The sequence below is a fragment of the Diadema antillarum genome, unplaced genomic scaffold (genome assembly GCF_040938485.1).
Source record: "Diadema antillarum isolate AM-2024a unplaced genomic scaffold, OU_Dant_1.0 scf00000098, whole genome shotgun sequence".
Taxonomy (NCBI): Eukaryota; Metazoa; Echinodermata; class Echinoidea; order Diadematoida; family Diadematidae; genus Diadema; species Diadema antillarum.
The window spans coordinates 4563-292920 of NW_027270987.1; the positions used below are offsets into that span (position 1 = coordinate 4563).

General features: G+C 39.0%; 3 protein-coding genes across 3 annotated transcripts; 1 reads left to right on the top strand and 2 right to left on the bottom strand.

Annotated features, from left to right (window-relative positions):
- Window positions 1–3211: 3211 nt before the first annotated feature.
- Window positions 3212–6367, bottom strand: LOC139718615 (uncharacterized). Its single transcript, XM_071630074.1, has 3 exons — window positions 6190–6367; window positions 4764–4966; window positions 3212–3924 (listed from the first exon to the last, which is right to left on the bottom strand). The coding sequence occupies exons 1-3, from the start codon at window positions 6365–6367 to the stop codon at window positions 3355–3357; spliced, it is 951 nt and encodes a 316-aa protein (XP_071486175.1). The 3' UTR covers window positions 3212–3354.
- Window positions 6368–19018: 12651 nt separating this feature from the next.
- On the bottom strand, window positions 19019–175459 carry LOC139718645 (uncharacterized). Its single transcript, XM_071630104.1, has 20 exons — window positions 173911–175459; window positions 46823–47727; window positions 40974–41085; window positions 39293–39387; window positions 32046–32188; window positions 31153–31313; window positions 30609–30632; window positions 27978–28040; window positions 27022–27062; window positions 26322–26417; window positions 25243–25404; window positions 24318–24413; window positions 23651–23752; window positions 22962–23072; window positions 22189–22363; window positions 21401–21516; window positions 20872–20965; window positions 20277–20510; window positions 19701–19798; window positions 19019–19141 (listed from the first exon to the last, which is right to left on the bottom strand). Exons 1-20 carry the CDS (start codon window positions 175457–175459, stop codon window positions 19019–19021), a joined length of 4500 nt encoding a protein of 1499 aa, XP_071486205.1.
- Window positions 175460–239355: 63896 nt separating this feature from the next.
- On the top strand, window positions 239356–283566 carry LOC139718646 (histone deacetylase 11-like). Its single transcript, XM_071630105.1, has 10 exons — window positions 239356–239435; window positions 241324–241706; window positions 248329–248429; window positions 266485–266511; window positions 270539–270655; window positions 272240–272519; window positions 274252–274321; window positions 279251–279359; window positions 280978–281158; window positions 283412–283566. Exons 1-10 carry the CDS (start codon window positions 239356–239358, stop codon window positions 283564–283566), a joined length of 1503 nt encoding a protein of 500 aa, XP_071486206.1.
- Window positions 283567–288358: the final 4792 nt, after the last annotated feature.

The following is a 288358-nucleotide window of genomic DNA, read 5'->3' on the forward strand; positions in this document are numbered from 1 at the left end:
GTATGATAAGAAAGAGTAAAATATTACGAGTTCAATGGTATAAATTTGATCGAAATTGGATGAAAAATAAGGAAGTTATGACATTTCAAAGTTTCACTATTTTGGGGGGAAACAGTTCTTGAACAGTCAACATGAATATGCAAATGGCAAAGTAAGCATGTCATTCCCTCACAACTTACCATATAATTTGTACATAAAATTTTGAAATTTCCAGTTTTTCATTCAATCGCAATTATGCTCAAATCCTCATATATCTAACTAATCACTATTTGAAATTATTCAACCAGGAATAATGTCATGTTTCAGACTCCAATGACAGAAACATTGAATTCTCATCATTTTTTTTTTGTTCATAATCAATGGAAAATTGTGAGGGTATGACATGGATAGCTCATTCCTTTGCATATTCCTGTTACCTAACTGTTCCCAAAATTCCTAACTGTTTTGGAGAAATTATCAAAACTTCAAACTTTCATAACTTCCTTATTTTTCATCCAATTTCAGTCAAATTTTTACCATTGAATTCGTAAAATTTTTATTCTTTTTTATCAGAATAACTTATATTTGGACTGGATTTCCTCTTTAAGCCTCAGTCACAACCCATCAGGCATGTTTTTAGTCCCTACATGTTTTGAGGAGGCAACGGCCGCCACGTTTCTCTGAAAATGTGGGGGAAATGTGGCAAGAACAGGAAGGGAGTGCGTCATTCACACGGTTGCGCAAAGTGTAAGTATTGTACATGCTATAAGTGGTCGCGTCCATCATACATTGCGCATGTGTTAAGTTGTATGTGATTACAACGTACGATTTCCATGTGACTGCCACGTTATCATACTGAGAACGTAGTTATACATGCTGCTCACGTATGTTGCAAGTGCATGCAAGTCGGCTGTACAGAGCACGCCCGTCACCCGTAGGCCCTACTGGGGGTGAATCTGTAGCCCGACCGCAGATTGAACGCAGCGAAAGTTCTGCATGCACTACAAATGCTACGTCACGTCTGCATGCTCCAAAATCCATACTGAGGCGGTACTTACTGCATATGGATCCCCAAATTTTGCTCACGTTTTTGCAGGTAGACAGCATGCACTTGCAAGTACAGCGGGTTGTGACAGACGCATAAGATATAGCAATGTGCCTTAGTCTGACATAAAGGCTATGGTAACACAAAAGGGATTAGGGGATTGGCTAATCTGTATTCATTGACAATCAGCTTTTGAGATCTTCGTGCCAATCCCGGGAGAAAGCACTCCAGCGCGCATGCCACTCAGCGAACAAAACACATTAGGGGTTGTGTGTATCAGGACATGATTCTGCACTAAAATAAAATACATCAGTTGATCGGAAAAGAAATTGTCTGCCCAGTACTGGCACAATCAGGACTGGAAGGTACATAATCAAAGAATTACAGGTTGATCTGAAAACAGGATCTTCCATGTGATATAATTTTTCAGAAAGTGCTTCTGCTATCGTCAAGAGTTGACAGTGAAAGACAGGTATGTATCAATAAGTAATATACATGTATAAACAAGCTTTCAGTGAGGGTAACAGATCATGCATTATTCTCGATCCAATTTCAGTAATAATTTTTTTTCTTACAACTTTATAAAGTATACATCCATACTTCCTTCACACAATGTACTTCACCAACTGTACCCATGAAATGGTATATGACCCGCTCTGCCTCAATAGACTTTTCCTTTCCATTTACAAGAAATGAATAATCAAGATGTACATTGTATATCCATTTGAGTGTCTGAATGCTCATGTTGTGAATAAGTGTAGCATATTGATATAATGGTAGGTGCATTGTTTTGAACTATTATTACAAAATTCACATAAGATGTTGTGTTGGTTGGTATAGCGGAGCAATAATACACTACAGTGCACTCCCGTTATAACGAACATGGACATGAAGAAATTCTTGTTATGATGAAGTACAAATTCAGCTCCCCAAATCATCATCTACAGTAATCTTCTGTACATTGTACATTTTGCTGCTCGGCTAGAACAAAATTCTAATATAACAAATGGAAACTGCTGGTCCTGAGGACTTTGCTATAATGAGAGTTGCATATGAGTAGATACAGTTGCTTTACAGGGAGCACCATGTTGATTTGACCATCATTTCACCTGGACTCACCAGACGTACCCACTGAGAAGTGTAAACGCAGTGTGAAATCGCATTTTGAGTCCACACTGTGCAAGAGTTAACACAAAGATATGAATGTGCTTTCATAGCTCTGTTGATTATCAACTGACAGGGTATAAGGTCTAAACACAGCCAACAGGACTGACGTGTCACGGGGAGATGTATCTGAATGCTCTCACATCAATACACAGTAAACGTTGAATCATTATATGGTGTTTGAACATGTCTGAAAGCATCCCATGTCTGGTGGCATTGAAAACAGTCCGCTGGTCATCTTGCTGCAACTTCAACCATATCCCCGACAGGCACAGGTCACGGGAGTACATGGAACTAATTGTATACTTTTTCAACTACTGCTTCTAATCACTGTAACACTCTGTAGAAATAGAGTACCATTGTGATAACATACCGTTTTGACTATGCAAATCTGGGACGAGTCGATTCAAATACCAGTGCATACTTCAAGCAACTTCACTATAGTACTATAGATAAGCTATATTAAATAATTTGTTTTGTTTCATGAAATTGCAAAACTCAAGGAAAATTGCACAAATACTTCAAAATGATGCTAAATACTCAGTTCTACTATTTTGTATAGCTACACTCTGGCTTGAAGCGGGTGCTCCTAACTAACCTGAATATGATCAAATTTAACACCTGTACTTTCAAGACGTGGTGCAGCTTGTGGATTCATGGGCGGCCCAATTCATTTGCTGCCCACCGGGGTACATTAAAAAAACCACGCAAACAATGTAGCACCAGTCAGTGAATATGTGCATCCAACCATACACTCATTAGTAACGGTCGACTCCAGTCAAGATACTTCAGTCGATCCATGTGTACTTGCCTAGAGATCAGTGATAAGCTGTGCACAATTCGTTATGGGGATTCTGAAGTGTAACCGAGCCGGGCCAGCCCTCCCACTCCATGGTATCCCCGTGCTACCAGGCTTTTAAGGTGGAAATTATAGAACAGAAGAATATCAAAGGGGAACAGCTCGATCCAACCCATCCTAATTGGTTTCAAAGCTGAGGCCACTCACCAACAGCATCTGTAAAGTGAAAAAGTGACTTCCACATTTCTCTTTTGCATTACACTTCCATGTGATTATGTCTCCTTGGGTTGTTCTCTTCATCGATAGGCCAGGTGAAGCAGACTTCAAACAGAAACACAGTAAATGTTTTATGTTAAAAGACTACCTGTCAGTGTGGTAGTTGACTTGATAGTGCTGGTGAGGTTTTGCAATGTGCTTCAAACACTAGATTCTGGATTTGATGTTTGACTAGCCTCTTCAAATTTGGGTCTTTCAGGTGTCTCAGCTCGCGGCCAATGTAACGGGCGAAGATCATATCATCATCCTCGGCATCTTCCTCGCTGTGGCTGTGCCAGGACGACGTGCCATCTCCCCTGGAACCCTCTCCACTAGGGTTGGACCTCTGACCACGTAGTGACACTCTCGGCGGGGTGGTGCTAAATGACCTGTCCAAGTCAGTCTTGTCGGGCATCTGCATTCCAGTGCGGTTGCAGACTTGGTGGTGGTCAGACAATGGATGGACCTCTGTCCTCGCTCGCTTCGTTCCGCCGTCAGTCACGTGCGAACCTCTCACAGGCAGGTGACCATTGTCGTGGCCATCGCATGGATGGGCGTCCACTAGCAGCAGGTCATTATCGGTGCTAGTGTCAGGTGCTTGACCAACCTTGTACTCTTCCCCAGCGGAGCAGTCATACTCTAAATCGTCATCGATGCTTTCGTCAAAATCGCCAAATTCATTCTGTGGATACATGTGATAGAAACATCCATCAACAGTGACTGCTTTTGATGCCACATTCTACACATTATGTAATGTACTCTTCCAGACCATAATAAAGTAAGAAATGTGCCAAAATTCATGAGGATGTGGTAGTTTGGCTTACAAACATTTATTGAGTTGTTTACTTACCACATTGCTGCAATCACATCATACAATACATTATAAATGCATTTTGCAACAATTTGCTGCTTCTAAAACACTTAAAAACTCTCATGTGGTTGACTTCAGCACAGGAACATGTTGGCAACAACAGACCATAGTACAGGGTAAGTTTTGAATGAATTTGTCTGAAATCCAAACTTAACAGCATGACCAAGAACTACAATTTGCCATTTAATAGCAACAAGCTCTAAAAGTCAGTTCCATACCACAAAGCTCTATTGTCACTGTGACAATGTACACCTATCATATTTGACTTATTCTTTTTCATATCTTGTTGAGGTTCCAGTCTTATTTTTTTTAATTCTTGAAGTTTTCAAAGTAATTCCAGTGGCAAAGGATACAACATTACCAATATCTTCCTAAACTGAAGGAATACAGCCAATCTTACAATTTTAAAGATACAAAATTGAATCATATCTTAAGACAACATGAGAAAAAAAGAAGTAATCATGCCTCCTGCTTGATCCTTTGTTCATTCCTGTTTATCTTTTACCTGCTCTCAATATCAATATGATTAATTTGGGAAGGCTGAAAGATAGACGATCCATATTCCATTCATTGCAAGCCCTTCTCCCCTCTCCATTTCCCTCAAAACAACAACAACAGCAGCAGCAGCAAAGATCATGACAAATGCCTACCATAGGACTGTATTGTGGCAAGTCAGTCCTTGGATTCCTCAGTGAGACAAATTCGTCCAAGAACTTGAGCTGTCTGTAGTGGACCCACTTGATCAGGGAGGCTGGGTCATCCGTGATACCTTCGTTCAACAGCTTCACTTCTCTGTGCTTTTCCCGCCGAAACTGGGAACGAAGGTTGACAATCTTTCTGTAGACATCATCACCTGTGTCCAAGAGGTTAACATGGAGTAAAGAGAAAGCTTTTCATGCTGAATTGATATACGGAGAACATATTCGTGTCATTTACCTGAGCATTTATTTGTCTCTGAATCATTTTAGAAACAGCAATTGCCATATATGGGTATTTCATCCTTTTCTCAGATTTACAGGGCACATTTGCAATTGTTTGGTTAACATACTGTACCATGTATAAATCTATAATGAGTGATTTGGAAACATTTCTTGTCTTGCCCCTTCCTTCCTAGCAGGACCTACTCCCTCCCCCATCCCCCTTAACAAAAGAAAAAAGTCAATTCTACTCTTGAATCATTGAAATGCTTTTAGGGTTAAGGTTAGGCTTAGAGTTAGGACTTACAGGTTCAACTTCTTTTGATTTCTTTTTAAATTTACAGACCACAAATTACAGATCCCATGTGCTCTTTATTACTCCACCCTCCCCCCCCCCCCAAAAAAAAATGCTAAGAACAGCAGAATTGAAGCTGAATAGGTCATATTTAGTGGAGGGCACATATGAAACTTTCTCCAACAAGCTCTTTCCTCTTCATTCATAGAAACTTGGACTGATATATAGAGCTCTGACTGATATTTCATTCAGTGGAAGTAGATCACATTGGGATGAAGAGGCAGTTCAAGTCTAGAAAACCAATGGCAGTGTCTATCTAGTCTATATCAATTCTTTAAAGGCATTAATGAAAGTGCCTAATCTGAAGACAGAAGTGGAGAATCATCCACTGATTTTAAGAGTCAAACACTTATCAAAATCTAACATTTGATATTCTAGTTTTTACTACATTGTATTTTTTTAATAAAAAGTGTAGTGTTACAGAGCTTAACTTTTGTTTCGGTTTGGTAAAACGCCTAAGTTGCAAGGCCTTCTCCCTTTTCTGTTCCTTGCCAATGATGCAATGTGGGCTTTGGTTTGCAAAAAGGCTTTAAATTTAAGCAAGGAACAAAAGGAAGAAAGCCTATACCAACGCCTATCCACAATTAGAATCCAGAACTTGCAAATTATTTGTATTTCAAAATTGTACTAAATAATTAATCATATTTAATGCACGATTGCACGTACAACATGGAAATCTTTCTGGTAGCCGTGGCTTGAATGATCGGATCAGACCGCATAAATACGTACGTGTGGGACTATAATACTGTAGTCCCACACACTACAAAACACGTAGCAGCTCGCGAATACGATTTGTTTACTCACAAGAAATTTGCATGGCCCCCGCAATGCTCCGCAAGGCTTCCATTCGTAGCTCCTTATCATTGTACTCCCTCAGCGATCTATTATACAGGCATGGGTGAGCTTTGAATAGTGTGACAAGTTTATCTATTTTTCTTGTAGACCACAGCACCTTCTTCTCCCCAACGTTTGCCATGGCCATGATCACCAACGTTCACTCTAGCATGCCAAAACCAAAGAGTAAGCTTCTACGGTGATCCCAACATAAACAGCAAAAGCAACGTTCAAGCAAACATACAACGCGTGCGTCATGTCACACACCGACATCTCAGATTGGACAGCTATGGCTGCCAGATTGCGTTTTTAGTGCTTTGCTTTGTTTTGTTTTGTTTAACACTCGGGTTTTTTTTTTTTTTTTTGCGTAAATCGTGGCTGCATTAGTAAACATTGTTGCCGTTCATACTTGAAACAGGATTTTCAACTTACCTTTTCACAACTAAACTACGCTTAAAAAACAAACAAACAAACAAACAAACTAACTAACTAACTAACTAACTAACTAACTAAAGTCTCTCCCATCATATAAACGAGCACTAGCAGGCCTATGTACCAAAGAGGTGCGCTTCTGTGCTCTTTGGTACGTATAGGGTCTACTGGTCCCGGAAAAACAAACAAACAAACAAACAAACAAACAAACAAACGCCAGATTTAAACTTCGATCCTCTCCAGTTCCTCAATTTTTTTTTCCATTTTTTCCCTCACTGGGATATTTATTATTCTCTTTCATCTATACACATATTACAACATATTTCAAATAACATCATGCTTTTTTTTTCGAATTCAATACAATATACATCAAGAAAAAAGGTGTCTAAAAAGACACCATTTTTTCTGAAACACTTGCAACTTATGATTATTTCTTGCGATAAATTTCTCTCTATCATAATATTCCCTTATACTATATTTACATAAATCAAAACGAGGTATTATTTTTCTTATTTTACAAACATAAATTTCATATCTCACAAGCATGGTAATACAATTCAATGCCGAATTGTTAATACCCCCAAAACCAAATAATTTATTTTCCGTCGTAAATGTTATTTCTAACCCCGTGTTCATATTAATCCATTCTCTTACTTCAACCCACAATTTATCAACATATTGACACTCACTAAAAAAATGTATTAAAGTCTCAACATTCACATTACAGAATGAACATTCCCTTCTTTCAACCAATCCAATTCTATTCAACATCTTATTTGTATATAAAATTCTATTAACTATTTTAAACTGAAACCATCGTAAACTAACATCTTCCGTGCTCTTAAACGGGGCCAACGAAAAAGATTGCCATTTCTTTTCTTCAAGTTGTATCAATTGTCGCCATTTTAAAAATCCTTTACATTGATATACATTACTTCTATTCTTTAACAAAACAACATAAATATGTGAACATCCTTTAGAATGTTTTATAACCAATTGTAACATATCAGGTATAATTGGTTGACAAAACTTTTCCATATTATTCATATTTCTATCACAACCTGCTTTTCTAACCGCATGACATATTCCAAAATAATCAATGGTGTTTCCCATGAGAAAGTGATTTATTTAACAACTAAAGATATCGTCATCAGTCTTTGCTGTTCTTTACTTTCGTTATTTTTTGTTTTGTTTTGATTTGTTTTGTTTTGTTTTTGTTTTTTCCCCTCACTGGGATATTTATTATTCTCTTTCATCTATACACATATTACAACATATTTCAAATAACATCATGCTTTTTTTTCGAATTCAATACAATATACATCAAGAAAAAAGGTGTCTAAAAAGACACCATTTTTTCTGAAACACTTGCAACTTATGATTATTTCTTGCGATAAATTTCTCTCTATCATAATATTCCCTTATACTATATTTACATAAATCAAAACGAGGTATTATTTTTCTTATTTTACAAACATAAATTTCATATCTCACAAGCATGGTAATACAATTCAATGCCGAATTGTTAATACCCCCAAAACCAAATAATTTATTTTCCGTCGTAAATGTTATTTCTAACCCCGTGTTCATATTAATCCTTTCTCTTACTTCAACCCACAATCTATCAACATATTGACACTCACTAAAAAAATGTATTAAAGTCTCAACATTCACATTACAGAATTCACTTCTTTCAACCAATCCAATTCTATTCAACATCTTATTTGTATATAAAATTCTATTAACTATTTTAAACTGAAACCATCGTAAACTAACATCTTCCGTGCTCTTAAACGGGGCCAACGAAAAAGATTGCCATTTCTTTTCTTCAAGTTGTATCAATTGTCGCCATTTTAAAAATCCTTTACATTGATATACATTATTTCTATTCTTTAACAAAACAGCATAAATATGTGAACATCCTTTAGAATGTTTTATAACCAATTGTAAAATATCAGGTATAATTGGTTGACAAAACTTTTCCATATTATTCATACTTCTATCACAACCTGCTTTTTTAACCGCATGACATATTCCAAAATAATCTAAAAAATTAACGTCAACATATTTCCTCTTAAAGGCAGTAAATGATTATACATTTCCTTCTTCATCTAACAAATCATTAACAAAACGAATTCCTTTTTGATACCACTTTCGTTTAAAAACCGACGCATTTCCTATAGTAATCTTATTATTTTTCCACAAAGGTTGACACTGAAAATTATTACAATAAACCGAAAGTAATTCGCCGTAAGCTGTGAATACTTCTTTCCAAAAGGGATTACACGTATGCGAGGCTTGTTCAAAGAAAAAATCATTTCCGAGACTCATATCTAATTGATGGGTACGGGTAAAAATATACTCAATAATTTTTCTGACCATTTATCCGTTGTAAATAACAATCCCCTAATCCATGATATTTTCAGTGCTGTAACCTGTGTGTAAATATTTATCATTAATTTTTCACTCCACCTTGTGCATATGTCTGAGACATTTGAATTCTGTTTATTTTATCCGGCTTCCTTTCCCATATAAAACTATAAAACATATCATTTATCTCATTCAAAAAATTACCTTTAGGACTTGGCAAAGACAAAAACAAATAATTCAATTTTGATAACAACAGTGACTTAATAACTACAATTCTACCAAGCACTGTTAAAGAGCGTTTACGCCAAGAGTTCATTTGTTTCCTAATCACTTCCATTTTGTCATAATAATTATACTGAACAGTTCTCTCTAAATCAACAAAAAAAAATGTATACCCAGATACTTATTACCTCCTTCATACACCCAATGAAAATTCCTTTCAGGCAACATTCTATCTTCTTTATTCTTACATTTCCCTATCCATATTACTTTTGTTTTATTTTCATTGATTTTTAAACCAGATATATTTGCAAATCTATCTATAATATTCATTGCTATAAATAAATCCTTCTCTGTACCATCTAATGTCAACAGTGTATCATCCGCATATTGAACTATTCTATGAAACATATTATCTATTTTTATCCCTTCAAATGAATTAGGTCCAGAAATCATCAAATTTAATATTTCACTGCACAACAAAAATATATATGGAGAAAGAGGGTTGCCTTGCCTGCAACCTCTTTCTATCTTAAATCTCTCAGTAAAAAAAACCATTAATCTGAGCAGACGAAAAAGCATCAGCATATAAAATATTTATCCAAGAAATTATTGAGGGACCGAAATTGAAAAATGACATCACTTTTGTTATAAACTCATGAGAGATTGAATCGAAAGCTTTTTCAAAATCAATCAATAATAATAATGCTGGAATATCTTTAACATCTGTATACAAAATCAAATCATATAAACGGCGAATATTCTCTCCAATAAATCTACCTGATAAAAACCCTTTCTGGTTTTCACTTATCACAAAAGACAAAACCTTCTTAATTCGATTCGCAATACATCCCGGTGCTAATTTATAAACTACATTCAACAAAGAAATTGGTCGCCAATTTTTCAAATAATACTTATCTTTATCTTCTTTAGGAATCAAAGTTAAAACACCCAATTTTTGAGAAAAAGACATATTTTCCTCTGTATATGCATAATTCAATGATCTCAACACTAAAAACCTCAAATCTTCCCAAAATACTCTAAAAAATTCTACAGTAAATCCATCCATTCCAGGTGACTTATTATTTTTCATATTTTTCAACATTTGATCCAATTCTTCTATTTGCAAAGGGCCTTCTAAAGACAATCTAAGTGTTTCGTTTAACCTTGGAATATCTTGACCTTCTAAAATTTCTTGTAAATCCATATCTTCAACATTTTGCTTCTTATATAATAAACTATAAAAATTTTGTTTTGTTAGGTATAAAATTGACCTTTGGTATCGACGACTACAATCATTCTAAACTTTGCGCTTCTTAGCAGACTTTCAAGTTGACTTCGCCACTTGCGATGACAATAGCAATAACAATGGCGATTACATTTTTCGTGTTATTATTTTCGCGTGTCATCCACGCAGATGACACTAAAGGAAATCAGACCACTATAGGGCCGAAGATTACAATTATAGTGTATAAAAAGAATGACAAATTATGAGTGATCAGACAGTTTTTTTGTTTGTTTGTCTGTTTGTTTGTTTGTTTGTTTGTTTGTTTTTAAGTTTTTATTTAACAGTGTTACAGTTTTGGATAATTTCATCTGCTGTTACCCCGCCTTTTATTTTGAAGAATATGCATCCAGTTCGGAACATACGAGGCCTATAGTTGAATGAAATCTATATTCGGCCTAATCCGAACCAATCATTTTGATACTAAAGTGTATCATATCAAAGTTATACTCTCTAAAAAAAATCGAGTAATTCACTCTTGTGAATACAAAAAAGAGTACAGAATGAAATTATGAAGGGAAGTTGGGGTACACAGAAACACTAATGGGGACACAGAAACACTAATTAGGGAAGAAAAGAAGCATAAACACACCACACACGAGCATATCATTTACCACCAAAGTCACCTTTCAAAGGCAATAAAAAAAAGACAAATGTATAAAACGCATGGTCACAACTGTCATTGGTATAATCTGACACAGGCTCCACTGTGACCATCATTGTAATCAAAATCTTTTCTTCCTATATATTCATTGCTATGATCATCATTATTGTTTTGATGAAAACTGCCATGAGCAATTATAATTGGTTTCCTGTATTTTTATAGCTTTTTTATTGATAAATTGATGTTGTTTTTGTTATTGTTATTATTGTCATAATTGTCATCACCATCCTCGTCATCATTATTTTCATCTTCACTAATACTTCGATTTTCTTTTTGTTGCTCATTCGATCACTTCACTACACAATGCGCGGGCTTATGCCTCACTCCTAATTCACTGGCGCAAGTCAGTCCATTTATTGATAAAATGGCTAATAAACTTGTTAACCCATCAGAATCCTGGGGGATTTTGCTGCAGAAATTATTTTGTCATCATTAAGTTGAAAACTTTGAATTTCACTACTGCATGTTTTGCATACACAGGATATCTGAGAAAGACTACATTGAACTGCATGGTTAAATGTTATGGGTAAATTTTTGAAAGAAAAAAAAAGTGGTTAGAATAGTAGCCCTATACTGCCAATTTAAGAATTCTAAAATCAGCGATAAAGATGTTTGAATATTCTTAAACAAAAGAACAAAAAAACAAAATGTACATGAAGGGTTTGATCACAAGACGGGTGAACTCCAATTTTGTCAATTTGAAATATTTGCAATTAGACCTGCTATTTTTGTGATTACAAAGATCATTCACAGTGGCGGATCCAGAGGGGGGCGCAAGGGGCGCACGTCCCCCCCCCCCCCTTTATTTATCGTTAAAAGCAAAGGAAATAAAAAGAAAAAAAATGAAATGAAGCCCGGAAGTGGCCGACACCAGAAATATTAGTTGCGCCCCCCCCCCCCCCCCCCCCCCCCCAGGATTATTCTATGTTTACGGAATTCCTGGATCCGCCCTTGATTCATATCAGGATTATTCTATGTTTAACAAGTGAGATGTTATTAGAAGGATCTTAGCTTGCTCCGAAAGTTCGTTGATCAGAAAACGAAATAAAGTTCGCAATTTCGAATGTTTCTTAATACTCATCACACCTTTTTTTTTTTTTTTTTCGTATCAACGAACCTGAGGAATCGCAAGCCTTATTTCGTTTTCGGACTAGCTACCTTCGGAACAACACCACAAATATTTCATATTTGGATGAACAACCATGACATGTTCTACAAAAGTCCTCATTTCTCTTTGACCGCTGAAGTAAATCTAATGGGGTTTTCTGTAAGATGTGAATAAGTTACATTTTCTTATCCTGAAATTGTATTTGGATTGATCCACTATTTTTAAAGTTATCATTGCGGAGGGTACCCGTTGTATTTTTTTTTTTTTTTTGGGGGGGGGGGGGGTCATACACTGTAAAAAAGGGTCATCTAACACCGATCAAACTTCAATAAAGGACCACACCCACAGGTGTTGAAAATGCACTGTGATGGTGTTGAAAAGTGTTCACCTGACACTTTGTGGTGTTAATTTGACACTGTACCTGGTGTTATTTTGACACTGTACTGGTGTTAATTCAAAAATGACACCACATGGTGTTGATTTGATATTTGTTGGTGTTAATATCAATGGTTTAACATCCGTCCAGCTTCAATAAGAGACCACACCAGCTGGTGTTACTGTGGTGTAAATTTATTTTCACATTTTTTCAAAAATCTAGTATTTTAATGTAAAATTCTTGATCGTCTTGTTTAAAAATCAACAAGAAGTGCAGTTATCATACTAAGAAACTCTTAAAAAAACAGTTTAAAATTTGGAAATGACACCCGGACGTGTTAATTTAACACCATAAATGAGCACCGAAAATTTAACACCAGCTCGGTGTTCACTATTTAACACCGGACTTTCTGCAGTGTACGGTATATATATATATATATATATATATATATATATATATATATGTATATATATATATATGTATATATATGTATATATATATATATATATATATACATATCTGTGTGTATGTGATTGTGTGTGAGTGTGTGTGTGTGGGTGTACGTGTATGTGTGTGTGCATGTTAAAGGAAAACAGACCTTGGATTCAAGAGGGCGTATAGTTGCCTGGACCCACAACAACGCATCTGTCATGTTTTGAACGTCCGAATAAAACTGATCCGTATTTGTCGAAAGTGGTCGAAATAACTATGGCCCTAATGGCAACCTGAGTTTGTTTCTTGAATGAGCCATTTATCCTGGCCAGTTCCTTCTATCATACATACGGATCCTTCAAAGACAGAGCTGCTAGCTAGCCGCGGAAATCTGCTTGTAATATTCTTATTCAATAATTATGTGCAACAAGTACGGTAGTAGTCAATGAATCGATGCATAAGACTAAGTCTCGATCTACGTAAGATCGATATGACCTATCCAGTCCAAAATCACGTAGGACCTACACTGAGCTATAAATGTAGCTCCATGACTGAAACGACTATTCAAAGGACTGGTATAGTTTTAGTTGAGATGGAGGATTTAGTTTTAGATTTAGTTTTGGGGAAATGATTAGAAACCACTTATGAAATATTAAAGAGGATACGATTCTAAGATGAATTCAAAGTTCATTTGATGAAAATCGGTTTTGAAATGGCTGAAATATGCAAAATAAGGAAAAACAAATTGGTCCTAATAAAAAGTGGATTCCACCTTTTATTATGACCTCTTTGTTTTTGGATTGTTTTCTCTCAAAAAGTGATCAAAGATAAGAATAAGAAATAAGATATGAAGAAATAAAGAATAATATAAGAAATAAGAAAGTTATGACATTCTTAAATTTCATTTTTTTTCGGAAAACACAAACGTGGTTCTTGACCAGTCGCTATGAATATTCAAATGAGTAAGTTGATGATGTCATGCTCTCACAATTTCTTATCCATTTCATGAACAGATATGACAAATCTCATATTTCAGCTGCATAGATTTACAAATTACCTTAAAACCACCGAAAATAAAAAAAGAACAAATGTTGCCTCTGATATATTCTGCTACGGGAATATGTTTTTATCTGTATTAACTAAAAATAAAAAATTTCAGAATTCCATGTATCACATAGTCTACATGAAAAATTGCGAGGGCATGACCTCATCAACTCACTCAAATTGAACATTCATAAGGACTGGTCAAGATATGTTTTCCGAAAAAAAAGTATGAGATATCAATATGTCATAAATTATCTTCCTATATTTCTTATCCGTTTTTTTTTTTTGAACGTTCTGTTGTGAACATTTTCTATTTCTCTTGGAGGTTATCATTTTTGAGGTGGACTTCCTTTTTAATATCATGTTGTGAAATTTTGAGTGTCAATAATGTTCACCTGCTAGTAATGATTTTCACATTTCCAAATTTCTTCTCTCTCTCTCTCTTCTTTGATTTTATCTTCTTCCTCCGTTTAGGCTTCCTTCTCCTAAACCTCTGTCTTCACCCCTCTTGCAGTTACCTGTGTTCTTCTCCTTCCGTTGCTCATCATGGCGTCCTATTTCCTTTGAATAATGTTTCTTCTTCAATATTGTCATATACGCATACCCCTTCTTTCTCCGGGTGCTGTTCGTTATTCCGAAGGTTCGTTATTCCGAAGGTTCGTTAATCCAAAACACACAAATTCCCCATACCTATAGAGGTTCGTTAATCCGAAAATGAAAAAGGGTTCGTTAATCCGAACATTATTTTGTGGCGTTATTCCGAAGGTTTGTTAATCCGAAGGTTCGTTTATTCGAAAATTGAATAGGGTTCGCTATTCCGAAGGCTCGTTTATCCAAAAATGAAATAGGATTCGTTATTCCGAAGGTTCGTTGATCCGACAATTTAATAGGGTTCGTAACGAACCTTCGGAATAACGAGCTTTGTTTCATTTTCTGATTAACGAACCTTCGGAATAACAAACCTTATCACATTTTCGAATTAACGAACCTTCGGAATAACGAACCTTCGGACTAAAGAACCTTCGGAATAACGAACCTTCGGACTAAAGGACCTTCGGAATAACGAACTGTAACCCTTTCTCCTTCCCCTCTTGTCCTCTAATCAGTTTCCCTCTCAGCCTGACAGAGAGAATAATGATACAATAAAATATTGCAATGCTTATTTCGAGCATAATGACATATTGTGACAAGTTTTTCGAAGCCTCAAAGTATACTTCAAATTATCCCGTTTATGAACGGATCGTAATTTCTAATTGCCTCTTTGTAACGTCTACACAAAGATTATTTTAGTGACATCATCTGTCTATAACTGGTAAAGTACTAATACGATTTCTAAAGGACATTGGAATGCATCTTTCCCTCGACTGAGCATAACTTACGTATTTCCCTGTAATGTCTTTTGTTGGTAGTTGAAGTGTATTCCAATGTCTTTTGTTAATCCTACATGTCATAATGTCACTAACAGAATCTTGGTTTGGAAGGATTTTCGAGGGCGTTTCCGGGTAATCTGAAGGAAAATAGTAAAAAATTATTGCAAAAAAAGTGACACATATTTAGATATTATTCATTTGACTATTATTATAAGTGATGTTGAGGGTATCGTGAATCAACACAATTAGCATGTCAACATGCACTTGCGTTGCATATAGTTTCGCAAAGAATTGTGTTAATCAACCTGGGCCCCCTTTCATAAAAGATGTTAGGGTAGCAACTCTTGCCGGAATGGCAACTTCCAATAGCAACAGCCAATCAGGAAGCTGAATTCTTGTCGTTACCATGACAATTGCCATTCCGGCAAGAGTTGCTATCATATCAACTTTTTATGAAATGGGGCCCCGATCACTCTGAACACCGTAGCGCAGCCAATCTCAATCCCGTTTCTTGCACATTATCAAAAACACACACACGCGCGCGCGCACACACACACACAAACACACACACACACATACAAATAACCACGCATTTTTCACCTTCTTTTTCTCCTGCTCCCATCCATCTCGCCCTTCTTTCTCTTTCTCTCTTCTCTCGCTCCCAAGTGTAATCTTATTTCAAAAGCACAATCTTCCCAATGTGTTAGTCCCGTTATCATGTTTTTGTTGTTGTTTTATTCAAAGTTAATGGAAATTCTCCTTCACTATAGTCCTATGGGAAATTATCACACCAATTCTCACATTTGAAACGTTAGAGGCAACTGTGTATCATTTATTGCAACACTGCTCATCAATATAATATTATAACCATAAATATTTCCTATTAGGGAAAAGGTGCTTTGCCATAGTACTCCATCGTCCATACGATTTGCCAACTTTTCCAAGAAAAGACAGCGATGTACACAATGTTATTCCAAGTAAACCATGATATCAACGATAAACGAGATGTTAAAAAACAACAAAAACATATCCAACAATGTCCAATGCTTGAAAGATAACATGTTTCCAGTGTGGCTAAACATTTCGAAATATGTATTACATGTCAGTTCCAAGGATATCAAAGCGGGAATAAATTATACCTCTTTAAGGAAATTATGATAGCCCACTGATGCATGCTCACACACTACGTGCTCGCACACTCACCATGATACCGTGTATCTCCTTGTCGCCTTTATGGATGATGACAACCGGTATTTGTTTGTTCAAGAAACAAAACAAAACAAAACAAAACATTGACATGTAGCTTTTAAAGCCTTAAAGAGTCCCAGGATGAAGATTCCCATGAATTAATTCAGTACCGTACTGGGATAATCTGGATCTTTTTCCATAATACTATGCAATATAATGTCACATAACACGATCGAGAACTTAAAAGAGAAAAACTGCCTATTTGGATTTACCGGAAGTTATAAAGTACTATTCTGATTGTTTTATTTCCTCGATAGTGCAAAAGTGCACTCTCTGCTATTCCCATATATCAAATGTACTCAAATCTGTTTTCGTTGTTATATAGGCATAAGATGATTCTCAGCGCTTTTCTGAACTTTTTGTCATTGTTTTTTTTTCTGTAAACTCAATACAGAATGAGCAGAGTTCTACTTTAGTTTGTGTTTCCTAAAAAAAAAATTAATGATAGTAATCGCTATCATGATTATACCTGACATTTAACGAATAACATTCGAATGTTAGGAATTGCAACTGTCAACATACTACAAGTAGGCCTAATAAAAGTGGCATTCCTTTTCTTTAAAGTGTCAATGCACTGATCAATAGATGGAAATTTGGATATTGATTTAAACTGTGAAATATATATGTATATCATAATATGAACAAGGATTACTCACTTAGTTTAAAGTTAGTACTACACTTGATTAAATATAATATAAAGCATGTAAAGCGCAGCTTTACATTTACAAGTTTATCTTCAAGAGAAGATCTTCATTTTCATTTTTCATTTCATTTTATTTCGGACCAGCGACAACTGTGAAGGCGTCTTCCTTTATAAATAGTTATCTACATCAAATATCTTTTCTTCTTTTTAACGCAGGTAATTGACTCAGCGTTATTGTAGAAAAAGAGTACATTATGACGCAAGAATTACACTTACAGAGTACACTCGCTTGGTAAAAGTCCTGCTTTTACTCTTGCTGCCATCCGCATGACCTATTTTACATGCTAGTTTTCTTCTTTAGTATTGTTCTAGCCATGTTCATTGCGTTTTACAGGATCAGGTCATTCCCAATATTCGTACATTTACTCACGTTCTTGCATGCAATTACGCACTTCAGATTCAACGTGTTTCGCGTTCTGTATACGAGAAACGCTTTCAATTGGGTAGACAAGCACTATACCACTCAATAAATCACGTGATATTCCGCCTTCGCTCGACTCATGCGCAAGGCGACTTGACGCCTTTTAGAGGGATATTTGCTGCTCGCCCAGTTCAACAATACTGTAAACCACAACACTTTACCGTCAATACTGATGAGTATAGTTCAACATAATTTTGAAGCTTCGTAGATAACACCAAATGATGTAAATCTTAATTGGTTTCAATATCTAAATCCCAGTAATCTACATTATGCGAAGAGTAGAATGTTCGATATCTCAGAGGCACATTGCCATCAATGGCTGCTCGGAACTAACTGCGAATGTTGTCAACAGTCCCGTGCGGGTAGTCACTCTGTAAGTACAGTGCATGACATTTCGTTTGTCATGGGGGCAATAATGATTTTATTTTCCTTCACACCACAGTCAGAGCATGACGGAAAGACAAAGAGCCCTCTTTTTTGTTTCTTGTATCGTACACGAAAGGCACATTCCACCACTCCTTTTTTTCTTCTTTTCAAAGCTCTGAGGAGAACAAGAATTTGGTAGACCATTGTATATCGGTCGATTTCTGAATTCTTTTCGACAGCATGACTGTGGAGAGTTGTAAAATGTAGATGATAAAATGTTAACGTCCGACAACGCCTTCTGATCGGTACGTGAGCAGGTCAGATATTCTACATAGAATATTGTTATAACGAGTGCACAGCGTTGGTGGTAATCAATACTCAATTAGACTCTTTCCAACTCTCTTAACCCTTTGTGCCAGGGACTTTCGATGGTTTGTACAATGCTATGTGGTTTTCTGTGCCACATTAGCACTCAAAGCAAGCAAACAGTTCAACGACCCACGGCGCAGAATCAAACTCGTAGTCTTGGCGCCACAAAACAAGCAACTGTCACCACACATCTCATCACTATCACATCGCGTCTCCTCTCAAGATGGTGGTGGTACGTCATGCCTGGAACGACTTCCACGGAGAACAGAACCTCCCGAGGAAAACAAAAGCAGCCAGCACTTACAGCGGCTTCGATTAAACGAAAATTGTTTAATCTGCCACCTGCTGCATCAAAAGGGAATCAACCGGTGCTAGGACCAGTCAGAGGCTCTTCAGAGCGTCTTCTTTCGCTCGTCTTTCTTCCTGTCCTCCTTGCTCCTCTGGGCAGCCTGGTCCTCTCGGAGCGCCTGGATCCACTTCCCCCTCGAGTCGCGGAGATGGGCCAGCCAGGTTTGCTGCAGAGCAAAAAGGAAGTAAGTGCGCGTCGTGATCAAATCGTGCTTCGAAAAAATTACTCTTAATCTCGCGTCACGCGGAATCTATCGAGACTTGATAAAAACCAAAAGAATCAGGGGGAAAGGAATGCAATAAATCAATTCATTCACCTATTCCTTAATTTGTATTTAATCTCGCAGTGTTTATGCATATGTATTTACTATTTTCCATCTAGATATCATTTTTATTTACACATCATTCCTCTAAGAAATGAGAAATTAAGTTATTTCTTTTTTGACTGACAATAGAAATGTTCATGTCAGCAGTAATATTCCTTTGGAAAATTAATATAGGCCCCTACATGAATATAAGACAACTCAAGAACTGAAGATGGATTATGTTGGAATGCACAGTTCCTTGCCGTTGCGTCGCATGAGACTCTATAACATCTCGCAAAGGTTCGAGATAGTATACTGGTATAAGTTAAGTGTTTATTGCACGAGGTGCGCGTAATACCACAATGATATTGGTATGCCATTCTCCCAACGCACGAGTACGTCGCTTTACTGGGACACTCACCTTCACCGCTTCTGTGGTGCTGGTAAACGTGTAGACACCGGTTACTTGGCCGTACCTGCTGATCTGCAAGAGCACTAGGCAGTTCTTCAAGCCATTAGCTGCGGGGCAAAGATCACAGAGGACATTGACTTAAAAACTTTTTCCTTATCAATTCTCTTCATTCTTTATGATTTATTACTTTGTTTTGTCTATACCCCCGTCAATTCTGGTGGCAGTGATTTTTTTTTTAATATTTCTTTGATTTTTTTTTAATTCTTCATTTTTTACAGACACGTCCCTCTACCCCGGAACCCCGGAAAATCCCCTCATTCCCACGTAATATATGTTGAAAAAATGTCAGGTCAGGATATCAAAAGCAATTTAGATGTCACTCAATGGAATCGAGCATGTGGAAAGTCACATTTTATAAACGACGTGTGCAATAAACAGCAACTTTCTTGTGCAAGTGGGCGCAGAATGATCATAGTTGAGATGGACAAAAAGTCTACCATTTTGCAACTGAAAACTGCTGGTATAAGGTGTATGCATTTCCGTTCACGTCTCATTCGATATGTCGTTCATGAGGTAAAATCTCACCGGAGGCTTGTTTGCCGTCGATGTCGATTTGCTCTAGGCGGTCGAGGGGCACGGGAGGCTTGTAAACGACGAACGCCGCGCCGTCCTTCAGGCGAGGCACGGAAGGCTGGTGGCCGCTGTGCGTCACGGGGCTGTCGGGGAGGGAACGCTTCTTGGCGTTAGAGCGCCGCCTACGGGTTATCAGCAGCATGTCGTCGAAGAGGAACACGTACACGTCGACCAGCTTTCCGTTCTCTGCCAAACAAAGCCGCAGAAAACAAGATGTCCTCGTTAATCAACACCTCGGTGCTGAGGCCTACATCAGGTCTCAGTATAGGCAATGGCTTTATCAATTGCTTTCAAATCGTACCTATTAGAGTACATGAGCTGGTGAATATTTTTCTATTACGCACATAGTGGTTAGGAACTCGTGATGAACAATGTGAACATGGATATCCCTAATAGAAAAATTATAGAGCACTTATCATAAAATAGATTGACCATGCTTGTTGACCGAGACAGCAGATTCAAAGAAACTATACCATGTCATTGCATCGAAAAAGAACTTTAATTTTGTTTGAACATCATCACAAGATGGCGTCGTTCATGAACTCACCGAAAATCTGGAGCGGTCCTTCGTGGACAAGCGTCCTTTTTGTGCTCACAAGCAAGTTGTCCTTGGATTTTTTCGTGACGGTCGATTTCAGAAACTGTGAAGAGGAAACGTATCAAGTATATAATATTGATAAAGCCATATATAACATGGACATTGTCGTCGTGGTGAGGGTCGCACGTGATCACGGCGTAGATCAGTATCATCATTTTGTTTTGATCACAGGTAACTGTTGGATCTACGAGATACTGTTCAAAACTAATAAACTGGGGACTCGGAATATGCATTATTAGCACTATTTATTTCTATTCCCTAACTATCTCACACGGGACGAAAAATACATTTTTCAGAATATACAATCAGATGTATATAATCCTAAGAAATCGATAATATAGAAATATACATTATGCTTAATACGACTGCACGTTGCTAACGACTTCGGATAGCTACACACAAATACTGTTAACCCTACGATACCAAAATAAGAATAGAAACAAGAATGAGAAAGGAAACATTAAAACAAAAAACTTACATCTGGGACCACCATCTTGGAGTCCAGGTCCTCCATTGGCGGCCAGCTGACCATTTGCTGTAGCTCCCTCAACCGTTCAAAGTTAGACAGCCACTTCACTTTGCCTTCCAGATCACCTGACGAGATATGAAGTTACGCGTGACCGCAAAAGGGAGGGGGAGGGGGATGATCATTACTTTGGATTACATATTATTTCACTAATGATCAATTCTAATGATTTCTACAGAGGTAGTTGCAACACATAACAAGCTTCCTCAATCTGTCCATTTCTTATAAGTTAAATGATATTGTATCAAAGTCAGAATATTTATCATGTTTTTTGACCTAGATGGACATCAATTACCCAGAATAGCTTGAAGCCCCGGCTTGAAGCCATATTATAAAGGGCATCCAACAACAGACTACACTAAAGGAAGCTGCAGTGGACTATTTTCCTTTTTCACATCATCCAAGCGAGGATAATGAGTACTTTGAAAAATTGAAAAGAAAGAGAGACTTTATTTATGAGGTGCAGAAATTTAGTATCTACGAAAATAACATACAGAAAAAAAAAATAGTTCATGCACTGAATCATATATGAACCGTAAGAATTGTGATGTGAACATATAGAATATGAATATTATGATGTGCAACTTCTTTCCTTTTTTGCTTTGTTTTTGTTTCACGTGTGTTTTGTTTTGTTTTGCTTTTCTGGAGGGGGTGTCTTTTCTTTTTGATTCACTGCTACTACTTCACATGATATTATACGGTCACTGGACTATCATTCATCAATCCTGTAAAATTCATACCTATTGCGCCCTCAACGGCCTGTAGCGTGGCGTTCAGGGAATTCCGCTCGTTCATGTCCCGCGTGCAGTCCCGAATGTCCCGCAAGAGCAGGGTGTACTTGGTGATGCGTTGGATCGGCGTGATGAGAAAGTCGGTGAGTTGTAGCCGCTTGCAGCGAGAACTCTGCTCGCACAGCTATATGAAAAAAAAAGAATCCCCACAAGAACTGAATAAATGATGAGTTTTTATGAATCAAGGGTCCTAATATTTCTATGAGTACATGTAGTTGGCTTCTCTTTATCTCAACACGTGACTAACTGAACTTATTAGTTGCTATTTTCCTCTTTTTTTAAGAAAAGAGAACAAGCATAATGCCGATCCGATGAAATCGAAACAATTAAAGGAGTTGCACATCTTTTTTTTTCTCTCTCTATTTTACTCCATTAAACCAAGGAGGTAGCTCACCAAGTACCTCCTTGATTAAACTGAACACTGGTGAATTTACGTTATCTTAATTGAAAGCAGCGCTTGTTGTTTTTTTTAAGCAAAATGAAGCAACACCACTCCATACATGGAGCGATAACGACACAATGAAAATGCATTGGCGTTTCGCACGTTGCCTCCAGACCTAATTTTACCTCAAAGTACCATTTTCAAATTAATGAAATTGTCAATTAGTTGCAATAGAAAATACCATTCTTTTGTCTATACCTCCATGGTAATCAAAGCAATAAATCTTGTTGCTTTCATTAGTGAATCATCATTTTCTTTCTTTCTTTCTTTTTTCTCTCACCTTGCAGAATTCTACGAAGTCTTCCTGTTTCTTCAGAGTCTCGAGGTATTGCAGCGCTCCGGAGTAATTCATGCAGTAACGGGAGTAGGCGGGGCAGATCTGACTGGCAAACTGGAGATTCACGGTCGGCGACATGAAACAAACAAACAAGCAAAAACAAACAAACAGGATTAAAAAAAGACGAGAGTAAAAAACTCTGACCTAGAAATAGTACGCCTCCGCTATGGCTTCTCCTGCAATTAACTCGCTGTAATTGCTGGCTTTCAGAATCTCTTTCCTTGGCTGATTACAGGGTGAGTACACGCCATCTTTAATGGACATGGGTAAATTACAAAACGTATTATTGGATAGACATTATTGTCACTTTGGCAAAGCACATCAAAGCTTCTTCCGTGTCATGTTGAATTTTGAATGTCAGATTCCACATTTAAGGTTTTTCGGTCATTATCATATTTTGCGTTCCATCCTGTTCAGACATTCTTCATCGTCACCGACATTAAGAAGAAGACACACTAGTGTCGTAATTACAAGCATATTACGAATGCATGATACCGCGCATAACTCAGAGATCGACTGCAACACAACAGATTCACCAAAACGATGGTGACGTTCAATAACTGTGAAGAAGTTTACTGACAAGGATGCAAAGATTCATCAGAAAGTATATCACATAAATAAAGAAAACTCACGTTCGCAAATGCCACCACAAGCGCTTCGGTGTGACCGAACTCTGTTCGCGTCACTCTGCTCGAAAAGTTCTTGATCAGGTCGCGGCAGAAATGAGCGCTCACCTGCAAAGAGTCAAAGACACGGTACAAATTATAATTTCAACTGCTTTCCGGTTCCGGTTTGAACATAAGATACATGCATTCAGAAAACAAGACCCTACATACAGTATAGGCTATAGAGTCTGGATCTTATACAACCATAGAGCTGTATAACGAAAACCAGCCGTTGCGACGTACAAAGTGTCAGGTGTTATTATCAAATTATTGATACGTAATGCCTTATACAGTCAACCTCGCCAAGTCGAATTGAGAGGGACCTGGGGAAAAAAATGATTCGACTTACGTGAATTTCGAGTTACACAATAACATTTCCAAAATGCATGTTCCTATCTATCCGGTAACATCTTTTTCTTTTCTTTTCTTTTTTTTTTTTTTTTTTGGGGGGGGGGTCGATTTTTCCAATTTTCGACTTTTGCGAATCAACTTAGGCGCGGGTGACGGTATGTTTGTAGAGACTGCGTGCGATCATAGTGTTACTATTTTGTTTGTCTATAAAGTGAAGCGAGTGGATTTAAGGCATTGATGACATGGTTTCAATATGATGATTGTATTGACTAGATTTACTTACTGTGCATAATTCATCTACATTGGCAAAGAGCTTCACCACTTCGATATGCATGAGGTGGCCCTCGCATTGTAGCCAACGAAGACGCTCCTGGAATATCTGCACAGAGAGAGAGAGAGAGAGAGAGAGAGAGAGAGAGAGGGGTCACATCAAAGTTATCATTATCATCAAAATTATTGATAATTCGCAGAATCAATAAAATCGTGTGCTAAGTAGCATCAAATTGATTAGAGTTTATATTCATATCTGCAACAATGCGTGAAAAACATTCAAGTATTCACGAGAATGTATCTTCTGTCTTGAATCACGCATTTACTGGACACTTCCCTTTGATTCACGCTCACTTTCTGATACAGCGTGTTTTCAAACGCATGTGTATGGCTCAACATTATTTCTACAAGCTTGTCTTTCACGTGGGCCTCTATTTTCAAATAACACAATTACGTTGAACAATTATTTTCATAGGTATATGTACATGTATATAATATTGTTGTAATAAATTGTACGTTTTTGTTTTCCTTGAACTTGTACTGACAACAACCATAATGTGCTATTGGACATAAAGTTTCCTTTGAACTGAATTGAAATTGAAACGCCAGGCGAAAACGTTTCATCAGCGGTACTTCGACACCACGATTGACTTTTCCAGTCTGAGCCGGGCAACTTAACTTCAAGTTTTTGTTTTTATTATTGTTATTATTATTATCATTATTATTATTATTATTATTATTATTATTATTATTATTATTATTATTATCATTATTATTATTATCATTGTTGTTGTTGTTGTTGTTGTTGTTGTTGTTGTTGTTGTTGTTATCATTATCAAAGGTGGAATTTGACTGACAGTAGGCTTTTACGTACAAGACATACCAAAATCAAACATAGTAAACGAAGAAGAAAAACAAGTTTTCAAGTAATAACCTACTTCTTTTAGCACCAGGATGTGGTCCACCATGAAGACGCATTCGCTCCTGAAGAGTTCCCACACTTTGTCCCGCCGCTTGGTCTCTTCCTTCGCCAGGGACAGGCCGTTGGGCTGGGCGGACTGCTCTGTCTTCGACTCGACGAAGTCCTTCCAGTGTTTGTCCTGTCGGAGAAAGAAAAGCAAAGGGGGAATAAAAAAGATGGTTGGGTATTTGAAATCTCTCTTCCAGAACATCGATGCCATCGCCACAACGCTGATTATAACCTGGTGAGCAACATTTTGCATGTGCATCAATAGCGTTTGTCTCTTGATGAAACCAACATTATCGTAGTGAGTGAAAGTGACATATACCCCGCGTTCACATTGTCCCCCGCGCCGCGGGGACAGCCTCAAGAGATCTTATCTTTTTTACGACTGACCGTTCACATTGGTATCTCATCTGTCCCCGAGCTGTGGGGGCAATTGGGGCTTGGGGCGAGCTCTGCCAGGCATAGCGCATGCGCACATTTGATGACCACAGCTGGACGCTATCAATTTCGCCCCAAGGTCACTCTCCCCTCCAAATCTTGTCCCCGTACCCGACTTGATTCGCGGGGACGAGGGGACAAGTCCCAGCGAGCGTTCACATTATGGTTTTGGAGGAGAAAGTCCCACAGCTCGGGACTTTCCCCGCGGCGCGGGGGACAATGTGAACGCAGTGATATACATAGTCTTCCAAATCATATTCTGATTTTTTTTCCACTGCCAAAATATAGCATCTTTTAATTCTTTACATTCCCCCCCCCCCCAAAGACTGGCATAGCAGGATTAAATTCTTCATAGTGTACCTCTATAAAGAGTCACATCATTACCATAAACAAACAATCTAAGTATGTTACCTGTGTCCTTCGGTAGGATCTGTCATCATGAGTGAGTGTGTAAGTGAGAGAGAGAGAGAGTGTGTGTGTGTGTAGGGGGGGGGGGGAGAGGTATAGATAGAAGGAGAGCGGTATGGTAGCAATGTTTACTTTGGACGATTCGACTCCTGGTGTTAAAGAGTCACTTAAGTAAGTGCGTGCTGTGGTTAGCTGCAATCTAACCTTGAATTCTGCAAACTCCAATTCATCTTGGTCGTGGATCTTGAAGTTGGAGAAGAGAGCCGTGATGTCCTCCATACCACTCTTCTCTTGCTTTCCCTGGGAGACAAAGACAAAACGAGGGTTGATATCATTATATAGAAGGATAATATCACGCCTTGAGATGTTTCACAGATAATGAAAAGTGATTATGATATTTCTTTCATTCCCTTCAATCTCATCAGCGTAAGCTCTTTTCTCCATAAGGGCCTGAAAATTTTTCATTTGGACTATTACCACAGTTATTGCCAGGTATAATAATGCTCTTATACTTCCCTATAAGGGTGAACATCAATACCAGGATATCGCAAAATAGCAGATCCTGCATGGTAGAGGACGAACGGACCGGGGGTAGGATTCGAACCGAGGGTCCACTGAGCCCTATCCATTCTACTGCAGCCCACACTGATGCGAATAACACACTACTAACTTCTTATTCACATTTACATTCCGAACGCTGTGAAGATTCTTTATTCCCACTCGCTCCTCCAATGCAAAGGATATGCCAAATCCTTGAAACTTACGGGCATCTCTCATTCATCCTTACTCTATATGAGACGTTGTTTGAATCAATGCAAATATATATATATATATATATGTATATATATATATATTTTTTTTTTTGGGGGGGGGTACGAATTCTAAAGACATAATTTCGACTCACGAATTTCTTCTTGAACATGGCCGCAATCGTCTTCTTGTTGTCTGAAAGCAAAGAAAGAGATACAAAACGTAAATACAAATTTAACAACACCTTCAGAAGACGAAGTGTACAACACTTAAACTTCCGACTTTACAGCGAAGACAAACAAGAGGAGATAACGGGAAACAACCTTACTTCCTTTCTTTGACCATTAATTTTATTTCCAACCTGCAAAGCATATAAGTGTAAGGTATAATCCTTAGCTTGTAGATGATCGCACGCATTAACAAAGAAATACCAATCCAGAAGATCAATGTAATCAGCATTCCTCAACCAGTTACAGAAGGCCGCTGAAAGATTCATCTGATTGGAATATCAACTGGATAAAAGTTCATTTTGTCACAATCAGTTGCAAATTACCTGTTCTTGATGAGACTTTCGCCTACTGGATCTGTAGGCTTCTTCAGATCGAACGCTGTGAGAGAGTCGCACGCCGATCTTAGAGAATAATTTGCAACTGATTGAGACAAAATGGACTTTTATCCAGTTACAGAAGAACTACTTCTGAGGGGAAAAATCCGTGGTGTTCAGACGTTTGCACTTAATCATCATAAATGTCTCCATGAAGTCCCCGATACACTCGATCATCATAAAAGTCTCCATAACCCCATGTAAGAAGGAAGTCCCCGACACAAACCCTTCATCAAAATGACTCATCAGGCAAACACAGGCACGTGATGGATAATTCGTGGAAAGGAATTCGATGAAGACCTTTGCGACCATCGCAATCATCATAACCATTGTGATGAGTGGCATTTCTTGGAAATTGCCCCTCCAATTACTCACACACACACACACACACACACACACACACACACACACACACACACACACACACACACACACACACACACACACACTCACTCACTCACTCATTAGCACTCTATACCTTTACAATGAAATATTGTAGGCCTTACCTTGTCCTTCGTCGCTAACGAGGCCAGGACTTTCGAAGCCTTGTGCACTCTGCTCGATGAAATCTGCAGAGGACAACGTGTATTTCTTTTTATCATTTCCGTTAATCACGTGAGACGAAACAATATGGCGACACAGTTGTAATCACAGAGATATTAATGTTCAGTTTCAACAGGATAAAATAAATTCACTCGTTTATCGGGATATGGGCTTATATCGATATAGGCCTAAATCGTTACATCCCCAGCGATAATTTGCAACTGATAAATGTGCAGGAGTAGCAGCAGCAACAACGACAACAACAACAACAACTACTACTACTACTACTACTTCTACACAACAACAACAACAGCAACAACAACAACAATAACAATTACAATTACAAGAACAGAATGTAATCACTGAAGATCTCTTCAGATTTGCCGCGTTTTTGGACTTTGGCGGCACATGAAGTCAAGAGCGGTTTTTGATACAATGATAATCAGTTTAGAACACCTTTAGATATTTTTTTTTCCGCCCCACAAGGCAATTTTCAAGATACTTTGCAACGAAACAAGTGTAACACAGTAGGTGTTATCTTTCGATTTGCGTGTTGTTGTTTTTTTTTAATTCAATGGCTCATTCTTTATTTTTTTCCAAAAAAGAGACTTTTCATTGGGTCTCAGAGATTAAAACCATTTGCAGGTGTAATTATCTCGAAGAGCGTAGACTTGATTTTCAGGAGTAAGATTGGTTCATCCGTTTGGACGTCAGTGAAAGCTCTTTGATATCTTATTCACGGATCGACACCATACACTGTGACCCAAGAAGACAACTGGGGCCAAGTACACTGCAGTCGTTTACGTTGTGCTGGCAGAAATAAGGCTTCGGTTTTTCATCAAGGGATGCCCTGGCCTACCTTCACGAATTCCCCTAGCAACCGCATCCCAATCCAAGCTCTAGAGCTTACAATTGTTGTTGTTGTTGTTGTTTTTGTTGTCGTTTTACCCAACAAAGTAATGATGATAATAAATGACGATAAACTGAGGCCCTAGAGGAAAACTGGGGCGAAGTACAGTGCAGTCGTTTACGTTGTGCTGGCAGAAATAAGGCTTCGGTTTTTCATCAAGGGATGCCCTGGCCTACCTTCACGAATTCCCCTAGCAACCGCATCCCAATCCAAACTCTAGAGCTTACAATCGTTGTTGTTGTTTTTGTTTGTTTTACCCAACAAAGTAATGATGATAATAAATGTTGATAAACTGAGGCCCTAGAAGAAAACTGGGGCGAAGTACAGTGCAGTCGTATAAGTTGTGCTTGCAGAAATAAGGCTTCCGTATTTCACCAAGGGATGCCCTTGCCTACATTCACGAATTCCCCTAGCAACCGCATCCCAATCCAAGCTCTAGAGCTTACAATTGTTGTTGTTGTTGTTGTTGTTGTTTTTGTTGTCGTTTTACCCAACAAAGTAATGATGATAATAAATGACGATAAACTGAGGCCCTAGAGGAAAACTGGGGCGAAGTACAGTGCAGTCGTTTACGTTGTGCTGGCAGAAATAAGGCTTCGGTTTTTCATCAAGGGATGCCCTGGCCTACCTTCACGAATTCCCCTAGCAACCGCATCCCAATCCAAACTCTAGAGCTTACAATCGTTGTTGTTGTTGTTTTTGTTGTTGTTTTACCCAACAAAGTAATGATGATAATAAATGACGATAAACTGAGACCCTAGAAGAAAACTGGGGCCAATTGCAGTGCAGTCGTTTAAGTTGTGCTTGCAGAAATGCGGCTTCGGTATTTCACCAAGGGATGCCCTTGCCTACATTCAGGAATTCACCGAGCAACCGCATCCCAAATCCAAGCCCCACCAAAGGACTGGCATCGACACATCAGATACAGATATGAACATATTGGCTTTAACCCCCTTTGGCTCCATAGAGGTGCGATAACGGCACCATTGCGTAGACACAGGCTACACCTGATTCCCTTAAAGGGGAAGTCCAGTCCAAATATAAGTTTGTCTGATAAAAAAAAGAGTAAAATCTTGCGAGGTCAACGGTAAAAATTTGACTGAAATCGGGTGGAACTTTAGGAAGTTATGACGTTTTGAAGTTTTGCTCATTTCTGCAAAACAGTTCTTGTACAGTGGATATGAATATGCAAATGAGTGAGCTAACCATGTAACAACCTCACAATTTTCCATTGATCCTGTACGAAAAAATGACGAAAATTCAATGTTTCTGTCATTGAAGTCTGAAAAATGATGTTATTCTTTGTTGCATAACTTCAGAATAGTGATTGGCTGGATATACCAGGATTAAAGCCTAGGGCATAATTGAGTTTGAATGAATAACTGAAAATTTCAAAATTGTATGTACAAACTATATGGCAAGTTGTGAGGGTATGACATGCTCACTTTACTATTTGCATATTTTCATCGACGGTTCAAGAACTGTTTCCTGAAAAATTAGTGAAACTTCAAAATGTCATAACTTCCTTATCTTTCACCCGATTTCGATCAAAATTTTACTGTTGAACTCGTAATATATTACTCTTTCTTGTCCGACTAACTTATATTTGGACTGGATTTCCCCTTTAAGCAGTAGGTTGACACGATATCATTGATGAGCATTACTGTGTATATAGGACACTCACCTTGCAAATGAACAGCCGCAACAGCTGAAAGAGCAAGTGAAACAAACGGAAGTGTGTTATTTTCGGAGCCAACGATGGCTAAAGATAATCATTGCTATCTAGTGAGTGTATCTGTCTCCCCAAAACATCGAAAAACATAGAAGAGAAGAATAAAATGTACTACGTCCGGAGCACCTCGTGCGCAGCTGTATCTCACGAGTTATATGACAAAAGCATGAATAAAAATCTTCTGCAAAACTTCAGACATACAAGCGTCACCTCTTCCTCCTCTCCTCCTCCTCCTCCTTCTTCTTTTTTCTTTTCTTCTTCTTCTTCTTCTTCTTCTTCTCCTTCCTCTTCTTCTTCTTCTTCTTCTTCAATTATTTCTTTTCTCCCTCTCTCACACTTTCTACCTCTTATCTCGCTCTTAGTGATTCTGTTGTGGGTCTACAGGCCAAAAGCATCTCATTAGATATCATATCCCCCCCCCCCCCACACACACACACATCAATTCTCGTTACACACACACACACACAAAACAGTAGATTATGATAGATAAACGTACATGCTAGCGTGGTGCTGGCTTCGCTCATGATGCTGGCCCGGTGTTCATGCGAGGCACCAGAGCCGGGTAGGCCCGGGGGCAAGAGAAGGTCCATCTGAGGTGGATTCAGTCCCAGTGTGGATGACGTTCCGGAAGCACGTGGTGGTGAATCGGTCTGATCACTTCAGTGAAAAGTAAGTAATATTTGAAAAAAAAGAAGAGAAGATAATGAGGTTAATAATCTTATTGGTGAGACGGACTCTGCTCGAGAAGGCAAAGGTTTGCATGAATTGCGAGGAAAAGGAACAGAAAAAGGAAGAAAATGACCATGTGGGTGAGAATCATTTCACATGAATCCAAAAGTTTGATTTATTTTGATTTCTGATCGATACATTCAAAATTTATTTGTTATCTTAAAACTACGCTATATTTTCAAACGGCGACGATGTTTATCGTTGTAGCAGTCAGTCCTAACTCCGTGCCGGTGTGCATTTAGGCACGGTGACAACAAGTTACTCCAATCATGCCTATCCACTTTATCAAATTTAGGTCTAATAGCAATTCTTATGATAGAGTTACAAACCCGGTAGCATGGGGGAACATGGGTGATCCGATTGAATCGATCTTCATTCGCTGCTCACCGCGGGACATTCGAAAACCACGAATAGCCCCCGTCAGCCACGTGTCAGCGAATATACACTGTGTTGGAGCGTACGCTAATCGGAAAACGGTCGGCTCCATTCGAGACTCTTCGGCTCTGTGTGTGTACTTATATAGAGATCAGTAATAAAGCTGTACACAATTTGTTACGGGGATTCGCGAAAACATCCGATCCGGGCCAGCCTTCACACTCGATAGTATCACCATGCTAGCGGGTTTTTAAGGGATCCTTGGTCGGATATATAGAGGCTTACTTGCACGATGTATCTTCGTCGGCAACCACCTCGTTGGCGGCAGCTGCGACCTGCGAGATGACGGCGCCTCGCCGCAGCCTGATGCGGGAGCTGAGCGGTCGCATGGGAGTGTCCTCCTCCACGTCACTATTCGTTGAACTGACCTGGAGGATGAGAAATGAGGATTTATTGATAAATTGGTAAATTGGTAGACAGATAGATAGATAGATAGATAGACAGACTGAAAGATAGAGAAGGATGGAAGGAAGGGAGAGAAGCGGGCAGAAGGAGGAAGGAGAGAGAGAGAGAGAGAAAGAGAGGGAGAGAGGGCGGAAGAGAGAGATTGTATATATAGCAAAATAACAACACACGTGGCGGACATGTGGTAAACATTCTTTTAAATTAGAAGCCTGTGCGGAAGATCGATTGATGTTCATTTCCTCTCGGAATGCATAATGACGACATAGTTTCCTTCAGAACTGAGTAATGGTCGATACGTAGAATTCACTTCGACTGCATTAAGTTGCTAATGAGTGGTCAAAGACCAATTGATGTGGGGGTACATGTTTGTGTTTAAACATGAGGGATTAGGTCTGCTGCATGTGTAACTTAATGAAAACAGCGGAAGATAAATTGTTCTCTACAACGCCTAATGACTCAAAGTGTACTTGCTTATTTTCTAAGGGTGTGATGAGTGCTGAGATGGGAAGGGGGAAGACGAACAAAATATTAACAATTGATACGAGAAAATGTAAATAGATACATTAAGGAACCAGAGATTTAATCCTTTCAATCCTCTTCATGACATCATTCATTTAATTTGCGATTGGGTGATATCTTAGGTTGTTGATATATGAATAAAAAATTTGTTGTATTTATATTCTGATGACGAAAATGTCAAGTTGCAACATAAAACACAGTTTTTGCCTACCTGACTGTTGCAATTAAACCAAAACATGTCCCCAAAAGACAACAAAAACAAGAACAACCAGTAATACTGACGCATAAACTGTACGTTTTCCTCCCATTTCAGCCGTTAATAATTGATATGATGTTACTATTGTAATTTCGTGCAATACACGGTATGTCATACTTAAAAAAATATATATATACATTTACGGAAAGTATGTATTTGTTAGAGAGCAGTACCATGTTTGGGCATTTTGTTGAAATACTATTTAGTAAGCGTTTTCTCTGCAAACTTACACATGAAATCATACCAACGCGCACGTGTTCTGCAGCATACGAATCGACTCTCCAAAATAAACCTTTAATTCCCTAGAGAATGTATCGATTATTCTGCTACATGTTTCCGCCGCTCGGTTCCTCGAAACTAACATGAAACACTTCAACACTAAATAATCGTTGGAGCATGTAATGATTGTACGAGCTTATTGGCTTGTCGAACCCGATGACGAATTATACGGGGTGCTTCGGAATTACGTAATTATCTGATGATGAGACAATCTGAGTACCGCCGCGGCGAAACATACTCACTGATGAAGCCCTGTGGGAGAATCCCCAACAACTTCGTAGGAAACTAATTGATTACGACTGCAAGACACCTTGACCGTTTAACCTGCATGTATACGGTTGTCGATGGTTAAAAAGAAATAAAATAGAATAAACAAAAGGAGGGTGAAGCTCCTCTACGTCCTTTCCAGAGGCCCGACCGTGTCGTCTAATGATCCCTAGCTAGCATGTCATGTCCAAGTAATGACTGATGATGAGCGGGGATTCTAATGCGTTTGACAATGAAGTTTTCAGGCAATGAAGTTTCCAAGCAAGCAATATCGCGAGTGTGTATGTATCATGACACGCGAGTGTACCACGACCGCTTTCTTGGCGAGAATTGTCTATAACCCGCCTTATCACGACTTCAACGTGACCCTGCGGTATAGGTTGAGGGCCTACAAGGATCAACGCATCTCGAACAAGAGTGATAATGATTATGGTAACGACTCTTGACAATTGGTGAGTTGCCAGAAAACATTCGGACTCATACCATGTGCGCACTGAACGTTCTCACACAATATGTGAACATGGCATAACCAGACGAAACAAAACTGAGCTATAGAATCCACAATTTTCTCGCAACGCCAACATATCAAGAGACTAATTGGCTGTCAAGACAACTAAACAAAGTTACGAGTTGATAAGTTGATTAATACAGTTTTATCATCTAGGTCTATAAATCTATAAAGTGTACGTGCTTGGAGAAAAATTAGACAAGCTAGATTGTCAGTTGCCTCGGAAAGGGTGCAAAACTTTGTTGGACTTGTATCATGTCGTTCCCTACTTTTTATTCAGCTGGTTGATGATGGCAGCATCGCCAGTTTATAACTGAAAACGCTGTTCCTTCGATTGACTTGTCGAGTAAAACAACAATGTGCACAACAGACACAGCATCAGAGCACAACGAGTTTACTAATCAAACACATTCACAAACAAAAGGCCCGGTCCTGCTGGCGTTTAGGAAGATTTGCGTATGAATTGCGCACAAAATTGGTTTATATTCGCTAAACATCCCGAATATCCGTGAAATATGCTTGCATGAGTCGGCCGACATCCACATACGTCCGCAATTATCCGCAGGGGCACGGTCTTTTTTTCCGCTGTCAGGATTTTTGAGCTGCACAAAACTTTGGTTGCGGATGTTTAGTCGAATATAAACCAATTTTGTGCGCAATTCATACGCAAATCTTGGAATTTCTAAACGCCAGTGGGACCGGGCCTTAAGCATGAGGTGAGAAACACACACGTGCGCGAGCAAACAAAGTCGGGGAAACCTTTTGCTGGCTGCCGAGGTACACGCATCGGTCGCTAGATATACAGCGTCTCAGCCGCTTGACGTTGTATCCGTGCAGCGACAACGGCAACGATCTCGTCTCCGGGGCGGACATTGGGCCCTCCCCCGCATCGATCACTATGGCTCCGTTCGTCCCCTGGACGCAGTCCAGGCTCTGGCTGAAATTCGGCGCCAGCAGCGCCGAGGCAGACGATGACACGGCACAAGCGATCATGATGGCGACGACGATTCTCTGTCTACAGCACTCGCACGAAATGAACCGTTCTTCCGTCAAGAGGAAATTTGTCAATGCAACACGGAGAGATGTCTATCATGTGTTCTTTACATCTATCGGTGATGAATTAGTCACAGACGATACAACAAAAATGAGGCTGAAAACTCCAGGGAAGAATGTCAATCACGCGACTGCAAGTGACACTGACATCTAATCAGCAGACGAAGCCGGCAGTGATTCCGAGATAGCGGTTGAAGTGAAAGTGCGCTTTGCAAAACGCAGACGGAGGTTTTTGAAGTTCGCGTCACTTCCCGGCCGAGCGAGCGGGCGAAGTAGAAATGACACTGCGGGGGGAAAAGCCTGTACAGCTGATTAATTGGGCTCTCGAGCATTCTCTCCTTCAGATCACGTGACTTGCTCTCATTGATTGCAACAGCCTGCGGATGAGGACGCCACTCACGCCATCCCTCGTAGCAATCAGGAAAACGTGGGAAAAAGTTGGGAGATGAGTAGGATCACCAGACGTGCACACATGCGTGCGCGAAGGATGCCACCACCTCCCTTCTCTCCCCTTAGCTGCTGCTATCTACTTACTATTAATCTATGTATGTATGTATGTATGTATGTATGTATGTATGTATGTATGTATCTATCTATATATCTATATATCTATCTATATATCTGTCTGTTTTGATTCAGGGAAATACGACTGTTGCTGTTTTGCGCTCGGCAATCACGATATGCAGGTTGTACTTCATAGAGAACGAGCGCAGCAATTGATACGTTTGTGCCCGGCGTTATCATATCGCCGTCGTCCACTATGTAGACATTGAACGCAAATCGAGAAATCCCTATTCTGACGATTGACACGCATTCTCATCGCGTCGCACGTGTTATGCCATTTGTTGGACAGCACTCGACACGATCGAGATTATGATGCGTCCACCGTTGTCTCGACTTGCTCGATTTCCACTCATCAAAAGTTGGGTCAAGAAAACCCGGATTGTCTCATAAAATATTGTGCAGGGGCGTTATTATCTTCACAATAATCCTTCCGCATTCTCATCTGGGCTTCAAAAGCGACCGCCATGCGGATGGAAATGTCAAGGTAGTATTGTACGCAAACCTCATGCCGGCTTCGCAGTAACGTGAACCCATTGAGTGTAAAAATTAACCCTACCAGAATCCCCAATTTCCTTTTAGTCTGTTTTATATATTTACTTGAATTGATTAAGAGACATAAGAGCAATCCGGAAATGGAGAAGGTTCAATTCGCTAGTGGTGTTTTTTACTCTCAAAGTAAGTACCTACAAGGTTTGCATATGAAGAAAAAAAAAACGAATAAACTCCAAAATCCATTTTCTTATCTCTTCCGCCTTAGATTAAAAAAAGTTCGTGTCAATCTTCAGGATTGCACTAAGCACAAATTTTTCGTACAGCAATCACAGTGTCGATCATGGTTTGGAGTGCGATCATGGATAATCAGAGTAGCCCATTGACAATACAGAAACCAGGTGTGTAAGATACTATTCCTCGAGGGAATTTACAGCATGTTGGCTAATATATCGCATTTTCGTCGTTACCCGACTTAAAGCGGGTTATTACAACGTTATTCCACACATTTCTTATGCGTACTTGTACATTTCGGAGCGTAAACCGACAGTTCTGGAAGCATACGAGAACCATGTTTTGAATTTAAACAACATCTTACGTAGATAATTGGATGGCAATGTATATGGCACTTTCAAGCATTCCGTGTCGTCTGCCACGTTTTCTTCTTGCAGTTTACTCGTATCAAAAACAAGGGGGAATTCACATTAGACATTCTTCTTGATATTACTCTTCATGTTTGCTTTCATTTTACTTCAAAAAACACACTCATTGAACATCGAAATGAATGCGTGAAGTATTCGAACGGAGGAGGGGCATGTTCCATATACGTTTAAAGGGAATAATCACGAACAAAGGGTATAAAGCTATGTTTTATAAACCCCAACAATACAAGACCCGAGATGAACACTCGACCAACAAGAGGAAGAATCATAGGTAATCGATCTTTTACGCCTAGCCCATGTTACATGATGGGTGCACTGGTGTTGCATTGATGTTGATAAATGTGAGATCTCAATTTTATTTTCTTTTTTCTCTTTCCTTCTCAGACTTCTAATCAATTACTACTTCACTTCGACGAAATGCCAACGCGGACCAATTCGGGTGCATGATTGTGAGCACGATCCCTGCGGCTGCCAGGTCGCTGACAAACGCGAGAATCAAGGAAGCTGGGCAATCAACAAGTCTTATCGGTCAGACGAGATTTCGCCACGCTCGCTTAAGTAGGGTGAGTAATACCTCACCGCAACTCACACCATCTCGTATCACAGTAAATAGTTCATTTTGCGACTTTCTTTCTCTTTAATCTAATCAATATTTTGCTGTTTACTTTCAATTTCGCATTTTTCTGTTTGGTTGCGTAATACCACTGCACACATAGCGTGTATAAGCTCCGATATGATCTTAAGATTGCGGGAAACCAACAGCAAATCCCCCTCTTCGATATAACAAAGAGCGTACTTTGGAAGATATTCGCATACTCTAAATTTCATCAAACTATGCCAGAATTTTAGGCTAAACACGAATCATTTTCATAGGGAAGGACTCGTAGGCTAATTGCTGAAAACTAACACTGAGTTAAGTCGTTAATCATACATTGTACTTTAACGGTAAAGTTCATGTGATGATCCGATGGAACTGACAATGAAAATAATTTTTTGAATGAATGAATTTTGCACATTATTTTGTAAATAAGAACGGTTTTGTTTTTTGTTTTTGTTTTGTTTTTTTGTTTTTTTGTGTTTTTTTTTTTTTTTTTTTTTTTTGGGGGGGGGGTTTCGCAGTATCCACCTCGCCACAGAAGAACAGCATACGTCTAACTATGTAATGTATAACGTTCTGAACCAAAACCTGAGATCCGGCGCCAGTGTGAACGCGTCAACATCAAGCCTGATCCCTCATCTAACATCCGCGATACCATGACTGTCTTATCACGACGAGAAACCGGCTTCGCAATTGTGTCGACGAATGGCAGCTGGCAGGTGTATGCTATACCGCGAAGTTATAATATTAAGGCGACTTTCTCACAACTTGTGAAAACACATATTTCAACTGCGTACCCACACTTTATTGTAACAACTGAGGTGTCAGTTTTTCATGCACTTTGCCCAATTTCATGATGGACTCTAAAAACGAAAAAAAAAAATGGTGCTTAGCTCATTTCACGTTCAAACTCTTCAATATTAGATGTGTGGTCCCATGCTTGGCTAATACCTGCATGCAAATGCTGTTATCAAATTCATTCATATATTCACTGGCTTACGAGCAAGCCGTGTGACCATGCCATCTCCGCACAAGCCGATTATAATATACAACCAAGACCCAAAATCTCTTGTAGATGAACATTCACAACATTTCGAACATCAGGTTACAGTGGATTCGTATTTTGTGTAGCTACTGTTACTACTCCTACTGTTGACTTGCAAGCTTGAAAGCCAATGCTTTCTTGGCTGATTGCGGGAGAAGATTGCCCTTTTTAAGTTGAAAGTTCAGGGCATGATAAAAAGGACAGTGACAATAACAATCAGCAAACTGCATGACATGCTGCACAGAACCGCTTTGGACGTGAATTGAAGTAATCATATATATATATATATATATATATATATATATATATATATATATATATATATATATATTACAAGTAGGACTGCACATAGAAAGATGAATACATAAAGTACGAATCCTTTCAAAATAAAAAAACAACGTTGTTTTGTTTTGTTTTGTTTTGTTTTGTGCTCTAGGTGACGCAGTAGTTCACCGAATATTAGGATATAATGAATAAAAAAGAAAATGTTAAACACATTGTGTTATTTGATACTGACCTACCCACTGGTAATAATCACGAATGGCTTCAAAGATTAAAACTCGAATTCCCCTGCAATACATATACCGATGCTCTTCATAATGAGACCTACGCATTATTTAGAAACACATTAAAGTGCAATAGATCGTAAGTTTTTGTGCCGTATGGAGATTAAAATACGAAGAAAATAATTATATTTCTATGATTAACGCTCAGCTGTGTGGTGCGCGCGCGCATGACATCATCTTTTACACTCTAAAATCAATTCAAATACACAACATATACATTGGAATAATGACGACGTTTCTGCATGCGTCTATAATGCTTACCATTCGGTCCTTGTTGAAAGTTGCTTTGGTTTGGAGAAATTCCGGTGAAGGTACCCGTAATGAACTGCTCTCACTCGTAAGGGATTCCACGGAATCTATGGTGTCGGCAAATACGGAAACAAACAAGGAGATGGTTAGGAATACTTTATAGGGCCGATACAACGTAGGACCTACTAGTATGACGCTGCGTCAATCCCGTCAATGGAATTCTCCGATGAAATTTGCGCACCATTCCCTTCCAAATGTGCTCTACCCGATTCATTTAGTGTTTGAAGAGTTCAATTCCGTGCGTCATTCCCAAGAGAACATCATTCGAATGAATGTCTCAAAACCAAGAATATAATTTATTTCGAGGTATCCTCACTGCGTTATTTTTCAAATCTTTTCACGTCCATTAGTCAATAGTGCAGAGAGAGGTCACCGGAAAGTCAAAGATAATGTGCAAAGGATGATATAAAATATGCTTATGACATAACGCACAAATTATTGCACGTGCAGTTTCCTGCGATTGAGATAGACAGATAGAGAGAAGAAAGGAGAGGAAGAGAGAGAGAGAGGGAGAGAGAGAGAGAGAGAGAGAGAAGGGTAGAGAGGAGAAGGAGAAGAAGAAGGAGAGAGGGCGGAAGAAAGTGGGGAAGGGGGGGGGGGGGGGGGAGAGAAACGCCGCGTGAAAATCACATACGTGTTCGGGCGGGAAAATGCAAACCGAGATAGCGGCCTCGCATTCTTGGAAAGCAAACGGGATGAACAGGAAAGGACAGACGAGCATTCTAGGTATACGGTGACATTTCCGGCAAACGACAGTCACACTGCCGTGCGGTAATGGGAGACCACTAGTATTGTGCAGTTCACTAAATGCCCCTGAACATTGTCATTTAATTTATATTATCCGGTATAGGTTCTGTAGAACGATCTGGTAATCATAGGATGACCGGAAGAAATTTTCATGCTTACGTCCTTTACTATTACTTTTATTTCATTTTTTTTCACAAAGAAGTTCTATTTACTTAACATTCAGATACAAAAGAAATGTCACATAATGATACATAAAGACAAATAATACAATTTGACAAGCAGCAGTCTCAATGATATGAATACGATTCCAATTAATATTTCATACAATACCTTTCCGTATCCAATATTGGATAATACAGCTTTTATTACTTCTATACTACTACTGTCACTACTACTACTACTACTACTACTACTACTACTACTACTACTACTGTTGCTGCTGCTGCTACTACTACTACTACTACTAGTACTACTACAAAAATCGACAGCAGTAATCGTTTTGTTGGTTTTATATCAGTAATACAACTTATGATTTTCATTCATTTATATTTCCTTCATATCAACCATCCATTTTCATTCATTGGTATTATTTCATAATATACTTTCCATCTGCATAATTTTTACTAGCCTAATATAGGTTCAGCATTATGACGGCATCGTCAGTTGAAGATTGATTTACAGAACGGGCTTGCAAGAAGTTGCGGTCACCAAAAGCTAACATAATTACTGTTATACTGTCATTTTCATTTGGCTGAATGAATTGTTAACAACTTGGCAACTTCCTAGTTCCATTAAACGTGGGCCATTTCGCTCTGTTCGAGAGCGGACTTCTTTAACCTTGCGGATCGGACGGTTAACCTGTCCCACGCGCCGATTTTGTCCTTACCGTGTAGGCTGTCTGCGTTGACAAGGGAAACCGAGTCCGAGTCCTCTTCGTGGTGGCTTACGACGACTTTTGGGCGGTGTCCTCCCGATTCTCGGCGGGTAGCGTTCCGAACCTGGAGGGATTAATCCCGACCGGAAAAAAAATAGAAAGGAGATAATGTAGTTGTTTTTTTTTAATGATAAAATACATTGGATGAGTCTGATATGAACAGAAACAGAGATCAAATAGGTCCTAACAGAGATGGAATTAAGGAGAATCGCATGGAGTGCACTACAACAGGGTTTTTTCAGTCTCCACATGGTTTTAACCTTCTTTCATAAACAATCTCTGGGTTACCATCCTATAATACTTTTCGCAATGTACACAACACACTGCCCATGGGTCTACCACTACCAGAGTTAATGGGGACAGCATAAAATGTGTTATTAAAGGGGAGTTGAGATGATATGACTGAAGGGGACTATTTTCTTCCTTGTCGTGAACATCACTCTCCGTCGGCGATCGTCGATGTAATCATCCTCAAGCCCCTTTCGTCGTCGCACGAGTGCAACATCGTGATGCTCTAGGATCTTGAGGCTCCAGTCAGTCTCAGGAAAGCGTGGACGTTGTCGGCCGCGTGCTCTTTTGCCTTTTACAAATTCCTAGAAGGCTATATGCTCCGTCTGCAGGCTTTTTCGGCCGGTTTATTACAGGATTTATACATGTTGATTATTATACAGTATATTCTTCGTTAAAAGCTCACTACGTCTAATATACCATTTTATGTGCCAATAATAATGTACAACATGTACGTTACTAGATACAGTTTCAAATATGCAAATTTTACATGTTATTTGCATACATGTGTGTTATGCACTTATCGATTTTGTACTGTAATCCATAAGCAATTCGTTTGTTTTTTTATTGCGATTTAGGGAACCAATAAACAATGTATATCATTATAATACATGTTTAGAATATTCAATTTCACACTGTTTACATTTAAACAAGAATGTCTTGAAGCACACTCTTCAAAAATTGGTACACACTTTACGTACCAAATTCCACTAAAAGCAAGCATCAGTTCACGACTGAATAGACTACTTAAGTATATCTCTAACACTTTGCTAACTCCGTCAGCATGCATATAACAGACAGATTATCAATCCTGCCGGTGCATGCTGTGCATGTTATGTATCATTTCCTCCCAAATTAGATTACAGCATTTAGGACTCCATGTTTGTATAATTATCATGACTGTTAGGTTTTTTTTTTTTCTTGTCGGGTCTTCCTTGCTCAGTCTCACTTCCATCTCCCCCCCTTTTTTTATATCTATCTTACAGTTAGTTTTATTCGTCCCTTCTCTTTCCTACTGGTCCATGTTTCCAAATCATATTTGCCATACTTTCTTTGGTGTCCTCCCCTCCCGCGAGTTAACCAAGATTGATAAAGCGATGAGTGGATGACTCTAGTGTCAAAAATCCTCTTAGAAAAAAAAATTGACATCGTGCTGACCTTGCCCACACTTCAAGTGGATAAGAAGATTGCCATTTTCGCTCGTGTGCTAGCTGTCACAGTGAGTATGTGTGGATGCGATCGTTGCATCCTTGATGGACATTCAGGGTCTTTTACCAAACCTTGCATCATGCATATTCCGATGGCAAGTACGTGCTTCTTTTAACTGACTTCTCTGTCTGTCCGTTTGTATGTATGTATGTATGTGTGCATGTAAGTATGTTTGTGTATGTATGTATGTATGTATGTATGTATGTATGTATGTAGCATAATTATGTACGTCAGTGTATGGGTATGTAAGCCTTTATATGCGTGTGTATCATAATGTGCATGATTGTGTGTGTATGTGTGTGTATGTGTGTGTGTGTGTGGGTGTGTGAGTGTGTGTGTGCGTGTGAGAGAGAGAGAGAGAGAGAGAGAGAGTGTGTGTGTGTGTGTGTGTGTGTGTGTGTGTGTGTGTGAGTGTGTAAATCATATGTGTGTCTGTTTGTTTTTGCCTGCTTGCTTGACAGGAACTTTGGATAGTATGAACAAAGCTATGAGGGTTTTATGTGCCAGTTGGCTCTCGAATCGTGCACAGGATCAGGGGAACGGTCCGGGGTAATTGCCCAGGGGGTAATTGCCCTAGACCCCAAACGTACGTTGGGAAGTAAAATATGTAAGCTGTTTCGTTGGCAAACTCATTGCCGAACGTTCTTACAATAGGGAACAGGATGACGCATTACTTTTTCTTTTGTATTCAATGAACGAAATGAACTCAAATTACATCAAATCAAATGATGAATGGAACCTTAAATGAAGGCGAATGTCGCCCAGCACAGATTCATCCGTAATTTGCAGTCTCGAAGGCATCATTGACACTGTGAATGAGCGTTGATAGAGTGCTCAATGTACTCCAATATGAGACATGTTCCACCTTGCCACGTGGCGTCTTCTGTAGGGTAGCATGCAGCCCTTAGAGTTCAAATGTACGCGTGAGTGTGACATAACGCAATTTCGTAGTAATGCTCATTAGGGGGTTAGTTTGCTGAGCATTCGAAAGAGCGGAGATCTTTTCAGCCCTTAGACGAAGACAATGCGTGCTGATTGAGCGGATGATTTGGCAGGGGCGAAGAGCAAATTACGACAATTGAGACATGTCGGACGACGTCACAACTCTCACACACACTCACACACACACACATACAAACACACACACAAACACAAACACACACACAAACACACACACACAAACACACACACACACACACACACACACACAAACACACACACACTTTCCGAGTCGTTATGATTACCGTCTACTTACACAAAGCAGTAATTTCAGATTATTACGCTGAAGGGAAGTAGCTACAGCATTTCCCTTGATCCCGCGGTTTTGTCTAGATGTGAATGATATTAATGAATTGCACTATCGGGTCATACAAAATCAGAATTTTAAGTAATAAAAGATAAAACATGCTTAGTTCCTTATCTAATTCGCAACAATACTACAAGCTGTCCATGAGCTAGACATTGAAAAAAAGTCATACACCCAAAAAGCCATACGGCCAACGAGCTCGACACTAAGCGAAAAGGTCCACCACCTCGACACTACATAATAAAGCCCCGTGATGTATTGTCGAGTTTGTGGGCCTTATTTGCCTAGTGTCCAGTGCTCGTGGGCGGTATGACTTGATCGTGGGTATCAAGCTCGTAAGGTGCACACCGAGTAGTATACCTTACGAGTCGTGCAGCCCACGAGAGATAGACACTAGGCGAATAAGGCCAACGAGCTCAACTTTCGGCAAAAGGGGCTCATGGATCTTTTTCCCCCTAGCGTATATCTCGTGGGCCTGTTTTACATGATGCCTAGCTCGTGGGCTGTGTGACTCGTGGCCGTATGATTCATGGACTTTTTTTTTCCAATGTCTAGCTTGTGAGATGAACCCATCATGTATCATGGAGGCATCCGTGCAGGGTCAGGACAGTCGCTTTACTTGAGTGAAGGAAAAGCAAAATGAAATTTCTGACATCTTGAGATTGCCCCTTCAACACCCTGCTTATCAGCCTAGAGATCTCATATCCATGTGAACAGTACCCACCACTGATCTCTATAAAAAATAGAGATCAGTGGAACCGACTGCGACATCCACTGTCCTTCTCAGCAGAAGCACGCCATCTGGCGTTCGCAGCCTTGCAACATGAGTGCACACAGACACATAGACACACAGACACACAGACACACAGACACACTGCTGATCTCATGCATACCTCGCACCTGCCTCGAACCGTCAATGTTGATTCAACAACTCAACAACATTTGCCATCGAAAATGCTATGTCGCTCATTAAGTCCCGTGAATCTCATAGATTTCATTCTATGAAAAGCAAAAACCAGATTCTTATCAAAAAGAGACCATTACTGAGCTGGAAACTGCATTAAGCATATACAGTGCCCAATCAATGAGAGTCATTGGAGCAAAATAATTTAGGAGTTCAGTGACCATTTGAATTAAATTCAGCTTCAATTTACTAATTCTACATCATGCAGAAAGTACCGGTACTAGTTGTGTGTCATAATGATGTCTGGTTTGGGTTTACGACTGATACGTTGCTTGCGCACACAAGTATATCTTTCATATCAATTTTTTTTTTGTATTTCTGTCCGGGAGGTTATATAAGATAATTATGCTATGTATGTGCATAACTTACAATAATTGTATATAGGCCAATGTATAAGCAAAATGCGAAGAAAAAAATCGTCTTCGGTGGACGCCCAATTGAATGAATCACTTATATTTAAACGCCCATGTTTTTTTTTATATAAATATTTCCAATTTCGTTCAAAGAAAGTGTCGCTGCTCTGCTGCCTTGGTTTCATGTCTTACAGCGCGACCACCTCGAAAGACTTCATTATCCAGTAACCCCCTCTAGACTACAGCGAAATGAAAATTATTGATTTTTTTTATAATAGCACAGTCACCATCTGGCAACAAGAGACTTAACTGAGCTGAAAATGCATTTTACAGCAAATCGGATGATTTTTTCCCCAGCTGCCTCGACGCCAAATCAGCGCGTATTGTCGTTGGAATTACAGTATATAAGGAATCACGAAAATCTTGTTTGGGTCAGCGCGATTGCGGGAGCCTTGCTCTCACTCTCTTTAATCTTTCCCTTCTTCTTCTTCTTCTTCTTCTTCTTCTTCTTCTTCTTCTTCTTCTTCTTCTTCTTCCTCCTCCTCCTCCTCCTCCTTTTCTGTCAAGGAGAAAATCATTTATTGCTGCAGGCAAATTGTGGATATTTAGCATTGGTAATGGTTGGTCCTTCGGAGGGTTGAACATTAGTGTTCTATTTAGAGGAAAATTTGTCGAGTGCTCATTACTGAGGGTCTTTAAGATTCCATATGTGGAAAGGGAGGTTAGTTTAAATAAGTGGGATTGTATATTTATGGAACGGCTGCGAAAATGTTTGATATACAAGCCAGAAAGGCAGGAAATTGCAACGATTCATAATTTCCTCTCAACGATGCGATACATATCGCCTAAAGGGGAAAGAAGGTCGGACAGATTTAAACCAACAGACAGCGTCCATACCAGCAGACGAGCAGCACCAAACACTGGATAGAAAAACGACTCATACAGTGTGTATATTGTACTAGTCAGCCCCCCCCCCCCCCCCCGAAGTAGAGTAAAACAGTCGAAAAACTTTGGCATACATAGGGCATGGCATACATAAAGAAAAAGTACAACATGTCTAAAGAATTTATGCGTATGAAGATATCATTTTTGTGTACGCGGCGTGAATCATATACCAAGGTATCATCGAAGTTAGCAGATTCGTTCTCATTTCCAATGGCAGTTGACTTTTGATGAGAAAAATGGTAACAGGGATCGTAAGTTACTAATTGTGATCTGTGTTGTTGCATGCAACGCCCCTAGGATATCAGACTCGACAAACACTTGGAAGTACACGTATTTCATCTTATTACCCGACATCTTATAGTTGGATATCAGACTTATCCATGTACACAAACTACACAAAGTATGTCCTCCACATAACCTACATGACTATTTTCATCTCAAATGCTGTTTGCGTGAAAAAAAGAATGACCAAACGATAGAAATATTCTTGTATCTAATTTGAATCTTGAAGACAGAGCAGTTGTAAGTTCTTTGCATACATTTAATGACAATTGAGCAGACATGCCTGTGAGAGACCTACACTGTACGGAGGTTTTGCCAAGATCCTCTATCATCGCACAGTTATCAAACGATACTTGAATTAACTGTTCTGACACCATCCTGAGGTGAAGTGCATGGCATACGATTTTAATGATAGATATACACAACAGTTGATGATAGGGATTAGATATCTTACCGGTAATTCAGGGGAGTGGTATGGCGAGGGAAGTGGCGAGGGGGGATACGACGAAACATCCTGCCCCTGGTCTGTTGGCGGTAGGGATAATTGAAGTGTGTTCGTCAAGGCTCTGGGGTTGCCGCCCTCACCCTGCGAGAAAGTCTCGTTCATCATGCGTCCGCTGTTCGGCACAGACAACATCGTAGGAGCCAGCACGGATGCGATCACGTCCGGATCCGATAGAGGGCGCCCTGTGGGTAAGGCGCTTTTGCTTCTGGGACGCGGCGGCGTCATTGTGCCGTCGATGCCGAAATCTTTAGGAGGCAGCATGCAGTCCAGGCTGGCCTGCTTGAAGAGCTTGCCCTTCTTCCGCCGATTGTCCGGGGACCCGCGCCCGATCGACGGGAACACTCGATGAAGCAACGACGGCGAGTTGTGTTCAGATTTTAGCGCCCTCTCCGAATTGCACTTGTCACAGATTTCCGAGATGTCCGTCTGCACGCTCATATCGTGCTTCCCGACGCCATCGCACTGCGTTATCACGTCCCGTTGCCATGGGAACCTGACACCGTGACTGTCGCCGACGATATCGAGCTGCTCATACATAGAATCCTCGTCGGACTGGAGGTCGGGTTCACCGTTGCGCTGCTGCTGCTCCTCCTTGGGGACGGCTAGGGAATCGTTGTTGTTCTCGCGCTCCATGTCGTCCGTCACGAAAGGCACGCCGTTCGTGTGCTCCACCGAGAGCTGTCCGGACGCGGGAGCTTTGTCCAAGGCGACGGAGGAATGCGGAGGGGGTCGTATCCCGCCCATCACACCGACCGACGATACTTCTCCGATGTCGACGCTTGCTCGAATTCGGCCGTTTGCCTTGTGCGGACCGTCGGAACTAAGAGAGTCAGATTTGGTACAGTCGGAGCTCTCTGCATAAACCAAACCACGTTTGAGATATAGTAAGAAGGAGAAGAAGAAAAGAGAAGGGGAGATGGGGGGAAGAGAGAAAGAAACATGTATTAATCATTCAATGTCGTAGCTATTACTTTAAGATTACATTTGATTTAAATCTGCGAGACGTACATACTTCTTTAAATTGATTACTTGACATAATGATGGAATTATGATTTTTTGGGGGGGTGTTTTTTTTTTTGGCTGCTAAAGATATAAAGAGTGTTTGTAAGCACGCAACTTCGGTACCACCGTTTGAAGTCCCTCTGAAGATCATGAATATCATGAGAACAACCTTTGCTTACTCACAAATATGCAGAATTCCGTTTCACAGCAAAAGGTATGAAATCTATGGCATTTGTATTTAAGCTTGCAGGCTTGATTTCTGTGCTACACTGGACATTAATCATCAGCCTAGTTTGTACAAACCTTTACGACTGAGATCTGGAATGGAAACAATTTCTAGGTTAACTGAAATCGTCATATACTATATCAAAACGTTTTCACCCAATGGGAAAAACAACTCCAAACAAACCGTAATTGAAGCACTATTCAATCGTGTATTTGCAGATTCATCGCAAATTTTGTTCAACACGTCAGGCATCTAGAACAAATTATTGTTGGTTTTTTCTTTTAAGATATAAATCACAAACTTCAACCTTAGATATTCTGATCTGACTTACGAAAGACAAAAAATCTTTGAAACATACTGATAAATCATCACCATTATCGCGAAACACAGACGAACAAAAAGCAACAAACACACAAACAATATACGTTTTAGCGAAAGTTATGCGAAATCCGATAAGCATGACACGCCTTCATGAAACACAGCAACGGCAGTTACTGCCCATTGCATCATAGGCATTATGCGCTGGTACCTTTATGAACAACAGATGGCGTAGTTTTAAACACGGGAATGAACCAACTGCACTGCAAGTTGAATGCTTTCCACGTAGCATTCATATCACAGGCATTCAACAGAAAACTCCTGGATTGCATGGTGAGTCCTAGAAGACGAGTATAAGCACACCAAGAAACTCCGCTGCCAAGAATATTCACTGTCCGCACTCCGCAAACATAAAACGGTTGAATGACAAGTCCGTCTTGGAGAAGGACAGTAAATAAGGTCGGGAGTCCAGAGGGGGAAATCATGGTGACATAATGTATCCGGTTTCAATGGCCAAACACAACCAAAGAGTGATGACCATGAAGACAGAAGACCTGCGCACATCACTCCTCCCTAACACACACGCGCACATAATACCTATTCATAATTATTCGGACGCGCCCAACCAGAAACACATTTAACCAACTCGATAGAATGCCGTGTGCATTTGCCTTCATATCCTTTTTTATCCGTAATAACGCAAACTGCACCACTCAAAGCAGACCAATGAGAACAAAAAACAAAACTGAAAGAAAGATATATCCATTACATTAATAACGCGGTCACTAATTTCTCCTGAGAGAAACCAAGCACCCCATTATGTGAGTGCAATGTATTTGTCTGACTATTATCGTGAAAATACCTGTAAAAAATATTGCGATCTAACACAATCCTGTATCTTTGTGAATAATGTGTGGTATATGGTTGCGGGAGCCGGGCGCCTTTGAATGTTCTATACAAATAAATTACGTTATTAATTAGATTAATCAATTAAATGCTATTCATCATCATCATTATTCATCATTTTCTTGATCAAATCGTATGTAATGACAAGCGAGGAACAGCAGCGATTACTATTATTCCTCAAATCTACATGTACTCTTTTCTTGAAGCCCAGGTATTTGACACGTGGACGTCGATGGCTATAGAGTTCACATTCGAAGGTTTGATTGGCAAGTAGTGCTGGCATGTTTTCCTTACTTAAGCAAACATCAGATTCTGTGGAGATATCAAAATCTATTTCATATATATTTTCCAAACATGGAGGCATTTTCTTTATAGCTTGGACGATATAACACCGTAGCAGAGTCAGTTTCTCTTCTTCCAAACAAGATAAATATCGAACGATTGTGGCAAACGGTTAAATACACATTAGGACTTCTTCTGGTCGTAATCTGTGTCGATCGATACGAAATCGTTGACCGCGCAAACTGGAACGATAAAGAAAAAACCCCCGGAGCTCAACTAACAATCGTGCGCGCGTCCACCCTTCGAGAGTGCCAACATGTTGTGGTGACGCTTAACCAAACAGGCGCACAAATATTGGCACAGCAAACATTCCCTGTCACAGTTGGGGAGGATTGATCTTCGCCACAGAATCCATTATTGTATGTTTCAAAGAAAGAAGAACACGGGACACCGGGTGGTATATAACTGAGCTGTTTGGATAAATTTTTGTAGGTTAACTTGACCCGTTTGTTGGTTCATATTGAAATGATACTCGCGTGCATTCCACGAAGGACAAGGAACACTTTAACGGTATACATGCTCCTTAACACTCTTGGACACAGGTGACTTTTAAAAGGTGACGGATCGTACATAATCGGGTGCAGTCGTTGAAGCAGAAGGGGGGGGGTGTAAGTGGGTGGGTTGGTGGGGAGTAGGCGTTTGGAGCTGCTGGGTGCGTATAGTTCCATCAAGTTCATTGAAAATTCATATCTGATATACTTGCTCAATATAACCATTGTTTCGAAACATCGGTAAACTAACTTTAAACGAGTGATTAATCAAATAATTTATTAATTATTGACGTCACTGTTTTTTAAAAAATTATACTTTCCGACCACCAGACTTATTTTTTTCTTCAATTTGGATAAAAATTCAAAAAGTCGCCAGGTGAAATGAAGGAAGGACGAGTTTGACAGCTGCCTGATGACGCCACAAGTTCACTTGTCACTCGGCTAAAAATAACCGAGAGAATGTGGGTTACCGTCAATGATCTCGGAGGAGGAGAACAAAAAGCCGGAATGTAAAGATTTTGAAATCAAAACATCGGGGCGCTGTGTATAGGCCGTGACCATGAGTGCCTCGGTGTACATTGACAAGACAAATATTTGCGCTTTATTATTTTTTGTCCCGTTCCAGATGCTGAACTTTCACGAAACCGGCAAAATAGTTGTATTTGGCGCCCCTCCTCTGGGCGGCTGCTAAACTACATTCATCACCGTCGCTATGGACATTACTCAACTTATCATTAGCATATTATATCATATCATATCATATCATATCATATCATATCATATCATATCATATCATATCATATCATATCATATCATATCATATCATATTATATCATATCATATCATATCATATCATAGAATATCATATCATATCATATCATATCATAGAATATCATATTATATCATATCATATCATATAACATCTTATATCATATATCATACATATATATCTAATATCTACTGGTATATACTTATGTATATTGTCAACGCAGGAAAGGACTCATATGAGATTAGCAGTACTCATTGCAGGAAAAAATTGTATGTAACCCCTTTGTAGGCCTATATTTTGTCTCTTTCATTGTCAGTTTCAACAAACTGTCTATTATATCTCTTCTTACTTCAAAGAATTCAGCAGGATCATTTTCCAGTTAAGGCGTTGTAATATTTTAACACTACCTAGAGGAATTAGATCATGAGTTTTTTCCCCTTTTCTCTTTCCTCGGCTTTTGTTTATCTCTTTTTACATGACGTGACCATATGATTAGCCAGCTTTCTTTGTTGTCACCGACAACGGATGCATATAAGAAAAATGTAGAAGCATATAGGCCTACATACACTTTGTTGTATCAACAGGATACAGACAAAGGTCATTCTGACTTCTTTGCGGTTCAAGTTACTGGAATATGACGAAATCTTTATTTTAAGTCTATAATGTTCTACACAGCTACACTTTTTTGTTATTATCAATCGAATTGCTCTCCCTTTCTGTTTTTCTTCTACAAACCACAGGGTTCTACAGGTGCGAGTCAAACACTACCAACTTCCAAATAACTTGAGGTAAGCTGTACTGTCAGAAAGAGAAAGAGAGAGAAAGAGAGACAAAAAAGGGGGCACAGATAGGAAAGAAAAGAGGAGGCGAAGAATGGTCGTTTATTTCCCGATTCCTATGTTTTCACCAAGCATTGTATCCTTTGTTCAGGGACGAGATAGAGAAAGGATGTTAAATCCTCCTCCACGAAATGACCTAGAAGGAAGGCCGTGTGATAATCCCCGTGAACCAAGAATCAACAGGCAGTATATAGGGAGGTGATCATGTTATGTGTCAGAGGGGAAAAAGTGCGAGGAAGTCTTTTTCTATGGCGTTTCATATAATTACGTTGCGAAAAGTCCCCTTGTTTATAACAGTTCGAGAAAGAGGCCTTAATGATAATCGCCGATGGTTTCGTGTACCTCACAATCCATATCCGACATATTCTTGCCGTGTTTACTTCTCCAAGGAATCGGTAGAGTTTTGAGGGTGGAAGGGGGATGGGGTGCGCAGGGGTGGTACTAAGGCATGATCCTATAATCAATGCATCTTTTGCCCGGATATCTTTACCTTTCAGGTGGTACGAAGACGTATATACCCCCTTGTTTAGTGATTCATGTTCGTCCGAGAATTTGGGCCCAAAGGGAAGTTACCGTGATTGTTCGTCCACCAGAATGTAGTTCCTGCTCTCCAAGGCCACATTTTTTTCTTATTTTCATTAACCTCCACGTTAATTGTCATATTTTCTGCTAAAAAGAACGCAGTCCAAAATGGATTTTCACTACCGGATCATATCCCCCCCCCCCCCATCTGTTATTCGACAAAAAGGACTATTTTAAAGATTATAAGGACCTAAGAAAAACCGCAGTTATTCTCTTTAATGCAGATGATGTCGTCAACCACCATAAATACGAACAAAGTGTATCACCCAGCCATAATTCATGGAATATGTTTCCGGTGTTAGACTGCGTGATGTCGCAGAATGTAAGGCCGAATATCGCATGTCTATGAAAAAAAGCACATGGCTTAATAAGAAGTGAATGCACGTGAAATACGTAAGAGTAATAATGTCATACTGATTACGATCTGCAGGATTTGGAAGAATTAGCTGTAGATTAATATGATTGGATTTATAGATGTAAATTAGAAACATTGCAAAACACGTACACACCTTGAGACGTAGTTTTTAACGTTTGTTTCATTTTCCATTTGAGAAGATGGCTGGATAGCCCATATTCAGCTGCAATAGCTGGTCTTCATGAGGTCCAAATGATGTATAAGACGGGACCACTTTCTCCGGGTTAGTATTTGCTCTTTACGACGAATGAATGAAGCGCGATATTTTACGTGCATGAGTTGTGACTCTCTCACACACGGGACCTCCATTTTTGCCACATACAAACGTCTTAATGTTTCGAAATAACTCGCAATAAGTTCAACAGATGAAAGAGACTGCCATCTTTACCCACTGCTAATTCATGAAAACGAATAAAGCTGTGTACATATTGTGTGTCGAAATATAAACGTAATGAGATAAGAGGATATATGAATTCTGACTAAGGGCGCACAGAGAAAGCGAGAAAATAAAAGAAAAATATTAGGAATAGAGAGACGGTCGAGAGTGGGAGTGTAAAGATAGTGCAGGTTGTATAATGGGTGTGTATGTGTCTGCAATATCAGTAACTGTGTAAGGTTCTTCGAGGACATTGATTGCGCAGGTCTTTTATACGTTTACGTATGCCCGTTTGCCAAACTAAGAACTATAAAATATTGTATTTTCGAAAGGACAATGAAGGTCCGTACGAACTCTGTGTCTGACAATGATGTCAATTTCAACCTATTTCTGCAACTTTTTTTTCTCAAGAATACAATGTACATACGAAAATACAACACAGATCTTTTGGCGAAATAAAATCTTCTATAATAAGGGACATTGAGTTTTGCAGACAAATTCAATTCAATCATTTACATATGAAATAGAATAAATTGTTGCATTTTCTCTTCTGTGACATGTGCCACGTTTCTGCGGCCGTCACGATAAACATACGTAATACATTACAATAAATATACGTACGTGTATATTATACGTCACAATAAACATAATTAGTTGGAACAATCCTAACCCATCCGCGGAAACGCACGGTCCATCCATTGCCTACATTAGTTCATCACAGAAAACCGACCGGTAACAGCAGCCATTCTCTGTAAACATCATAGATCCCAGAAAACCACACTTCTGTGCGTGTTTGCTCTTCTATCTGTTTATCACAACTTTTACAATTAATTCTTGATGTTTATTTATTTATTTGTTTATTTGTTTATTTTTATTTATTTATTCATTCATTAATCTATTCAGTCTTATTTTATCCGGTAAAGATGTTTCATCAAGTAAAGCAAAACTTTTGTGTGTGTGTTTTTTTTTTATTGGAGCGCCATTATGTAGTTCTTGCTTATATCTTCACAGCCTCCTTTTTTTAGACCTACCTGAATTCAAATCAATTCTTAAACTAGATATCTAAATTTACAAGATTAGACTTTCAGCTTTGATATCTTGCAAATTCTTTACAGTTTTACATCTTCTAATTTTGCCTGCACTTGACTAATTCAACCAGAGCCATCTTATTTGTCTCAAACACAAGATAAGAAGTGAAATTTAGAGTTGGCGGTGTATATCTAGGAAATGATAATAATATTCGCAGCAAAATCACACAAGGGCTCGATGGGTTAAAGCCAGATACCAGGTTTGTAGATACTGCTGTTTGATCCTATTTGTTTGGGGGGTGGGTGGGATGGGGATGCGACACGAAAAGCTTTACTTCAGATTTGATCTGAATAAATGTTGCAGAACTGCAAAAAAGTCACTGATCTACTTTAGATGACAACATGTTGGGATGAGAAAACAATGATTGATGAAAAAAAAAGAGAAAACCGCAGAGAATTCTACTTTTCTTTTTTCTGTCTTTCTCCTTCCCTCTCTCGATTTCTTTCTCTGATAAACACACCCACACGCACACACACACACACACACACACAATCGTCCTTGTCCCTCCTCTATGCCTCTTCTTGTACATTATATTTTGTTTACAGATCTATCACTTTTCTATGTCTACACTATCTGTCGTTACATCTTTCCTGATCGTCCGATCTACTTCTCCGCTTTTCTATTCCCTCCGTCGAGCGACTAACCTTGGGGTAATTGTTGTGACGGTCGAACAAGTCAAACACAGAAAGTGATGACAAAAAGTGTATTAACTTGTCAACAGCTCGTCGTGTGCAGCTTGCTTACTGATGAAGCCTTACAAAATACAGTGAGTGTCGTGTGTAAAGACGCTTCACTACCAGTCCTTTTTTTCTGATTCGGGATTAACGTTCGCTACAAACTTCAAAAATCCCATCCTCTAACGTACTGTAAATGTACACAGAACAGCGCTGCAGTCTCATATGGCGTCAAGGAAGGAACGGGGTGGGGTGGGGAGGAGGTATTAGGGAGTGGGGGTGGGGCAGGAGATATTGTGGAAGGGGATAAGATTGATGTGGTCAGAGGTAAGAAGTTCAAATCTATTATGCCTCCAAAATCACTCAAAAAGTTGAATCGCTGCATGGAGCCTAGAACTATAGCACGATTGTCACTACTGTGAGTTGCATGAAACGAGTGTGTTCCCCCCCCCCCCCGCAGGAAATGACTATTTCTTGATAAGACAAGCGCTAAGCTAAATACTTCCTGTTTTTAGAGAACAAAATAATGCAATGTCGATGCTCAACATAACGAAAATACAGGTCCAGTGGAACGCTACCTTTGTCTTACCACTCTCCCCCTACCCTCCCCTCCACATTAATTGACTGCTTTCGTCTCCTACTCGAACTGATTGTGACATGCATCATTAGGCCTCCCGCTCAGCATTCCAGGCAACGAGACGTAAGGCATTATGGGAGTCAGACAATCTGGGCGTGTTTTTCTCTTCTGCTTATGTATATTGAATGATTTTTATTATGTCAAAACAAACAACACAAACGCACAACACACGCACACACACACACACACACACACACACACACACACACACAATTTTCCTCTTGAATTAATGAATGATCTTCTCTTTTGCGTATCGCAAATTCTGCTGGCATGGGAAGATAAATGGACAGATTTCGATCGCCGCATTCTCCGGAAAATACGTTGATTCCCTATTTTCCATGAAGCAGTATACTGGCTATGTTCCAATCTAAATTGTTTTGTGTTTACAACTCCCAACCCATCCCAATATTGGCTACAGGCAAATGAGTATTGAGAAACATTCTCTTTGTCCAATAATTGATAACTTTGAGTCAATCAAGCTGCCCTTTTACGATCTTTGGATGAAATACCTGATATATACTAGGTGTCTTTGTTGGTTGCGCACCTGTTTTTGCTTTACACGACAATATATTTTTGCTTCCGATGTTTGTTGTTTATACATAATCATTTCCCTGCTTATTCCTGCTCCAATGCGTATTCCAAGTAAGACTGAGACGGGATAACGGATTGGAATATGTTTCATCCGTGTGGTATGTCGAGGCCAGCTTTTATGACGATAATGACAAGAGAATTATCATGCACGTGGATGAACTATATAAGTAATTAAGTGATTAAGTTAGATGTCAGATATCGAATAACAAACAAAGTCATCTGCACGCTATGATGATTTGTTCCATTTCTTTCTGCAAGGAGCTCCAACGTGTTGCCCACCTGCCAACGGAAAAAGAGCAATCCCCTCTGGAATGAATCGTTAATATCTCAAGCGTGAACAAACCCTCCCTTCTTCGCCTCCTAAACATTTAAAAAAGGGGGGCATTAATAATCTCAAGCGAAGCGATCTCGTGCGATTATTGAATGCCGTGCGGACACCCGCGTTGCGTAAGACTCTCGATCGTACAATTAGCGCGTTCCGCACCAGATGTGGGTCACTGGCTATGCGCTATAGACCGTGTTTGGGCAACGTTTTAAGAGTCCATTGGCGTATATTATGAATGTTGTATTGAAAAGCAAGTGCATCAGGAGTTCAGTCACACAAAAAAAGCTATGTCCCATGATCTATCTTTTGCTTTAGTGGGGAAAAACTAATTATCCAATGAGACTCGAACCCCATTACCCTCTACTTGGGTACCTCGATTTGGGCCGCAGCAGCACATAAACCATGTTAAAGGGGATGGCTAGTAACTGATCAGTGGGAATCAGTGGGAATGCTGGAGGATGATTGTTCCAATCCTTGTCGGATTCATTTAAGAGTACATTATATATCTATTGTTGTGTGAAAATTATTTGCTCCAGAATGGTCTCATATTCAAGTAATGTGCAGTTTAATGTTTTCAGGTTAGCGTGCCTAGTCAGTGACGGGGCATTAATCTGCACATTACTTGAATATGAGACCGTTCTGAAGCAAATAATTTTTACACAACAGTAGATAATGTACTCTTAAATGAATCCCACAAGGATTGGAACAATCATCCCTCAGCATTCCCACTGATTCCCACCGATCGGTTACTAGCCATCCCCTTTAAACTCAGAAAATATCTTCATGAGAAAGGAACACCTTGGGGAAATCTCGTTTCTCCGTTTCACTTTCTAAGCATGATATTCCACCTGATGAATTAATTCAGTTCTAAAGAAAAAATTGAGAGAAGAATGATTGGAAAGTGAAAATGTGAGGGAGAAAAAGAGTGAATTGGGAAAAGAATTTTGATCTCGGCCAAGTATGGAATAGTTTAGTCAGGGATCATGTACATCCCATGAGAGAAAGGGAGAGATATAGTGCAAGATCTTAAAACGACTGACATGACAAACTTGTCGACTTTTCTTCCTGATTTTCACCGACTTCAAAACTGAAGAACATGACGAAGATGTTCCGACTGACATAGAATGTAAACACAAGGAATGTGGGTGGGTGATCATACATGAGACAAAGTCCCCCTTTCCCATACCGCCGTGTTAGTTTACCAGGTTAGTTGTGATATCTCTAGTAAATACGCTTTAACCCATGCAATGATTCGAATTAATTCTGCAACCATAAAATGCCAATCAGAGTAATCATGCCAAATACGTCGTCAAAGAGTCAAATATACACTGTCTGGTAATATGTTTGTCTACGACTAACGTTAATATTTGTCGATATAACCTAGGCAAGACCCATTCGGCCTTGTGTTCTTGCTTTGAGCGCATTCTATTGTTGATATAGAAGTATGTGCCACGCATACGCTTAATTTACGTTTAATTAAAATGAGCAAAACACAATAAGACCGATTACATCATTTTCTACTGTGCCTCTCGCAGCACTGTATAAGTCAAACTGATTATGATCGCTCTCTCTCCTCCTCCTCCTCCTCCTCTCCTCTCTCCTGTTTCAGTCAGAATGCAAATAATAAAAGAATATTGACCAAGCGTCTCAGCTAAATTATATTGCCTCATGTGATTTCTCGTCCATTGTTTCCGTAGATTGGAGGTCAGTATCGTTTACGAGTATACAATAGTCCGGGACACTATCTATGTTGCACAATAAACAATCGTAAGCTCGGACCATGGGTAAACGTTCTCGGAATGAATGTTGCCGATTTATATACCCCATGCGACAACGTTGCATTTGCCAAAGAAAGATAAAAGCTGTGGTCTGCATCATAAAAAGAACGATGAAAACTCCCAATACTTCTGGTCATCAAGTAACTTATTCATGGTCATCCACTAAAGCAGTTATTCAATGGATTTTGATATTGCAAATTCACTGCTTGTTGTTTTACTGAGGAGGGAGAGTATGACAATACCTGAATCAAATGGAATCTAATGATGCAATAAGAAATTGCATCTCCATGAAACAAGTTATACGTTCAAATTTCAAGCAAAATGTATCCCTATATCAATATCGTATTTTACTCGCACGTATATGCCATTTTATTGTAATGATGAAAGCACTTTGAAGCACCGTCGTGTCGTTATCGAACTAACCATCACAGTGTATAGCCCTCCACGAGCTGCTGCAGGGATGACCCATTCAAGGTTCAAGGCAGAGAAGTAAATCGCCAGGAAAGTAAAGGTTTGCTGACCCTTTGCATAGCTATATATATATATATATATATATATATATATATATATATATATATATATGCATTCTATTCAAAGCACAGATATCACCTGAAGATGGAATAGATAAATGATCACCGACGAATTCAATAAAAACGCTGCATTTTAGTGATGATTGTCAAAGGTCGAATTCACGACGGGACAACGAATTCAACGAAGATTCTGTTGAAGTTGTTGTCACTTGTACATTCAAGTACTGCATTAATCTAAATAATGTTCTTTTCTAATCAGACGAAAAATGAGATGGAACCCATACGTAGGTGGTATAATCAAAAGCATGTTCTGGGGCAATAAAGAAGCAGCAACGCACTTTGCCCCTGTAGACAAAGGAACAAAAATAGCTGTATGTCACAATAAGCCGAGGTACACGTGTACCTGTCATGTGTATGTTTTGTGCCGGTAGTCAAAGATAGACACCCATCGCCAATGTAACGTCTTCGGGATTTTTTGTTAAGTTTTCTTCTTTTTTTTTTTAGTTCAAATTTTAGTTTTTGTTTTAGTTTTATAGTTTTAGTTTTAGCTTTGTTTTGTTTTGTTTTGTTTTGTTCTCCTTTTAAGGCTGCAAATGTCCATCATTTTGTTTTTCTTAGCATACCGAAAGGAGTATCCAATTGACAGATAACGATGACATCACAAAGGGCGTTGGTGAGGCCCCGTGTCTGTTCGCATTGTTTGACACAAAGACACAAAGAAGGGGGAAGAAAGCAAGCAAAAAAGAAAATAAAAGACAACAAAATCTAATAAGGTGTCACTCGTGTCTGGCGGCGTGTTCAACTTTACCCTAGTCTGACTTCCAGTCGGCCTGCTCGTACTAATTTCCTCCCCAGAATAACTCTAACGACAATTGAAGTAGCAAGGTAGCAGGTTTAGCTGGATGGTCCTTCGGCAAAGGCAGCGACTTCGTCGAGGGCGGGGCATTTTGTAAACAAAGGTACAGTTGGCAAAGGGTCTGAAAACCAGACTAATCTTACCCAGGAGTCTTCTGTCAGTGAAGGCGAGGAATGGGTCACATGATTAAGGTACTAACTCTAACTTTTGATTGGGGGGGGGGGCAAAACAAAGAAAACAACGAAACCCGTATATTAGACTTATTGAAGCTACATACATTTGTTTACGGCAACCCATATGGTGGACATCAGAACGATATTAAATTTGTGTTCAAAACGATGTACTCGAACACTGTGGACTGTCATAACAAATATCAGAAGTTACCAAAAGACACTGTAAGTGTTTGTTATCATGCGAAATTTTCTTGAGATATTGCCACAACTAAGATGAAAAAAAAAACAAACATCACAAGTAGTGGGTATATGCGTATCTGTATTTTTCTACTTGTTCCTTCTATTCAAACGACGAATTCTCGTCACGGTTATCATGTCGAAATGATGGCCGGACCCCCACCCCTCCCCTTTCTCTCTCTCCCTCTCCACCACCCCCCCCCCCCTCTGTTTTTTTTCTTTTTCTTGTTTCCCCTTTTCTACTTTGTCTCCTTTTCTGTTTTCTTCTTTGTTTTCGGGTGTGATATTCATAGTAGTTTTCGTCATCAAACATTTCAGAGCACGTTATTTGTCGAAAAAGTCACCAGGTGCGGCTAGAGAGTTTGTTTCTGTATCTAGCCTCATATTGTCAAGGAAGGTGGTAGTTCACACCTCGATTTATCTTTCAATGGCACGAAATTCCACTCTTGGTATGGTGTTACTTCCTTAGACTTGTTGACAACGCGGGTTGACTTTTATTACTTAAAATACCCATAACCTCAACCGTTGCTGGGTCGCTTCTTTTTAAATTGTAATAAAGAACTGATGTTTTCGTTTCGCACGTTTTGGGACGAATAGCGGCGGGCACCGTATATGCTGTCAATTCCTTGGGGCGCTATACCACCAAACGTCTGTTGCTCTTTGCCGTTCGTATACTATTTCTCGACCGGAGATGTATGTTCTCGTATATTATGCGCACCTAATGTTATCGTGATCCTTACTTTCGATTGCCATTCAATGGCATATAACCCAGGGTTGATCATGCGAGCGGGGTATGGTTTGGGAGGAGTTGTGGGATGGGATCATTATGAGTCGGTATAGGGGGAGGCTAATATGAATGGGGGGGGGGGGGGAGAGACATGGAATGGGGTGTCGGGATTCAGGTGGGGTGGATTTAAGGATGCAATGAGGTAGAGAAAGTAACCTAGGCCTATCTGGGAGAAGGTAGAGAGTGGTATTGATGGATTTTACCATTTTATTGTTTTTTTCCAATTCAAAGGTTTTATTTTCACTTCTTTCAACAGAATGTACAAAAAGTATAAATTCGACATGCGTTTGAAGGAATGATACATAGATAGCAAAAAATAACATTTGTCAGTAGTCATTACAAAATGGGGCCTTTTTCATACAAACATATCTATACATTCTGCGAAAAAAGTGGAGGTACCTACTCAAAAGACTATGCTTGTACAATGTTGGCACCTCATAATTCTTTGTCTTTTCCCTTCGTTTCTTCGTTTCCTCATCTCTCTTATTCTCTCTTTCTTTTTCCAATCTGAAATCATTAATGTTATGGTTCTTGTTCAATCGTATGAAGAAATAACGGTTTCCGTGAACCCCTTTTCTCCTCGAAATGTTTCAACTCGATCACCAGCTTTTTTCTTCTTCGTCTCCGCCATTCGTGTATCGTTAACATGACATTGTTCTGTTTTTTTTTTTCTAGGAGTTATTCGTGCAGCCCCACGGGGGCGGGTTTTTTCTAAAGGCAAGAATTGCCCACGATTGAAACCAAAGTTTGACTCTTCTTTCCTTCCCACGTGACTTTGACCTCCCTGACTTTGAGACGTGTCCCTCGTGGGTTGACGTTTAATGTCGCTCGCATCTGTTACGGCTCCATACATGGCAGTCCCATCCCCTCCCCTATGATATACACGCACTGACAGCAGCTATACAATTCTACAGGCATATCCTCAAAATGACTCACTTTACATGATTTATGTCAGTACATCGTGCAAGAAAATAACAGTTACCGCGTAGAATAATGCTTCCGTTATCTTGGAAATCCTCGGCTATTGAAAAAAAAAATCACGAATGTGTTTTGATTTCGTACTAAAAGAAAAAGCGACATTCAGAGAAAGGCGTCTTTACAAACGGTTGGAACATGCGCCCTCTGTGCAAATAATTCCATGAACATCTATAAAGGTTGACAACGTCTTACTGCGACACTATCAATTTTTGATCAAGAGGGGCCAATTATGTGATACATCAGTCCTAGAACATTCCCCTTCATGTTTAAGGTCCCCAGCAGAATTTCGATCTTTCCCTGAACTGGAGACGGTGCACACATTCTTGAGATCGCTGGGGGTATCGGGACCAGACAGGATCGATCGATATTACGGCAGGTCGGACTCGAGTGCCAGTCAACCAGTGCAACAGGTGTGACGGACAGCTTGAGAAAGTGGACAGTAGATAGTGACGTGTTCTTTACAGAGCGCTAAGACCAGTATCGAATACTATATAGGTCTACCATGCACAATGTATGACGGGCTCATGAATCCTCATTATCATCATCATTCATCACCACCGTTATCATCATCATCATTATCATCATCATCATCATCATCATCATCATCATCATCATCATCATCATCATCATCATCATCATCATCTCCATCGTCATAACGATAACACCATCGGCCAAAAATGATCACAACATATTCTATATCGATGAAAGAAAGTAATCATGAGAGAATAACGACATTAGCAGAAATTGCGATGATTGGAATATCACAGATTATGACAATGGTGATCAATGATTTAAAAAAAAAATGTTGTTGTAGGTATTACACTTGTGCAAAAGTTTTATTTTCCGTGCAGACATTGACGATGTTCATATCTGATCTTAGGCAAGCAAGGCGCTCGTCCCAAAATGAACCTCCTTCTTTTTTAAGGTTTGCTTCCTAGAAAGTAGTACAGATTTGTTCGAAACAGTGTAGTTTTCTTGCAGATTGAGATATTTTTATACCGGATCTTAGATGAGCATGGTGCTTGTCCCAAAATGGACTTCCTTATTCTAAGGTTTGCTTCCTAGAAAGTGGTACAGATTCATTCGAAACATCACTTTTCTTGCAGACAATTCAGATATTTATACTTGATCGTATTGGCAAACATGACGTTTGGTCCCAAAATGGACTTCCGTCAAATTGTTTCAAATGTTTCCTTCCAAGAAAGTACCATGTTGCGTCCTTTTTCAATGCCTGCAAAAAACAGGATTCCAGTCACGTATAGCGGTGCTTCTGAGTTTTCTTCTTTGCTTCGAGCCTACGTGCAAAGGGATGTTTTGTTTGTGAGGATGTCACGGATTGGTGTCTTTGCGCGAGACCTGCTTTCTCTTACTTTGTTTTTATCCTATTACCGGAAGAGGAAGAGTATACACAACAAAATACCCGTGGTCACTCAAGGCGAAACAACACTCGATGAGAGAACTGGCGCAATGGGCATTCGTCCGGAGAGCTGCGTGCAGCTGAAACTCTCTGGTCAACGTGTGTTTTGGTCAAAATCAAAAGTCTGGTCTAAATAGATTGGTCAATGATTCTGAAATTTCACCGAGATATATTTCAGCCACAAATACTTGTAACTGCATTCGTTTCCGTAGCAAAGAAAGCACCAAAAAGACACAGGGGTCGCAGATGCATGAAAGGGGGTTAATATGTGCCATCCTTGCCATAAGCATTCAAATAATTTATACAAAAGCAAGGGAAATGTCATGTAAACACTGTGACGCTCCTGACAGTAAACAAGATTCTGGGCTAAACTCTCCAGATGCCACCGAAGGGCGGTATCTATATAGCGGATCTCCCTTCTTCGCTTTTCTCGCTCCTGCGTTAATAATATTTGAGAAGCGTGTGACGGGAGTCACTTACTATCCAAACTGTTGCTGGCCGAAACGTTCCCGTGGAAAGTTTGCGAATCAAACAGTCGATATTTGCCCGCCACGGAAAACCTACACCCGATATTTGATCACCGCTATTATACCCGCGTCGAAGGAGGGATACCCTGTCCATTTGTCTACATGTCCATCCATTCATACCTGACTTTAGATTTGATCAAGCACAAAGGGGGAGGCAGTGCCGCAGTGAAGTAAAATACCCGACCTGAGAGATGGATACGTAAGGAGATCAGTCTCCCGCGTGATGACGAACTCAAGTGTTTGGAACAAGGAAACAATCGCACGAGAAAAAATAAAGGAAAAGAGATAATCGTCCAACGGTTCGGGGAAAAAACAACAACAATTGTTTAGATAATACACGCTCGAGAAGGTGAATATAATTCTGCAAAGTCAGGGAAGAATATTTCCTGTCCAAAGTTATCCCTGTTTGAACTGCATTCACCCTTAGATGAGAAAGAAAATTCGACTTGTTTGTGTGTTTGCTTATTTATTCATTCGCCATTTTACATTAAAAATACACACATACATCATACATGAATAAAAGAAAGATTAAAACGGATAAATTACCCATTTCTGATTCATTACGTTCTTCCATGGGGTCCAATGAATGGTTTACAAAAACAACTGTTTTTATTCATACTCTTCAGAAGTCGGAAGAACTGATTGAACTGCGCTCATTCGTCAATGATGGCCGACCACTGTGAATTCGAGGAATTACGTTTTCACAAGGCCGGGTGCACATCAAGTTTGTCGCTCTGATGTTCGGTTTCCAAACCGAATTTGACTTCGAGTTCGAGTGTAACCATGGTAACAATGTTGTATATCTTGACCGCATTTTCACCTGCATGCGTCATTGCCAAAGATGGACATTAACTGCAATCGTCCCTCTAGTTTTATTTAAAAACAATAAGATTTTGTGATACTTCCCTAAATTATGAACTTGTCATTCCAATTCACTGATAGGAGCATATTTTTTGACATCTCCACTGGAAGAGTGTTTATACTTTTGATTCGTGATGTAAGTATATAATCATGATTTCCACATAAGTGCCGTGAAACGATTTGAAGGCGGGTCATTATCCAATCTTACTACGGAGCTCTCTTCTCGATTCTTGATTCTCACCGATATATCCCATGGTGCTTTGCAAATGAAATTTAATGACTGACATTATATATACAACGCTTGTCATACCAATCCCAGCACGTTTTCTCCTCTCTGAATCCGTCCCCTCCGAGCTGCTCAATTTATCATTCTAACAGACTTTGCTAAAAACGACCCAACAGATTCTCGTACTCAATGGACTTAACGTTCATTACGATTCTATAATAGCTAGGGATAGTCTCCCGCTACATTCAGCTGCTTTGTCTTGCCACTGTATGGGATTGGATATGATAGGACTTGATAGGGTGTGGTATAGGTTGTTGGGGAAAATTTCCATTGTAAGGATGATACTTTTAACTACGAGAATCGAGAATCAGGAGAAAAGTAAACATAGGCGATATTGATTCAGAGTAGTTTTTGTAAAAGTTCGATTTTGAAGTATGACACTCTAAACAACAAGAATAAAATCAAGAGTAAAGTAAACATTGGCGATATTGATTCAGGCTTGTTTAAAAGCAAACAAGATTTTGCACCTGTTGTGGGTAAAATTTTTGCATGCGACCGTGTCAGGCACCGCGAACCCGTCACCACAAAACTGTTCTCCTCAATTCTCGACGTTTTGAAAAAAAAAAAAAATTCAAGTCACGCACGCGGAACTCGCTGAAAATATCACTATCATACTTAGTAGAATCATCGTAAGAGAAACTAAAGCTACCCCAAGAATCAGTCATTGTGTAAATTGATCCAAAATGATAGCATTTCACGAAGACCGAAACGTTTGACTACTGTCTTTATCACAAGTTTAGGCGCATTCAGATAATCATTCTTCATTTGCCATTTTCCCCTATGCTAAAGCCTATAGGCATGCAATGCTCTATAATATGCTGTAGATTCCTCTTCGGTACCAGCAACTTAACGTTGCTATCAGTCAGTGCTAATTGGACAATCACAGCAAATCACAGCGATGAAGGAGACATATACACGGCCCGTTGGTTACAAAATTGATAATCTTCCGACAGTTTGCCTCCTTCGATATCAAGCATTCAGATGCCATGTCATTTACAAAAGACTGTTGAATGCATTTTCACCACAGAGAAAACAAAAATGTCAATATAGATGGACAGTAGCGTATATTCTTTTGACTTATAGTCGCTTTTGCAGTGAAGAGTCAAGACAACATATCTTATGTCCAGAGATTTGTTTAAAAGGGTCAAATATGCATTTATAAACTTATTGGACATAGAACTTCCGTTAGCACATTACCAGCTATACGATAAAAATGGGGGTAGGGGAGGGAAGTCACTTACCTATATGATCCCGTTTATCCAGAAAAGCGATCACCGAAAAACTTCGCCACCGTCGTTTCATGTTGTTGTCCCTCATATCACACAAACTGTTAAAGAAACACTGAAATCCACCAAAAAAGCTCCACCGGTGTTCACCAAATCTGTCGATAACTCACAGACCTCCTCCTCCGAAGGACAATACGAGCAATTTTGTTTCGGATTATTACTCGTTGTGTATATAAGACCTTTATTATCTCGTCAAGATAGCATACTATATGGCAACTCAGCTGAAGAAAGCACTTTTTTTAATCCCTTCTATCGCCAGCAACACATAATTATGTTCGATGAAGTATGAATAGAGAGATAAACAGCCCAAACTGTTAAACCGATCAGCATTCTGCTTCGAAAAGAAACAGGTTGGCATCGGCCGCTTCCGAAAACCCGCCACACACACTCGCAAGCTGCGGACGAAACTGGGCATGAGACCGCGCTGCACGATATTATACCCTTACGAGACAAAAAAAAATCTACACGCTACGGTGCTTCGGAAAAGCAGACGACACAATACGATCAGCACTCGAGGCTTCTTCTTCTTTTTTTTTCAAAGGCTCTCGCTCAACCACCACCAACGAAAACAAGACATAACTGGTCTGACTATCCTGTCCAGAGAATGACATGTGTATCGCATTATGCTGTCATGAACAATCTCGCTGAAGCGGACTTACTGGACCAGTATTCTAATCCGAAGAATCAGCGAAATTGACTCGAGCAATATCCGAAAGTGCTGCTCCATTTCGCTCCCGTCAGAAGGCGAGTAGAATACATAATCCACCCAGCGTACCGGAGGGGAGATGGGACATGCCCCTTGGAGAACATTGAGAAGTGTTTCTATGCAATTTAGCTGCACAACTTTTTATCAACCGTACTTCAAATTTAATCACTTGGAAGTCGTTTCTGTCAGCTAATGGGAATAAGTAATATCACATGGGTTGATCAGACGATGTGTCGTTAGTCTTCAGGCCAGCGAAAGGAAAGTGCGCCATCATATCCCTTTTCCGCAGCGAGCTGTGATCAATGTCGTCTGAGAAAGTAACGTTTCACGCCATGCAGTGACGGTGGGATGAAGAATGGTACGCTGTTACCATGGTGAGGACGAATGCAACAAATGGCGCGAAAGACTGACTCTCCAAAGATGTGTCCAAAGACCCAAACGTTCCGAGGGGGGTTAAGGGGGGCTTCGGTAGAAAATGTAAGCAGCATCCCCCTCGAAGGAACCCCACGACTCACAAAACAACACCGAAAGGTAACGAAGCCGATAATCCGCACTTCAGTCTTAACAATACTAAACTATGGAGAACGCGCGCATAGAAACCTTCGCTAAAATGCCCTGTTAAGTTACTCGTGAGTACTGGTGAAAAAAAAAGAAGAAGTTTCATGAGCGCAGGGATCACTTAGCCACTCCCCGTGTGACCCGAAAACTAGAAGAAAAGGTCGGGAGGTCATGCCAGGTGGGCCGACGGATAAGTCCAGGCGGGGGAGGGAAAAAACATGCGGGCTTTTGCCGGTTTCTAAATCTAGCATTGAACTTCATACTTCATTCGTCAGGCTACCGTTTGGTCTGAGAGAGTGTGTGTACATGCTGGTATGTGGACAAAAATAAGAAGGTGATCCGTTAAGTATTACGTTTTCGGCGCATGTAAAGTCCTTTACAAGTTTCAGAGGTGCCAAAAGGCAGCTTCACGTCCTATACATCAAATGTATGCAGAATGTAGCTCGCGAATATAAGCCTTAATAGGCAGAATGCGATCATCTGGGAAGATATACAGCTTCAAAATAATATGGCAATCACTCTCAAATATCTGGGCCCGTGACCGACATTCGTACGTGTCGACGTCATATCGAATCATATCGATTCGTTGGCATGATTCGATGACAGATGTATTTGGTATCGAATCGCTCTCCTATGGACATGTGATCACGAACGTGACATCACAGGGCAACTCGTTGACAACCTCAAGGGGCTAACAATATCATACCAAGGCAGACTGGTGCGTCGAAATCAAGTAAACATTTTATCTACTCGGATATATTGTGATATATTTCATATATCATTGTTGCTTTTATGTCGAAGAGGCAAGAATAATGTGAGAGTTAACATGGGACCAGAAGAAAGCCTAAACGTATGAAGTGACTGCTTGATCGATAAATTGCTCTTTCGAGTGAGAATACAAACTGGCGAGGTTGTGTCCCCGCGTAACATTGATTTACGCCCTCAAAGTTGAGTTTGGAAAGAGCGTGTAGGGGCAGATACCTCGCTCTCCCGTCTACTATTTAAACGTCGATTTACATACTACGTGTTGAAGCTGCAATTTCAAACGGGATGCCATTTCCCGTCTGGGTTTGAATTCTCGATGAGCGATCCTCCGTTACTCCCTTGATCTATATATTTGTCTCGACTGGTTGCTATGAATGTCCAGCTATAACTGAGACTGAGCAAACAAACATTGGCAAATGAAATGGTCCAGATCTCCTCCAGTTCACGTCCCTCTAAATCACCGGTACTGTCTTCTTCAAGCAGGTTACTTCGACTGCCTAAATTCGGTCAGATAGCACAGATGCACTAACGCCCACCTTTTAGATGTAACAAAACCAGAGTGTACAGACGATGTGTCTTTTAAAATCCCAATCGAGCATATCTCATCCGGCTTTCTTACCGTAAATATTTAAAATGCATGGGTAAACAACAAATCCTTTCTATTGTACTCTTGGCATTGTCTTCTTCCCACGGACATTACAGGAAACCGAAACCCAAAGAGCAATCTGGATTGAGTGAAAGCAGCAACATTGATTCCACAAAATTCACTTTTTCTAGCATAATGAAACAAAACTTGACTAACCGCTTTCAGAAAGCAGGGGGAATAATTGGTAACCTTAACATATATCTGTGTCAAATCGATGAAATGTATAATTTTCGTGAAAAATTAATTTTTGTGGAATTCCCTTTAGATTTTCTTTGCATTGTTGTCCACTCATATGTCATAACCTCTAGTAGTCTCCTTATCCAGCGGTTCCAAAGCCAAAACTTTAAAAATTCTTAACTTTTGCATAGATATGTGTTCTATAATGTTGCTGCTTTCACTCAATGAATATTTTTTTTTGGGAGGGGGGGGTGGAATCCCTTTAACAAGAGAAAGAGAGGGGTGGAGGAGACATGGGAAGAAGAAAAAGGAGGAGAAGGAGGAGAAGAAAAAAGTAAAGAAAGAAAGAAAGATGATGATGATGATGATGATGATGATGATGAATAAAAGGAAACACATCGGTTAAAGGGATGGTATAGTTTTGGTTGAGATGGAGATTCAGGTTTTAACTTTTCACGAGATAATTAGAAACCACTCATGAAGTATTAAAGAGCATATGGTTCCAAGAGGAATTCAAAACATATTTGATGACATTTGGTTTTGAAATGGCTTAGATATCTGAAAACAAAGAGGTCCTAATAAAAGATGGGACCCACCTTTTATTAGGACAATTTTGTTTTACTTTGTTCTTGGATTTCTCAGCCATTTTAAAACTGATTTTCATCAAATGAACTTTGGACTCCTGTTAGAATTGTATGCCCTTTAATATTTCCTAAGTGGTTTTTAAATCATCTTGAAAATGTTTAAGCTTGAATTCCCCATCTTAACTAAAATTATACCATCCTTTTTAAATGGGGACAAGGAGTGGGACGAAAAGCTGTGGGAGAACTTCCCGAAGGCGAGAGGCCGGTTCTGCCGAGGAATCATCGCTAAACAGTCAAAGGCTAGATCACTGTCGGTCTAGCTTATGACTGAAACAAAGTCAAACATCACAAGACATGCAAATGCATCCCAAACCCATTATAGTGACGATGGTTATTGCTCGAGCAAAGAGTCAGGAAATCATTTCGACTATGTGGGTGTGCAATAACATGTCGGCAGAAGACAAACGACGTATGGCAGGTCGGAGTATTTCGATTTCTGTTGTCTGTCACCTTGGGCATTTTCTCTTCTGTGTGTTTTTTTTTTCTCTCTTTCTCCGTTTGTTTCGTCATTTTCCTCAGAACGGAGTGGAATTATGACGTAAATCACCTTGGTTAAAACAATGAGCAACCCACGCCGATGATAATACATCGCATTGAATCAAGCTGCGCAACAACGACTACGAATCTGGTTCGCACAGAGTCATGATATTCGATGGAAAGTCACGAATTCAAAACAAGATTACACCTAGACGATTCAATCAAATTCAGCGGCGTAGATGTCCGAAGGTGAGATACGGACGTATAGGTCTTCAATGTTTAGTATAAAGATGTGAAAAACGCACCGCAGATATACAATCTTACACGAGTTATGACCAAACGACGAACTTTTTTTTTCAGGAAAGAGTCAGGCAGATAGACTTTAACCCGTGACCTTTAATGACCTCTAACCTTGGCACACGACCTTGGACAGCAGTTAAGAACATGACGCTCATCCAAGTGTATCTCCGAGCCAGTAGTTTGGTGGCCATTTGAGTAATGGTTTAGAAGTTTGTCTGATGTCGTTTTTTTTTTTGTCACGATAGAGTATTGCATGTTAACTCCAACATTTTGTGATAAACAACGAGCAGACGCACATAAGATCTGCCTCCATATTTTTTATTTTTTTATTTTTTTTTGTGGCGAGACAAATCGAATCATCCTGAATCTTCTTTTTTTTAAATAGATTTGATGGAAGACTTCATTTTGTTCATCTCGGCATGATTTGCGAGGGCATAATGTCCTTGACGTGTGTTGAGCAGAACTCTGGGAAGAAACGAGGTTCTTTCGATAGAATACGAAATCAAGAGGCATTCGTATATAAGTGTACAAAGCAATGAGGAATCTTATACACGCGAGGTCGGAGTGGTTTTCAAACTGTTTTTTTTTCATTTGTTTCCAAAGGAGGTAAGATATTAAATGACAGGTCTACATTCGAATGGTTTCCATTGTCTTGATGTTCACCTTTTTTGTTTCCAGAAATCTCAAGTGAGTTCGTGCCTCAATGTCATCGCTGTCATTCAATTAAACTGATTTTGTGTCCTTGAGGTATACCTGACACACTTATTATGATCTATTGAACATCATGAAAAAGAAGATTCTGTGTTATTGTAAAGTGACGAAACCTTCACTCGATAGTCTTTTGGCTGTATGATATGCGGAGTGAGACAGCACATCTATCAGTCTCTAAAAAGTTTGTTGACATACAGATGAGAAAACAAACTTTGAACTGTGTTCTCAAATAAACATAAGAATGAATGACCGGGTTAAAAGAGAAAAAACACATATGATTTCAATTAACAGTCTCTAACAAGGCAGGACAGTGTGAGATAGTGAACTTTCGTATTCCTGTCACGTTGTAGCCGCAGTATCAATGTTGTTTAATCTCATAAGATGCAAATAGAGCGACGGCAAGTTTTGTTACAATTTTTTTTTTGGCACTGATTGATCACGTGGAGTCGTGCTAAAATGACTGCCAGGAGAAAACAGGAAAAACCCCAGAATAGTCACGAACTGTTTGCTATTTCAACGTTTGCTCAATAATTGCCGCGTACATACGGTGTACCGTGCATTTCCATGAAGAAATTTGACTGATTGGTGTTCGGGAGGGAGGCTTAGGGTTCCCCGGATCCATACACCTGCCTAACGACCCGCGCGCTAATAACATCCTCGAGCTATCGGGGGCTATTTCTGGTAGCACAGGCTGAACAGAAGGGGAAAGAGAGGAAAGTTTGGGGAGGGGGGGGGGGGGGGGGGAGAAGCCGTGGTGTATGTGCTTCCGTAGAATACATCAAACACGCACGCCAAAGTTTGTAACAGACTGTATCATTTTGTGGTATGTTCGATGGATGTAGAAAACTCTGAATAAATTTGAATTACGTAATTACGTAAAAGACACAAACGCAATACACGCACATCCACAATCACACTACATCACACGCACATTTGTCATTACTATCCATGTAGGGCCTACTTTGTAGGCACCTACTAGTAATCGTCTCGGATGTTTTTCAAGAGAAAGGGTGAGAAAACAATGTAGATATTTATTTTATTTTGACAGACACATACATCAACATGCACCCAACAAATAACAAAATACACAAACATGACATAGGTGCACATGCACACACACACGCATATTTATATATATCTATATATATATATATATATATATATATATATATATATATATATATATATGGGAAATATGAGAAATCAAAAGGAAATGAAATCGAGACTGATGGCTGCTTTGTTTTGTTCAGCGGAAAACATAATGATCATCATATATCCTCGTATAATTTCCCCGGAAAACGTAATGAGATTTTAATCGAAGGAGCTCAGGATACCTGCTCCGGAATATTGTAACAGACATGTCAGAGAGAGCAATTGAGCCAATGCACAACATTCGAGCTCTTCAGAAAGAGAGAGAGAGAGGGGGGGGGGGGGGGGAGGGGAGGGGGAGAATGCAAATTGTATTAAAGCATCTGCCAAGACAGTCGAATTATGGCTGATTTCCGCTTTGCGACACACAATTTGATGTCTAGCATGAAACATAGCCTCTGGGATTCGTGGTCGTCTGCCAAGAAAGCAAGATCATACAAGACAAAGCTCGACTGTTTTATTCGCTCGTTTTGCTCTTTTATCTATTTTTTTTTTCTTATTTATATGCCGATATAGATGCGGTACCTGTATCAGAGTTGATTTCGTGGAAGAGGCAGCGCTCAAGGAAGCATTGCAGGAAAAAAAGACTCAAAACTTATTAGGGTCGGCTTGATGCAAGTACAGTGCGTATTCGAGAAACGCTTTATAATCGAATCTAACGTTTACATAGGTAACACACTCCTATTTTTTTTTCACCTGCATGCCATCTATTTGAAATCTATGAAATCAATCCGCTCCCTTGTGTGCAATGAGAGAAAAAGAAAAACGATGGAATATTTTGCTATCTTCATTAGATTTGGAAACAGGAGCAACCATGGCAAAATATTATTTGCGCAACCAAGGAATTCTAGAACAAAGCTGAGTTGAATGTAGACTAGACTAACATCTTATTTTATTCAAAAATATCATCGCCATGTTATTACGGGCCTCTAAAAAATAAGCTATTCCTTTAATGTGAAGACAACGGGATAACACCTTATATCGGCAAGACAATGAACATTATTCTGTGTAGTCCCAATGTCAAAAAAAATCACAGTGGTAGAGCTAAGATTTAAAAGTATGCTTTGACGTCATAACAGACGATCGACTGAAAAAATCTAAGCTGGAAATATGTAGGAATTGCCGTACAGTGCTTATACATTTACGACATGTTTTGTAGTAGTCTTCAGAGCAGAAACAAACAAACAAAGCGACGAAAGCATTTTCGCTCGTTTTCGAAACACTATGCTATGTCTGTCCGACAGGAGATACTCATGTTTCAAATGATATTATGTCGATGGCGGGGATGAGATCATTTAGACACCGAGGTAAACACAAGTACATGGCATCATTGCATGTACAAATTAAAGATTTAAAGATTTAGATAACATCATCATGGCTATCATAACTCTTACTTACTATTATTACTAGTACTTGTACTATCAGTATCATCAGCATTTCTATTATTTCTATTACCCTAACCATTGTTATTATTATTATTATTATTATTATTATTATTATTATTATTATTATTATTATTATTATCATTATCATTACCATCATTATTATTATCATCGTTATTATTACTACTAGTAGTAGTGATACAATCAATATTATCATTATTTAAATCTCGTGAGACAAATGTTTTGCCAATGTAACATGACGACTATAAATCGAAAGCAGCGATGACTTGATTCTTCTCCCCATTAGACTCACTGCTTAAAGCGGTAAAAGCGCAACCCTCATTTTGTACAACATCACCTTGGGGTCCGAATCGGTTATTGACTCGGGATCCTTTTAAATAGATGCAGGCGGCATTATTCTCTTTACGCTCACTTCCATGAGATGTACACGACGGCCCCCATTATACGATGCGGGGAAAGGAGTAATGGACTTTTCATTGGGAGTCACGATGGAGGAATGTATTGAAGAAAACATCTTGCGTTCGTTGTACTTTTAACAGTGGTGCAGGAACAGGATGGAAGGGGCGGTTGTGGTCGGAGGGCATCCGTGATCTTTAGTCGATGGCAAAAATTCATTCCTGCTGTTTAATTCTAATGAAGCGTACCTGAAGATTTCGTTGATGTGTAGAAGCCACCCCGAGAGGAGTTTAATTACAGCCGCCCACATGATTACGCCATTAGGATTATGCCGCTGCTAGTCTGAAGATCTCAGACCATATTCTACATCATCATCATTATCATCATCATCATCATCATCATCATCATCATCATCATCATCATCATCATCATCATCATCATCATCATTATATCATCATCATCATCATCATCATCGCCTTCTAATGAAGATATGCAAGCGGACATTACTGAACCGAGCTCATGTTTGTTCTTGTTGCTGTTACAATAACTATCTTGTTTCCATCTCCCTTAGTACGACGAAACCTTTAAGGCGGGACTTTACAAAACTAATTGAGGTAAAACTATGGCGTATAGCATGCTTCTGTATCCATGTCCCTGTTTCACAAAGCTGTTCGTGAAGTTACGCACGATGTTACGAACGACTTGATGGCAAGCCAAGTGGGCTTCCTAATCATTGTTAATTTCAATAGCTAAAGTTGAAATTTTTCCATTTCAAGATGGAATAAAACGGTATCAGTTAGAGCTGCACAACATGCCGACTGCATACACTTGCCGCTTTAGCGAGGCTTTTAAAACCACTTGCTACGTTAAGATAATAATATTTGATGTAACAGCCGAAGCGTTTATTCATTACGCTCAAGGAAGTATGAATTCAAATTTTCCAATCCTGCTCGCCCAAGGCCAATTTTGATGAAGATTCATTTTTGTCTTGCCAATTAGACTTCTTGCGTTCCCCGGAGAGGGAATGTTAGCTCCAGACTCATTTATTGGACGCCACCATGTAACTTGGCTTCATAATGGTATAGAAGGGGCGTACAAGGTTGTCTGTTTATAACGACTTGTATATAAGCGGAAATCGAATGTGCGTTGAGCAGGGGAACAGGGGAGGGGGGGGGGTGCAACAGTTCCTCCCCCACCCGCTTACACACACTCTTTTAAATAATCTTTTTTCATTAATACACACACACGCATACACACACACACACATTTTGGGTCTTAGATAAGATAAGGTAAGAAATCACGACATCCATCGCTTCACCCAATACTAGTAGGTTCTTAAATTCTTTTCCTCTAAGGGTGGGGGGGGGGGGCCGGCGGGAGGGCAGCGTTGACCATTGATCCCCGGCCCACAACCCCCTTCCCCCTGAAAAAAAAGTTTTTGAGCTATTGGACACGTAAGCTTGTGGATGTAGAAGATCACGGACATAACGAGCGTTAATCACGCCAGGTAGGATAAAGCGAACTTATACCACACCTCAAATTACTGCTGCGCCTCTACTGACATGACTGATGCTCTCTGTATGCAAATGAGCCGGCTGTGTATCCTAGCTGCTCGTTTTGATGTCTTTGTCGGACGTGTGGTTGATAAATCTTAAGAGGTTATTAGGTGTCCCGTATGTAATAGATTTATTACAGCGAATACATTCGGAGAACGGACAATGCGCTTTTCCCCCCTAATCAATATCCGGGGAACTATTCGCATTCTCATTCCTATTAAAACATTTCCCCTGAATGCTGGCTTTGGATTTCCCACTGTTAGTACGCATTCTCGACCATACTAACATTCAGGCTTAATGATGTCAGCTTTCCCCCTTTGTTTTGTTTACAAAGTTTGCACATAAAAAAAAAAAAAATGTGTGGTATAACGTAGCAGACTGAAGAAGAAGTTCAAATTTTAACCATTTTTCTTGTAAGTTTTCATTCTGATTTTGTCGAGGATTTATGATTTCTTTAATCGTATCGTAGCGTGTTTTTCGCATAGATATGAAATCTTAACTTCAGTGTTAAAAAAAAAATATTGAGAAAAGTCTTAAGATTTGTTTTTGTCAAGGAAATACATAGACATTTTTTTCTTGGGAGGTTTGCATTAGACCTATTTTGGAAAATGTGAGATCTTGTTAAAAACACGATCATAGCACAATGATTATCTGCCATAAATGAATGCTCTGATCATTTACAGAAGAAAAGAGAAATTACTCGGGATACCTCTAAAGTTAACTCATTCAGAGAGACTGAAATAGAACGACACCATAGCAAAGAAAAATTCGATGGCATGATTTTGTTATTGGACATCAAAAAATATACTTACGACTGAAATAAGAATAGAAATTGACGAAACCAGACTCCGAATAATCGCACAAATTGCTTGTTGCACCCATCTAATTCCCGTTTGTTTTGTCCGGGATAGATTAACGTAATCAGGTACTGAAATGTCAAAGGCACTTGTTTTTGTCATGTTACCCCGCCACTGCCCCCTCGACTCACTCCATGGTGTGGGACTAAAGAACTCTTGGGACAAGACATGCACAGTCTGAGCAGAAACTCGATATACAAGACATGCAAAACATGCTTTCGTCTGATTTTTGTATTGGCCATTGCACTTGTTGCAGAAAATACGCGATAGACTAGAAGCCAATGCCTGTAACCATGGTAACAGGCTCGCAGATATGGGGCTACAAACTCGCTTTGTGCATTGAGCAATAGAGTGGTTCGTTTTATACCCCTATGATATGATAGTAATGTATCCTATTGATTTTTTTGTTTTGTTTTAACCATCACTCTCGTCAGACGTTGGAAACGTTACATCATAATAACATATGCATTTAATGACCGTATAGGGGGGAAAAAGCTGGAAATAGAGCAGACATTTCCTGGAACGTGGAAATCAATTACTAATTCTGTCTAGCCTGGGGACCTTGTTGAGGTGATAACACTTAAGGGGCGAATAATAATCTTTTCCAAATTAAGGGACACACTCAGAGCGATTTATTGGTGCTTGGCAAGAGGCTTTCATTATACTGTATGGGGTGGCTCAATATTGGACAGTTTATAGACTGTCGTGAGGTCCATTCCATCCTATGGTATAGCACACAATTGTTCATTTTCTGCCTTTGTGAACGACGTGACTAATTAACAAGGCGTTGGACTACCCAGGGGAAGATTAATCAGGATGTTACGGCTATTGCAACGTTTGTCTTCAGAGGCGCATGCACTTCTCGCATACAATCTAACGTCCATTCTAATATGAAATACAATACAAGTCTTTGGCCGGGTACACTGGAAGTAGGGCCTATGTGTGTTGGCGGGTGGAAGGGGGGGGGGGTGTCAAGTGGTTAAGGTAAGGGTCAGTGGTACCCCCCCCCCCTTTATTTCCCGGATGGAACCCTCGGAAAGTCATGGCTTTTGCTGTGATTCCTTTCTTGATCCCTCTTTACTTCTAAGGGCCAAAAGTGTGTGAGGGAGCGGTTCCGCGGCCATTGTTTGGTACCATGCTCTTGCATTTCATGCATTACGTTGCGTCACAGACGACAACCGGCGCTTTTTCTTTCTTTTTTTTTCACTTTAGGTTAACATACAGGCTAATGCTTCGTCCTTTCTCTGCATGCAATGGGGTTAATGTCTATGCTGTAGACAGCCATCACTAAATTACATTTGCAAGTCAGGTGCACGCAAAACCTAGTTTTCCGTACGATTGAAGCGTACGGTGGGCGTGGAGTTTCCACCCGCCCACCCACGCCCCCACTGATGGACAAATAGACCGATTATAGTATCAAAGTATAAGACATTGGACGCGATTTTATTTTTAGTTCCAACTGCAGATGTATTTTTGTGACGCACATTGCGCACGGTAATCGTGCAATGGGACCTCTTAGCCTACATTATGCATTGAGACCCTCTCTCAACCCCCCCCCCCATCATCTCGTGTATCATAAACTTATTCAATTGCAAAAGCTTGAATTTGTGACCATAATGATTGATTGATTGATTAAAAGGTCTTTATTCAAATAAAATCTGAGTCGGCGACTAAAAGTCGAATTACACAGATATACAGAGATTATACAGCAAAACAGATGAAATAATAACATAATCATAATACATAAAAAATACATTACATTCAAACATTCTGTATACACAACTAATACATTTTTAACGCTACAGATTGTTATATAAATACAAAAAGAAAAACAAATGAATGGACATTTTATAAACAGTAGCGGTACACTCCTAATTTTTTTTCCACAGAAAAAAAAAAGAAAAGGAAGAAACACTCAGGGCTACTCAACTCATTGTCGAAAGAAGAAGAAGAAAAAAATGTAAGCTCTTCTACAGACCATAATTATCAATTTGGTGATAATCATGACAAGATCCTGCATGCATTATGCATAATTATCAAGGCCCAGCTTTAAAGCGAATTTATCATTTTTTTTTCTACATTCAGCTTCATCTGGGCTATCGTGACACCATTGTTTTTTCATATATGATATTCTGCATGGAACTCAAAGCACACTGTAAATCAGCAAGGTTGTAGATAGGGAGGATCTATTATATATATATATATATATATATATATATATATATATATATATATTAAAAAGGGCGGCGAGACGCTCGAAAATTTGTGTGAAGAAATAAACCGTTGGTGAATACAGCATGAACTTTGTTGCAGTTTTGTTACTTATCTTTTCATCTTGCCAACACGTGGACTACCTTATCAACATATGTATATATATATATATATATATATATATATATATATGTAATGTAACCATACGCTAGAAGCTCCGTTATAGACCGACAGAGTGCTACACGAATCTACAGCGAAAGCAAGAGAAATTTGAAGTGGTAAAAACGGTAAGAAGGAATTCGTGTTTATACGGTACATCACGCAGACATATATATACAGTGCAGACATTTTTTCGGGGCGCATCTCTGTCTGTCGTCTGACACTCCAATCGATTGGCGCGAAAATAGAAATCTAAAATAGAGCTCTCAAAACAGAACCATTTTCATCGGTGCTACCCGGTTCAGAGATTCGCCGAGGCAGACATCTGATATCCAAACGAGTAGGTGATCGATCCGCTTGAGCCTCGTCGAAGAAGACGACCAGGGAAAATTTTCGCTCAGCCGCCAGTGACGCGGCCTGGAAATAATCTGAACTTCATACTTGACGAAAGTTAAAATGCACGAGCTTCGACGCGCAATGGCATACTCACGGCGAATCGTGATACGCGCATGTCTACACAACGAATCATACACACGCAAGGACACACACTGTCCATATCCTTTCCTTTGCCCACTTAATGCAGACATGCAAAAAACAAACAAACAAACCCACGACACACGCAACCACTCTCAAATGTGGTTTGTGAGATAAACTGGAGCTTACTAAAAGGGATTGAAACAAAGATAATCTTGACCAAGCTTTCTCAGACAATTCAGCAAGCCATCCCGCGATAAAGACAGAAGAACGAGGCGCTAGAACAATCAACATTGTTCAGTGTTCTTTCTCCCCATAATCATAAACTGTTAGGGCACACTAAGAAAAGTGAAGGGTGAGTTAAGTCTCCAATATCCGTAAAGCCTCCGAAATCAAATACAAAAATATTTCATTCTATTATTTCCAAGACTTAGTTCCGTCGTATAATCAGAGTAATTAAAACAGATAACTATAATGATAATGGATTCTCCATCGCGTCGTGCGCGGTCAACATCAGTTGCTTGAAATCATCAAGCACTAAGGGGAAAGAAAAATGAGAGGAGTTGAACATTTGTGAATGGCACCTTCTGGCAGTGTACAGTCCGTTTTAGCAAAATATCAATTTCCCCATCTGAGCCGAAATCGAAGAGGGAATAGGTCACATCAATACAGCTATCGAGAAGCGCGCGCATTCGCGCATCTACGAGGAGTACCACAGCCCGAGTATAAGGGGCCGATGGAAGGAGGGGGGGGGGGGGGGGGAGGGAGAGACTGGCCTGTTGTAGGAAAACTGCAAAGTTCATTACTTAGGTGACTTTTCTTCTATATCAATGAAAGTTTCACTGTTCTCTTTGATTAACTTTACCCTATTCATTAATATCAAGTTAAATGAGGAGTGGAAATTTTTCTTGCGGTGTATCAGGACTAAGGCTCTATTATATACACACGCACAGTAGAACTTTACTATTCGTCCGAATCTTAGAATTAAATTTGCATTCCACAGTTAAAATGGTTTATAAAACATATTTCTTGTCTCGGAGCAGCAGGGATGAATTGGAAAATGAATAACAGCATGAGATAGCAAAATGCGGTCGAAAAGATGATAGAAAACAAAAAGATATTAACACAGAAACGATCGTAATGAGTAATATGTTGGCATCTAAATGTGTGATGACTAACGATAATACTTTCATAATCAACGTCGTCGTCATTGTCGAAATGACATTTATATCATATTTTACAGTCATTTTCATCGACGGCATCATCCTAAACTTGACGACAACACAAAAGAAATTATCTTCAGACATAATCTACGTATATATAAGCTTATTTCCAATTCACTATATCAAGCATTGGACGTGCAATTCTATGAATCCACGGACATGTCCATACTGTATCTCGGATATAAGGGATAAAGGTATAATACTAGGGCTTCCCTTGAAATGCGACTCTCCGTTTCAAACAGGCGACTTCAAATAGATGTATGCTGAGTTACTGCAGCAACCTTGAAGATGATCAGGTTACCCGAAGGAAGAGAGTTATGATAAACGACATTTGCGGTAAAAATCTGATCTTAAGAGAGAGAGAGGGAGGGAAGGTTGAGGTTAGAGAGGGAGAGGGAAGGGGAAGAGATAGCAGTAAATGAGGTATGAGCTGAGATGGGCCATATGCACGTGATAGCGGCAATGTTACGCCATTTTTTACTAATTCATTTTTCCTATTCAGACTTCTAATAAAATTTGAGTCGACAAAATGTTGAATCATATATCATACTGCACAATGGATATTGCCAGTAGCTCCTCTTTCTTTGATATTTTTCCTACGTTTGGATCCACACAAACATGCGCACACACTCACATAGACACCAAAGAGATTATAACATCTCTTTGACAGACATACAAACACACACACAAACACGCACACACACACACACACACACACACACACACATACACGTTCACTCGCTTTTACTCTATTTCAACAACATAAATATAACATGCACTTTCGTAAGTTGGCCCTTTAATAATATGCATTAGCTCATTCTCCCCCCCCCCCCCCTGGTTCCTGGCTCTCCTTCCCTATACAACTCCTCTTAATTAATTCCTCCAGAATGATGAAACACACAGAAACCAGCCGTCACGTTCTGTCGTCGAATCGTTCTGCTTTCCTTGATCCCCTCCCCCTCTCTCTACATTATTTTTCTGACTCTAGTGCATGCATACATTTCGGATGTCTGTGCACACCGTGTGCTTCTGTTGGTTCATAGAGATACAAAGGAAAAAAAAAAAAAACTAGTCATTTCACAGCAAACACCTTCAATCAGAGGGGCTAAAAGTATTCTATCTCGGCATCTTTTGTGACACGGCATTGAGTATGTGAGTATCATGTCCGCATCACGTGTGGCCAAGAAGATCCGAAGTATACGTATACCTCGCAATAATCATTACAAATGACGGCTATTCACGGTTGAACCAACGTTACTCTAGTGATTCCTAACGCCACTTTAATGAGTGCGTCCGTGGTTCATACACAACACAACGCGACAAACACACAAAAACAAGCACACCACACATCGACACGCCACACGCACACATAGATCGATATATAATTGGGCCATTAAAAGTGGGTTGCTACTACCTTGAGAAAGAAAGGATCGCAGTCTTGGATAATCGATGAAAATGAGATCACTTTTGTGTGGGGTCAGTGACCAAGGATCAGCGACCCAGCGGTCAAACATTCCCTCCAGTGGTCATAATAATAAGTGGATTCCGAAAGTGCGCCTTGCACACTACTCTTAACCTTAATTAGAAAAAGAGGGACTTTTTTGAAGGCGTAAGTATTCATAACTTAATGACACATGCCTTAACAAAACAGCAAAACACCAGCTGTTCATTCGTGACGAGTATACCCAAGAGGCTCCTTGCGAGTACTCAAACACACATTTCGGCAAAATTCAGCGTCACACAACATAATAAGTCGGCTGCCCTTGTTACCCCCCCTCCCCCATCTCTAAAATGCCATGTTCTGTCTCAAAGAGCGTGGATTTGACAAAAGATCTAAACATGTACGAGTGTGTAATACTGGTATCGTGCATGGACGTCATAATTATACACGTACAAGTATGCATATTTTCGTATGTTGCTATATGCATTTATGATTGTAAATGTATGTAGGTCTTACCGTGTGTATGTGTGTATGCGTGCATGTATGTGTGTATGAATGCATAAACATGTAAAGTTAACGTTCCGCAGCTGTTCTGCCGGCTTCGTGCTTGTCGACTTCGTAAAGACTTTTACCGATTTGTTAACCGACATCCGTTACGTTGCCATCTTATTCATCATTATTGTTCATAGAAACATGTCCGTGGGATAAGCCGGCCTTTGAGGGCAGGTGCACGAATTGAATTGGCAAGCCGTTGTTGGAGTCTACAAGTTGTAAATAAGAGACAAGCCGACTGTTAGCTTTCAACGACAATTCGTATCGTTTAAATACATTATTAGGCGTTCTATTAACGGATTCTGCTCGTATTCGGCACTTTCATCTCAGTTATCATACCCGGGGAAATGTTACAGAAATCATGGCGTACTTTTATTTCCTCGTCGCCAAATACGCAGGCAAGTGGTCTTGTGTAAGATTTGGTGCGAGCGCTTTACTACGGGCAAATGTCGACTTACGGATATCCATGCCTGAAAACGAGCGTTTTCCTTGTCTACACCTGTTGCATACTGTTATAAGCCAATTAATGATAATGAAATATGATACTAGTGCTAAAAACTGAATAATAATGATAATAATAATAATAATAATAATAATAATAATAATAATAATAATAATGTTAATAAGGTCGATTGTATGATGATGATTATTATTTTTATTATTTTTTTAATTATTACTATTATTATTATTATTATTATCATTGTTATTATTATTGTTATCATCGTTATTATCATTATTGTTATTGATATATTATTAATATCCATTTTAAGCACTCTTCTTTTACAAAATGCCATATTACGCTTCCATTCTGAATGAACCGAAAACTACGAACAATGCACTAACTGACACCCCTGCCACACACACACACACACACACACACACACACATACACACACACACACGCACACACACACACACACACACACACGCACACACACACATTACACAGGGGTTCAGTGTAGCTGCCTCTTTCTGGTGTACACAAACAAAATCTAAATACTGATTTTCAGTTGTTTTTTTCTGCTGCATATACGCATCAACGCACCTATAGGGAATAGTATGGATAGTATACCTTGCTCTAGTGAGCAACTTGGAGCAGCGAAGCTCGAATTCTGACCCTCGTCATTCAGAGCACAATCCACTGCACCACAGTGCCATCAGATCATTTAAGTTTAGAATCATATGCCCTACGGGTTGATTAAAGGTTTCAGAATAAACAGAAACAATGGCTTTTCCTGCCTGCTCCTGTGGCAGCGACTTCATTATCAAGAAGAATTTGACCCGAGGAACATCTGCCAATCTGTCTGCAACTTCCCTCAGGTTGTGTCTCTAAATTACTATCATACAATACTCATTTTCCCAGCAATGTTTTGGTCAAATTCAACTTTGCGCATAAGGTTCTGCCCATCGAACTGATGAAGTTAAAACCTGCTACTGTTCTTCGGTACATGGGAATTACCGCCGGCTCGTTATAATCCTACTGAACTTGAGAGAAACCATGAGCATCTAGAGATTCATACGCAACAACGTCCTCAATCTGCAACAACAAAGCGTCACTGTCGTACAATGCACTTCACAGAAGTATACCATTTTTTTTCTTACGATAATATCTTTAGCAATATAAATGCACACAGAATTCTTGCTCATAATTCAAATCAGTGTATCAAGCTTAAATCATATGCCATTGATGTACCAGTATACACTGGCTATTTCGATCAAAATCCATGAGTGGTGTATGCGTTTTTTCCGCGATAGGACATAACCTCTCCGTCCATGCAACATTTCACAATCTTGTTTTGATAGTGAGGGTTGGCGCCCTTCAAGATGTCCATCACACATCTCGAGCAAGCATACGCAAGCAGGGTAAAAAAACTGTGATCTCATGCACTGTCACTCAAATACTACGTAATTGACCTGCAGCTGAAAATGTGACACAATGAGCTCCTTAAACACCTTCACGTTAATCTGTCGTTTGAAATGGATCAATTCGAAAACAAGGTCAAGACGGTGCGTGTTGACTTAAGGCGAGCGCAGTAGAGCGAGCATGTTATTGAGCGCTGACCGTGTAGCCACAACAGACGCACGCGCGTTTGACGAGGACACCTCTCTTCTACGCATGCCCACACCTACAAGTCCGCTCACTTCCCCCCGTACAGGAACGAATACATTTACACAAGTAAACATCCAACTCAAGGTTACACGGGTGCAACGACTCGCATGGGGGAAAAGCGTAACACGGATGATCTCGCTTACATGGGCACACTTTATTCGTCACAAAGCTGTGACGGACGAACCAGCGGACTTCAAAATATTTGTAAAGTTGATTTATCAAAACAACAATCCTTGGAGACTGTACCTCTTCTACTTACAATAAATGTATTGTAATAATGTTTAAAGATTCTTCGTTCACGTATACTAACAAATGCGCATGCGCAATTTGCTTTTCATTTTATCACATCGATACACCACACTTCCGATCTACAAAAGCAGACCGACTAAAAAAAAAAACCCATAATTTATGTTGCTTGCTTATAATGACATCCCAGAGTTGAAACGGTGAACAGAATGAAATGAAGTTTCGCTCTGTTTCAGCTCAAAGGTGAGAAGGTACTACATCAAGGTTGGTAAGTACATCGCCTATGTCCGATGAAATCTTTGTATACAGACACTGACCAGCAGCACATTATTAGAAAGGGAGATTGCATCTTTACCCGCTCATGTCAAATAAACGTCGGTATGAACCGATAATATTGTCGCATTACAGTGTTTATATGAGGAGACATTTCCACCAAATGCAGTTTACAAACTACTGTGATCGTAATAGTGCACTTACCTAAATGGATGTAGCAAGGTCGGCATCAGTCGTCGGTAGCAAAGAGGGTACGTCCAGAGCAAAACAGGAAAGAGGGTGGTGGTGGGGGGGGGGGGAAGAACGGAGATAGACACATACAAAAATATATATTAGTATATCTCCCAAAATAAAAGAATCACAGAATCATGATTGGTCATATCAAATAATGCTACACTGCTATTTCAACTCGAAGATATTATATTTTCCTTACCCATACACTGACAATTTGAATACATTTCGAGTTCAGTTACAGGTAATTATGTCTGCTCATATCCCTTCTGCGAAACGATATAATTAACATCATTAATGATATACAGAACGATATACTCGGGTTGTTAAATATATAAAAGAAGCACCCAGAATAGAAAGTAGAACCCCGGGTTCGTGGTTGCTATTTTACAAAATAGACAATTAAGATACATCAATAGACAGACAACAACCAACCAGCCACAAGCGGTCTGCCCTAAAGTGCAACTTGCGTACATTTTCCTTGACATAAATCTCACTTCTCATCAGAGTCTAACAGTCTGTAATATGTTGGCACATAATGTTCGCTGCTGGAATGATCTTATCTCTTCTTATTGTTATTTTTCACTTGGAGAATGGAATGTGAGGTTGGGGGTTCTTCTTTTTTTTCTTTTTTTTTTCCCTCGTTGATAATGTGCTGGTAATGGTTAAAGGGATGGTACAGTGTTGGTGGAGATGAGAATTGGGCTTTTAACTTTCTGGGAGATACCAAGAAAACACTTATGATATAGTACAGAGCATGCCATTTTAAGAGGAATTCAAAGTTTATTTGATGAAAATCGGGTTTCGAATGACTGAAACATCCAAAAACAAAGTAAAACAAAGCAATCTTAATAAAGTGTGGGTCCCATACTTTATTAGAATCGCTCTTTTTTTAATATCTCAGCCATTTCAAAACCAATTTTCATCAAATACTGTAAACGTTGAATTCCCCATAGAATTACAAGCTCTTTCATATTTCATAAGAGGTTTCTCATTATCTCACCCAAAAAAAAAATGTTAGAAACCTGAAATTAGGTCTCAACCAAAACTGTACGATCCCTTTAAACTCCCGTTCGATAGTTTCAGACTTGATGTTTCTTTGTGCGACAAAGGAGTTGTTAAATGGTGCATTGCGGTGAAAAAAACGCACAAAGTCTTTGTGTTCCACCAAGGGGGGTTGGTAGTCACTGAGTCCGCTCATCATCCGCTCAAACGAACTTGAATGGAAACACTTCCTGTCTCTGATCTTTGTTCGATTTATCTCTTCCCTCAATGACGGATCTCCCCCCCCCCCCCATCCACATCTCTCACTAACATCTTATCCTCTTGGGGGCATTTCATGAAGTGTTTGGTAAGATTTTTTTTTTCAAGATAGTGAAATGCTTGCACCTGATTGGCTGAGAGCAAATTTGCCCGACAAATTTGTCGGACGAAAAGCTTGTGAAATGTCCCCCTGATCTCTCACTGTCTGTTAATCACTACTTTTATATATATAACTGTATATTCCATACTTTGCCCCGCCTTTCCACTCATTTAGTTTGTCTCCCAGACTTGTTAGTTCTTCAAATCAAATTTTACGAGTACAGATAAGATGATGCTTTCACACATTCACAATGCATTTGATATTCAATATGCAACGCGACTATACGTCATTGATACATGTACGTTTTCTGCCTTTGTTATTAGTTTTAGATACTAGTAACATTGCCGTGTCATACATGTATGTTCTACGTGTCACATTAAAAAGGTGGCATATATTTTTGTTTAGGTTATTAATTACGTCAAAACATTATTTCTTTTATCCTCTAGAATACGTTGTTATCCCCATCAATCCTCTCCTTCAAATTTCTCATTTTTCTTACACACAAACACACAAACACACACACACACACACACGCACAGTCTATCCATCCACCGATGTATTCATCTATATATCTATTTGTATCTACATCTATTATATGCATATTGCTTTCTCTAACTCACATCCTTCCCGTTCCCATGAACCTCTCCAATTTTTCTTTATCCATTCTGGGTTTTTAATACTTATTGTGATACATACATTTATGTTTTATGGCAATCATGTTATCAGCGCCATATCTGCCAATATTGCACCTCGTGCTATATATTGATATTTTTAGCGTAATTCAGGGTGGCTTTTGAGGATAGTACTCTGCGGATATTATGTAACCCATCCCTTTCCCTTTCAGTCCTCGCGCTTACATCGACTATAGGCAGCGATGTGCGGCTTATATGTTTCATGATTTTGTATCTCGAATTGTTTGTTGTTATACTATCTTTATTTTTCGGAAATCGCGTGAAACTATGACTAGTAAGTCAGCATCGATCGGACTGCGCGCTAAGACATGGTATATTTTGTTCGGAAAAAGTATGCAACTTTTCACTTCAAACTGATACGACTCATATTCTGATACAAAAGTGATGAGACGTTAAAAAGAATAGATTACTATAAGGTCATCGACGCTCTGAGTATGACAATAAGTACCCAAAATCATCAAGACTTTGGGGAAGCAATCAAAGTGTGGTGTGGTCAATCTCAATACTTATGCAACTGTCAAACTCATACGTCGTATGAAGTCACAAAAATTAATAAAAACTTCCGCAGAATGTTGCTATAAAGCTAAACTTTGCTTTTCCGATGAACAGGTGACAAGATTGGTAATCTTCTCAATGTATCTAGTGTGCAGGGCAATGCATTTCAAGATATAAAGGAAGAGGCCGAGATATTTCCCAAACATCGAATAGTTTACGAATATGTTTTTTGTTTGTTTGTTTGTTTGTTTTTCCTCTGTTGTTTTTGTATCAATCACCTAAAAGCATGTATTATCAAACAATATGCTCCAACAATTGCAACTCAAGAAGATGGTAAAAAGAAACCCCCAAAACTTGTGAACTACACGATTGTGTATGACATAATGATCGCTTCAATATAATACATGCACTCACACACACACACACACACACAGAGTTACACATACAGAACAAACACGCACAACTACACATACATATATATGCAATAAATCACACTTGGGCGTGCGTATGCACATAAACAAGGTACTTATTATATAAGTGCAATAAGGACTTTAAAACAACACTGCATTCGACAGATGATTACCCCCGCACACCTCCCACAGCGGCGCCATAAGCAATATCCATGCCTGAGATGGCGTGTAATAGGATCACGCTGGCACACATTTGGATGGAAAACGAAATGAACAAGTTCCACCCATGCACCCTTCAACTGGTACTCATGATAAAAAAAAAATGATTAAAGAGAGGAACAAAAAAATGGTTTCTGCTCGCCATAATATCGTCGACAATATACATTGGGTCATCACGCCACTACTCGTCATAAAATAATGGGCAGTCACACGCCGATAATGTACGCCAATCCGAACAGAGACGGATATTACTCAAGTAACGAGAGAATATTCGTCGATCACGTAGGCTTATTGGTTCCACTTTTATTACCCCAGCAGAATAAAAAAAAGCACAATGCCATATAACGCCAAAAGTATGAAAGCTGAGTTAGCACGCAAATCAAACCTATCCGTCACTTCCTCTCACACGCACACACACACGCACAGGCACACATACAACAACAACAACAAAATCTCGACATGTTAGATGTTGATTTTTCAGATAGCGGTGAGAAGGAAAAATTTTTAGCAATGATTACCCTACGGACATACATGAAATGGAAACAACCGTGAGAAGTGATACTAACATATCATAACGAGAAAATACATGATAAAAAGATTCACTGTAAAGTGCCTCGGGCATAGGATACATCACGTTTTCCCAAGTGGACGAAGTATGCAACACTGCCGACTTTGTCGCGAGTAAAAAGAAAACAGGACGTTCACCCTTCCAGCACACGCAATATTATATGTGGTCATATCAAATTAGCTCCTTGTTTTGTTTCATTTTTTTGAGGGGGGAGGGGGGAGTAAAACATCTTTTTAAAACACTTCGCATCTAACATGGACCACTTGGTATCAACTTACTATATACTCCTTGAAAGAAAGGAAAACATGGAAGGATTAGTTTAGTATACAGCAAATACTACTGAGATACTTCGGTTTTGAAGTGCAAACGCCAGTCTACTCCACATGCTATGGCGGACCACTGAGAGTGTAATGCTTATTAATCGCCGGGTAAATGGCGCCACTCCCTTGACTCTTAATGGGCTGCACAGCTGGCCGATCACACGGTGACGTACGACTGGAGGAGCGTTTGCTCTTACAACTCAGATGAAATTTGTGCGCACAAAACACCGCTTCGAACTATCCATCAAACTGCTACTGTAGACATTCCAGGAGCCATTTAAACAGATTTTCTTCAAACAAATTTTAAAGATATTTGTAGAGACCGAACATATTCAAATATTCAACCGTTTATATAATTTCATTTCCAAACCTATCTATCATCAATAAGCATGTACGCTGCTCGTATGAGTCTGACTTTTTTCATCATCTTTAATTTCAGATTCAAAAGTCAATAATGACATTAACATTGTGCCTTTTAAATTGCAGAAATTTCGATGCACAACATTATATTTTATCATCGGCAGGGACCATGCGTCTAGTGTTAAATACACACACTGCTTGTAAAGGCATATCTGATCTTTTCTATGTTATATACACACCTTCAAATCAGCCATCTAATTTCACGGCATGTGTAAACTGCTTATGAGTTGGTATACAGTACCATTTTCTCCCATAACGAACGCCAAAATATTTACATTTTTTTTTTCCATGGGAGGTGACAGTCAGAACAATGTCTTGAATACTCAGTAATATTGAGGTAGGTAACGTCGCAGTGGTTGAGAACGAAGCGATGGTTCGTGAAACATCGATAAGCACTTAACCCTCTATGTGGCAGGACTTTGGACAGTGTGTAGAACCGTATGGGGTTGTTTTTTCTGTGTCAGTCGACACTAAAAAAAGCACGCAAAGGGTTAAATGAATTGGGTGTGGTCGCTGCCCGTCTTACCTTGTTCCTCCATCTCCTTGATATCTTCGAAATAGTAGACATCGCGAAGAGTCTGAAACTTCTCACCCCACATCATGGCGGTGGAAATGCACGCCATCAAGACGGAAATATATTATAGCCACACATTCCTTCCAGGCATCGCAATGTTGGCAAGAGGATGGAGGAGGAGAGAAAAAGGTGCGCGTCAACGCCGAATTTCTGCAATGATTAGTTAGGGGAGAGGTTAGCAATGATGCAGACGAATCAAATCGAAATCATCAGCGCACACAGAACTCCATTAATCCGCAACGGGAAGAGGAGCAGACGTCTTCTGGCGATGGAAGAAGAAGTGCTGAATACTCTGAAAATTCTGTAATTTATCAGCTAGTATCCACTTCGCGGAGTTGTTTGGTAGAAACATTGAGTCGCATCCGAGGTATCTTTCACCGCCCGGAGAGTTTCCTGTTATATCTGCAGAGAAAAGGCACCATCCACTAACACAATCATGCACAGGATTGTTCAGAATTTAAACGATAATCAAAATGTACTTCCTTTTCTTTTATCACTCGCTCCTGAGACAAGGGGGTAAAGAATTAAATGGATCCACAAGAAAGCCAGAAGATAAATCTTAGTCCTAAGTCGAGGCATCCTGGAGTCCGACTCAGGAGGGGGATAGGAGGGTGAGTAATGTGGGGGGCTTCAGTCTCTCTCTGCTGTCTCGCGCTGTTTGCAGACGGCCAAAGTGCGGCCCTAGAGTCTCGACGGCAAAATCAATGTGGGGCGATCACTCGCAGAGAAATCGCCGGCTTCCATGGGAGTCAGCCGACCGTTGCCTGTATTGCAATGTCGCTGCTGTTGTTGTTTCTCTTTCGTTCTTTCTTTCTTTTTACCATGAGCGGGCTGTCGTGTGATCATCTGCTGTAATCCAATACGGGAGGCCCCTCCTTTTTTTTCGTGCTCTCATCTTTTCCACTCGTGTGTAGTCATCAAAGTCAGACGTTCTCATTTGTCTTCGTTGGACGAAAAAAAAAAGAGACACATTAAAGGATATGGAGGTATATAGCTCATCAAAATGCATGAGAATCCAATAGTTGTTGTTGGGTTGGGTTTTTTTTTGTCATAGCTGCCAAAAATTATTTCCTTATTTAGATTCTGAAAATTACCGTGTATCTTGCTCTTTACATCAACGACTTGATCTTACGAGGTCGTGACAAGATAACACATCACTAAACAAAGTTGAAAAATTTTGCCAAAGCAGAGCTGTTCCTTTTGAAATTGTCTTATCGCCGATTCAGTTACGATTTGCTTAACATTGATAACTTTTCCCCCCGAAGAAAACACAGCAACAACAATTCCGAGGAAGCATCTAATGCACGATCCTTCAGGGAGTATCGATTGACGAAATTAGATCGATTTTCGTATTGTCCGCTTTTCGTTCCCACGTGGGATGGCCCAACGCGATGGATTGCAGCGTAGACTAGTGAAAGACACTAAAGAAGCGCCCGTGACCCATCGCACAGACACACGTAGGCCTACGTCCTTCCGTCAAAGAGAGGTAATTAAAGCCAAGTTTGAATCGCGCCAGATCTCGGGAGATCCCTATCCTCCGAGAAGGACGGTGTAGAACAATTCAATCGGCATGACTGTGCACAGATAGAATCGATAATCCATTTCGAGTGAGATGCGAACTTCCAAACAACGACAGCAATTCGAAGCTCGGAGCAATTTGAGATACGGGTGGCGAGAGATCAGCTTTACAAAGGAATTGACTCAGTAATCTTTGTGATATTTAATTTGTACGTTATATTACCTTGTACGTGAGGACAAAGTGGATCTTAATAATCCCTGAGAGGCCTTTGGTTTTTGATTAGAATTAGGTCCAATAAGATTTCCTGACAATAAACTGATGACGTTATAGAACTGCCTCCATTGACCATTACCCGAAATGCCATCTGAAACGAAAGCATAAACGCCGTGCAATTTTATTTTATTATACAACACGTAATGAACGCATCTCCTGTGATTGATTGAATTGGAAGGGGCATTTCAAATTACACCTGATGATGCAATCCTTCGCAGAATTTAGCCACTTCGACCAGAGCTACATGCTCCATGTCGCCCAACTCTCGAGTTGATTGCGCTTCTCTTCAAAGTGTGCAAGGTTCGCCTTTTGCCAACATCTGGCCCCAATAGCAACTTGACAGAACTATGAGCGTTGAGGAATCTTTGAAAAGTCGTGAACTCTTATAAGTCCATTATTGTGGTAGACAGCATATTGTGTCCAACGTGATCAAGGATTTAGAACTATACCCTGGCACTCCACACCATGTGACTTGTCTTCTATCCTGTTTTGCAGCAAAAGATTTGAAATACATCTATTCAAGTACGGCTGTATCGAGTTTTCGAGGAAAGCATGATGTCATGATTCAAGGTTTCAAAAACGAAAAAAAAAAGAGAAGAAAAGTCATCAACACGTAAACTTCTGTGTTGCCAATTTGCATCATGAGTGGTGCTGCCTGTATTTTTAGCTAAAAATGCAACCTGAAAACCTGACCGTGCTAAGCAAAATCAAAATGACTATTCGCACTTACTTCATCCAAACTACACTGACTCCGAGAAGGCAACGCAGAGCTCCATTTCTTTCTAAACTAAACTCCTTACAAAGTTCCTTTGATAAAGCCATCGTAAAGAACATTGCAAAATATGATAATTAATTTCAAAACTAACCCTTTTCTGGTAAGAAAATCAAAAATTTGTAATCCAATATAAATGCGACTCGCAAAAATTAAAATCTAGAAGTGTATAAATAATATTGACATTCGAAACTTTTCATGCTTTTCTTTTAATGAAAGCAGTGGTTGGACCTTTCAAAGAGACCTGTTATTGTGTTGGTAATGCCTAATCGTCGGGATAGTTGACAACATCTAAATTTCAAGCTGATTTTCTGAAAGCCGTGTCTACATTTTGGTCGTCTTTTTCCGATTCCTTGGGATGGTTTTGTAAGATAAGATTGAACTTTTCTTTTAAGTACATATACTAACATTATAAAGATTGTGTGTGGCGACTGCATTAATTTTTTTTTTTTTGGGGGGGGAGGTTGAGGCAGGTTACTACTACTTTAGGGTTGGAACAAACACTGTATTTTGTGTTCATGTGTGTGCTTGTTTGTGTCTTTGTACAGTTATATATATATATATATACATATATATATATATATATATATATATATATATGTGTGTGTGTGTGTGTGTGTGTGTGTGTGTGTGTGTGTGTGTGTGTGTGTGTACGTGACAGGTACCCAAATTGCTCCAGGGGTTCTCCGAGGAAGATTACCTTTTAATCGATCGATTACACAAAGGAAAAAGAGGTTAGACCGAACTTCTGCCAACCGGAATACGGGTCGACCATTCTCGCAGAGCACCGGGAGGTGATCCGAACCCAACAGGGATGGTGTCGCTAAAAAGAAAACCAGTCGCGGAGCAAGTCCTGAAGAGTACAAGACAGTCCAAGTGTCCGCTGACGATTAAGGAGGTCATCACTGAGTGGACATTGTTGGTGGCCTGCCAAGAGAGGAGGTCCACTCTATTTTTTTTATTTCCTTCCTCGAGGGGATGCAAGGCGTGGAAGAGCGGTCAATTTCTTGTCAAGCCATTATGTCTCTCAAAAGTGCGCTTGATGCGATGAAGGATTTGAATCCCCTCAAACCTTCATGGCACTGGGCAATTATTCAGATGACCTACAAATCTAGAGAGATCTCCATTTGACTTATTCTTTGCTTATTCTTGAAAGGAAAAAATACGAATCACAAAAACTCGCGAAAGCATTTAGCTATATAATGCCAAGGTGTACCTTATAGAGAGATGTAATGTGACACCAATAGAGGTGACCACAAGTACTAGAAAGACCATGACGAAAGAAATAACATCCGGACCTCTGCAAAGAAAGAAGAAAGACTGAAGAAAAGGAGTACCTTTTCAAATCCTTCATTTTGCAATTACAGAGGCAAATTAGAATGATCCAAATGTGCATTAATCTCTTTGACACTATCACGAACATGATGCATCTTTTCACAGCTGAGTGTAAGCACTCGCCAACTTACTTTAAAAAAGAAATTACAAACAAACAAACAAACAAACAAACAGGAAGACTGCGCCTCGTGATTTCGTTCACATGATGAGATGAGAGCAAACACACACACACACACACACACAAACACCAAAAACTCCTTGTTTTGGTAATATTGTGTTAAAAGGGATACTTATAGTGGCGAAGTAATCTTAGTAATCAAAGTAACGCTTTGCGCTCGTAAAAAAAATCACTGTAAGTAGCCAAGTTTAAACGAGAAACGTCATTATGAATTTCGCACCGACGTGCAGGGCAACTACTGGACTGAAGGTGATTGCCGTACGAGGATCGAGCCAGGTGAGGGCGGCCATTTGATGTTGACCTGCTCATACCATATCTCCCCGGCAGAAATGGACTGAAGGATAAGTGGATGGATGGGTCAACGGACACGCTCAGACGTGTGAGGCTGGCGACAGATCCGATCAGAATTCGTCTTCATAAACCTTGTCAACTGACGAAAGGGTAAACAGGATGTTGAGAAAGCGCCAGAGTTGCTGTAAACTTGTGGCTGACCCAGCCCTGCGAAATCCAACGATGACTACAGTGCCTCGGCCGCACTGATGCACGTGCAACAGGCCAACACTCTTATTTATGATTTCATGGAAATGGCACTTAAAAAGGTGTAATCGCGGATTTATTATCAAGACTGAAATGTTTTGCGCAGAGCAGTGCAGACACTCTTTCTGTGAGGGATATTTAATGAGCAATTTGTCCTTTTGAGGAAAGGTTAGAAATTCGTTTAAGTGAATAGTCTGTTTCGAGTTGTATGTCATACAAATTTAGAATGATATACGCATCTGACCGTGAATAATGAAGAGCATAATGGCGACTATACGAGGAAGCATATCATTTCTGACAGACTGTGATGTGTAATAATAATAATAATGCAGTATGCCCTTTAATGACTTTCTTGTTTCAAGATGAACATTCTTCATTACACCTGGGAGCAAGATACATTTGAGATGCTGTTTCAATGTATATCATTATCCGACTACAATCGATACGTCATCGCTTGACCTTTTCTGTGACTTTTTTTTCCTCTTTTTAATCACACTATTCTTTTCTCAATCCCACGCTTTAACCCTGCCTCTACCCATCCCACGCAGTGGTTGACTCCAGGCAAGTTTCTATTCAGTATCCAGTCACGTCTAAGGATGGAAAATAAGCAAGCCCACCTTACAATTTTTGGATAAAATATCAGCTGCATTGACTCATCAAGCTGGGAACGCGTCTTAATGGCAGGCGCACAGCGGGACAAAAAATACGACCCCGTTTAGATCAAATTTCTTTCGGGGAGATGCAACTGCCCTCAATTTTCTGCTAAATGACCACAAAGAGACTAATTCAGAGAACATATCAAAGGCCTTCAAGACATTTTCGTTATTATGGGAGAATAGTAATATCTGTGTTTAGTGTGTTATAACTACAGCTGAAAACCCAACCAGGTATAAACTGCGGAATGAGGCTGTGCTAATTTTAGACGAAAATGATTTTCGTCATCATCTTTTACATTTTGCAAATGGCGGAATCGGAAATGCAATATCCTTGTTGTTATACAATCTTTTGGATGTCTTTGCATATTGTGATAGTTTGTATGTTGATATATATATATATATATATATATATATATATATATATATATATATATTACGTGCTGATTTTATGGATGTAGAATAAACCGAAACTACATATATTAACTATTTCTGATCCTGATGATTGATCAGGGAGTCAGAAAGAATATCGTTTTGCACGTTACTTATGAGGGTTTTTCTTTCTCGAATGCACTGGTACAATCGCTTCTCTTAAACATAGCGTTCATGTCAGACTTGTGGCTCGACATTGAGGTTGTTTAGAATCTATTTGTCCCATACCGCCAATTTTGCCAGCAGAACGCTTGAGTGACCCGTTACAAGGTTGAGCAGACATCTTATCGTCGGGGAGAATACAGAGGAGATGTGCGCCGAGCAAGTTTATACCGGCATCGCCAATTCCCCCGACTCACGCCCGAATGTCCCCCACTATTGATTTTATATTGATCCGGAGCGGTCCCGTGATAAGGACGGTCAACGCCAACGTTGTTTTCAGAGGTAAATGAATTGGGCTAAAATTTGCATTCCAGCCGTAGACACTTGTGTGCGGGCGCGTGTGTGTGTTTTTGTGTGTGTCCTATAACAGAAAATGTGGGAGGACTTTAAATCTTTATTTCTCTTTTCTTTTTTAACCCCGTTGATAGAATGTCTTCCCCTCCAATACAGTCGTATTTTTACTATGTTTTCTTAAGACTCAAGTCATGCCTTACGAACAAATTAATACCATGACTTATAGAATACTGGTGTCCCATACGAAGTGTGCGGCATGTTTTTGTTTTGTATCGAGCTAACATCGTCACAGTGTGAAACGAAGGTATGCAATTCTCGCTGTTACAATTAGAAGGATTTAATTATACATCCAATCCAGCATGGCGATACTAATGATTACTGTTGATTTTGGCATTTTTTCTTCTTTCGGATTGCCAAGTAATCACACCCTAAAATGACAATGATAATATCTATGTTAAAGTTGCCATATCAGTAACAACAAGGACAATAATAACAAAAAAATAATGATAATTTGTTATGAACTCATACTGTATAAGAGTTCTCTCTCTCTCTCTCTCTCTCTCTCTCTCTCTCTCTCTCTGTGTGTGTGTGCGTGTGTGTGTTCATAATGCAAGAATATAATTTCAGCATGTAATAATAACATAAAAACAATTACACTTTCATCTTGTTCTCTGTTCTACTGCCTACACATTTCAGATAACTTACAGGGTCTGTAGAATGAAGGTTATAACTTCTTGTAGTGTTCATTCCTTCCAGAATAAAAGTACAGACGAAAATTGCAATTTGTACAAAACACGTATACACAGATCAGCGAGGTATTCGGGACTCTTATCTGTCGCAGTATTCACAATCACTTGATAAACACAAGTACATGGAAGTGCTAATGGACCACGCCCACCTCCGAGTGTTCCATTGCAACTTCGTCGCATAACAGCAGTTTTCCGCGAATCAACGGCAGACAGGATATGATCTGCATGTGGCACGTATATCATGCCATCCTTACTACGGCAGCCGAGGGCCATTAAAGGGTTTTACGAGAGCCGATTAAACTCCTTCAAATTGGAGAGCGGTGCAAATGACAAGAGCCCAGTTTCATCAAATTTAAAGGCCCCCTGACAAAGTGGCGACACTTTAGGCTCTAACTCGATGTAAGATGCTGATTATATCTATACTGGGATATGACCGCTAGGTATTTATGAACGCTTTTTTATTGCAACGCTCCTTACCTATTCATGAATGGGCTGGAGAATTGAGGTCTAGATATTCCATATACCTTATATCCACTGTGTATCTTTGTACAAGAAAAAGAAACATTTGATGTAATAAGCGTTTCACCATCTCCACCAATACAGAAAATCGACACAAAGTGTTAGATATCCCTCCAGACGTATAGAACCTATACTGTGGATCTTTTTTTATCCTTGAAAACATAAGAGAAATGCCCGCGCCCTTCATATTCACATTAACGAGCTTTAGATTTGTGACGCGAACGCTAAGACGACGCAGCCTTCCGTGTTGGATAATGGAAACATTTTCTTAATTGCCTCATTAGCTGATTATAGCGTCATCTTAGCGTTCGCGTCGCAGATCTAAAGCTCGCTATTGTCCTCTGCCAACGGGTGCTTTGATTGACATTAATTTTGGCAAACAAAGTATCAAAAACACAGCACAATAAAGCAAAAACCTTACTAACAGGATAGTTACGGCTTCTCAAAGACTAATTCGAAGTGACATTTAAAACTAAGAGCAAAATGACAGACGTTGATACCAATTTTATCAACAATGCATGTCATTATGATTTCTATATGTAACGACATGGATTGCTACGGGTGCTGTTCGTTATTCCGAAGGTTCGTTAATCCGAAACACACAAATTCCCTATACCTAGAGGTTCGTTAATCCGAAAATGAAAAAGGGTTCGTTAATCCGAACATTTGTGGCGTTATTCCGAAGGTTCGTTATTTCGGAGATTCGTTAATCCGAAAATGAAATTCGGAATAACGAACCTTCGGAATAACGAATCTTCGGACTAAAGAGCGTTCGGAATAACGAACCTTCGGAATAACGAGCTGTAACCGATTGCTACTAGCGCTGTCAATGCGCGTTATACCTTAGGCCTGGTGACATCAATCGCATTGCGTGGAACAAGCATTTGTGTGTGTGTGTGTGTGTGTGTGTGTGTGTGTAGAACAAGTTTGTTGCGTTACTGTCTGTCGCGATTAGACTGCCTTGAAGTCCATTTCTTTCTTCATTTTTTTTTTCGTTGATACACCAAGTTTATCATGTCATGCCCCCCGAGTTAGCCAGCCTAATTCAAACAGACAAGTCCAAGTGCCTTGCAGCCTTGCAGCTTCGCGTCTCAAAATCTACACACACCCTGATAAGATGAAGAACAATATTTTTAGTAGTCGTCTGCTAGTATTATCCTCTTGGTCCAAACGGAGAGGAATATATCAATGTCGTCGCGCTAAGTGCTGTTTTTTGTGTGTTTTCACAGCAGTATTAGTACCCAAAAGGGACTTGTGGACGGAGTTATAGTGTACGCCCATTGTATCGCTCCCACGACGCGATAATATCGTCGTGAGTTGGGGCAACATTTCTTATTATCTTTTGCTCAGACAACGTCTGAGGCGGGCGCTCTCTCAGATGATGCTCGAGTCAGTCAAAGTATGTTTTGTCATGGCATTCATTGCTGTCCAGTCTTATCGGATGCTCCTTCCCATTTTGGAAATGAGATACGTGTATATCACCAAGGTCTTTATCTGCATGCATGCTCCGGTCTATTCATTTAACCGCTGGAATAATACACCTCATTTGCATCAAAAGTTGACGGGAGCGGACTGGAGTTTTGAACGGATAGATCACCATGGCAACGCATGCAACGGACACGTAACATTCAGTGTGCGCTGCAAGTCATTCGCTTGATAAAATGTAAAATGTCTAATCAAAATCATTCAATAGAAAGAAGGATATATCAACTCTTCTGTTTATACACTGCTTAGCGCATAGGTAGTTAAGTTATTAGCAAATGCTGACGATATGTAACTCCGATATCGAATGCCATTTTTAGAATTAATTCAAGTAGCTATTGGAAGACTGTGGGTGGGGCGGGGGGGGGGGTGGGATAGGGGAGGACTTCTATACCTTGACAATGTCCTGAAACGCGCAGTGCATGTTCTATTGTATACAAGAAGAATCTAAACATTAGGATGGAGAGCTAAATTCGATTTTCGCTTATCATATTGGGCTCTTTACTGAATGATGTGCTCCCGACGTCCACCGTCATACATCACGATTAGCTCACTTTCATTCACAACAGTTTGGTTTCTCGTCACCTTTCCCCTCATCTGCTGGAATTGTAGATGCAACGTGATGTGCCCTACGGGAGCGATTATTGATTGGCTCTTACTTATTTCTGACATTTCTGAAGGGGGAAAACAAGGAACAGGGTGAGACCATAATTACCTTCTCTTCCCCACCGCACGCGCACATTGCCGGTGTGCGCGAATTCCATGCGTGCAATGGCGAACCTCGGATGGCTGAGCGAGAAACGTGCGGTTCAGACTCGAAACATTGTTCTACGTGAGCCCTAGCTAGACAAGGCGTCTGATTCGGATGCCCGAAGAGTTCCTTTTAATGCCATCCTACGTCATCTTTGCGTCATCCGCATCCATTATCAGGCTCTAGGAGTAATGGGGGAAAGTTGAAAAGATTCTGCATTACGAGATGGCAGTTTCATCATTTTTCGCGTTTCTATATACGAGGGTTATCAATTCTTCAATACCACGACGCCGCGGCGAGAGAATCAGCGACGACCAATAATGGATAGCTTCCGGGAGGTATACCTTCCAGCACTTTCCACGGTCCCCCTCTCAGACCACAGAACATCTCTCGTGAGAACTTCATCAACTTGGATGATTACATCCATCATCTTGTTTGGTATTGGTTTTGTTGAGTAACAGTTTCGTTTCACTCTTTATACTCCAGCACACCGCTGCTGTCATGCTGATGATGAATCAGCGCGAGTGGGCGCCATCTTGGTTCGTCCTTGTCCAAATTTCTGTCTGTCTTTCGGAGTAGATGGGTTGGTTTTTTTTTTTTCTCAATTTCTCGCTCTTATTTCAGCTCATTGAGTTTCCCTCAAAGAAAATCTGATTTTAATCAAATTGATGGGAGGAATTGAAGTAAAAGATCCGCGAAAGTCTGAGCGATATCGGACACACTCTGAGAAAGCGACCTACAATGCAAAATGTCAGAAGATCACCCAAAATGGCTTCCACTGCACACTTCCAACCCCGTCTTTGTCACGTGGTTGTGTAGAACGCGTGTGCACATATCCTCTTTATGACTGCACCAAAAAAAAAAAACCAGTTTCTTCTCTTACGTTTTGCATAAAAGTACGTAAAAGTAAGTAAAGACAGACGTGAGGCGTTTTAGGCACGTAAATAAGGTTCGGCTTACCCGTTGCTTTGAACACTATTTGTGCGGTGGTAAACCAACGTTTAGAATGATGTTGTTTTTTTTCCAGACTTAATCAATATGCTTTCGTTCAAAACTCCAACTTAATGTATCCCTGCATTCATTCATTGTCAATTTTCTCTGAAAGGGGTTTTACGGATCCAAATGATGGAACACAGCAAGGAATCGCACTATATAAGTCCGGTATGAAAGAGGAGAAGTGTATAACATCTTTTAAAAGTATAATTTAGTAAGAAGTGTATAACATAAGATATAATGCTGAATTATTCTTCATTCATGCAGATAGCTAGCTCTTTTGTGACAACGAACTGTTGCGACAGTGGGCTATAAACAGAAACCCGACGAAAGTCAAGAATATGCTCCGTCGGAGACAGCTTGATAAAATTGCGTTATTCCTTAAATGACAGCGTAAACATGGCGTCGACGGTTTTTCTGCAACCCTTCTACATTTCTGTCAACTCTTCTTTTCTTCCTTCCTCTTGACTGCGCAAATGCGGGAAATGTGTTGCAAAAATAAAATATAAAAGGGTCAAAGAGTCCGAAGGGAAAATAGATATCCGGTTAAACTAAAACCACTTGATTCAGACATGATATTTCTCTCCTTCGCCAGACAAATTGAGTTATTTTTGCCAGCATAAATATTCTTTCTCCTCGCTCAGTGAGCGTGCGGAAAGAAGTGTAAAGGAGAGTCGGGAATGGGGGGGGGGGGGGGGGAGAAAATAAAAGAAACCCACGCAGTCTAAAATCAAGTGGAAGTCCGGACAGAATTTCTCGACTGGGACATGATATCTGACACTTTTGCCGGATGAATTGAGTTGCACAAATGTCAGAGTTTATAAACGATCTTATCGAGCTTTGCGGGACAAAACACAAGTTATGCCTGCTCCTTCCATTACCCACCAATGTTTGTAATATTTCCTTTATACTGACTCTTGCTATACCAGTCCCACTTTTATGACGTCATTTGGACGAGTTAAGCTGATGACCAGCGGTGAACTTTGAAGATTCGCATGGGGTAACGTGGTTATTTGATTTGAAAATAAACATAGATGTAATTCATAGCATGTAATCGAATACTCAATAAAGATTTTTTCCTTGCTTTTTTGTTGTTGTTGGGTTTGGGCTTTTGTTTGTTTGTTTGTTTGTTTGTTTGTCTGTCTGTTTGGGTTGGTTTTGGGGGTTTATTTATTTTGCTATTTTCTGTGGAGGGAACGCTTTGACATGAAAATAAATGAGCAAATAAAAGAGCAACTTAAGTTTGTGCTACACCGCCGAAACTTAAGAGAAGAGATTTAGATACACCATTTTATTTCAATATCAAGGTCATACCCAACGAAGCTGTGAGGATTTAACGAAATTCAATATCTTTTGATGTTTGCCTGCTATAACGTGTTCAGACAAACGAGCAATCATGCGCCTTATCTTTCTCTTTAAACTCTTAATGTCCTGGACGGCCTTGTTCTTCACGGACCACGCGTACTTACCTCATCATCGTCAGAAGAAGAAGAAAAAGAAAAAGAGTGACCCCAATATCTTTATCCTCGAATGCCTGGTAATTGGAAAAATGGTGTTACCCAGCTGCACAGGCGGGATAGGAGAAACCAGCAGACGGGACGACAATTTCCCGCCTTTCGAAGACTAGATTCCTGCGATTCCTGCGTGCCATCACATGTGCGGAGATGTATAATGGCGGGCTCCGTTCTTCAGTCGTTTAATCGGGAGGATCAAGCCTCGAATGCTCTTTCCTTGTTTTTGATTTGGTTATAGTTTTTTTTTTTTAAGTTGCTCAGGAGTTCGTGGCAGTGTTGGTGTTTCCAGGCGGGGATCGCGTGAATCCATGCGAAATGATGAGGGCAATAATCGGGGAGGAAAATTGCTTTCTTGATATCGTAATAAAACGCTTGTGCAACTACGTATCGAAATTGTAAACACTTAGTAAATAGCAATAATAAATCATATTTTTACATATATATATATATATATATATATATAATCAATGTATATAATATACATATACAATACATATAATCTTATGACATTAAATATACTTATATCAGAAATGTATAAATATAATATGCACATAATTATCGTTTACAAGTTCAATGTGTTTATTTCAGAGATTAGTGAATATACCGTATATATACATGTATGTGTACGTATGATAACACACACACACACACACACACACACACACACACACACACATATATATATATATATTACTATATGTATAACATCAAAACAAAACTGAAACCAAGTTTATGCTGTATTCACCAAGAGTTTATTTCGGGACACAAATTTTCGCTCTTTCTCAAACACTATTGGGAAAGAGCGAATCGCTCGAAAATTTGTGTGCCGAAATAAACTGTTGGTGAATACAGCATGAACTTTGTTTCAATTTTGTTTTTGATGATACTATCACGCCAACACGTGGACAACTTACTCAATATGTGGATTTGGAGGATAAGCATGCATTGTATCATTTTAAGCAATTTGACTGCCCTATACAAATAGGGTTGTTGTTTTTTCTGATTTTAGGGGCGAAGTCCTTTTCTGTTCAGCTCAAAAGACGAACACTGATGTAAGTACGGCTGTAAGGCATATCTCTTCATGTGGGTGAAGTCAATGTTGTCCAAAAAACTGTTTTTCGCGGGACGCCGCCGAGAAAGCTAAGTGCGAAATTGGATTTCTCTATTCTCGTCCAATCGTTACACGATAAAGCCGTCCGTTACAAGATAAACCTTGACCCAAAATAACGCCCACAACCTTGCTTCTCCGGTATATCCTTAATGTGTTTTGTTTTTTCTCACGCGCTCTTCTCTTTCTTCCTCTGTCTTTATCCCCCCCCTCTCTCTCTCTCTCTCTCTCTCTCTCTCTCTCTTTATCTATCTCTTCTTTTGCAGTATTGATGTGAGAAATGAGAATACTCCATAAAGATGAAGTGTTTTTTATTTTCCTCGCTATTCTGATACTATTAATGGAGCACGCCTTTGTGGTATACCTAAATAGAAGAAAGGCACACCGCATATCACTTATCGAAGGAACAGAGAGTGTATGAATGTCTTTAGATCTAAAGACAGTGGTTGTCTTCAATTCTGATAGTTAACGGGGAAAAAGGATTGTGAGATAAATCTCCTGGAAAAGGGAGGATAAAGCCGGAAAGCCGTAAAGATGAGTTTGTGTCCGCTCAATTTCGAATTATCCGTGATGAATTACCCCCGCGAAGATTCCATCTGCGTGTTAGATCTGTGACGTTTAGGTCCTTATTGTCCTCAAACCGACAATTGAGGTCTATGTCTACCTGAGATTCCATTAGTTAATATAATCATTACCAGCAATGCGTGTGTGTGTTGTGTGTGTGGTTGTGTGTATGGTTGTGTGTGTGTGTGCGTGTGTGTGTGTGTGTGTATGTCTGTGTGTTTGTGTTTGTGTTCACACGTAAAAGGGGGTCTTAAAGTTTGATTCACTGGATGAAAACTTTCACCTGAAATGCACAGCTGCAATTATGCAGCAAGTGGAGGCATTCCCAACAACAAATGGGGCACGAGTGGGTAAAATGTCTTTGCGTGGGCACTTTTGGATTTAATTGACCGGCAGTTTACTAGTCTTTGAAGAAAGAAATGTAGGTGCCTTTCTACACGCCATATTGTTTCATATGAGAGTTGATAGTAATTAGTATGATGCAGATTCGTTGTGCTTTCATATGGCTTTGTATGAGTCTTCTTTTTATTTGATATGTAATTTCTTGTAATGATATTACGTGTATAATCATTCATAATTCTGAGATACAGAGTATAGATTAAAACTAACCTTGAAAGGGACATATCTGACGGACTGATTTTACAAGTCTAGTCAAGTAAGTGGCACAGGGACTATGCCAAGTGATGAATATATTACTTATTAATGAGTGTATAGGTGGTAAAGCAAAAGCGAAGTGATGTTCTTATCATGCAACGTGACATCCGTGTCTGACGAGCGAGTCAAGAATTTAACAATCCCACCTCCCCCCGTGACCTCAGGTATCCATGTAGGATGTTAGGCGGGCGACGCAGCGTCCTTCTAATGTGTGCGCGGATGGGTGTGAAACTCCAGTCGCCAGGAGGCGGACAGACTCTTTTCTGCGAACAGTGCGTGCGTGCGTACGTGGCAGCGGGCGTGACAGTCGAACGTGTTGATTGGGCGCGCCACGATGTTGACAGCAGTCTACGTTAGATCGGAACGTAGCGGAGATTCGCCCGTCTCTCTTCGATGTAGTTAGATCATGAAACTTTGTCGTCCCATTTCATCCCCCACCTCTCTTTCTCTCTCTCTCTCTCTTTCTACTTATTCGCCGACCCTTTATCTGAATTATCCACCACTGTAGCCTGCTCACTGGCTATTAAGTTGTATGTGCATGTGTGTATCACATCGAATTTATAATGTGCTTTGTCGACGGATGGGGTCTTGCTTGCGTTCCACCACTTCTTTGGTCTTCAACAACGATGTCAACAACATTCAACAGATCTATGACAGTAATAGCTCTCATTTGCGAAGACTACGGAAGGGCGTGGTCGCAAGCATGACAATGGACACTGTAGACTAAAGTTCTTAAGAAGGCAAAGCACGAAATATCAAAAGCTTACGACATCTATTTAGGCCTATATTGCTGGTGACAAATACACGCCAATTATTAATAGTTCAGGTAATTTCTTTCAATCACGCCATGTAGATGATACTTTGATGCCCCTTTGGCCGTGACTCGGAGGGATCGAGAACTCGTTAAAACAGAACCGGTGATCTACTAAATGCAAACGCTTCTTTTCCATGTAGGCCTAAACCATGACAGAGATTAAACGCGGACTAATTTTTCGACTTATAATAAGCAGAATCAGTTTCTTGTCACGGCTTTTTATCAATCTTTCGTGATTTTCCCTCTTTGGGAATTAAGCCTCTTTAGCTTACGCGTGACCCATTTCTATATCTAGTTGTCTCCGCTTTCCTGACATGATACAGTATCTTAGATACAGCCGAGTGTAGTCTGACTTACGAATCCATTCGTTTCTCCTCTTTTTCTACCCATCTTTCTTTCTCTCACACACGCATTCTACCTCTCTGTTTCTTTCTCTTATTTTCCTCTCCTCTTTTTTTTTTTTTGTCTCTCTCCCCTTTTCTTTCCAAAACATCCGCTCAATTCGTGGCGGGAGGATGATATTCCCGTGTAATTTGGTTTCTCCTTGATGTGCTACTGGCTAACAAATCCAGCCCGGCTCCCAGGTGGCCAGAAATCACCGGATTGCCGACGCACCTACGGAAAGGGGCTCGAGCGGGAGACTCTCGCCGGAAAGGGCATTGCCATGGCAACGGATTGAAACGGAGTGGCTAAAAACAGGCAAAGTCACCAGAAATTGCAGGCCACCGGGCAAATCAGTCGAGCGGGAAAGGTGTCAACCCGTCCGCGAGCCACGGCGGCAGGTAATCAGAACATGCGTGGCTCTTACCGACTCGCTCGTCTTACTCAATATTGTGTATTATCATGTAAATGGAGACGGCGGTGGGGGAAGGGGGGGGGGAACTCCTGTATTGCTAAAAGGACAGAGTTCTCTATGTGAGAGTTTAGTGTAAGGTTTGACCTCTTATTGTAGAAATCCGACGGGGAAGGGGGCAATGCATGCGGTATTTACCAATAGCACACAGGCGGAAAATTTTGACTACCTCGGTTGTCAAGGAAACTTGTGGCTTATGATTATCATACATTGAAGACAGATCGTTTGCATTTAATGGAAACAGAAACATAGACACCAACCTGTGACTATGGACACGCTATGTTTCCTTGTTAACGACTGGTCATCAGCAACATGGCAACATCATACAGCTCCCAAGTTTAAGGTACCCGACCGCTTAAGAAAAAGTTCCTGCTTCCGGTAACTTTCAAATTTTCACCCACATGCATCTAGCATCTCAACAGAACGAGTCAGATGAGCTTGGCACTGATCTAAATTTGCTCAAGGAGGGGGGAAATGATAAAATAACTTTCAGTCAGTTAAAAATAAAATAAATCAAAGGAGAAATTGACGTGATTATACATGATTTGACAAAATAGATGATGATTATATAGCCAGGCAATTTCGTGTAGAGAAACCTATAAGGTACGAAGGAGGAATAATTCCTTTAATTGATATAAAGTCTTGCATAGCACGACATGTACAGTGTGCATAGAAACCACCCCCCCCCCCTCCTTCTCCACTGCTCTAATACTTTGCCGCCAGTCACAGATATAACATTACATCACAAATCCATTCCCGACTTAAGTCCATCGGACGTCATTCCACCATGCGTGCTCTCCGCGTCTTCAAGTGTTTAACTTCCCCCGCGCTGAGATGGGGAGATCGAACCGACGGGGTCCTCCTTAGAGAAATATGGTAACAAGATAACAACATCATAGCAACACTAGACTAGGGATTGGGCCGTATCCTTTCTCCCGCGAGGAATACCGCGATATTTGATTGCGAGGATCGCGCGGAGAGAATTAACCCCAAAAATGGGGGGAGGTGGAGGGTGGTGATGGGGTAAAAAAAAAGAAAAGAATGTAGTAGAGACGGTTGATGAGTGACAATCCAGCGACTTATTGCGACGTACTCGCGTTATGGTAATATTCCAGTCTTATGTTTTGTCTGCTAATATGACGTCATAGATAACAGGTGAATTCTAACCAATGATTGCATTTCAAGGTATATAGGCACCACAGCTACAATAATCAGGGAATAGAGACAGCGTATGCCACCAACAGTAATCATGCATCCGGATAAGTCCTCATAGGTAGCTTCTGATAAAATTTTGAAAATGCCTTTTGATGATGAACAAGGAAGCTGTTTGCCGAGCGCACAATGCTGGACAGACGCCTGCGTGTGCACGTTCGAAGATAATATAAAGAAAGGTAAAGAATCGAGAAGGTTACCAGAGTAATGCAACACCTTGCTCGACGGTTCTGTTGATGCACTCTCGAGCAACTTGAAATTATCAATGGATTTGACTTTTCGTCGAATGAGGTGGAACAGATTTGCACAGTGACTAATAAGGAAAAACAAATAAACAAAATAAAACCGTCGCTCCTCTATGGAAACCTGAGTAAAACATAGGTGTTTGATAGATGTTCTTCTTCGTTAATGTCCTGCTTCTGTCACACATCGTATCGATAATTATTATTCGTATCAACAATGGATAAATGATTGCCTGTCATGATTATTCCTCCTCATGATCACGTGACCAATCTGTTAGATCTTGCTAAACCAACAATATCAGCATCATATAAAAAAAAACAAAAGGCTGTTGTATGACGAAATTGGTTTCTTCAGGGATGCAACGAAAAAAGAATGGGTTGGGTGGGGAATACATGTACATTAACCATCCAAGTAATTCCAGTTTATCCTCCAGAATAAGAATGATTAACAATATTGATTAAGAGGTTCAGAACACATTCTCGTTCCATTTTCCTTGGCTCGGTATCAAAATGTCACGAAATAAAGTGAGTCCAACATGCCAACAAAACAGGAAGAACTGATATGTACATTTATAGGTTTACAAACGTACGAAATGTAGATTAAATGTGTACTGTGAGTCGCAGTCTCATTGTATTCCTGAAATAGAAACCTACACACACACACACACACACACACACACACACACACACACACACACACACATCCACACACACACACCACAAAAACGCTAAATGGGGACGTCTGCAACCATTGACAATTGTAAAAATTGTATTAAGCAAACACCTCCATTCAGAGAGAGAGGGGGAGGGGCAAAAAAAAAGGGGGAGAGAGGAATGGGCTGTGTGTGTGTGTGTGTATGTGTGTGTGTGTGTGTGTGTTGTGAGAAAGAGAAAAAGAGATAGGGGAGGGGGAGATGTAACAATATCAACTATGTATTATGTAGGGGGGGGGGGGAAGCGTTATTCTCGGAGATGCCAAACAGAAGATAGAGAGAATAGGATAGCGTGGAATGGTCGAACCGTGGATAAACAACCGGCCACAAGCCTAACCGCAGTTACTCTCCTGCATAGGGAGAGAATAAAAGCAAATAATATGCCATTTACTATTCAGAATCTTACTCGGAGCAAACTTCCTCCTCCATCGAGACAGACGACTTTAATCACGGCGCGATTCTGCGATTAACTCACAGACGTTTATGAATTTTAGGTGCCTCTGTGCAGATGATTTACACACTTACACACACACACACACGCACACACACATACACACACACACACTAATGAATGAATAAAGACTAAACTGGGATGAAAATCTTTCAGCTAATAACTTTGATTGCCTCATATCATATTAAAGGGAAGATAAACCCCAAGAACAATGTGGATTGAGTGAAAGCAGCAATATTAGTAGAACACATCAGTGAAAGTTTGAAGAAAATCGAACAATCGATGCAAAAGTTATGAATTTTTAAAGTTTTGGTGTTGGAACCGCTGGATGAGGAGACTACTAGAGGTTATGACGTATGAGTGGACAACAATACCAAGAAAATATAAAGAAAATACTACAAAAATCCATTTTTCATGAAAATTACAAATTCCATCAACTTGATATTGACATATGTTAACGGTAGCAATTATCCCCCCTGCTTTCTGAAAGCGGTTGGTCCACTGCTCTTTCGTAATTCTAGAAAAGTGAATTTTTGTTGAATTTCCTTTATATTTTCTTTGTATTGTTGTCCACTCATACGTCATATCCTCTAGTAGTCTCCTCATCCAGCGGTTCCAACACCAAAACTTTAAAAATTCATAACTTTTGCATCGATTGTCCGATTTTCCTCAAACTTTCACTGATGTGTTCTACTAATGTTGCTGCTTTTACTCAATCCACATTGCTCTTTGGGTTTACCTTCCCTTTAATAATAATTATATCCTTATGTCTCACTGACTCTTGCTGGGAGTCCGAGCCACATGAAAATGATAATAATTATGATAACCATATTAATATATAATAATAATAATTATGATAATAATAATAATAATAATAATAATAATAATAATAATAATAACAACAATAATAACAATAATAATAATAATGCACACGAACGCAGTAACTATGTCAGTCTACAGTTTCTAAACTGTATTCTCAATTCATATCGTAGTTTGGGGACAAAAAACAGGGGAAAAAAATCAGTTCTGCGGATGAAGTTTGCACTGGTTCAAGATTATGAAGCTAGAACGCTTTATCCACAAATGATCTGAGAAGAAATTAGCCATATGATAATATAGCTATCGAAAAACACCACACGCAAGAATTGAAAAAAAAAAAAGAAATACAACATGTATATACGTGTTCGTGATTTTTAAAGCTGCGCGTCCCTGCAGGTGTGAAGACTTGCCAATTGCATGCAAAGTGAAGGTCTGATGTGCATAGCAAATGCTCCAAAATCTCTCGTGCGCCAACAGCACTCACTGTAGCGCGTATACATTGTGCCGGTGCATTCGTCAAGAGCAATATATAATATACACGAGGGAGACAAATTTAGTGTTACAGGACTTTAAACGCAAGGGTCAAAGCTGCTAATTTCAATGAATTCCGCCACACGGAATACGAGGGAAATGCAATATTGATTTCAGTTTCTTCTTTCCATCATCTTTCGTTCCCCTTGATTTGTGTTTCCCTTCTATCTGTCTCTTGTGGGCATTTCAAGTAAAGTGGTACACGAGGTTTTACAAAAAGGGGCACTTGTTGACTGCAGATGGCGCGAAGGGCATGTTTGCGTCCTCGTGGGCAAGAACAGCACTTAAAAACAGAAAGGCATTTGGTGTCATGGGAAAGGGCTGCACCCTTCCCCGAGCACCCCCGCCCCCTCAACGCCCCGGTTTCGTCACCCTTTGGTCTGAAAGGCCATTAGAGCTCGATCCGTATGTTGATGTGCACTTTATGTCTCATATGTGGTAATGCGGATGTTTTCAGGCCCTACGATGAAGGTTCGAGCTAGGAACAGCGGTAGCTCGTCCGTTGAAGCCAATTCATTAAATGAAAGCTTCCGTTTTATGGAAAAGGAGGGGAGGGGGGTTCCGAGAGAGAATATGACGCTCCATCGATATCGCCTGACTTTCACCTCTTGTTTACCCTTCCCGCCATTTCTCCTTTGATGGCGCTTTTCTTGGGAAGAAGATACGTCCGGACAAAGCCGGGATGAATCCGCAAACCCTCTCCCGTAACTTTATCCGGGGATCTGGATCCGTTGTTGATCCCACTGCAAGCTGTTCAATCACTGCCTCCTGAGTGAGATTATCGTCGAAATGGTACCCGTCTCATCTCCATGGTAACGAGCAAGAGATCACTACAATGGCATCGTAAATGAGGAGGGGACACCTCATCGATAACAAGGCTTTAGCGGGAAGATCCCTCAGGCGAGTATGAGCGCGAAAAGTGTCAATGACGTAACGGCAGACCCAAAATAACAAGCGCTCAAAGTCGCGCCGCTCATTAATCTAAGCCACGCCGCTCTGATGGGCCATTCTCTGTCCTCGCCAATTACGTTGCCTCTATCGAAAGGAGCGCTGCCGCGGAACAAATCTGTCTCATGAAAATGCTCTGCAAAGTGATACAAAACTGAAACAAATCGATATAGAACGAATAAATACAGTTTCGAAATTACCAGCTAAACAAAAATAAATCATCATCATATCGAAACGCCATAAATTATTTGTCATACCCGATTACGTTGAGCGAATGAAATGAATACAGAATGATACATAACATTAATCAAGCAGCAATTGTTGACGAACAGTCTGTTCATGTTTGTTTTTTGTTTTGTTTTGCTTTGTTGGTTTTTTGGTTGTTGTTGTTTTTTTTTTTTTTTGGGGGGGGGGTTGCCTTTTCTATTCCGTGTGCGTTGTGTGGGCAGACAGACAGTCTCTATTTGGTCTTACATGATAGAAAGAAAAATATTGGGATATAACGATTTTTTTGTTCCCCTTTAGAAAACATCTAACGACGTAGGCCTATACTGTTTTAGTTTCGGCAGAAAGAATTCCAGACATCTGGTCCACGATGTTTTCATGATTTTCGGGCACGATTCAAGGTGATTTCATATATATATATATATATATATATATATATATATATATATATATATATATATATATAATGTGTGTGTGTGTGTGTGTGTATTTACATGTTCATGTTTATGTGTGTAAAACTTTATTGTGCGACTAATCACGGACAAGGCACAACTACTGGCTGGGATGTCTCTTCGGGGGCCGGAGGTGTGGGGTTGCGTCAGTGAAAGACAAGATGAGGTGGGTCTCTGAACCGTTTATCTTCGTGATAGTAAATCGGAGCATGACGTTGGCAATGTAAGTCCATTGAAAAGCTATCAGGGATTCATTTTGTCATGTTTTTTAACACTGAATTCATCCTTTTCATCTTTGGCTCTTCATGGAGGGAACCAGTCCATGGATGCGTCGTTGCTACGCCTAACGCGCACATACACACTGCGTGGTTACCATGCACTGTGGCAGCAACTACCAGACTAGACGCATTCCATCACAGGCAGGTTAGTTTTGAAATCCGTCCGACCAGGAGTAGACGTATACCCTCGTGTGTATGTCTGCTTCAGAAACGGATTTTAATCTAACATCACATCGCATCCTGGTCGCTGATGAAGAATGCGATGACTAACCTGTTTGGTGTCTTGATTCTATTAAATCATGCGCTTTCCTCGCCAGGATAAAGCGTTTTTAGATCTATTGCCATTTTAGGTTTTTATCACATATAATGTGTGTGTGTGTGTGTGTGTGTATTTACATGTTCATGTTTATGTGTGTAAAACTTTATTGTGCGACTAATTACATTTTTGCCTTATCTAACCCCTCCGATTCCCTATCTTATCAATAAAACACATTATACAATGTTCAGACTGCTGTCTTTACGCAAGAATACACATTGTAATCGTCTCCCGAAAGTATTTGATTTCTTTCTGGTTTTTTTACTGCAAACTCTGCAGTTCATTTTTACTCAACGCGTCAATCTTTCGACACATAAACATAAACGTATATATATATATATATATGAGGGACTCAAAACTAACTATTTTTCTCTGGTTGCTCGTTGGGACCACTTGAATTTGAAATTTTGGTGGCTCAAGATAAAAGGAATATATCAATCCATGTTGTAGGGCCTATAGTTGTTCGATCGGGTTACCCAAGATAACCTTTTTAGGAAATTTGGTGGTCCGACAGCAATTTAAGTGGCTCCGGGTCACCAGGCCACGGCTAATGTTGAGCCCTGTTTATACAGAAAAAAATATATGTATATCATATGTTTACATATAATACATAGACAATGTTGAAGCGTATACAATATTGGTATAACCAACCTTCTACGCGATCAGCAAGTACAGGCACACACACACACGCACACACACACACACACACACACACACGCAGACAAGCACATAAACACATAAACATAAACACCCAAACAAACGATATTGACTACCATGACCGAGTTTAGAATTCGCTGTAACCCCAATTAAAACCAAATTCCAATCAAAATAAAGTGTACAGGAATATGATTTATGATATTTCCAACGCTGCAATACGGGAAGAGTAGCGTCCCAGTGTGTCACCCTCATTCACCTTTCTTTGGGGGTCAAAAACACAAAAGACATAAAATGTAATTTCAGCTCAGCGTCTAAAATTCTTCTTTTTTCTCTGCATTTGTACTGCACAGCTGAGTGCTTAATGTGTATACTCGATTGAATATTCAGTCGCAAATATAACACAAACACAGCTATTCTCTATATTCTAAACGCATAATATTACGAGTTTGGCGCCGCGTAACAGACTTTACGTGATCCATTCATATTCAGACCTCCCCCTCCCCCCTTTCCGACCGAGCAAAATTCGCAAACTACGCCATTATGTGTGTGAAATGAGCCGTGGACACTGAGTATTATGGTTTGCTCCTGGCCAAACTTTGAAGTCTTGAAAATAAATTCGAAGTGATTGTAATACCATCGATGAAATCAACCGTACGAGAGAACGCGCATATAAAAACAGAAAAAAAAATGGAGTGTTGCAAAATATAATTTGTGTATTGATATGAAATGGCCGTAAAGATCTAGTCATGTATGACTTTGGCAAGCAGTGTCTGAACGTCCCTGCCTAGCACTTGAAATATGTTGCCAATGTGAGAGTCAAGCAGTCGTATGTAATATCTTATCAAATGTAAAGAACAATTATATATATATATATATATATAAGAAATAATCAGTATATGAAAATAACTAAAAATACTTTAACAATTCAAGATATTCTAAAGACATCTGGACCCCATTTCATACAAAAAAAAAAAAATGATATGATGTCAACTCTTGCTGGAATGGCAATTGTCATAGTAACGACAAAAATCCAGCCTCCTGATTGACTGTTGCTATTGAAAGTTGCCATTCCAGCAAGTGTTGCCATCCTAACATCTTTTATGAAATGGGGCGATGGAGTTCTATTTTCTGCAGGCTATTTTTTTTCTATAGATTTATATTGAGGCAGAGTTACAAACGCTGACGTCAAAACTTACCGCAACGAAAGCTTAAACTTATACTGTGTATGTGGTTTTTGTGACCACATTTTGTGTGTGGAGTAACCGCAGTAATCGCTCACGCATTTGAATATTTTAATGCACGTAGGCCAACTCCTCTGAAGATGATCATGCCACGTTTATATGCCATTTTCCGATATTGTCATGATAGATTGCTAATATATTCAATCTGATACGTTATAGAACAGCAATTCATGACCATTACCGGCGGTCATATTATGGCGGTCTTCGATATACTGTCTGTCTTCGATATTCGTATACACGTTTAACATGTAACCGATCTCGAAGTTAATGAGCAAGTCGGTGCAGAATAACATGCTATAGCACAGATTTGTATCCATTGGCGACGTAGATTAAGTTCTCTCGGAACGCTGATAGACTTAATCGACAAACGAGTTACCCTCATGAAAATGATGATCCATCTTTCACTACCGCGATTTTCCTTGAATTACTAGATCAACCTACCAGAGAGAGAGAGAGAGTAACATATAAACGCAGTCGCGGCGTATGTCTCAATCCATTTATTTAGGATAAGAAGATAGATAAGCATAATGCATGAGAATGTCTGTCTAAAGAATATTAAAAGAAAAATGGCGAAGGGCTGGTCAGGGTGACCGGGATGAAAGCATTTGAGCACTAATGTGATTAGACGTCCATGCAGTATACATCTTCCAAACATAATGAGATCCCTGAATATCATTTCTTGTAAGGACAAATAATTCCCCGAGGGGGAAGATTGTGAGGTCACTACAGGCTTGTACAAGAAAATCAGCTCGGTCTTGCTGGCAAACTAAGACTTTGTTTGAGATCGCAGAGCAGTGATCAGATTTTTTTTTTAGCAAAATTACTTCCATAAGTTACCTTGGAATCATAAAGAAGTAAAACGGACTTTGAATAGGAAATATTGTTGAGGGTATTTGTGTTCTGCAAGGTAATCGGATATTTCTTTCTTTCTTTCCTTCCTTTTTTGTGACGTAACATTCTCCTAGCCCGTAGCAAACAAACTGATTAAAAATGTTTTATTCATTATCTGTTTTATAGTTATACAAGATTACCCTTTCTCCAAATCATCAGTCTTACCTTGTGACGTTGCTAATCCAATAAAAAAGAAATAGCATCACAGGTGTCGACATAGACACCTAAACTCATGTTTACACGATGTCCTTTAAAGTTTTAAACTACACTCGAATGACAGAATGTACAATGGAAGTTTTTAAAATACATGGTACAACTTCTGAAAGAAAAGATTACTGCCGGAAAAATAACTCAGTTTGGATGTTGCACTGACTTTTCTCTTTATAGAAGAATGATTAAAAGCACATTTGAAAGCTTGAAATCACAAAGTAAAGTTTAAAACTAAAAGGGTAGATGCAAAAAAGCGTGTTTTATCATGATAACACGCGGTGGCAATTCTATTAGTGTCAATTAATAAACCAAGCCAAACAGAAACAAAACAACACAAAAAACAATAACAACAGCAACAGCAACAGACAACAACGACAACAACAACAGCACTCCACTACTACTAACACGTGGATGACAACCAATCAAATCTCCGCGTGTTACAGTAATTGCCGGCGACGCCACCTGCAGTTAATTGTTACTTAGGCACGTGTTCGGCACAACTCCAGGGGGTGTTTCATCAACGTTTGTCAGCGCTGACAAGTTGTTAGCGCTGACGATTTCAGCAAAATCCTTGGTTTTGATTGGATGAGATGCTCTGGTCACTGACTGTTACTATGGTGATTGTCAGCGATGACAACTTTTTGCGCTGACAAACGTTGATGAAACACCCCCCTGGCTGTGCCTAAACACAAACAAAGCTCGCCCATTTTTGTTAAGAGGGTGTAAGTGTGTGTCCTCTTGCTTGTTGCATTGGTCATGTCATTACAATAATCACGGGCAGAGGGTGCTGTACTAACCCATTAGGTTGAATTAGCAGTGATGGGACCTATAATAGAGTGCGCTTTGCGCATTGATTCATCTCCCATCCATCCTAGTTGTTTCATGTGTGTGTGTGTGTGTGTGTGTGTGTGTGTGTGCGTGTGCTTGTGGTGTGTGTGTGTGTGTTGTTGTTGTTTTTGTCGTTGCTGTTTTATGTTTTATTACGAAGAGGGCCCATTTCTCAATTAAAAAGACAGGAGAGGCTTATTAAGGTAACAAAAAGGGAGTCACGGCTTGCCAGCGGAAGAGGCGGGAGGGCGTGGCGTGCAGTGGCGACGGCCATCTGAATGCATTACAGTAATGTATAAACAAAGCATCTGTACAAATTTTCTTTTCGACTGGGCGCGTAGGATTGCACGGATGTCCGCGCCCAGACCTGAACAGTGTGGGATTTTATTCTATTTTTACTTGTCCAATATTGCACTTCATAGGGGGTGCTTTCTATCTATAAGTCAACAATATTTATGAAGTTTGTTTCCCCCTGAGAGAATATGGAGGGCGATGACTTGGAAGACCGCCACAATTCTCTCTCTCTCTTCATCTGTTCCTTTTCATCTTTAGTTTGCACTATGACATTATGTGGTGATTTCAGACAAATTTTAACAGGTATTGTTTTCACTATGCTGCTGGACTAGTACGACGAAGATATTTGATAAAATGATAATAGGTACAACATTTAGTAATTATAAAGCGCATGCATAATTATCATAAATTCTCTATGCACCTGGCACAAAAATTGATATACAATCATTACTGCCCTAACAGGTATGGTTTCAGATCCTTCTAACAAGAGTCAAGGGAAGATAGTTTCCTAATTGTAAGGGGTAGTGAATTTAAAAGTTTTGGATATGATGATGAAAAGGATCTGTAACCATAGTGTTTGTGTGTTATAAGGATGGACTGACAAAAGACGTTGTAATAATAGTCGAAGAGTGCGCATGATATTCACATTTCCAACTTCGTGAAACCATATCTCACATGTTTTGTAATCTTTCATGGTCCTTTATTCTTCACTAAAAAAAAAAATGGAAATCAAAACCAGATCCGATCAATTGCTTAGATACCTTGACCCATCTGATAACCATCCGTAGTCATTTCATTAAAAGAAAAATAATACATTATGTTTTACTGTAGTATGCAATATACATGAAGTGTGAAGTTGATGTCTGAAGTCAGTATAGACCTGAAAGGAGATTTTCAATATGGAAATATATCTCTGCTAGGCGTTGCAATAGTCATGCTATATACTATGTATATAGGACCTATATATATATATATATATATATATATATATATATATATATATCATACCCCCCCCCCCTTTCTCTCACTGACTCACACGCATAACATATCTGGTGATATCACTATCACATCATTGACTGTTTATGATACAAATGAAAATAATGAATTCTTTGTAAGTTGTCATCATAAGATATCGAAATACTTGGTTCCTTTTTGCCGATGGTGATACAAAAATTATGTATTGAAGTCAATTTAGCTTTTGGTGTGTTTTGAAGTGCCAGTGATTTTCCACAGCTCTTGTAAAGAGTTCTCCTCCTAAGATAGGTTTGAATCATGTATCTAGTTACCTCCTCTCTCTCACACACATACAAACAAACAACACATGCTTCTGTTCTTACGTCTTTTAACTGGAGCTCAAACTGCACGATGGGAACATCAATGAATTTGATGAATCTTTTGAAGGGGAAAATTTTGCAATCGCGGAAGAAATACGGAAATCAAAGCAAACACGTGTTACGAGTGACATTTGACATTTACGATTAGCCAATCAAAGATGGCAATCACAAACATTTTTATGAGCCATGGTTCTTGAAAATCATGACTATGTGTACTTTTCGAAATATTTTTCACATTGAATTGACTACGCTTGGATGATTTAATGCGGGATTATTTAAGGAAGCGTCCCGCCAGAAATCAAAACGGCCAATATTCAGGTCGGAGGGTGCCTGTTTAATTGCTAGAAACCAAGTCTATATACCATCTGAGTTCATACCCACATCACTGATTATTCAGCATCGTCTATTCAAACAGTTTGCCGGTCATACGTCAATACCTGAATCCTATTCTCTCGGTAAATGATAATAGCCGGCAGCGATTCGAGGAGTGGCATGAACCTAAGATTTTTCCACGACTGTGTTTTTATCCCCATCCCACCATCAACCCCTCCCCTCCCCCCCCCCCCCTCCCCCTCCCCAACCAAGTCTGCTGTGAACAAAATATTCTTCTTGAACTTGAAGAATCGGTCGGGGAGGGCGGCTGGGGAGCAAGAGGGGCAAAATCTCGCGGTAATGATCCCACCTCTTCCAGTCAATACACCCCCTGCGCGAAGGACGACGAGTCCGCCAATAATGGCGTGTGATGCTTGGCTTCCATTTCTACCCCCGGGCCATGACCCTCCATGGAGTTCAGCTTAAGTCATGCACCAGCAGATTCACACACACACAACTGATTTCATACGGGTCTCCCTATGCCATGTATACTGCAAACTGAATTCAAAGGTGGGTCCCCGAACAAGTCTTTTGTCGCGGATGCGGATAGAAGAACAGAAATTATGTTCTCCAAGGCTTTCTCGCACAAGATACGGGTCTTTGTCAATGAATTTTGGATTGAAAGGAGTGACAAGACTACTAGTGGTAGCTTTCAACCCAGCACAACTGATCTACCGCTAATACAGAGATTCCCTGAGTTACTCTTTAAAGTAACCCCTTTGTGTTTGTTTGTTTTTTCCCATATTTCAGGATTGTGCTTGCAGAAACGAAATAGTTAAAAGTGTACAACTCTGTGAATTCCGTTTTTTCCTCCCATTTTAGCAGCTTCATCTCTCTTTGTACCCCCCCCCCACCTTATTTCTCTCCCTCTCCCTCTCTCGCTCTCCCACGCACACATCCATTATGTGTATCTCCATTTGATCTCTCAGTCTCCACAATGATTGACAAAGATGAGTTATTGCAGGTGTCTGGATTTGAAATGGATCAATTCTGAAGAGGTCGCGGAAACTTGATAATTGGTTAACTGTTGTTCTCTCACGGTACGAATGTGTGTAATATTCCACTGGGCGCGTATGTTCATGTGTTTCGGGAAAGGGGTGGGGATGTACATTGTGTTTGTGTGCGGATGTGCCTGTTTGTGTGTGTGTGTGTTTGTGTGCCGATGTGCCTGTTTGTCTGTGTGTTTATGTGTTTGTGATCACGTGTACACATGCGTGTGTTCTCCCATGCATTTCTATTTTCGACAATTATTTCTTGGATTTAATGTACTCCACATTTCGAGCGTGTGACACGAACACGTACAGGTGTGGAGCAAAAAGTATGTGTTTGTTGTTGACTTTTTTTTGGTGCCAACGTTGTCTAGAGATTATATTCATTATTGTTGCTTTCATAACAAGCGTACGCACGAGCAAGCAAGACACATACCGACGTTTTGGCTGTAAAACGTGGATCGTCACGTTTTGAATGTATTCAGAGGAGCACCAAAAAGTCACGCCTACTAACACCGAGCAACAGTACAAAATTTCCTTTCAGACATTGATTTTCTTTATCTTTTTTTGAAAGAAATATTTCTGAAGAGGTTGCAAAGAAAAAAAAAGAACAATGTAAACAACCCAAATCTCGATCACGTGACTAGGTCCATGCCAAGGACTTCCTTTACACCAACACTGCATTACTGTAATGACAAATCTATGTGTCAAAGCTATGCGTCATTTATTCGGATAAACATCCCGTATATGTCGTGCCTTGAGTACATCTTAAAAGGCCGATCCCTGCCGGAGCAATTAAAGTTTGTCGAAAAGAAAAAGGAAATTTTTACAAACACAGCAGTGAAACTTTGATCAAAATGAGATAAAAATTTGTGAAGGTGTTAAACTTTGTAACGTTTTGCTTATTTTACACAACAGTTCTTGAAGAGTCATGGGTATAGTTATGCAAAATGAGTGAGTTGATGTCATTTCCCTACAACTTGCCATGTAGTTTGTACATGATCTTGAAATTGCTAAATCTTTTTATCAAATGCAATCATTCCCCTATCTCAAATCCTAATATATCTGACTGATCATCGTTTTGAAGTTATTCAGGTATCTATAGCAGAGGGGCCACAGAAGGATTTTCAGGGTGGGGGAGGGGTAAAGGTAAATGGTACCTTTACTATCATGTCCATGAAGGATAATATTATGCTATCATCTCAAATTCATCAGCGAACCGTGCATATAGCTATTGGTTATCACACAAGAAGTAGCTCCGGAATAATGGTTTTCTTGTCACCAGCAAAATTATTCATAGATGATCACACAAACAAACACACGCACACACACACACACACACACACAAACACACAAACACACACACACACACACAAACACACACATACTCACACACACAAACACACACACAACGAAACCGAAAAAACTCGGATTTCCGCGCAGTTTCTCCCAGATGCTCGAGAATACATTGTACAACGAAGGCGTCTGCGATATTTGACTCCCTGTTGTATTTTTCACTTCTCTGTTTGTTTGTTGTTGTTGTTTCTGTAATCGACACTTCACGCCCTGTGATGAGGCGCCATTTATTCCTGATTTGAGCTCGACAAGAAATTACAGGCAACGAATACAGCAGACGTAGTGACCATCCTTTTCGCAGGCTTTGTAGCTCAATGGGAGCAGATGTGATCCTATGGTGGTTCAGTAGTGATTTCTTGGCCAGGCACGAACACACGCACACACACACACACACACACACACACACACATACACACAAAACACACGCATTTTCTCTCACTCTCACGCACGCAGACAGACAGACAGACAGACAGACAGACAGACAGACAGACACACACACACACACACCACATAAACAGACAAAATTGCCGCTCAGTTGAAATATAACGATACTAAGGATTCGCAGCTGGTTACCATCCTTGTGGCGTTCTCTTCCCCTTAGTATTAAAGAAAAAGGTTCGCGGTCAGGATTTTTTTTTTGTCAAAACATCGACTCCCACCGCATGATTCTTTTTTCTTTAAACAATGTGCTATAGATGGAGCTTCATTTTCGAAACTGAGTGTGCTGACTTTCCGAAACTCATTAAGTCATGACATGTTATAGAAAGATCTTTTGTCTAGTTGTACCGCGTCATTATGGCTCACACAACTCAAATGAATTGGGAATGAAGATGTTTTTTTTATATATATATAAATGCATCAGCCCCAGTACATTAACTGGTGACCACCACATAGACTACACAGCCGAACCGCACAATGATGAGTCAATAAAGTGAATAAGCAACGCCATAGCTAAAGGCTGCATTCGCTCTCGAAAGTCAGATTCCCTGACGACGCTTGTTGCTAGTGTATATGCGATGACCCGACAAAGAACATCGCATGCACTCGAGCGCAGTAACTATCTTCCCAATCTGAGTATTGACCATTATACAGAAGCTCGAGAACAGAGTAACAAGCTTCCTTCCCCCCCCCCCCCCCGTCCATTTTCCTCCGTGGCGCTCTTAAAGCCATGGAAACGCCGTCTCTTTCGGGACTGAAGAGGTAAGTCGATCGTATGTGTAAAGAAGAGGAACGGCCAGAGACGAAAAGTTATGGTGAATAAGATGGTGCTTTGCGCATCTTTTTTTTTTGGGGGGGGGGGGGGGGGGGCGCTTGCATGAAAATTCAAGCTTACATTTTTTGAGCAAGATACATGAACTTTAAAAGAGCTCACGAGAGGGAGGGGTGGATTGCCTGATCGAGCGAGAGTAGGAATGAAATCATAATTATTCAAAGCTTTTGATACGATTAAGTTTGTCCCTCCGTTTCTGACTTCTCATTTAATAAATCATATAATGAAATGATTTAATCTTATTCAGCTCAACCGCGAAGATATGTTGTTTTGGAGTTCCTAGCGTCACATTTCATTAATCAAATATAATCTTTTGCATGTTTCGAAACAATCTAATCCATGTGCGCAATTAGCGTATGAGTGGGCGAAAGGTTTGCGTGTGTGCGAGTGTGTGTGTATGTGTATGAGCGTACGCATTTTTTTTTTGTTGCTTTGTATATTCACAGTACGAGAGGAATTCCGTTATTTGCCCATTTTCCATCATGATTATTGCATCTGAAAATTGCTTGAAGACAGCATCTAAATGGATGGATGGATGAATGGATAGATAGATGGATGGATGGATGGAAGGATTGGGTGGATGGGTAGATGATTGGGTAAAAGGATGAGGCAAACACGTCCATGGCCTGCTGAAAGGCTGCTGTTTTCACTGACAACACAATACGGGGGCGCGCTAGCCGAGAGGGGTAATTAGTTTTCCATGTTGGTGGTATGGCCTGGGCGAACTCAATCCTCAAACCTCTGGCAAAATTTGAGGGACAGATTGAAGAGCGAATTTTGACCAGATTATTTTTTTTTTTCATATTTTTTTCCGGAAGCATGCGCAGCCACCGGACATCACAAACGCCGAAATTACCTGAAATTGGCATCTTCACTAATCCCATCGCGGCTAGACTCCATTTCGTTCGCCGACACGATGTGCACTTAATGGTTCTAGCAAGAGGATTTGTATCTATGGTACTCGGGTCGGGAATAAGGATAAAAAATTTTTAGAAACTATATCTTGGCCAATTACAGGTGGAGAAAATAGACGATATCAGCGCGATATTGTGGACGACGTATGCAGCAGAGACACCCTCGACTATGGGGCCAGGCAAGATGGTTACAAACAAAAGTGCAGCCATTTCTGCTCCTTCAGCTTACTTGAAAAGTCGGGAATTGGGATAAGATGCAGTGAGCATGTGGATAAACGACATCATCCAGTGCATCAAACTAACACATTGGGCTTTGTTTGTTCATTGTTTGTTTGTTTGTTTGTGCGTGTGATGTAGTGTGTGTGTGTGTTTATTTTGTTTGTTTGTTTTCACACAGCACAGCTAAACACGATCCGACTCACCAAGACTGCAAGAATCTAGACGATCTTCGAGAATTCTATACTTACCGATGATAATAGCCGGAAGGCTGCGTACTTTGGCGAACTTCAACATGAGAATCCTTGGTTATGACATCCAGGAATTAAACACCACTATTCCACCTTGCAGCTTAAAGGAATCCACATGGGCTACTGTCTCGACAGCTCCCGATCACACGCGAGTCATGGTCCACCTCTCTTGACGAGTGTGTGACTGATAGAAAAAATAATCGCTGTAATCAATACTACAGATTCGAGACTCACTGTTGGATCACGGACCTTCTTGAACACGTACTTGGAGGTTTCTTGGAGATCACCTGTCGCCGCCTATTTGGTAGACTGGGAATGAAAACGCGATTCATGAGTTTCCGATAACATTCGATGCGTTGTACGTTCCGGGTTGTTGAAAGCAAACAAAACGCACCGCCGACTGCCCTGAAAGGGCATGATCGCCAAAATGTCGTCTGCTGTGGCGTCGGCGCACGCGTACGCGGGTTTTTGCCGTTCTTATTTTTCGCGCTTCTCAAGTTCATGCTCCGCGGAACGAACGCTAATGCAGTATGCGTTCCCTTCAATAGGCAGCGGAGCGAAGTACATTCGTAAATCTGTATGATATTGGAACTGTGTGAGCACGTAATGGGTAAACATTATCCTTGGGGGTTCTCCCCACCTCCCCCCCCCCCTCTCCCTCTCTCTTGCTCCCTCTCCCTCTCCCTCTCTTTATTCTTTCACTCTCACGGTAGAACAAAATATGGCGGTGCCTACGAGCTCAGAACTGGGAAGAGTGAAAACAGCCGTGATGCAGCAAGCGAGCCCAATCATGATGGCATAATGACTCTATCTTCTGTAATAACTACATCTTCTGTTGCACGATCATTTTGACATCTCGTTGATTGAAGGAACTCGTAAGCTGGTATATAGTAAGAGAGCTTACTCGCAAAAGGGCCTAAATCCATTAAAAAAAATCATTTATAGTTTGTTTATTTTTTTCACACGCCTAAATAGACATTCACCAAGTGCATCAAATTGACTGTAGTCCAACTCCCCAAAGTTTCGGGAAGTTTGTTAAAAATTTAGATGCAATTCTTGTTTTTTTTTTATTTTTAAAGGGCCTAAATCCGAAGCACTTTTAATACAAAAGGGTCTGTATCTACATTTTATCTATCCTGTATCCTGATTGACTAAAGAGAAATCATTGGCTTTACTGATTAATCAGAAATAAGCTTACAACTAGGTGAGCAGAATGTTCTGTGTGAGAATGTGTTAGGGAATGACGAAATTAACCATGTGAGATAATAATGGTGATGGCGATTGATGGTGATGATGATGATGGTGGTGGTGGTGGTGGTGATGTTGATGTTGATGATGACAGTGATGATGATGGTGATTATGATGATGATAATGAAGAATAAAGATGGTGATGGTGGAAAAGGGAAGGCAAACCCTATCAAAAGCATGCACGTATTTATGCAATGTACTTGGTAGAGATTGCTGCTATGCAGGCCAAGTTTGCTTTTCGGTAATTACGGACAGGGTGATGAATGTTTATACAAGATACTGGCAATAAACGACCTCACGAAGGTTTCACTTAAGGTGGGGATAGCTATAGTGAACCTAAAATTTTGAATTAATCTGAAGGTGTTGCTATATCAGGAAAAGGTTCTAGTTGCCAAGTGAACAGTTTAAGCAGATCAACCGACGAATGAAGGGTAGGGATAAGAGAGGTATTTTTGGTATTCGTGATTAACGTTTTTAAAATGTATTTAGTAATCACCCTTCAAGACTTTTCTTGCAAAAGGGTCTAAATCCGAAAACAAATACATATAATTATATATGATATTCAAGACATTTGCAGGACTTTTTAATTGCCATTTTTGTTACCTATATGGAGATGACTCTCTTGATAGCAGAAGAACTCCTTGAATGGAAACATAGAATTGCGTGAAATGATTTAAAAAAAGTAAACCTTGATTTACTTGGAATTGGCTGAAGTGGATTTAGGCCCTTTTGCACGAAACCTCTTCACATATGCTGTGGAGTTGGAAGAGTTTCAGAGCAAACGGTAACTTCAACGTCTACAGTGACTCGCTCGAATTAGACTTGCATTTTGATAGTCGCTTCTTCACAGCTAACCACCTGGAACGACGTCAGGGTCACAACTGACGGTTATTTGCAGGCTGACGCGTCGGAGAGAGACAGATAGACAGATAGACAGACAAGGAAAAAGTGTATTATCTTAAACAAACTCTGCAGATGAAATAGAAGACAATATACTGTACTTCTACTCTACAAATTTCGTGAGACTACAACTAATGTTTTAGACACGTCTTCACTTCACGTACGTCATTTTCTCCCATGACAACATAACATATACACCTGTATAAACATATATGTATGTATATACATATATATATATATATATATACAGTATATATATATATATATATATATATATATATATATATATATGTATATATATATATATATGTCATTTTGGTTTCTAGCATATATATATAGGAGAGAGATATATATATACATATATAAATACAATATCCATAAAATTATTTCCGCCTGAAAAATAGATAGCGTGGGCATATCGTTTTAATGCCATTTTGGTTTTTATCATATATATATACACACACACAATATCAATACAATTATTTCCGCCTGAAAAATAAATAGCGTGGGCATATGTACTTTGATGTGGTGCTATTTAACGACACAATGGAGTTTCAGAACAATCATCTACTTATATTTACAAAGATGAGAAGTATGAAAACTATACACTTGTACTTGATTTTGTCTTCTTCTTTTTTTTCTCTCTCTCTTTCTTTGACGCTCCGATAGACTTCAGTGCATCTTCACACTGTGGCTTAATAAATGTGACGAAGTGCTCGCAAAATGTAACCGCTCGTGAATCACACGTTTAGCAAAACATGGGCAACACAATGTTGTTTGAAAAAAAAAAGTATTTGGGAGAGCCAGCGTGCGCATTAGGCAATCGCTTCTTCGCATTCTCCTGTCGTTAGATGTTAATATTCCCTCTGCTGGCGGCGTGCTGGTGAAAGGCGAAATGTTTACATGAACTTCGCAACGAGGATAGACATAATTCTCCGGCTATTTCGACGATGCTTGTTTGATACAGGCGGGCACGCTGGGCACGTACGCGTGTATCGCCATTAGGTGGCAGCTTGCTTTCATTTCAATACTATTCTCGCCTCTGAATAAAGTCTTCACATCGACTATGGGTTTATTTTCCTCTGCTTCTGGCCTACTATATCCCCCCCCCCCCTCTCCGGATTGATACCATCAATACAACCATTTTAGAAAGCGGCCTACGATTTAGGTCAATCGTAACAATGCCCGATTCAATCGGACATCAGCTTGAGTCGCGGTCGAGATTGTGGAGATAAAAGAGTATTTTCAAATTTGTCTCGGTTGCTGCTATACATCGCTGCAAAACGCTCTAAACTGCCGACTAATTGAGAGAATTGGATTACATCATGGTGAGAAAAGAAAACGACAACAATGTGGTCACAGATGTTATCATTGCTCTTTAACACGGAAGACGAAGAAAAAAAAAACTAAGCTTGAAAGTGTTATTTACTGTATTTTGATGATTTCTATATCGATCTTCGACTTTCTATACTTTGTGTATAACCTACATTAAACTTAAGTAAATTCCGACTCGATAGGCCCTTGTAGGGTAGCATGGAGGGGTGATTTTGTTATTCTTGACAACGACTTATCGATCAATATACTGCCAGGGAAGGGTTTGTTTATTAGCTTGTTTGTCTGACTGTCTGTCTGTTTGGTTGTTTGCCTCTGTAATGGTCACAATCATGTCCTTACCCATCGAGTCTTGTGGAATATCGATGCAGACAATAATCATCTCGACACAATTCAATGGACCGTTTCTGTAGTTTATTGCAATCTATAGATGTTTCTTTCCCTACAGCCTAGTCACGAAGTCTTTCATTCACCTGCGCATGCTCCTTCCCATTAAGTTCCATGGGTAGGAATTGCACTTAGTTGTTGCTAGGTAGGGCAAGCCTCCTCCGGCGAGCTTTGTGGTTGTCAAGGGCAACTTTTGTGAACAAAGCATGCATATAATTTGAATGCATTACAGATCCGATCTTTTGACATCTTTGATTTTCACTCATATCTTGAATTGAAGGTTGATAAGATGACGCTGTTGATACATTGTATTAATCACATCTCGACAGAATTAGGAAAAAAAATAAAATGCCCATATGAGAGAGAAATAGACATTTAAATGCATTGCAAATGTAATAATCAGTAATTAAGTTTACAATCACGATGTCTCAAGATATTCTGCTACCAAAAACAAAAAATCAGGAGCAAGAGCTTTAAAATGAAGCACACGAAATCTAAAATGTACTGACAATGACAACTAAAAGTTGAAGTAAAATGATACAGAACCAAAGCAAGGACTTGGTTTGGTATGATTAGTGCCTCGCGCTCAGCAAAAAATCCCATGAATGTACTTATTTTATCATGTGACCATGGAAGGTGTGAAATTTCCACCCCGACCGCCTCTTCCACGCGGGTTGGCGCGTGTCCGCTGCGATAATTGCCGATTCAAGTATTATACGAGGCAAATCATCATTAAATCTGGCGATATTATGCGCGCGAGTGCGTGCGCAATTTCTTACACTCGTTTTCGTATAAGATCCTCGGGAGACAATGTTTTTGTAATTATGCTGGATAAGGTCTCTCCTGCCTCTAAAACTGATGCCTTAAGCAGTGTTCATTTGTAACAACTGTTGTCGTATGACAACAATAAACACATGTGTCATTTCTTTCTTCTGAAACAGTAGGTCCGTTCATATATCCAGTTGTTCGGAGGCATAGGCCTACAGGAGCTTCCATATGAGAAATCGTGCTAATTATATGCAGGACATTTTCATCTTATAGCAATACAATGAATATCGTGATATTAATAACGGGGAAATAACGTTAAGTATCTATTGTCATTTCTGTGTTTGATATTCTGTAACGTTTTTGTTTTTCTCAGTTTTCAGTTACTTTGATCCTGGGCCATTATCTCAGTCTCAAAATGGGAAAGGAGCTGGATAGAACATTTTGAAAGAATATGAAAACATTTTCTTTGTGTTCACGACATTCTCAGTCCATAAACAATACATTAAAATAAAAAGAAGATTTGGATTAGTTCTTCTAGTTACAACATTTGGATACACGGCTTTGTGTACAGAGGTGTCGGATATCTAAATACATGCCATTGATTGCAAAGTGAATGAATAAATAGATGAATAAACTTCAGCGATCACAGATACTATTCAACATGCTACTTTGTATTTATGTGTGTCGTTGTGTATGTTTATGTAATGGAGAACGAGGTTTGAATAAAAGTTGTGTTATGAAAGCAACATGTGTTGAATTATTCAATGAATTTTCTTTGTTTTATCTGAAGAGACGAAATAATGATTATTATATGGGCTGCTATCAATTGAAAGAAGTGATGAATCTATTTTCAGCGCTGGTAATAGATGGTCCATGTCGCGAAGGGAAAAGGGGGCGATCGAGTCCCGACAGACGGCAAACCACCATAAATTCATCTATCAAATCCGAAAAGGAGAAAGATAATAATAATTGTATATTATGCGCTCGCCGAGATTTATAGCCGCGAGTAAACATTGACCATACGTCATGCCAAAATTTTGCTTGTGCTGCAGTCTCAATGGCTTAACGCAGGTTTCCCAAGTCCGTCTCTCCTATATTATTCCTCTTTCCTCCTCCCTCTCTCGCTCTCCCTTTCTCTGGTAACCTCTCTATCTATTCATCTACTCTATATACCTATCCATCTATTTATCCAGCTATCTATCTATCTATCTATCTATCTATCTATCCATATTTCTTTCTTTCTATAAATTTTTCTAAGTAAATCTATCTATCTTTCTATCTTTATGTACGTTTGTTTATCAATCTATTTATCTGTCCATCTATCTATCTACATCTCTCTTTGTATATACTACTCCCCTCTTTCACTCTGTCGCTAACTTGTTCCTCTCCTTCTGTCTGTCTCCCTTTTTCTTTCTATCTATCAATCTATCAATCAGTCTGTCTTTATACATTTCTTCCCCTTTTCTCTCTATCGCTAACTTGTTACTCTTTTTCTGTCTCTCTCTTTTTCTCCTCCTGTCTCTGTCTGTCTGTCTGTCTTTACATTCTAGGCCTATCTATCTCTCTATCTATTTATAGTATCTATCTATCTTTCTATCTATCTATCCATCTACTTAGTATCCCTATCTATCTATCTATCTATCTACTTAGTATCTATCTATCTATTTACTCAGTATCTACCTATCTATCTATCTACTTAGTATCTACCTATCTATCTATCTATATATATATATATATATATATATATATATATATATATAGCACTCAATATCTATCTGCCCCCCGGCTCCTGCCTTTCTGACTTGTTTTTCTTTCCTTATACTGTTTTCACTTTCTTCTGGCTGTTGGCTGGTCTGTCTGTTTGTCTGTCAGTCGTCTGTCTGTTTGTGTGTCTGTGTCTCCCTCCCTCTCTCTCTCCTTCCCTCTCTCTCTCTCTCTCTCTCTCTCTCTCTCTCTCTTTCTCGCGGGAAAAGAATAGGTGACGGGATTTTGCATCGCGAATCTCGGATTTATAATGACTCGGTGTTGACATTAATGATCCGCAGTGATAAGTCGTACAGACGGTGTCCTGGGGTCTTGGGCGCTCACGAGCTGACGAGAGCGCGCCGTGTGTGTATGTTAATCATTGTGGCGTGAGAACCGGGCTGAAACGCGATTGACAGACGTGGTAATTCCGCGGAGATGATAACCCCAGCTCAAAGGAATAGAAGTCATACCATGGAGCGTGTACGAGGCGATTTGGCATTTCCAGCACTTGTCGTTTGCATAAGTGAAGAAAACATTACTCTCCCGGGAAAACCACGGCGCATCATAAAGCAATTCTAATCCACTGCTTCCTGTCATGAAACAAGAACACAACGACAAAACCATAACGCGGGCTACCATCTTTCTCTTTTTTTTAGGAACATTCATATCGTTTTTTCCTTCTATTTGATAACTAGCGATTGCACCGTGATTAGGTCGGTCAATTTTAACGAAGTACCTCGCTCGATGATATATACCAAGTGATGTTACGACTAAAACCAAGATTGATACAGCCTTCGTCCGAAGCTGATCAAAGATAGATATTAATAGTCATATGACGTTATTTTAGGACAATATCCATCGTTTTTGTGCTCCACGGGGAACATGAGCTTCCTGTTGAGTCAGTGGGCCTCATAACGGCTATAAAATTTGCATTGAGAGCCCATACATCACATCAATTATATATGAATGCTAGATGAATAGACGCTGGTCGACACTGATAAATATCGACTGACTAAGTCCCTCAAGATCGTCATCATAAAATGTGACTGACATACCATGCAATAAAGTTGTCGGTGGTACTTTCAGAGTTAACAAGAGAAGTATTGGGAGCTCGTCGAGTTTCATCTATCACTCCGTGTTGTATCTCTCTCCCCCTGAGGCGAGTTTCATGAGACTGCTGTATCCGATATAGCAAGTGGACAACTGCGACAACATGGTGTTTTATCCGTCATAATACACAATATAGCAAAATTTAGATGAACTTCCGCTGAACAATTTCCCTGTGATGAGTTAGGATTTCATAATCACTCTTGTGGCGCAGTTTGTTTTCTCTTTTGTATTGCTGTAAAGCTGTCGGTTTGATATTGTCCTTTCTTTATCTTCACGTTTGCGAGTCGTCAGTTAATGAACCACAGAAACCATGATATTGAGTATGTGTGTGCGTGTGCATGTGTGGTATGTTCTTGTGTGTGTGCGTGTGTATGTGTGTGTGTTTGCGTGTGTGTTTGCGTGTGTGTTCCTTCGAACTATTTTGAAAACGTGTCAGGTTTTTCCTTAAGTACGGGCGAAACAAATCAAGACAACACATACAAGCAGCACACTCTATCAAACACTGCAAGCTTATGTCAGCAAGAAATTCCATTAGAGTGATATCATTTTTCCCTTTCTTGTGTCACAACGTAAAGTAACCAGTCATTGATCTCACTGCATTGTGGGTTCTACATTTCCTATCATACTTACTCCAGCATAAAGGGCGGTGAGTTGGCTCAGTCGGTAGCGCCTCTGCCTCCGACCCAAGCGACCTGGGTTCGATACCCGAATCTTGACCGAGCAATGTTGTGTGTGATCATACCGTCCCCTCTAGCAAGAGGCAAAACACTCTGTCCCTCGGATAGGACATAAAACGGTGTGTGAGAGAGTCACAAGTCATGCACGTAAAAGATCCCGCTTCATTCATTCATCGCAAAGAGCAGGGTGTTTAACCCGGGAATGTGGTCCCGCCTCACATCCAACTGGACCCCATGGAAAACCAGCTTAGTGCAGCTGAATATGGGCTATCCAGCCATCTTCTCAGATGGAAAATGAACAAACAAACAAACAAACAAACAAACAAACAATCGATATAACGACATATTGAGTGTATTTTCATTAAGTGAAAAAAAATTGAGTGAAAAAATCTTTTTTTTGGGGGGGGGGGGTGGGGGAGAAGGAGGGATGGGAGGTTCTGCATTGTTGTGTTGTTTTGTCCATACTGTTATCATTTCTATATATATCAATTTCTAAAAGGGACTCCGTTCTGTCGTCTAGTCATCACCCACTCCGGGAGAAATTATGGCATTCCCTGAAAATAATTACGATTATAATAACGACAGTGAGGCCGATAATTGAAAGTATAAATTCTGCTTTCGAATATAGGTTACATAGACCAGGCGGTAGAATCATTCTCGCAGGGCTCATGAAATAGCTCTGTAGTCAAATACTGATTTCCGTGTTATTTGTGGATCCCTTGTCATCATAAAACCCGGTGTATTACACGGACTCTCATAATTCATCGTAAGCACTTTGAGCCCTGTCAAAGAATGATATCTTAACGCGTTCATGCACGCGGCAGCGTTCCGTCCCGTAATGTATTCGACCTATCGGGCAGCTCTGGCAGGAACGCGCTCTATACGTCGCACGGCGGCTGGCTGAGAGTGATGAATAATGTTGATAAACGAATGGCGAGAGCAATGTTCTCCGGTACGTTTCGGTCTGTAATGGGGGTCGACGCATTTCCCCTTCCTTTTTATCTAAGGACACTACCCTTGCAGGTGTACGTCTCGCCCTGGCAAATTCTCGTGCCAAATTTTCAGCTATCACTCTTTCATGGAATTTGTCATCGACAGAGAAGACATAACAATACCCCTTATAAAATGCGATACGACAGTCCAAATATGGCAAGTTATAAAACAAATAATACGCAGCGATAGCAATAGCCAATCAGAACTGCGTATTCATGCGGACTTGAATTTGATTTCCTGCTCTACGATCAGTCGTAACTTTACTGACGAAATGGAGCTCCCGTACCCAGAGTCAGTCGATGCTACGGCCATCACTGTTCGTTTTCAATGCATATAACCTCTCTGGCGTACAAAACAATAATTTTTGGGTCGTCGTTGATTTACACTCGACAGTTCGCGACAAATGGAGAAGGCAGCTTTTCTCCACTCACTTCACCTAAAATTATCAACCCTTTGATGGGAAATGGCTGGTAATCGATCAACTTTCCCGCCTCACCAACTTGTTTGATCCGTATCAATGAAAATTGGGTCGATTTCTTGACTAGTTTCAGATAAAGCTGAAATTTCAGTGCTAGAAATGCTCGTTTCTTACTTCTGACAAGAACACGATTCAACCATAACGGCTGCGTCAAACAAAGATCGAAAATTCTGCTTTTAAAAGCACGGGCCAGGCCAAGAAAACAGACGAATGCCCCCAAACCGACATCCGCGTCGGCATCGATATCTTCTGATTACAAATCTTGTCTGCGACCACGAACGCCGCCCGAAGAGACATTCCAGTTTGACTTGTAATCACATTACAATCTCACAGCTGATTACCGACTCCAACAAATGCCTCTCGACACGAACGTTTCGAGTTGTAACGAGCCCAAGGATTTGGCGGAAGGGCCTTCGTAGCGTCTCGTCGATGCAATTTTTGCTCTTCCGCGCAATTTCTGCGGACCCGTGAAGCCCCCTCTCCTGTGTTTTATAATTCTTCCTCCTTCGAAATCAATCACGGAGGAACTAGGATAAATGTCGAGGTGTTTCATCACTGGGGGATTCTGAACGCAATAAACCACCTCATTCATTTCGCATTAAGACGCAATTATCAGAGGGATATTCATTGTGTGATTTCCAAGGAAAAAATGTATCACCCGGTGAATCAATATCTGTAGAGACTGCATGTGGATTCTTGTCATTTTCTCCTCGGTTTTAACACAAGTCGGCTTTATGTTCCCTGATGTGAGCCGACAGTTGGCAAATGTATTGATATATGTTTACACAATCAACGTGAATCTTTAATATGCAGCGGAGAAAGCTCGTCTCATTTGTTCTAATGTTAGGTGTTACTATAACTCATGCTATCAAAGCTTTATGACAATCGTGCCTGTCATTTCAATTATGCAGTATCCATGCCCATAAATACGTTGACATTTCAACGTAACCATTCAGCAGAGGTTCGAAAGGATACCATCAAAATATTGTAGGAAGTTAAGAATGCTGAGCTGGTTAATACTGAATGAACACCATGTGATGAGGTTTCCTTTTGCGGCCAGCATTAACGACATTTGTCATCAAACTCATACTGTACCGCTCTGTGACAAGCTACGGTAGATATGAATGTACCTAATGAAAATCCCAACATGTTTCGATCTTTCCGCGGCCCCTTCTATCTCTTATCTACCCCCCCCCCGCTTTCTCTCTCTCTCTCTCTCTCGCTTTTACACACACACACGCACACACACACACACACACACACACACACACACTGTCTTGGAAACACATTGCGGAGTGTTCATGGTGTCACTTCTAATGTGTAATCTGATTTTCACTTACCTGAAGACGTGTGTTCGAATGCGCAGAGGTGTGGTCCAAGTTTGGGAGAAAGCCAGGCAGGTGTTATTGGCGACACGAGGAGAATGGAAAGAGAAGAGAATTAAAACAATGCGGTGAGTTCTAAATTTGGAGTTCCTGCAGTCCTAAAATACAACGCCTTAAGTCATTCGCCAAAACGTGATGAGACAACTATAATGAGCATACAGCGCACATGATGTTTCTCAACTAACTTGCTTCACACATCACGTCAACAAAATAAGTATTGCTTTAAAGTGCATGTACTAATAAATCTGAGATGAGAGAGAAAGAGTATTCAATACCGTCCTCAGGATCATAGCAAGGCCAAACAATGAATCAGTTTAGTGCGGTAAAAAATCACAGGATTTAATGTACCTTTGAAGGTATAGGGAAAGGCATTGCATTAATCTTGTACAGCCAGTCACAGTCGAGCACAGTCACACTCACATACGTGCATATTAGCTCAAGACAAGTGATATCCAAGCTCCTTATCTCTTCACATGGCCTGTATTTCAGAGGATAATGACGATATTTGTGCGTCGATAAGAAATTACAGGCAACCTTTAACGGTGGATTTACATTAACTTCATACGTGAATCAATGAAACGTAGAACAATTAGAAGGAAATAATTATCAAATGTTCAAAAGCCAAGTTTTAAATTCGTGTGCTGTCATTAATGGATAGGAAGGCTACGACAGCTCGTGACGTCATAACAGTTTTCTAAAGAAGACATAAATAAAATACCACAAAAATTATCCTTTTTTAAAAATGAACAGAACACGTTTCTATGACTTGCTACTGGCGAGTTGACATCATTTTCCCTGCCTTATAGCAGTAGCTAGCCACGCGCTCGTCTTTATTAAGCTTTAAAAAAATGGAAATAGATGTGGAATTCCCCTTTAAAGGACAAGTTCACCTTCATAAACATAAGGATTGAGAGAATGTAGCAATATTAGCAGAACACATCATTGAAAGTTTGAGGGAAATCGGACAATCCGTTCAAAAGTTATGAATTTTTGAAGTTTTTGTGCAGTAACCGCTGGATGAGAAGACTACTGCAGTGTGTGAATAACTTAGATGTCACATGCGTACAACAATATAAGGAAAATATAAAGAGAATTTCACAAAATTTCATTTTTTGAAAAAAGAACGCATTCCCCCGACTCGTTACCGACAAATGTTATGGGTTATATTATTCCCCCTGCCTTTAGAAAGAGGCAAGTCAAGTGCTCGCTTATTATGCGAAAAAAGTGAAAATATGTTGAATTTTCTTTACATTTTCTTTATACTGTTGTACGCATATGACTCACAAGCTGTAGTAGTCTCCTCATCCAGCGGTTCCAACACAAAAATTTTAAAAATTCATAACTTTTGCATCGATTGTCCAATTTTCCTCAAACTTTCACTGATGTGTTCTACTAATATTGTTGCATTCTCTCAATCCTTATGTTTATGAAGGTGAACTTGTCCTTTAAGCATCTCTCATCGCAAAACTTTCACAACCAGGCAATAATTTGGCGCGAAGGACACAACGTCTGCTCGTTCATTCCATTTGAAAACATAAACAGATAGTTTATAAAAATTTGCATGGAAGCCAATTATAACAATACATCACCTCTTCAGAGTGGCACCAAAATAAACGATTTATGAAATTATGTGAAATTCTAACACTCAGTCTCCTTCCTGTTTTTGTTTCTCCAAAGTTAGCAAAATTCCACTGTCGTGTTTTGTTTCTTTTCACAATGCTTAGCGAAGAAATCATCCTGCATTATGGAGAGGCGTTCCTCTTTCGTCAGAATGTCATCAACTTGGACGTATTTTTATCCTCTTATTGTTTTAATAATTTGGCTGTGGAAAAGGAAAAGACGACAAGAGATGGCCCTATGCATCTTATACACATTGATGAAGTCACACGGCTTCACAATGGCTGTCAATTAAAGCGGAAACGAGCCAATATTTGCCTTGAACTAAATTGCCCTGGGAGGAAGTGTGGAAAATCAATGACAGAACATCTGATCATTCATGTCACCACTTCACTTTTCTCCCCCCCCCCTCCACCCCCATCGCACACAAATTTATTCACACGGCAGATGCTGCACACATTACAGTGCGTTTTCATAATGCCGCCGCTGCGCTCCTTGTTTCTATCTGCCTGTTATATAGCTGTACGTCCAAATAGTCAAAACTTTACTTCTCGTCTTTCAGTTACGGTGCAATACAAATCGAAATTAAAGCATGTTTAATAGTGTATAGGAGTAAAAGTATAAGCACATGATTATGCTATATACTGCATGACATAGGATTTACGATATCATGGATGGATTATGTGCATAGATAGATAAGATATATCGACAGATTGATAAATAAACAGCAGTTAGACACTTAATTTATGGAATACAATGTAGTGGTATGTAGCGGCCACAGCCTAATGAAAATTGGATAAGAATGGTGGATGGTGATATAATAAACGCATAAGATTCTCGTTGTTTTGTACTCTGAAGCATTTAAAATATATATCATTTTTAGGTCAGTTATTAAGCGACTGTATCACTTTTTCCCATCAGAGTCATCATTACCAAGTTATTGCAATACAACAACAATTAGACATGTAAGATACGAAAGCTGCAATATAATTTATATATATATGAATTATATCTTTAATTTCATGTCAAAAAGAAAATCTAGCAAAGGTATACGTCAATAAAAGTCAAGTACATGAGATGCATGACATGACACAATTACGACATCATTTGAGTTTTGTAATAACAATGAGTTTTGACTAACAGCACTGCTTCTTGAGAACGAATTTGGCACTTTTCTGAAGGAAATTCCAGTATTTTGATAGCGGAATTGTACTCTATATATATACGCCATGCAGACAACCTGAACAGGGAATCCTTGTGAACATGAATACAGCGTTCTCTTTGCTGTATCCCAGTTATAACATGGTCCTGTGGACATGTCACGCACAGCATTAATGGCATGAGCTGAGAGTTGCGATGCATTTTACCGGAACACGCATCCTTCTGGTAAACCTACGGGGAAAATAAACTCGTCAGCCGACAAATGTTGTGTGAAAACAGCGCTTGGCATTGGAATGAGATACGCGGGAAATTCAAGCTCAAACAGCCCACGGGTTTATAGCAGCGGGAGAAAAAAAAGGCAAAATCCGCACAAGTCTTTTCTTTCTCTGACAACCTGATGTGTATTACAGTCCCCTTCGGATAGAGGGGTCTATGTATCTTTGCATCTATAGATGCCTTACATTGACTGTGAATCCAACGCTGTGACTCATATCTACCACGTGAGTAGTCATATGATAATGAGCATGATTCCATTCTGGAATCACTTGACATTATGTAAATGAGGGTCGATACTCATGACAAGGTATTGGTCTTTCAACGCTTCAAAAATTCTGATTAGTGTCAACCGCGAAGATGTTTCAAAACTTTTATTCCTGCTTTTAGTGGCGCCAATTCACTTTGTCAGTGTTTTTTTTTTCTCCCCGAATTTGGAACTTGCCCTTGCTGCAGCGCTTGAAACAAAAAAAAAAGAAAGAAAGTGGGCAGAACGTCCGGATTTTCATTTCCCACCATATGTTGTCGATATATTCGAAAGTCACCCCCTTGCAGTTAAGGTGTGTGAGCTATGAAATTTACATGCAGGCAACATCAGTCATAACGAATAATTCTCGTGTCGTGCGTGAAGCAAACAACCGGTTCTTTTATCTGACATTATTTTGTAAATAATATGTCCCTATGTCTTTTTCTGTTTAAAAAAAATGCAGAAAACATGAAAGTCATGAAAAGCATAAGAAGTCAAGAAACTTTTTTAGACGTGCCACAAATTGGGGGAACAGTTGAAGTAGTATGTTGTCGGCTTCTTTTGTTGTTGTTGTTGTTATAAAAAATAAAAACTTTTCTACGAGTACGGATATCTCGTCACCTAGAAGAAGAACACTGAAGAAGGCAAGAGAAAGGATTCACATGACTGGTATTTTGTTGGCGCTTGAGTACTGCTAGAGGGCTTAAAAAACACACATAGCATTTACACACGTACACACGTACACGTACTCCCAAAAACGACAGCAAAAAGCCATCTGAAAGTCTTGACATAGTTGGGCTAAGTTTGCGAGGGCCCTTCCTCGCAACAGCAGTACCCGTAACCCAGCTGCAGTGGGAACCGAAATTACAAGATTCGTTTGCAGAACAATCATCATGCGATGAAATACAAAAGGATGTCGACCTTGCGCGCTTTTCGTTGACAATAGTCGTGAGCAATCGGAGTTGGTAGAATGAGAGAAGCGATGCAGAGCGTACTGTACGAACACGTCCGTACTCGGGTGGCCCCATTTATAGGAACTCATTTCGTAGTGCTTCGATAATCAATCACGATGTTTATCGTCACTCGCCCAGTTGCCGTTTAGGCCAACCTGTCAGTCGCCTGTTTACCGTATGGGTCCGTCGCTTTGTTTTTTCTGCATTCCCATTACACTGTACCGATGTGATTTTGCTTCCTGTTGTTTTGTTTCTTTCTTCTCTTTGAAGGGCGGGTCCGTAGAAGAAAGGGAACAATCAATCTAGAAATGGTCCGTTAGGGTCGATTTTTGTAAACACTCCTATGCTCGAATATTTTCAATCATTTTAATTCTTCGTCTCAAGGTATACAAACGTGATTTAAAGGGATGATGTAGTTTTGGCTGAGATGGGAATTCAGAGTTTAACTTTTTGCGAGATAATCAGAAATCGCTTATGATATATTTAAGAGCATACAATTCTAAGAGCAGTTCAAAGTTTATTTGATGAAAATCGGTTTTGAAATGACTGAGATATTCAAAAATAAAGCAAAACAAAGTGGTCCTTATAAAAAGGTGGGTCCCACCTTTTATTAGGACCTTTTTATTTTTGGATATTTCAGCCACGTCAAAACCAATTTTCATCAAGTAAACTTTGAATTCCTATCAGAATTGTATGCTCTTTCATATTTCGTAACAGGTTTCATAAGAAGTTTCTTATTATCTCTCACACACACACACACACACACATACACACACACACACACACACACACACACACACACACACACACACACACACACACACACACACACACACACACACACACACAAAGCTGGAAACATGAAGCCCCACCCCAACCAAAATATATCATCCCTTTAATCGCGGAGAGAATTGAGAAGGCGTGTAAAATAGCAGAGCGCCTGTAGATGTCATGGCAGGCTGGTGTGCAAAGATTACCCTATAGGACGACACATTTTTATGAATTAAGATTATCACAATGCTGTAGATTCAATTCACAAGACAGCAGCACCATGATTTTCCCATCTATTGTCCAAACTCGCTTCACTGTTGATTTTTGGTCGGCAGTGTTGATCAATTCCCGTCAATTAGCTTCCATGAGATGAAATTAATAAGGTCGAGACAGTTTAAGTTGCAATCAGCTGGACGGATCAGAATTTTAGAGCATTTTTATACTAATTTCCTTCTGTTACGTAGTGTCTTAACTGACTTACAAAGGAGAGAGCAAAAGGGATCATCGGTTTTGCAACCAACGGAAACGATAGTCTCGTTCACCTATTGTTGTTTTCTCAACATGTTTACCTGTATTTTCTTTTATTCACCATTTTCCCGTCACGAGAGGTGATTATTCATTGAGCCATGATTAAGAAAAAAAAAACTCTGTTTATAATGATATCAGGATATGACAGGTTATCAGTCTCATTCTTTCACACAAAACCGAAGGTCTCCATTTTGTATAGTAAAATGAAATCGTGCCACACTTCGCAGTTGTGATGTCATGCTCTGCTTACGTTTCATATATACTTAGCAGACCTGTAACTTTTTGACTTTGGCATTCTGCTCTTTCTTTTTCTTTTTGTTCTTTTTTTTGACAAATTCCTAAGTTTGAAAACAAGTACAGTCATGTTCTTTCTCAAGACCGGAGAAAGTTGAAGCACCTCCACTTTGCAGAGTATTTTACTGACAGATAATGCTGTATAAGAATGTGGAAACTGTAGCAAGCAATTTTGACGAATCTGTTTTTCTGAAAAGTTCACGATCCACGATGAAGGTAAGTCATATGTTAGATCGCCTCCGGGCATAGTGTAATTTGCAAACATTGATATTGATCGACACGCGAATAGTTTAAATAGGTTTTTTTTTTTTCGGTACAGTATTGCCATGTGAATGTAAACATTACTTGCTTGCCATTCTTGTTGAGTACAGATCTCTGATAATCTACACTTGGTGCACACATGCCACTTCCAGAGCTAGAGAGCTAGAGAGCTGTTGAGGGAAGGTCGTTATGAAGGACAAGTTCACACAAAGCTTGAATGGATTGAGTGAATGCAGCAATATCAGTAGAACACATCAGTGAAGTTTCGGGAAAATCTGAAAATCCGTTCAGAAGTTATGAATCTTAAAAGTTTTGGTGTCGCTGGATGAGAAGACTACAACAGTGTGTGACATCAATGCGCGACAACGATATAAAGAAAATTAAAAGAAAATACCACAAAAGTTTTTGTATGAAAAGTACACATTCCCACGATTTATCCTTGATACACGTTAAGAGTAATATTCTTCATCCCCGCTTTCTGAAAGAGATTCTCCTCAAACTTTCACTGATGTGACTACCAATATTGCTGTATTCTCTCGATCCATACATTCATTTGGATGAGCTTTTCCTTTAAGAAACGTGCTTCACAGTGTAAATCCAAATGCAACAGCATCACCAAAATGTCGGCAAAATACACGAGTTGTCAGTAACACAGATTATTTTGCCTGATTTAAACTGAAAGAAAAAATACAGTAAGATGAAAGTGGAGATGAGGTTCCATATGACTATACCACTGAAATGCTACAAAACCTTTATATTGCATTGTCTGAATACTTGCGTCTTGCGACTCAAATATCATGGATCAGAAAATACCAAGTAAATCATAATCCTTTATTAAAGGATGCTGCCTTGATAAGCGCGAGTTGCTTCAATGCCGATAATTATGAAAAAATACCACGCTTATTAAGTTGCCAGAGGCTATTTCACGTAAAAGCGGGCGGGGGGGGGGGGGGGGGGGGATCATTCTACGGACGAGGAAACAAGCGACCAGACAATAGAAGCCAACGGTGCAGTATGTCATATCATCATTAATGTGATTATGTCACTTTCTATATTTTTATGACTCTATGGAGCAAGCATGCCACATTTTGTAAACTACTAGTCCATAATGATATCATTTCAAATGTGATTAAAGAGTGCAAATTCAAATTTCAACAACCCCTGCGCATACATGGCCAGACAGCCAAATAAATATTGTCACTCAGCGAACTCTTTCGCATTTCACAGCTACTCTACGAGCGTGCAGAATCTCCGTATTTATACCGTTGCCTTTCTATTTATGGCGTGAAATGACGCAAAAAGAAGGTAAGAAAATACTCCCCTGCTCCATAAGAATCGCTTGTGCCGTGACTTAACGCGCTAACTCTACGACCACATCGAGAGACCATTAGGAGTATATGAAGACGGCTACTTGGACATCTTTTTTTCTTTTCGCTCGTAAGTGTGGAGTGTTCGATTTGTGGCCTTGATAAAAAAAAAAGAAGAAAAAACGACTGGTGAAGCGAGGAGGTTTAAGGGGTCATGTAAAGGATTTTACTCTGATGACTATTTGACTAAAGGAGATGCTATAAAAAGTCCGGGTGCAGGGGGCGGACGGTACTTGAAACTTGAGAATGAAAGCGGAAAAGAATAAAACGAGAAGGGCTATGCTAAAAAGGGGGCATACGAAAAGCATTCTTTCTTCTCTTTGGCGTGTTTGTTCTCTCTTACTGCTTTCCTGTTCTTTTTCTTTCTTTCTTTCTTTTTTACATTTCGCCGACTAGCACAGTCTATTGCCTATTGTATGTTGCAAGAGTTATTACTGCGTAGTAGAAACAAATGGAATATATATATTTTTTTAAGTTACAATTTTGATCATGTCATTATGACTTGCTTTTCCAAAGCGTATGTTGCTTGGGCTTTAAGAACGCAGACGTGGCTCGATCTGCTGTTCATGGCATTCGACGATCGGGTAGCTTTCGATTGATGACGTCAAGAGTGTCGTTTTTAACGCCAATTTTGAGGCAGACCTATCACTTTGCGATAGAAAACTCACGGTCACGAATGTTGAAATTGGCTGCCTTCTGACTGGCTTTAGTGGAGAAGAATGAATGAAGGGGCTGCAAAGGCCAGAAACTCATTGTTGGACCTCGACGCAGAATATTATCTCTCAATAATCACCGGCACTGCATTTTTTTTCTCTCTTTTAAATCTCCCCTTTCCAATGATACCCTTGTACCCTTCAATGTTCACCCTTTCGTCTGTCCTTTCGCACAGAAAACTGCTTTCGTTCTCACAAAGTAATGACCTTCTCTTTCTGCAAACAGAATATGATATAGGCCCGACTTAATCTGCCTGGTATTGCAATTTCAAGAAGGAAGATACGGAGATTGAGAGAACGGAGAAGATATATCATGAATGCCCTTTCAGATTCTAAAACTTGCGAAATCCGCCCTCTCAAAAAAAAACACGAAAACAACAAACAAAAACGGCTCCGCTACATACACTTTCTGTGATCAACTATGCGAGGAATAATACATTACAGTATAACAACAACAATGAATAAACCATTTGCAGTTTTACAAATACAATTTGTTTATCTATAAATGAATTATTGTGAGAGAATGTGATAGTCACATCAGAATCGTGTCTTACAAATGTTTTACAGTAAAGACTCATTAAACACACGTAAATTCCATAAGGGACGGATTTCAAGAAGGTATATAGTTTGTACGTTACAACTTACGATTACTATGAATTCCAGCAACACAATACACTTGACTAGAATTTCGCCCTTGAGGCTAATCTAGAGACAATCTTTAGCAAATCGTAAGACTACTCGAGTAAGTCCCGTGTATGCAAATCTACAGAAAATGATGACAAATTCTACAGTGTGGGTCGCATGAATGAAGAGCGCTAATTATCACACATGGAAACACATGTGCGTAAGTCATTGCCATATCGCTCGTCCTCGGTCGTTTGGGGAGGCTGAATTCGCGAAGGATGCGCCACTATGACTGAAGAAAGGCTTTTCCCAACACATGCAAATAACACGTGTTGCCAGACCCCAAACCTTATTTTGGAAAGGTAGTGGTTTGTGGATTTTGCTTTGTTTACATCGGATTGCAATCTCTACGCGGCCGGCTGGGATCGGGTCTTTTGTCGGCGACGGGAACAAAGTGAAAGCGCGGCCCTGACGGCTACTAGACCGATCGGGGCACGGATGATGAGGTATAGAAGAATCTCCTTGGGTACGGGGGATGAAGTGTGTTCATGTCCTCGGTATAGGCCTATTCAGCAGGTATAAGCTTCCGAAAGCTTCTTCTACGAGGACACGCCACGATGTCACGTTGATTCGCACGCGCGGGACTAAGGATCCCTGCCCAAAGCATCTGCAATCGTCTTGGCTGACACATATCTATAATATCTCCACCGAAATCATCACCATTTCGTTCTCACAACTCAGTTTCTTCTTTTCCCTGCTTTCTGCTGTCTCCTCATTCATTGCTATCTACTTTTCCTTCCACTCCACTTCTAAATCCTCTTTGTCGTCTTCGTCCCTTTCTTTTTCAAGATGATATCGACAAAAAAAGTTATAATTTTACATTAAATCCCGAAGTCCGCATGTCATATTTTCCTCATCTTATTAAGCATTGTCAAGCAAAATCTTTCCTCCACGTCCTTGCAAGTGTTCTTTTTGTATATTTCCTGTAAACATACATATCACCTAAATTTTTAATTCTAGTACACATCTTTCGGATCGTAGTTTTGATGCCTGAACTACGCACGCTATCACACGGACGCCCTCAATTCGCTAATCCCCGAATTACGCAATATTATTTAAAAAAAAGCAATGTTGAATGCTCATGGGAATCCACGTGCGGGACAATGCGTACGACAATAGACTATGCACACAATGGATAATTGTACGGTAAACTATAGACATCCTCCCACCGAACAGCAATGCCTTCAAGTCCAACGTTTTGAAGGTCGTAGAGCAGGAAAAAAACAAACTACAGAATTGTCACGTTGACATCCTCATGTAACTGCCCTACATCTGTGAATGATCCTCCAAAGGTACATAGGGCCTACGTCAATATTTTCCTAATTATGTCCAAAATTTCTCTGCAGAACGCTACAGATTCGACGTGTTAGATGTATATTGTCACATTACACTTTACAGTCGTTAACTTGACAAACCTTGGTTTGGTTTTTCTTTCTTTTTCTCTCTTTCTTTTGTATCTTTATTTCGTCGTTTAAATTCTACTCAAGTTTTCTATGATCAGATTGACAACTGAATTGTTTTAACGTGTCTAGCGATATCCTCTTGGCCATAACTAGTAAATTTCTTCTGAATTTGAAAAAAAAAAAAAAAACCTGCAATCTCTGGTATGTCTGAGTTCATATGAAATCTCCCCTCATCATCCTCAAGTGAAAAGATGATTTCAATTTAGCAGTCATGGCCTTTTCTGATATTTCCCTAGGCATACAAGCATCTAATCGCCAAGAAGTTCATTTCGTTGACGAGCTCGGAATGAATTTTCCGCCTGTTCACGGACGAGCGCCCTCACCGGCGGCTTCCCTTGACTCTACAAGAAGCTTTATCTGTTTAAAGCTCCTTGGTGTCACTATGGAGCTGTACCTCAATGTTCTCACACATTATACTGTCCATATCACACTGAGATGTGTGCCCACAATGCAAAGTATGAAAAATATGTATATAATGCGTGACAGAGTCAGTGAGTTTGCATGTTGTTTGGTCTCCCAGTGATGTCTGCTAATCTCTTTTAATTCTGAAATTCCGAATTTTTAGATATATCTATACGTTATGAAGTGAAGGGAAGCATATCCGCCCCTTGCAAGGTGGGTGGATTTAGTAAACGAATTCACCCTAATCTGACATTAACCTTAAACGAGAATTCCTAACTTGTATGAATTTTCCTTAGCAAATCTATATCATATTTCTACTTCTCTGTAGTAGGGCTAGAAGATAAGACTCTTTTTTCTCTATCTCTTTTATTTCACAGCTGTGAGATTAATTTGACAGAGGTTTTAGAGTTTGAATCATATCGGTTTCATGTCCGACAAAGTGCAATAACACTTTGTATTGTCTCTATCAAATTGATCTTCATCTAAAAACAAAACAAAAACAAAAGCAAAAAAACTCAGCCAGCTTCTTTGTGAACGCTGTGCTACAATGTTTATTAATGTCTTATGACTGAGCGATAGAAGAATGGTTTTACTACATTGTTTATAGGATATTGATGGCTTTGCACCAACAACTTCAGTGGTTTAATCCACAGTAAGCATTACCAAGTAATTTGCCGGGATGTATGACTTAAGCTTCATTCGTTGATCGCATTAAAAAAAAAAGAGAGAATCATTTCTATGTAATTAAAAAATGCTAATGCAACAACACTTTCCGATCTTACGGAGCTTCCAGACCCCCCCCCCCCCCCCCCCCCTTGGCGTAGTAAAAGATTGTATTGGGGTATTGTATTTGTTGACAGCCCTGCTGAAATAAATCACAGTAAGATGGAAAAGAGTATAATTTTCATGTAATCACAAAATGCCAATGCAACAACACATTTTTATGTCATCACAAAATGCCAATGCAACAACATTTTCCGATCTTACGGAGCTTCCAGACCCCCTTGGCGTAGCAAAAGATTGTATTGGGGTATTGTATTCGTTAACAGCCCTGCTGAGATTAAAACAGAGCAAGATGACAGGGAGTCCAATGTGTCATTTTTATGTAATCACAAAATGGCAATGCAACAACACTTTCCGATCTTACGGAGCTTCCAGACCCCCCAGTGGTGGTAAAAGATATTGTATCAGAGTATCAATGTGAGCGTAAAGCTGCTGCTCTTGAATGTTGATTCCGACACGCTACAAGGAATACCCGACCTTCTCTATGAAGCTTTGCTCAATCCAGTTGTTAGCTGAGGTTTCATGCGCAAGGTAACACTAAACCATTGATCATTCACTCATCCCCTTCGAATAACGCTTCTCTCGCCGCAACCCCATCACACTTGATGAATTTCCACAATGTTGTTTACTTTTACAACATTGTTATACTTTGTAGGTCTTCCGTGCATGGACTGATTATCTTCGAGACACATTCGTGACTTTAAAGGTAAAATATGGTTTGAATAATGACTGCAGAAAACTGTTGATTTTGGTCTATAATGAAGACATAATTATGCAGAGGAAATGTGTGAAATAACGCTGTGGTTAACACGATTTCAGTTGTGTTAGGAAGAAAATGCGAAATATTACCCCAAAAGGTTACACCGGAAGTCCTGCAAATGAGAGCTTTCCTGATCGTGGTTGCTCCGCGATATTCTAAAATCGATTACAATGTTCATCGATTTACATTATAAATATCAGGCCGTAGCAGTATCCATCCCGTGAATCGCATGCGCAGCTTGTTAGCAGCATACGATTTGATACATTTATACCAACAATTAACATAGGGCTCTTCTGATCGTCACGTATATAAACTCGTTAAGTTCTACCTTCCTAACATTGGACGGGGAGGGTGCTTCAGGCATGAAAGTCGGGTACACTAACTTTTATCATTTCACATTTTTCATCTAGAATACTTTAAAACAACTTATTATCCTGGCAATCACATCAGCCATCATTTGCGGACAAGTCTTTGGTGGACCCTTTCGATATACTAGTATTGCAAACAAATTCCGAATGGTAGAAGATGAATATCGAGCCCTTCTGACAACTACGTTTTAGCTTTAAGACACACCTGTATCTCTTTTTTTTTTCTTTCTTTTTTTTTGCGACGACATAGATCTGAGAAACCTTACGAGACAGGGCCACTGAAGAGGCCCCACTTTGATAACACAAAGCGCTTCCAAGGCAAGAAAAAAAAAAGAGAAAGAAAGAAAGGAGAAGGAATACCGTTGGTAACCATGCAGTAAGCAATCGGTACATCCGTGTATACCATTCCGACTGGGCCGGTATAACGAACTATAGGGTCAGTTTGGGACCGCAGCGTCTAAAATCATCAATGTTGATCAGTAAGTTGATTGAGCAAACGATCGATGTTCCAAGATTAATTACAATGTATTCATAAGATTTCCACAAAACTGCCTTGATTAGAGATGATTTTGTTTCGTGTCAAACAGACAAGATGTGCTACTTGACAGACGAATTTTCAGTGCACAATGCACAATCAAATCGATTTTCCACAATGTGAGAGCATCTTTTAGAAAATACAGATTAACTTTTTCGTTTGGATAAATAAAGACATTTTATTTTTCATTGATATAAATCATTACCCATAAACCAGGAGTGAATTCTACTCATATTATACTGTCCAAAGCCAGTGAGGACTGAAAATTGTACTTGAATCTAGTAATTGTCATTCATGACTTGACCTAATATGCCCACAAAATATGAAGGGAAAAGTAATATGAAAGAAAAAGTGATACACAGGTGTATGAAGGGAAAAGTAATATCAATAAATGCACTGCTTTAGAGGCCATTTTATGAAGAAGAACAAACAAGGTTGTTTTTTTCCTCATATCCATTGTAGAACCTGACCATGTAAAGAGGAACAGGCCACTGTCTAATTACAAAACTTATAAATCGCCCCCCAATTAATCAATGCGGGTTTTTTTTTTCCTGCATCAACAGAAAGCTAAACAATAATTAATTTCACTCTAACTCGGTCCTCTGTTTGAAATAAAATAAAAACAACAAAAACAAGTCAGGAAATACTCCACGATTATCAACAGCTGGGACATCAGCGGGGAAGACAGACATCGTTTGTCTTTCCACGAAACAGTTATTAGTTTGCTGCGAATGAATGCTCTACCGCGTTCGGCCATACGCTGACAGTTTCATCCGTGGATTTCGTTGTTGTCGTTACTGCTTTTATACTATAGAGAGGCTGCGGAGACTGCAGGCGAATGGGGTAAATGCAACCGCACGATGACGGCGCATTAGATTCTGTAAATGGTTACAGCGCACAAACCACCTGCTCCTTAAAAATGCCATATCAACGACAGTAATTCGACAATGATATTCCCGCTGTAGCTGAACATAATGAAACAACAACCACACCAATGGCTCCCCTCTATCTGAAATTTATCTCTAAAAGCGAAAAAAAAAGAATGATATAAAAGCACTCATGAGCGGTTCCTATATTTGAGGATTGCACGTAATAGAGAGAATTGATGCACATTCTCAGCACATAAAACGTTTCACGCTGGGAAAATCGTTGATTCTTTCAAAGTCAACCGATAATGTAATCTGGGTAATGTATCTGCATCTCATTGCTTGCTTTCATTTGCTGTTAATGAGTACTCAGTAATACAGTTCGGTGCCCTTTTACCACTGCCTGTACACGCAATTTCAATATTGGGGAGCTCCCTCTATTGATCAAGGGTAAGACTAAGATACAACGTGTTATTTAACTTGTTTCGTTTTCATATCTTTTTGCTGTTTATTTCTTTTCTGCTCAGGCATTTTTTTGCAAGGTAATTTCTACCTATCGAAAAAAAAAGTATGCTTGTCTGCAAGAAAAGATCTCCAGGAATTTTTGTGACCGTGCAGATATGATGGAGAAGCATATTAATTAGCCTGGGTGCAAAAGTCAAATTTGGGCATACCCTTGTTCTACCACTTTCTGACGGTTTTCTGAATCCTAATCTGGGCGATGCAACTCTGGCATCCTTGAGGGTTTTGAGACATATAAAACAGCAGCTAAAATGACGGCCAAAATTTGAAATTCCTTACATATTTCCTTATAAATGGTGAAAAATTGGACACAAATATGAAGTTTTACGGTATTTCAAGGGTCCTGAATCCGAATCTGGATGATGAAACTATTGCATTCTTAATGATTCTGAGATATTCGAGATGGCCGCCAAATCTCATTCCTGTATATTTCTATTCAGATGTTGAAACTTATTATTTGATGGTTTTAATCTAATATTTAGAAGGTGCTTAATCCCGATATGGACAAGACAATGTATGCATTCCGTATTTCCGTATAGATTGTACAAATTAAGAATAAATTGATGGGTTAACCCTATTTCGAGGGTGCCGAGTCCGAATCTTTTTGATGCAACTCATGTATCAATGAGGGGTTTTTTTCACATGCAAGATGGCCGCCAAAAATTGAAATTCCAATTTGAATATTTTCTCATAAATTTTCCTCTTGAAAACATCTTGAATGTCTCAACATTACAGCTCGTCATTCCGAAGGTTCGTTTATCCGAGAATGAAATGAAGTTCGTTATTCCGAAGATTGCTTATTCCGATGGTTCATAATTCCGATAATGAAATAAAGGTCGCTATTTCGAACGTTCTTTAATTCAAAAATGAAATAAGCTTCGTTATCAAGAGGGTTCATCAAATCCGAAAATTAAATAAAGTTCGATGTTCCGACAGTGCATTCATCCGAAAAGAAGAAGGGAAAAAGTTCGTTATTCCGAAGGTTCGTTGAGTATCAATAACAAACCTTCGAAATAACGAACACCACCCCATCTTACTACCAGTACAGCACTGAGTCGTGAATCAAACGAACCAGCTCGAATTCTCATAATGGGCTGATGTGACCAAACACCTAGGCCACGGAGACTTCGATTGAGTGGGCAGACGCCATTGACTATATAGTATGAAATCTGGTCAAAATAGAGTAGGACCTATATCCACGGTTTAAGTAAAGGAAGAAGTTCATATCTTTATACTAGCAAAGCGTATAGTCACGGTATGCACTAATCTCCTTGAGGTCGCCTACAGAGCTGGATTTCTAATATTAGCGAAAATTCATGAAAAAAAAAATAGTCTGCTTCAGCATGCGATAAAAGAGCATGTTTTCCAAACGCGGTTTTGTTAACACCAGGACAGGTTACTCCCTTTTCTATCTATGGAGGACATGGATCCCACGCATTTTCGGATATTTTCGTCGCAATCGTAACCTTTACACAAGGGGATACGATTACATCTACATCATGTTCTTTGCCGGACAATTTCTTTTTGATCCACGTGTGCGCCGCCCACAAGTTTGTCATAGCAAATCATACGCCGCTCCCCCCTCTGGCTCTATCTCTCTCTTTGTGTGTCCATCTATCCCCCTACCTCTATCTATCTATCTCACTCCGTCTCTATTTTCCCCCTTTTTCCTCTATCCTTTCATTCTGTCGTCTCTTTTCATGCAGCGTATGTCGTCAATGTCTATTTATTGTTTGTCCACACACTATATGTATACCCAGCCCATCCCTTCTAGTATAATGTATTGACATAACTTTTCCCTGAGATCCAGTCCACAATTTCTGTCCTCCGCGTGTTTCCCCCCGGAAGGTGTCTGCCCTGGAGGTGTAGGAATCCCATAATGCAATGGGAGGCATCCCATAATGCATTGGGAGGCGTCGGCTTCCCCTGGTTGAGGCTCGATTTATTGAGTTATAAGCGTGACGGAAGGAAGACGGTGCTATTTTGGGGGCTCGAAAAAAAAAAAAAAAAAAACTCTCTACGATTCCAGTCTGCAAAGGATCAGTCATATCGAATTAAATCACACGTTTTCGTCACCTTTGCTCTAGGTTTGTTTTAAATCCGTTGTTCTGTTGTAACTGCTGCTGCTGCTGTTGCTGTTGTTATTATTATTATTGTTGTTGTTGTTTTCCATCCGTATCAACATTCTGACGAACAGTCAACAACATGCACAACTAACATTTGACACGAAATTCGTTTCGAGTATAAAAGATCTCAACTTCATGTTCTAACAACTATCTCCCGTTGATCTGAGGAGTACAATCAAATAATACAAGAACAAACAAAAACATATTAAGCCCTTTTTATTTCACAGCGAAAGATATTTTCAAGTCAAAACGCTGCGATGATAAATATTCTGGGTATTCGTCACGTGATTTAACATGACTGCACCTACATTGCTGTGAATGCCTGATTAACATTTAACCATTCGTATCGACTGCCAATTCGAGAAGTCGTGCGGATTAGTTGACTATGAGAACAAATTGTGACCACCAGGAAATTCGCAGCTTGGCAGCAAAAATCTCTCTGTGGCGCGAAACGATAACATTCACACTCGCTCGTTAGAAGTAAAAGCCAAACAAAACAAAACAAAAGATCGCGACTTGCAGAAAGCATAGAGATTAATTACAATGATAATAAGTAAAGGATTGAGCGTCATAAGTAAGAATGAGTAATGATATTGTGTCATCCAATATGGAAATAAAAATGTAGATATTATATTTATAAATATCAGCTAAATTTAGAGAAATTACACATGCACATATCGGCATATATATATATATATATATATATATATATATATATACGCCACGCCTGGATATGTTTGTTCAAATACATACGTCAAAGTGTTGTATATCATCACCCCCGTCTCTTTCTCTCTCTCTCTCTCCCTCTCTCACTCTCTCTCTCTCTCTCTCTCTCTCTCTCTCTCTCTCTCTCTCTGACCCTCCCTCTCTCTTCTCCTATACCCGCCAGAAATAGCATCGCAGGACGGATGCAAGTGCATTTGATTCCGTTAAAACGCGCCTTTTCCGCTGGGGTTTCTAGAATGAATTTAGCAGCGCTCAATGGAGGACAGGTATTCCGCCTGAGGTTATTTTTAGGGAACAACAAAGCGAGCTGGTGGGGTTGTAAACCATGAAAAAAAAGAAGAGTCATGCGGAAGAGGATTGGGGAGGAGGAGGAGAATGAGGGAGAAAGGGAGGAGGAGAATGAGAAGGAGAGTGAGGACATGAGGATAACGATGATGGTCGTGATGGTGGTGATGATGGTACTGATGATGATGGTGATAGTGATGGTAATGATGATGATGGTGATGACGATGATGATGCTGGTGGTGATGATGATGGTAGTGATGATGATGGTGATGGTGGTGGTAATGGTGATGATGATGGTGATGATGATGGTGATGATGATGGTGATGATGATGTGATGACGATGGTGATGACGATGATGATGATGATGGTGACCATGATGGTGATGACGATGATGGTGATGATGGTGACCATGATGGTGATGGTGATGATGATGATGACGATGATGGTGGTGGTGATGATGGTGATGATGATAATGGTGATGTTGATGATGATGATGATGGTGATGATGATGCTGGTGATGATGATGATGATGATGGTGATGATGATGGTTATTATGATGATGGTAGTGATGATGATGATGGTGATGGTGATGAAGATGATTATTATGGTGATGACGATGATCTAAAGGTCCCTAATAAGTGATGTGCTAACGCGAACAGGTTAAAATCTACCTTAGATGATCCTTACATCTCTGCTCTGGCAAAACCATTTAGTGATACTAAAAACACATCAAATAGGATGGAACGAGCGTACTACAATATATATTCTTAGTTGTTTTCCAGTTAACCACCGCTATCACAGATAGCTGACAAAAACCATGCCCGCGATTAACACAGGCGTAGAAAAAGAGACTCCCGCCCCCTCCCTCTTTTCATCTGCGATTGAATTAGGAGGCTATTATTCGCTCTTGTCGGTTTGTGCCCGACATTGTCCTCTCTCCGAAGGAGTTTTAGTTACTATTTACACGAGGAATCCAACACTCCGTGCACACAGCTGCGCTGATGTCAAGCCAAAAATACGCCCACCCTTGCCATGTAAAATTACATCTCTCTAACCGAAGAAGTGGTGGATGAAAAAAAAAGGGGGGGGGGGGACATAAGGAGAAAGAAAAACCCAGAATGCAACGAAAAGACCCAAGGGTAACGACCGCCGAGTTTAGTCCCGCCGTGTTGACGCGAATGATACGCAGTCAAGAGCTAATATAGATGGCTCCAACTAGACAAACTTTGTTCAATATCCACTGACATTTGAACATGATGAATTTGTCCAGTTTCGACCGTGGGAGTAACACTGCACAGTGTCTTTCCTCCGAACGTACGGATCAATGGCCACACCGCGCTTTGAATATTCACCTCTCAGAAAAGCCCCAGACTCGGCGCATAAGATAAGTACCATCATAATAATATTCAAGTTGTGGTGTAGACCATGTTCTTGAACAATAAACAAAGTCTGCATGTATTGTCTGGAGAAGGCAATATAAAAGTCGAAGTTGGCTCTTGGAAAGAATGAAATTGTTCAATTACAGTCTCGTTTACTCTACTTTACGTGATGTGCTAATCGTTTTACCAGGGAGGTGTCCCCCTCCCTGGTTTTACTCTACTTTACTCTACTTTACGTGATGTGCTAATCAGAAAAGCCCCAGACTCGGCGCATAAGATAATATTCAATGAGTTGTGGTGTAGAACATGCTCTTGAACAATAGACAAAAGTCTGCATGTATTGTCTGAAGAAGGCAATAGAAAAGTCGAAGTTGGCTCTTGGAAAGAATGAAATTGTTCAATTACAGTCTCGTTTACTCTAACTTACGTTTGAAAACTCAGTATCAATGAGATGTCAATATCCACAACAGATCAAAATTAGAAATAAATATGGAAACATGGAAAGTAACTCGTTAAGATGTACGATACTTTGAGTGGTATTCGGTTTAAAAAAGAAAAAGATAATTAGCTAATCATCAGAATATGACTTCAAAGTTGACTTAAAAGTTGTTTTTAAGAGCGTTGTTTCTTCCTCATCCTCAACTATATATTTTTACAGTTCCACTGCTCCTTTTCTTTGTCCATGCCTGCACTCAACTATTCTATTCAAACAAACAAACATAAACAGGAGGCGGATTTCGTTCCGTGCAACCGTTCTCTTTAACAGATACACAAGTGGATCCATTTCGGGTTCGTTTCCACGTATCGGTTTCCGCAACGTCATAGCCGTGATATTTCATGGTACGCACCTGTTTGCCACGCCTATCGTTGTTGTTTTGTGAGCTCCCAAATTTCACCTTATTTTAAAAGGTGTTGAGAAAGAGATTGCAAAAGTACGACCAAAGCTCGGAGAAAAATGAGCAAGTGGATGACCCAATTCACGGCAACGGACTGGGAGCAGGAATGGGTTCGGGAGAGAGGGGAATTACAGTACCACGAACTCCTAGCGAGTCGATACGCGTACGTTGCGAGCAGCTATCGATCGTACACTGCAAAAAGTCCGGTGTTCAAAATGAAACACCGACCTGGTGTTAAATTCCCGGTGCTCATTTATGGTGTTAGATTAACACCTCAGGGTGTCATTCTAAAATATAAAATTGTGTTCTGAATAGTTCCTTAGTTACTTTTCTTCTTGTTGATTTTAAACTTCAACAAGACGATCACGAATTTTCCAATAAAGTACTTGATTAAAAAAGGTGTAAACACATTTTACACCACAGTAACACCAGTTGGTGTGGTCCCCTATTGAAGCTGGACGGGTGTTATAACATTGAAATTAGCACCAGCAATGTCAAATCAACACCATGCGGTGTCATTTTTTAATTAACACCAGCGCAGTGTCAAAAATATCACCAGGTACAGTGTCAAATTAACACCACGAAGTGACAGGTGAACACTTTTCAACACCATCGCAACATATTTTCTACACCTGTGGGTGTGGTCCTCTATTGACACTTAATCGGTATCAGATTCAACACCCAAGGTGTTAAATCTGACACCGATGTTTTTGCAGTGTACACCGTCTATGATTTAAAGTGGAAAAATGACTTATTCGATAACCCAGCAGTACTTAGCAAGCAACGTTCGATTTGAGCAGAAATGCAGCCGTAACAATTGACAAGTCACCGTGTCTGTTCATGATTATACGCCTGCGGACGCTGCCGCATGGATCAGAATAAATCATGGCGCGTTTTCACCGAGCACGGTAAGGACAACGGGTCGGGTTTTTGCTATGGTGCGCCAAAAGGAACCATGTCTGATTCTGTGAATTCGGTTAAAAAATCACCCCAAATGTCAACATCAAGAGCAACAAAATCAACAGTAGAAGATTAATTTTGTAACAAGATTATTATCGGGGAAATGATATCATTACAGAACCAGATATGGTTCCTTTTGGCGCACCACAGCAAAAACAAAAAACAACAACAACAACACCAACACCAACAACAACAAACAAACAAAAACAAAAAAACCCGGCCCGTTGCCCGTACCGTGCTCGGTGTAAACGCGCCATGACAGACACTTCGCTTTTCCGCCACAAGGCGGACAGACGGTGTCGGTCAAGAAGCTGACACACGCTCTTTGGACGCCGAGTGTCATCGACGGCCGACGTTAAGTGACAGTTAAGATCGCTTGTTAAAACAGAGAGGGAAATCAATAAGGTCCACACACCCCACAGGGTCCCTTGAGACTGTTTCTGCTGGTTTTACAAAGCGTTGCTATAGAAGAACACTATAGGGAATGAACAAAAAGAAACTTTTTATCCCATATTTCCCCACCCATCATCCCCAACCCGAATAATTTGAATTTGTTCACATTTTCTGTTCTTTTTGTACAGCAAAGATCTTCCTCTTCCACCATTGCTGATAAACACCCAAACCGTAATTGAATTAATGCCCTTATTGTTAATATCCCACTTAAATTTGATTTAATTCATTTTGTGTGTGTGTTTGTGTGAGGATCTGCCTATGAAAGCTCTTTTGAATGTGTCTGAAATCATATATGTCACCTTTCCCAGCATACCTGCACGCTATGTAGCAAATCGACCAACAATTGCGTATCGAGGCGTAAACTACTAGTAGCAACTCCGTCATCTAATCATAGCAACACACACAAAAACAAACAATAATAATGAAAATAATAATAATAATGATGATAATAACAACAACGCGCACAGACAAAGAAAAAATAAACACAAAACCGCATGATTTAAAAAAAAATTTGTAGACGGGATTCAACTTCTGTCAAACTTTTGAAATGTTTATGCCACTAACAGCTTGATAGTTTATTCCTTTCTCTTTGAAAAGAATCTTCGTTTCTATGGTGACATCATGTCCCAAAGATTACTTCCCCATCACCATGATTGCTAGATAAGAATTTTTTTTCAGAGTTTAGCAAGACAAACCTTAGGGAGAGTTGATGATGTAACCGTTTACGTATGCTTTAAAAGTGACAGTTTCTCCCCTTGAATAGGACAAATCCCGACCCATTACCTTAATTGGAAGGAGACGACAAACATTGCCGTTAGCGGCGCTCTATTCGTGTGTAAATCACAAGTTGCTTATCGTCAATGACGTTGACTGAATAGAAGCAATGTAGTTTGTGGTGTATTTTTTTTAAATTCTACGTCATTAGTCAAATCCATCAGGAAAGTAAATACACAAATTATCTGTACGTCATAATAACTTTTGATAAGAGCCCGTATGGTACCTGCTGAGGTAATTTTTGAACAGAAATTGAACTTACATCACTTTTAATAAGACATAAGGCCTTGCAGGAGCTTTAGCCGCCATATTCCCTTTAATTGGCGTAATTATTCAGCATGCACCAGTTAAAAACACAGATCCAGTATTGAGCATTCTGCGCGTGTGGGAGGCTTTACATAGTGCATGTTTAAGCAGTGATATAAATCTGGCACAAATTTACCAAGCACTCAATAACAAGCTCCTGATGATGGTCCCCTGCATTTCATTTTTATCATTTCCTATTGCTTCCTTTTATATATGATATTCGTTCTTGAAAAAAGAAAATGTATGTATGATCCAAACGTTACGAATATTAGCTCTGTAAATGACTATGTAAGTATTTTGTTGATTTGTTGATTTGTATTGATTTTGAAATGCAGAAATAAAAACTGAACTGAACTGAACTGAAGAACAGATAGTGCGTATGTACGATAAGTTTAAACTGTGTTTCTTCTGTCATTTATGTTCTTTTGCTTGCGTCATTCATAACTAGCTAAATTCTGATGACATTTATGTCGCATCATATCAAAATCATGCTTGCTTTCCGGTAATCAATTATCACGGACTATATACAGTTCTGTGATGAAGATTACGTAGTGACCATGTGTCACTGATCTCCCCTCTAGAGGGGAGATCAGTGCCATGTGTACGTCTTTTATAGTACAGAATTGCAATAGCGCCATCAACGTGAATGTGGCCTATTATGTAATGTACCATTCACTGATACCCTGGTAAACTTAAAGGCCTTGGTAGTCCGTTTATTATCCGATCATGCACTGCGGGCTAATATGACATTAGTTTTTTCGCTGACTTTCCGTTCTTGTTGCCCTCCTGGTATTGTAGTCTTCAGCCATCCTGTTGATTGCTTAACTGACAGATTTTGTTATGTTATGTTTTGTTTTGTTTTTTGTCTGACGGCACATTCCTTGACATTCAACAAGCTTAGCTGCTTAACTTTCTTCAAGATTGAAGATTAAAACAAAATTCCTTTAATTTCAGCGATGAATGTGCATTGTGGACCTCGTTTACACACTTAAACTCTTAATCAAACTTTTACTTCTGTTCAAACACAAATTACCCTCCCTATTAGCCATAGGAACAGAGTCACAAATGGGTGTTGTTGAGAGATAAAGGTTAACGAAATGTGGGTGAAAGATGAATTTGGACTTAACGAGGAGGGGGAAAGCGAAATGAATCCAAACAAAAGCCCTATGGCTTGATGACTTACAGGCAAAGATACACTTTTATGAAGACATTTACGGGGCAGCTGAACAGTTTGTCAAGGTTTCGTTTTGGCCATATGACCATTACGTATGACGTCAACGATCACTGTCTTGTGCTTGAATATCACTCACAAAAATCATCCAAGCTTCTCTGTTCGAAATACTGCACCTATAGCTTGCCCTATATGCATGCTCAAAGATAGAGGAGTTATGCAGAAAAATCGAAATTCATAAAAGTCGTGTAAGAAGAGGGTGTTAACTTATGATGTAATCAGATCATAAAATGAATATCATAATAACTATATATTCCAATCAATTGCAAACAGTCATCTCAGGGTTGGGAAGAGATTAAAAGAAAAGAATAAAGTCAAAAGTGTCATGCATATTGTACTTTCAAGCGCAAAGCGACGAAATAGACATGTCATTAGACACCCGAAAGCATCATAGCTGTGCATCAATTTGTGTAAGAATGAAAGAACAATTATGAATCCATGATTTGGGGTCCTTGTCTCCCTTCTCCAGTCGTTACTTCGAATAAGTCCGCAATGACTGTCGTGTGTCTAACCCCTCAAAGTGAAGTAAATATCATGATAAATACTGGGTAAGACACTATTTTTGCAAAGAGATCCTAATTTCAAAGCCTTTCACCCTTGGATGAGAAGGCACCTCTACGCCTTTCTTTGCTCAAGAGTGTAGATATAGGTACCTGACAAATTTGGGCAGACGAAAATTTCAGAGTCCTCTGGAAGAACGGTCTTAGTATCAACGAGGATACCATGGGAAAATAAGACCACGATGCCACTGGTAACCATGATGGTTACTAAAGATGAGAAGGGAGTATGAATTTTTAGTGAGTTAAGGTACAACACCAGGGTGTACTTACACAAAATTATACATAAACAAGAAATGTGTTTTGTTGTACCTACAAACTACTGTGTGTTGCTGTTGATGTTATTATTATTTGTTGTTGTTTTTTTGTTCTTTTTTTTGGCTTTATGACTCCCTTGCTTTAGCTTGCTTGATTCAGTTTTGCATAGTGACTGCTTCACGGGTGTTTTTTTTACTAGACTACTCTATACGGACAAGCAACGATATAGTCGGCAACGTTGAATGGGCCATCTTTGCGATTTCATATTTTTTTTAACGTCCGCTCTGTTCATTGTCTTTTATGTGAAAGACCGTGATTCGGCATATAAGAATTCAACAAATGAAATAATGAATTCTGAAACACTTGCGTAAAAGTGTCTAATAAAGCTCATCACATGTCATGATGAATCCCATGGTCTTGTGTTCTTTTACTATCAGGTGTGATATTGAGGGAGTACATGTTCTACTCAGATGTATGATATTCCTATATAATTCTGTTTCTTACTCACTAAACGTGTCAAAAGTCTGCCACGCAGAGTTCGATAGGGTTATGAGTTATTCATGACGACCCCAAACGTCACGCACAAAATCACTCACTGCTGCATAAAAAGGACGCTCACGGTTCGGTTTGCTCGAAAGCCAACTTCATTCAATTCCTTACGGTTCAACCATTCACTTCGATCGACGCAGAGAGAATGTGTAGGCCTACAGTGTTTTTTTGTTTTTTTTTGCCGAAATTTGGCTTGCTAAGAGCTATTGGTTAGCATCTCAAAGTCCTGAGGAGAGGGCTGGTTGAGATTCTAAAAAAAAGAACACACCATGTCGACCCATGTCTGCTTATGGAATCAGCGTCTAAATTTAGCGTATTAACACGCATAAAAAAAGAAGACGCTCTAAGAGAAAAAGACAAGGTAGTTGGCTGAGGTTCACGAAACTCACCGCTGTTTTGTTGAGTTGCTATCACAGCATCTTAGAAGGGGCCCAGATTTCATCATCCGAGCCTTATCGAGTCAGTGCTGCAAACACCGAGTACTTGACCCAAAAGGTACTGACCACTTCTCTCCCATTAGCGGTTTTGTTATCATCATTACCGCTGCTATTACTGTGGATGTAATAATGTTTCATATTGTTCTCTTACTTTGGCTGTTGTCGCTCCCGTCGCCACCGCTGTTGCCATGGTTACTCTTTCCGCCCTCAAATGCTACTTGACATTTTAGCAGAATCCAGTTTCTGTGCTACGGCCTCGAGGGTGCTTTCAATCACTTTGAACACACAAACACCCCGCTGTTCCTTCTTTTTTTTGTATTATTTCGCACGAAAATGTCAAGTGATATGATAATGTTATTGTGAGAACATGGTGTCGAGTATGGCATTATTATAACCGTGTCTCACAACGACAAAATTGCATTACCTACATTATACAACGTGTTGATAGAAGACGTGCGAAGATTTTCTTTTCGGTGATGTCAATATTTCCTCCCATTTTACATGTTTTTTTCTCAACTACGAATAAGACTCCGTGAACAGGGGTTATATACAAATAACCATTCTTCGTAAGTACTTCCATGAAGTTAACTAAAGAGCCAACTGGCTTATTTCGATCACACGTGAATTGAGCTGGACGTGTAGCGATGAGCAAGTTGAAAATAAATCGCAATTTTGGTGTCTTAGCTAATTTGCAACAACTGTCTTTATATCTCGTTTTTGCTGTGTTACTTGAAGAATACACCCGTGCACAGGAACTTAAATTGCTTCAATCGTTCGTAAATAGTCATCTCCAATCTTGACAAGGCTGTGAGAATAAAGGCATGAGGTCAATAGCTCAACAACGATAAAACGCAATGATGCCAATACCTTATACCACTTACGAGTTGCCATAAATTGTCAAATTATCATGATAAGAGCGTTGTACTCCTACAGCAAGGAGAAACGATACGCAGATAGAACGCTCTCCACACTGTCCTAAATAGAAAGTTCTTCAAACTGTCCTAACGTGATTTGAGGGCGCTTCGAGTTAAAACGTATGTTGCAATCATCTTCGATGGGGAAAACTGATAATTAGTTATTTTTTCCTCGGAAAGTTCTGAGGGAAAAAAAAGAATGGTATGCCATTTATGATCTGGGAAAAATTAGTTGCCGCTAGTCGAACCACGGATAGTATAATATTTTAGTTTACTCCTTGAGCACAAATACTTTGAACACAATACATAAATGTACAAGTCTACAGTTTGCTCACATTCACCGGAGAGGGCAGTGTGTTCGTTTTGTACAATACTAACATGCAAGAAAAAAAAAAAAGGAGAGTGGGAGCACTGTGGTACGGCGGACATGACTTGGATCCGTAAAGAAAAGATCCAGGGTTCGAATCCTATTAGACACGTATATCTACTGCTGGTGCAAACTTTTACACGCGAAGTTGGTTGCTGCTATTTTCGAACAGTCTCAGTATCCGCCAAGACTTCGTGATGTAAAAAGAAGTGGTAGAAGACAGTAGTTTGGTGCAATGCTCTACATTCTGAATTTTAAAAAAAAATGTATAATGGGAAGAACAAAAGTTTGAATGCAATGAAATTTTCACTTTCACTTTATACTAAAAAAGTCTTGATTGAAAAAACAAACACTTATTTTCTATCAGAAAGTTTCTTACCCACATACAGCCATTAGTGTTATCTTCACTTATATAATATTTGAGATGGATGAAAATGTGGATGAAAATGTGCTTTAACTGATGGCATATCCTCTTGTGACGTAATAATCATTATTCCAGTTTGTACGTGTTCGTACGTGTACGTGTCTTCGTGTGTGTGTGTGTGTGTGTGTGTGTGTGTGTTGTTGTTGTTGTTGTTGTTGTTCATTTTCCATCTGTGAAGATGGCTGGATAGCCCATATTCAGCTACACTAAGCTGGTCTTCCATGGGGTCCAGTTGGATGTGGGGTGGGACCACTTCACCGGGTTAGACACCCTGCTCTTTGCGATGAATGAATGAAGCGGGATCTTTTACGTGCATGAGCTGTGACTCTCTCATACACGGGACCTCCATTTTATGTCCTATCCGACGGACATGTGTGTGTGTGTGTGTGTGTGTGTTTGTGTGTATCTGCAGTCCTCCAATTACTGTGTCGCTTTTGCATAGCACACAGCCGTGACCTCAGTTTATAGCACCAGACCACGAAACTACATTGACAGATTAGGATGTTTTCGATACGAAAATTGCACTGTCATTCGTGGAGACACGTCTTCAATTTCAGTCACCCTCCTGTTTTGTGTGTGTGTTTTCTTTTTCAAAGTACATCCCCTACAAAAGCAAGGTCGCATGCATGCTTTTCAGACCAGTCCTATTTGGCGCCTTCGGTGAAGAGGGCTGGAGCATACATTGTCATTTTTGCAGATCAGGCCAGATACACGGACCAACGAGAGAACGACCTCGGATTGTTCGCGGAATCGCTTCAACATCTTTTCATGTGGCAATGTGCGTTTAGCGCTAAAGAGCCCGGGACTTATATGTTTAACAATAACAATAGGCATTCTAAACAGCGAGAGAGACATAATTAACCCTACCCTGCGACAACAAACTACGCGATAAATCGATTTTCGACTTCTCATAGCACAAGAGCGAAAGACACACACTCTTGCCAGGAACAGATATTGAACTGCTCAATAGCGAACAAAAGCGGGCGCCAGATTAATTTCCGCGCCCTACAGCTGGAGTGATAGTTGATCTGCTGAACTGCTTTTACTAGACTGACGCCTCACCCTACGCTCTGTAGGTACTCATATAATAACTTATCACACAAGATAATTGTTGTCCAAACTCTATCATTTACTTCATGATGAAAAACTGATTATGGTTGCGGTATAATTTGCATTAATCGAGGTCTAAAGATTGCTTTTGATATTTTAGTTGGTTACGCCTATCTTGTTTGAAGAGCAGGTTTTTTTTTATCTAGACACGAGAATTGGTTGCTTAGCTATATGGTATGAGAATTGTTTCTAAAACTTAATAGGAGGTGACAACTTTACTATTTATGTTTGAAGGGAAACGTGCCACCTTATACCACAGTTGATTATAAAAGTGTTATACCCTGCATCTTGATCCTTTTTTATCCACTGATAACGTGGTAGGCATATCATGCCATATTATATATTATATCATATAATACATCATATCACATCAAATAATATTACATCATAATTATTGTCAAATTACAATACATCAAGGTACTTCTAGTTCCTTTGCACAAATTGAAGACACATTCCATATTCCATACTTCATTGTTCTGCTAGACACACCTAGTATGAGAACAAATCTGCCGTGACAACCAGACGACTATTTGAGAAATGCATGTATAGTTCCCACAATGGACCTCTGACATATAATATTGTAAAGCAGGTCTGTGGTCAAAAAGGACAATGTTACATAAAGTGTAAAAAACAAGTGTAGAAAAACACACATTTCACTGTACGCATGAATGTTTAGGTTTCTGCAGTCATGTTTGTCATTTAATTTCATAATCGGGTCATCGAATATGTAACTGGATCTGACCAAGCCCTTATTTGTAAGCTGATGTAAGTATACTTAGGCAATGTTCCACTTGAGGTTATGTGAAAGGAATGAGTAGACGCTTTTGCCAGTGTTCCTAACAATGCTGTATCATTAAGTCATGAATGAATTTTTAGCTTGGAGTCACAACTTAAATGTGACTTATCGTCGAAAATCGTGAAGGCTGATGCATTTAATTAAATTATCAACTATTTTAAAGAAAACAAGTCCAATAGGGTCATTACTGATCCTGGAAGGGTTAAACACGATTACACAATAACAGCGGAAATTATTTTGCCCTCAGACTTATCCTATTGACGTCTACTAACCTCCTCTCGAACAATGCGAGATTAGTGCGGGCGGCGGTATATGCTCGTTTTCAAAAGGCAAGTGACGTTGGGCTTTAGTGTTTCACCCCTATCATCCACTTTATAGATCAATATTACATAATCTACAACGATTTGCAAAACCCCCGGCAGTACAAGCACGTGGCGCTCTCCTTTGAATACTGGAATAGGAGTATGTGGAGAAACTTGTGGGAGCACATTGGTGGACATTGGTGGACAGGCATTCATGCCAGTAACTCCCTTCGTTGAACGTCGAGATATTGATCAAAGCCAAATTCCACGACGCACGTCATTTCGAAACCAGCCAATTAATTTTGAAAGCGCATTTTTGGAATGGCCGGGCCTATGTGTGCACTGGTTAAAAAAGAGCCCACTCATAAGTCCACTCACAAACTCATAAGCATTTTCCTCTTTTAGCCGCATAATGTATAGTCCCGAGGACTATGTCAAATTGTCTTGTTGCATTATTACTATAATTTTCACGACTCACGAGGGGACTGCATTCTACAAGCTTGGCTTTTTAGCAGTCCCCTCCATTTCCGACCTTTTCTTTCTTATGATTCAGTCACATTTTGCCCATGTATTTTTTCAACTAGTATGTTTATTGATTCATGTAAACAAATGACGTGTATCTAAATTTCATTTGGAAATGTAATAGTTACATTGTACTTAATTTGTTTATATGAAATTGTCATATTATATGCTTTGGCCGGAAATGAAATAAAAATGAAATGAAATGAAATGAAATGTATGAGGATATCTATACTAATGAAGTGTCGAGCTAAGCAATCGTAGCAATGATAATGATAGTAATAGTTGAGATACTACAATGTACAGCGCATATAACAGATCAATGTTCGTGGAGGTTTTACAGTTATCCATTTTACACACACACTGACACGAAAACATGTTGACATATAACTTTTCAATACATTCAATGCATTCGATAAGCTACAATATGGACAAAAAAAAAATGATTCATGGCCAGAGTTTTTACATTACATCGAATACCAGTCCAACCTCACTGTATGAATATCCGGCTCAAAAGGGAACCATTTTTTGAAATAATATTGTCAAAATTTTTTGAGCACGTACTGTAACGTCGACTCGACAGATGTTTTGACACTACTCGACCATGCACATTATTGTTCTGATACATCGAAATAAAAAAGCCCACAGGAGTATAACAGGATGTAATTTTTCAAGGCCCTGTGATGCCAGTAATGAAATCAATTAATAAGTCTACCTTTTGAAAACTGCGTTTCGTTCAGTGTTTGGTAAAATATAACATGGCCAGGATGGCGTGACGCTTTTAGGCAGCACTCCGCCACGCGTTTGTGAACATGCTCTTCAGATAGCCTCATCCGGGAGACATGTTTCTTGGGCGGGAGAACAACAGTGGATAGGTGTATAATGACAGTTTCACGTGGGTTTGCCAACCACATTATTTTCATATTGACACCTGTTGCTATGTGATGTCTGTTATGATTTTACGTGCGTGAAGTTCAGAGCGGGTCGGGGTATAGGGGTGGGATAGCACCTCATTAATGTACTGGTGATCACAATGTACAGGGTGGCCCAGAAAGAACGGAACACCTAAGATCTTTAATTTCAGCAATATTGTTGCAAATGTGTCATTATTTTGCATACCATTGGAGAGGCCATTTTTTTCCCAATAGAATAGCACCAAGTTCTTTAATTTTTGTTAATGCGTTACGATTTTAGGACCATTTTTGTCCACCCTTGCAATTTCAAAATGTGATCATTTTGCACTCTCAGAGATACCGAAAATAGCAAGAATTTGGCTTGCCATACAACCAGTAGCATTCACAATGATATCAACAATGAAATTCACATTATTCACAATGATAACGAACAATGACAATCACACCGTCCACCCCACATTCGACACATTGTGCGTTACTGTTTCTATGGCAAGCCGAATTCTCGCTGGTTTCGGTATCTCTGAGAGTGCAAAATCATCACATTTTGAAAATTGCAAGGGTTGGCAAAAATGGTCCTAAAATCATAACGCATTAACCAAAATTAAAGAACTTGGTGTCATTCTATTGAAAAAAAGAATGGCCTTTCCAATAGTATGCAAAATAATGACATATTTACAAATCAAAGATCTTATGTGTTTCGTTCTTTTTGGGCCACCTTGTATAATCCAGGTCATCCAAACCATAGAAATTAAACAGTCAGCTCATCTTTTTTATTCAACTGTCTCTTTCCACTTTCTGTGTTTTGAAGCATACCGCGGGACGAATCAGCCTTTCATGTTATGACGGTTGTGATAAGTCGTGCTTCACTACATCTGCGTCACGTATTAATGTCTGGCTTGATTTGTGTGAACTGAACGCATAACATTAAACTGTTGTAGACGTCAGAAGCAAAAGATAACCTTGTCGTCGAATGTAATGAACATATTGACGAATAATTATTTCTATCTGTTTCAGGGTTGCCAAAATCATCTCACTCTCCCTAACGACAGGATGACAGCATCAATATGTCTCGATTATAATACAATTACCTGCTACTTCACAACGCTATCGCGTTCACAATACGGTGATTAGGTGAGTTTTTGAACCAGAACAATTTGATGAAGAAACAGATAAGATCTCTCTCGCAAATAAAAACCTAGAGGGATATAAAACATTTTAGTTTGAGTGCCACACGTGTGGCCCCTGATGTGTGGTATAGGAGATGTGCTACATTAACGAGGACTGAACACGACTAAATATCGACTTAACAACGACATCTGGATCAAACATTTTGTGTGCTGTCGACTTAAAGTTAACAAAAGAAATCTTCTGCACGCAAACAATAAAATAGCCCTTGCTAACATCAAATGTCTGTATTTCATTACTATATTCGTCAAACATAGTGAGATCAAGACTTACTAATATTTCCAGCTTATATATAGTCCTGCTACGTGGAAATATAATTTTGCATCAATGCAATGAACGGTATAGAATGATTACGTCATTTACTCAGTGTTACACTATGTGTGTATGATAATACTGCCATTTGTTTGATGTGGATATTCGGAGGAACGTATAAAGTATAATTACATAATAAGCAAAATCATGCTAATTAGATTGATGTTATAGCACGTCAGCTATGCCACTTCACACAATGTGAGACTCAAATGAAAAAAAGAATGTTGTACTTACCAAAATTTAGAACCACACAGGAACAATTTTCGATTTCTTACTTAGGACCAAAACTTTGGAACACATTGCCACGAGAAATGCGTGAACAAAGCAAACATCTACATTTCGTAAATGCCTTGCAGATTTCCTTCTTTAATAGAGATTATATACTGTATCATGTATAATTAGTTTTCTATGTTAGAAAATATATGATGTACATTGTATTTGAATATTAACAGCCATTTCAACCAACCATGTAATAATTTTTCGTTTGTGTTTAGCTTTTAGTATGAAGATCAAGGTGACCAATCTCGACTAGCACGTGTGCTAACTTTTGGTTTCCTTGTTAACAACAACTTTGTAGAATTACGCTACATGTATCACATTTAAATCTCAAATGTCTTCATTTAAATCATGTTATTGTAAAGGAGTAATAGATAAGTATTCTTTTCATATATGTATGTAAATATAATTGTATAATGATTGAAAATGTACATGTTCAAATGTTGTTGCTAATAAAAACTTCAAACTTCAAACTTCAAATGTTTGTACCATGAAATTCAACAAGTCCAATCTCGTGAACACACTGTCTTTGTGCATGTGTGTGTATGTGTATACATATGTTATGGGTACGGCTGTATTAGTTAAGAGTGGCCGACTGTATAATGGTGTTCACACGCTAATCTTCACGTTCGATCTGCATGCTGGTACTTCTTCTTCTTCTACTACTTAGTTTTGAAAGAGGAAATACGCATTCTCAAGTCAGAAAACGTAGACCCTGGTTTAGAGAGGATTATCTCCGTCTAAAAAAAGTAACAATGGCTCTCATATCGTTTGCAAATCTCCCTGGCTTGTGTGAAGACTCACGAACAAACACATGGCATTTGGATGTGAGGCGGAAACCTTGAATTTTGCCCCTCTTCGCGGCATTTTTGTTTTCACCTTTTGAGAAAGAGAAAGTGTCATCTCACATCTTTAGTCTGAGTCCGAAGTCAAACAGAACAATCTGTTCACCGGCTGAAGTTATCCCAAAGTTATGGAATTTCGCTACTTCCTCATGCAGTACATAGAGTTCATCTACATTACATGTTATAATAATGTGACACACACATTCTTGCTGGCCCGTTTTGATATGGTTATTATTACGGGCGTGAAGAGCTTCATCAATATAAAAAATAATAGTAAGACAGGGAGATGGTTACAACAAACACGGGATCAAATGACAAAAAAAAAAGGACAGATAAGGAGTGTAACATGATAATTTGGCGGAAATGAGTCGGTATAGCGAGTTGAATTAGCATTGAACAGTCTATTAAAGTCTTATTGATTTTTGGCTCTTAAAGATTGAATAGATTAGCAAGATAGATACACACAAACACACACACACACACACACACAAACACACATTCAACAGCTCTGTCTCTCTGTCTCCATACATAAATAAATAAGTATATATATAGATGTTGATTATATTAGTATGTAGGCCTACATAAAGACCTATCATATACATTTTATTGTATCTATGACTGCATAAGTACATACATACAATATAGTCATGTGGGTGTACTAATGATTAGTGAGTTTATACTCATAATAACCGTCATCTACAATTATTAGAAAAGATGCCTCAAATCAGAATCAAATACTAATCATGCCGCAGAAAAACAAGAAGATAATAATATACAAGCGGTCGCATATCAGTACTGTACCTCCTTAACGAAACTAATAGCTATTTAAAACAATCACCGCTGGAAGCATCGTTGCTCTATCTTATATCAGCTTTCTAATCGCTCATATTTGTGTTTTAAACAGCCAATGCAGGTCACACCAAGAGATATGACCTAGCTGAAGTCTTAATAAGGATAATTATGATACAGCTTACATTCACTCTGAAGCAGCAAATGGCGTGATAACTGCCTTTGCGTCGCCTTTTTTAGCGCCAGTAACCCTCTTTGTGTCCACAACTAGTCATGCCTCAACAGCCACTCATCTACACACAACGATTTCATCGAAGAGAGTATGGGAGAGAGAGAGAGACAGAACGGATACTTCTCACTTCCCACACAAGAGCGTATAAACATTATTGAAAGCATCGATATTACTGTATATTCATAACATCATATTTTGCGTTTTCCATTTTCCATTTTCCGTTACGAATCCTTCACAAATTCTCTCCGTTATCATTGTCCCTAACACCATCACTATTAAAGCGATTAAAGAAATAAGGTTCAATCCGTGTACAAGTAGACTTTGAGTAAAGAACAAAGTTAAACAAACGGGAAAAGAAAATTTCATTTAAAATATGAAATGCAACGTATAAACTACGGAATTTAGAGGCTTGTATCACTTGTCTGCGCTATAAAGTAATATTGGTCAATATCGCAATATGCAAAATAGATGAGGTGATGAGGCCATGACCTTTAAACTCTAAACTTGGTCTGTAAATGGAATAATGATCGAACTAATTTCATGTCTGCACCTAAAAACTGGTCAATTTACTCCCATCACTAAACGGTCAGTTTTGCTGTAGCATTACAACATTAAGATCATTTCGATTCAAGTAATTGAATTTAATATTTCAGCATTCCTTACAGATGATATTGAGTGTAGATTTATGAACACTCTATTTATGAACACTTTATTAGAAACGTGTGAGGTCATGACGTGAATAGCTCATCTAATTTGCATGTTATCATGCTATCGCTGACCATGTCGTGAAAGCCCATGATACTGGTAAATTCCATCACTTTGTTAATTTTGGAAGGATTTTTTTTAATGAGCTCTTAATGTTCAGTTTGTTTTATTTCTTTCATCTGGTTATAAAATCAACATGATTATCGAGTGGAATTTCATTTCGAAACTCTCGGTCTAAGTATAGATCAGAGTGACATCTTTCTATAACACACTGGATTACTGGCACAAAGCGGAACACGACAGGCTCAAGGGTAATACTTACTCCTCGCTATCTTTAATTTAAAGCATCAATCTCCTCTTGTTTTGACAAAGGCGGCCGCCGTCATTCTTTCGCGCTCTCTCAAAACCCTATTGTCAATCCGACCCAGCATGACAGTGGCCGAACGACGTTATTATCGTGGTGTCATTGTAGTACAACCCTGGTGTACATTTCTTTATAGTCATTAAAGTAGGTGAAGTTGTAATATGCGGAATGCCACTTGGCGTAGATGGGGTGGGGAGGGGAGGAGGCTCGCGGGGTGTCATTTAAGAGGAAATAAAGTGTATACGTGGGTGGAAAATGGGTGAATTTGGTGACAATCTGTCAAGTACAGCCGTGAATGGGTTTGAAATAGATTAGCGAGCAGTCATCGAACCCTACCTCTATATCTTCTACCAAACCTCTAATCGCAGGCAGTAACAATGAGCAACAGAGGCTAATTATGGGGCATGGGCATAGATAGGGGGCTCATCGCTGTCAATAAGAGACTCTTGATCACCCGCTGTGAGCCCAAAGCACCAGTCGATCCGATTGTTATGATTACTCGAAGCTTGAAAGTACACTACTGTCTTGTATATAACGGTATGCCGATGAATTCAAGCTAAAGCTATTCAGATACTTAGGGTTTGGTATACTGAAACTAGGAATTTAAGAGCAAAAGAGTAGTATTAAACAAACGGGTCTGCCACGTTAAAGCTTGTACAAACGACTATGGATAGCAATTACTTTCACTTTAATATCCCACACATGCGAAAACTATGTCCACCACTCCTTCCAGTCCATTTGGGTTAATATCTTCTTATGTTAAACATTGGCAGTCTCAATGATACGTCAACGTAAACATGGATTCTGCGCAAACATATCGATTTTCCATGAAACATTATGATCTTATGAAGATAGGTGAAAATCTAGAAAAAGTCTAGATGCACGCGAACACGATACAGTCATTCACTACTCATGTTGTTTGTTGCCGAGTAGAATGGCTTCATGCCATTTCTATGTGGAACTAATTAAAAAGCACAATTCATCATTATATTCCAGTTTGTTTGAATACTTGTCAACTTTGTTAAAATCAGGACAACAGGGTTGTTTGAAGTCTCGCATGTCTTTACCGAAGAGCGATATTGGTCGCAAATCACATATCAAACCATCTGCAACTTTATCATGGGGGTAAAATGTATATAGAAAATATGAAAATCGTGGTTTTGTCGATAATTTAGCAAATACACCACTTTTCCTCTTCAAGAAGTCCTCACTGATAGATATATTATCGTAAGACTACAATAACATGATGCGAGCGATACTACTTTTCTTGTTGGTTTCAAAAAGAAAAAGGAGAAAGAATACACGGAAATGACTAAATGGAAGGCTAGTGAAATGATGACGTCACTACCAATCACCTCCTCCAATCTTCGTATCTGGTGTTGCCCGCTTTCACACGCCAAAATTTATATTTCCATAATTTTCTAACCTTTGGTGTGGTTTTTAATGAAACCTCTAACATTCCCTCTTCCTCTCATATCATTTCACTTTCATTATCAAAGCTATCTATAATTTGGTGAGGAAAGGTGCAATTTTGGGGGGAAAGTTGACGAAGAATTAGATCCGAACTCCAGACCTGTTTGGTACATAGACGTAGAGTACCTTAATAACTACCTTTAAATATAAGGGTGTCTGTGTTGCCTTCACTGTGTTATTTAACGCTAGCGTGTTTCTCAGTTTCGCATTGATATGCCAAAAGATATATTTCACTTAATGTAAAGAGGATATGGATAGTTTATCTCTACGACTTTGTTACCAAGAGCAAACAATAGTGTAAAAATACTCCAAAATAGCTTTTAAGACATTTTGTTAATTTGATGCTACTCATTCACTGGCATTGTTATTTTCTCATTAGTGTTGAATTGCGTAATTTTCCCACTTTTTTGAATTATTCTGTTTCATTCGAGAGTTTTTTTTCTTTCACTTTGTTGATATTTTTACGCTGTTGAATAAAACCTGACGAAAAACGCGAGAATTTGATTCGATAAGTATCACATGTAATCATCTAAGGAGACCACAACTCGAGTTTGAAGTGTTTGTGATAAGCTCCGATGCAATTTGTCGAAAACAAACAGCAATTTCAATTTCTTTTGTAATTGATATTCACCTGTTGATAATGCAAGGGTTATCTGATGTAAGCGATTACATGACATGCTGACTTCATGCGTTGCCAATTTGAGATATGTCCCATGTGTGCGTAATCAGTGCTAAAATGTTTCTGTCTCACTCGGCAAAATGAATTCAGTGCTGCGGTATATACACAATATGACTGCTCAAGCATGCATAGAAAGCTAATTAAATGATGCAATGATATCCCATATCTCTTATTCGCGCGGGCATCAGTGATACTAAGGGAGGACAATAGCTACCTTCATCACTCTGGCATGTTTGGTGCCTCTGGTAAATTGATATTGAATAATATATAACGTGTGATTTCCTTTATACTGCCAGAATCAAAATGCAGAGTGAGTGTTGACTTCATAAGTGGGAGGAGGGGGTTAAAAGTTAGTAAAGAACTAACTGCATTCTACGTTTATTTAATGGCATATTCCTTTGTACAGACTTGATATCCATTTTATTCCATCTTCAATGTTCTAATTGCAAGAATCATATGATGATAAAGGATCATTTCACCCTTCTTATCATGATCATGATCATCATCATTACTCACCAGTAAACATTCAACGTCTGCTCTGGATGGCAGTGGAGCATTCCTAGGCATGCTAGGTGTAAGGGTTCTTTCTGCCCCCAAACGGAAGGGCACAGAATTAAGAATACTGATTATATATGCTATAAGCATTGACTGAATTTTCAAATTGAGTATCGAGTATTTTCTTGCTAGTGTTGATCGTTATCCAGTTACGAAATGCTTTCTGATGTATCGTTCCCACTTATTAGAGACGATCACGAGAAAAAAAAATTATTACATCAAGGTTATTGTGAGTAACGCAACTACAGAATACCACAGTCAAACATGAAGGAAAAACCGGTTAATCAGCTTCACTGAATCTAGTCATCAAAACAGATTATAACACTTCACTGTACATTTATATTTATGTATGTAAGCATATAAACACAATCATTATAGACACACAAACACAGCCACAATTATGTATTCCTAAGTATGTGTATATCCACACACATCAAAGAGCTGGTATAGTTTTGGCTGAGGTGGGGATAACTTCTTGGGAGATAATTAGAAACCAATTAAGAAATATCGAAGGGCATACAAGAGAAATTAAAAGTTAATTTGATAGATCGGCTTTGAAATGGCTGAGATATTCAACAACAAAGTGGTCCTAATAAAAGGTGGTTCTTTCTTGTTTATATTAGGACCACTTTGTTTAACTTTGTTTTTGGATATCTCAGCAATTTCAAAGCCGACTTTCATCAAATGAACTTTAATTCCTTTTAGAATCGTATGCTCTTATTTCATACAAGCGGTTTCTAATTATTGCCCCCAAAACAACCAAAACTATACCAGCCCTTAAAGATATATACATACACTAAGTCATTATCATTCATGTCATTCGTTACGACTCTTTGGGTCATCTGCGGTTAATGTACTACAGAATAAACAATACAACTATGCTCAAGGGACCAAACTTGAGGCATGATACAAAAGATTTTTTTTCTGCATTTCCCCACACCCTCTTTGAAAACCTACCTTTAAGCTTCCTCTTGAGATGACGATGCTGCTTGACGAGCTTCAGGTAGGCCTTCATGGCCTGGACTTCGAATTCGATGGTCTCCTTCAGCTGTCTCTCCAGCTTTTCGTTCTCCTCTCTCAGTTTCTCCAGCTCCGTGTTCCCCTCCTCCTTGGAACTGCCCCCGTTCGGAGCGGTAGAGTCCACGGCCACGGCCGTTCTATCTTCCGTTGCCATGGCGACGTTGGTCTTACTGACAGCATCATCCAGGGCGTGGGCTCCGCTCTTGTTCTTCGAGGAGGAGCGAACTGATTTGGGAGATGCGGCAGGGGATGTTCTCCGCTCCTCTTCCACGGTTCCCATACTCTGCAGTTTGAGAGCGAGCAATTTCATCGCAGCGAGGTGGAGGTCGGTCTGCGTGCACGAATCCACTCGCGATCGGGTTGGTTTGTCCGACACCATGCTCGAATCCAGCGACACAGATTTCGACGCCGCCCTCGATGTGGCAGTTTCGACTTCCATAGTTGTCTTGGACAGAGTGCCGCTGCCGGAGCTGTCGTCTGTTTTGTCGGGGAGTCCTCTGAAATGCTTTCTCCTGCGAGATGGCGATGGCGTAGCTGTTTTAGAAACCGAATGAGAAGTCAGGGGGTTTGTATCTTTGGCTGCTTTCGGTGCTAATTTGGATTTCTCTTGCCACGTTTCATGATGAACATCGGGTTTTTTCCTCGGAGATGTGATGGAGGTTTCCACTTTCTCTTTCAAATTTGTTAGCCGTTCCTTGATATCGATTGCAGGCTTGGAAATACCAAGTGCTAATTTTCCCTTGTCACCTATTGCCTTGAATTGCGACAGTCTTTCCTTGGTGTCGATTTCAAAGTCGCGGTTTATTCTATGTTCTGGTTTTTCGATGGCCCGCCTCCCATCATGCTCGCCTTTTTGGATGCTTGGTTCTGTATCTAAGAGCTCATTCAATCTGGATCTTAGTCTTTGAGCGCTCATATCGGAGCTTTTTACACTGCTGATGGTGCCGACACCGCTATCACTGCGTTCCTTGTGAGATGCGTGGTCTTTACGCGACATAGGCTCCAGGCCATGACTTGCTGATTGGAATCCGCGTGAATTTGTGTTTCCGACATGATCTGTCCTTTTTTCTTTCACTTTAACACCACTGTCGTACGTACTCACCCCACGGGATGCCCTGTCCTCCACATCGTCCTCATCATCCTGGGCTTCGTGGAGTTTGTCGATGGAGACCACCGTCTCCTGGATCACCTGCAGGGCTGCGAAGGCGGTGGTTTCCAACTGCTGCAGCTTGTCGGGGTCCAAACTGGGCGTCTCCTCGGTGAGTTCCTCGACAGGTGGTGGTCTCTTCCTCTTCGTTTTCGGCGTCTTAGCCACATGACGCTTGTGGGCTCTGGGCCCCGTCGGAAATTTGACGACCGGTGAAGAGTCTTGCTTGTTGGCATTGGCATTTGCATCGCCACCTTGTAGGTCACTTATTATCCGATCCAGGTCGCGTTGATAGACGCTGATCGTCCTCCGTGGCGGATGCCTTGACTTCTCCGACATCATGCCTCACACCATTCACCAACTGTATTGACGCTTTAACTCATCTCACATCACAATGAGAACATATGGACACTTTCAGAGTTGCCCAAACATGGTGTTTCACTTTCACAGATACATAGTGCGTTAAATGTCGATTCAGTCTCCCTCATACCTCTTGCATCTTTCATCCAAATATTGTGGCTGTTTTCTTGCATTCAAATTGTGCTGCTTCTTCGACATGCGATTCCGGTTCGGCGAAATACACGCACGGCTACTCTCCCGCGGCGTTCTGAGCAGCGCTTCATCTCGGGTAAAGCTTGGTGATAGCTCGCAGCGACAACGTCACGGAGATTCACACCTTCTCTGCGAGAAGGCAGGTGGTAACGGGTCGCGTGTAATCCTCGTAGCGGATATCGCCGTTAACCCTCGCTCTCTGTCGCAATTTTCATATTTCCGTTCTCTTGTCTCCGGTCGGTCATAAAAATACAGGAATGATGAGGCGACCTGCCTTCTGACTGTCGTCCCTGTATGTCACAAGTGGGGTTCACTTTCTACACAGAGTCGTTTACAAAGCGAACAAGGATTTGATTACAACGTGGGGACCGTAATGAATAGGGCGTTTACGCTTGGTAGATCAAGTGTGAAGCCAGTCGGGTTTAATGACATACGTTGTCGTACACGTCTAAGGGGAGGAACGTCTTTGACTTATTTTTCTCCCTGCTAACTTCAGGAAGCACTGAAGTGAGCAAATTATGAGCTTTTTTTCAATCTTGGGGGATTAGAAAGGACGGACATGAGACGAAAATGTGAACAGAATGGTGCGATTGTGCGCCTGCGCGATTACGCCGTTACGGTCCTTTGGTTTTTCTCGTCACGTCAATACTCCCCTTTCTCCGGCCTGAACGCGACCCTTCACGCAGAGAAAGGGCTATGTGAATGACTGAACGATACATTCGATTGAGCCCCCTTATCCAGCCACACAATTATAGGCGATGTTGAAACGGGCATGAATGGCGAGCATTTATTCCGACCCGAGCCCCTTGTTAAATCGATACCTCGGCGGTTTGACGCGTGGACAATGCGGATGTGTGCGATACTCTTTAGCACGTCGCCCATAGGCACAATGACATAAGTAAACAAATTACTATAAATGCATACTAATTTGCAATGAACACCTTGCGGAGGTGTCATCTTGAAGCGTCTCAACTGGACACTGATTTTCAGCCCAGTCGCAGCGGCTTCAGCATACCAACGCAACTTTACATTGCTTTAATATGGCGGTATCGATGGATTGACGGTTGCCCTGTACTTCTAGGGTTTGAAATGGGTGACTTCATGTTTTGCAGTGCGTGAAACTGGCTTACGCCCTCGCTACTCGCCACTCTCTGAGGTGACTATAGTTTCCTTGTAAACATGCTAACGGATCAAAGACTTTGTTTGCATTATGCTTTTCTGCATTATTTCAAAATAACTGTTAACAATAATAGGGTAATCCTCTCACATGCAACCTGTTCTCCGTCATCTAAACTGGCTTCCCATCAGGTCCAGGATCGACTACGAGATACTTCTGCTCACTGTTTCAAATGTATCCACGTTCTAGTTCCTCCTTACTTATCCGAACTCAAAACCATCCATCACCGATCTCGTATACACCCTCCGCTCCTCACAAGATATCACACTGAATCATCCAACTCCCAGGATGCTTTAAATCAATAAAGTCGCCCTATTTCAAAGTGAAATGGTCCACACTCTATAATTATGGGCAAGGGGAGAATGAAAAGAAACAACGAGGGAAACATCAGCACTTGGTAAACTCCAATCTGCAAAAAGAATAAAGGGGAATCTCGGATCAGCCGAAAGTTAGTCTGAGAAGAAAAATAAATCTTTATAAGCAGAACAGTGAAATTATTTCATCAAAGGATGAAATCGTGAAGATTTGCAAAGTTTCACAAAACACGTCTTGATCAGCCAATAAGAATGTGCAAATGAGTGAGTTGATGATCATCTAAACACTAACTTACATATAGCAATAGGCAATGCTCTCTATAACAGACACGAATTCCTTTCTCTTTCTCGCTCTCTTAAAAAATAGATAACGATGAAGTTGATATCAACCTGCGACTAGAGGATGTTACCATTGGGAGTATATATTTCCAATCTGCCTGGCCATCTTTTGATATCGTCGAAATTACAAGATCAAGAGAGTATGGCATACCAGAGAAGAGCACAGGTAAACTGGAATAGAATGTTCACTTCGATAAAAGTTGTTTCCAAAAATAGAGACATGTAGAAACGCATCGACCAGCGGGAGAAACGTAGCTAATATTAGAACGCGGTGCGGCAAAAAGTGCGACAACAGATACCGCAAAAGTTCGTCAGATATACAATGTATATCCAGTGAGGACGCAACACCCTCGAATTGAACGAACGCTCCCCCCCCCCTTTTTTTTTTGGTCTCCTTTGATAGAAGCCCCTTTTTGACAGATGACTTCTTTTGGTCATTGTTATTATTATTATTGTTATTATCATTATGATTATGATTATTATGATTGTTACTATTATGATTATTATCTTTATCATTATTATTATAATTATTATCATCATCCTTATGATTAATATTATCATCATTGTTATCATTATTATTATTATCATTATTATTATTATTATTATTATTATTATTATTATTATTATTATCATTATTATTATTATTATTATTATTATTATCATCATCACCATCATCATCATCATTATTAGTGTCTACATACAAAAACCTACAATCAATCCACGGAAGACTGATTCTAGTCTCATAAAGTGACTAAAACGATAATATTATGGCAATGAGGTACACAACCCCAAAACACCAGATGGCGCTCTAATAATTTTCTACACTGTAAGATTCATTAAACAAAAAAAAAGATGGAATTGTTGTACGTACATAATATACCGATATATGAGTGTGTGTGTTTACACAGATACTCTTCTCAAGAACAGATAGACAGCATAGAGCTTAGATAGCAAGCTTTTTTTCACGGAATTTCACTGAAAAGGAATTCCAGACATTTTTAAAGAAAGTAAAACAAAAAATGACAAGATTCAAGATTCAAATTTATACAACTCTTATTGCGAAACTCAGGATAATTCCAGTTAAACTTCTTCATCAGATCTTTTACACAAGAGTGAATTTGTTGAATTATGGGTATGGTTCGGATGATCTGTGTTTTTTTGTATTATCAAAGTTATGAGGCATATTCGCACTTATTTGGGGATTGTACGAAAGTCCAGGAATGGAAGCGTAGCAGATCATTATCAAGAAGTCGGGGGTTGCAAATTAGCCTTTTGTTATAACATGCTAATATTGTAGTTGATATTCAGTTATCCAGTTCAACAACAGCTAAGAAAATGAATTATAAGTATGTGTGTGTTCTTTCACCAAGAGTGATGCAGTTTTCATTCTTACTCTGCGATTGATATCTATCAAGTATATCAGTCGAAAACATAACTCTATTGAAATCCTCAATTCGATACATGATGACTACATTCTAATGATTTGAATGAAATATCAATAAAGACCAAAAAAAAAAAATCGGTCTGAAGGGTAAAAAAAAACGAAAGCAAAAACCTCTAGAACTGCATATTTGGACTGCCAAAGTCCTATCGTCTTATCTTATTCATTTTTTTTTCACGGAATAAAATCAGCTTGTAAAAAATAAATCTTCTGTATCAAATGTTTCTCATGCCACAATAACAAAGCAAAAATTATAATAACAATATTAATTCAAGGGGAAAGGGACTTACCGTTGCTGAATTGATCCAAAAAGAAATGCTTTTAAGATGGGTACAAGCCATGGAAAGAATAATGAGACAACAACATAATCATCTCAGCTAATATGAACATAATTATGATGGCCACTATTATACCTTTTAGTTAAAGTATGTAAAAATGTAAGATGCAGACACTTTTCGATTTAAGTCCGATTTTGATTTTTTCTGAAAAAACAACAACTTTTCAATTCTATAATTTGATGTTACTCTCTTTCAAAGCAATATTATGTGTGGAATTGTGCTTTAATATCCATCCTCTCCTAAGTTTAACTTGGATGATTAGTGATATATCCGTTATTATCTGTACGATATCACAAACAAAAAGCAACAAGATTGGCTTGATAGGTAATCAGAAAGTGTTTCATCTTGAGGCATTGACGAGCACACGAAAAACAGACATTTTATAATTCCTCTTGCATACCTTCACAAGACCATTTATAACCTCTGCCCTTTTTCCCATTTCGGCTGAGAACCAGAAAGGCGTTTAATTATCACAATTTTTGTGAGTACAAAGGTCCTGGTCATTGATATCACGTTGTAGAGTTTGATATCCTCTATATTATGGTACCAATTTGGAATTATTTTCATTTTCAATAAAATGTTGAAAATAAAAAACACAAGGGTTCTAATTTACCCATCCTTATAGATGTACCCACTCTTGATTTAATAAGCTTTTATGTTTCTTGAAAATTGATTATATATTTTTTTAGTTTATACTCAAATCTGAGAATACAACAGCGCCTTTCTGGTTCTCAGCTGGCGAATCGCTCATCATAACGCGTATACTGATTGAACCGAAAAAGAAAGCGTACGATAATGTTGCTTGTCTTCTTCTGTACGATGCAGTAGATCGTGGGGTGACCTCGCGCAGAAACCTAACTTTTTCAATCTGAATTTCTCAAGAAAGAGTCATAAAAGTTGTAATTTATGGTTGTTGTTTTTTACAAATCATCCACGGATTAGTGGCGGTTGACTGCATGTAGTTGTTATCGTTGTTGTTAATATCTTTTTGCTTTCTAAACAACGCCAGACGACTGTGTTGGAGAGACGGTCGACAATGCAGTCTCACCATTCGCAAGTCTCACCAATGAGTGCATTGATAGTTACGCCATTTCACGGGTGACGATACCATCTGTATGCGTAAGAGCAATTACGGGATTTTTCGCTCTTCTTATTACTTGGATATAAAACAAGAATATGAAAGAGGATCGCAGCAATTTCTTTGGCGATTTGACGCGGCTCACTCCGCGAATAAACATTCGAATGATTCGCACGGTCAGCCGAAAGAGGGCGTGTAATCACTTATTCTCCAAGGACTAATTAATCACCGTCATTTGGGGCCTCCCAGGGAATTACGGCATTATAGCGGGAGGATGAATGTATCTTTTTTGCAGAGTTGCTTTCTTTCTTGAGAGTATTGATACGGATCAAGAGTGGTTTAGACCTAATTATTCCGTGACTTGTTTATAGAAAACAGGCAGCAGACACAATACGAGTTACATAACAGTATATCCCTGCCGTGCATGCATAACCAAGCGTCCACACACACGATTCTGACGACGCCAAATTTTATACGCCAGCAATCAGCGGATATTGGGTTACCACAGTTCATGCATCTGAAAAGACGTGCAAAAAAAAAGAGAGACCTTTTCCAACACGTAGATGTAGACTCGAATGTGTCCTCTAAAACCTAGCTCGATATCTGAAGTGGTCATAAGATCTACTTGACTGAAACAAACAAACACACACACACACACACACACACACACACACACACACACAAAGAGAGAGAGAGAGCAAGATCTTATTTTGGTATGTGATAGGTATACTGTGATATGATGTGGAGGTCGCGGCCTCGGATAATGAAGGCACACTAGATGTGTGCCCAAGCAATAAAAGAAAAAGAAAAGGTGTATAATTCAAACAAAGCAGTGAAATGACAGCACACATCCGTCAAAACACAACAATAACCCAATTTTCCAATCCCTAAATGTTGTTTGGGGATTTCAGGGGGGCATTTCGTGAAGCATTTTGTAAAACTTTTTCTTTCTGACAAACTGTTAAAAGCTACTGAAATCCTTGCAACTGATTGGCTGAGAGCAAATTTGTTAAAAACAATGACTATGATAATAAATAAAAACATGACTTCAAAAACATAACAAATACCTAAACCAACATGTAATGTCAGTGGATACTTCATTGTTAACTGGAGTCTCATGTGCAGAATACACAATCATGCCCTATCAATGTGTGCATGGTATTACGTTGTAGATGGGACACTCGTTACTTTTCGCAGCGCAGACTGGTCCTCAAATAACTACCGTGATCGTTTACACACCTCTGAAACAGTATACACCAATGGTGGATGCAAGAGAGTTACATAACCAAGGGACGCACGTGTGTCTTTCTAGCCTAGACTGCGTAAGTAGTCTGTATAATCGTGTGAAGTTACAAGACCAGTTCTATCATTGCCGCCGAAGATGAAGCTACGTGGTGTCGCTTTGCCTCTACCTCCCCCCCCCCCAAAAAAAAAAGCGGCTCAAAGTAAATGTTCGCCTCTACTCCTCCATTTGTGGCCCAAAGTATCGTTTATGGTGCAATGTGAATGGCTTCTACTGAACACATTTTGTCTATTGTTTGTGCTTCATGTGGTAATCGTGTATTGACATCCATGAAAATAGAGCGAAAGTGGTCATTTTACTGCCATATCAAGACTTCTGAAAGATGACATGCAGTAATAATTGAAGGTGATGCATACGAAACGCACATATTACAAATATTGTTGGCTTTTTCTGGAGAAATGGGTTTCTTTAACAGATATACTAGGTCCTATATCAAGCAATGACTGATGTATGTTTCATAAGAAAATATGTTCTCCAGAGAATTAAACGAAATAGGCCTATATCTGAGGCACGTAATTTGCAAAAATTTCGATAAAGTTGATTGTTTGCTGAAACAAGTTCAAAACGATAACACAGAACTTTCAAAGAAACAATTTATTATATTTCAGAGTGAAAAGTTTGCAGAATTGGCACTGAAAAGTGACAAAATTTAAAAAGATGTAAATACAGAAAGAGACATGATAGATTATAGTAACCGGGATGAGACTGCATGGGTACATATTATACTGCCTATAACAAACAGGCGAAAAATTGGGGATAAGGTATATGCGCTGAACCTCTTCAAGTCACATCTTAACAGGTGTTTGTGAAGACCATTGGCCCTTGAGAACCTTACATAATTATGCCAGCCTACATGAACATTAATATTTACTGTGCTGTACATGTACAGACCATCTCAAACCCATCGCTTGAAATGTTTGTATTGTTCTATTCTATCAACTTTGATCTTATGGGCACTCGCATACAATGATGTCTTTATCACGTCTATCAAGCGTCGTTATTTTGAAGATGTGGGACTAAGCAGAGAGAGAGAAGATGTATTCTTTATGTATTTTAAGTTCGAGAGAGTCCATTATTATTAGTGTATAAGTATATCCGCCTTGAGTTTAATCAACTTTACAAAGTATACAATTCTTGGTACGACTATCTTGGAAGACGAAGGTTGGTCAATAACCAGTAAGTTATTGCTCGATTCTATAGAGGCAAATTAGATTCAGAAACAGGAAAGGTTGTATAATCAGTATAAGTTATCAATATCCCTGCATAGAAGTTATAGGAAAAATCGATATGAATTCATATGAAACCTAACGTCTGCTGGGAATTCAGGGGTACAAGGTAAGTGCAAGCTGAAGTAAATTTGAACCTTCACTTAATCGGTACTTACAGGAGAATTCCAGACCGTTCAACTGTTCGTCTGAGTAGAAAGGGTATAATTTTTCATGTACAATAGTGCAAAAATAATATGATCAAAATCTAATGGAAAATAAGGAAGTTGTGAAATTTTCGTCAATCATCATTGCAAAATGAATCTTAAACAGCTGATATAAATATGCAAATAAGTGAGGTGGTGATGATGTCATTACATCACAATTTTCCATGAACGCGTACCAAAAAATAAAACTATCAAAGATTAAAATGTTATGCTAGAAGAAGGTGTAGCACATAATGTTATTTCTTGATGAATAACTGAAAAAAAAAGAGAAAAAAAAGATCAGTCAGGTGTAATAGGATTTGAGGCTGGGACGTAATTGCCTTTGAACTGAAAAGATGGAAATTTAAATATGCTATGTACAAACGAGGTGATGACATCTTCAACTCATTTGCATATTTATACATTGACTACTCAAGCAGTGTTTTGTGAACCCTAGCGAAACTTCACAATGGCGTGACTGCTTTAATTTTGATCAAATTTTGATCCAATTTTCACTCTTTCTAGTCAGATTAACTCTTTCAGAATGGTCCAGAATTCCCCGATAAGCTAGATACAAGAGTAAAAAACCTTACGGGATCTTTGTCGTATGGAAGGAAAAGTTAATTCCACCATTACTGTGAAGTTGGTTACTAACTTTAAAGGACTGAAGAATGAGAACAATGGTCAATCCCCAAAGAACTATTTTTGCCAGCCTCCAAAACAATATATTCATGTTTAAGTGTTTACAGGTCCACATAGTGCTCTATTAGTGGATGTCTGGTCCTACCTGATCTCGAGGCTGACTTCCCCCAGAACAAGTCTGCGAATCTTCTGAAAGGCTGGAAGCAGCCCGGCACTCTCTGACCAGACTCCAGTCCCTGGCCCAGGGGTCTTAGCGGGCCCGAAACTTGGCCAGGGCGTCTACCAATAAATCTCCTCTCGCCCGTCGGCGCTCCCACCGACCGGGCGTACTTCCGCCGGGCCGGTCCGGCGGGCTGCAGTTTCCTTCTGTTGTAGCCATAATTCACCCGCGGAGAGTGGTGTTCCACCCTGCGACTTCCCGACTGCATGGTTAAATTCCGAAAATGTATAATCCGCAGAGTAGTCCTGGGTACCCACAGCACACACAGGTATCACCATTTGCGATCCATGGACGAACCCGCCAATCTATACCAAGCACTGTCAAATATTTTGCTCAGACGACACGCAAGTACATAATAATTTTCTTCTCGCAGCCACCTTTTTCTGGCTGCATCTGAAAGTTCAGATATCTACGAGTTTCTCGAAAGACATTCCGAGTCGTACGTCATCAAAAATAGGAATGGTGGAGACGAGTCGGATCCGAATAAAGAAGTAATGAAGGATAACGGGTTTGAATGGGCTCTTAAACAGATTTACCCATTGGCCATTGTCCAGATTTGCAACAAAAGCTGGTCGCCGGTACAGTGATTCACTCTACGGATTGTTACGCGACTAAGTGAGTCCAGTGGAACGAGAATTGCTCCCAATGGGCATTTTTTACCTCCTAAAAATTACCAGCTACCAATGCATATGAGCCAATTCATGTATTTTTATTCCGCATGGTACAGGTCTCAGGAGGCATCAAAACGTACGACGGCGATGTCTCAGCAGTCAAAAACCAGGTCTATCGTTACCATTACAAGGATTGTTTGTTTTTTGTCCGCAGCTAAAATTTGCCTTTACCGCGCCACTTCATGTCACTTGAATTCCACTCCACTCCCCTAGCAAAATAAGCGGGTCCCGAAACCTGAATTAAGTCATGTTATAGCAGACGATATATCTGAGAGGCAGAACGTGGTAGTGTTGTGAAGAAAATGTACAAAGTTTGTGACGCGCAGATTCGATCCCTCCCTGTCATGTTTTTGAGGTGGATTTCCGTTTTCTTATGCCGGAGTGTAATATGATGTTTTTCTCAAAACAAGACGACAGGAAGATGCTGAAACACGTTCGACTCACTGTTGGAGAAACTGTTGACGAACGGCCTGTGCAATGACGCCACGCGCCACGCCACTCGCGTTAATCGGCGCCATCGGGGTTTCCGTAGCGTGATGCATCACCCGTCACTCGGACATGAATCTTTACCATCATCCTATCAAATCGACAACTAATCATGATAAAAGAGCGCTCTCATTCCGACGAACGCATATCGTCAGCACCGGGAGAAGAAGAAGAAGAAGAAGAAGAAGAAGAAGAAGAAGACGATGAAGAAGTCGCGCATGTAGATGAACTCTTGAGAAATGTGCCTACGCATGCCGTCAAGCGCGCCGTGCAGCGGAAGAGAGATGTCACGGTACTCCGAGGGCTTGTTTTCCACTGCCGAGAGATCGGCAACGGCGCATACAATCAGCGCCTGCCCCAGGTACTGCTTGATATCATATTTATCTGCGGTGGCAGTTTATGTTTCTCGCTCATACATTTACGTCCATAATGGATCAACGGCAGTTCCGTCTTGTGCTCTTCCCCCTGTCTTCTTTTCCTTTTATTTGTTTTTTCGTTCTGTAGTAAGTGAAGTGACAGTTGGCAGTCATCAAAAGAATGCGACGGTGTAGATCGAATAAGAGAGAAAACTGTCGTGCATTTAGAGACACAGGGGATGCAGAGAAACAATTATCATTGAACGTTATACCACGTTTTGTTCACCGTATATCACATCTAGGGATATCACATCCGGGGAAATAGTACCTCCCATTTCAACCGCTCGCGAAAATCTCTGCTGGCGCTGGTTGGAGAAGACTTCAATCGGTCAAATTCATGTAAGCAAAGTTACAAATACATACTTCCTACCGTTATTAGTTATATATATACATATATATATATATATATATATATATATATATATATATATATATATATATATATTGTCGAGGCGCACGCCTGGGGAAACGAAACAGTTTTTGGAAGAATATAGGTTGTTTCTTTCCAAAGTCTAACCACGCACCTGTAACATCACAATTAGATAATTTGCGCGATGTCCCCAGTGCCTTCACGTCTTAACACACAATCAGGACAAATAGCAGAGGCATATCCGAGTTGTCGTATTCCTGTACCCTGATTCATTGGGAGTTCAGATTACCGCGAAGCCACGCCACGAGTATTAGAGATTTGATACGGGTGATATAGCATGCACCATTCGAGGTCATTGTCCCGGTTCAAAAGCTACCTCCCAAGTTTGGCGCACACTCGGTGGGTTCGCCTCACTGAAGCGTTTTGTGGATCTCCCCTACTAAAAGTCTCTCCGGATAGTCATAAAACTCTAGTACAGATAAAAATTCTTCACCTTCATTTTGACCTCCTCTCTCAGTGAAACAGAGGATACTATAGAGAGGGATGCTCTTCCTCTACTTAACGAGTACGAGTTGGGTTTTAGTGTAGTAAAGATCAGAGTAGAATTTGCACACGAGTATTTTACACACTAATCGCTCTCGAAGGTTCTTTCGTCTTGGGAGCAGAAAGCCACTTGAGACTGCCAATCACGTCGTTCTTTCATCCCAGTATATCCCAAGCTCTGTAGCACAACCACTCACAGTGTAGACAAGTGTTGTTGTTATTCTTGTAATGTATAACAAATCAGTGAACATTACAAGGTGAGGGGGGGAAAAGACGTCGTTTGAGTAAAAGATGCACTTTTTAAAGATGCTATATTGACGGATTTTCGGAAAGCCGCAAGCTTCATCAATACAAAAGACCCGATCGAGAGACATTTGTATAATGTGCTCGAATTCGTCCAAAAAATGCAACTGCAGTTCTTTGTGCCACCTGTTATAGAAATGCTTCTCAGTTGTTTATATTGGCTAAGAGGGACTTTCGGCGAGTAAAAGAAAAGTCAAGGCGGCAGTATACGGGAAATGTTGTTAGTTTTGTTTCACGAAGAGGGAGGTTTAAAAGGGGGGAAATGAACTTGAGTAGGAGGATTTTTGAGTGGATTCCCTCCCTCGTAGTGCGCATAGTACATGCCTGGATATGTATACGCTGTCAGCTGAGGGAGTGATATTTCAGACCCTTGTTTTTCAGCCACCGTGGGAGAAGGTGAGTAGTGGAAAAGATACTTTACTCGCTTGGCGCTTGGTTTAGAATCGCCGAATTACGGTGAGGTCAAGAATTCACAAGTGTTCCTCTATATGCATAATCTTCCTTTCAGAGCTGTTAGCGCGCTTTTTTTTTTGTCAGACTCAATTTACATTTCCGTGACCTGGCAACCACATTCCCAACTCATCGTCTGTATCTTATCCGAGCATTTCAACCGATGAAGGCGAACTATCTTTTTTTTTTAATGTTTCATTTTCTGTTTTATGACCTCTTTGCTCTACGCCGATACCGCGCGAATCTCACCAATTCCAGTGTTAAGGTCATATGTGTAGAGAAATCGCTAGGATGAGTCGAATGACAGAGTAGTTGTTATTTTCGTCGACATGACCTGGAGTTAACTCCAAAAGTAGCGCTTCAAGCCAGTATTGATATCTATCAGTGTTCGTGCAGATAGGACGTGTTTACACCTCGCGTGTCGTATAGCTGAGAAGCATTATTGGTAACAAGTTAACGCACGCAGGAATGAAACGGAACCCGTCGCGGCCAGATTAATACCACTGAAGAGACGTCTTGTGATCACCTTATGCGGAGCTTCGAATGAAAGGAACGTCTGCTATCTCTTCCTCTGTCAATATCTATTAATCTATCTATCTATCTATCTATCTGTCTGTCTGTCTATCTGTCTGTCTGTCTATCTATCTATCTATCTATCTATCTATCTCTATCCCTGTCTACCTGTGTATCTATATCCTGATCTGTCTCAATCTCCCCCCTGAATCGCCATGCAAAGTTTACATTTGCAAATTAAAAGATCCTCCGGCATCTCTCGGATTAAGTGGTCTCGTAAGAAATAGCATCTGACAGAATATAATCAGCGCGGCTGCGGACTAACGCTCCTCAATTGTCACTTAGCTCCAGCATGCGTGGGAGTGTGTGAACTCACGCCGGTGCGTTGCGTTAATGTCAGAACTCCATTTATTCCTTCAGGTGAGATAGATATATCCACGAATCCTTATACAGCCTCGGACACTTTTAGTGAGACGTCTTAGCTCTTGGGACTCCTGATGTCATCCATAAATTCCCCACACGGGCAACAACATCTGGACCTTTGTTCGTGCGTCTTGGTCTTCGTAGAATGAATTGTTTTCCTCTTCCTCTATACTACTTGTTTTCGGCCGATCCGACGCAAAATGAGATGGGTCGGGGCGCGGGATTCTGGGTGTCAGTAGTGCGATGTTAGATGAAAGTAATCCAAGCTGAGGCCCGCCAACGGGTTACGACGTTACTCGTCATATGTTACTGCACCTGCAAAATCTCTTCACAGACGAGCCTTACTTACATGTTCCTACTTTGCTGCTTATGAATGATGATGAAGAAGAAGAAGAAAAAAAAGGAAAGTGTGAGCTTACACTTACAGAGAATAGCGCGGAAGAACTTTTAACTCTTTTGATCCCTCGGTATAACTCAAGCACTCCTGGTCTTAGCATAAGCGCATCTGCTTGTTATGGTCAATAGGTTCTGAACAATACAAACACTGTGCACATGGTTAATACATGGGTTGGGTTTCAAGACGGAACAATATTCATTCAAGCCAGAAGTACCCTGCCCTCTTCAGAATCTTTATCATCCCGTCAGGCCTTTCGGCAACAGAAACGAAGCAGCTCTGTGAATTCTCCTCTTTCTTTATTATTATTTTCTCGGTTTCCAAGTTTCAGTAGGTGACCAGAGAAAGTAACGTTAAGCGCATACATTTAATCATTCCATAGTGTGCTTGACGAAAATAGATTTTTGTTTCCGTCACATTTACAATTACAGCTCAGCTAACTTTGCATTAATGCCATTTTTCCTTTGAAAGACAGAATGATAAACCATTCAGACGGGAATGTATCAAGGAAAAGTCAAAGATTTATGAAATAAGCGGCATACCACTAGACTGTGAAAAAAATTCGACTTTGGCAATTGAGAAGTGTTGAAGCGGGAAAATGGGGCACCTTGTCATTTCCGACAGCTGTCATTAGGGGGAAAATTAGCCCATTAAGTCCGTAATTAATGGTGCTGTACATTTTTATTCACAGTTTTTAGGGGTTTTTTTTTCAGTCATTGTAATCACGATTATAACGTAGAAGAATAGGAACTTCGGGCCCTATTTTGGTCATATACCAGCGCTGTGTTGGTAGCAGGATTAGCCACATGATCTAAATCGGTAAACATATTTCACTCGTAATTACAGGGCAACACACTTTAAAGAATAATGATGTGTGTATATACCTCAAGTCGGGTAGATTTTTGTGGGTTTCTTGGTTTTTATGCAGCTTTTATAAATTTTTCACCACTTCCATCTAACCGTGTGTGTGTGTGTGTGTTTCAATATGGGATATGCAACAAGATTCATAGTTGCCAATCTAATGAGCATAAGACCATGCTTCCGTAGTGTTATAATCATTGTCCAGTAATTATTATACAACACCTCAGAATGATGTCGAATTGTGATTGGCCAAGAACATGTCACATGACGTTCAATAGAAAATACCTACCAAACTCATTGAGAGTGACAGCCATACAATAGGCCCCTGGCATGGGCCTATTGCACGGCTCGAAGGTACTATAGCACGGCTTCGTGGGGGGCTACTAATGCATGGCCGCTCACAGAGTTCTGTGGCTCACAGCAGCAAAGCGCCAGCAAACTACATTGTACGTGCTGGCCGGCTGCGCTGCGATGCGCTGCCGGTAAACAGACCAGTCGCGGCGGAGTACTGCAACGTTAACGTGTACGCGCAGCTACTTTACCTAGCTAGTTGCATGTATTGCGGCCTACCTACTGCTGTGTTTTTAGTTTTGACTCTGATCTGCTACGTGGACCACAGTGATCCCAAAATCAAGACTTCATTTCAAGTTGAGAAACCGTAATTTGATTATTTTTCTGTGTTTTTATACAAAATCATTTTCGGAAATAGAGAAAGTCTAGACCTACTACTAGATCTACCGACATCTCAGGTAGGCTTAACAGTCAGGCCTAACTCGATCTAACGTTAGCGTAGAATGGGTATAGACCCTAGTTGCGCTGCGGAGTTTGTGATTCCTGTGACTGTGTGGTCGAATCATGACGAGTGTTTGAAAGCAGTACACAGGGTGGTTTACAATTCTCGGCCTAATTGTTACATTTATTTTTGGGCCTTCCTGAGTTAGCGGTTACAATTTAGTACTGTGATTGTGGACAAGGTGTTGTATAAAACGAATAATTTATGATTTTGTTCGTACATTGGGGCACGTAATACCGCACTCGGCGCGAGATTCGCCACTGGTCTATTCAACGCGGCGCTACGCGCCTTGTTGAATAGACCAGTGGCTTATCTCGCGCCTCGTGCGATATTCGTGCCCTATGCACTCACAACTCATAAATTATTCGTATATTATATTGCCCACGAGGAGACTGCAAAATGCATGTTTGGTTTTTCAGCACGTCTGCTCCATTTCCTGCAACTTCAACCTCAATTCGATATTATCCCAAAGTGATGCGTATATAGTATTGTTAATTTCACAATATTTTTCTTCGTTACTGCATTGTATCGGTATTGTGTTATTATGTGTATGTAAAATGTTTTGTATTGCTGGAAATGAAATAAAATGAAATTGAATTAAATGAATGAAATAAGTTTTCAGGCAAAATTTCCCCAGGACGTGATGAGTCACGGAAAGAAAGAGAGAGAAAAAGAAAGAGAGAGGAATAATAAATACACTAACTACGGTAATGTCGGACCGACAAAAAAATAACACAACACTTTTACAAAAGCGAAATTTTTAGGCTTTCATTATTAGGTCACATCGCTTATAAAGTTTGAGGAAATTAAGGGAACCCGTTCAAAAGATATGACCTCTAATTTTTGTTAACATTTTTGGTAAGATGCGTGTCGTCATTGCAGGGCAAGGAGGCTATATAACATGGTGTCATAGCAGAAAACGCAATCAGAATTTTATAAAGTTCTGTCAATCGACTGACAGGTCTGACCAGGGAGAGGTACCCACCTCCCTGGCCCGCCCGAGGAAGTGGGTCTGGATCGGACATACCCTCAGGAAACCAGCATCCAGTACCACGTACACCCCACAGGGTACTCCTGTGGAACCAAGGAGGTATACCTCCTTGGTGGAACCCGCAGGGGAACGAAACAGGGGTCGGCCAAGTAACAGTTGGAGGTATGACACAGAGGCTGAACTTAAGAAGAGGAATATCACCTGGGAAGAAGCAGAAAGGGCAGTCCAGAATTATGTGCAGGATTGTTGTCACTTCAGTTAAAATGAAATTATTGGGAATTTTCTGTATTGACTATATATTACAAATGAAACACAGTCCTTTCTTTTTATTTTCAAGACGATGAAACATATACAGTGTGTACATCCGAACATATTATTAAGTGAGATCAACGTGTACAGATTGAAGGAAAGAATAAGAGAACACGTCAACTGGGAACCACTGGAGATAGTGAATCAAAATGATCTGACTGAAATATGACACATGTATTGGGAGTGTGAATGCAGAAGACTGTCGTCTAATAAGCATATAGCTTGAAGATACGACAGCCTTAAAATGTCGATGGCCTAATGCTCCGCTACGGAAGAAGGGGCAAAATGATGAACGAAAGTTCAGTTTCATTAAAAGTACACATTACCTCGACGATTTCACTAACATCAAGTTCGAGTAATAACACCCTTGCTTTATGAAGAATGTAAGTCAAGTGTTCTTTCATTATGCCATAGAAAAATGAAAATAGAATGTGTTCTGATAATATCACTGCAGTCACAGTATCTACATATGTATCTGGGAAAATCCTTTAAGTACATAAAAGTCATCAAGAGTATAACGTAAACAATGTATCTTGTGACAAATTAATGTCTTATAACAGCGCACTTCTCAGCAACACAAACAAACAAACAAACAAACAAACTAAGCTTTACTTTATGTAGCAGGTTGGCTGCCATCTCCTGTCGCGCGTAGTTGACAGGTCACAATTCGCGTATTTTAGATTGCATTGAACTTGGAGGGGGAAGTGATCGTGAATGGGCTGATAACTTTTGACGAGTTACAATTCGATCGGTAAGGGTTTGGCTTAAAGGTAAGTGAAGCGACTTGCCCTACATGCTCCTACTAAGAATGAAGAGTAGCGCTCATGAGCGTATGTCTCTGCACACCTAATGTATATACGATGTAAAAATGTGGAAAGGGTATTCGTAATGATGTAAAGCTTTCAATCCTCTTCGCTTCGACAGATATTACAAGTGAGAATATATATATCTATATATATAAAGAGGTGAAAGAACGAACATAATAGCCTAGCTTGCCATCAAGGCATAGCCAAACAATGGTGTTTTCCACGGACGTAAAAAGAAAGGAAACAATGTTCTAAAGATTTTTTTGTTTGTTTGTTTGTTGGGGGGAGGGGGTTTCACCTAAAAATCAAGATGTACAGAGACCTTGATGTCAGGGATTTTTCTTCCTTTCTGTCACGATCCATTAATACACAAAATCATTCGTGCAGACACATTCATCCACAAGCACACAGGGACACACACGTCTATTAGTAAATCTATTGTTGCATGGAGATTCGTGTTGTCTGTTGTGTGTTAATAAGTATGGAGCTAATAATGTGCATGCCTGTGCATGCCTGTGCATGTATATATCCATGCGCATACTTAGATATATATCTATCTATTGTGTGGATGTGTCAGTGTATGTATGTATGCATGTATGTGTGTGTGTATGTATGTATGCATGTGTGTATGTATGTATGTATGTATGTATGTATGTATGTATGTATTTATAACTATATGAACAGTTACAGAGTGTTCAAGCGCAGTCCAGTCAAGCGAATTGCTTATCGATAAGGGTCTCCTCCTGGACAACCACCTGTATACCTCAAGATGCAATGAAATATGCATGTATGTATACATATATAATACAGTTAGTTATATCTATTTCTTCTGAGTGCTCATGTTTATATTTTGATGTGAAAATTGTTGATTTTTGTCATATTGATTTTATATGAACAAGTGGAGAAATAAAACAAACAAACTGAAACTGAAACCGAAACATTTGATAAAACAGTTGTGTAGCAATATATACATTGATCCAACTCTTCTGCCTACAAGATTATAATACACGTTACACCAACCAAGGTAGTGCAGGCAAACCTGATACACTTTGTGCCTTCTTGCACCAAATATATGCGCGGTAAAGATAAAATTCAATTCAATTCCATTCATGATATAACAAATTCTCTATAGCATTCTTTTACTTAGATTGAAACTGAAACATCGACCGCTGTGGTATACGTTTGCATTTTTCTTGTATTTTCAAGCTGGGCATTACGTAGTATCACATTTGTTATACTTTACGTATTTTCCATCGAGAAATACAACATGAAATTAAAATTGAAATTGAAATGATGTAACAAATGCAAGCCAACATAGAACGCTATTGGTGGTGTCATGTACAAATATCTGAAGGAGAGTACACCGTTAGTCGGCGGAAGTAAAATGAAGGTCAGGGCTATAGCTACGCCTCCTCCTAAAAAGAGGTCAGAGACCCAAATGGAAGAAACCACCAGACCACTACTATAGTATTAGCGGAACGTGATTTTGACAGAATCGAAATTTCAAGTTTGCTTGAACATGTTTAACCCGGCCTCATGTCACCCTGTTTTTTGTAAGAGGCTATCCCCTTGCACCCACTTCCTTGACACGGCTCACGGACACACAGAATTGACGTACCAGCATGTCATACACTCGTGCAGGGTTAAGCAGAACAAAACACTTGAGTAAGACAGCAAATTGGTATAGGTTTACAACAACTGAAGGAATAAAATCGTAAGCACAAATCCTGTGGCGCACGCACTTTCAGTTTACGGTGAAATGCCTTTAAAGAGATTTTGCAGGGGCGGCATGCCTGAATCGTAAAAAATCTCTCTATATATGACCCACTTGTATCAAGTTCACTGTGCTTTCCTTGTGTCTGCCCGTCTTTCTTTCTTTCTTTCTTTTTTTTGGGGTGGGGGGGGAGGGTTAAAAATGATAATATGACATAATATGAGCTGAGGTACCCGCCAAGATAGTCATATACTCGTGGCAGAAGAATCGTTTTACAATACATTACAGATGATGTAAGACCTGTAGGGGGGAGGGGGAGGAAGCGGGGGGGGGGGGGGGGGGGATGGCCGAGATGCCTATAGCGTGTACACCACCATCACTATCCTTCTGTATCTTATGTTATCATGATAATATTATATTACGTATGAAATAATGTGATATATAAGTATGATATATATCATTAGCATATGACGTATGAAATACTATGGTAAATAATGATTAGGATCTACATGATAATGCTAATGGCTATTTTCCATCCTGTGTGATAATTTGATTTACAATGGTTTGTGTTGTCAGTTCACTATGATTACATATTGTTAACCAATGAAAGAGTTTCTCAATGTGATTGTCGCTAATGACACCGAGTTTTTGTTTTATTTTGACTTCCAAGATCCATTACTTTCTCATTCTTAGTGTCATGTTATATAGATATGTTCACTGTATTTTCCTTGTTCTTCCCACTAAAAAGAAACACAAGACCTTCTCGCTAAGAATTGAATTTGAAACGCATCAGGATGAATATCACAAAATTCAATAAACTATAACAGCACATGAACTCTGCATGAGAGAGCAAAATATCACGTTACATTTTATTTCACATCAATACTTCTACAATCATCTCTTTGGAATGGGGAAAGAGCAATCTAAGCACTGGAGCAACCTCAACAAAATGTTATTTTTATATTCCTCAACTACCAGCTTTTTATTTGAAAACGAGAAATCATACTTGATTGTGGAGAGCATTCTAACAGGCCATTTTATTAAATGTATGGATCCAGAAGTATTTATGACTCCTTATTTTTTCCAGAGAGAAATGAATACTGCTCGTCTCTCGAAATAAGACTAGAGTGATGGGTAAACCACAGAGGATACCCGTTCAACGCACCTTAAAGGACAAGTCCACCTTCATATACATAAGGATTGTTAAATGCAGCAATATCAGTATATAGAACAAATCACTGAAAATTTGAGGAAAATTGGACAATCTGTTCAAAAGTTACGAATTTTTGAAGTTTCAGTGCCGCCATCGCTTGATGAGAAGACTACTACAGCTTGTGATGTTACATGCGTAGAACAATATAAACAAAGTATAAAGAAAATACAACATTATTTTCACTTTTCTCGCATTATGATAAAGCACTTGCCTTGCCTCTTTCAGAAGGCAGGGGGAATGATATCACCCTTAACATATGTCAGTTACGAGTCGAGAGAATGCGTACTTTTTTCCAAAAAAAGATTTTTGTAGAATTCCCTTTACATTTTCCTTATATCGTTCTACGCATGGGACATCAAAGACTGTAGTAGTCTCCTCATCCAGCAGTGACTGTGCAGAAACTTTAAAAATTCATAACTTTTGAACGGATTATCCAAATTTCCTCAAACTTTCCATGATATGTTGTACTGATATTGCTGCATTCACTCAATCCCTATGTATATGAAGGTGGACTTGTCCTTTAACTCTGCTATTGCCATGGATGCCTGTTTATACCCACTGACCGTGTATCATTCTGCGGCAGTGGCCCATATACTGGTTAAACAACATAATGGGACCTCGCTGAGAATGTTCGGCGAAGATCGAGGTGCATTCGAGTGTTGGATTTTATCGACAGACCCTCAAGTTTTCCCGTCATGAAAAAAAAAATCCCCCAATTAAAGGGTAAGGGACCCTAGGATTCAAGATGGCCCGCACTTTACGCATGCAGCATCTATCTTCTGAATGCTGAAAGTCCGAATAAAAACCGCTTCGTACGGTGAGTATAAAAAAGTACAAAAAAAAAAAATGTTGAAACAGTATCTAGTCCACTTCGTCTCTTGATTCGATCCTTTGTTCCAGGCTGGTTCCGTCTACTACAAACGGATCCTTCAAAGACAAAGTTTGCTTGCTGGCTTGCTATCCACGGAAACTTGCTTGTAAATATGTGTAACGGGCACGTGCAGTCTACGAACTTCTGTGCAAGGTTAATACTAGTTCTCGATCTACGTAAGATCAATTATGATCGACCCAGTCCAACACGCGCGTATCATACTTACGCTACTTACAGCGACTCGTGGACGACTACTGAACCTGCACAAAAGAGAGCACACGCAATACGCACCCACGATTTACCTTATTCCTTATATAGCATTACATCGTCGATCTACGTAATGAAGATGGCGGCGATCATTACGCTATCTATCACACTGCCCTCTTGAGTCCAGTGTATGTGTACCTTTAAAGATCTCTTGTCAAACTGGAGATCAGTGGGCCCCGTTTTCAGGCTTATGAGCGTAATGTCAATTTACATTGAGACTGAATATGTGTCGATGTACAGTTGGCTTTAAGGGCGTACGTATCGATGAAGTAGAGCAATGGCAAATAATATAGTCTCATTTCCTCTCGTTATCCTCTATTTCGGGTAACTTGTCACTCTGCCCCCTGAGGACCCTGTCATTATTTTCATTACTACCTTGAAATATTACTCCATGATCTTCGTGATCGCTCTAGAAATGGGGCGACGACGCACCCCTCCCCCTATAGATTCCTTCTGAATTGTGACAAACCAGTAATTCTCCGACTCTTCGAGAGTGTGCATTCGCTTTGAATAGCGAGTGAAAAGAAATTATATTTACCACTAAAGTAATAACAGTACGCTCAATCGACAGCAAAGTATAGGAGGAACGCGTTGTGGGAGAATTATGAGGAAAGTAATAAGTTATCAGACGTTATCGAGGAAAAAACGAATCATAGTCTGAATCAAACGGAATAGATATGGTTCTACAGCTATTCAGTCTGTTATGGTGGAAAGTTTCCTGCCATCTTAATCCTTCACCAATGACACGCTCTAGTGTGGATTATAATGAGGGAAGCGAGAAGTAAAAGTATAAGGGACAACACACCAAGAAGAAGAAGAAGAAGACAAAAAAACAACAACAGTGGTCCTGACTCCGTGAGAATTTAAGTCTGCTCAAACTGACAGGTGACTTGTCACGAGCGTTTCTCCAAAGTCTTTACATCTACAGGGTGCATCGTGGATTGAAGGATCCGGGTGAGTTACAACCAAGCTTTCTCTTCCCTCACACACACACACACACACACACACACACACACACACGCACAACTAATGTTATGATAAAGAGCTTGTCCAGTGGAGGAGCGCAGCTTATCCGTACTTACAAAGGGCCATTACCTTGATGGCAGATTTTGCAATATTCCTAAGGTCACCGCCATTCTTACAAATCAGCCCCATTCACCTACACTGCATTGGCGGAGCGACTTATTCTGACTTAGCGCCATTAGCATGGTTGTACCGGAATGGAAAGAGCTAAACATAAGCCGGGATCTACATCAAATTCTCCTTTTAGTATCAATAGGCCTTCTAAAAGTGGGAGCATGGTGCGAGCATGCTGAGATTGAAACTGTACACACATTATTCCACTTTTTATGCACTTCGCTCTCCCAAAATAATCATTTTGAATGAATTGAATGTCGAATGAATTTAATGGCGAAAGTTTCTCGGTACTTGTTGCTTTCTAAACAAACTCATATTTATACAAATGACGACGCTTGTCGAGCTGTTGAAATAAGTAATCCTTTTCCTATTATACTGTCGGTTTATAGAAAAACGTATTTCTTCTTTTCGCTTTAAGAAAAGAAGCACCAACAATGCTCGTTTAACCTACTCACTAACACACACTCTCTCTCTCCCTCTCTTAGAGCTAGGGGGACAGTTAGAGAGTTGACCACGTGGTTTAAAGGGTGTGTACAGTTCTGGTTTAGGTGAGAATTTAGTTTTTAACGTTTTGCAAGATATTCAGAAACCACTCTATGAGATGTCAAAGAGCATGCAATTCCATGGGGTATCAAAAGTTTATTGATGAAAATCGGTTTTGAAATGGCTGAGATATCCAAAAACAATGTGAAACAAAGAGATCGTAATAAAGTTGTGGCCTGTCGCCTTTTATCATTATTACTTTTTTGGATATCTCAGTCATTTGAAAACCAATTTTCATCAAATAGACATTGAACCCTTCTTAGAATTACATGCTTTTTCATATTTCATAAGAGGTTTCTCATTATCTCACTTAGGAATGTGCAAAACATGAATCCCCACCTCAACCAGTACTGTACAGTCCCTTTAAGAATCTTTGGAACAATCAGATTTGATTTGTTGCAAGAGAGAGACTTCAGAGAAAATTAATGAGAGAAAAATCCCAAGAAGCGTCACTCTTTCTTATCATTTTCCAGCCGCGGGACTATGTGGCCTTTTGTAGGCCTATACTTGTACAGTGGCGGTACCAGAGGGGGGCGCAACCGGCGCACCCCCCCCCCCTTATTTTGACGTTAAAAACAAAAGAAATAAAAAGGAAAAAGGAAATGAAACCCGGAAGTGGCACCAGAAATATTACTTTACAGAATTCCTGGATCCGCCCCTGCTTGTATGTCATTCTTTGTTGCAACTACATGTAGTTGATATAGAAATCAAATTAAACCTTTGAAAATGTTCATTAGAAGATCCCTTTTATATAGCTACGTCTGTCTATGATATACTGTTTAATCAATCGAAATTGTTCATAAGCTTTCCTTGTTTACAACAGTGCTAAGGATACCGGTATTTTTATCAGCGTAACTATAGTATGTGAATGTGATTCTACAACTATAACTATGCGAAACAGAAAATATCACACGACATCGTGTTGATTCTGATATGACCATAGAAATCGTCGGCCCACACTCTCTGACTTCCTATATAGAATATAATAGAAAGTAATTATTGCCACAGATCGACAAATTGCCTCTCATAGAGACGTACAATAAACATCAATTATTCAGTGTTTTAGTAGTAGCCATGCCAAAAAACGCAAAAAAAACACAAAAACCCCCCAAAAAAACCAAAAACAAACGTGTAGATATGCCCATGATTTTTTTTTTGATCATCCCATGCTACTATAATGATAAAAAGAAGTGAATAATCGGTGTTTATTCACGTCGATGAAAGGTAATTTGTCAATCAGTTGCAATGAAAACAACTCGTCACAAGAATTCATCAATTTGGGTGGGTAGAGCTGTAATTACAGAAATCCTAGCGCAGAGGGCGCTCTTAATGCTCTTGCATTAATCGGTCATTGACACACCATCCTGCAATCCATGTAGACAACCTTCAAACCTAAAGAAAATCTTTACGCGAACAAAAGTAGTATTATCATTCTGTCGAGGCACTGAAGCACAAGCAGAGCGAAAAATGAATATATTATAAGCAAAGTGGAAGTATAGAAGTGGGGAAAGAAGCCTCACCCATTCGAGTCATAGGCCATTGAAGTTATCTGTCTATTTTGCATAGTATTAAAATGGAAGCCTAGGAAAGGGAAGTGGTTTTAGAGAAGCTATACCTGCCTGCCTGCATGAACAAAATGTTTCCGTCGGACTCTGCTCACTTTCTCTAAAACCAGAACTCAAAATGACACTGCTGAAATCACATGATAAAAGATTTAACTTTATACTCCCATCCCCCCCCCCAAAAAAAAAACACCCAGCAACAACCAAAAACTATGACTACAGAGTTAATTCCTCAATGCAAGTATCCAGAAGAACATGTTGATCTCTATAGTCTCTTTGCATACAGAACAAACAAAAAAAATATGATTTTCCACAAACTCTTGTTACGTCATGATCATGTGACCAACATTTATAGGTATCCGCTGATCGCCATGTTTTGGTGTAAGATCTGCTGGCATTCAAAATAAGACTGGACGACATGAAAACGGAACATAAAAACAAACGCGTTATCGAAGACAATTTACATGTGAACATGAAAATAGGAAATCTCTCCCCTGTCAGACAACAAAGTGATGATAAAATGATTAGGAGAGCTAATCTTTGTATTTTTAGAAGTCATTAGCTGATTTTACACGGAGAAAATAAAGCGGAAAGATCACACAATACAATGTAGTTGCAACGCATGTGAATGTTACGATGAACAGAAATTCATGGCTCTTTTCTTTTCCTTTTCTTTTTCATTAATTCTTTAATTCCGCCATCTGATAAACCCGGGGAATGACAAAAAGCGATCAAGAATTATGGAAATGAAGGACAATTAACTCCTAAATTACAATAACTTACGGTATAGAGAGGTCACGGAATGCTTTGTCAATGAACTGAATGAATGCAATTTGGTGATTTTCCTGATATGGAATGAAGATCTGTAGGTTTTCTCATTGTCGCTATTCAATTTTAATTTCAAAGTTTATTTATGCAGCTTTTTGAAGATTACAGTATACAAACAGACATGACGATGATGACGACGACAATGGCATTTTTTTTTTCGTTCTCTGAGTTTAGAAACTTTCATCAACGGTGAAAATTTTGTTACCGTTTTATTACTGCCGAAAGTACCAAGACAATAATGAACGCGATGGTGATAACCCGAGTATAGCTCCCTCTTTTGTCGAAACACCAGAAAAGCAGACGAACCATTCTTCCTAGTTTACTTTCAAATAAAGGCAATGATCCTGGGTTGCGACGGTTATGAAATGTATTCGAATCATTTTTGCTGGCTCACAAACACTCTACCTACAGATAAGCTTTATCATCGCACCGTCATGCACACCTTCACTTCACCTTTGCACAGCTGGGAGTGGCGAGATTTATAATGTATTTGATAATAGTCTTGCTGCAACATTGTCTTGGGTTATCTTCCCAGTCAAACTCAGCTTATGAAGATGATCCTCTGCATTTCCAACCATTTTCTAAACACTTTATAGGAAGGATTTCCTATGTTAGTGGATCTTAAATCTGAGATTCCTCTGTTCATTTCATACGTTTTCTGAAGTACACAACTACACTGTATGCAGTGTATATGGATGCATGCAATTCAAAATGGTGCCGATACTAACATTTTGTTGTGTTATATTGAACTGTAAATGCAGAAATAAAACTAAACTGAAATGAAATGAAATGATCATCATAAACCCTTGGATATTTGAATAGGATTAGATATGAAATTTATATGAAATATATATAATATGAAGAAATCTTATAAAACGTGTCAGCTGAAAAGTAGGAAAAGTGAGTTGACAGTTTGATATGATTTAGACCAGTTAGTGTCACTGCTTTAGCTTTACAGCGATCGTAGTAAATTTGTCAATGCATCGCTTGTATTGCCAACTATGCAGAACATTTTGATGATGCCGTTTGATGTTTTAATAAGCATCACGTAAATTTCCATTTGTCTTATGATAACAAGAACAACAATAATAGTAACGATAATAATGATGATGATAATGATAATGATAACAATAACATTAATAATGATAATAATGATGATAATAATAATAATAATAATAATAATAATATCATTATAATAATAATAATGATATTATTATTATTATTGTTATTATTATCATTAATGATAATAATAATGATAATAATAACGGTTAAAAAGTGAAAATAATAAAAACTTTCAATCTAAGACAATTTAATCGCTATTACGCTGTACTTCCTTTAGAAACAAGGGGTAAATTCGAAGTCAAAAGAAGAGAAAACGAGAGGTTTAAATTGATACTGCAGGAAAGGCAGGCGTAAAACTAGGTTCGTACGTACAAACAGACAGTAACCTACATGACATAGGTGAATATTCATGTGAACTAGATGCATTTGCCCCTTTCTCGCCCAACCGTTGTTTTTGCCCCTTTCTATAATTGTGTACTGTACTCGCTTAGATTTATTGGATACATTCTCCATGATCGTAAGATTATACTTGAAAACATTCCGGCGAGGGACTCGAAGCGGAGCATGCTTTTCGATTTCGAGGACTGATTCATGCAAATGAATAACATTAAACGAGAGCGCCTTCGCGGTAAATTCAATACTGGGACCTATCTCATGCCGTGAAAACTTCAACCTTTATACCCAGCGTGTTTTTGGTGGGGGGTAAGGTTACCGCTGGCGCAAACGAGCGGAACCCATCTCATTCATTAAATTCGCTTCGCGATATGTTCGGTGCGTGTCGGGTCGTTGCAGTGTACATATTTCCAATAGCCTACCTATTTACCCATTGTTTGATATACGACGGTAATTAATGTTTCTGCCTCAATTATATAACAATTCACTTACGCATGCACATAATCATTACTTGAAATCTTCGTATTTACACAAGCATGTTGTGTAATCATTCACACAATCATTACTGTAAATATCTCTTTTTTTTTGGGGGGGGGGAGGGGGGATGAAAACGAATGAAATGAAATGTGGTCCTCCTATTCGTGTCAGGTAATTACCCGTCCCCCTCACCCCCCCCCCCCAGCCATCCCACACCGAAGAATCTGAGCTACATGGTCCTACAATCTGTCAGTGTGTACTTATTCAGCTATGCACAATCGCGCTTGAATATGGGTGTGAACCCCTTCAAAATGAAAAAAGCGAAAAATTGTAATTGATTGAATACACATTAGTCAAGATTTCCTATGTCGACACCTTAATGTTAGATTAACCAATTCCAGAGCGGTTTACTTTTGTTCATAAGTATCTCGCAAGTAATGCCCTTCAGTGTGTGTGTGTTTGTTTGGGGTTTTTTTTTTCAATCCATTCCAACATCATCAAGTTGCTTTATAATAGTCAAAGTTGATGGACTTTAGGTGAGGATTTTTTTTTAATTGAGCTACCAAAAATATCCAACAATGCCCTCGCTGTCGCGTGGTATATGAAGAATGCTCTCTGTCCTTTTTTTTTTTTCGACAGCAGTTCAGTTCAGTTCATTCAACTAACGTTTACTTCCATTCGTCCACAAAACCGTAACAAAACAGAAAGCAAACATTGCACAATTATTATTTAAGTATTTTGTAGAAAATACATCATAAAAGTATCATGAAGTATAACAAACAAGAACGTGTAATTCCTTAGTGATGACAGAATTAAAATTCATCTCACAAAGCGTCAAAGAAAAAAAAAAAGACTTTTGTAATCTTTTTTTTTTGTCACTGATCGCTTCAATATTCGTTACGCCTCCCAGTTCCATCATCATTATAGATTATTCCAATCACTGGCGCAATCATGTTTACCATGTATTACCATGAGCTGTGTGAATGAGGAGTCTCGGGAAAATTAATTCGCGTGAATTATTTTACTGACGTCCTTGTATACTGTGGAGAGTTCATGGTTGTGGTATTTCGATTAAAGTGTTGTTTATTGTCCCTTGAGATGATAGTACCAACACCGACGTAAAAAAAAATAATCAGTTATATTAATCATACATTGTGTAGATTGCCAGACAGTGGATGTAGCAACATAAGCAAACGCACAAGGACGAAATTTGCATGAGAATTCTAGTATCTAGTACTTGGTTCTTCCTAACTGCATGTTAGATAAAATGATTATTCTCTGAAGTATTACTTTTCTTCAGTGTTAAGATGACCACATTAAGAGAAAAATATTCGAAATAATGCAATGATCGATATTTAATGATGATCAAAGACGCAATAATGACATCAAGCGCTAGAAAGTACTTACTTGCATTTCTGTATCCGGCTTTCAACTTCAGAGACATAGTTTTTTCATGCAGAGGCTTGTTTATTCCACTCTGAGATCGAACGAAATGACCAGAGATGCCAAAGCGCAGAATAGGGTACCACCACTTTTCCTTAATGCTGTCGTCCAAACTATAGTCTGACGCGGAATCCCCACAGAGAGACAAAAATAATGTTCTCCACACTCACAAACTATAATACCGGATATCTTGCAATAAAATGAAGCACGGATGATGACTGTGCGTGCGTACTGTCTTTCTTTCGTTGCATGTCTTAGCGTTAACTCCAAACTGAATCCCAATAATCAGTTAACCCGTTCCTTACTGGAGCTGGGTGTAACCTGTATAGCCATGTTGTATGAGGAATCACCATGTTGGGGTGTAGCGGGTTAAAACACGCGGTCGCCTTTAAGGAGAGCAGTAAAGCAAATACCCCGGAGGAATTTTGTCAATTTCTAGGGTAATGAGCTTGTTGCCCTTATTCCGTGATGCTATATTAAAACCTCTCATCTAGTGCTATGTGTCATTTTACAATAAAGAAAGGCATTAACGTGTTCATTATATGGGGATGGAGACGCCAAATCCTTCAGCTCAATCCATCATACAGATAAAAGAACGTTATTCCGAGCGTAAAACACAAGTCTTAAAGGCTTGATTACACCATAACATTCTTCGAAGCTTAAAGGACCTCGAGTCTCGTGAACACAGATACTGGGTTCAAGTTTTTCAACTAATCAATTCTTCGGGTTCCCCGAAACCAACATATTCTGAAATTTCCCGAATTAAGGATTTCTTATGGAGGCCATAATATTTTTGTCATTCTAGCTTGAAACGGCCGTGCATATTCCGCATAGGCACACGTCACAGCTAGTTCACAGAAACGATAGACAAGGACGTCGCGTAGTTGATACTGAAGTGCTCCTTATATTTCACACTAACCGGTGAACTCCTACACCCTTAATGGGGGAGTACCTTTCCTTTCTTTCAGGCGATGTGGGGGGAAAACATCACATCACCCCCGTGAGGGGTTGCTATGACAACGCAACATTAACCTCCAGTCTTTGCCACGTTTAACGGTGGTATAGGCGCGTCCTCGCGATATCACTGAACATCCAAATGACTCGATAACGCCAGGTAAGCTTGCTTGGATTTCATGCTCGGCGCTGCTAAATAGCACAATCAATCATTTTCTCCCAGTCAGATTTGAGGGTCGACAAATCCATCACGAACCATTCAATATGACAATGCGAGTCCTCACAATGTAAGCCCCAACAATACAACCGTACTAGATGAATTATAATATAATCTTCTCAGCTTTATTGATCGAGACGAAGGAAGGAACAAGAACATTTCCAGCAAAGTTCCTGGTTCCTTGTCGTTTGGTTCATGCCATATTACGTAGGACATCAGCTTTGGCACTTGCCATGAAGCACAAATCTCACATGGCGATTAACCATGTTAACCGGGAAGTATGTCTGCTCAAAAGGCGAGATGCCATTTTGTTGTTCTTGTCCAGCGAGACGTCGTGTATATGGCTGTATTGCACATGTTGAAATCACACATTACGACCAATGATATTTCGGTCGCAAATGGAAACTCAAGTACTATGCTATTGACACTTATGTGGTGTAGTTAGCACGGCCCCGCCTGTGTGGTATCTGTATCGATATCCGTGAAACTTGACACGATATTTAAAAAAAAAAAATGATTAAAAATATAGCTCTTGTTCCGTATGGTTGCCTTGAGTACTTGGCAGACACATCACTCACAGTTTAGGCTTGATTGCGTGTATAATACACATGAATTACATAGTTATCAAAGAAAATTTTCTACGATGAGTGAATATGTATGTATGTGTGTGTATGCTTGTATGTGTCTGTCTGTCCGTCTGTCTGTGTGTTTGAGCGGTGCCGTTCGTGTGTGTCTATGTCTTCAGGGCAAGTATTATATACCTGAATGTGTACGATCTACAGACATGACAGAGGAAGTACGTACTATGTACGAACTGGAGAACTGGAGAACAATAACCACAGTTTATCCTCCTGGAATCCATGCAACCAAGGGGGGGGGGGGGGAGACAAACATATCATTTTGCCCCCCCCCCCCCCCTTCCCCAATAATTCCCGAGATGTGGAAGATTTCCTTGCTTTTTTTAAAATCGAAAATTGTCCCAATATTTCACCCAAAGTGTGCCCAAAACCAATGAATTTTAATTCTGAAAGTGCAAAATCTCCCTCACGTGGGATGGGGTAATCCCCCTCACAGGCTCGGTCCCTTTCCTGAGCCGTTTTACATGTCTGGGATTGACAAATTTCCGAATGTTTCATGTAATGTGTGCACCAGATCTGTCATTACAATTCCCAAAGTTCAAAAGTTCTCTCATGTGGGAGGGGAATATCCCCTTCCATTTAACCTTTCCCTCGTCCGGTTCACCTCCATCTGATTTAGCGCACTTTTTTTTTTGATTGACAATTTCCCAAATATTCCATCAAAAATGTGTATACCAGATACTTTCATTACAATTCAATGCCCAGAATGCAAAAGCTCCCTCGTATGGGAGGGGTTGGATGATTGCCCCTCCCCCCCCCCCCCCACCCCCCATCATGAAAACGGATCGACGCCCTTGCATGCAACACATGTTTATATTTTCCTTTTCATGTGCTGGGTCGTATGTATAGACTATATAGGCAAGGCACTGATCTAATTGGTAGGACACCATACCCGTGTCGTCCTGTTGTCGCAGATCTTTGACGAAATCCTGTTCATGCCGTCAGATAGACATCAACTACGAGATGAAAATGCGTTATTGTTGGTGCGGTATACGTGTACGATCTGCTGGTAGAAATTGTATACTGTTTGGAATTTAACGTCACCATACTCGACTTACGAAAGATGCAATATACCGGTATATATGCTATACTACGAAAACTCTCTATGTATTGATACACTTGAGATCAAAAGGTAAGATCGTCACGCATTGAATCCTAAAATATGGTAGAAATAAAATATATAGTACCACGTGACACATTTCGTAAGTGCATTGTCGGGGAAACTAAAGTCTAATTTTTGCTCTACAAGTCGCTACTTTTGCAGATGCTATATCATCCTATACGTTGTGAGCTCTTTAATATATTTTTCATCAAGCGAGATCATTGTAAGTTATCAGAGTGTCTATTCTGTGCACATTACACACTCTAAAAAATATAAAATGGTAAATCAACATCTTAAATGCTGTCACTCCTCCGACCTTTTTGTAAATGTGAAATGTAACACTCAAATTGTTGGAGTTCGAAATTTTGAGTGCTAAATCTAATTGTTAGTGTTGAATTTAACATTTAACTACAGGTCGGACCAGTGGCAACATTGAAAATGACAATTTACCATTTTATCTTTTAGAGTGCATGTCTGTGATTTGTTTGACCACGTAACATTCGGACCAAAATAGCATCAGCATGCATCGCTAAGCCCTTTCTCGATCACAAACTTTGAACAGTACGTGGTTTTCTGTGCCAATCGGCACGTATAGCGCACAAAGGGTTAAAGACAATGAAATCTTTTATTCGTCGACCCCCCCCCCACACACACACATACACACGCACCCACACACAATTTTCACTCTTTCCTCCGTTCAACCAAAAATGCATGAGCACGCGTTATATAGTATATGATATCTAATGTATGACGTAAGAAGGCCATGTACAAATAAATATATTCCTCAAAAAACCCCACAAAATAGTGAACGGTAACTTACCGTAAGAAGACCCCGGTCATGTGTCTATAATTGCTAGTTGCGGTCCACCAACAAAATATTGAAACACAAATAAATACGTCTCACAAAAACACTTCAATTGTGGTTTCTATTTATAAAAAAGTAATGTAATAACAAGTATCACAGTTTTGCTCTATAATTTAGCAAGCCCCGAAACGCCCTCTTGTTCAACATAAAAGTCGGTGCTTCTTAAGTTATGTCAACTCCAAGGTGATTTGATTCGGAGAATACAATCCATTCTTTGCGATCTTTTCTTGTTAACAGAGGAAATTTAGTAAATATCATTTTGTGTGTATTGTGTCAATGGGGAAATATTTTCATGATTATATCATTACACCTCAAATAACTTACATGGACGAACATGACTAATTTCACTGTCTCGTGTAAACATGTGAACATTAGAAACAAAAATGTGGTCAAATTTTAAGCTGGTTTCAGTTTTTGTTTGTTTTGTTTTGTTTTGTTTTGTATTTGGTTTTGTTTTGTGTTTTTACTTGATGGGTTAAAGTTTGAAGAATGTTGCTACATTATAAGACGTAACGTCTCTCTTGAAGCTACATATTTAATATGTGTTATTTCCATACTTGCTTCTCTAGCACGACATAAATTAGAATTTCAACCAGAGAGTGCCAACCAATTAAGCTGATACCACTGGGAGGTTTTAGCGCCCCCTCAAACGCCTTTGGTCAGTCCTTAGAGGCATAATTTACCATTTGCAGATGAAACAAAAACACAGCATTAGTGATTTTAAATAGTTCTAAAATGTGAGTTAGGGATAGAAACAACCACTGTAAAAATTTCAATCCGTATAATCGATGTTAAGTATTGTTAAATACACAAAATGTGAACAATAGTTATAATAAGAATGCTTCCACACTAAACCGTCTACAGTTATGGCTTATGGAGAAAAATACTGATATCACCTTATATTTTAGGCTTTATTGCGAAAATTTTATAAGGTAGTATGCTTTGTGACACAACAGATCTACACATATGCTTCAAATGTGATATCTTGAACATTTTTAAAATCACTCCTCCAAAAGGTCCACTGGACCTTTAACCCATGGGTTTTCTCTTCTCCCTATCTCAGCTCTATCCATAGAGGCGTCCGGGCGCGCAATGACTTTTCTATGGTAATCATATGCGGGACGGGAGCATTTTACGCAATCACGTAGGTGATAGTGATTATCATCATTACCATCACGATTCATTTATCATTATTATCATAATTTATTTATCATCATTATCACAACTTACTTATTATCATTATTATTATTATTATTATTATTATTATTATTATATTATGTTATCATCAAATATAATCAACGACGGGCTGGGGCAAGGAAAAAACTACTCTACATATAAAAAAAAAAAAAAAAAAGATGGATACTCATGGTTTCCATGAATGTACCGGTAATTAGATTCCTTGAGGGAAAATATCCACAACTTTGAACGCGCCAGTAAACCGGCATATTGTTGTCATTTCTGCAAATGCCGTCATGCATCCAGTCGTCAATGTTAATCTCATGATGACCAGTATTGTTGTTATTGTTATTATCATGTTTTTTATGTTTTCCCTGATATCCTTGCCATGTGTTCATTGATCAAACACGCGCAAAAGTCAGCCAAGTGGTCCATACTTAATGTCCTGTGTATTTCCCAAAATACAATGACGCATTGTTTGAAAATTGGTCTATATTCCGTACGTCATATACCTTCTGGCAAACACAGCATGCATAGGTTTTATTTGTTCCGAGTGCAAACAAAATCAAAAGTCAAATCAAAGCGGATTGAATGACAGGCACAATTACAATGCACAAAATGCGAGCATAGAATAATACGGTAATATCAGAGATCAAAACAATATGATATGAGGATAATAGTGCAGGATATCATCATCATCATCATCATCATTATTATTATCGTCATCATCATTTGCTTATCATTATTATCACAATTTATTCATCATTACGGTCACTGTTTTATCATTATTGTTGCTATGAATATCAATTCCATTATCATCATCATCATAATGTGTCTTACAAGCTCCGAGTAGCCCCACCCCCATAAGGAAGTTTACTTCTTCTGTTCAAACAATCCGGAAAGGCTTATTGCGAAAACAAGAAACTGAACAGGGCAATATCCAACGACTTGATTTCACTCCTTTGCCTAACCAGCATATAAAAAATAAAAGTGATAATAATAATCTGAGAATTCTGGAGCCTGATATATCAGCTTATTGATAGAACATAACATAAAAGCGGATTCACCCCCTCCAGATGCAACAGAATTAGCAAAACGCATACTATAAAGCTTATATTACCATAATGCGGGCAAAAGTTCACTGTATATCGTACGTGGGAAGAGGAGCGTGACAGCCTCGGGTGGGTATAGTCTCAACTTAGTCGTTTCAAATTACAAGATGTGGGTGGCAATAATTATATAAAAAAAAACAGGTCATATAAGCATTATTGAGCTCTACTTTAACGAGTCTGCTCTTAAAAGTTAAAATAATCCTCTCAAGCTGGCATCAATCAGTAGAGTATACAACAAAAACGAACGGAACTGTAAAATTTACGATTGAGATCGAGTATATGGCATTAGAAAGTATATAGCGGAATTTCAAATGCTGCAGCATCACATGTTTCCAGTACCATTGGTCACATGATGTGTGACCTTGGTGTGTTGCTATTCTTTTGTTGTTGTGTTGTCGTCGTTGTTTTCCGGGTTATATATATTTTTTTAAAATCTGAAAAATATCATTCGCACGAAATATTTGATTTGATTTGATTTGATTTATTGGTTTCTGTATCATCATTGTACATATACACATTCATGTACTTTCTTGTTCATTGCCTGTGTACAATGTACAGTTGTACATATATATATATATATATATATATATATATATATATATATATATATATATATAGTTGTAATGACCCATAAATTATAGTGCCTGTAAAGGGGGCAGTATGTCCTTACTATCTGCTCACCAAAACATGATTTATATCTTTATGAGCAAATCGGTGGGAGAGCTTCGAGACAATGACAACGTGCCGCACTTGATTTGCAAGTTTGATTTGACTTGATTTGATTTAATTTGATTACATTTCATTCCTGCATTCCTTTTTTCAAAACATGGTTATAAGTCAACTGAACAAAGCTATTGAGTGATATTTTAATCTATAGCAGTGGAAACACTGGTCTTGGAGACAATGATTGACTCAGATTTACAACAATATAAATGCAATCCCCATTGTAATACAAGCGAAGGTGAGCAGGCGTCATGATATGCAAGTTCAAATTCTAAGATTTCCCATACCTGTGTTTCAAGAGACAAATTAAGCAAATCTAAGTGTAATAGAAATGCAGGATACCATTGTAATCTTCATAATCATAATTAACCATGTTCTTATTAGTATCTATGCTCCAGAAAATAAGACCTAACGCAATGCATTATATATGTTCAGGTTTTTTCCAGTTCTGCTCAACAAAATTTGTACATGTATGTTTCTACACGTTCGACCAACCCCCCCCCCCCCACAACCCCCCTTCTCCCGATAGGTTTTCTGGGTTGCCACGTGTTCAAGCATCCGCTTCTCCTTCATAAATTCTAAGTTAATCATTTGCAAATTCAAAATGAGATATATATTTTGTTAATGGAATTAATGTGCACATCTGTTTTCTTTCTTCGAATGCATGTACATTGTAATCTGTATGTTGATGTTTTTCTGTGACATTAATGAAAAGAATTTTGATTTATGTATGCAAAATATTATGGTGAAGAAAATAAATCAAACAAACAGATAAACAGATGCTTCACGAAGATAATGGCCTCAGAAATACACAATACACGATACGACAAAATAAACGGATAATCAAGTCACCACTCACAGAGTTGGAAAATTGCGTGCTTACTGTACCGATATCTCTTCCTAATGAAGACATTATTCAAACTTCAAATTCCAAACGTTTTTAATGTTGTGTCCACTTTTGATAATACTTCCACTTGTCTTTTTTGTTTCATTTTACTCTATTCATCAATTTCGTCTCTTTGAAAATAGGGTGATTCTTATTCTTCGGGTTTTTTTTTTTTCACGTTTACCATGACATGATGGGGATATCGAACATCCGCATTGCGTTTTGTTGTCAAAGACACCGGATTGTAAATTTTAAGCAATGAATAATAAAAGCCATGGCTACCGGAGTTAACGGAAAATATGAGAAAAAAAGAACGTTGAATTAAGCTTTAAAACCAAAGAACTACATGGATAACTACAGGAAGGATGGCTTAATGTGCCAGTCTTTCATTTCCTTTTGTTTTGTTTATATGCTCTACTTCTCTGTCATAGTATGCACCGACAAAAAGTTAGATGATTTCTTGAAAACCAACACAAGTATGTGCGCGAACGCACGCACGCCTGACGTATAATCATTGCTACGTCCCATTTCATGTACTGTACATAATTATATTATGCATATAGTAAATAGAGTATTTGCAACAAGACATGTGATTGGTCGAATTGATACTACGTGAAATTCAGTGATGGGGTACAGCATTAATGCAGCTCCTTCATTATTCTTTTACAATGGGAGAAAATGGCTGATGGACGTATATGGACGCATAGCTATTATAAGTCTCAACGTCGTTTTATATAACCAAGCTTTCGGTCTGTTTCTCGGAATCTTCATCAGGGATATACAATGTATATACTAGTATGCATCTATACACTCTACATGCTATCAGATATAAAACAACCAACACACACTCACTTGTAACACACGCACACACAATGACACGTGCACGCACTATGTCAGTGAGAGACGCACACGTCCGAGTCAATAATCGCTCCGTGATGCAGAATATACGATATTTTTCAAAGCGTGAATGATACAAGTCACGCGTTGCTCTCACACCTTAACTTAACATAGTGCATCCCTACTGCATGATACACAGTTACCATGGAGACGGGGTAGATGTCTTAATACGTGCGAAAAACAAGAGTTGTCTTCGTAAAGTGCGACAATATGAACACAAATTCTTATCTGTGAAACATTTATTCTGCCGGTTACAGTTCGTCATTCCAAAGGTTCCTGAAAATGAAATAAGGTTCGTCATTCCGAAGGATCGTCACTTAAACCAGAATATGTTTTAAAAGGTTCATTATTCCTAATGGTCGTTTATCCCAAAGTGATATACAGTTCGATATTCCGATGGTTCATTAACCCAAAATTAAAAAAAAAAATGGCCCGCTATTCCGAATGTTTATTAATCTGAAAACGGAATAAGGTTTGTAATTCGTAAGGTTCGTCAATACGTACTTTGTTTGTTTGTTTGTTTTCATATTCAGATTAACGAAGATATACGGCGGACGGACTTAGATTAACACACCTTCGCAATAACGAATCTTCTTGGATTTTCGGATTAACGAACCATCGGAATATCGTCATAAGTGTTAGATAAGCGAACTCTATTTTCATTTTTGGATTAAAGAACAGGAAGTTAGTGTGTTTTAGGAATAACTAACCTTCGAAATAAGCAACATCACCCTTTTCTGTGATACCATATTATGTTAGCTCATGTTTTTTCCTTCTTTTTTTTTTTTTTGGGGGGGGGGCTTTTTGGGAAAAGAATATACTAGTACTTTGAAATTTAGTTCACGTTTGCAGAGTTTAAGGAGAATGGAAATTACAAACATATGATCATTTCCGTCAGCTGTTTTAGTTGTGATCATGGCAATGACGCAAGTTATCTTTTGCCGCCTGGCGAGGAAACTGCGGTAATACGCCGAGTGTGCGTTAACGGCTGCTGCTCCGTCAGAACATTTTCCCCATGCAAGGTTGCGGTTTATTGATCTCTAAGGTAAGAGTATTTGTCCAAAATCTGCCAAAATCCAGTCAAATAGGCGGCGCAACCGCGTTACTTTGTGTGTTCCCATTATTTTCTCCTTGAAAGAACCCTAGATCTGATGCTGAAATATTTAATCAGTTAATTCTTTCATAATCATCTTCTCCCTTTTTCTTTAAATCTTGAATGACACGCGCGTCTGCTACAGTTTTTTCTTTTCTTTTTTTTTCAAGAAAACTGTCCTGATATAACAAAAGTCCTACATCACTTTTTTTTAAAATATTCCACATTGGTAATTGTCTTCATAAAGTTGTGAACAATGGGCAATTCATTTATAACTGCGACTTGCTATTCCAGTTATCAAACTAGTTATTCTAATTTGGTCACATCGACTACCTTTTTTCATCATTTGTTCACAGTCTTTCCTGAAAACAAGTGTAATTGTCGTGATAACGCATAAGCTACCTAAAATTATCATTCTACCTATCTATGTTGTCGTAAATCCTGTCATTGTTGCCATATTTGCGTTTATGATGTTTATCGAAAAACTTTGAAGATTAAAAAAACAAAGATAAATGATGATATATTATCGTATTATACAAAATAGATAATATACAATGCATTTCAATTCAATTCAATTCAATTCAATTCAATTCAATTATACTGTACTACCATCCTATGGTAATACATGATACAAAGTAAACATGTGACAAATTGTATTGTCTAACAGTATGTAAGAAGTACAAGTCATAAAGTATAAAACAAAACATTTGTATAGGAATAAACATGATGAATAATAAGAGAAAAAAAACATAGAATGCAATAGTGGCAAAAAGTAAATATAAAGATGAAAAAAAAAGTAGTGAAGTACTGAAAAGCGGAGCGTGTACTTATAACACATGATCACTCAAAAATCATGTGCCAAGAACATATTTTTATCAAAAATTTGTCTATACAGTTAGTGAATTTGATAAGTCATGTAATCATATATAACAAATCAGTGAACAATACTGTTGGTTTTTTTTCTTTGTAACATGTTTCTTTTGGGAGTAAAGATATTTTTTTCTCAACCCACAAGCCACTAAAAAGTTTTATTTTCTTCTATAAAACTTGATATTCTGTCGTATCGGATGCCATTGTTTGTTCTATTTTCGCTGAACAAGGCAAGTTATCGGTCTGAAGTGCAAGTTAATCGTGCATTTCGATGTCAATCAGTCAAAGAAGAAGAAAAAAAAAACAAAACTAGAGAGATGTTTTCCAGTGATTGTTTGAAACACTGCGTTCATTCACCCACCAGCTGTGCAGCTGAAAGCATGCTGGCAACATGTTTACCATATCTGTCACGTGAATCTTATCTTGGCTTTATTCTTCTCTATTACACTTAGTATTTTCCTTGTTCATAGAAATCAGTTTGATAATAGCCTATCTCTTATTGATACATTGTGTTTGGGATTCTGTATGTGAACATTATTTTTTCTACTGTATTTAGCCGCTACTATACACCTTTTATTCTATGCGGTTGGTTTTCTTTTGTGGCGTGAAATTTTATAATGCAGACACTGTGAGATTATTTGCACAATCAGCATGGGCTATCATTATTCAGACAAAAAGCATCTGCGTTGGTGTATTCTTCACTATTATCCTCATATCACATTGTTTTGATCCCTGTTATTATCGTAGTTTTCTATACTTATATTTTGTCCATTGTATTCCGCTTTGCTTTGACTTTTTATTTTGTTTGCACTCGGAACAAATAAAGCCTAATAAATTATCATCATTAACGTGTTTACCAAAAGGTACGGAATATAGATGGATTTCCAAACAATGCGCAATTGTTATTCTGAGAAAGACACAAATGGCATAAAGTATATGGACCACCTTGGCTGACTTTTGCCGTGTTTGATCAATGAACACATGGCAATGATATTACAGAAAACAAAATGAACATGCTAATAACGATAACAGCGATGCGGGTCATCATGTGATGCATGTGATGGCATTTGCAGAAATGACAACAATATGCCGGTTTACTCGTGCGTTCAATGTTGTTGATATTTTCCCTCAAGGAATCTAGTAACCGGTACATTCATGAAAACCATATATCCCATTTTTTTGTTTATTTGTTATTTTTTATATGTATAGTATTGTTTTCTTTCTCCAGCCCTTTGATGTTTATGTTCGATGATAACACGGTGTAATAATAATAATAATGATAATAATAATAATAATAATAATAATAATAATAATAATAATGATAATAATAATAGTAATAATAATAATAATAATAATAATAATAATAATAATAATAATAAAGATCTTCTTTATACAGAACAGCCTCTTCAGTGTTGCCACTGCTCTACCACGGAGTCCTGCCATTATCATTACTTAAGCGTTGCCAGGTATCTATTTACACACCTGGGTCGAGGGTGAGGGACACGGTGGATGAATAGGCCTACATCTTGCCCATGGACGTAAGCACTTGGCGGGAATCGGACTCGGGTCCTGCGGTTGCGAGTCGGGAGTCTAGTTAAATATATATATTTTTTAAATTTATAAGATGAATATTTTAAAAATGCATAATTGAGAACTAATGCAAAAAAGAAATACTCGTCATTGTCAGATATAAGAATGTTAAGGCGATGATAAGGTGGTAATGTAAGCAGCGATTATGGCATGAAAATTTTCCCCCAAAAAAAGGATTTTTGGTGTTTTTATTAACGTGGTATTCTCCTAATCAGCCTTTAAAATCTTCGATGGTTCAACAGGGCTTTTCCCACTTTAACTTTCAAAGAATTTTTTTTCCCAAAGAATAATTTAAAGAGCGAGAACACGTCCTGAAAACACCGACACACCGTGTTTCGATTTAAAACAATGTTTGTGTGGGAGTAAAGGCAGCCAAGGTGTTTCAACCTTTTCCGATATCCCAGATACTCCCTTTGTTATCGTGAACGCATGAACGAAATTGTGTGATGAATAGTCCAAACAATATGAACAGCTACTGGCTTTACACATGTACATTCATGTGCTATAACAACACCCACCGAGAGAAAAAAAACTCGCCTCGAAAAACGTGACTTTTTCAGAAATCGCAGATTAGGAAAGACCTCTTATTTGTGAGAGTTGATTAATATGGGGGAGGGGGTGCAACACGCTCTGCCACGTACTTGACCAATGTTAAAGGACATTTCTCCCAAATTCCATCATGTGTGGATGGGGTGAATGCAGCAAAAAGGTCATGACAATATTGATTACAAACACATGGGTGAAAATTGGAGGGAAATCGGACAATCCGTTCAAAAGTTATACATCTTTTAAGTTTTTGTGTAGCCTTCTTTGGATGAGAAGATTTACTATAGTAACTGAAGTTTGTGATGACACATTACGAAGAACAATATAAAGAATATTATAAAGATGATTCAACTATTTTCACTTTTCTAGCATTAAATGAGCACTTTGACTTGCCTCTCTCAGAGAACAGTGGGAATATTATTACCCTGAATGTAATATGTGAGCAACAAGTCGAGGGAATGTGTACTTTATACAGAATGAAATTTATTCGATATTGTGCTACGTGATATGTGACGTCATATGCAAACTGTAGTAGTCCTAAATCCAGCAATGGCGGAATGCGCTGAAACTTTAAAAATTCAAATCTTTTGAACGGATTGACCGATATTCCTCAAACTTGCTCAAATGTTTTCTACTAATATTACTGCATTTACTAAACTACACGTCCTTTAAGAGGCATTATGTGCCTATGTCCTTTTTGTTTCTTTTTTTTTGTTTGTTCGTTCATTTGTTTTGCTATCGAAACTATGCCCAGTTCAACCGAACTCTTTCCCAGACAGTTTTAGGCGGCATATTGACGAAACCCGACATCCGTGTTATTCCGTCATTACCGTGTTGATTGTTAATCCGGCATCTGCTGTATACTAGTATATTCTAACCAAATAGCAACATGCTTTATCACCTGCGTGAATGAATGAATGTAAGGTGTCTCTTTGAGGAAAGCCTGTCCAATATCCACCCAATTTTTAATGACGAGAGCAGCCCGCATGCCACATTACCATGTTTACAGCAAAGACGGAAAATTACTGGTACTTCTGTTTCCACCAATATATGTAGGGAAAAATTTCTTTTTTCCCCCGCAAGGTACTCTGTCAATGAACATATTCGAGCAGACAAATTTTAATGAGATGGGATAGCAAATACACTTGTTATGTGAACACAAAAGCGCAATAAACATTGCAAACATAATACATGTACTATAGTAGCGAGTACAGCTAAACGAAGTATTTCCAAATTGTAGGTGACAAATTCTAGGTAGCACAAAGCGACATAGATGGCTTACGATGATGAATGGGCGCTATTTACATTGTTACTTCTGACATTTTTACCTCTGACATTTTTACCTCTGACATTTTTACCTCTGACATTTTTACCTCTGACATTTTTACCTCTGACATTTTTACCTGGCACCAAAAAAAAAAAAAAGTCACACAATTTAGAGAGGGAACCGGTGTGCACTGGTAATTGATCGTACAGCGTTGCACCTTACGTTTCAAACTTCAAGCTTGCATTATGATTACCTTTCTACATTTTAAGCAATGGTATATTTGGGTTAAATTGTAGCTTCAACTAACTACTGAATATGATCATCATCCATATCCCCAAAGATTTTTTTTAAAAGATACAAATGTTTACGACATGTGTAACACACGATTGATAATCTTTTAGTTATAGCAAGCATGTTAATGTCACACTGAAAAGAGCTAACGATTTTGAATAAAGTGCAGTCTATAACAATTGTGAGGTAGCCCTATTTGATTATAGACTCTTGGTTCTGCCAGCCTTGTAAGATAATGTTCTCTTCCAACTGACACCAAAACTGTTGAAACTCGCTACACAAAGTGGTGTTGCCTGATCTAAGCTGGATCAGTCGAGAGTATAAACGTCCTCCATTCAATTTTGTAAGTGGGTATTAAGGTGTTGATGACAAATATACCGTATATGGTGTATGCGGAAACGTAACCAGTCAGTGAACAGACACAAAATTCGTGTCCGTCGCAGTGCCTCACACAAGCATCACATAGACATGGAAAGGTTAACAGGTTATGGGAGAGTCGTACATTGCGATTATAGGCAAAAGTGAAAGCGTGGACTCCGGTCTTCATTGCAACTGATATTAATGGTTTAGACATTGCACCACTCACACCAGCAATTATACCTCGACCCTACCAACTTCTACAACGATGTTTGTTTGTTTGTTTTTTTTTTTTCTAGATAAGTTGCCATGACTGAAATACCACCAAGATGAAACTGCGAAATCATGAATACTATTTGTCACATGATACCATGGGCGGTAACTCTTCTTTTCCTGAGTTACTCTCATAATGTAAACTTATCGATATACAGTGAGACACGCTGGAATCCGATGCGTCGTTTCCTTTAGAAAACGAAACTCAAGACAAAACACACAACAGATATTGGCTTACTCTGTCACCATGGCAGCCAATGTGCTCGATCTGTAAAACGGAATTTTGAGAACTGGCTCATGCTATTTTCAAGTTCTTATCAGCATGGCCTCTGATCATAGGAAAAGGAATACGCAAGATATTATCAACTTTTACCGAAATACCGTTGCTAATTTCCATGGCAGTGAATCCAAAAGGATAAAAATGTATGTAGGTATGTGAATATGAATAAGCAACCAGTTATACATTGTACTTAAAATGCCAGCGGACCTTCTGGTAACGTTCCGCGTAAAATTTCATCCGTAAGTATACTTTGATGATTTGCAAACCATACTAAGTGTCTCGAAAGCTCTGATCAGTGGCCTGTTTTTTAGTGAATATGCCTAATTAGGAGGGGATACAATATGGTTCCTCGTATACATGGGGACTTCAAATCTCTGCATGCTATAGCATGCAAAGAAGCCCCCATGTCCTATATGAGTATACTTAAAGGACAAGTTCACCTTCATAATATACAGTGTGTGCATGTGAATTGAGTGAATGTAGCTAAATTAATAAAACAAATCAGTGAAAAGGTGTCAGGAAAATCGGACACTCCGTTCTTAAGTTATGATTTTTGAAGTTTCTGTGCAGTCATTGCTTGATGGGAAGACGTCTACTGCTTGCGATATCACATGCATAGAACGATGTAAGGAAAGTTTAATTATATATAAAGAAAAAAACAGCATTTTTTCCTTTCCCTCGCATAATAAAAGAGCGTTCGACTTGCCTCTTTCAGGAGGCAGGGGGAATGATATTGCCCCTAACATACGTCAGTGACAAGTCGAGAAAACGCTCACTTTTTTTTTCAAGAAATTAAATCTTGTGAAATTCTCTTTATATTTGATTTCTTATATTGTTCTACGCATGTGATACTAATACCCCAGTAAGCTATAGTAATCTTCTCATCCAGCAGTAACTGCTCAGAAACTTCAAAAAATATCAAAATTTTCGAACAGATGGTCCGGCTTTCCTCAAACTTTTACTGATGTGTATAGTACTGGTATTGCTGCATTCACTAAATCCACATACATAATTATGAAGGTGAACTTGTCCTGTAAGTGCGTGTGTCTATGTTGTTGTGGTGGCAACATTCACCTTCGTATTTTAATGCGTGTCATCCATTCCACGCAGAGAAGTGAGAGACAGACTTTCTTTCCTTTTTATTTCTTTCTTTCCTTCCTTCCTTCTTTCTTTCTTTCCGTCCTTCTTTCTTGTGTAACGTTGACCTCAGAATGAATGCATACTGTAAATCAAATTTATTGAAATTTGAGAGTTCTTGATATAAAACAGAGCTCTGCCTGAAATGAATTAAGAGACATAGCGGAGCTTCGAGGTCAAAAGATACAATACAAGCATGTATTCTGTCTAGACTTAATCTCTTTCTTTTTGTAGATAAGCGTATTTTCATGTCACAGTTTGCAAGATAAGAAGGTCTTAATATGATTCTGAATCGTTTAAGGCATGCTTACGGCTTTTATGCTGTGTGACAGTAGAAAGATTGTATGATTGTTCAATTAAGAGTCTGATTATTGTATTCAGATTTCCGACTATTTCAACGACAGACGCATATTCCCGTCAAAAAGGCATGCGTCAAATTTTGTTCAGAAATACCCCATAATATATTGTGATACAGACATGGAGCCATAAGGTCTCGTGCATTAATCTTTTACTATAATTCTATATGTTTGATGACTCAAACATACTCGTATACGGTTCATGCTTTCTTGCAACCACCCAGTTGCCACGCCCGATCGCATTTGTGCATCGCTATATGTCTGCCTCGGCGTCGTGAATGTTATTGTTCTTCGAATGTATCTTTCATAAAAGGTCAACATCAATGTTTTGTCGTTGTTGTATTAACAAAAGATTAATGCTTTTTCTCTTCTGCGCGCCATTTAACAACATCACGTGGAGATATTGAATTTTGCATGTGAAATTTAACTTGGATCTCAACAAATGATTGCGAACTTGAGTTTACTTACCGAGTTATTGTTCAGTTGTATAATCATTCTTTATGACAATTCAAATTCATTTCGAATCCATGACTTATCCTTTGAATGTTGTAGACCTCTCTCATTGTTGCCACCCGCATTTTTAAGTCTCTGTAATGACCTGTAAGCTGTATTGAATAACCGTGCAGTTCGAATGACCTGGATCGACTGCAGGTGAAACAGCATTTATGATTTTCACAGTCAAAGCCAATGATATGAGATGATGCGTGGAAAATCATAGCATCAGTGTGTGAGTCCAGTCGACGCCGGCATCTGATAGTCGATAGTGAACTCGGGGTAAAGGGTCCCCATAAATGTGCTTACCCATCAGAGCACCTTAAAGATTGCTATGGTAACAGACACGATTATAAATACACAATGTATGTCATCATAATAAAGATCAAGACAAACTTCATTAATAAATGTTATTTCTAACGCGGGGTTAGAAATAGCATTTACGACGGAAAATAAATCATTGTGTTTGGGCTGCTTGTTATCCGTTTTGTTTGATGTCTTCGCGACCATCATAACCGGAGGGCCAAACCCCAAAAAGTCGCTTACTTAACGAGTGAGTTGCACTCTCTCTACAAACTAAGTAGACCATGCTTATTTTCAAGTTTTTATTGTAACAAACAACATTCAACTGGTCTACCTCAAAAAATTTGTTGCGAAAGCCTCCAAATCCAAGATGGCGTCCAAGATGGCCGCCATATTTACTGAATTTGTTATTTGAAAGATAGAATTTGGTTGAAAAATCAGATTTCAACAAATTTGATGTCATATGAAAGAGAATAAAATTTTCTACAAGTTGATACCATTTTTGTGTGTTATTGTGATAATTGGACTGAGATTTTAAGGAAAAAACACTCATTTTTTGATATTTTTCTGAAAAAAGGAAAATCATGAAAATGCTTGATTCAGCATAAATCAAAGAAAGACTGAAGGATTATCTTGAAACGTTTCAAGAATTCTGTTTGACATATAACTAATATTTGAAGAAAATTAGGGGTCAGTGCCGTTTTCGGTTCAGGAGTTATAATGTCTCAAACTTGAATACTCACGTTGTAAAAATGGCCACTTTAGTTGTGACAAGACCTTGTTGGTTGTAAAAAAAGCCTGCGCGCGCCAAGACTACTACACGCACCACGGACACTGGCGCTTGTAGCAGTGCCAGTGGTGCGTGTAGTAGTCTTGGCAAACGCAGACTTTTTCTTTGACAAACAAGGGTTTGTGCCTGCAAACTAACTTTTCATACCAAGTGGTAGCTCAGGTGACGCTGATTGCTATTATTTCAAAGTAGATTGTTCTGAAGCAGATGAGATGAAGCAACACATATCTTTCAAATAGAGGTAGAAGCTTGAAACAACCTTGCTATAGAAAGTTTAAAACAAAATTTGTATCAATCACTCAAAAACTTCAAGATTGCAGGCCATCAAAGCTGACATAGTGTATTGCGCCAAAGTAAATGTATCATTTCGATTTTGATACAATTTTGTCTGTTTTGCTGTCTATTCATATGGTTTTTATATATTCTGAACATTTTAATGCCATTTCAAACCATCTTAGGTTTTTATGGAGACATTTTCAGAATGCACCATGAATATTTCTCTATAAAGTTTAAAAAAATAAAATTAAAAATGTTTATGAAAACCATGCAGAAATTAACATCGTTCCCATATAATCAATATTTGGAGAAAATTAGAGGTCAGTGTTGTATTTGGTTCAGGAGTTATAATGTCTCAAACTTGAAATCCCATTTAACATAATATGTTATTTACACGCATCTGTTCCCAAAGACGTCACAGAGGGTCAAATCCAAGATCGTGCTTACTTTTCGAGTTCCACTCTCTCTATAAACAAGAGGTAACCCTTAGGGGTAACCCTTGACTCCAATTTAAATTGGAATAACCACATTGATAATATAACCACATTAATATCTAAAGTTATTGGAATACTTCGGAGATTAAAATATTTTGTAACGGAAAGTACTCACTATGTTATACAATGCATTAATCTTACCGTATATTAATTATTGTAATGTTGTCTGGGGAAACTGTAATAAAACCAAAGTAAATGTTATTTTTCTTTTACAGAAAAAGGCAATAAGAATATGTACTAACTCACATTATTTAGAACATACTGATCCATTATTCCTTAGACTAAAAGTTCTTAAAGTTGACGATATACACAAATTTCAAACAGCAATATTTATGTTCAAATACACGCAAAATCTACTCCCACTCTTCCACAACGCATTTTCCCTTAACAGGGATGTCCATGCTTACCCCACGCGCCATCGTAATGATTTCCATTTGAATAACCCTAAACTCCTATTAGCTCAAAAATCAATTCGGCATAACGGGCCTGATATTTGGAATTCACTCCCTCTCCACATAAAACAGTGCACATCTCTCTATTCCTTTAAGGCAAATACAAAGAAATATTTCTTGGCACAATATCATACGGTACAGTAATCATTAAACATGTACCTCTTATACTCAACAACAAGGCAATATTTTGGTCCACCCCCTTTTCCCTTTCTTTTACTTTGCTGCTTGACCCTTCGCCCATATTATAACATATTCAATCATTTTCTTAGAAGTGCTGACCATCAACACTTTCGCGCTTCATCACCTGCACACGCACTCACAGGCACCACTCCTGTTTACCAAGTAATTGTATAAAACTGGATTTACACGCATTTTAACATGGCCCATCCGTATTAGTGTTCAAGTACTACAATAAAAAATGGTAATTTAACTCTGGCTGTCCGTCTGTTCAAGCACGGCTTATAACGGCGGCCCTCTGCATTATATGTATATATTATATATTGTACTGTGAATCAAGTCATTATTGGCCATATAAACATTTTGTATGTTATTTAACGTTTCATTTGTCTTTATATACAAAATATGACTTACTATGTAATATGTCAATAATTTTCAGAATTGTATTTGTGTAATTGAACCTGCCTTTGTTATTTTTGTATTCTGAAAGAAAATATGAAATGCAGAAAATAAAATCTTTTCAAACAAAAAAGACCATACATAATATTAAGCATACTAAGCAATGTTCCGTAAGTACACCTCAGTAGATTTGTTGCAAAGTACAGATGCGGTGCAACAGGGCCGCCATTTTATTGAAATTAACATTTCAAACATAAAATTTGATAGAGACATTGGATTGCAACAAATTTGATGTCATATGAAGGAGAGTAAAACTTTCTAAAAGTTGATACCACTTTAGCTGTGTATTGTGATATATTGGGGGGGGGGGGGATTGTTTGCTTCTCTTTTTTGGGGGGGGATCCATATTTGTATATTGTTTTGAAAAAAGGAAGAAATATAAAAATGCATGATTTAGTATTTATCAAAGAAGAACTCAAGAATTATTTTGAAACCTGCGATTGAGATTGAGATTTACTGAGATTGAGACATAATTCATATTTCTGGAATTACAGGCAATATCATACACTGTTGACAAGTTAACATCTAAAACTTGAAAAAATTATATTTATGCATGTGTTTACATGGTCACATGTAATACTGTAATGGTCTTGTGACTTGCAAATACCTGCCAACTAACTTTTCATGCCAAGTGGTAGGTGACGTTGGTCGCTATTACTGTAGCATTTCATCATAGCAGATTGTTCTGAGGCAGATAAGATTGAACAGAAAATATTTTCCAAAAAGAGATAGGAGCTTAAAATTTGGCACAAATTTTGCCAATGTGTAATATTTAGCGATGAAAATAGTATCCACACAAAATTCAAGATGGCGATAATTAATCGAGGTTGTCGTTCAAGGCATTATCTATCATTAGTGCACGTAAAACAAAAACCCAGCTTTACTTAATTCCTCAAACTAGTTCTAAACTGTGAGTTAGGGATTAATGTACAAACTTAAATCAGTAAAATTAATGCTAAATATTGTTAGATATACTAAATAGATCTGATAAGAATGTTTTTTTTATGTCAACAATTATCATGGTTATGGTTTCTTGAAAAGAAATGGTGATATCTCTGTATGTTTTTTTTTTTTTTTTACATGGTAGAATGTTTTGTAATGCAACTAACCTTCACATATAAATCGAATGTGATATCTCTCCCAATGGTAAACAATACCTTTAGTGTGTTGCGTCAAAGTTATCTCAACTTATAACTTATAATTTGATATGTTTTTTTAATCTTCTTATGCAATATTGCTGTCTATTACATGTTTCTATACATCCGAACGATATTGTACTAGTGTAAACCATATTGAGGATCCTTTTTTTTTGGGGGGGGGGGGGTGGAGCTCATTCCAGTGTTTAGGTAAGGCCCAATCTTTGATAAAAAAAGAAATGCTTCTGTATCAAAGATATGCTTTTTTACTTGTATGTTACTCTGCTGTTGTAGAAACGTGAATGATGATGGTATATGTGTAATAATGTCTGATCCGTAGATGTCCTTGAAAGCCCTTCTGATCCGGTCCCCCCCCCCCCCCCCCAAAAAAAAAAAAAAAAAAAAATCCAAACATCCAACATGGCGGCAATTTCTCAACTTTGCTCTTAAATGTGTTGTGCGAAATTACTTTTCAGTATATTGTTCGAATAAAATTGTCTAAATTGATTATTCGTGCTGCATATTCACATTTACAAATAATCATACTGAAACTGTATTTTCCTTTATCAGATTTTTCTTACATTGTTTTTAGGCTGATTTCATGTGGGTTATAGTGTCACAAGTAATATTGATCTGAACTTATGCCATTGGTAGATGCTTTCCTATATTAGATATCAGGATCACTCGAGAGTGAAAATGTTCATTTCATTCATTTTAGAGTGACCTCGGGGATCACTCGAAGAGTGACGAGTGATCCCTAAGGCAGGGCTCGACACTAACGGTGGTCCGGTGGCCCGGGGCCACAAAAAACGCACGTCGGGCCACCAAAATGTCAGAAATGAAGAATTTGGTGGCCTGATCGGGCCACCAAAAAAGGTCGTATATTTGCCTCTGGGCCACCAAAAATAAAAGTTAGTGTGGAGCTCTGCGTAAGGTCACTCTAAAATGAGTGAAAAAGAACATTTTCACTCAAAAATCACTCCAATTTCACTCTAAATTCACCGTTTTCTGTTATTCACTCCTCACATCAAAGTAAAAACTTCCACTCGATTTGTTTTTTCTTTTTCGGAGAGTAGAATATCACTGGTTTAAAAAATGTGTCCATAAAAACTTAAGACGGTTTAAGATAGCTCAACAGACAAATTTGTATCAAAAACGAAATAATACATTTAATTTGGCGCAATACACTATGTCAACTTTGATGGCTGTCATCTTGATTTTTTTTTTTGAGCGGTTGATCTAATTTCTGTCTGAAACTATCTATAACAAGATTGGTGCCAAGTTTCAAGCTACTACCTCTATTTGATTTTTTTTTTGCTTCATCTCATCTGCTTCAGAACAATGTACTTTAATATAATAGCGATCAGTATCACCTGAGCTACCACTTGGTATGAAAAGTTAGTTTGCAGGCACAAACCCCTTTTTGTCAAAGAAAAAGTCTGCATTTGTCAAGACTACTACACGCACCACTGGCACTGCTACAAGCGCCAGTGTCAGTGGTGCGTGTAGTAGTCTTGGCGCGCGCAGACTTTTTTTACAACCAACAAGGTCTTGGTCACAACTAAAGTGGCCATTTTTAAGTGGTGAGTTTTCGAGTTTGAGACATTATAACTCCTGAACCGAAAACGGCACTGACCCCTAATTTTCTCCAAATATTAATTATATGTCAAACAAAATTCTTGAAACGTTTCAAGATAATCCTTCAGTCTTTCACTGATTTATGCTGAATCAAGCATTTTCATGATTTTCCTTTTTTCAGAAAAATATCAAAAAATGAGTGTTTTTTCTTCAAAATCTCAATCCAATTATCACAATTACCCACAAAAATGGTATCAACTTGTAGAAAATTTTATTCTCTTTCATATGACATCACATTTGTTGAAATTTGATGTTTTTATCGAATTCTATCATTTAAATAACAAATTCAGTAAATATGGCGGCCATCTTGGACGCCATCTTGGATTTGGAGGCTTTCGCAACAATTTTTTTGAGGTAGACCAGTGGAATGTTGTTTGTTACAATAAAAACTTGAAAATAAGCATGGTCTACTTAGTTTGTAGAGAGAGTGCAACTCGACCTCTGTTTTTAGCTTTTGGCCCCCCGGTTATCATAGCACGAGTGTGCTGACACAGAAAAGCGGAACAGTGACATCACGCGCCATCAACGGAGACTGACGCCAGAGGGAACTACTACAGAACTGTTATTTTCGCGAACAGATATTTTCTCGAATGAGGATGTCACAGACATTTTAGCGAGATGCTGCCTTGACAGTGAATTGACCCCAAGGCTATACTGTAAAATCGACATGCACTATTACCCTATGATGATAGCGCATGGCGACATTTTCACGTGTTGTTAAATTCGCAGTCTAACAGCGAAATTCGCGTAAATTGGACCCTCGCGAAAATAACAGCTTATACAGTTAATATAATGGGCCAGAGAGGGTACTGTGCTATGATTATACTACAAGTCGCTCATATACTATAGATGGCAATATATTGGACTATACACTCCTCACTAAACAAGAAAAATAATTTTTAAAAAGGAGGACAAGGAGTAGGAGGACACGAGGGAGAATATCAATTTTATGGCTGAATGAAAAGGAGAAGAGAAGAAGAACGATCCCGTGAGGACAAAAATATGAATAAATGATAAACAGAGAGGAAAAAATACAAGAAGGGAATATAATAATAGAGGGGAAGAAATTCATTTCTTTTAGCTAGTTGCCGTCAATTGAACCCATCCTTGCATTTTTCCACAGATATTCCCTACAGTTGATGAGGGGAAAGTGAAAGGGCAATCATTCCGGGGGAATGACGGAAACGCAGATGATTGGCTAAACGTCGATTGAATTGTGACCAATCAGCAGACGGAGAAAAATGAAAAAAATAAACAATAATGTCTGTCAAAAGTATCAACGAATATTTTGTTATTTGTTATTGTTACATGTGTCGTGGGATGTTATGGGTTTGGATAGTTTATAATGGGACGTGGAGGAAATCTGCTACGAAAACAGCGGAAAGCGTTCCTGTTTTTGCAAGGCCGTACTTGGAAAGCACCACTTCAAAGACTATAGTTCTCACAGCGCAGGTTCGGACTACGCTCGCACCTATGTCACTCATTGGCAACGGATATAAACTCTCTAATCTTTTTTCTTTCTTTCTTTTTTTCTTTTTGTCATTGAGCTGCGCTCAGCACCGGGGCTCAGCATATATAGTTGTACCGTGCATATTATGTTATGCGTCATATTTGTATTACAACATATACACAACAAAATCAAATCTTAGTCATTATGGATGTCTGCAAATCAAAAGGATCGATTGGGTCATAGTCTTCATTTCCATCTTTTATACTTATACCCTACACAGCTTAACCCTGCGCTGAAACTTGGGCTTCAAATTTTACATATTATTATGATGATTTTTTATTTGCAATCTACTCAATCAAGATGTATCTCTATAGTTGGATCTCGCCAGTGCTGAAATTAAACTCTTTATATTGTCTACTCCCGACCGATAACTTCAATCTGTAAGTTCAAACAATATTCGCTGTGATGAAAGATGACCATGATCAATTAATACTCCGATATTGTCCGAAATGAAAGGCCGTATAAGATATCTCCAACGAAACAGGTTATCTTTTCTGTTTCCAATGTTTCTGTCTCATACAGTATGTACCCTTACCCCCCCCCCTCAAAAAAAAATCACCTTAATAACTAAACGGCACTGTTTAACAATGTTTTCAGATCGAAAAATCCGAGCATCGTCCGACAGTTACACAGTTCGTTATTCCAAAGGTTCGTTATTCCGAAGGTTCGTTCATCCGAAAATGACATAGGTTCATTATTCCGAAAGTGAAAAGAACGTGCGTACTAAAGAACATTCGGAATTACGAACCTTATTTCATGTAACGAACTTTCGGAAAAACGAACATGCCGGCACCTGGCCGGTATACCCGTTGCACATGCTACCAAAGTCTCTGCTATTTTCTCTAAGTGTGAAACTAATGTATTATAGAAATAAGGTGCGAAAGTAACCGCTTAATGTTTCCATATTAAGTGAAAATTGTGAATAATCAGATTAACCACTCTCAATTTATTTCCCAAGCACTGTTGTGGTGGTAACAGAATAGACAGTGACGGTAAGTTAGCATGGCGATATTTGCTCATAAATCGTGTGGTATCGACAGCATAATTCTCACAATTTTTGCATGCATACTAGAGTGTTTTCTCTCGCATTCCGAATAGCATGCATACAGCACATTCAGCAAGGCTGAACACGTTTCTGGAATAATATTGAGCAACCACATCGCTAAACACTGATTCTAATGCATTGTGTAACATGTCGAAAATAATGACGCAAATCTTGGCACCATCCATATCCTTTGACTATAGGCAATAACTGCCCGTTGTCAATGTCACAAAACGGCAACGACTGCCTGTCAACGAAACTTCACAGACTAAATGCCTCCTTCCGCCACACACACACACGCACACACGCACACACACACACACACACACACACACACACACACACACACACACACACACACACACACACACACACACACACACACACAAATCAGGTCTAAAACACAACGAACTCATAATGTGGTATGTTACATAAAGTGCAGAAATACGTTCTTATAACTATTTAAACTGCACTTATTTATGTCCATAAGATATCTGTTGGTAAGCCATTTCTTAGCTGACCAGCTCATTGATTCAAAGAACCTAAAATGCAAAGCTATAGACGATGATTCGCACCACAAAAGAAACTAAATCTGCTAAATCGAATTCAATAAAAACAAACAAACAAACAAACAAAGAGTATTTTGTAAAGCGAGCCGATACTCGTATTTTTCCCATGATTCATTATGATGCCGTATTACAGTTTTATATCTATAAAATGCGACAGCTGTTCGTGAGAACACAAAGAGATAATTATCATAAAAACTAAAAAGGTGTATAATGACCACAGTATCTTTCTCTCTTTATCTACATATCCATCTATTTATTTCTATATCTCTCTCTTTATATATATCTCTCTCTGTTATTTTTTTTCTCAGATAACTATAGCAGGCTGTAAACACCTGAAAGTACCTATATACAGGACAAACAACAACAACAACAACAACAATAACAACACGATCCTCCTTTGACGCGTACAATTCAAGGTAGGAGATAAAAGTACAATCACCCGTGGAAATGTCGCCGTCACCATTATGAAATGTCTGGCGAGCATCACAGATTGCAAAAAGAAGACATTCTTCACCGCAGTTGTCGGAACACTCACACACAAACATACAAACAAAATGTTGTCACAAAATGTTGAAGTATAAGTGCGGGATTTCATTGACGTAGAGTACATTACCTATGACACACAAATCACGCAATGGCGGAAATACTCGCACTGATTTTTTTGTTTTGCTTTTTTAACCTACCTCCAGTTACAAACTCTGAGGAGCCTGAAGGAATTGAAAATGCGTTGGAAATTGTTCAGTCAGGCGTTCCGCGGAAAAGTAGTGTGCGAATTGTAAATTCAAATGATAAAGGACACGCGCGGCCCTCCCGCCGTGGCAGAGGTATACAACGTCTGGTATGGGACAGTATGCATGCATTCATTTAGGGGAAAGGACTGAAGGAGAACTGTTTCTTAATAATGTTCGGATAATTTTTAACAATATCATTTTGTTGCCTTGAATCACGTAAAGAACGAGATTTTTACGGCTCTGAAGGGCAAAATGTCCGCGAGATTCGATGGAAACAAAAACACACACACACAAAAGAAAAAATGCTGAAATGTCAAAGTCAAACACAGATCAGTGATGAGTACACCAACACTTTCGATATCAAGTTCAGCTTGATGACTTGTGCAAAAAACAAACAAACAAACAAACAAACTGGGACGAAGGTCAGAAAGCATTTTTTTTTGTTTTAAATGCATGGGACACACTTTAGTTTCCAGTGGCATGCTACTTCCGTCTATAATTCTTTTGTTTTTCTTTCTTTCTTTGGACATCCATGATATTCAGAGAGTTCGTGGGGTCACTCCACCCCCATCCTGTAATCTCCATGGCAACGCTTTGCTTAACATATCCCAGCTAGCCACTATGCGGTTTCGCGCCTATCACCCAATGTTATGTGAGCCAGGTATACATAAAGTGGCAGTTACCGGTGTCCTCAATATACCTGTGGTATGTAACCGCCGAAATTGCATATGCGGTGTTGAGCCAATACGGTTGTACGTGTGGGCTTGTTTGCAAAGCGACAAAATGAATGATGGTCATAAATTAAAATAGAAAATCGCCAAATTAAGCAATTGGTGTCATTTCTGGTATGTGGAATTATAGAGGCTGTCTGTGAGTAAACATCATTTCTGATATGTTTGAATTTCATCATTTAGCAAACTTTGTGTAAACAATCTCTTCATGATAAATGTAAATATCAACACAGAATTTAAATTACGGTGTTAGTATGACGTCTTTATGAATACGTTCGTGAATATATACAACCGAGATAGAGAGAACACGATAACTTTTTCTTATTTTGAACAAAATTCAACGTTTGTAAGGATATTGTAAACACATACACACACACACACACACACACATACATATATACATGTATATATATATATATATATATATATATATATATATATATTACACACACACACATATATAAATATGTATATATATATACGTATATATACATTATATATATATATATATATATATATATATATATATATATATATATATGGAGAACGTGCTTCCAAAAGGCGCTAAATCCATCATTTTTCAATGGATTTAGCGCCGTCTGTTATGGTGCATGGAGTTTCTGTTTCTTGGAAATACATTAACCGTTTCATTAACGCTAGAATCTGTAGAGTGTGCTCTTCAATAGCGGTACTGAGCTGAGTTGGGCTATCAAGTCGTATGATAATATGTATTTATTGAATTGCATCAGTTGTTTAAGAGATTTCCTTCACGGAAAAAAAAATGTCAAATCAAATCAAATCAAGTCAGTGATCGCAGAATACACATGATCTTTCATCGCTTCAAACGGCAATAAATATGGATTATATTAATATAATATGCCTCATGCCAATGTTTGTCGCAATAAATAGTTGATCTTACCTTTCCCCCCTCCCCCCCCAAAAAAAAAGTACAAACAAGCACACACACACACACACACACACACATATAAACAAACATGGCTGTGTTCTAAGGTACTAGACTTACTTGCATCGAACCTCCCTGCATCTCCGTTGCTAGGCAATTGCTTTCTCTCCTCAGCGACCTCGCCCCTGCGAGATCCCTTTCGAGAGAGGCTCCTCCTCAGCCGGCGCCTCCTTGAGCCTCCTCCTGACCCGGAGGATGCGAAGGATGACGACGAGGAGGAGGTGGTGGAGGCGGTGGTTGAAGTGGAGGTGGAGGATCCCTTCTGCACGTAGTAAGGATAAATATCCCCCTCGTCCCAACACGACAGTCTCTCGCATCCTTTGGGCGAGAGTCGCCGCGAGTTGGACGGAGCGCGTATGCAGTTCATTATCTCAGCCGATGTGGATATTTTATTATCTGGGGCTTCCGCGAAAGTAAATTTCCCAGGCGACGTCGCAGGAATAAACCACCCTTTTTTTGGCTCGTCTGTTGTCACAATACCATCCGTGAAAAATGTGATGATAATGCATGCAGATCATCATTCAGCCACATATACACTGAACTATGCTGGTAGTGTGGTAACCAGCTTAAATCATGAGCTACTGTATCTCCGATGATTTGAGGTAGGTAAATTGTTGGTCACTGTGGGTCACAGATCAAGACGTATCCAGAGGTGGTACAGTATTTCAAGAACCTAAGATCAATAGTGGAAAAACTATCTTGCGTGCCGTGTTTATATCTTAAACATTCTTTATCAGTCATGCTCTGCTGTAAATACTGGCACAGTCTGATATGCACGTAAAATATGTGTATACGCTTCAAAAAGGCACGACAAAATGAACACCGCCTTGTACAGGGAATACGTTCGTGAAAGGCAAATCTTACAAGTCACCTTTGCTGCACTGATAAAAAACGGTGATATCTAACTCGTACCTGCTGAGGGGAACGTAATCGAACTTGTCGACCGAAACTGCATGGGCCGATTTGTTCTGACACTCCCCAAACACCAACCGAGATGGATGCGAGTGGGATGATATTTTCCACTGAACGTTAACTTGGAAATCACCATGGCAACAACTTGATTTTGTGCATCGCCGCTCCTGCTAGTACCACGACGAATCTCCATCCGTCAGGAAAATGGGGGAAAGACGTTGAGGGTGATAGGAAATTCCGCTTACATTATTCCGAGTCACGTCAAGTGAACATCACATTCGGATCAATCCCTGTCGTCATAATAACATATTCAGGCAATGATATCAACACCAGCTTTTTTGGTAGAGCTACAAAGAGAGAAAAGTTGTAAGTTTCTGTTTTGCACTGGAGTTCACGCCAAATGGTAAGAGTGAAGGCTGCTCTTCTGTAGTGGACAATGTGATCGTTGTAATCGTGGTAAACGAAGTTTGATGCGCGTAATAAGCAGTGATCGCACACTCTCGGGATCAGCTGAGATGGAACTAATCTCGAAAAAACTGTCAGAGATTATCCCTAAACTGTGCCATCGAGCACACCAAGGAATGTGAAAAACACTTTTCAAAAGAAAAGGACGGGGAAAAAAAGAAGATATGGACTACAGAGTTCCAGACATGCAGAGGATTCACAACAACATTTCGCAACGGATTAAAATCAATGCAGAGGGATTCTCCCCTGTGTTTTCAAGATTGAACGCCAAACCGCTTCTCCGTTCGAAATCGATTCCGCAGAAAGCGCGCGGAAAAAAAGTAAAGTGACAAACACAAACCGCGCGTTCCGTTGTCTGCCGCAGTCTGTGTTTTTCCTTTTGGTGTTGATCGCTGCAGCCGGTAAATCCTCGTGCCCCGATTCCCTCTTTGGCAAAACTTTGAGGCTAAGTCTCGTTGTATGTTTGCTATGTCCCAGATATTGTTATTAAAGGGATACTTCCGACTCGCAGTTGGACAGTCGAGTCTCTCCGAATCTGAATAAACATGGCAAAATCTTTCGATTTGCCCGAAGATTACCATTCACATTCCGAAATCATGGTCGTTTGTGGCTTCTGATATCAGACAACCTGGTGTGTATTGTAGCTTGTCCGCTCTTGCTAGGTATACTGAACGTGACATATTAAATCGAGAGATTTTGTCATACAATCACTCCCCGCTTGAGTGATCTTCGAACAAACATGATTTTCCCCCACTGTGTGTCATTAACAAGTCTCTTATACCACCAAACGTCTTTGACCGAATTCTTTATAATTGGTACTTGCCCATGATTGTGATTTTATTCGCGCCAACAGATGGTGTAGATGAACAGCTATATTAATTTGTGGATATGTCTCACTGAATTTCTGTCTTGTGTCTGGGTTTGCCAGTTCAAATGCGTGGGCACCACGTCTTTTGTAGATGATCCAGTTTGGCAAACAACTATCCCATCTAGATCACGTTATGTAATACTTTAAAAAAAGGGGGCTGGGGACCGAGATCGGGACCGGAGGGGGGGGGGGGGCGTAGGGGTCAATGTCAACTCCGCTTAAACGGGAAACATTTAAAGACGGAACTTTAGGAAAGTTAGCGAGTTTTTTTTTTGTTTATTGCAAGTTTGTTTTTTTCCGATTTTTTAAGAGTGCAAAAAGGTGTGTGGGGGAGGGGGGGGGGTGGGGGCTACAGAATCATGAACCCAGATCACCACTCAAAGCTAAATGCTTGTTCCTTTGTCCATAACCGACCCATCCGGAAACTTTTAATTAAAATCCATTCATGTACAGTAACAATTCTAAAAGACGATACAGACAGACAAACGTACAAACAAACGCGGGAAATAACACGACCTCCCTGGCAGAGACGATGGCCGTGATCGAATGGTAGGACGCACCAAACTTCAAAAGACGAGTTGAGTAAATCTTAAATGAGAAGAAAGGGGCCTGTCAAAAGTTCGTTTGACAAGAAAGAGCACAGTTTTATAACCACAATGGTATTGGTTTGATTAAAAAAATTGAAAAGTTATGAAATTGTGAAGTTTTGCTATTTTTTTTGTATAAAATAGTTCTCGAACAGTTGATATGAATAATGAGTGAGCTGATGATGTCATCACCTAACAATTTCCCATTGACTGTGTACAAACAAGAAATGACGAGAATTATCATCATTATTACTATTATTGTTATTAAAGTATAAAACAATTCTATTCCTGACTGAATAACTAAGAGATAATGATCAGTCAGATCTATAAATACTTAAAGGGGAAGGCTAGTAACTGATCAGTGGGAATCAGTGCGAATGCTGGGGGATTATTGTTCCAATTCTTGTGGGATTCATTTAAGAGTATACATTATATATCTATCGTTGTGTGAAAATTATTTGCCTCAGAACGGTCTCATATTCAAGTAATGTGCAGATTAATGCCCCGTCACTGACCAGGCACGCTAACCTGGAAACATTAAACTGCACATTACTTGAATATGAGACCATTCTTAATAATTTTCACACAACAATAGATATATAATGTACTCTTGAATGAATCCCATAAGGATTGGAACAATCATCTCCCAGCATTTCCACTCATTCCCACTGATCAGTTACTAGCCTTTCCCTTTAAGACTGGGATACAATTCCATTTGAACCCCCCCCCCAAAAAAAAAAATGGACATTTCAAGATATTGTGCACAAACTACATGGCAAGTTGTAAAGCGATGACATCAATATATCACTCAATTGCATATTCATACTTACTGTTCAAGAAGTGTTTTGTGAATATCAGCAAAAATTCACGATTTCATAACTTTCTCATTCTTTATCCGATTGCATCAAATTTTCACCGTTGTGCTTCTATGATTTTATTTCTTTCTCATTTCCCTGTAACCACTGCCTGCTTGCTATAGGGTAAAATACTATACTCTGCTCTATACGCACTGTTATAAAAAAGACACGCTGACTTTGTCATGTTTGTTGTGTTGTCTCAAGTACTGTAACCACTGACAATCCAACCGAATCCTCGCAGTTCAATACAGGCATGATTACAACGATAATGAGACAGTAATCGTGCAATATTGTCGACTATAAATCACGAAAGTTTCTTGGGTTTGTCTTGAGCCTTGAACTTTGCCTCTTCTCCCTGGAATCTAAACACAACAAAGGGTGCCAAAATGGCCCACCTGTTGGTATGAGCTGACACGAGATAACGTCCCTCTCTTTCTTATTTCTTTCTTCTGTTTTTCCCCCGTTTGTTAAACGAGTATATTATGTACAATGTTATCATGCGCATTATGTACTTTGTATACAGGAGGAGCTGATCTCAACATTTACGTGAGCAGGGCATTAGTGTACAGATATAATGACCTTGTTATGACTCATTTCTATTTTCCAAACGAAATATATACGACAATCTTTAACAAACACACAAGAAAGCATCAAGCTTTGCACAGTTACATTTCGGATGACTTTATTGGGAGCTGAAGTTTGATTCAAGTCTACAGAAAGAGAGAGGAAGGATTGATGATGATGTTTTTTATACTCGTTGTCAAGTTGGATTCATAATCCGAACAGAATCTGATTATACAGTGCACAAAACATCCATGAATGCACGGATTGAACATTCATGCAATTTCGGTACGATTTTTCATGAACGCACGTCATGTAAAGTACAGAAAAGGCCATGCAGAACAAAGAAGACACTGCACTGCATGCTGGAACCAGAGCCTTGTTGCAAACAAATCACAGTTTTGATTCTTTGTTTTGCTATGTTTTGATTTTGTTTTGTTTTGTTATGTCTAAGAATGACGGATGAAGGGAAAAATTTTAAAAAAAACTTCATTCTACGAATGATTTGAAACAGGATATGATTTTTGATTGACTTTGATGAACAATGTTCTATTTTACATGGACGTTGAAAAAAAAAAGCAATGGATGCTTGTAAGCAAGCAACCAAGGGCCAAGCATTGGATTAGAAGTCCTTGAAGATATAAGGACTAAAAGCAAAGTGCCTTGTCTATGAGGGCCTCATAGGCTGCCGTTACCAGCGACTCGAAACATGGACCTACAACAATCGAAAGTCCGAGATCTTATCCACCTAGCCACAATATCTCCTCCAAATTTACTAATTATCATAGAAAATATATAATTTCTGGGTCCTGATCGCAAGGAAACGGTATAAAATCCGTGGTATAGATGATAAAACGTTTTAGCGATTTAGATTATATATCCTCCAGGCAAAGTTATCTCTCACGTCTCTGACATCAACACATCGAATCGAAGAAGTACTAGGTACATACAAAATACGATGACATTAATTTCCATCGTCTGGACTTGGTAGCTTTTACTTCTTGACCTTGGGGCAGAGAGATCCAAAATGGGTACCTGCATGCCGAAGCATGGGCAAACACGCTGGGAGACCCATAGAAATGACAATGAATACTAATAAAAATAAAAATTAATGGAAGTGATAATAACAAGGAAAACAACTTAATACCTTGGATTATAAATACCAGTTTACACTATTGTATTTCCGTCTACTAGAAAATATGTTGTATTTATTATCAGTGCACAAACGGGCAAAATCACTGTGTATCAACAACGAACATCGTGACAGACAAACGGACTTCTCTTATTCGTGTCATGTGCCGGTATGCGAACCCAAACCGCAAGATGGCAGTATTCACCTTTGTTGGAAACGTCACGAGAGATTCGCAGGGCCATCTTGTTCTTTTTCATGTTACAGCTCTTGATGTCGTTATCCTTGATGTTGTTGTATCTATTTTTCCGTTGCTTTCCTCATTTTTTTAAAATAATATTGTTCGTTCACCTCAGTCAGGTCTTTCTATGATTATGAAAAGCTCCTGGAACCATGGAGATTGTATCTAGTCCGAAGATCAAGTTCGGGAGTTGGGGATTTTAGGGTAAAATGGAAGTTTGGGGCGGGGCAGAGTAGAGATGTGCAACTCAAAAACAAAATTAATAGGGAGCAACAGGTCTCTGTCAAAAGCTGCCCCCCCCCCCCCTCTCCCTATGTCCCATCGCAAATGCATGTCATTATACTGGTTGTATGATAACATCTACTTTGAATAGAAAGCCAAAGTTTACACATTCAATGTTGCTCAGACCTTTATATATCGTACATATTTACGTCAGTTTGGATCAGTTTAATGCAGTTCAGTTTAATTTCTGCATTCCATTTTCAACACAATATAGCAACGTAGTTGATTTATATGTCTTTTTCTCTCGCAAAATTAAATGATAGATAGAAACATTTTGGTAAATTGTGCCGTATGAATTTTTCGTATTATCATTATTATCAAAACTCAACAAAGACAGTGTCGGTATAACTGTAAGGATTATTTTTATACCTTAATACGCATTACGTAGTACAATCGTAGGGAAAACGTAAAGAGAGAAAGAAAAAATTAAGCATTGCCAAATAAGCCAGTTCACAGTTCCAATCTGAGCATGTGCAGATAAAGGTCATTGCAGACCTTCTCTTGAAATGGATTTGCAACTGAGGTATTCAAAACCTACTAGGGCTTCATGACAACTGTGTTGTAAATGAACCAGGTGCTGATGGGTATTTACAGGTGAATGTGCATTCTTTTCAGCAACATTGACAAAAGCCATTCATGCAGCACTGACATGTAAATTACCACTTCCCGCATGGTTGTTTTCAACTGCTCTTCTTGAAGACTATTCCATGATTTGCAAAGTCCGTGGTTGGAGAGGTCATTGCAGACAAGTGCTAACTGTGAACTGGCTTATTGAATCTACACTAGCTAGAACAGAGGGAACCTGCACTTTGAATATTAAAAAAAAGAAAAGAAGAATTACTTCTATGATTATAGAATCTAAAGAGTGAATAACTTTTTGCAATGCTAACCCAACTCCCCTCCCCTCACCCCCCCCCCCCCCCCTCCCCCCACACCACCACCACCGCCACTAGACTACCATGCCCCCTCTGGTCGTACCCTAGGAGCTGGACACAGGGCCCCGTTTCATAAAAGATGTTAGGATGTCAACTTTTGCTGGAATGACAACTTCCTATAGCAACAGCCAATCAGGAAGCTGCATTCATGTCTTTACCATGACAATTGACATTCCAGCAAGAGTTGTTATCATATCAACTTTTTATGAAACGGGGCTGCAGTACGCCGCTTGACAGGTGATGCCCGATCGTATTTTGTGCGTACATGTAAACTGCAGGGTGGTGTGTGTGTACTGCATGCAGAAAATACACAATACAACATCCCACTTCCAAGATTGTGATCTGCAAATATGGCAGCTGAAGGCACATCGCTGAGCGACGTAAGAGCAGACTGCGACGGCATTATGACAGGAATCAAAGTAGATCAGAGGTAAGCAGCAGCATTTTCAAGTGATGTTGGTTTTCAATGCTTATACATACCGTCGGAATAGCAGGAAAAACCTTAAATGTGGTCGCGTAGTTTCGCAGATGTTGCTGGTGCTCGAGATCAGCTGATTACTCATAGTCCCAGATGTAGTATTGTGTGTTTGTTTTGATTTGCCGTGTTTGCCATCATCGACATCGTATCGCAAATCTAGCTAGATCCAGACCCTATTGAGTTTCGATGTGGCCTATAACATTGTCAAGTATGACGTGATCGTGGCATCGATCGTCGCGATCATTGCTATCTTTACTCCTGCTGTGAAGAAGAGAAGCTGTGCCTTTGACGGAATGATCTCCCCTAACCCAACCGCAGCAGCGACCCCAATACGTGTACCACACAGCGCCCCGCGCCGGGGTTATCTCCCCCAGCATACTGTGTGGTAGTGTGTGGACACCAAACACAGCATAAAAGGACAAGTTCACTTAAGAACCTAACGGTTAGAATGTCTAATATAAATCTACTGTTACATGTGGATTGAGTGAATGCAGCAATATCAGAAGAACACATCAGAGAAAGTTTGAGGAAAGTCAGACAATTTATAACAATAAGTTATGACTTATGAATTAAAATTTCTCTGTACATAGTCACTGCTTGATGAGAAGACTACTACCAGTTCAGTTTATAATGTCACATATGTAGACAATAGATCTAGGCTGTCTATAAGGAAAATATAAATGGAGAATTCCCCCAAATTTCGTATTTTGAAGAAAGTACATATTCCCTCAATTTACAGTGTACATGTACAGTATGTTCAGAGCAATATTATTTCCCCTGCCTTCTCAAAGAGTCAAGTCAAGTGCTCTTTCATTATGCAAGAAAAGTGAAAATATGTTGAATTTTCTTCATCACAGGCATAGTTTTATATATATATATATTAATAGAATACATCGTCGAAGGCATGTGACATCACAAACAGAAGTAGTCTTCTCATCCAGTGGTGGCGGCACCAAAATTTCAAAAATTCATAACTTCTGAACAGATTGTCCAATTTTCCACTTCTGTTTTCTTTGGTGATAACTGATCACTGGTGAATTTGTTTCAGTGGTCGAGCATCTCCCTACGGTATCAGCTACAAAATGTATGAGAGCCTTCAGTCTGTAGGCCTCTACAGTAGGAGGGGATTCCCTGAAACCAGACCTCTCCATTGAACATATCCCCAATGATAAATACAGGCTGATCTTTTGATCTAACACAGATGTAAATTACAATCTATCCTTCATGGCTATACCTAAAATGTCACTCTACTGTGACTCAGGATTGCTTACTATTTACAATGTACATGATCTAGAGTTACAGACTCACTCTTTATCTAGAGTTGTCTTGTAATTAAACAGCACAGCTCCAGAAAGTAACTGCTAATGATTATGCTGTCATATCCATGTCGCTGTCTCACATTCTGGAAGTCCAAACTCCGCCAAAATCACAGGATGAAATGCAGTTAACCAAAAGAATGCAACAGTGGATAGGGTTTATAACAAGTGTTTTCAAAGCAAACTGATTCTCTTGGTTGTTGCCATAATTTGAATGCTCTATAACATAACACATAAATATACTTTTATACCAAGAAAAAATAAGACACTAATTTTGGTTTCATGTCAAACTCAAAGTACATAGTTTAGCCTAGGTTCTTTTGCTGCACTGTTATCAAATTGCGTCAAAATTGCACAGATATTTTCAAATATGTAACCTACGGTACTCACTCCTGTAACTTGGAATTACATATAATTGGCTTCAATAATAGGCATTTGTCATGTAGAACAATAACACGCAGAAGGTTGCATATGATGGCACTTCATGCTGCCAACACTTCCCTCATGTCATTTTTTTGATGCAGTGAAAAGGCAGAGACTGAGTCACTGGAAGACGAGGAGCGGAAAGGTGAGAAGCGGAAAATTTTAGACGTTCAATGCGATCAGGACGGGCAGACGTCCGCCCAGGGCGAGGAACGGCGACTAGGAGGTGGAACTGCAGCGGAAGAAATGATGGAAGGAGGGGAGGAGGAGGAGGAGGAGGAAGAAGGAGAGACTGAGCAGCCAAACACAGACAGCGATGAAGTGATAAAGGAGAGGGTGCAAAAGACAAAACTGTTCGTCCCCGTGGAGCCCCATCAGTGGCCCATTGTCTACTCTCCGGACTATAACATAAGCTTTCTCGGTTTCGAGAAGCTGCACCCATTTGACTCAGGAAAGTGGGGTAAAGTGTACAACACTCTGAAAGGTGAGTTCAGTTTGAAAGGGCCATGAAACCCCTGTACATGTGGATTGAGTGACCAGAGACTCCAACTCTCCCGCTTTCAATGGGAGATCTCCCGCCGAAAGCCCATTTTCGCAAAATCTCCCATTCTCCCGCTTGAGATTTAATTTCTCCTGCCCTGGCTCTGTGTCTCCCGCTTGTATGGTTTTGTAGATGCCAGTCAATTTCATATGCATGCATGAATAGCATCTGCATGTATGATATACAAAATGAAGTTTTATTAAGCCGAAATATATGATGTGAATCATTGAATTATTACTTACCCAGTGCCATTGTATGTTGAAAAATAAGCCTGTAATAGCGTGAGAGAGCAGCCAGAATCCTATTGACCCAAGGGACTTCGTGCACATGAAGTTGGAATCTCCTGTTTGCTAGGGGTTCAGGTGGGAGAATCTCCAGATCAGAAGGTGCTTGGGGTTGGAGTCTCTGAGTGACTGAAGCGATATTACTAGTTATGATTTGTGAAAGTTTGAGGAAAATTGCACAATCTGTTCAAAAGTTTTGAAGATTTGAAGTTGTGGTGCAGCTGGCACTAGATGACAAGATTTCCACAGTTTGTGATATCACATATGAAGAATGATGTCAGCGTAAAGAAAATACATAGAAAATTCAACATATTTCACTTTTCTAGCATAATGAAAGAAAACTTGACTTAACTCTTTAAGAAAGCAGGTGGAATAAGGTTACCCTTAACATAGTATGTCAGTATACAAGTCTAGGGAATGTGCAGTTTTCATTAAAAAGGTAGATTTCATTGAATTTTCTTTATATTTTTTTATATTGTTCTTGATGACGTCACAAACTGTAGTGGTTTTCCCATCCAGTGATGGTTACACCAAAATTTAAAGATTCATAACTTCTGAACCAATGGTTCGATTTTCGTCAAACTTTCACTGATGTGTTTTACTAGTTCTAATATTGCTGCATTGACTCAATGCATTTGTATATTTGGGTTTCATTCCCCTTTATAAGATCACCATCTCTTCCCACTTGCATCTGCAATATGTCTTTCTATTCCTTCTCCTATCTTGAGATTTCTCAAGGTGCAAGCAGAACAAATATGCTGAAACACACATAATACATGTAAATGTATCAAATGTCCTTACATACAAGTGTATTAAGTTGTATAGCATATAAACATATGTGTTTGTCACTTCTGAATTCTGCATACAAATACATTGTACATGTACTGGTACATTTGCAAATATGTATATTAAAAAAAAACAACAAGTGGAAAAAAGGGAAAAAGCTAGGTGAGAGAAGCTTCAGTTTTGTTGTTATTCTTGTTTGTAGGATTTTTTAAAACCCCATAGAGCTTCTGACTCAAAAGCTGCCTTCAAGTAAGTCTCCATTATTCGCTGCATGTGAGCTTCCTTCTACATTCTATTTAATAGGCAAAAAGGAAATTGGATGTAGCGACTGTGGCATTTGGCTTTGTTGCCTGTGGGAATGAACAAGTATATGTGGGCCAGTTTGGTGAATTTAAGTGGATTAGCTAGCCCATCCGTGGAATAGCGTTCCAGTGAAGTGTAAAATAGGATAAAGTTGAGGAGTAGACTGTACCAGCTGCAGCCCACACAAGGTTGAAGATGACAGTCTATATGGGAACGATGGCATTCTTTATCTGAACGATGCCCTGCTAAGTTTAAGTTGTTGTAAGCAAATACAGAAATATCAAGCAAATGGAGGTTCATGTACACTTGTTTCATTGATTTCAGACTCAAAATACTGTTTTATAGACCTTGTACACGTATGTGTATGGAGTTCTGTGTTTTCAGAAAATTAAATGTTATAAGTTGCAGTTGCACATATGAAATATTGGATGAGGTGATAATGTCCCTACATTATTTAGGGAGTTGGGCACATTCTATAAGTCGTATGTTTAAAATAAAATGTGACTTCAGAAAGGATACATTGATGCAAATGCCTTCAGAGGTAATTTTTATGTTGCTTATAAACTTCTCCATAGGCCTATAATTGCTGCTTGAGTGGTTTTATGCCCACTTGTTATATTGACATGCAGTACTTGTATTTCCTATAAAGCCTACTGGATAAAACTTAAATGTAAGGGAAAAGCTAGTAAATTTCAGTGTTACTTTTATTTCTTTTCTTCTTCTTTTTTCTTTAAATGGGAAGATACAGTGTATATCAGCGGAGGAGGTCTGAGTGCTGTCACAGATGAAGAATAACTCAGTAAAATTTGTACTGTAAACTGGGGGACTTTGGACAGGTGGGTGACTTTGGACAGGAATTGTTTCACTTGCATTTTTATTTTGCTGTTGGTTTTTCTGAAAATATTTTTGTAGGTTATGAAAGGGGGATATGTGAATATTTGAATGACTGCACTTCTCTTGTACATATTGCAAGCAGCAAAATATTGTAAGTGAAGCTGTTTGAACTGTCCAAAGTAACCCGCCTGTCCAATGTCCTCCCAGTTTACGGTAGCAATATTATTCTTGAAAAAGAGTTAAAACATTTGACTCTAAACTTGAAAACAGTTTCCTTCTGAAATTTTGTATCTACATGTAGGATCAGCAGTATGCTCAAGAGGACATTTCTCCCAAGTAAAATTTATCTCAGAAGAGCAGTGAAATGTAGTAGATTTTCCACAAATTCATTAGTTACAATGAAAAAAAAAGGGCTTGAATTTGTAATGCTTGACTTGAACTTCAAGGTAAATGAATATCTGTGCAGGGGCATGTTTGGATGCTACATTGTAGTTGATAGGGAATTGGTAAAACCTCCACTGCATATATGCACTGTATACACTTGAAGATGAGCATTACAGTGAAGGTTCAGAAACTCAATGAGATATGAGTCCAAATCAGGCAATGATATATAATTTTTTTTTTTAATGGAATTTGTTAATTCTGTGTGTAGTCATAGGAGAAATGGCTCTTTGATCGATCTGGAATGACTTTTTAATGTAATTTTTTTGTTTGTAACTTCATATGAATAAACTTTTGTCACTTGATATCTAGAAATAATCCTTATAATGTGATTGATGCACAACCTGTTATTATTTTGTTTTCAAGTTTTGCTTTCAGAAATACGTCATGACCCTGCTTATATGTAGAATGTGTTCCATCCACTGTATCCTCCATTACGTCACAGTAGGCATTTATATACCTACCTTCAAATAAATCTTGATCAAATCATATATCAAAATATTAAATATCAATACAGCACTGTACATTATAATATGAAAGACAGGATGATAATTCTTCACATTTTCATTTTTATTTCACCTCCTGTGATTTTTCCAAATCATTGCACAATCAGCTCTCAAATTAGAAAGCAAAAACAAAAGTTGAATGGCAATTATTGTACAACTTGACAAGTGCATAGTGAGTGGTAAGCTTGAGATACTGATTTTGTGCCTTCTAGTCAACAAAACAGAGCAATTGATGTGTTCATTAGACCATTTTAGGATTGTCAGCTGTTTGAAGTTCCAATATGAGTTGACTGTCACAATGTAATTTGAAGCAATTACTGTCAGCAGTCAACATGAAATGCTGTAAAATGCTGAAAGGATTTATAAAGATAGTTTGCCATTTGTCATTTAATGAGGAACTTAGTGTAAAGAAACTAAAAGAGAGATGTACGAATAATTACATTGTGCAATTACTATCAGAGTACTTTGAACACCTGTGTGTATGTTGTATGCCCAATATATCTTAAGCACAGAAAAATCAGAGGAAAGCATTTGGTTGATTTTGATCAATCAAATAACCTCGCCGAAGTTGAGTCGTCAGCAATTTGTCAGAAAATATTCACAGCATGAAATTTTCGCGTATTGGATCCGAGGGCCTTTCTCACGGCCTGAAATTTTCATGAATTGCCACTGGCATTCAGTGCAATAGTGTAGACAAGAACTTTCATGTACATTTTAATTTTGTGAATATTGGCTCCTCACGAAATGTGTAAAAAATTTCATGCACACAAAATTCTCTGGTTTTACTGTAGTCACACAGACAGGTTTTCAGGAAATTTATATCATGATTTCACATCTTGCAGAATTATCGTAGCATTACTGGGAGTTGTGAATTCACCAACTTATAATTTTATATGGGATGCACAGCCATAATTCATGTGAGTTGCAGTGCAAAATTTATCATTTTTCATTTTGATTGAAAATGGATGTAAACTTCTCTTTGAGCCCTCTTAAATCACTGCACATAAGGAGAACAGTATTCACGGCTGAAGAGCACAGGTTTATTTTTAGATGTCACATGTCTTCGCTCGGTGCTTGATCGCTCTGCATCCGTAGATTGATTTTTGTGTCAGTTACAGGTTATCCTCACCCTGTGGCAACAAGGTTTGCGATCCTATCTGTTTATAGTATGAAGCTGCGTATGATGGAACGGATTTCATTATCTTTCTATTCCTTGTCATAACAGCTCACCGTCTGTGAATGATCTGCCAGATATGCAGACATATTTTGATTTACGTCTGTGAAAACTGTTGATTTGGACATGTTCACCATGAGGATGAATCCAGTCACTATCTAGAGTTGTTTTATGAATTAATCATTCTGTTTTGATTTGTCTGACACAGGAAATCAATTTCACTGGTATTTTGAAATTAATTTGCTTGACACACAAAAACAATTTCAGTCTTATGATTTTAATCCAGAGTCTACTGTACAATGGAAGAACCATGTTTGAAAACAAATGTGGACACATGGGAAACAGACAAATGAAAGTTGGAGTAAACCCAAATAGTGCCTAAGTTATCACTGTTTGGATATAATATGTCAGGAAATAATCTCACATGCAGTCTTTTGGGGACTTTGAATAGAGCTACTTTTGTAATTGGTCACATGGCTAAAGCTCCTCTTGCCAAATGTGCCTCACTTTTTCTTTTTCTTTTTAAAGTAATATTTTCATTTGGGCGTGTACATGTAAATGTACATGTATGTTTGTGTGCACAGTGTGTGTCCATGTATAGTTCTACATTATATGCTTTTGAAACAAAAAAAAAGGAAAGAAAATGGGCATTCCATCTGCAAATTGTGATTAGACAAGTATCTTTAACAACCATTCTAGACTTGTTGCCATGAGCATCTAATGATATAACATCATATTGCAATGATACTTTTACTCCGGACTATTCCACGGAAACATGATCATTGGGCAGAATAGATATATACATTGTACAGCGGTAAGAACTAGTGTAAATATTTCCTGTTGAACTGCACATAGGTCAGTCAAGCATTTTCATTTGCTCTTGGAGTCAAATCCTTTCCTGTTATGATATTGATATTGGATGAGTCATGTAAATATTTTAGTCAACCAGATTAACCTAGAAACAGTTTCCTACAGAAGCATGAGGCCCATGGTTTGATGTCCCTGGTAGCAGTGGTTATGCCCATAAGCAAGGCACTTCATCTTCATTGCTTACTCGGATGGGGACTTAAAGTACCATGGTTTCTTGCTAACAAGCATACATTGAGCCCTTCCTAAAAGGCCACATAAAGATATTTAATTCAATGATTCAATTCAATTCAGTGATTCAGTTAAATAAGATACATACCAATAAATTAGATTTTTTTTTCTTTCAAATCAATTATTCCACCATCACATTCTTTTAGAGTATATGTGTTGTAATTTTTTAAAGTCAGAAAATGAATCTATACTTGCTTACACGTGCCTACTACCCCAAAGGAAATATACATATGCTTGAAAAGTAATTTACTTTTAATATTGATTGGTATTATATTGATATACATTATGTGCACTGTACACAACTCACATAGCAGATGCTAAGTGTTTCATCTGTGTATGAATATTCCTCTGTATAATGAATATCATTTGTTTTGACCTGTTCTTTTCTGATCTCCATATTGATGCTGAGAACTCATTTCTTTGGGAACCTTCAATTCCTACAAGCTGTAGCTTTTCATAGGTTTCCTTCATAGAATGTTTCTGTGACCTCTCGTCTTTACATGACATGTACTACCTGTACATCTGCATATTTGCAACATTTATTGCATATTTCCTTTTTGTGAGATCAATAATTTTGTCTTTATGTGTATGACAAAAAATGTGAAAAAATATGTGTTTTGCATTAGCACAATGTATTGTTTATTTTATTTTAATCTATTTATTTATCTTTTTTAATTCTTTATTTATTTATTTATTTTTCATTTTTTATTTTATTTTATTTTATTTTATTTTTATTTTATTGTATTTTTTTGTTTTATTTATTTATTTATTTTTTCATTTTTTTTTTCATTTTTTTTTCATTTTTTTTCATTTTTTTTCATTTTTTTTTTTTTTTTTGGGGGGGGGGGGGGGGGGGAGTCTAGGGCAATTCCCCCCTGGGCAATTACCCCGGACCCTTCCCCTGGCCCTAATCCTAATCCTAATCCTGAACCTAATCTTAACCCTAACCCGAACTCCTAACCCTGAGCATAACCCTAACCCTAACCTATATTCTAACCTTACCACTAACCAGAATTTGGGGGGGGGGGGGGGGAGTAATTGCCTTGATACGATTTGGGGGGAATATGAAAATAAAACTGAATTGAAAAATTAACTTTGAAATTGAATATGAATGGAATCATCTGTGCTTGCGTTGACAGGGGAGGGCATGATTCGGGACGAGACGACAGTCAGACCGCAAGAGGCCAGCGACGATGACCTTCTCGTGGCGCACACCAAGAAATACATCAACAGTCTCAAGGTCAGTGCCCATCATTGATCATCAAAATCCTTTGCTGGCCTTAGATGTCGGTGAACATTGCAGAAAATGTAACAGTGTGTTGAGGATGAATAAGTTTATAATGTATTTAATGATGATTGTATGCGGTTCTTTGCTAATTGTGCTTTGATTCCACTCACCCAAGCAATATTCAGAATGACGATACACAATATGTTTGTGATCTATGTATTTAACAAAGCCTAACACGACGGCAATGCTTGCAGTTTGTGTGCAGTGTAGTTCATCATCGTTAGAGTCATTGAAAAATAGGAATTTTTGTGACAAATATTGTGTGATCCCACAGCATTCAGTGTATCTTGCAACGTAATTGCTATAGAGTGAAGTCCTTATCTTCCTCACTACCATAGAAGCATTGATCACTCACAAAGGTATTCTTCTCTTTTTCTCAGTCTCTCTTTTATGTATATATATATATATATATATATATATATATATATATATATATATATATATATATATGTATATATATATATGTATATATATATGTTTATATATATATATATATACATATATATATATATATATATATATATATGATATATATATAAGTATTGGAACAAGTTCACGCGGTTGACTGCAGGTTCATCCGTATTTATTGCAAGGCTGAGTTTCATGCAACCTCCATGAGGTGCAATCATCAGGCAATTATTACTTCCCAGAAATAATACCATTGAACAATGCATCGGATTGAATTGACGCGCTTTAAAACGCGTGATACCATAACAAGCTATACGCACTAGGACCATAGTGACCAGTACGCACTGAATCATATTCATTCTTACGTATTGAATACCGGTATCAGGCAATTATACTCCCAGAAATAATACCATTGAACAATGCACAATGCATTGAATTATATATGATAACAATGATCACTCATAAGCCATTCTTCTCTTTTTATGTAGCACTTTAGCTTGTTATGGTATCACGCGCTTCAAAGTGCGTCAATCCAATCCAATGCATTATTCAATGGTATTATTTTTGGGAAGAAATAATTGCCTGATATTCAATACGTAATAATAATGAATGTGATTCAGTACGCGCTGGTCACTATGGTCCTAGCACGTAAAGCTTGTTATGGTGTCACGCACTTTAAAATGCATCTACCCAATTCAATGCATTGTGCTGGTATCACGTCAATTCAATCCGATGCATTGTTCAATGGTATTATTTCTGGGAAGTAATAATTGCCTGATGATTGCACCTCATGGAGGTTGCATGAAACTCAGAGTTGCAATAAATACGAATGAACCTGCAGTCAACCGCATGAATTTGTTCCAATACTTCTGTCTAAAGCTCTTCCTTTGAGGATATCGAGCACTCTTCATAGAAGGATAGAATCACCAAGTGTATATTATATATATAGTGCATGAGGCTGAATGCACTATAACAATATAAGCACCGACAAATTCTGAATTTGCCCCGAAGGCCAGTTATATTCAATGAGGCCGCAGGCCGAATTGAATATAATTGCCTGAGGGCAAATTCAGAATTTGGAGGTGCTTGGTACTTGTTATAGTGCAATAAGATGTCATGTACTATGTGTTATATAAAATAGCATACATACCCAGGCAAGATAAATTGAAAAAAAAATACGAAAGCCTAGATCATTTAAGACTCTAATGTTACACGTGTCTAGACAAGCAATAATACCAGTTTCTTTGAACCTGTGTAGACAAAATCCTGAAGATCCAAATTCAACGATAGAGTCTAGGGTCTACGTGGTTATCTAACGTTTTCTAGGCCCTACGATAGGTTAGGTCAAGGGGCCCTGGCCTAACGTTTTCTACTACTGATCTACGTCATTTACGAGCGACAGAGCTAACGTTAGTTAACACTTGACCCTACAATACAGTGTAGGTCTACCATGGATCTAACAGTAACACGTTAGACGCCCTACCTACTGCACTGTGGGTCCAGGACCAGGACTAGATGATGTTTTGTAGGATTAGGGATCTACTGGATTTAAACACAAGGCTCGTGCCAGGCATCATTGAAGTCACCATTGCTGCACATGTAGATTCCGAGAGTGTGTTGTAAATGTCGTAGTAAAAGTTCATAGCGTAGCGTGATCAAAGAGCGCTTAGCGTATACCGTACACACGCTGCCCATTTCCACGGCGCACTTCTGCGTAGAATGTACGGAGAAAGCGGCACAAATCTTGGGTTGACTTGCTCAATATCCGTCTGATTGATTCCTTTTTCAGAACAGTAGGAGTCCAAAATTCGTAGGGCGTATTTGATGGCGTCCTTTGTGTCCTTATTATCTAAGATACTGTTTATATAGATCAGTCTCTGTAAAAGTAGCGAACCTGTTCATTTCAGCTTCCATGTTTAAATCTACCGCTGAAAGTCTAGTCCCACGTCCACCCAGATAAGTTGCCGGCATAGCCAGCGAGAATTGAGAATAACGATAATATCGAGCAAAGCATATCGCGGTTGTGGCGCAATCGCGTTGATAAGGTGCGGGATTCAGTACTCGATGATTAAAATGAAGGAACAAAAACCGATATCAAATCGATAGTGGGTTATCGTTTGCAATCGTTATATTTTGCATGCACTATAACTTTTGTCATGCACTGCCGGCCTGTATCATAAGTATGTATGCTATTTTATATATAAGTCTATTGGAGACAAGACCTTATATTCTAGATTGTGGCCAATGTACAGTGTATGTTATCTTGAAATATTTTTGGGCGATTAGATTAAACCCTTGGGGGGAAAAGCATCCATGAGTTCTCTTCTCTGCTCTTTTTTTTTTTCTTCTTCTTCGCCTCACCCTGCCGTTTTGTTATAGAGTGAAGACAGATGAGATGTTTTGAGAGAATGAGATTTATTTCTCTAGACCCCCGTGTCAAGTTGTCAAATGCTGAGAATCAAAATGCGCAAACTTGTTTACTGTGCTTTATCTCCAAGTTGGTATCCGCTTGCATACTGGGTATTCTGAAATGTCCCCTTTGAGCTCAGAGGGGTGTGTATTACATGAATGTGGTGTAAACAGACAAATGTAAGGGGATTACAGACAAAGAAAGATATGTGGTATTTTCACAATAGAACAGGATCTTTGTTGTGAAAGCTGTCCAATTTAATGTGACGGGCACAGTCAATAGACTTGACGTGATTATCGTCGGCAGTCCCATGCATGTCAGTATTTATGATCGTGTCATTAGTACTCCAGCTCAATACTCTTGAAAGTCTTCTTCATACACACCAAACAGTGGTCATGATTAATTACTGTATCTTATCTTTTCGTAAAAGTTTTTCAGGTGAGCTTGAACTGATGGGATTTATTGTGTGGATGATTTATCTGTGTGTAACAGTATCCAACATCAGTTTGTTTGAGTCAGTGATATGTCTTATTGGTAGCATGACATCCTCTTGTTAGGTTGTATTGTTGTTTTGTTAGGCAGAGGTATAGCCTACAGCACAGGTTTGCTTGTTAACCTTTCACAGTCAATCACCCTTTCATAACCTGTCTCCTTCCCCAGTGTGTCTATTCAAGCGATGATGTCTTCAAGGCCATGATGTGACTGTAAAAAGATTTAAAATTAGTATTTGGCAAGAAATGACAGATTTCTGTAGCTATCCATGGCCTATTTTTTTTTTTCAAGGATGATTGATATTTTTTGATGTAGCAAGCAATTAATTCAAGACATTTATTGTGTGTTAACTTTAAAGGAGCTATGCAGTGCAAATGCAGGACTTGTGTAGTTCATGATGCCCTCAACATCACATATTTGTGGCCAATTGAATATTCAATTCAATTTGAACTCTAGTTTACTTTTTTTTTTCAACAGATTGTACAATCTGTGGGTATGTGGCATACGTTCTATAATAATAAGTTTTCTACTATTTTTCTTCAGATTACTTGGATACACCCACAAAAAAAAAAATAATAACTTCCAACCCAAGATTCTGTCTTTGGCATCATCTGTCAATCATAGCTACAGTACTGATATGATTAACAAAGGACATTGGAATGCTACTTTCCCTAGACTTAGCATAACTGGCATGTTTCCATAATGCTAATGTGATTAACATAAGACATTACAGGGGAGCATGTAAGTTCTGCTCAGTCTAGAGGAAGGTGTATTCCAAGGTCTTTTGTTCATCATGATAGTACTTTAGCAGTGATTGACGGACGAGGTCAATGACAGAATCTTGGTTTGGAAAGTTGTGTTTTTTTGTGTGTGTGGGTGTACCCAATTAATCTGAAGAAAAAATATTCATAGAAAAATTGTTATAAAATATTTCGTACATATTTGGCTGTTATTCCTTTGGCCACATAAGTGATGATTAGGGTAATTTGAATCAATACAAGGTATATGCATTTGCATTGCAACCATTAGAAGAGGATGTTTATGTCATCCTATCCCTTGAAATATTAAATGTTATATTTTGGATCAAAAATTTGTCTCCCATTGATTGGTTAAAAGAGCTTCACGTGATTATAGATATTTTGAACTATTTTAGAGTGTTGGTGTGTTTGACACTCCGTGAAGTACTATTTGCAAAATGATGTCGCTTTTATGACGACATTTTGCAAATAGTATACTATTTGTAAAATGATGTCACAATCACCCTTCTTTACAATCAAGTGTACCCGTCCACATCCGGTCGCAAATTCTAGTGTTCAGGTTTGCAGCGGCCATACGAGTGCTTGGATACATGCGACGGGCAACTCTGGCGGTGCCACGGCTACTACGTTTTTCAATTTCTGATCTCTCGCACTGTTGCATATTGCAGGCGCTGCACTGCCGCCGCAGTGCGGCTAAGCCTATATAATGATTTTTACTTTTTATTCAGATTTTTGATCCAAAATATAAAACAAATATACTTTGCCTAGTTTCGAGTTTCTTGTTAAAACTATGGGCCTCGGTGACTCCAAACTAGTACTATTCACTTCGGGGCTGTGCCCCTCAGTGAATAGTACTAGTTTGGAGTCACCTCTGCCCATAGTTTTAACAAGAAACTCTCAAGGCCAAGTATATTTGTATACTATTTTCTCTTCAAAGAGGACATAAAATGAATATAATTTGACATAAAAAGTATCTAACCCACATCATTGTGATATCACTGCTACATGGTTATAGACAAATATGCATGGAAATTAGTAGTCTCAACAGGAGACCGCCCGACTAGCTAAAACTGCCATGGCTGTACATCGTCGTAATTAGCAGACCATACTGTCCAAAGATATTTCAGAGATTTTCTGTGCACTGGTACATGCTTAACTATATGGGCAATGGATTTCAATGAAAAGGTGATAGACAATTCTAAAGATGTCCGTCAGAATGAATGTTAAAAATAAAATTTGTGAGCTTTTTAGATTGCATAGTACTCCCCTTGTTCCATACCAGTGTGTTATTAGATGTGACAATTCAGTCACCAAGGTATACATGCTTAAACTATATGGACAATAGATTTTAATGAAAAGGTGATAGACAGTTCTACAGATGTCCAGCAGAATGAATATTAAAAATAACATTTGTAAGCTTTTTGGATGGCATAGTACTCCCCTTGTTCCAAACCAGTGTTTTACTAGACATGACAATTCAGTCAGCAAATTAGGTTGCACCTTAATCACTTTTCACAGCTCTCACAGGCTGTGTGTGTGTGTGTGTGTGTGTGTGTGTGTGTGTGTTCTCCCCTTTAAATGTCAGTGAAATGAAGCAATTGACCTTTGAAGTTAGGATATGCTGCCATGCAACTGTATGATTTCCATGTACACTACATTCCACACACTAAGACAACGGAAATGCTGAGAAGCACAAGGGCACTAAACACGCCTTCACGCGCAATCAGGTCAAACTACAATGTATACACATACTGAGGTTGCATGCAGATCACGGAAATCCACATTGCAGCACCAACACCTCCCTCGTGGCTCTCGGGGGAACAATTTGTCAATTCCGAGCCTGCGACAGCCATCAGAATAAGGCCAGTTATTGATATTAGCGGACCGGGACTGCATCCCCTCATCAAAATTTCATTACTCCCATGTAGCACAATGGGGAAGTGGTAATTTAGAGATCAATATAAACACAGAGACTGGTGTTAGATATTTAATCCATACGCTGTGTGAATGGTCCCAGGTATGGGTGTTAGAGGGTGCTACTATGGAGAATGCAGCGGTATCAGGTAATAATGTCATTTAAATCCTATATCATCCTACATATCATCATCGTGTCACTGAAGAGCAACGATGACTAAAACTACTACTGCTGCCATTACACATCTATCATTATCACAACTGCCACTACTATTCTTACTACGTTGTACTACTGCCTTTAATGTTAATGATAGTGGATAAGGCAATCATCTCAGTTTTTATGATCTAGTAGTTTAAGTAATAATATAAAAACAATGATTATGAAAATTCTGATGATTGTGGTGGAATCAATATTGGAAAAAAGGAATGGTTGATCAAAGCTACAAGTGTAGGACACTACATGTATCAACATTTTTGATTTCTCATACATTTTCTTTCAGATTTTGGGCAGATTTCACGAATATAACCAATTCCCTGTAAGCCTTCTCTAATATGGTAAAGGTATTCAGTGAAATTCATAGGGTACCAAGCTGGTGATCGCAAGCTACAATAGATAGATAGTTGTTCTGTTGTTGATAAGATTAATTTAGGAAGAAAAAAAGTACAGCCTAAACTATGATCAATAAAAACATTCTTTTTAAAGTTTCCATCATACACACTGACATACCGGTACATGTAAAGCCACATATTCTCAATGTTTCAGCATTTCAGGAAAAATTCGTATTTGATGAATTCTTGAAAAGGGAAGAGTACAAATTCATCCTTTAATTTTTGCAATTTTACAGTCGTTATTTATACTGTATTTTATATATGTTGATATTCATTCCACTTTACTCCAGTGAGAACTACCTTTATCTACCTGAAACATTAAAATGTAGTAAATCTACTCCTAAGATAGCTATAATAGCACAATAAGAAATGAGAAAAACTGTATCATTGCGTTGTATATATTTACTTTGAGTTAGGACAGCATGTTTTAAATTTGTTTCAATTAGGAGAATTTTTCAAGTAAGATTTTGTTCTTTCTTTCTGTCTTTTTTTTTTAGGTCAATGGATAACTTTGAAAGTTTTATCAGTGCAGTAACATGAGTAACAAAAAAGATGTATGTTCATGCAATCATTTATGTTCGAACAGCATAGCATTTGGGTTGGGGGGGGGGGAGAAAAGTAAACAGGCATCATTCATGGGTGAAAAAAGCGTCAAATGAAGCAACAGATACTAAAAATGTGCCAACCCTATTCCAGGTTGAGCCAGATGCGTAAAGGTTTTTCTTGAATAATACATCGCACTGTACTCTGAAGAGGTCATTACTGCAACAGAAGTCCCTGAACAGCGTGGGGAAGGAGGGAGCATGATCCTGTTGCTTGGGCGAACATAAATTTGGCCGCCCGATCCTTCCCTTTGCAAATTCAGGCCGGAGGGCTTTTAACACTGGGATCACACCGAATTCCAAATCTACCGAGCATTGATCTTGAACTATGTTGCGGCGCACGGGGGATTGAGCAAAATTTCATTTCCAGAGGCCGACGTGAGACCCTGCGTAGCTGTGAGGGGGAGCAGAAAGGGGATGGAAGGGGAAAAAAATACTCTTTGAATCTCTCCCTCTCTCTGCAAAACAACTACAAGGACCAAATTAAACCGTTGAGGACGAGCCCCGAGTATACTCGGGCAGGGGTCTATGGGAAATGTGTGTTGTAGCAAAATCAGTCCATCCTCAATGGGTTAAAGGGAAACTCGATCGAGATATTACATTGCTATGTATGAAAAAAAAATCAGAGAAGTAGATCAGAGAAACTGTAGGGGAAAAAATTGGACACTTAGAAATATGAATTGTAAAATTTTTAGAGTAAAGTCACACTGGCAACTCTGTGTGATCTAGGTATTGAGCAGCTCTTCATTTGGTTTGTACATAAGAATTCTCTAATTTCTGGGGTTTTTTTCCCTGAGAAATATTTTCTTCAGATGGGTTCATAGTATAGAATTAGATTCATACATTTTTTGCATGTCTTCCTAAACGGATGAATTCTGTCTGTGCCTAAATAATTGAGGAAAATGAAAATTACTGACATTTTTTGTGCAAAATAATGGAGAGTTGCTTAATACCTAGATCATGCAGAGTTGTTAATTTGTATCACTCTTTAAACATTTACTATTCATAACTTTGTTGTGTCCATTTTTTCCCAAAAAAAGTAAGTTTTGGAAAGCTGGTGATGTTCAGATGTCAGAGCAGCGTGGGAGACAACAGTAAGAAGCAGTCTTCATTTGCAAACTTTGCACAGGGAGGCCCTCGGTATACAGCGACAAAATGAGAGTTACCAGTGTAAAGTGGAAGGGGAGCGCCGCCCGCCTCCGCACTGACACAGACAAAAACGACAAATTAAGCTTCGATGCGATTCACACACATCACCAGTTTATTCAATGCAGCCACTTATATGGAGTGCATCTGCGGAAGTGCCTCCCCCTCCCCCCTCCTGACTGTATATTTTGGTAATCATGTTTGTCACCCTGTCAAAGAGGATGAGCTAAGGGCAGTGGAGATTGCTCCTCCTCCTCCTCCTCCTCCCCCCCCCCCACCTTGTCTGTGTAGCAAAGTGTCATCCAAGGGCCAAATTTCTCTCTGTCATGATTTGTCCAAAGTAAGGCTGGAAAATGTAGATTGTCACCCATGAGTAGCAGTGACCAACAATGAGCAACATTTAATGGCTTCATCAGAAAATATAATTATGTGAATAAGACCAATCTATTCCCTCGTATTCAACAGAATATTTTTTTATATAATCTTATTATAATTTACACATTAGTTACATTCACATAACAACCCTTAACCTTGAGGTTAAGGATCACCATCTAAATGTAACTAAAACAACTATGATAACGTTTAAGTTTTTAGATGCTTGTAAGGTATCATTGCCATGCAAAAAATTAGATGGGGCTGTAATAAGACATATGTAGGTGTTTGCTGCTGTGCATGAAGTATGTGTCAGAAACAACTATGCCATCATTTAGCCTTTAAGCCACATTTTCAGGCAAATTTGAAATTGATTTCTCATGAGCCATTGCATCCATTAAGAGTCAATAAAGCTCAGCCTGCATGGAAAACAGAATTATTGATTGCAAATACTCACAAACAAGTTTTTGTGTCCAAGCGCTACAGTTCCAAAACATGTGAGGCCTGGTTGTGCTTACTCCATGACCAGCTGACCGAGTAATTGGTCATACTTTCAGGTTTTGCAAAACAAAGTTGTTCCTACGCACTTTGTAACTAAGCCTTCTGCAGATTTGCTGAATCCAGAAAATTGAGTGCATCAGTGGGCGCGGTAGACACATTATCCACAGAGGAGTAGGAACGCGCCCCAGCTAGGATCCTGTGAGGGGGTGTGTCGAGACTGATTTCACATTGGCAGGGCATCGATTGTCTTATGATTACAGGGCAATGGACACAAATTTACCCAAGCGTGTGTTCCCGCCGGGACAGGAACTAATGGTGTCCAGGCGATATAAAGGTTGCTGCTTTCAGAGCAGAAAGGGTTAGCATGCATGATGCATCCATTGGATTGGCAGTTGAAACCGTTCTGATGTTGTCATCTGAAGGGCAGAAGGGCATATACTTCATGGACTGTCTAAAGTAGTAATTCCCTCTTGCCTTCTCGACCAACAACTCAACGATTGACAACACTGCATGTACCAGTTTTCTTGCTTGTTTTCATGTTAGATGGATGTCATTTCAATTATACCCCCCCCCCCCACACACGCACACACACACAAATGTATCTTATGTTGATTCCCAACTGACGCTTCATTGGGTTCTTTCTTTCATTAAAATAGTTCAGATTATGAATTCAGAGAGAAAGAAAGAGATAGAGGGAGATGATTTTGGAGGGCAAGTGTAATGGAATCTAGAGCTGATGTGAAATTGTTTCATTGTATACCCCTAATGCTAACATTTCAGTTACGCTTGTCAGTTTTCCATAATTGATCACATTGTTCACTCAGAATATGCCAAGGAGTTGAGGTGACAGAAAAAGCATGTTGGGTAATTTGTTTCATTGTTTTACGGAGTGCAATGGGATGTTCTGTTATCAACTTTAGATAGACCTATGTGTATGCTTGTGAAATCTGTCGATTATTTTTCTATTTCCTGGCAAATATTCTCAGATAATCTCACCCGTCTGAAATTGTACATTCATTCAGCTTTTTATTATTCATGGTGTAAGCTTTGTTGCATAGATGTCAGTGGTTTTCCAGTCAATGTTGGGATATTTATATTTTTTAATCATTGAAGGCTACATATCAGTGACTAAAGTCATTTATGAATGCAAACTATTTCAGTTCAGTCTTCATACATATGTTTGATTTGAGTACAGGAAAAAGCCAAGACAAAAAAACAAACAAATGAGTACTTAAGAGAAGGGAAAAAAGATCATGATATGTAATTGAAATACATGCTTTATGCATACTATATAAATTCGTAAACTGTGGGCAGTGCCATCTGTATTTTTAAATTTCTATTCAACACAGCTTACCTTCTTGCATCAGACATGGATTTATTTATTTATGGATTTATTTATTTTTTTTACTCTAGTGTGCATTACAAGGATATCACATCTCTCCCTCTCTCTTTGTGCACAGTTCAGTCACAGAGGCACACCCAAAGTGGTCAGTGACCAGGGCATTGAAGAGGGAGACAAAAATGGGGGATACCGATAGAGAAGAGAGAAAAGAATATACATGAGAAAGTGGAGAGAGATATGTAGAAAGATATTGTGCATGGTGTGATATAATTGTGAGAGATGCAGAGAGAGGGAGGGAGAGAGAGGTAGAAGTAAGGAGAGAGAGAGAGAGAGAGATGGAGATATATAGAATGAGAGGAAGGAAAGATGTATAAAGGAGAGAAAGAGTGAAAATATGGGAGAGATATAATAGAGGAGTATAGAGGCAGAGATAAATAGATGTGAAGGTAAAGTGAGAGGATAATGCCAAGGGGAGAAAAAGTGAGAGATGTAGGGAGAAAGAGAGAGAAAGGGGGAGGTATGGAGATATATAGAGTGAGAGGAAAAAAAGATGTATGAAGGAGAGAAAAAGTAAAAATGTCAGATATATATATATATATATATATATATATATATAGATATAGATAAAGGAGTATATATATTAAAGAGAGAGGGAGGTACATGTAGAGAGGGAGGGAGCGAGCGAGATGGGGTAAAGTGAAAGGAAGGGAAGATATATTAAGGGGAGGAAGAGTGAGAGATGTTGGGAGGGAGAGAGGGAGGAATAATAGGAGAAAGCATACAACCTCCATTATTGTGGGAGCCCACCTTTTCTCTAGGATGTGATTTCCCAAGAGAGACAATTGACAGATCTTCTGCTTTGTATTTGCGCGGACAAAGCAACCTCCTGCCTGCCCCGGTGTATAACTTTGCTCGCTGCTTTTTCAGTGAAGGTTGTCTGCCCACACATGGGGCAAATTCAGAGAAATTCTAGAACTCCATATACCCTTTAAGAAATGCAGAATCAGGTACAGTTAATGCACGTGCTCTCTCACACACACATACACACATACAAGCATAATATTCATACACACACAAACATATCCGTACATACATTCATACTTGTACATGAACATATAAACATGCGGTGTAAAGCCGTGCCATGCACCTAAAAGTACTCGAGCAATGAAGTCGGTGTTGAGTAGGGCATTCTTTATGTCCACCACCTACAAGAGTTGCCATCCATCATTCCAAAAAGATAATTTGTGAAAGAGGAAAGGTAGATTACATTGTATGTTATCAGTTTGGAGGTGGAAGGGTGTTCACTCCATGGAATATATACTTTATGAATGCTCTTGTGTGCATCTAAAGAAATACACACACACACATACACACCTGTAAGATGCATTAGATGTATGTGTTATGATAACAAAAATGTAAATGTTTCAGGATACGCTACTGCACCATCTTTTTTTTTTGGGGGGGGGGATGGGGGTGCCCACATTCTAATAGTTTGCATGGAGTGCACACTATTTTTTCTGATAGTCCTTTAAAGGGAAAGAAAATACCAAATTTACATTTCAGGACGGCATCTGGGTAAATTTGAAAGGCAGAATGGGATGGAGGAATTTGTTCAAGTGAAACCAGCCACTTTGTGAGCATTGACATCTATCATGATCATCTTCATCGTTGGTCATAGATTGTGTGCAGCCCGCTGCTGCTGTTATCGAGCACTTGGAATGTGACATACATATGTGCATTTGGGGAGGAGAATGGGAAAATAGATTTCACTTTAAGAGAATGGGTCCTGATCATGTTTAGTCTTACGATTTGCTTGCTTTTTATATCAAAAATCCTGTTCCTCAACCAATCACATCTGTGTCATTATGTACACTGTAAGCAATCATACAGACATTCCAATAAATTATGCTCCTCCTAAGGATTGTTCTATCTAATATTCTATGTGATATGAGTCATATTGGTTTAATGTATGCACCAGACACACGCACACACACATATACACACACATACACTCACACACACACACTCACACACACACACACACACACATATATATATATATATATATATATATATATATATATATATATACATACAAGAACACATGCATGCGCACATACAAACACACAGACACACATGCAAATTGAAACACGTATGTCAAAGAAAGATGAGTTGTCGGCCCACATTGCCAAGCACTGGTTTGATCAAGCCTCAGTGCAGAGGTTTCTGCACCAAACATGTTCATATCTTGGGAAGATATTCAGCAGTAGGAGATTTCATATTGCCAGTTCAAATGAAACAGCCTGTATGATTATGATTTATGTCTTTGCACTCTTTTCCATAATGACAATATGAATGTATCTTTCCTTTCTATTTCTCCATCTATCTATCTATCTATCTACTGTATCTATCTATCTGTCTATTTAATCTATCTATCCAGCTATCTATCTATCTATCTGTCTATCTATCTATCTATCTATCTATCTATCTGTCTATCTATCTATTTATCTATCTATCTATCTATCTATCTATCTATCTAAGGATGCTAAGTGTGGCAAACACATAGATATTAGCACATAATGTTTACCCCTTTGGGTACTGTAAAACACTATATATTTGCAGCATGAAAGTTTCACAATTTGGAGCCGACGGCCTTTTTCACAGCATGAAATTTTCGCAAATTGCCACTGGCATTCAATGCATATAGTGTATGCAAGAACTTCCCCATGTATTTTAATTTCACAAATCTTGGCTCTCACAAAATTCATGAAATCAAAATGCACGCGAACATTCCTCATTTTACAGTCCTGTACCAATGGATGTATGTGTGCATGAATAAATATCTAAATGTATATACTGGTATATACTGGTATATACTGACTTATATGAGAGGGAGGGAGAGAAATAAAGAGATAGATAATAATCATGATAGATTACTATCACATAAAAACTCTACATGGCACGATGCCATTAGTCTGGAGTACATGCTGTATGGCGGAGATAAGTAGCCACTTTTACAGTTCAGCCTGTAGGAGATCATCAGATCACAATGAATAATAATTATCACAGAGCAAGCTGTGGAAAAAAAATTGCCATGTTAGTGCTAATCATGAACATCTTCAAGCACTTGAGGATTCTGGGCAGATGTGTTTGCAAGAGGTCTCCTTCTTTCCCATCACATTAGCGTCTTACTGGCACTGATCCAACCAATGGATGCACCAGGCTTTGAAATCAGGCATAGCTACATTGTAGCAGAAGACCCCTTTCACATTCACAACTTAAAACAAAGGATGTCATAATGCAAGCATGCTACTGGGCGAAAGACCAATTCTGTGATGCACCAATGCTTCACACATCTCAACACTTTTTGTTGCTTTTATTTGGAATTTGTGTGTTCTGGCTGTTTGTTTATATTGCCTATAATATCTATAGCACTCTCTATAAAATTATATATCGGAGACTGAGTGGGGTTAAGCACCTTTCAGATGTAGTTTTGAATGCTTAAACACCCTGTACTACACAAATATTTTGTAACTGTATCAGAGTGCTCCACTAACCAGAAATTCTAATCTTTCTTGAACTCCGTGTCAATGTGGTTGGACTTTTTTTTTGTGCCCAGAAAAGGGTACGAAATGAAACAAACCGGTGAATAGTGTATTGAGTGCCTGACTACTTTGCTCTCAGCCAGAGGCAAAGAAAAGGACGAGGCTAACCTAACTGAATAAGATTCTGTTAGCACAATTGACATATTGGGTCGAAGTAGCCAAGTACCTCTGTGTATCAACCATACAGAGGTAAAGAAATATAGCAGTTGCCATAGGTTACGCCTTTTCGCTGATATGAAAGACGACTGCGCTTCTTTGATCATGCACTAGTTTTCTTCGTCTTCTTTTCTTTATTCAATCCATTGAAAAGCAATACATGGAGAAAATCCATTTAGAGAATATACAATATGCCATGACCACATGTTATGATCTAAGTAGACTGTGAGAGCTTTGTAATAAATGTAAAGAAATGAAAATGTAAACATTTTATATTCATAGGGTTACTGTCGGCAAATGGAATACAGCAGAAAGACTTGTGAATTTTTTTTTTCCTTTGGGTTATTTTTGCTGTGATCGATGTGAGAAAAGAAATGAGATGATTCCCTTGTTTAAGCATCTCAGACATACTGCAGTACAATTTTGAGTTGTACTTCTTCAAAACATACAATTTACTTAGATGTACAGATTTTAATTGCATACATAGTATACAATTACAAATAATGAATGTTTATGAGTGCAACGGACAGGATATTTAATGACGTGAAAGATGAAATGATCCTTTCAACTCGGTTACACCTCATTGAATGGATCAATAATTTAATCTTTCACCGAATGAAATATTCTGTCCATTGCACAACTGAAAAACAGTCATTATTTGTTTTATATAACACCTGAAAATAGATCCTTGTCATTTGATGTTTTATGAATTTAGAAATAAGAGAGAATTTATGAGATGTGAATTTGAGAAAATGCTGAGCACTAGAGGTTAGCAGGCAGTCCATCAATATGCTTGATTGCATGTACACTGCAAATGCAAGCGTTTTTTTCGTAAGTGCATGGTGTGCTTGACTCTCGGCGTGCGTGCAATGGAGCAAATCGCATGGATCAAAAATTGCACAAAAATGGAGCCACAATTGCATGAATAATGACACAATTATAGAATGGGACAGATGATCAATATCAAACAACCAATCAAATGACAAGGATCTATCTAGGTGTTATGTAATATATTATATTTTTTCTCCTTCTTTTCCTGCTTCACAATGCGCCTTGGAATAGTTATAGTTGTACTAGATAGATGGTGCAATATAAATGCATTGTATTATTATCATTTATTATTATTATTATTACTACTACTACTGCTGCTGCTGCTACTGCTGCTGCTACTACTACTACTACTACTACTACTACTGCTACTACTACTACTACTACTACTACTGCTACTACTGCTACTACTACTACTGCTACTACTGCTACTACTACTACTACTACTACTACTACTACTACTACTGCTGCTGCTACTACTACTACTACTACTACTACTGCTACTACTACTACTACTACTACTGCTACTACTACTACTACTACTGCTACTACTACTACTACTACTGCTACTACTACTACTACTACTACTAATGATAATAATAATAATAATGATAATAATAATAATATATAAAGCAGTGTTTATTTGCCACCATAATGTAAGCGCACAGATTTACTGGCAGTTCCATTTGATTTTTATATGTCTAGAAACTTTGGCATAACAGTTTTTCATGTTTATATTTCCTTCTGAAATTGTATCATACCTCGTGCATTAACTTCTTTAAGATGTACTGTGTGAGAGCAGTGAGTGCTGTCAACCATTGACTATGAGTGTGAATGCACAGTGATTATAGGCAAGTGTTCATGTTTAGGTTCATCTTTCATGAGTGTCCGTGCCCTAATAGCAAACTAACCATGTTTTTACTTCCCTTGCCAGCAGGTGCTGCTGTTTGTACTGTAGCAAATGATTTGCAACCAAATGATTAAATTCAGGGCCTATTCACACACACCTGGAGAGAGAGAAAACAAAAAGTTTTTTTTTTTCAAAATTCATTTTTGCACGGCGATGCAAGAACTGATAATTCTTGTGTGTGGACACAAAAACAAATTAATTCACAATCTCAAATTACTTTCTCCCCCCCCCCCCCATGCAAAATTATGGTCTTTTGATTTTTTTTTTCACTTGATAATTTGCCTCATGAAGTGTGAATGAATAACATGTAAAAAAACAGATCCAACTTTTTCTGTTTACTCCATGGTTCAATTCACCACACGAGGAGCCATATGAGGGTATCTTAGATCATGTTCCAATCATTGCTTAGGCATACGCAGTTCATAAATTCAAATCGCTTTGCTTGCATCCAAGTGTTTTATTTTTGTTTTACTTTCTTTGCCGATGTGTGGGAATGGCAGTTAGTGAAATCCGTTTTTTGCATCGCAGTCCAAACATTGACCATTCCTGTGTGTGAATGGGCCTTAAGTTATGTGTTATCTGATGTTCTTTGGAGGACAATATGAAAGTAGCTAACTTTGACTTTAACACCTACAATGTACTTCACTTGACTGTTTGTGACTGTTGTTTCACTTCTTCAGTACCGGTATTGAAAATATTATGCATGCACACTGCACCGTGTGAAGTTAAATTGATTAGCAAGTCATGGCACAATTACAATAAATTTTGCAATCAGCTGCTACCACAACCGATCAATTGTCTAGCCCAATTAACCAATCACGATCGAGTATTGAAGACAGGGAGTGAATTGCTGTGTTCATTTCAAAGAGTCAATTTATTTCTATGATATATCATGGGTTGTGACTCTTGTGATAGTCAGTAATGGTCAATAATGTATGGTTTTTAACTTTTGACATGCACCGTTACAATTTACATTTTGTGCAGTGCGTGCCAATGGTATTTAAAGGAAACCAAAACCCAAAGAGAAATGTGGATTGAGTGAAAGCAGCAACATTAGTAGAACACATCAGTGAAAGTTTGAGGAAAATCGATGTAAAAGTTATGAATATAAAGAGAATTCCACAAAAATAAATTTTTCGTGGAAAGTACAAATTCCATCAACTTGATGCTCACATATGTTAAGGGTAATTATTATTCCCCTTGATTTCTGAAAGTGGTTAGTCAAGTGCTCTTTCATTACGCTAAAAAGTGAAAGCATGTTGCATTTTCTTTATATATGACGTCATAAGCTCAAGTAGTCTCCTTGTCCAGTGGTTCCAACACCAAAACTTTAAAAATTCATAACTTCTACATCTGTTGTCCGATTTTCCTCAAACTTTCACTGATGTGTTCTACTAATGTTGCTGCTTTCACTCAATCCACATTTCTCTCTGGGTTTTGGTTTCCTTTAATCCCACAAGTGCAGTGTCAACCTTCTTGATTAAAGTTAAAACGCTTCTATTTTAACAAACAATCCTGTGGAATGTAGACAAGATGATTTTATGCTGAGAATGGTGATAAATGTTGAATGACAAGATGTGTTGGTTGCCATGGCAATGGACAGTGCATGCCTTTTTTTGAATCCCACGTTAAGCTGCAGAGAGAGACATCCTCAGTGTTCTCTGGCCTCGTGGTGCACAACATTCGGTGTAAAACAAAAGCAAAAAAAAAAAAGAAAGTGCAGTTTGCCTCACCCAATAATGCACTGCGCCTCAGGCACTTGATATCATCAAACATTGCATAACGATTTAACACAACAACAAAAAGGAGGAAAAAAAGGCAGTCTGGTCTAGCATAGCATATTTTTATTTACGAATCATATGTTGCCTCTTTTCATTCCCTCTGGACATGATTTTATTTATTTTTTTCTTTCCGTGGCTTCGCGTGGGTTCAACATAACTTTCATCACATCCAGGATAATATTGCAGAGGGCCTGCCCGAGGTATATCACAAAACACACAAGAGTCAAGTGTTTTCTATTCCTTATCTTCTTTTTCTCATATTGGTCTCCATCTATACATCTTTTTCATTTATTTTTCTCCTGTTAGTCGTACTAGATGTACTCATTTGTTACCAATGAAATCTACCCATTTATTTATTTATATATTATTTTTTTCTGTTGTAGATTACCACTTCATTTTTCAGTTCATTTGAGGCAGAACCCACAAAGCCATTGCTCTTGTAGATTAGTCACAAGTTAGTATGATTTAGTGTGCAATTGATTTCCTTCCATTAATTTTTTTTTTCAAAATCTTTACCCTTTGAAAAATTTGGTCATATCAGCCATGACGGTGTAAGCAGATACTTACATATATACCACATAAGCAAAAGAGGAATTCCTGACTATATATCGGTAGATCATAATCGGCAGTTGATTGGCGTTTGGAGGGGAGGTTAGTAGAGGTGGAAGACCAAGTAATCTGCAGGAACATTGTTTAATATCTTTTCTGTAAGAAGCAATATAGATGTGCGGAAGAATCAAACGCTGAAATTTGCCAGTTCCTAATTTCAAATGATGGCTTTTGAAGTCTCAGTCTTGCATATGTGGAGTTAATCATTGTTGTGCATCTTTTAGTGTCTTTTTCAAAGTTGAAGCTGGTAGCATCAAGTCAAAAGAGCTTCTCAGAGTTGATATAGAGGACATATTACATAGTGATACATGATATCCTTGTATAGATTTGGAGTCTGTGATGTACACAGTAATAATTTTCACCTAAATCTAATTTTGGATGTCACCTCTTATAACTGATTGTAACGGGAACACTAACAAATTAGGAGATGATCTATTTATTAACCAAGTACATTTCAGAAAGAGTCATAACATTCAAAACCCTCTGATTACACCTTCTTGCCATTCCATTCACATCTGAATGTTGCGATCTGTGAGGGTGTCTGGGAATCACAATACAGATCTGATGGGGGCACTGAAATAATAATTTTATAGTGCAGTGTGTTGCAGCTTTGGGGGAGTGCTGTTATATCTGAGATCTACCCATGTACTTACCGTTTGTTTATAAATTGGTAGAGTTAATCAACCCACACTTTATACGGTTTAGTGCAGTATTGGTTTTGTTTTTTTTTTTCATCACAAAATTTATCTTTTATTGTCAGTGTTTTGCAAGGTATTTATTTATCTTCTTTTTATTATTTTAGCCCTTTGATGTTCCTGTATATATTTATTTACTCTGGTTGTAGAATTTTCAAGAGCCTTTCAATCCCTAAATTTATAATTAGTCCCTCAATTGGCAACTTATCTTTAATAGTGAAGATTATGGTCATTCTTTCTGTCTCATAATATTTGCCCATTTTCTTTTCCTTACTTTGTGCAAATTTAATGCATCCAACCATTTCCATCTCATCTTTCTTCACTGCATTAAACGTAGTAAAATTTCAATTTGCTAATACAATAAATGAGAACAATTTGATAATTTCTGTTCTGAAATTGCCCTATTGCTTGATGGGTTAAACTGTTGTAAAGGATTACATGCAAGTGCAGTGGATGCATGTTTTTCATATAGCTACTTTCCTGAGTCTTTTGATGGGCTCTCAGAATGCTTTTGGGAGATTTTCAAAATATTGAAGTGTAAGGAGAAAAGTCTCTTAGAAATCAATGTGTTCCCTCCTTCCTTCCCCTTTTCTACTACCCCCCCCCCTCGCTCTTATCCCCTCAGTCCCCCTCCCCTTAGCCCCCTCTCACTTCCCCATACCATTACATAGCCTTGCTTTGCATCAATTAGTATTCTTTGCAGAAACATGTGCAAATTCTAGGGACACTTTCTTAATTGAATTAAAGCTACTGATAACAGCAAAAAAAAAAACCTTCTTTATAATCCACACACAACATCTCAAGTAGGTATCTTAATTTGAATTCTTGTTCATATCCTGTCACTTAAAATGCATTTTAGCAATACTTAACCACTCTTTTCATTGTCAGTCCAATTATCTATTCACTTACATTCCTATTAATGATTCAAAAGGCTTTCTGTTTCTCAAATTGGCTATGTATTCTTTGGCATGAGATTTGTCATGAAAAGATTAATTCTCTTTTTCAAGAATGATTGTAAAAAGAAAATTGATACATTGATAATATATCTGAAAATGCTCCCCAACAGATTTTCTACACCAGCATCCAAGGATGCAACTTTTTTGGTTTTGTCGATTCAGAGGAGACCTTTATGTAGACAAGTATATTGAAATCAAGATTTGATATGTCTGAATATTGTTTTCATCTACTGGGATTTATTTTTCAAGGCTATTGACACTGAATTCATCGTATTCTCATACAGTGCAGTCCAGGCTGCAACATTTAAATTGATTTCAGATATATATGCTCATCATTTCCTTGACAAACTACATTCAAACTTGAACATGGTGAATTCTTCAGTCAGATACCTGTTCAACTGTTTTAATGACTCTGTGTGGGCTTTTGTGGTTTGTTGATCAATTCCCAAGGAAGGTAGTAAGGTGTACTGGTACAACTTGTATTACAAATACAGAGAAACCTCGTTATAGTGAGCTTGCTTAGAATGAAGTACCACTCTGAACAAGATGATTTTGGCAATCCCAATTTTCGATTACTGTAAAACCAGAAATCTTCATGCGCACCTCAATTTAGCATATTTCACAAGAGCCAAAATTTGCAAAATTAAAATGCATTCAAAAGTCTTTTTCTGCACTCTACACATTGAATGCCAGGGGGCAATTCATGAAGATTTCATGCTGCAAGAAAGGCCTATGGCTCCAATTCACAAAAATTTTATGCCATGAAAATTTCTTGCTTTACAATACTTTAGTTAGCTGGTCTCTCTTTAGTACATTTACAATGAGGTGCTGGTTATTACGAGTTCAATTCGATGGCCCTGGCGATCTCGTAATGATATCTTCCTGTACAATACAAAACATATACAACATGGCAAGCGTTCCGTCATACTGGCATTGTGTGGTTATATTGTGTGAACTTCTACAGGCCCTCCGCAAATCTTGAGTTCTCCTTTGGGTTCAGCTTTCAGCTTTTCAGTTTTGCCACGCTCTGGGTTTTTGCATGTCGCCACACTAGTGTTCCTTTTCTGCATGTTTTTAGTCATTAGAAGTTACTCCATGCATGCTGAAAAACAATTTTTTTTTGTTCATGCAAGGAATTTAGTAGTGTCATTTCTGGAGCATTTGATTTTGTTTATATATGTGTGTAGGTTTGTGTGTGTGAGTGTGTGTGGGGTATATAGGTTTGTGTGTCTACTCCCATTTTGAATATTGATATCAGGGAAATTTGAGAAATACTCCTGATTATATCACGTTCTCTGTGCAGCATGTCATGCACACTTTTGCTCCTTTTTTTTCGTTGGCAATAATCAAGTTTATATGTCCTAACCAAACCCTAAAGAAAACATGATATCATGGGAGTGGAAAATGTGCTGGCTGTATACATGCCTTGCATTTCCTCAACATGTAAGAAATGACTGTCACTATTTATTATCAACACACTTTGTCTGGTAGTTGGGTTGCCTGTTTCATTAAAGCCACTTTTTACCATTTGCAGATTTAAAAAAAAATAACTCTAGTGCCTCAGAATAAATCTAAAATGTGAGTTAGGGATAGAAACAACCAATGTAAAAATGTTAATCAGTATAATCAGTGTTCAGAATTGTTAAATATACAAAATGTAATTAATAGTTTTATTAAAATTGTTTATAGAATAAACCATCGACAGTTATGTTTTTATTGAGAAAATTAATGATATATCCTTTTGTGGCTTTATTGCAAATGTTTTATATGGTAAGATGTTTTGTGATAGAACTGAACTACACATATGCATCGACTGTGATAGCTCGAATATTTTTTTTCATCATTGCTCCCAATGGTAAACAGTGGCTTAAAGTGAGGAATTAGCATGGTCATTGTGGAGGCAAGCATCTAAAAACGATCACCACTCTCATTTGTTTTTAATGTTTGTTGCATTTGCTGCTTTATAGTGGAGTATATCAGTAGCTGGAATCACTGAGGTGCCCCCAGTGGCTTTCCTACCAAACTTCATCGTCCAGAGAAAGGTCCTCAGACCCCTGAGGCTACAGACAGGTGGAACCATCTTGGTAAGAAATCCTCGCTCTTTCCCTTACCACCATCTCTCCCTCTCTCTCTCCCTGGCTGCATCTCTCTCTCTCTTTCTCCCCTTAACATATTAGGCCCGTTCACACACAAGGGAAAAAGTGAGATTTAAAAATCAATTTTCTTATCGCGATCAAAATTTCTAAATTTTTTCCTGTGTGGACAGAAAAATCTCACTAATTTTCGCGATCCTGATCGCGATCCAACTTGCACTATTAGTGCGATTTTTCAGAAGAATCGTGATTATTTGCCAAGTGTCGTGTGTGTGAGCGCGATCAAGATTCGGAAATTGGTATTTTTGCGTGAAACTCTATTGGGACTGCGGGGTCAGTCTTCGGTCATGCGAGTTTCGCGCGTGCGCAATTTGGCCACTGATCGTTCTTTCCTTGCTGGAAAGTGCGATTTTTCCCTGTGTATGAACGGTCGAAAAAAAAAATCGAAATTTGAATCGCGATTGTAATTTCGATTTTCGTTGTTTGGGAACAGGCCTATTATCTTTCTCTCCTCTCACTTCAACTCCACATTTATCTATCTATCTATCTATCTATCTCTATACTCCTCTATTATATTTCTCTCACATTTTCACTCTTTCTCTCCTTTGCACATCTTTCCTTCCTCTTATCCTATATATCCCCATATCTCCCTCTCTTGCTCCCTCTCTCTCTCACTCCTTCTCTCCCTCTCTCTCTCTGTTGTTGTAGTTCTCTCCCTCTCTTACTTTCTCACTCTCTCCTTTCCATTCTCTGTACTCTGAAACCAGAAATTTTCACGACTTGGAACCGACGGCATATCATTGGCTTAGAACGAGAAGAGCTTTTGATATCGCGATTTTAGGGGTATTAAGTTATTGGTGTCATGTTGTAGAGCTTGATCTCCTCTACATTATGATGTCAATTTTAGATTATTTTCATTTTCAGTAAGATGTTAAATCTTAAATCTTAAAACCACAAGGATGCTATTTTACCCTTCATGTGGAACAATGCTTATAAATGTACCCACTTTTGATTATGTTGAATGTTTATTTCATGAGAATTGATTGTTCATTTTTATTTATGCTCAAATTTTAGAACATGATAGCGCCTTTCTAGTTCTCAGCTGATGATTTGAGAAAATTTGTTGTTTTACAGTATCTGTCAGTAATCTTTGGATTTAGAGGGGAAGTTTGTATGGATTGAGTAAATGCAGAAAAACTTGTGAAATGCACTGATCAGTGAAAATTGAAGGATGATCAGACAGTCCCGTGAAGTTATGAATATTTCAAGTTTCAGTTATTTCTGTGTACTGCCCTCTGGAGATAGGAATTGACAGGAAATTTATGATGTCACTGTAGGAGGACAATATGAACAAAATATGGCATAATTTCACAGGAAGTTAAATTTTCTATGGTATCAGAAGAGCCCCTGTGGAAGACCCCTGGTGATGTTTGGACGATGGAAGAAGGACGATGGTAGCCCGTGACCCACTACCTCCAGGAATCTTGTTGGTCCCACCCAATATCGATGCAGGTTTCACAATCTCGTAGGTACAGGGCTTCGTAACCATTCCTCTTAATAATCTGCAACATATAGGGAGCCAAGCTGGCCATGGAGCGGGGCTGGGCCATCAACATTGGGGGCGGGTTCCACCACTGCTCCAGCAAGCGGGGCGGGGGCTTCTGCGCCTACGCCGACATCACCCTGGCCCTGCGCTTCCTCTTCACCCTGGGCCTCGTCCGCAAGGCCATGATCCTCGACCTGGACGCCCACCAGGGCAACGGCCACGAGCGCGACTTCATGCAGCAGCGGGATTCCGTCTACATCCTGGACGTGTACAACAGGCACATATACCCCCGGGATGGCTACGCAAAGCGTGAGTGTCCGTACAAGATGGCACATCTTCAAAGGTGACACATACATGTAGTTCACAAAAGGGCTCCAAATTCATCTTCCACGGTTTGGAAATTTGCTTGCAATATATGAAAAGGGCCTACCAGGAACTTGCTGGCCGACGCGATTTGCGAGGATAGTGAGTTATTTTGGAGTATTTTGAGATCGAAAGTGTAAAATTATCTCAATTGTAGTAATTGGCTTTTATCCCTGAAGCACTATCTCTGTTCAGTAGTGGATAGATAGAACGTTACGTGATTATCTATCGTGCTTTGGCAATAGTTTTTTTTCCAAGCAAGCTGCCTGAGACTCACTCTTGCGTGGAATATTGATGGATGCTGCTATGGCCAGATTTGTAAATGATTATAAAACATTACACAGCAACCATGATCTGTTCCATGTGTTACTCTGGAGGAAGGCACTGTGATGTCAAAGACACAAGTATTTCCCTGATTATCACACTGATTTTAGTTGTCATGACATTGCGATCACGGAGAAAAATCATTGATATTTGGCACAGAGAAGATATAAATGTGTGTCCTCGTGATTTGGATGCAGCCCTTACTGTTGCAGCAATGAAAAAAAAAAATATGCTTTCCCACCAAAGTGGCTTCCTTGTACAGGAGGCAAGCAATTTTTTCACATCCTAGATCTTGGATATGACTTCTGATGAGCCGTGTGAGTAGAATATTTGGCAATGGGCTCTCTCTATTAAAGTGCAGTCTAGATACAGAATTTACAATGCAATGTGTCCTTGTGTAATAGTCATAAAACACACAGTGCCATATGCTATGCTTTGTACATGTACATTCAAGTGACAGTTACATAGAAATGAGAGATTGTCAATATGATGTGCTCTCTGTTGATTAATGAAATCATCTGGAAGGAATGTCGAGATTTCTATGTTACGCACGTGTTGCTCAGTTTATACTCTGCGCGATTGGCCAGTTGCCTCTCTTGGCCTGCTCTCTTTCTTAATACCAATAGTACAGACATTCTAGCACCAACTACCCATGATGAGTCAATGTGTGCAAGGCTTACACATTTTATCCAAACCATCATAGTGATGTTTATTCTGAAGCAAATCTTAAAGGGATGGTATAGTCTTGGTTGAGATGGGGATTCAGATTTTAACTTTTTGCAAAATAATCAGATTTTTTGCGAGATGATTACAAAACACACAAATATGAGAGAGCATACAATTTGAAGAGGAATTCAAAGTTTATTTGATGAAAATCAGTTTTGAAATGCCTGAGATATCCACAAACAAAGTAAAATGGTAGTGGTCCCACCTTTTATTAGGACCTCTTTGTTTCTGGATATCTCAGCCTCTCAAGCATTGTATGTTCTTTCATATTTCATAAAGTTTTTATGACCCCCCCCCCCAAAAAAAAAAGAAAAAAAAGAAAGATGGTTTGAAACCTGAAGCCCCATCTCAAATAAAAACTATACCATCCCTTTAAAGTTGAAATGCATTATAAGCTTTTGTTCATTGTGAGAGATGATATCCTTTGGTCTTGTTATAGGCTTTTGTTATCCTTTTTTTTTCCTGAACATTCCCTTTCTGATACTCATCGGAGTGGAGTGAAGCATGGTCTTTACATTACAGGCTATGTCAGAACTTGTCTGGTGTTACTATTATAAATTGCTTGATTCTACTTGTGGGATTTTCAGTAGCAATATAAAATACCGGTATGTATTTATTCTGTGCACAGGTGGCATCAGCAGAAAGGTAGAAGTGAATTATTTCATCGCAGACGAAGAGTACATGACTTTAGTAGCAAGGTGAGTGGACTTCCCATCATTCAAAATACAGATGTTAAATGGGCATTTGCCCCAAATATATGTCCAAAAAAAAATTACAACGGAACTCTCCGCAATGATAACTTTAAGAATAGTGAATCAATCCAAATACAACTTCAGGGTGAGAAACTATAACTTATTTCTGACATCTTACAGAAAACCCCATCCGATTTGCTTCAGTGGTCAAAGAGAAATGAGTTTTGTAGAGCATATCAGGAATCCCTTCCCTCCAAGTTCTGTCCATTGTGTTCACACATTATTCAGTTCCAAGAGCATCCAAGTGCTAAACTTGGAAGAATCAGACCCATGACATAGTTTACAACGATCCACATTTTTCTGTGACAACTTAACCAAATGGAATGGGGTTTTCTGCAAAATATAGCTAAGATGTTATAGTTCATGACCTCGAAGTAGCATTTAGACAGTTTAATCATATTGGTAGTTATCAGTGCGAAAATCCGATTGTAATTTTTTGGGGGACATACTGTATATGTGGATTCATTAAATACAAAAATATAAGTAGAACACATACTGGTATTAAGTGAAATGTGAGGAAAATTGAATGATGTGTTCAAACCTCAAACCTTAAAGATTTCCAGTTTTGATGAAATGCAATATAGCAGTATTGCAAAATGAAAAAAAAAAAATTATATGTCAAAATTTGAGCAGTCAAAAAGAATGTAAAACAGCTGGTCCGTGGTAGAATCAAACAAAATAGATCGCAAAAAGGCAAACAGGTAAATAACATAGAGCATCAATTATGAAAAGTCTTGCTGGAAAATGGAAGCAGCTACATAAGTCAAGAATTTAGCTTTAAGATGCAAAATAATTGATTGGTTTTGAAGAATGGCAGGATGTTAGCAAAGCACAATGATTTGATCAATCAAATTTGCAATAGATTTATAGAGATTGTGAAGACTATGTGTAGGTGACATATCAAACCAATGTAACATCTATAAAATGACGAATTCTTATCCCGCTTATCAAACTGTACTCCCAACATTTTAACACTTCCAGAATCCTACCATTTATGTAAAAGTATCAAAAAATGTATAAGAATACATCAGAAAACAGCAGTATAGATTTTTGAGTAACCGTGGGAATGGGATTCAAGCCGAGGCATACATTGACTTCATTAACAGCCGAAGCACTCCCATATGACAGAGCACTAATAGATGCAGGGTACGCACTTCACAAGTGCCAAGTGCGAAGGATAGTGGAATATTTCAGGGGTTAATCACCGGAACGTGGTGGGAATCGAAGATGAGCCATTTGGGGACTCGTACTTGTACATGCACTCAATGGCAAAAATACCTCGACAGTTGACATTCACTTGTCAAACACAACAACTTGAGGATCGTCAAATAAGAATACACACACACACACACACACACACACACACACACACACACACACACAGACAAACTCTCATGCTCAGATACAAATGCTCACACACATACACACACAAACACACGCACACACACTTACTCATGCATGTGACACACAGATCTGTCTGTGCTGTTCATATAATGTGCTGAGCTCATGGGTCTACACACATGTACACACGCACACATACAGACACCAGCATTTATATGAATCATGTCTATATGAATATCTCCCGCAGATCTTTAAACACACATGCCGACATACATAAAGAGGTTTGGATGGTACCAGCACAGGAATTCACAAGCTTTAGTGGAGCTAACCCGCTCATCAAGCAAAACGTCTATCATTAAAGGGAAGGATTGGATGCAGAGAGGGGAAAGATTACTTTGGTCTATATAAAAATGGATGAATACTCAATATTAATGGAGCAATAGATCCCCACTCGTGACTGTGCATCTGCAAATGGCCAGTGTGAAAAAAAAAAGCTGTCGGCATTTATTATTTTCATCAGGTATGCTCAAAGTAAGCCCTCAGTGCAGCATAAAACCTATGAGAATTGTCACGGGATTTGGGTTACCTCAGACCATTTTTTTTTCTCCTCTCCTGTGTGAAGTGAGAGTGAGTAAATACTGTCAGAGCATCTCGGCAAGATTTCATTGATGCAATCCTCATGGGGTCCGTTGGCCTGGCAAGCTGCTCCATCTGTCTCTTTATCTTCCTGTTTGTCAGTCTGTCTGTCTCTCTCTCTATCTGTCTACCCATCTATCTTTCTTTATTACCTGTCTGCCTATCTATCTATTCATCTATCTATCTATCCATTCATCTTTCTATCAATCTATACATCTATCTGTCTATCTATCTATCTATCTATCTATCCATCTATGTATCTATCAATCTATCTATCTATCAATCCATCTATCTATCTATCGATCTATCTATCTATTGATCTATCTATCTATCCATCTATATATCTATCAATCTATCTATCTATCCATCTATCTGTCTATCTATCCATCTATTTTTCTATCTATCCATCTATCTACAATATCTATCTCTTTCTTTCTATATTTATATTTATATTTATATTCATCAGCTATATATCTATCTACCATTCTGGATTAGGTTCTGCCCATCTCTGTCAGTCCACCTTCTTTGTTTTTCACTCATCTCTCTCACACACCGTCTTTCTCTCTCTATGTTTATTATTTTTCTCTTTCGGTGTTACTGTCACTGACTTTTGTCTCCTTTCTGTGTTTTTGTAACTTGTCTTCTCTCTCTCTCAATCTGTCTTACGGTATAGCTATACCAAAACGGTATAGCTATACGATGAATTTATACGTCTGAACGCTGACTAACGAAACGACGTATAACAAAACGACATATAGCGAATCGACGGTCAGAGCATGGTTTCGAACTAGAACTCGATAACGAATCAGCATTCCGTGTGCGTCTGAATGTATGGCGACCATAGAACAATATAACTGGGCGGGGCTTAATGGGAGCGCGCATGAAAGGTGACCCCACAGCTGTCACTCACGACTATAACAGCATGCGCAGTGGGAAACTGCACATCTATACGACGTTTCCCAGAACGGTCGAAATTACTGTCTGAATGGTCTGTCAGCTATACGATGATTCTTTATACGTCGTTTCGTTATCGAGTTTTGGTATAGAATGGCATGCGTCTGAACAGGGGGAAAGTGTGTATCCTGATTCTTCCCCTGTTTTTTCTGCTTTCTCTCTGCATCTGTCTGCTTCTCCCTGTTTCTCTCTGTTTATTCGCATGTCTGTCTGTCTGTCTGTCTGTCTATTCATCTGTTTCCCCTGTGTATCACTTTGTTTGCTCAAGATGTACTGCTCTCTCTTCATCTCCCCTCTCTTTCTCTTTCTCCTCTTATCTCCTTTGGTCATCTGCCATTGAATATCTCTCATCTCTTTTTTTTTTCCTGCTTCTTCTCTGCATATGTCTGTCTCATTGTCCACACCAAAGATAGTAGAGATAACAAGACACGAAGATGCACGATAAAAATGGACACAAAATGGCTACCCTACATGACGATACAAAAGAGAGCTAAGTACAAACTCAGTACACCTAGGAACATCAGTCATTTCCAAAGGTAGTGATATTTTTATTATCTCAAAAAGATTTAAAAGTTATAGTCGTAGCTTTTTTTTCGATTAAGGGGATTATTTTGAAGAACGAGATTTGAAAGTGATAAGGATTATTTCGTGGAGGTAAAAATTTGGCAACAACATGATCTCACTATCAAATAAGAGGCTTGATAAACAACAACATCTTCAAAGACAGCGCGTCTCAGGCAAAGACGTACATCACCTGAGACGCGCTGTCTTTGAAGTTGACTGAGTGGTCTCAGGTGATGCGCATAATATGCATGAGGAACGCGCACTGTCCATTTGTTTTGTACAGGATTAGCGCGCACTTTCGTGTCTTATCAGTTAAGCGTCTTTGGTCCACACCCTCCTTCACCACTCTGTCCATCTCTCGTCCTTTGGCATCACTGGCTTTCTCTCTCTCTCTCTGTATCTATCCATCTATCTGTCTATCTATCTATCCATCTTTCTATCCATCTATCTGTCTATCCATCTCTCTATCTATCTATCCATCTATCTATCTATCCATCCATCAATCTATTTACATGTATTTATCTGTCTTTCTAGCTATCTATCGATATATCTCATTCATAAGTCGTGGCTGTCCGCAGTTTGCTGCAATAGCCTCTAACAACAGTATCATATGCTAGGCAGGGAAATTTCATGTATCACAGTGGGACAGCAAATCATGGCTACACAGATGACATAACACCCCATTATGTTGATAGAAAGAAAGTCTTACACTATATTCTTATGCACATTCTCCTATTCAGCATGTGTTCAATGTGTTTCTTGTATAATGTCAGATGCATTGAATTCATACACCATATTTTAGTCTTTTTGCAAGTGTGTATTTCAGTCATTAATTGAAGCAAATTAAATTATATGGCTTTGATTAGCCTTGGAAGTGTGCCAGGAAGAATATATTTTGCTGGTAATTTGCAATGAACACGGAACACTTTGAAAATATTTTAATGTAGCTTTTTGATAAGTATTCAGTGTATTTAATATGGTAGGAAACAAATTGAATTTTGATACTCACCTTCATATTGCCAAATTGTCATTGTAAAGGAAGATGTAAAGAGTTCTATATCACATTGATGAGATCGCTTCCTTAAACATCCGTATACCTATGATGTGCTTTATCATTATGATTGAGGCAAGTTTGTTACCTACATTTGTTGTGCATTGTATAATATGATGTGAACATTGTAAGCCTTAAACTGTATGTTGTATTTCTGTAAGCTATCAAATTCATACAGTTAAATTGATTATGGAATGCTGCTAAGATTAATTATTGCAACAGGGAAACAACTTCTGGCAGATGGTAGGAGTATATTTATAACTACTTCTACCATGGCATGAATTAATTGAGGAAAGTGGAAATATGTTTTGTTTTCTTTCCTCATGCAGTAACCTAGAAGCTGCGCTGAATGAATTTATACCAGACATCCTGATATACAATGCCGGAACAGACTCCCTGGAAGGTGACCCATTGGGGGCGCTCTCCATTTCAGCACAGGTAGGTTCAAAATACAAGGGGGAAAAAAGCAAACAGGCATACACATTGTACAATAAGCACTTTGAGAAGCCGCAGGGTCAAATTCTTTTTGTGTGTTTCAGAGAAGTAATTCAGACAAGAATTAAAACAGTAAACAAACAAAACAATCAATATCTTTGTTGAATAAACATCTTGCCATTTGATAATACTGTAAAACACGATATATTCGCGGCATGAATTTTTCGCGAATTGGAGCCGACGGCCTTTTTTGCGGCATGAAATTTTCGCGTATTTTCGCGTATGAAATTTTCAGTGCATATAGTGTACAAAAGAACTTTCGCGTGCATTTTAATTTCGCGAATCTTCACGCTCGCGAAATTCGCGAAATTAAAATGCACGCGAACATTTCTCGTTTTACAGTACCCATTCTTTACCAATTTGATGATTTATTGATGTATCATTTTAATGTCTAACTCTAAATTTTCAGTCACTTATTGTATATTGTCAATATTAATGTATTTATTTAAAGAATTTAAAAAAAAAGATTGTCGGATCTTTATTTTGGTGTTTTTGCTTATAAAAAAAAGAAATATAATAAAAACAAAATGAAGCGTAAGCATCAGATCTGCATCAAGAGAGTAAAAACATACCTAAACACAGAATTTCCGTAGTCCCATACTATGTGGATTTCCTGCAACCACCTTCGTGAAATTCACACAGCCACCTGTGGTTTTCCTTGCATTTATGTGTGTGTGTCTGAGTGTGTTCAACATGGAGTGTGGGAGTGTGAAAATGATTATGTGTCTTTGTCTGGCTTATAAAATCCCTGTATCACCCTGCCCTGTAAGTCAATCTCCATGAGTACATTTTCAATTTGTCTGATGAACCCAGGCAAGGTGGTGTGAAATTTGCTTCAGTCTGTTTCCTTCAGTGAGTAGAGATTGGCATTGCCAGGAACCTCCAGGTGCTATGGGGTGTAGAATGACCAGTTTCTCTCTCTTTTTTTTTTTTTTTTTTTTTTGGGGGGGGGGGAAGGGGTAAGATTAAAGGGAAACTGACAACTTTTTAAGCAAAGGCTCAGGCGAGTTATGGCAATCATTCATCGTCCGACGTACGTTGTGTGTCGTCTGTCATGCGTCATGCACAAACTTTTTACATTTTCAGCTTCTTCTTGAAAACCCCATGATAGATTTTCACCAAATTGGGCAGGTAGCATCCCTAGGATAATAGGATCTCACTGTCTTCACATGGGCACTGTGGCCCCTCAAATTAGGAATCTTTAAAAATCTCGAGATCAGATGTGGTAGAGCTAAGTTAGTGCTATGAGTAAGTACATTGGTTAATGACATTTGATCCAGGGATGCCCCCATTGGAGTGGATTGGGGGGGGGGGGAGGGACCAAAGTAGAGGCCAAATTTCGCATTTTCATCTTCTTCTGGAAAGCATATAGTCAAATTTGTTACCTAACCTGGCAGGTATCATAGCCCCGTCCCCCAGGAGGCACCCCAAAGCCCCCAAAGTTTGCTCTGTTCTTATAGATAATAATCTGCAAGAATACGTGGAAAATGAGCCTGCGATGCTCCCAGGTGACCGCTAGACCCAATGGGCCTCTGATTTTACTTGATTCTGATTTTTGCAGGGTATCATGAAGAGAGACATGATGGTGTTCGAGTTTGCTCGGGACCGGAAGAAGCCGATCCCGATCCTGATGGTGACGTCCGGCGGCTACCAGCGCAACAATGCCGAGATCATCGCCGCCTCCATCCGGAATCTCTGGAGGAGAAAGCTGGTCACGTGTCCAGAAGCGGAGGAATTCCAAGGTGAGTTAGAGCAGCAGTTTGTGTGATCCAGTCAAAAGCAAAACTTCCAGGATTTAAGGCTTTCATTTAAAGGGGAAAGTCAGTCCAAATATAAGTTAGTCTGATAAGAAAGAGTAAGTTATTACGAGTTCAACAGTAAAATTTTGATCAAAATCGGGTGAAAAATAAGGAAGTTATGACATTTTGAAGATTCGCTAATTATACCCCCGCCAAACGAAGTTTGAAGGGGGTATATAGGAATCAGCGGACGGTCGGGCGGTCGGTCCGTTGCAAATCTTGCGTCGCGAACTACTTCCTCAGTTTTCAACCGATTCCCATAGAACTTGGCACAGATGTGTGCCTTGGGTTGTAGATGTGCAAGACGTATTTTTTGACAGTACCCAAAAGTATGTTGCCATGGTAACGGCATATTATGGGCAAAAATGGGTACAAATCTTGCGTCGCGAACTCCTCCCACAGTTTTTGATAAATTTTTATGAAATTAGGTACAGATGTTCATCTGAATATGTTAATGTGCAAGACACATATTTCCGCAGTGGCAAAAAGTGCGTTGCCATGGTAACGGCATGTTATTGGTAAAATATAGGGCAAAATGCTTCATGGCAAAACTGCTTCATCAGTGTTCTTCCAATTCTCATGGAATTCATATTGAATGTTTGTCTTAGGATATAGGTCAGCATGACACATTTCTTGACAGTGACAAAAAGTATGTTGCCATGGTAACAGCTCACATATTATGAGCCAAAATGATGGAAAATTTTGTGTTGCAAACTACTTCCTCAGTTTTTGCCCAATTTCCATGAAACTTGGTACAGATGTGTGCCTTTGGTTGTAGATGTGCAAGACGCATTTTTCGACAGTACCCGAAAGTACGTTGCCATGGTAACGGCATATTAATGGCAGAAGATCAAGGAAAGATCTTGCGGATTTAACTACTTCCTCAGTTTTTTGACCAAAGCTTATGAAATGTCGTTTTGACCAAAGCTTATGAAATGTTGTTTGGCGGGGGTATAACCAGTCGCTGTAGCGACATTTCTAGTTTTTCAGGAAACAGTTCTTGGATGGTCAATATGAATATGCAAATGATAAAGTGAGCATGTCATACCCTCACAACTTGCCTTATAGTTTGTACATAAAATGTTAAAATTTTCAGTTTTTCATTCAAACACAATTTTGCCCGAGGCTCAAATCCTGGTATATCCAAGTGATCACTATTCTGAAGTTATTCAATCAGGAATAACATATTTCAGGCTTCAATGACAGAAACATTGAATTTTTGTCATTTTTCTTGTACAGGATCAATGGAAAATTGTGAGGTTATGACATGATTAGCTCACTCATTTGCATATTCATATCCACTGTACAAGAACTGTTTTGCAGAAATTAGCAAAACTTCAAAATGTCATAACTTCCTTATTTTTCATCCGATTTCAGTCAAATTTTTACTGTTGAACTCGTAAGATTTTACTCTTTTATATCAGACTAACGTATATTTGGACTGGATTTCCCCTTTAAAGGAGACTTTCGGACCACATAAAAGTGAGTCAGAACAGAAGAGTAAAATTTTAAAAGTACAACAGTGAAAATTTGATCGAAATTGGATTACAAATGAGTAAGGTACAAAATTTAAAAGATTCATTAATGTTTGCAAAGTAGATCTTGAACAGATCATAGTAATGTTCAAATACATGAGCTGGTGATGTCATCACCTTACAATTTGTCATAAATTGTGTACAGCAAAAAGAATGACAAAAATTCCAATCTTCTGCTAAAGAAGTGTAAAATATACCTTGTACTGTTATTCCTGGCAGAATAATTTCAAAATAATTATCAGTTAGATGGTGACACCATATTTACTCCTGTGACAATTGCTTAGTCTTATTTTCTCCAAAGACTTAGGGTTAGGGTAAGGGTTGTGATAGGATTTTAGGTTTATTTTGATGCGAGGATTAGGATTAGGGTTAGGGTTATGTTTGTGGGTAGAATTCATGTTTAGTTTAGCTAGTATTCAGATATTACATAGGAGCAATTCTCGCAGGAGCAAATGTCATGGAACCCAGTTTAGATATGATAGGATTTGAGACTGGGGCATAATTGCACTTGAAAAAAAAGAAGAAGAAAATAACACCAAACCTCTGGAATGCAATTTCTAGGACTTTAAGGCCTGAAGGTGCTCATAGCATGTGGCAAAGAAATGTACAAGCATGTCAATGGCTATAACGAAAATAATTACATTTGTCGTTGTCGTTGCAGCCAAAATGGCACCTGTATCCACGGCACCCCCCAGCCAGCAACCCTCGACGAGTCAAGCAGGAGCAACGACGCCCTCAACGACGGAAGAGACCAATGCAAACGAGACCGGCCAGGGGAGGGGTTTCTTCAGCTCATTACGAGCTTTATGCAAATGATGTCACCTTTTCGTCGTGCAGTAGTTACACATGATATATCAGTACTGTGGAGATTGCGTAATCGCTTTATATTCATGTTATTTCGTTCACAGCAGAAAAAAAAAAGTACTTAGAATGGTCAGCAGATTGTAGGTATGTAGCAGCTTTTTACTTGTATGTATGATATACACAGATATATGTATCTGAGGTAGATATTCTGTAATGAATCACATTTTATAATACTTAATTGTGTGAAGCAACACCAGGCGACCAAATTTTGTGGGACTCATGGACATGAAAAATTTGTGTGACCAATGTGAGTGTTAGCAGCAGGGTCCCACGGCATGAAATTGACAGTTTAGGTAGGTAACCAAGAGAAAGCAATCCAGTGGTCAGCACCTTTCAGGCAAAAGTAATTACATCTTGAGTGACTTCCACTCTTGATCTGCTTAATTTCTGAATTTCATGCTACAGGGACCCTGGTTGTCCTGAGTATGCTTGGCTGTCAGACAGGTTGGCCATCGAGTTGTTGTGTTGGGTACCTTGCCTAGCTTGCCGTGTGTGCTTTGATAAATGTGGATGGATAAGAAATGTTGGGGCAGTGAATCCTGTGTAATAATGCTCGGATGAAGGGCATCCTCTTTTATGCAAGGTTTATTCACATGCAATGTGTGTTGTTTGCTGTGTAAAAAATTTGCTTTGTGCAGAGGTACCATTCATTCATGCTGCTATTATTGTGAAAAAAAATTAATGTTCTATATGTGTACTTTTTTAAGGGGAACTTCAAAAAACAGAACACATACGCAAAACATCCTCTATTTGTAGAACTTTTTGACGATTATACTTATTGATTGATTTTACAACAGTCCTCTTGTCGATGCAGTTTGGCTTAAGGCAGTTTGGTTTTGTTCTTCTCGCTGACTGAAAGTACAGACGGGACTAAGGGATCCAAATGGCCTCTGATGTTGGCCCAAATCACATTTGTTATAGTTTGTGTGCAAGACTCTCTTGCAACAAGTGACTTTACCTCCATTGTCCCAGTTGTGATGTAACTTCAGTCAAAGATGCACTTTGAGTGATCTTCCAGTCATTGAGTACCAAAGTGTGATGTCATAGCCATTCATCGCCATAGAAACTGGTTCCAAACAACCTCACCTGGCCCAAGTGTTTATGCTAGCACCTGGTTCCAACCCAAGCTATGACAAGAGATTGTGACATCATCACTTCGGTACTCTATAGTGCAGTCGTGTGCTGAGGGCAAAGGTTACTTCAGGTCATGCATTTCAGTTGACCTCCAGGCTCTCTTTGGACTAATAACTTTGTAATCATTGCTCCAATCTTGACAAAACTTGGGTCAGCGATAAACTTGGGGATCTTCATGTTATGGTGCTGGTCAAAGTCACATGCAAAGGACAAAGGTTGTTTTGAGGTCATAATAGTAGAATTGCCTCGTAAGACCATCTCATCTTTATCCTCTTCGCAACTCTTCATTGCAGTGACCAATTACAGTCAAATTGGGATAATATGTGTAATGTGTAAACCAAATTGTTACAGAACAAGTTCACCTCTGTGTATGTTTCTGTCTATGTACCTAGCTTGATGTCTGTCAAGGTTGGGGCATCCAATGTGGTGTCCTCTTTTTTGTTTTGCCCGTAACTCTTCTTTGTTATTCATCATTTACAACCAAGTCTGGGTCATGAGTGCATTGCATAAACTTGCACGTTACTGTAAAAATGGAAATGTTTGTGCACCTATGTTTTCACACTTGGCCAGGTAGAATGAATTTCACCTGATTTCATACAATGGGATAAAAATATAAGATAGAATTACATAATATGATGAGCAAAAAATGTGTGTGTTTTTATTTTCACAATACTTTCACATGGTGTGATATGTGGAAAAATGTCCACACCACAAAAAAATTCCACTTCTACTGTGAGTTGGCTCAGTCGGTAGCGCGTCTGCCTCATGATCATGTGGCCCGGGTTCGAACCCGAGTCTGGACTGAGCAATGTTGTGTGTAAACATACCGTCCCCTCTAGCAAGAGGCAAAACACTCTGTCCATCGGATAGGACATAAAATGGAGGTCCCGTGTATGAGAGAGTCACAGCTCATTCACGTAAAAGATCCCGCTTCATTCATTCATCGCCAAGAGCAGGGTGTCTAACCCGGTGAAGTGGTCCCACCCCACATCAAACTGGACCCTATGGAAAACCAGCTTAGTGTAGCTGAATATGGGCTATCCAGCCATCTTCACAGATGGAAATGAACAACAACAACAACAACAACAACAACTGTATGATACTGGTAAAGGACACATGTCAATGTCGAAGGTCATGTTAGGTCAATGACATTTTTGCATTGGAAACTCATCCAGTTATGTATCTTGTCTTCAGCGGTACAATTTACTACTGAGTCCTTTTCACACCTGTTACATACATTGCTGTAGATTTTGGTTTCATTCACCCATTTTACGTTCAAGTTTGCATTCCACATTGTCCCAAGTGGGCAAGACACAATCTAGCAATTGTTTTGTTTTGTGTGGTCATGTGATTTTTGAAGGAACGTAGAGTGACCTGGAATGTCAAAATAATCCCATGTTAAGAACAATGTACAGTCTGAAGTATTATAGTGTTAAAAAAAAGAAAGAAAGAAAAACCTCACAATAAGATGCTGCCATGAGATTCTACCTGAACTTTTCACAACTTGTCGATGATGTGTATGTCATTCTTGTAATGTTTGTTTTTTCGTGATCGGGGGATGAATTCTCTGTCCACATTGTAGGAGGGTACCTGTGGAAGTAAAACATGTGTCGATTGCATCAGTGCCAAGGTACAAATGTAGCCCCCAAACCGCACTGTATATTAAGCATCAATGTAGTGAGATGGTACTGAGCCAGCGTATGTAACGATAAAGCATGTATTTTTACCAAGTGCAATGCATTTTTTCATTCTTCTTTAGCCTTTAACTGTAAAAGAGTGCTGTTTCTCCTTGTGCAATGTCGGCTTCACCAAATTTTTATGTATTATATCACTTTTTTAACTCCTTTTGGAATGACATGTTAGTCTATAAGTATTCATTTACAGAGGTTATAAGTCCGTAAAGGGGGCACCACCTTGGTATAAATGCACTCAAGTCGCACCATTGCAAATTAATGTTACAAACTGGTCCTGTAAAAATACAACTCTTTGTCATAATCTGAAAATGTCAGAAACCAATTCAGCAATCGTTGGTAATGGTGATAATATTGAAGATTTTTCTTTTTTCTGCATTTTTCTGCATTTTAATGAAGCATTCAATCATTTAATGCTGTAATATTATTAGCACTCTAGGAGTCAGATTTGTTGTGCTTAGGAGGATGATGATGGTGATAAAATGTTCATCTGGTCTGACGTCTTCTTGCAGTGTTGACATGGTAAAACGACTTGCGTGTTGATATATTGCATTTTCATTTTCTTTTTCATTTTCCATTTCTAGTACTACGACACATTCTTGAGTGTAAAGGAATACTCATTGAATTTCAGCAGTAGATGACCATCCACCATACAAATTTAGAGCAACTACTATTGAGTTAAACTGAATTTCCCAGTCAGTTTCCGTGTAGCCAATTACATTTCTTCCATGATATCATCATGTTGAAGCTTCATGTTTGTACGACCGACGTTATTGTGAATGCATGGGACTAGGTTAATGTGCAGAGTGTTTGTAATAATAAGGTAGATTGACAACAACCTTGTGTATTTCTATTTTTCTGAAGGAACCTTATATGCAAGTGAGTATTTTCTTGGGGGGGGGGGGTTCGGACAATCTTCTAAATATCTTAGTTCACAAACTCACAGAGGACTGACCAATTCAGTTCTCGACCTCTCGAGAAGTAAAGAATTTTTTTTTTAAAGTTGGAATATGGCTTCCATATTATGTTATGATATTCATACAGAAAGCACTTCATTATTCTAATGAATTATAATGTTATAGAATGGCTGATTAGCACAAATAGATCAATTAAGTCATCATTTCCCCTCATGGATTGAGTCTCCGTCAGCCAATAACCATTCATTACTGAAGCACTTCTATGGCATTCAATCTCAACAATGTTGTTGAAAGACATCAGTGTTGTCTGACTATATTTTGGATTTTTTTTTTTCCTTGTTCAACAACGATGGCAATAGTGCCACTCAATGTGGACTAGCACGAAGTGCATTTTGTGATCAGATTATTGTGCAATTCATTTAAAAGAAAGAAGAAGAAATACTGCCTTATTTAAAAGAGAAAAAATGAATTCTCCAGCGGTCAGAGATGTCATTTCGTATGCCACCTAAAGAATTTTGTTTCAGTGGTATATTTCATCATTCATGACACCATATGTATTATGCTAGTGTATTATTTTGCTTTCTTGCTTTTCTTAAAACTCATTGAAGTACACTGTTGTAAGCTATGACTAGTCATGTGTTTATCTGCCAAAATCTGCTATGTGCATCTATTAGCTGTACAAATTAGTGACTTTTATTTAAAGAAAGATCTATTTATTTCTATTCTATTTCATTTCTGTTTTGATTGTGAATTAGTTGCCACTCCAAACACAAAATTATATGTGCATGAAATGTGTATAACAGGTATTGTAAATGCTGCCTGAAGGCACATAGGCAGAGTAAATGTGGATTGGTTTGTGTCTAATTATATCAACACTTGTATCTTTCAGGTTCTTTGAGAGGAGAGAGAAAAGATGCAATAAACTATGTAAATCAAGAATTGTTTTTGTACAAATGTGTATATTGGCTCTAATTTATCTATTTTTTAACATAATGGAATCAG

What these genes read in the sequence shown, in the direction of transcription:
- LOC139718645 (XM_071630104.1), bottom strand. Translation starts at nt 175,459, where the DNA reads ATGTCGGAGAAGTCAAGGCATCCGCCACGGAGGACGATCAGCGTCTAT. An exon ending in TTGTGGTGGCATTTGCGAAC is followed by an intron (nt 23,073 to 23,650) that starts GTGAGTTTTCTT and finishes GTGAATCTCCAG; the next exon opens with TTTGCCAGTCAGATCTGCCC. An exon ending in AGGACCGCTCCAGATTTTCG is followed by an intron (nt 20,511 to 20,871) that starts GTGAGTTCATGA and finishes TTTGTTTGGCAG; the next exon opens with AGAACGGAAAGCTGGTCGAC.
- LOC139718646 (XM_071630105.1), top strand. Translation starts at nt 239,356, where the DNA reads ATGGCAGCTGAAGGCACATCGCTGAGCGACGTAAGAGCAGACTGCGAC. An exon ending in CCGGGATGGCTACGCAAAGC is followed by an intron (nt 272,520 to 274,251) that starts GTGAGTGTCCGT and finishes TTCTGTGCACAG; the next exon opens with GTGGCATCAGCAGAAAGGTA. An exon ending in TACATGACTTTAGTAGCAAG is followed by an intron (nt 274,322 to 279,250) that starts GTGAGTGGACTT and finishes TTCCTCATGCAG; the next exon opens with TAACCTAGAAGCTGCGCTGA.
- LOC139718615 (XM_071630074.1), bottom strand. Translation starts at nt 6,367, where the DNA reads ATGGCCATGGCAAACGTTGGGGAGAAGAAGGTGCTGTGGTCTACAAGA. An exon ending in GGGGGCCATGCAAATTTCTT is followed by an intron (nt 4,967 to 6,189) that starts GTGAGTAAACAA and finishes TCTTGGACACAG; the next exon opens with GTGATGATGTCTACAGAAAG. An exon ending in TGCCACAATACAGTCCTATG is followed by an intron (nt 3,925 to 4,763) that starts GTAGGCATTTGT and finishes ATGTATCCACAG; the next exon opens with AATGAATTTGGCGATTTTGA.